Genomic DNA, 288358 nt, shown 5'->3' with positions numbered 1-288358 from the left:
GGGGGTGATTGGGGGCCCCCATTTTGCTTGGGGCCCCCAAATTCCTTCAAACGGGCCTGGTTTGGTGTCACATCTAAAGCTGGAAAATCCTGCACATGCATTAAGGCCACATGGATATTCTGTGATGATTTTATGATTAATGCTATTAAATTTGTGTGTTTTTAACCATGTTTATATTTTAATAAAATCTGAATATTTGATCATACATTATTTTTGGAGTTCATTTTGGCACCTATAAAGTCCCCTTCATCTTGCTTTTTTTATTTAAATGTTTGTGAACACAGTTTGCAGGGCCATCCATAAATGCAAGGTAAAGCTCTATCATGCAAAGAAGAAGCCATATCTGAATATTATCCAGAAACACTGCCATCCTCTCTGGGCCAAAGCTTATTTAAAATGGTCTGTTGCAAAGTGGAAACTGTTCTCTGGTCAGACAAATCAAAATTTCACATCCTTTTTGGCAACCATGGGCATCACGACTAAAGAGGAGAGGTATCTTACTGCTGGTTATCAGCATTCAGTTCAAAAGCCTGCACCTCCAAAAGTACAGGGGTGCATTAGTGCGTATGGAATGGGCAGATTGCACATCTGGAAAAGCACCATCAATGCTGAAAGAAATATCCAAGTTTTAGAGCAGCACATGTTCCCATCCAGACGACATCATTTTCAGGGAAGGCCTTGAAAATTTCAGCAGGACAATGATAAATCGCATACTGTATCTATGACAACAGTATGGCTTTGTAGTAGAAGAGTACAGGTGCATAACTGGCCTGCCTGCAGTCCAGACCTTTCACCAGTATAAAATATTTGGCACATCCTAAAACAAAAAATACAACAGAGACCCAGAACTGTTGAGCAGTTCGAATCCTATATCAGGCAAGAATAGGACACAATTCCTCTTCCAAAACTCTAGCAACTGGTCTCCCCAGTTCCCAGACATTTACAGAGTGTTGTTAAAAAGAAGAGGATGCTACACCGTGGTAAACATGACCCTGTCACAACTTTTTTGAGATGTGTTGCTGCCATCAATTTCAAATGGTAAATTTTCTCAGTTTAAACATGTGACATGTTTTCAATTGTGAACAAAATGTGGGTTTATGAGATCTGCAAATCATTACTTTCTGTCTTTATGAAGATTTTACACAGTGTCCCAACTTTTTTGGAATTGGGGTTGTAAGGCTATGGGGGTTATTTTCAGTTCAAAAGGGTTGGAAGGTAATGATTTCCTGTGCCACATATTTTTATGATCATACAAGGGCTCTTCAAAAAGTCTCTGCACTTTTTTAACTATATTAAATATAAAAAAAGTGCAGAAACTTTTTAAAGATCCCTGGTATTTCCTTAAAGTGGTCCTGACATGATATATATTTTTTTATAAAAAAATGGATATAGCAAAGTCTGCTTATAAGGTCCCAGGCTCCTCCCCCTGTAAAAATCGCCTGCTGATAGTATGTTTAAAAGGTACCTATAAAAATGTTTTACTTACCTTACCCCTGTCTTCTACGTCATCAGAAATTATGTTATTATGGTACTAGTAGTCCTGGAGAATGATGAGTAACCCAAATTTTGAGAGAAAAGACTCCAGTCTATTGCAAGTGTGTCCTCTTGCAAGAACAGCTCCCCTGACAGCTTATCCTCCTCACCAATCAGCCTTGGAATATAGGCAGACCCTCAACCTCCTCATGTATGACTAAGCACTAGTTTCAGTGCGAAACGCGTCAGCAGTCAGGTTTTATTTTATTTTGCTGTGACTTGTAGTGCTGTCCTTCTTTTAATAAAAGGCTACAATTTGTTCAGAGTGCGGCTGTCCAGAGACAATCTTTGTTCCTGCTTTGCTAAGTGCATTGCCTGCACCTGAGTTGTCTGCAAAGAAGGGTATTCATCTGGGTTCCCACCTGGAGCGGCTATTCCCTTTCCCCTCCTCATGTATAGAGCAGGACCCCAGTTCCTGCATTGCACATGATGGTGTTGGCTGCCTTGTGGTGAGTAATGCCGCGTACACACGATCGGTTTTCCCATTTGAAAAAGTCAGATTTGTGAGCTTTTGGACAGGAATTCCGACCGTGTGTGTGCTCCATCTGACTTTTTCTGTCGGATTTTTCGGCAGCAAAATTTTGAGAGCAGGTTCTCTATTTTCCTGACGGAAAAAATTCCTAGCGGAAAAAACATTCATCTGTATGAAATTCAGACGCGCAAAAAAAAACATGCATGCTCAGGATCAAGCAGAAGAGCCGAACTGCCTATTGAACTTCATTGATCTCGGCTCGTCGTAGTGTTGTACCTCACCGCGTTCTTGACGGACGGAATTTGGTGTGACCGTGTGTATGCAAGACAAGCTTGAGCGTAATTCCGTCGGAAAAAAACATCCAAGGTTTTTCCGACGGGAAAACCAATCGTGTGTACTCGGCCTAAGAGTGGTTTTGGAGGACTGGTCATCCGTCCTGCAATTGGCAGGAAAGAATTCTGCAGAAGCAAGAAATAAGGTTCCATGCCCAGTGTGCATGAGGTCTCCTTCTGCTAAACCCACTGTACTAAACAAGCATTTTTTGGGGGCACCATATTTTTTTTAAAGACTGACAAGAGTCAGCTTTCAAACAAAGGTTTACTTGAAACCTGACTTTTCAGACCATTAGATCAGTGGTTCTCAACCTCAGTCCTCAAGTACCCCCAACAGGGCATGTTTTGGGAATTTCTCTTCGATGAAAATAGCTGTCCAAAATACCAAGCCATTGACTCTGATTTAAAGCACCTGTGCAAGATAAAGAAAAACCTGTAAACATGGCCTGTTGGGGGTATTTGAGGACTGAGGTTGAGAACCACTGCTCTATTATAAGCACCACCAAATACCAAGCCAGTGCCCATTGAGAGTGACTAGTAAGGACAATCCTACTGGACCAGGGAATGGCACCAGAAACTATGGGCCAGATTCACAAAAGAGATACGACGGCGTATCTCCTGATACGCCGTCGTATCTCTGTGATCCGCCCGTCCTAACTATGCGGCTAATTCATAGAATCAGTTCCGCATAGATAGCCCTAAGATCAAACAGGTGTAATTGAATTACACCGTCGGATCTTAGGATGCAATTCTAGGCCGGCCGCTAGGTGGCGAGGCCATTGCGGTCGGCGTAGGATATGCAAATAACTAGTTACGGCGATTCACGAACGTCCGCGTTACCCGTCGCTCTAACTTTACGTTGTTTCCGTCGAGATACGCGTCGTAAAATTAGGGCTGAGCCCTAGGTGTTCTAAGCAATGTTAAGTATGGCCGTCGTTCCCGCGTCGAAATTTAAAAAATCACGTCGTTTGCGTAAGTCGTCCGTGAATGGCGCTGGACGCCATTTACGTTAACGTCTAAACAAATGACGTCCATGCGACGTCATTTAGCGCAATGCAAGTCGGGTAATTTTCCCGACGGAGCATGCGCAGTACGTTCGGCACGGGAACGCGCCTAATTTAAATGGCGCCCGCCCCATTTGAATTAGGCGGGCTTGCGCCGAGTGGATTTACGTTACACCGCCGCAAGTTTACAGGTAAGAGCTTTGTGAATCAGGCACTTACGCTGTAAACCTGCGGCGGTGTAACGTAAATGGGATACGTTACGCTGCCGTGGAGCAACGTAAATGTATCTGAATCTGGCTCTATATATTGAAAGGTCCTGACAGAATGAATATAAATTTAAAGGATTGTTTAGGCAACCCCTCACACTACATAGATGTCGGTAAAAACAAGAAAGATATGCATGCATAGATTCGGACCTCCAGTCAGGTCTTATTTTTTTTAAGTGAAACTAGTTTCATGAAAGTACACGGGGCAGGGTTTTATGGCAACCATGGTTATAATAGGCATCCTATGGTGTTTGTTGTTAGGCAGGAATTTTAAGCTTCTAAGTCTGACAGCTTTGGTTTTAAATATAATAATGATTTTATGAGACAAAAAAAAGTTATACCAGTGGAGTCCTATGCCGTAGCTTTGCGAACCGCACAGCTGTGAAGTCAGGACACACAATCCAAGCCGACAGCAGCAGATCTGTTCCCTGCGCCACACCTGCTGCCCCTTGACCCTTCACAACATCCCCTTTATGCATTTCCTATTCATTCCCACTTTTCCAGCCCCACCAGACAGCTGTATGATCCTCGACAACTGGCCACAAGTACAGATTGTAACACCACATGCTCAGCTATTCAGTGAACACAACTTGCTATGTGCTGCAAGACTGGGTACGGCTGTCTGAATATCTGCAGGAAAAATGACTTCAACAGGAAAGTGTAACTGATGGCAAAATCAGAAATGACCTACACAATGCAATCTGTCATTGGCAATTAATTGGTTAATGATAGTTTTTGGCCAAAGTCCCAGCCTACACACTATAAAGGCTTCTCTTCCAGCAGCCCTATGTCAGTGCGTTGGCGTTTAGAGAGAATGAGGGACAGCTGACGGTTTTAGTGGGTGACAGTTTGACAGTGTAGTGTGCTACTACAGATCTATAGTGTTGCTATATACATTACAGTGTTGAATTCTGTTTTAGCACTGATAAGCTGCAGTGAAATGTGGGGCTAGGGAGAGTAGAGTGTAAGCCCACCTGCATACATGGCGATTTGTTGAGACCCAACAGTCCTTTTAACAATTTTTTGTGCATGTCAGCTGCTGATTTTTATTTATTTTTGTAGTGCAGCAGGGTTATTTACGAAAAGGCAAATCCACTTTGCACTACAAGTGCACTTAAAATTCCACTGAAAGTGCAGTCTCTGTAAATCTGAGGGGGAGATCTGAAATGAGGGGAAGCTCTGCTGATTTTACCATCCAATCATGTGCAAGATAAAATGCAGTTTTTTTTTTCTTGCATGTCCTCCTCGGATCTACAACGACTGCATTCCAAGTGCACTTGTAGTGCAAAGTGGATTTGCCTATCGTAAATAACCTCCACTGTGCTTGTCCACTGGCTCATGTATAGCAACTTATCCAACCAGGCTTAAAATGCAAGACTGTTAAAAATGATCAGCTTCACGCTTTTATGCGTCGCTATACACTGGTTAATAGCTTACCACTGGAAGTCACCAACGATTCCCTTAGCCCCACTCAAACCGAGAATCAATAACATAGGTTTAATGTAAAAAATCTTTCATACCCTACAAAATACAAATCATATATATAACAACAAATGGACTCCTTGGTTCGAGCACTCCTCCCTGTTCTGTAACCCTACCTAATTTCCCCTTGCTGGATATATGCTAAGGCAGGGGTGCCCAGCCTTTTGAAGAGCGAGGGCCACTGAAGCGACTTGGTAACGAGTCGCGGGCCAAAATGAGTGGAATGGGTGAACGACAGGTCTGTGTCCATTCTGCATATGCAGAACGGACACAGACACAGCCCACACTACTCTATGGGCCCTCCAATTCAATCCGCCCAGACGGAAGGGGACAGATCCCCTTGTTTTTTTTGCGGATTGGATTGGAGGTAAGTGTGGGTAAATGGACATAGAGGTGAATGTGAATGAAGGGTCTGATTGGGTTCTAAGGCTGCTTTCACACTGATGCACCTGTGGCTTTCCTGCAGGTTAGCTGCACTTTGCCATAGACTTCTATAATGTCCTGCAGGTGTGGTGCAATTTCTGAAAGTGCACCAAATCCATGGGTAATAATAGAAGTCTATGGTGAACTCACTGCACTGATTACAGTAATAAAAGCACATTTTAATAACAATCTTCCATTCAGCTTTTCCCAGCTGTTGCTGTCCCAGGCAGAGTGCATTTAGTATTGATTGTGACAGAAGCTGGTGCTATACAGGAAACATCAGCTTATGTGGCTCTGCAGTTGCTTGCTTTCTCTACCGCTGGCTTCATTCACAACACTGATGCTCTGGGACCTGCAATCTGGGCTTGCCAAACCACCATCCCAGTGCAGGAGGTCGCGGGCCACATCAGAGGGCTCCTCGCGCCACATCTGGCCCCCGGGCCACTGGTTGGGCACCCCTGTGCTAAGGAAACTTGTTTGATTTTGGCATAAGACATTATTACTCCCGTCTTCAGTTTACCTGCTAATCAGAATACATGATTGTTACCTTTAAGTGCTGTATTATTATATGTACACAAACTGACTTATCATATGTTTTATCCTTTTATATGTATGTGCATTAATTATATGGATTTGTACCACCATTTATTTTCATTAATAAAAATTTGTAAACAAAAAAAAAAAGAAAAACAAAAAGGCAAATTTCTTATTTCCAGCTGCAATGTACTTGCTCTTGACCTCAAAAATAGCGGCTCGCTTGAAAAGGATTAAGGCCCCATGCACACGAGACGCTGCTAAACTCGAGTTCAGAGGCATTTGATTCAACTGCCCCTGAACACATTTAATGTTATCCTATGTGTCCATGCACACAATCATTTTAACTGAAATTTAACTGAAAAAAAAAATGTAAATAGTATATAATAACTTTTACACATTGCTCCCCACCAAATCCTTTTCTGGGAAGACCCAAGGATTCCCCCAAACTGGTTATACTCAGATTTCCTTATCTGTACCTGCGGCCCTTTGTCTCCCATTACTACTTGCCTGGAGTTAGCATGTTCTCCCTGTGCCCGCATGGGTTTCCTCCCACACTACCAAGACAAGCTGGTAGGTTAATTGGATCCTGTTTAAACTGGCCCTAGTGCATACATGTGAGTTAGGGACCTTACATTGTAAGCTCCTTGAGGAGAGGGACTGATGTGAATATGAATATACAATATTTATGTAAAGGGCTGTATAAGTACCCATAATAAAAATCATAAGTGCAATGCACAAAAACTAACCACAGCTATTCAACAATTTTACCTCAAACCTACTCCCCCTTTTGGGACGCTGGCTGTAATACCTAAAACTCAATGGGTTTATCAATTTGCTCTCAAAACAGTTTTCACTACATAAAGTTGACTTTGTTCAAAGCCTTGGGATGTAGCTTCTTGGAGGATGAAGAAGGAAAAACATCCATTCTAACACAAGACCAGTGTAGCGTCCGTAGCCTAGGAAGCGTTATAGAATCCTAACATGCTGGTAGCAATGCCCTCTTACAATACATAGGATCTTCCCCTCCACTTTGAAGGCCTGCTGGAGATATGGGAGAGAGACAGAGAGATGCACCATTCTGCAGCTGTTGTGGATATGCCCTTCAATATATGACTTTTGGTCTCATGTTGTTCATGCATATGGCACTGTCATGGGCACACAAATGCTGTCATGGGCACACAATCAACACGATTTCTATATTGCCTGACCCCAACTCTGAAGCTAAAGACCCACTTTGCTTCTTGTTCTCCCTCCTGGCTACCAGGAACATAATTTTAACACAAATTTAACCTCCATGCCAATGAGAAAAAAAGAGAGAAGCTGAACCGCCTCCCCAACCCAAATATTCAACACCCTTGCTCGGCCATTGTCACATACCCATTCTTTTCCACTTCTTGACTTTTTGCTCCCTAATATTCCTCTATCCTTCCTTCCCCATAACTACACACTGGTAACAGCAGATCTTAAAAAAAAAAAAAAAAAAAGTAAATCAAAACATGTGACCTATTAAATGAACCCATTGACAATATTCCCAGAAATACGCAAACATTAATTTATTATATGATCCTGGTGGCTTAAGGCATGGAAGAGTTCAGTGATAAATGTATCTTTATGAAACATAAGCTGATAAAAAAAACCTCCTGCCTTAGAATCACTTTATCTTAATGCATCAAGATTAAAAAAAACCTTCATTGTGCAGCAGCCCCCCTAATATTTACCTGAGCCCCATCGATATGCACGAGTGCCTTGGCCATCTGGGACTCTCCCTCCCCATTGGCCGAGGCACAGCAGCGGCACCTGTGGCTCCCACTGCTGACAAAGCCATTAAGCAAATGAGGAGAGAGGGGGTGGGTCCGAACCGCAGCTCTGGGTCAGAATGGACACACAGAGCTGCGGCTCGGCTCAGTTGCCCCCATAGTAAGCTGCTTGCTGGGGGGGGCACTCAACTGGGAGGGGCCAGGAGCACAGAAGAGGGACCCGAGAAGAGGAGGATCTGGGCTGCTCTGTGAAAAACCACTGCACAGAGCAGGTAAGTAGAACTTTGTTTTTCTTCAAAAATAACAAACAAGACAAGACCTTAGTATCACTTTAATGAAAAAATGGTTACTGTACTAAAGGATACAAAGTCTGAGAGGGTGTGGAATCCTTGGATACTTTACAAACCATCTTCTCCCTGAAAACAGAACGTGAGGCGGCAGTAGAGACGGACATCCCGGGCAGGTAATCTCCTTCTCTTTACCCCCCCCCCCCCCTTTCTTCGACTGTTACTCAGGGAAACCCTCTTTATTGCACCCAATTACTATAGTTGTCAGAGGACATATATGCAATTTGTCGTGAAAAGGCTTGATCTTTTTCTCTTTGCTTAATATCATGGTATTCAACCATACTTCTTTAATGTCACCTACTGCATAGAACTTAATATAATTTTTGCATAGTTCTCCCTTGGATACAGTATTATGTACATTGGATTGTATACTGCTAGAGAGAACAATTATTGGAAAATGTTCTTTTGTTCATTATATGCCTTTGGGTACTTTTTACACCTACTCGAAGGCTTCACACTAGTGCAAATTTGATGCAGGTTTCTCAATGGAGCTGGTCCATACATCTCTGTGGCAGCCATGGAGTGGATTGTACAGGGGTCCTGAGCATTTTTGGCTCTATTTTAGGTACAAATTCAAGTCAAGCCCGATTCCTCCTTGAAATGGATAACAGGGATGCACCAGACCCCTGCACTGTGCCACATCCGCCTGAACCCAGTCTTAGGGCCCTTTCAGAAATGCGGACCGTATGTCCGCATTTTCATCCATCCGTTGCGGATGAAAACGGGACATACATTGGTCCCTATGTGATTGCGGGTGTCAGCGGATGACCATCCGCTGACACCCGTAATCGTCCGCCTCCGCAAAGATCCAATTTTTCGGACGGAAGAAAATCCGATTTTTCTTCCGTCTGCGGATCGGATGAACACGGACATATGGTCCGTGTTTATCCGATCCCCCATAGGGGAGAGCGGAGGAAAGACAGGGCGGTCCCTGCACAATGTGCGGGGACCGCCCTGTCAGCTCAGCGGGGATTTTACGGAGGATCCCCGCTGAGCTTTTGCGGACACACGGAGCGGATCATTACTGATCCGCCCGTGTGAAAGGGCCCTTAATGTTTTGCAACGTTTGTTTTTATGGAAAACTCAATAAATATTATTGAAAAAGGGGGGGCACTTAAAAAGAGCAGGAATGACATACATGACAGCGAACACTACTTGTTAATAGTTTGTAAAAGCATAACGTTCATAGTCTAGGCCAGACTTTCAACCAGGGTGCCCTCAGGTTTCTTCAAGGGGGGGGGGGGGGTCTCTGGCAAATGCCTAAAACTTGCCCAAAGTTTATAATCAAGCCTGCCTTTGCATTACACAAAGCCACAGGCTTTCAGTGTGCACCATTATAACCATCCAGGCATTGACTTTCTAACAACCAATGACATCATCGGTTGATAGGGGGAATGTTGAGTGCCTGCATAGTATCCTTGATGTTTGCACCTCTCCATCGGCACTAGGGGTCACATTAGCTGAGTGGGGAACAAGACAAACATTGGAATACTAGTCAGTACCAGTGTGCAAAGGTGCATTTGCATTGGAAGAATAAATCATCTTCATCACTTGTTGTCCTACAGTTGTGGCTGTTGCAGCGTTATGTAAAAACATTTATTTTTTTTACATTTTATAACGAGGTGCTTTGAGATTGCGCACAATTTTAAAGGGTGCCTTCGCTGAAGAAAAAAAAAAAGTTGCGAAAAACGAGTCTAGGCTCAATTTAAAGGATACCTTTAGCATTAGAAATAGCATCCACATGAGGCCCTCCATTAGTTTGCGGGGGGGGGGGGGTGTTAAAGCCAACTGCCCATCATTGGATAGTTGTTCCCGTTTCTAGTCACAATTACATTGCTATCCTTTCTATTGCATTATTACCATTCAGCTACACAAAAGGATGGTAAAGCTGCATTAGCCCAGTACTTGGCTCTAATCTTCATGCTACCAAGAGCTTATAGTGCAGATGGCCAATAGGTGTGTGGTAAGGAGAAAAAGAAAACAAGCTTGTTTTCTTTAACTTTCACTCCCCGTAAGAGGATAAACAAACACATACAGAGGTGGGGGCACCGATGACAACGGCACAGGCGCACTGGGTCTTGAATGGAAATATGCAGGAAAGTTCCGGGAACGCGTGCATGCATGGCAATAGTTTCGGGCAGGAGTGACGCCATCGCCGGTACCCAGAAGTAACCTCCGGGAGAGATGGCTGTGGCTGGAGGGGAAGACAAGGACAGCTTTGATCCAAGGTAAGTAATACATAATGAGCTAGTATGCTAGTCATACTAGCTCAGTATGCCTTTGTCCTGCAGGTTTTTATTTAATTTTTTTACATTTTGGGTTTACAACCACTTTAAAAATAGGTGTTGATAAAAGTAAAACAAATGAAAAGGTCACAAATTTTGTATGTAACAAATAAACCAGAAAATAGTTATAAATAAAATTCAGTCTAAATTTGCAAATTTATATTCCAAGACACATCACATACACTCTAGAGTATTCATAAGGCAAAGACTGAAAACTCCAAGCATGCAAACCTTAGGCCCCTGCTCACACTAGTGCAATTTGTGTGCATCTGCCATGCTCAACAATGAAAATCACATTATTTTCTATAGTGCCAATACAGATCAATGGTACAGTACAATTTTTAAGAAGGTGCATTTGCTGCTCTTAGGGCTCTGTCACATGGGCAGACCGTATGTCCACTATTTCGTCCATCTTTGTACGGATGAAAAGGGAACATACATTGGTCCCTGTGAGGTTGCAGGTGTCAGCGGATGAACATCCGATCTCACCCGGCTCCGCAATCCTCCGATTCTGCGGACAGAGGAAAACCCAATTTTTTCCCCATCCATCTGCGGATCGGGTGAACACGGACAGACAGTCCGTGTTCATCCATAAGGGAGAGCGGAAAAGACAAGGGCAGTCTCTGCACAGTGTGCGGGAACCGCCCTGTCATCTGACGGCTCAGCAGAGCGATCCCCGCTTAGCAAGCAGAGGTTCACAGGGCAGACCATCCCGTGTGAAAGCGCCCTTACCAATTACCTGGTGCAATATTTTGCCTCACAGATGTCAATAGTAGTGGGTGAAAAAGCATACACATGTGTTTTCAGTACAGTTTTGTGATAAATCTCTTTCTCTTAGAAATTATCAGATAGCAGATGCAAGATTTGGGGGAAGCACTTGTGTGAATTTATGTTTAGGAACATTATGTAAAAACAACCACTTAAAATTCTAAAATGTTTTTAGTTCAGTCCTGAAGAAATAAAGAAAAAAACCCACATCACTTTCTGTATTCACTACAGAATTCTCACATTCAGGACACACTTTTCAAACTAACCAATTAGTATGTCCAACTGATAACCATTCAAACATGTATAAATTAATTTGAAAAATAACTTTTAAGGACGACCCTGCTATAAAAATAGTTTCCAATTTTCTCAAATATACAGCATCTCTCATCTCATTCCAAGAATTTGCCGGCTTTTTAGCTGATAGTTCTTCTCCAGCTCACACAGGGCCTGGGCACGCACATTGGCAGCTTGCAGCCGCTGCTTTAACTCTGTACACTTGGCCTGTGTGTTGGGAGGTTTGCCTCCACTGCGGTTCTCTTTACTTTCAGTGCCAAAGTGGGCATTTTTCTTACTTCTTATGGAAGATACAAGATCTGGAAAAGGAAGGCAGAAGTAATGATGCAGTTTAATTATATAGTTTTAGCTAAAATACAGGTCAATAAAACAAATGTAAACATCAGATAACCTCATACAGTTCTGATTTTTCATCTATGAATACTTTAACATTTATGTACAGCCAAATGTTTTGCTTGAGTTGCGGAAAGGTTAGAACCACTGGCAACATTTGCCATTTGTGTCTCCACCCCCCTCTAAGTTGTCCTGTGACTACTGGCAACAGATACTGATGGAAAATTTAAACAGTTGCCAACAGAAGGTTGAGGTTTGAAAAAGGGTGATACCCTTCACTTTGTGGCGATTTCCTTTTAGTTTCTATAACATCACTAGGACAGGGCATGAAAGGAAACCTTCCCAAGATCATACAAAGTTTAACCAGTCTTCCATTCCATCCAAAATATATACACACTTTATTAATTGAATGAGAAAAGGGGGTCACATTATGGGACCACTGCCTTGAGATTGCAGCCTCCTGCCGTTTCACTTTAGGCACAGGTGTGCTTAATGGTATGGTGCTAGTTAGATTAAAGTGGGATGGCATGTCCCTTTAAGGGTGGGGCAGTGGGGGGTAGTTTTAGCCAATCCAGGCTTGAGATAGAATCCAGGAAGTGTTGGGGGGGAGGCTATATAAGGGCCAGCAGGACAGGTGTGCTTCCTCTTTTCCAGCGTCAGCAGAGGAAGTTCAAGCTCCCTCCCGCCCGCGTCGTGTCACCTTTATGTGCTGAGTCACCTTGGAGCTCGGGGGGGGACGGACTGTATTTATGTTTAAATTTGAGCTACTGCTCGAGTTCTGACAACTGAGCAGGTAGGATATGTTGTTTGGAATGTTTATCAAATTATTGGTCAATAATAAAGTTCATGATATGTTAATGATTTGTGAAAAAAACAATAAATGTGTCACGGCCAATTTTTTGCCAAATTAAAGTGGTCTGGTGTTGTTTTTAAGTTAATAGTACCAAGGAAGGTTACTGGGGGGATGGGTGAGGCCTGCAAATCTCATTAGTGCTCTGCATCTTTTGGTCCTTTTCAGGTCCCAAAAAAAAAAATGCACCGGTGAGCCACGCCGTACAGCAGTATGAAGCCATGCTCAATTTTTAGAAGAAAAAAAAAAAAAAAAAAAAAAAAGTAATTTTAACCTGTTCTAAATACTTCATGAAGAGAGTTTTCTTCCTTTTTTTTTTTTTATTATAGCTCCTGTAGACCCCCCCCCCCCCCCAATTTGTGGCCACCCTTAAGTCTCGTACACACAATCCAACTTTATGGCCATAATTGTATGACAGACGTGTTGTGTAGCATAATCTGACTGTGTGTATGCTCCATCAGACAATTGTTGGCTGAATTGAACGATAACAAATGTTGGCTGTTCATGCTCACCAACTGTCTGCCCATGAATCTGTTACATCGGTTTATCTGACCGTGTGTGTACACAAGTCTGTCCAACAAAAATCCAAAAGTACAAACACGCATGCTCAGAACCAATGCTAAAACATCAGACAATAGCAGAAGTTGCGAAAAGGGTGGCAGTAAAGAGCTGAAAAACCACATGGTTTGGTGAATGTTGGGACATGTGTATGCAGAACAAGTTCACAGCCAACACCCTTCGGACCAAAATCCACAGAAATGTCTGATGGAAGCCCAATTGTGTGTACGAGAAATTAGTCTGTAAAAAAGACCCAAGTGGTAGTTAGCAACCCATTCAAACTAGAAGCCTGACACCTTTTGCTTTTTCACTCAGGGTCAAAGCTCTAGCCTCCATATCTTGCAATCCTTGGTCAGTTTCTAGTGGCTTAGTGCAGGACTGCAATAGCAGCCAAGACACCCAACTGAAGTGCCAAAGAAAGGCAAGTGACACATTGTCTTTGAAAGGACACACAGTGGCATCTATTATCCTAACCCCTTAAAATGTCAGCCAATAAGCTAGATAGGTAGTAGAATTGTAAACATTTGAAATTCTCCCAAACATCATATTTGCATATGGACACACAAGCCTGGAACACTTAAGGCTCTTTCACACTGAGCGCCCGTACAGGTCCGTCTGTCAGTTGTTTTTTTTGGGGACCTGTACGGGCGCTCCGTGCACCTCTATGGAGCCGCGGATGTCAACGGTGACATGCCCGCTGACATAGACCAAAGTGAGACGGAGGAAAAACCTACTTTTCCTTCCGTCTGGTGAACATGGACATACGGTCCGTGTTCATCCGATCCCCCATAGTGGGGAGCGGAGAAAAGCCAGGGCGGTCCCTGCACAGTGTGCGGGGATCGCCCTGTCATCCGCCGGCTCAGCGGGGATCAACGGAGCGATCACCACTGAGCAAGCGGAGGTGCACGGGGCGGATCATTACTGAACAGTCCAGTATGAAAGAGCCCTTAGAATTTTTAAATTGTTTCAACTGAAGCCCAGGTGTAAAAAGGTCTTCAAAAGCAATTAAAAATATATATAAAACATGTTTTTAATGCTGTGGTGGTGTGCAGAAGGTTAAGAACATTTGTTTTTTGTGTGCAATCAGTAACCTAATGTCAGGATAACACCAAGCCAAAAAACCCACACACACACCCATTTAAGTATGAGCCAAGTGCATCCTGAATTTTGGTTTTAGTCCAAAATTTTCCCATTTTTGGGTACCACTACAAAAAGCCATGGTTTAATGCAAGACAGAACAGCTATACCTTTGTCAATTACTTAAGCCCAGCTCAGTCGTCATAAAAACCCAAATAAGTCATTTATTCATATACACAATCTGAACCATTAAATAAAATAAATAAAAAGTACATGATATACTGTTCTAAAACATTGTTACTACAACTAGCAGTTCTGCCAATCTAATAAAGCTTCCAGAGGCTTCCTGTTGGCTCTCGTACCTATCCCATTTTCGATAGCTGCTCCGTAGATACGCTGCTCTTTCAGCATGTTAAAGTTCTTCATCAAGTTTTCAGCCCTGTAGAGATGGAAAGCATAGCGTCAGAATTTGTTACACTCCTGTCACGGCTAGCAAATTTATTGGATCCCCCCCCCCCCCCCCCCCTCAAATCTATCATTGCTAAAAAAAAATATATATATATATAAAAAAAAAATATATATTATATATATATATATATATATATATATATATATATATATATATATATAAAATATGTTTTAAAACCCCCAGACACCATACTCTAATCTAGGATATAAGAAGTCATACAGCACCTTACTGGTTCCATTTCAAGCCACCCTATTAAAATTGTACACAGTTTATGTTTTACAAATATTAGTACATAAACCTACCTTGAAAGTTTATCTTCTGATAGCCTCTCCCGTACACACAACTCTCTTTCACGTTCTGAAAGAAATGACGATTATGAGAGAGCCGTTTTGATTAAATAGCACAGAAAGCGTATGCAAACTATATGCTTACACATTTTTAAGTGGGGGGGGGGGGGATGGCAGGGGAGATTAAAACACCACCTGTAAAGAAAGTACCCTGGACACCATGTGCCTCTCCTATACAGAGACTTGAAAAAGTATTCATACCCCTCGAAATCTTCCACATTTTGTCATGTTACAATCAAAAACGTAAATATATTTTCATGGTATTTTTTGTGACAGACCAACACAAAGTGGCACATAATTGGGAAGTGGAAGGAAAAGGATTTTCAACATTTTTTACAAATGTGAAAAAAGTGTGGCGTGCATTTGTATTCAGCCTCCTTTACGCCGATACCCCCAACTAAAATCTAATGGAACCAATTGCCTTCAGAAGTCACCCATTCGGTAAATAGAGTCCACCTGTGTGTAATTTAATCACAGTATAAACACAACTGTTCCATGAAGCCTTCAAGCAAGTGTACAGTTTTTTTTTTTTTTATAAAACAAACCATGTTCTTTCTACATGCCTCCTCTATGCAGTTGGTTTTGCACAGAGCAGCTCGGGTTCCCTCCCATCAAGTACCCCCCAGTCAGTAGATTCCTATGGGGGGGCACCTGAGCCAAGTCTTGACCTGACCCCACCCCCGATTGGCTGACTGAGCTTGATTGACCGCCACAGGAGCCAATGGCACCACTGCTTTGTCTCAGCCAATCAAGAGGAGTGTACCTGACAGCTTAGACATTGCTGGAGAGAGATTGGGTTTAGGCAAGCAATTAGGGGGGTGCTTAGGAGGCAGCTACACAAAAAATGCATTACGATAAGAAACCCTTTCAGAGGTTCCAAGCATTGAACATTTTAGGGAGCACTGTTCAATCCATCATCCGAATATGGAAAGAGTATGGCACAGCTGCAATCCTACCAAGAAAAGGCTGTCCACCTAAACTGACAGGCCAGACAAGGAGAGCATTAATCAGAGAAGCAGCCAGGAGGTCCATGGTAACTCTGAAAGAGCTGCAGAGATCCACAGCTCAGATGGGAGAATCTGTCCACAGGACAACTATTAGTCGTGATCTCCACAAATATGACCTTTATGGTAGAGTGGCAAGAAGAAAGACATTGTTAACAGAAAGCCATAAGAAGTCCAATTTTCAAGAAGCCATGTGGGTGACACAACATGTGGAAGAAGGTGCTCTGGTCAGATGAGACCAAAAATGAACTTTTTTGGCATAAAAGCAAAATGCTATGTGTTTTGGAAAACAATCACTGCACATCACCCTGAACACACCATCCCCACTGTGAAACATGGTGGTGGCAGCATCATGTTATAGGGATGCTTTTCTTCAGCAGGGACAGGGAAGCTGGTCAGAGTTGATGGGAAGATGGATGCCAAATACAGGGCAATCTTAGAAGAAAAACTGTTAGAGTCTGCAATGGAATGGTTTAGCGCAAAGCATATTTAAGTGTTAGAATGGCCCAGTCAAAGTTCAGACCTAAATCCAACTGAGAATCTGTGGCAAGACTTGAACTGCTGTTCAGACACCCACCATCCAATCTGACAGAGCTTGAGCTAATTGAGCAAATGTGCAAAAAATGTCTCTAGATGTGCAAAGCTGGTAGAGACATGCCCAAAAAGACTTGAAGCTGTAATTGCAGTGAAAAGGCGGCTCTACAAAGTATTGACTGAATACAAATGCACACTACACTTTTCAGATATTTGTTGTTAAAAATAAAAATTTCCTTCCACTTCACAATTATGTGCCACTTTGTGTTGGTCCATCACATAAAATCCTAATAAGATACATTTAAGTTTTGGTTGCAACATGACAAAATGTGGAACAATTCAAGGGGGATATGAATACTTTTTCAAGGCACTGTATGCAAGGCCCACGCTCACACAAAACCAATACATTTTATTTTTCAGGGACCATGAACTTACGCTCAAGCCGATCCTCTCTCTCCTTCAAAGCCTTTTCTCGTGCCAGCAATTGCTGTTCCTTTAGTCGGAGCTCAGACAACGTGGGGTCTGGATGGTGCGCCTGCTCCTGTTCTGCAGATTTCTTGATTCTTCTTTCCGATATTCTGTTTTGTTCTTCTGCCACAATAGGCGATACCAGAGGTGTCTGCAGAACCTCTTCAATGGAAGGTCTTAAGTAGTCCTGACAAACCAAATTACCATGTGAAAGGTCTAAAAGCTGTCTAAGAGCATATGACATTTTAAGAACTAAAAGCAAGCAGCAACAAATAAGATGCTACAAATGAAATATTCTACAATTCTTTAAAATAAGCATGCGATTGCCAGGCTAGTCAGTTCAGATTATAATGCTACAGTAAAATACAAATATAGGCAACAATTTTCAGATATAGCACAGGGCTGGAAGCTCTACTATACAGCTTTCTGATGTAAAAAAGGTAAATCGGCACAAGACCTGCGTAATTTTATCTACTCTCTATGGAGGAATTGCAGTACAGACTATTTATCCATGTATATCATGGGGCTCCTTTCTAGCAATATTAAAAATGAGTAAACTGCTACTTGTGTACCAGTGTTCATTTTGGCAGCAAATTTTGATTTTGTTTTAGTCATCGGGCTAAAATGGCCTTTAGTCCCATTTTATAATCTTCTGCAATTGTTTTAGTTGACTAAATTAAACACTTGTGTACTTCTGACAGGTTACAGCTTTGTCATTCCCTCACCCAACTATACGACTGATGGATCAATACACCAAACAAGAGGCTCTAGAAGATAAAAGGTACATGCAGGAACCTACTAGTGCACGCAAGCTGCAGTTGCAATATAACATACAAATACCGTTTTTTAAACCAAAACTGGTAGCCTACATCAGTGGTTCTCAAATCCGTCCCTCAAGTACCCCCAACAGGCCATGTTTTGGGAATTTTAGATAAAATAGCTGTCCAAAATACCAAACCATTGACTCCGATTTAAAGCACATGTGCAAGATATAGGAAAACCTGCAAACATTGCCTGTTGGGGGGTACTTGAGGACAGGGTTGAGAACCACTGGCCTACATGACAAACCTAAGGCAATATAACAAAAGCCAAAATCTTTTTAAACCACTTGCCTACTTTTACCCCCCACCTGCCCAGGTCAATTTTCAATGCTGTCACTTTGAACAGCAATTGCGCGGTCATGCAACACTATACCCAAATGAAATACACACACACACACACACACACACACACACACACACAGCCTTCTTTGGTGGTATTTATTCACCACTGGTAGAGCTGCACGATTCTGGGAAAACATTTTTAATCATGATTTTTTTTTGCTTAGAATAAAGATCATGATTCTTGGTTTAACATTATACAAAAATAGGCCAACTTTACTTTATAGATAGATAGATAGATATATATCTATCTATAAAGTGTGTGTTTGGGGGCCTAAAATCTGTATTGTCTGCCAGAAAAAGGTTTGGGCCCAGATGCTTAGAGGAGATACGACGGCGTATCTCCAGATACGCCGTCGTATCTCTGCGTCCGGACGGTCGTATCTATTCGCCTGATTCTTAGAATCAGTTACGTATAGATATCTGTTAGATCCGACAGGCGCAAGTCTCTTACGCTGTCGGATCGTAACTGCATTTTTAAACAGACCGCTAGGGGCGTGTATGCTGATTTACGCGTCAAAATATGTAAAACAGCAAGATACGCGAATTCTCGAACGTACGCCCGGCCGACGCAGTAAATTTACGCCGTTTACGTTAGGCTTTTCCCGGCGTATAGTTGCCCCTGCTATATGGTGGCATAAGTGCGGCGTAACAATGTCAAGTATGGCCGTCGTTCCTGCGTCAAAATTTGAAAAAGTTACGTCATTTGCGCAAGTTGTCCGTGAATGGGGCTGGACGTCATTTACGTTCACGTCGAAACCAATGACGTCCTTGCGGCGTACTTTGGAGCAATGCACACTGGGAAATTCCACAGATTGCGCATGCGCCGTTCGGAAAAAACGTCAATCACAGTACATTATCAGTGTCCTAATTATCAGTGCAGCCTCCTTGGCACACATCAGTGAAGACAAAACAATTACCTGTTTGCAAAAATGTATAACAAACTACTGAAAATGTAGGGGGGTGTGGGTTTTTTTTCTTTCTTCTCCTAAAATGTTTGGTCTCTTTGTTTTTATCAAAAAGTAAACCCAGTGGTCAGAGCTGCACGATTAATCGTAAAAAAAAATAAAAAAAACACACACACGATCTCGAAACACCCCCGACCAAGCCCCCCCCCCCCCCCAAGATCTTTTTTAATTTTTTGTCTTCAAGCGATGTGTGCTGAGGAGGCTGCACTGATATTAGGACACCGATAATCGGTGCCTTGATCATCAGTGTAGATGTCACTTTAACACAAGCCGGTTATTGGCTCTTTTCTTCATACTGTCAGCGTGAGGAAAGAAAAGTGGATGACCGGCTTGTTTTTACATTCATGATCAGCCATTATTGGACACAGCTGATCACATGGTAAAGGGCCAGTTTAGTTTAAAGTGAATTTAGAATAAAAAATGCTAACAGTTGGGAGTACAGGGAAATTCTAAAGTTGTGATCACAAATCCAAATGACATATTGGATACTGGTTTCATTCTGCTTTAAAGTACAGGTTGTACTGAACTTCTGACATATTACTAATCTTGCAGTTTGTCAAAAAAAAGGGGGGGGGGCACCTTACTATTGAGCTGAAGGCCCCATTGCACTACCAATCCCATGGTGTTACTATATTTGTTTTCAGCCTGTGGTTTCCAGCAAAACTTCACAGAACTCACCTTCAGGTTTAACATCTGTGTAATAATTTGGTTCAATTCTTCTGAATAGCGGTAAGGAATTCTTCGAAACTTCCCTATTTTGATCTTTTCTGCCAACTCTTTCTGATTATAAGCTGTAAACGGTGGCCTAAGAAGGGGGGGAAGCAAAAAAAAAGGCAGGTTACATTAAGATAAACCTGTCTGCCATTTGAAACTTTCAACACAAAAACTTTGTTCTGCCAGAAAAGCGCCATCTATCCAGTCCATAGTAACCGATACCTAATGTCCACTCCTTGGCAGGACACAAGAATTGTCAGGTTATCGAAGTAAAGAGGTGATCATTGTGTATTCAGTGCCAATACTAATCAAGGAAGCATTGTACAATTGTACATACTTAAATCCAAGCTTCTCCCAAGTATTACTTACGAAAGAGCACACAGTTCATAGAGAAGACAGCCCAATGACCATATATCAGACTTCTCATTGTAAGACATTCTATTCATCTGCTCCTAGAAAATAAAAGAAAGGATACACTTCAATAAATTAAAAATTTCACACAGCATGGAGGTAAAGCTTAAAGCAGAACTTCACCCAAAAATGGGAAAGTTCTGCTTTCCCAACTCCTCCCCCACTTCTGGACACTTTTTGGGAAGTGTCCATCTAGTTTAGATGGGTACCGTATCTGATCACCTAGACAATCTGAGCAGATGTTTGCCCCTCCACCCTTTTGCCTGCAGTCCACTGGGACACATTACAGGTCATTGGAGACTGTGGGACCATTCATGAAGCACAGTAGGAAGCCAGCTGTAAAGCCACAAGGTGTAAACAAGCCAGTGCCACAAAGACTGGCCTGTTTGAAGACCGCACTGAATCCCTGGACAGGCAAGTGTCCCTTTATTAAGGAGTCTGCAGCTACAGTAAATATATGCTTTAATAAAGATTTTGAAAACCTTAAGTGGTATGATACAGGCAAAATGAGAACACACACACACAGATTCTGCAGAAATCTCCCTCCACCAAGTCTGGCTGCAGCCATATAAACTGGGCAGCTGAAGCTGCTGCCTGTTCACTTCCTGGATTTACACAGACACACCTCCAGCTCACCCCTCTGGAGGAGGAACTATCCAAAGTCAAAACAAGGGCATAAAAAATAAAATAAAAACAAAGGTCTGCTTAAATTGTTCTAAAGAACACATGAATCTGAAGAGACTTGCATGTAGTTACATTGTATCAGTGCCTAAAAGTTCAATGTAAATTACTGCAGTTCTGTGACTGTCCTCACCTTTCCTGGTAATGCCAGTGCTCGGCAAACAAAGAACCAATCTGATTGCAGATCAATACCACCCATGAAGTTAACATACCAGGACAAACTTGGGGGGGAGGGGGGGGTGCATCACATGACAAGTCCCACCTTATTTTTGGCTATGGAGCCATTCATATCGGTGCAACTTAAACTTGCACCGATTTTGAGAAGGTTCCCGAACTATTTTTTTGGCACTTTCATGTGCGACTTGCTTGACATCTGCGAATTAAGTCGCACAAATGTCAGCAAGCCAGTAGCAAGAATTCAAAGCTGCATTTGGTGCGAATCAGGACTCACAATCAAAGCTTAATTGAACAAGCTGCAGACGTATGTATTTGTAGCAAACTATAAACTCCTAGGGAGCAGCAAGTGTTGTCTGTTAAGAATGCGCGCGTTTCTGCTTGAGCACAGAGTTTACCGACTAAAGTGTCAGCCGTGTGGCCGTGAGATCTGCAAACTCAAGGATGGAGGGAATAGACATTGTTGATGCATCACATAATCAATAGACCAGGAAGTCTGGGCTGCCTCATCACTTTAGAAATTTATGCTGGTGAGACACTGATCAATTTCCTGATGACCCAACAAAATTCCACCTTGTGGGTGGCTCCTCCAGCACCCTCCTACCCGACATCCCTTGATTTAGAAAACAAAAACCGGTTGGAAAACTGTGGCCGAACAGTGGAATGTCCATTTGCATTTCTAAAAAAAAAAAAATAGAATGTTATTCCATTGTGTCCAATTGCCTGAAGGATTCAGGAAGGATCCCCCCCACCAACCACCTTTGCCAGAGCAAATTAGACCTAGCTTTAGAATGTTTTTTTTTGCATTTCTCTTGGTGCAACTGTAGATTTAGATTTCTGAAGCGGCATAGTTCTATTTTTGTTGTTGCTTGAATGTGGACATGTCTACATAACACATGGAATTTTTGGTTTCCAGCACAAGATTAGTTAGGACTGGTGCTTTGTAGGTCATAAGAATACAAGGCAAGAAATACTCACAGGCGACATGTAATAAGGAGTGCCAACAAATGTTTTAGCAAAACTGGTATCATGGTGCAATATTCGAGCTAACCCAAAGTCTCCAAGTTTGACATTCCTCTTGGCATCTAGAAATATGTTGGCTGGTTTCAGGTCTCTATGGAGAACAGTGTGACCCCCATCACCCCTTTTGTGACAGTCTTTTAGGGCCAAGGCAAGCTGAACAAAAACAGATAATATAAAGTCTTCTTCCAAGTACTGCCTGGAAGATAAAGAAAGCATAAAATGGGAGCAGTTAAGACAAAAGTGTGAAGTCATAGAATAGTATTTGCATACATACATACATACTCACTCCTCTCCAGTAAACCGCCCCCCCCCCCCCAAAACAAACACTGAATTAAAAAGGGATTGTAAAAACATTTCCTAAATAGCTTCCTTTACCCTAGTGCAGTCCTTCACTTACCTCATCCTTCCATTTTGCTTTTAAATGTCCTTATTTCTTCTGAGAAATCCTCACTTCCTGTTCTTCTGTCTAACTCCACACAGTAAAGTGAGGCTTTCTTCCTGGTGTGGAGTGTCGTGCTCGCCCCCTCCCTTGGAGGACAGGAGAGTCAGGACGCTCTCTACGTTGCAGATAAAGAAAGGAGCTGTGTGTTAGTGGGCATCCTGACTCTCCGGTTGTCCAAGGGAGGGGGGCGAGCACGACACTTCACATCAGGGAGAAAGCATTGCATTCCTTATTTTGTAAATGCTATAAATTTTGTGCAAACCAATCGTTAAACGCTTATTGCGATTTTTGCCAAAAATAGGTAGAAGAATACGTATCGGCCTAAACTGAGAAAAAAATATATATATTTTTTTATATCTTTTTTGGGGGTATTTATTATAGCAAAACAAAAAGGTTTGTTTTTTTTCCAAAATTGTCGCTCCATTTGTTTAGAGCGCAAAAAAATAAACGCAGAGGTGATCAAATACCACCAAAAGAAAGCTCTATTTGTGGGGAAAAAAAAAAAACACTAATTTTGTTTGGGAGCCACATCGCACAATTGTCAGTTAAAGCGACGCAGTGCCGAATCGCAAAAACTGTCCGGGTCCTTTACCAGCATAAAGGTCCGGGTCTTAAGTGGTTAAGCTCTGTACTCATCATACAGTCAAAATCATAGATGAAGTTGTTGAACATACCTCTCCTTTGTGCATTTGGCAATAAGGCTGGCTAGGTCCCCTCCTTCACAATACTCCATCACAATGTAAAGAGTTGTATTAGTCCGATCAATTATACGGTCATAGTAACGAACAATATTTGGATGTTTTAATTCTCGTAACAAGTTGACTTCTGAGACCAGCATCTGCTTCTCAGTCTCGCTCATGGTGCCATAGTCAAGCTCCTTCCATACCAATACCTGCAGAGGAGGAATAAAATAATAAATAAGGAAGAATACAAAGGAAGAAAATAAAGCAGTGTTTACTTGTTTGGCTTCTGTTGAACAGCCAGCAGTAGACACGGACCAAAATGTGTCCAGTTCCTGCTGAACCAGCCAAATCTCGGTACAAGTGTTCCAGACCAAGGCTTCATGTACACGAGACGTTTTTACGAATTTTCCTGAACGATTTAACTTGACAGATAGTAACACGTTAAACGTAAATTTTTCAACATTTAGAAGAGTTTCTAAAAAATAAAGAACTTAAATCCATCAACTTTCATCCTAAAGTAGAAGTCACGTTGCCCTCCCTTTTACAACTGGGCTTTTGCCAGTAAGCTGCGTATGGAGGCAAGGGGCGCCTATAGATAAACTGTACAGCTCTGAAGTTCTGTACAGCTCTGAAGTTCAGGAGACAAGCAACTGGCCTACAAATAGAGATTTATTTTGGTGGTATTTGATCACCTCTGCGGTTTTTATTTTTTCTATAAACAAATAAAAACATTTTTTTTACTATACTAAATTTCCCCATTCTCACCCCCCCCCCCCCGCCCCCAGTAATGACGGTGATCAGCAATTTTTAGCTGGACGGTGACATTGGGGTGGACAGAGCGGACACTTTTTTGGGACCATTCACAATTGTACAGCGATTGGTGCACCAGTTACTGTATGTCACTGGCAGAGAAGGGGCCAACATTAGGGGGCGAACAAGGGGTTACATGTGTTCCCTGGGAGGCGTTTTTCCAACTGTGACTGACTGGAGAGAGATCGCTGTTCCTGATCACTAGGAACAGCAGATCTCTCTCCCCCCTCTCAATGACAGATCCTCATTCTGGCTCTCTGTAGAGCGACTGCAAGCATGGGCTCCGGCAGCGCACGCCTCCCACAGCTCTTAAGGTGGGCAATGTACACCAACGACAATTTGCGCTGCCACATAACGACGGCGGATGGTCAGCAACAAGTTAGTTTTTAAAGTGCACTTTTAACGCAAAAGCAAAGTACGGTAGGTCTTCACGCTGATCCGTTGCAGTGTAATGCACTTCACAATTGAAAGCACAGCAAAAAAACTCACCTGTGTTGCCTCTCTTCTCCCATGACTTATGAAAATTGCAGCAAAACCGCATGAGTTTTTTTTTTGGTAGCCATTATCTGCACCTATTTTTGCTATTGGCAGAATGCTGATAACCTCATTTTTGGCTGATTTTCGGCAGCCATTCAATGCATCCCTACCAACTAGCCTTAAAAGGAGAAATCCTAACACTAAAAATTGCTAAGTCTACCGTTTCTATGGGCACCAACTGTTGTCAAAACATTTTTTTGCAGAAGGTTTGGCTTTAATGGAGAGGAGAATGTAACCGTCTGAAAGGCAATTGAAAATACAACAGGTCCATGAAAGAATGCATAATGGGTAACCCAATATGAGCTGCCTCATCAACCGACATTTCCAGAGGGTATAATTAGTTTTATGCAGTGGCGGCCATAGAACAAGCTTCCCAAACAACCAATCGGGGCTCATCGCCTTTTCAGCATTTTATATGAAATACCAGTCACATGAATATACAATGTACACAGAAGCCTTCTTAAAACAGAAGGTATGCACACCGTTCCCACTTTCAGCAACACAAGAGGGAAGATCCTTATTCTAGGGCAGTGGGTAGAGTCCGCTAATTGTTTTATGCCTCTTGACAAACAGTACAGCCAGAATCATCCGTGTAATTAGGAAGAAGATCTAAAAAGTTGGATGGCATTTTGCGTGTTAAAGTGGATGTAAACCCTCTCCTATACCCAGTGAAGGGAATGTCCTCAGATAATACACAGGGATGAAACAAATCTCTCTACACAAGTTTTATTTGTATATCTTCTGTCTTCAGCTTCATATACCGTTTAGAAAGTGAGCATAGTGGTTGATTTATTAAAGGAAAACAGACGGTACACTTTGTAAAGTGCAGTTGCTCCAGAGCTTGGTAAATGAGCAGAAACTCTGCTGACTTCCATCATCCAATCAAGTGCAAGCAGAAATTAAGTTTTAAAAATGTTCCTTGCATGTGATTGGGCATTCTTTGCAAAGCAAAGCTTTACCTAATTTACTAAGCTCTGGAACAACTACGCTTGGAAAAGTGAAAACAACCCATTTGTCTTTAGTAAATCAACCCGTGTGATTAGCTTTCTGTTAATTTATAGCAACCTCCCCGACACAAAGTTCCAGCCGCTTTCATCTCCCATCTCGGAGAACTTGTCATAGGTTATCAGGCTGCCAACAGAAAAATGGAGCAGCAGAAAGACACAAGATTTAGGTCATCATCCTGATCTCTTCCAGCCACTTTCAGGCAAGTCCCATCTACATGCACATCAATGCTCTGGACTGGACTGGCTTCCCGATGGTCGACAAAGGAGGACCAGTGTTAATTTTGATGTCAAATTTTGACAATTTTTAGCTTTCAGCGCAGTCGCACTTTGAATGACAATTGTGCAGTCATGCAACACTGTACCCAAATTAAATTTTTATAATTTTCTTCCCACAAACTAAAAAAAAAAAAAAAAAAAAAAAAAAAAGAGAAATTTTGGAAAAATATAAAGATTTTTTTTTCTTCGTTTTGAGAATAAAATGTAGTTTTCTCCTTCACTGACTGGCACAGATGAGGCGGTGCTGATATGCAGCACTGATTAGGTTTTTGACAGGTATTCCTGTAGGACACGGATTGGCAATGTGATGGAACTGCGGTGGGCACTAATTGACACTTTTAGACAATCCTGAGGGGGCACTGTCTGGGTACTTTTCTGGCACATCTGATGGGGGCTGTTCTGATAATCAATGTGCCGATCATCAGCACAATCCCCCGAACCTTGCCCCCCCCCCCCCCCCCCCCCCCCCCCCAACAGGGAGAGCTGCCGGTCGGCTCTCCCCATCAGCGCAAACCGAGGAATGCCGCTTACCGACACTTCCTGGTTCACATGGTGATCAGCTGTGATTGGCCACAGCTGATCACGTGGTAAGAAGCCTTTGCCAGAGGCTTCTTATCACAATCGGAGATGCGGTCTGTCAGATTGACACACCGCAAAGGTTATCCTGCTGGACAACATATGACGCCCAATCAGGATAACAGAACCACTTCCCGGACGTCAATATGCTACTTGATGATCAGTGCTCTGATTATCAGTTTGAATGTCCCCTGTATGGATTGGCACTTATCAGCTCTCCTAGTGTGCTGTCAGTGTGAGAAGAGGAATGCCGATAACTGGCAAATCCTGTTTACACCATGATTGCACACAGCCGATCACGTGGTAAAGAGCCACTGTGATTGGCTCTTAACCCTGTTCAGCTGTGTCCGGAAGATCACTGCCGATGCATGCCACAGGGCATCATGTCATACGACGCCCTCCTGGCAATGTGTGACCACGCTGTAGCTGTCAATCATGGGCTATAGTGCGGTCATGGAGGTTAAGAAAGCTCTGGTTTGGTGGTTGGCTTTTTTTTTTTTATATACACAATTGACCCCCCCTCCCCTCCCAACCCAAACACATAATATCTGTGGTAATACTTTTGGTACGGCTCAAAACTTGCTGCTGTGTTCCTCAAATCATTCTTACAGTAGAGTTGCACCCAAAAATGAAATTTCCGCTTTTCAGATCCCCCCCCCCCGGTGTCACATTTGACACCTTTCAGTGGGGAGCAGATATCTAACACAGGTATTTTGCTCCCACTTCCAGGCATAGATACCCGAGCCACCCGCGGGTATCAACACCACTTCCGGTGATCTGCCGATATGGTTCCGGCTATCGTGAAAGTTCCTGCGCAGGCGCAATCTGATCTGCCAAGATGGTTCCGGCTAACGGGAAAGTTCCTTCAAGGACTGTGCAGGCTCAAACTTGCCGACGGAAATCTCCGAACCTCGGCCGGCATCCAGGGCGACATGGATTTCGAGGAAAGTGGCCAGTTGGCCTCACTTCGTTTGGACGGCGCGCTCCGCTTGCTCGGCCTCCTGGCTCTTTTTAACATCCTCCAATCCACGGGGATGTTAAAGAATGAGCCTGGATGCCTGCGCAGTCCTTGAAGGAACTTTCCCCTTAGGGGAACCTTAAGGACAAGTCACCGGCACCTTTTCTGTCCCCCCCCCCCGCTGGTTTCTGGATGACACAAGGGTCCCAGAAGACAGAAGGGACCAGTGGGGTCACGCATGCGCAGATGGGAACCAGGAAGTGAAGCCACAAGGCTTACCGAAGATGGTGGCAGCAGCACCCGATAGCCAGATCGACTGTCCTTATTTTAAAAGTTAGCAGCTACAGTATTTGTAGCTGCTGACAATTCATGAGACCAGGCCACCTCCTTCCATTGCTCTGTGGTCCAGTTCTGAGGCTCACGTGCCCACTGTAGGCGTTTTTAGCTGTGGACGCGGGTCAGGATGGGCACCCTGACAAGTCTGCGGCCCCACCGCTCCATACACAACAAACTGCGATCCTCTGTGTGTTCCGACACCTTTCTATCAGAACCAACCTAGTCAGCAAGTTGAGCTCCAGTAGCTCTTCTATTGGATGGAAATACACAGTCCAGCCTCCCCCATCACTGAGCCTTGCCCACCCATTACCTAGTCACTGCTTTTCCTTCCTTGGACCACTTTTGGTCACTCCTGACTAAAGATGAGCTCCGGCGTGTTCGCACGTGCCGAGCCCGCCAGGAAGTCGGCACCCGCGCTGCGCTAATCACTGCCAGGCAGACATTGTCCGATGCTCGGCTGCAGAGATCGGGAAATGTCTGCCTGGCTGTGATTAGCGCAGCGCGGGTGCCGACTTCCTGGCGGGCTCGGCACGTGTTCTATGCGAACACGCCGGAGCTCATCCTTACTCCTGACCACGAACATCCCACAAGAGATGATGTTTTGGAGTTGCTCTGACCCAGTCATTACAATCTGGTCCTTATCAAAGTCACTCATAGCCTTACACTTGCCTATTTTGTCTGCTTTTAACACATCAACTTCAGGAACAACATGTTCGGCCTTATCTATCCCACCTACTTTTAGATGGCATTGTAATGAGATAATCAATGTTACCTTCACCTGTCGGTGGTCATAATATTATGGCTGGTAGGTGAACAGCCAGCCTCACCCAATCCATAACATTGTGTGCCCCTGATAGACAGTCACAGCGCCCTCTAGTGTCCACAGGGGTAACAGCAGCTCCGCACCAACGCACTTATTGGGAACCCAAACGGACACTCCGGTCTATTTCCACACAGACAGCCCTCCCCGCTCCCCCCTACGTGCCCTCACCTTTCCGTCCGCTTTCCTGCGGATTTTCTGGCACTTTCCATACGACCCGGAGCCTATGGTGTACAGCATGTCATAGTCCTCCACCCGAGACGGCATCTTTCCAGCCGCCGCGTTACTTTTCACACAGCCGGCCTCTGCTTCCCCCCGGTTCTATACAGCCCCGTCGGTAATCCTTCCACCACCGCGGAACCTCTCTCACCACAACACACCGTTTAAACGGCGTGCTCTCTGCGTCCTGACCGCTGATTGGTTACAGGCCTCACGCTACTCGTCACCTGATTGGTTAAGGTTCTCATTCCTGACGCTCGCTGATTGGCCGCTGGGAAGAAGGCACAACGCAGCGACGCAGCACTTGTTGTCAACGTGAACTGGTGGAAGAAGGCGTGGCTGAGCACTGGTATCCTGGGTAACCGATGCGGCGGGAAGGGGGAGCGCGAGCCTTCAAACGGGTTCTTCGCGACAGTGGGTCACATGACGCAGCCTGCTTGTCGCTTGGAAACAGGGGGCGGGTTCCGGAAGTGATATTCTATTTACGGGTCGCGTGAGGGAGGAGTCTCCTCAGTGTGGTTGTCATGGGGGCGGAGAATGATATGTAAACCCGTGTGAGAGTCTGAGAGACAAATGCTGGCATTAAACGCAGGGGTAGGCAAACCTGGGGCCCTCCAGCTGTTACAGAACTACAAGTCCCATCATGCCTCTGGGAGTTAATTGTAACTGCCAGCCTTGCAATGCCTCATGGGAAATGTAGTTCCACAACAGCCAGAGGGTCCCGGGTTTCCTGGAGTAGAGTCTCATTCTCCTGCCTTAGTTCCAGTCTAAAATATAGAATATTATAAAAGTGTGGGCAGTGAAGAGTGGAATCACTTGCAGCCCAGACCATCCTTTTTCTGACATTTGTTTACAAGTAAAAATCTATATATTTTTATTTTTTACTAGAAAATTACTTAAAAAACCCAAATACTTTTTTTATATATATATACACACACACATTAGCAGAGATCCTAACCACGTCAATACCTGGCTTCCCTCCTTCCTGCCCAGGACAATCTTCAGCTTTCAGTGTCGTGTCACACTTTGACAATTGCGCGGTCGTGCGATGTTGTACTCAAACTACATTTTTAGCATATTCTTCCCACAAATAGAACTTTCTTTTGGTGGTATTTGATCACCTCTGCAGTCTTTGGGCCAGATTCTCAAACGAGATACGACGGCGTATCTCCAGCTACACTGTCGTATCTCTAAGTTGCGCGGTCGTATCTATGCGCCTGATTCTTAGAATCAGTTACGCATAGATTTCCTGTAGATCCGACTGGCATAACTGTGTTACACCGTCGTATCGTAACTGCATATTTACGCTGGCCGCTAGGTGGCGCTTCCGTCGAATTCCGCGTTGAGTATGCAAATTAGCTAGATACGCAAATTCCCGAACGTACGCCCGGCCGACGCAGTACAGTTTACGTTAGGCTTTTCCCGGCGTATAGTTACCCCTGCTATATGGTGGTGTAAGTGCAGCGTACCAATGTTAAGTATGGCCGTCGTTCCCGCGTCGAAATTTGAAAAAGTTACGTCGTTTGCGTAAGTCGTCCGTGAATGGGGCTGGACGTCATTTACGTTCACGTCGAAACCAATGACGTCCTTGCGGCGTACTTTGGAGCAATGCACACTGGGAAATTCCACGGACGGCGCATGCGCCGTTCGGGAAAAACGTCAATCACGTCGGGTCACAGAAGATTTACATAAAACACGCCCCCCTGATCCAAATTTGAATTAGGCGGACTTGCGCCGGCCGATTTACGATACGCCGCCGCAACTCTTCTTTTAAGAATATGGCACTTGCCCGTCTAAGTTGCGGTGGCGTAACGTAAATCAGATACGTTACGCCCGCATAAAGTTACGCGATCGTATGAGAATCTGGCCCATAATTTTTTGCTGAAACAAAAAAAAAAAACAGACATGTTTAAAAAAATAAAAAATGTTCTCATGCTGGCCATACACGGGTCAAAATATCGAAAGAACGTTCTTTTCGAAAATCTTATCTAAGAATTTTCGTTCGTATTTCACACCGTTACTGAGCTGCAGCAACAGCCGATTTTCGCGTGGCCATCAAATTTTAATAATCCAACATGTTGGATATTTTTTGAAAAAACAAACGATTTTCTAATCAATGATGGGAGAATCCTGCGAGAAATGTAATCGAAAAAGAAATGCGGATGTGCAAGAAAAGAAGGCTCCCGGAAAGAAAAGAAGATTCCCAGGCACGAAAATTCTTTTCTGTAGGAACATGAGGTGAAATTGAAGGTTTGGTCGGTCGAATTTCGAAATCAATGGTGGCGTGGCATCGGATTACAAAACGCACAAAATTCGCCCCGTGTATGGCCAACATCAGTTTGTTAAAAAAAATCTTTGTTTTCTCCTTTGCTGATGGGCACTGATAGATGGCACTGGATAGGCAGCACTGATGAGGAGTTACTGAAGGGCAATGACAGGCATTACTGATGGGGCACCGATTGGCACTTTTATGCGCACAGACTGGCAGCTGATGGGGGGGGCAGCTCTCATGGGGGCTGCGCTGATAATCAATGTGCTGATTATCAGCGCAGACCCCCTCCCCTGACAGGGAGAGCCGCCGTTCGTCTCTCCCTGTCAGCGCGAACCAAGCAAAGACGTTTTCCAGCACTTCCTGGTTCACAAGAGCCTACGTCAGGGCCGGCCCTACCATGGGACCCGATGGTACAATTGTACCAGGCAGCACTTTCAGGGGGGCAGCAAATTTCCTGCCCGCACGCCATCCCATTCCACCAGCTCCACTCTCCACTCCACTGTGGGGCTAATTGCTGCCCGACCGCTCTCTGCTCCACTGTGGGGTTAATTGCATGAATAGAGCCATAACGGGTCCTTTTCATACTCCTATATACATGTATAGAGCCATGATAGGTCCACTTTAGTTATCATGATATAATATAATGGATGTGGGGGCATTTTGGTGGGCGTAATTTTTTTTGGGGGGGGGCAGCATTTCATTCTTGGTACCAGGCAGCACAATGTCTTGGGCCGGCACTGGCCTACGTCATAGGGTCTTTACCACGATTGGAGATGCAGTGTATCAGAGTGACACACAGCACCAACGATCACCGCGCTGTGGGAGGGCCTGCATGTTATCCTACTGGATGTCATCTGACGTTCAGTCAGGATAACAGAAACACCACCCAGCCGCATTCTGCTAAAGGCCAGACGGGAAGTGGCTAGAGAATAAAATAGCGGGCATTGCAATATTTATGTCACACTGTATTTGCGCAGGCACAAAAAAAAAAAAAAGGATCCCACTGCTACGATGTCAGACATTGCACGTGTCTGTGCGATACAAATTCAGCCATACAGATTGTATGGCTGAATTCACATCGCATTTGGACCAAACTCATGCAGGACCCTTTTTTTTTGGTCCACACCAGAATCAGATTGCATAGGTGTTCACACCCATGCGATCCGATTTCTGTCCGAATTGACAGTTCACACTGCGATATGCAAACTGATCTGGGGGTGTCATTAACTTTGTATTGACACACCCAGCCGTTCACATAAGTCAGTGGGAATTGCCTACGAGTCAGGTGCGATATGGGAAACCGCAGTGGATTCACATGGTTCCCGCATCGCAGCAATGTGAACCGAGCCTTACAGGTCATACATTAAGGCCAGGTTCACACCTATGCGAATTGAGTTCGGCTTAAACCGCATCCAATTCGCAGAACATTTCAAAATACATTGTTTTCAATGAGGCTGGTTCACATATGTGCGATACATTCGCACTGCGCATTGCCGCCAAACCGTGTGCGTTTTTTAGGTCTTGCGGTGCGGCTCAGGTGCGAATTCAGTCCCATTATCTTCTATGGGTACGCAGCTGAATTCGCAGATGTGTTCATTTCTCTTCAGTATTTGTCTCATTCAGCTCAATACACTTCCCCCCTCCCCCTCCCCTCTCCCAGGTCTCCAAATTCACAGCTAATCTGCAGCTAAAACGCAATGGATCTGCTGAACACTTCTCTTATCTCTCTGCAGAGATAAGAGAGCTGAAATTCGCAACGCACTAGTGTGAGCCCAGTTTTACAGTTAACTGCAGCCCTAGATTGCAGACTGCAGTTAATCCATGGACCTAGAATTATTGTTCTCACTCCAACATTCTCAACGTATGGCACAGTGAAAGCAGAACTATGCCCAGCTTGGATGTTGATGTCCTGGCGCTCCCTGACAGCATCTTCGAGCATCCACTTTCAGGTGTTGGACAGCGAAGGCATGGGAATACCATCCGCCTCGGCATTGCCAAATTTCAGCAGTGGGTTGTGCATGCGGCTACCCCTTGATGAAGTCAGAACAGACGAAACATGTTAGGGGTGAGTCTGACACTGGGAGTGACTAGGCGGCATAAAAACACACAGTCCCACTGCCATGAAAGATCTTGTATTGAGATATTGCAAAGATGGATCACAATACTCCAACAGCGTGTAGAGAGCAGGATTCAGCCAAACTGACAGTGCCTGTTAAGGAGGGGAAGTAAATATTGATGGTTGGTCAAGAACATTAGGAATGCCCGATCCACTGTTGGTGCCTGGATGCTTGTCTATCATTGGGGCTTACAACACCAGACAACTGAACTGGATATTCAGTATGTTAACAACTGATACAATTTGCATGAGAAGGAATTCATTAGCATAAAAAAAGATCATTGTCTGCTAATGTAATTCTCCCAACAGGATGAAAGTTGCAAGTTGTTTACAATAGTGACAGAGCTTTGTGTATAAGTGTGGGGGAGGGGGAGCAGCTAGCTCTCTGATCATATTGGTAGGGAGATATCTGCCCATCCTTTAGTTGTTGGAGCATCAGGACCCTTTGAGTAGGGATGAGCCGAACACCCCCCTGTTCGGTTCGCACCAGAACCTGCAAACACACCAAAAGTTTGTGTGAACTTTAGAACCCCGTTAAAGTCTATGGGACTCGAACGTTTGAAATCTAAAGTGCTAATTTTAAAGGCTAATATGCAAGTTATTGTCCTAAAAAGTGTTTGGGGACCTGGGTCCTGCCCCAGGGGACATGTATTCAATGCAAAAAAAAGTTTTAAAAACTGATGTTTTTTCGGGAGCAGTGAATTTAATAATGCTTAAAGTGAAACAATAAAAGTGAAATATTCCTTTAAATTTCATACCTGGGGGGTGTAAAGTATGCCCGTGAAATAGCGCATGTTTCCCGTGCTTAGAACTGTCTCTGCACAAAGTGTCATTTCTAAAGGAAAAAAGGCAATTTAAAAAATCACTCGCGGCTATAATGAATTGTCAGCTCCCAGCAATTCAGAGAGAATTCATTCATTAAAAAAAAAGAAAAAAAAAGCGTGGGGGTCCCCCCAAAACCAATTAGGTCTGGCATGGATATTAAGGGGAACCCCGCTATCAATTTAAGGGGGAAAAAAATTACGTGGGGGTTCTCCCCCAAATATCCATTCCAGACCCTTCAGGTCTGGTGTGAATTTTAAGGGGAACCCCACCCCAAATAAAAAAAATGGCGTGGAGTTCCCCCAAAAATCCACACCAGACCCCCTTATCCGAGCACGCAACCTGGCAGGCTGCAGGAAAAGAGGGGGGACAGAGAGCGCCCCCCCCCGAACCGTACAAGGCCCCATGCCCTCAACATGGGGAGGATGTCCCCATGTTCATGGGGACAAGGGCCTCATCCCCACAACCCTTGCCCGGTGGTTGTGGAGGTCTGCGGGCGGGGGGGGCTTATCGGAATCTGGAAGACCCCTTTAACAAAGGGCACCCCCAGATCCTGCCCCCCCATGTGAATTGGTAATGGGGTACATTGTACCCCTACCATTTCACAAAGGAAGTGTAAATAATAGTAAACACACACACACACACACTTCCTTTCCTTTCATTGTGTTGCTGCCTGCCTGTTACAAGGTACAAGCAGACAGTTACACTGACAGTCTGCAGTAGCCCCAGATGGCATCTGCTGATCGCATGTGCGATGCTTCACAGGCTCCTAAAAAAAAAAAAGAATAAAAAAAAAATGCAAATTTTTTTTTATTTTTTTTAGAAAGGTAAACTTATCGTTTAAAATGAAAATAGAGGGCAAAATAAATTATATTTAAATACTGTCTAGAACTAGCAGCTTACAGTGGTCACAGATTTGCAAGGTTTAAACCTTTTTCCCCCAAAAAAATAAATAGAAGAAGAAATGTTGCTGTAACTGCTTTTAAAGTGTTAGCTGGAGTTGTTCTTTAATTTGTTTTGTTTCTTATGTAAAGTTTAAAACTACATGGCCAACTAAGAATAGCCTGTCCACTGGGTAACAATTTTCACTGCAAAACACTCAGCAATATAACCTGGTTAATGGAAGTGAGAAAATAATGTATCTACTGGCAGGATCAACAGGTAATAATAACATATGAATGCCTGTCACTGTATTATAGTTTTATTTTTAAATTAGAATAACATCCAACGCTTTCTATTTCAGGCTGACATCAATAAATCAATTAATCTATGGCGTTTTCACCCTTTCCTACAAACTATGGCACTTTCTGTCATAGCCAGTACAGTTATATTGTGAAAAAGAAAAAAACAGTGCAGCGCTAGTGAGTGATATTGTGCTCATATAAATTAATAATAAACAAAAAAAGTCATTCTGGAATAAACTGAAAATATAGCCAGAATAGGAAAAAACATAAAAATGCAGATGGATATATGAAGAAAAAGTCTTAAAAAGCCACGAAACAAAGTTCATATGACTCTATCCAGTAATTTTCCTTGTGAAAGAGAAGTGGATTGTGCAGACAATGTGAAAGACTCTTGATTGATGTGAGGTAAGCTGTCACCAATACACCCGTGAGGAAGGATAAGATTGCCTGCTTACCAGATGAAAAGACTGTTTTGCATCAGTCTAATAGGGCCTGTGGGAAGTCTGGTCTCCCAATACCTTAGCCGTCAAGATAACCACGGTATAGCTCAGCATACAATCCAAAGAGTCATAAACCAAAAAAAAGAGAAGAAGGACCTCTCATAGCGTATAACGTTTAAAAATAAAAGAGGGTTTAATAAAAATTGCACTTACAATTAGGCAATATAAATACAGCATGGATAGCAAAACGTCTCCGATCTCTTGTTCCGATGCTTCTCGCTACTCGGTCAGGAAAACACAGCCGGCGTTCAGGACGGAACGCGATGACGTCACGGCACCCTACGATCGTTTCGTCGCTAATGGACTTCAACGGGGGAGTAAGCCGGATGTTGACGTCAGCGCGCTAGGTGTTTAAATACCCACGGGTTCCATACTGGAAAACTCGGGGAGAGTCCTCATAGTGACTGAGGGCAAAATAATTGAGTAGCGAGAAATGGAAAAGTGTTCTAATCATGTTGTACATAACGTATCAGATTAAATAACGATATATATTAGTACAGAACGCGGGGGTGTTTAATAACTGGTAGCGGAGCATCGAATAATGAAAATAAGATCGGAGGTTAACAATATATGCAAAAAGATTGTATCATAAATTTGCATAATCATAAAAATCAATCTATATTTAATTAGAAAAGATCTATATCATAAAAATCATCTATATTTAATTAGAGAAGATCTATAAATTAATTTAAATTTTGATAATGATTATGATAATTAAAATTGGAATAAAAAATTAATAAAAAAAAAAAAAAAAAAAAAAAAAATTATTAATTTTTTATTCCAATTTTAATTATCATAATCATTATCAAAATTTAAATTAATTTATAGATCTTCTCTAATTAAATATAGATGATTTTTATGATATAGATCTTTTCTAATTAAATATAGATTGATTTTTATGATTATGCAAATTTATGATACAATCTTTTTGCATATATTGTTAACCTCCGATCTTATTTTCATTATTCGATGCTCCGCTACCAGTTATTAAACACCCCCGCGTTCTGTACTAATATATATCGTTATTTAATCTGATACGTTATGTACAACATGATTAGAACACTTTTCCATTTCTCGCTACTCAATTATTTTGCCCTCAGTCACTATGAGGACTCTCCCCGAGTTTTCCAGTATGGAACCCGTGGGTATTTAAACACCTAGCGCGCTGACGTCAACATCCGGCTTACTCCCCCGTTGAAGTCCATTAGCGACGAAACGATCGTAGGGTGCCGTGACGTCATCGCGTTCCGTCCTGAACGCCGGCTGTGTTTTCCTGACCGAGTAGCGAGAAGCATCGGAACAAGAGATCGGAGACGTTTTGCTATCCATGCTGTATTTATATTGCCTAATTGTAAGTGCAATTTTTATTAAACCCTCTTTTATTTTTAAACGTTATACGCTATGAGAGGTCCTTCTTCTCTTTTTTTTGGTTTATGACTCTTTGGATTGTATGCTGAGCTATACCGTGGTTATCTTGACGGCTAAGGTATTGGGAGACCAGACTTCCCACAGGCCCTATTAGACTGATGCAAAACAGTCTTTTCATCTGGTAAGCAGGCAATCTTATCCTTCCTCACGGGTGTATTGGTGACAGCTTACCTCACATCAATCAAGAGTCTTTCACATTGTCTGCACAATCCACTTCTCTTTCACAAGGAAAATTACTGGATAGAGTCATATGAACTTTGTTTCGTGGCTTTTTAAGACTTTTTCTTCATATATCCATCTGCATTTTTATGTTTTTTCCTATTCTGGCTATATTTTCAGTTTATTCCAGAATGACTTTTTTTGTTTATTATTAATTTATATGAGCACAATATCACTCACTAGCGCTGCACTGTTTTTTTCTTTTTTATGTTACCAAGTTGTTGTACACAATTTAGTGCTAGCAGCTATTTACATTTATAATTCAATATTTAATTTAGCGCAGCGTCAACCTTTTGGTTTTTGTTTATTAGTTATATTGTGAGGTTACATTGCTGTTGCTGGAATGAGGAGTGCAAGTAGAGCAATATAAAAAAAGGAAAAAAAAAATTTGCAGCACTCTTGTACCTACAACGCTCTACAAAACAAAGAGCCAGATCCAGAGAGAATTGGATACGCTACGCCGCCGTACCTTACCTGGCGGAATTTCGAATCCTCAACGATTTCGCGCCGTAAGTTACGGCGGTGTAGTGTATTTCTGGCGGCGGAATTCAAATTGGCGATCAGGGGGCGGGTTTCATTTAAATGAAGCGCGTCCCCGCGCCGAATGAACTGCGCATGCGTCGTCCAGAAATTTCCCGCCGTGCTTTGCGCGAAATGACGTCATTTTTTGAACTTAGACGCAAGTTACGTCCATCCCTATTCACGGACGACTTACGCAAAAAAAAAAAAAAAATTAAAATTTCAACGCGGGAATCGACGGCCATACTTAACATGGCAAGTCTATCTATACGCCGCAAAATACCAGCTTTAACTATACGCCGGAAAAAGCCGACTACAGACGACCTTAGAAAATGCGACGGCCGCGCGTACGTTCGTGGATCGTCGTAAATCGCTAATTTGCATACCCGACGCAAACTCCACCCAGCGGGCGCCGAAGTATTGCATCTAAGATCCGAAGGCGTACGAAGCCGTACGCCTGTCGGATCTTACCCAAATGCCGTCGTATCTTGGTTTGAGGATTCAAACTAAAGATACGACGCGGGAAATTTGAAAGTACGCCGGCGTATCAGTAGATACGCCGGCGTACTTGCTCTGTGAATCTGGCCCAAAGTATTTTTTGGTGAGGGTTTAAAGGAGTTGTAAAGAATTTTATTTTTTCACCTTAATGCAATCTATGCATTAAGGTGAAAAAACATCGAATGCTGCCACCCCCCCCTGAGCCCCTGTTATACTTACCTGACCCCTCGAAAGTCCCCTGCGGTCCCGATATCCTCTTTGCCGCTCAGCCTGGCCGCTAATTGGCTAGTGCGGATGGATTAAGAGCAGCGCAGCCATTGGCTGGCGCTGCTGTCAATCACATCCAGTGATGTGGCACGCCGAGGGGTGGGGTCGAGTGATACAGCGAGCGGCTATGGCCGCTCGCTGTATCACATGAGCGCGCCCTCAATTACTGCTCTACCATGCAGCCGCCGAGGGACCCCAGAAGACGTGGATCGGGGCCACTCTGTGCAAAACGAACTGCACAGTGGAGGTAAGTATGACATGTTTGTTATTTCAAATGAATTTTTTTTTTCCTTTAATAACCCTTTAAAGGGGTTGTAAAGGTAAAACATGTTTTTCTTAAATAGCTTCCTTTACCTTAGTGCAGTCCTCCTTCACTTACCTCATCCTTCCATTTTGCTTTTAAATGTCCTTATTTCTTCTGAGAAATCCTCACTTCCTGTCCTTCTGTCTGTAACTAGACACAGTAATGCAAGGCTTTCTCCCTGGTGTGGAGTATCGTGCCCGCCCCCTCCCTTGGACTACAGGAGAGTCAGGACTCCAACCAACACAAAGCTCCTTTCTCTATCTGCATCGTAGAGAGAGTCCTGACTCTCCTGTAGTCCAAGGGAGGGGGCGAGCACGACACTCCACACCAGGGAGAAAGCCTTGCATTACTGTGTGGAGTTACAGACAGAAGAACAGGAAGTGAGGATTTCTCAGAAGAAATAAGGACATTTAAAAGCAAAATGGAAGGATGAGGTAAGTGAAGGAGGACTGCACTAAGGTAAAGGAAGCTATTTAGGAAAAAAAATGTTTACCTTTACAACCCCTTTAATTCTTTTAATACACAGTTCTGAAAAGCAAGGACCACGGCTGCTGTAGTTCACAGTTCTTAAAATGTCCTGTAGATGGCAGCATTGACCACTATTGTTCATTTTGTGAAACTCATGTATGATCATTTGAGCTGATGAGCTTTGACAATTTCTGACAGTGATAATGTCATGTGTGTGTTTATTTTTTTTCAAACAATTTTTTTTAATGTAAAAAATTTAAAACATTTTGTCCTTCTGGAATGACTAGCTTTACAGGTCTAGACAGATCCAGGACACCAGGTATCCAGAGTGCTTAGTGAAAATTACAGATGGTGCCTAAGGCCCCATTCACACTGGCAATTAGGGCTACAGTATAAATTCCGTCCACAATAATCAGAGAATTCCTGGTGCAGCCACAGCTGTCCATGACTGTTCATCCACTGATTCCCTTTGGTTAGGGATAGATGGTCATGTGTCGACACACACAGACAGACTTGTATCCATGAATGAACATTTGTCCCTAACCACAGCTAATCGCTGGATGTGCCAACAGCCACAGACAGCTACGTCTGCCTGTCATTGCTTTGTACAGGCCGAGCGGCTGTTGGCAAACACCTGGCATTCTGGTCACAGGATGCCTGTGATTCTTGCAGCCAGGATTCACACTATAGTCCTAATCACAAGTGCGAATGGAGCCTAAAGTGGTGTACACACGATAAAGAAATTGGGCAAACGTTCGTCCAATTTATCTCGATGTCTCGGAACCAATGAAAGAAAATTTGTACGGAAAAGCTTACAAATATTTTCGCACAACAACGTTTTTTTTTTGTTGTTTATCGTTTCTGATCATGCGCAGTCTTTTCAGATTTTTCTTGTACGAAAATCGGACGAGAACGGTACACATGAAAACGAAAATCATTCGTTCTGTTCCCATAGGAGAAAAATTTAGAAAATTTGTCCCTTCGGGAATTTTCTCGCGAAAATTCAGAATCGACTGTCGAAAGTTGTGTACAGACTATACGAAAATAATAAGAAAAATCTTTGAACGAAAAACCCTTATGCCGACCGTTTTTAATGTCATGGAAAAAAATAAAGTTTTTTCTCTATGTGATTCTTGTGAAGCCTGCCTTGCCTACACACGATCATGAAAAAAAAATGCTTGAGCAAAGCGCGGTGACGTACAACACATACGACGGCACTATAAAGGGGAAGTTCCATTCGAATGGCGCCACCCTTTGGGCCGATTATGAAAATTTCCCTGCACATAACTTGCGCATTTTTTCCCTGTCGTTAAAGCCTACACACGACCATTTTTCACGACGAGAAATACTTAGACGTGAAAAACGTAGAAAAAAAATAGAGCAGGTTCTAAATTTTTAATGGCCATTTTTCTCGTTGAGAAAAATGCTCTGGAGCCTACACACGATCGTTTTTAATGACCAATTTAAAAAATGAAATTTTTCTCGTCATGAAAAACGGTCGTGTGTACGTGGCATTAAAGTGGTTGTAAACCCTTACAGACCACTTTTACCTACAGGTAAGCCTAGATTAAGGCTTACCTGTAGGTGCAATAAATATCTCCTAAACCCACACAGTTTAGGAGATATTTTCAAAAAAGACCGGCACCGATCCGTAGACAAAGGTGCAGGCACACTGAGCGTGCTATTTCTAACGGCGATCTGGCGGCTCCCGCACGCATGCGTAGGAGTGACGTCATCGCTGCTCCGGCCAGTCACAGCGCTGGAGCCGCGATACCCGGAAGTGACTCCGGGAGAGATGGTGGCTAAGGAGGAGGGGAACAAGGACTGCTGCAGGGGCTTCGATCTCAAGTAAGTAATTCATAATGAGCTAGTATGCTATGCATACTAGTTCATTATGCCTTTGTCTTGCAGGGTGTATTTTTTTTTTCCCCAGAGGGTTTACTTCCTCTTTAAGGCCCCATACACACTATTAGATTTTCTGCAGATTTTTGTCTTCAGATTTACCAAAAGCATGTAGTGCAAGGGCCTGCCTGATTGCATACAAATTGAAAGGTTTGACCTCATATTACATGGTTTTGGTAAATCTGAAGACAAAAATCAGAAAATCTAATCTTGTGTATGGGGTCTAATGCTGTTCAACAAGAAGTTTTTGAAAGTATGTTATCTAGCTCTAGCACATTCAACAGACATTCTGTAAACTGATTACCTGTTTGAACGCGCATTCGCCTTAAAGTCAATCTTTCTTGTATCAAAGTTCATGAGATTGGAACGCAAGTGGAGTGCAAACCGGCATTATTAGATACCATTCTACACTTAATTATACTTTGAACAATATAAAAGTGTAATTTGAATTGCTTTTTAATAAAAAATAAATAAAAATTACTAAAACTCAAGAGTGCAAAATTTGGTGCAGCCGAGCATGGTATCCAATCAGCTTGCGGCTTCAGCTTGTTCAATTGATCGCTTGCCTACCAGCTCGGCAAGGTGGCTTGGCTGCGCGAATCACCTTAAATGTACGGCAGTTCGTGCACTAACTTCTGTGGGCACACGCGTGCCGATAGGCTCCCCCACTGGCCAATCAGCGGGTCTGACAGACTTGATGTCTGCCGGCCAGCCGCGATCGTTCCAGAAAGAATGGTGATCTCTGTTCTGACAGGGGATTACACTGAGATCCTGTCTTTCTACTATGCAGGAAGATGGATCTCTGTGTTATCCCAGGCAGCCCATCCCCCATACAGTTAGTAAACACACCCAGGGAACACAATTAACCCCTTGATCGCCCCTGATGTTAACTCCTTCGTTGCCAATGTCATTAGTACAATGTCAGTGCATATTTTTAGCATTGATCACTGTAATAATGTCACTGGTTTCCAAAAAAAAGTGTCAAAAACGTCAGTTAGGTGTCCGATTGGTCTGCCGCAGTCCCGCTAAAAATCAAGAATCGCCGCCATAACTAGTAAATAAAAATGTCATAAATCTATCCCCTATTTTGTAGACGCTGTAACTTTTGCGGAAACCAAGCAATATACGTTTTTTTTTTTTTTACCAAAAACATATAGCAGAATACATATTGGCCTAAATTGATGAAGAAATTCGATTTTTCAAAAAAATTTATTGGGTATGTTTTATAGCAGAAAATAAAAAATATTGTTTTTGTTCAAAATAATTTTTTTGTTTATAGAGCAAAAACTAAAAACCGCAGGGGTGATCAAATACCACTAAAAGAAAGCTCTATTTGTGGGAAAAAAGGATGACAATTTTATTAGGGTACAGCGTCGCAAGACTGCGCAATTGTCGGCTAAAGTAATGCAGTGCCGTAGCGCAAAAAAAAGGCCTGGTCATTAAGAGGTCAAAACCTTCTGGGGCTGAAGTGGTTAAGCTTTGACAAAAAACACGGAAGCTGATTGATTTCTATGCAGAGCTGCACCTGCATTTTGCAGTTTGAGGCTGGGTTCACACTGGTCCGACAAACGCTCCGACATTGGGAGCTCATGTCGCATGACGTGTGAAAATCAATGTTTCCCTAAGAGAGCTGTCTTAACTGGTCCGACACAAGTCGGTCCGACTTTGAAAATTCTCCCTGTACTACTTTTGGTCCGACTTTGATGCTACTTCAGCCCATTGAATATCATTGAAGTCGGACCAAAGTAGGAGCCTTCGCCTAACCATCCGACTTTTGACATCCGACATGTGATTACAGCAGCAGTAAAAGGAATTTATCTCACACTGGGATTGTTTTGATTGGTCAAACAAATCAGACTATCACAAAGTCGGATCAAAGTAGTATCCTGTTCATGAAAGTCGGATGGATGTAGGACCAATGTAAGACCGATGTCGCAGAGAAAAGTAGGATGAAAGTCGTACTACTGGAGTAAATAAACCTCAGAGATTCCTTCACATCTTCCCCTTGTGAACTTGAGTTATATACAGGATGTCTTTAAAGGAACACTAAAAGGTACAATTTTTTTTTTTTTAAATAACATACATGTTCTACTTACCTCCACTGTGCAGATCGTTTTGCACAGAGTGACCCGGATCCGTGTCTTCTGGGGTCCCTCGGCGGCTGTCTCGGCTCCTCCTCGCAAAAGCTTTCCACGTTCATGCGAGCTCCCTCGCATGGTGGAAAGCTTTTGCGAGCGCGCTCCCGTGATACAGCAGCGGCCATAGCCGCCGACTGTATAACTCGGCCCCGCCCCCCGGCGCGCCGCGTCATCCGCTGTGATTGACAGCAGCGCCAGCCAATGGCTGCGCTGCTATCAATCCGCCCAGCCTAGCCAATCAACGGCCAGGCTGGGAACCGAGCAGGATGACAAGCACGCGCCCGGGACTTTCGAACGGTGAGGTAAGTAAAACGGGGGCTCGGGGGGGGCGGTGCTGTCAGATGTTTTTTTACCTTAATGCATAGGATGCATTAAGGTAAAAAAACTTTTACCTTTACAACTCCTTTAAGGCACAGGAGCACTTTACAGATGACGATATTCAGCTGTCCAAATGCTTAGGATATCAGTGACAGATAAAGTACATGGGGGGGTCCCCAACCTCTGTGTCGAAGCCTGCTTGCAGCCGGGCCGCAAAGGCTGCACTGTCAAAGGTGCGGCGGCAGGCGAGCAGAGAGATGACCTCATCTCTCACAGCCGGCCCCGTATCACCTCATCACCACTGTTCTGCCCTCATTCTCTAGGATAAGACAGAACCCACCACTGCACCAAGGCCTGCCTCTGTGCTCAATGGACCAATGCGCACGTCTGTGCTGCCACCAGTGTAGTGGCAATCCACGTCTGGTGGCAGGCGACGGTGGCAAGTGGCAATCCACGTCTGGTGGCAAGTGACAATCCAAGTCTGGTGGCAGGCGACGGTGGCAAGCTGCATCTGGTGGCTGGCAATGTGGCATGTGACAATCCAAATCTGATGGCAGGAGATGTGACAAGTGACAATCCGCATCTGATGGCAAGTGACACACTCAGGGCTCCCAGATTCTGCATTATAGTGAGTTGAACTATTTCATTTTATATTATTTACAATGTAATAATAGAAATAATGCTCGTCAATCATTCTGAGACCATATCAACCATGGTGCTGTGATGATTAACCGCTTGCCGGCCAGCGCACGACGATATACGTTGACACAATGGCACAGTCGGGCAAATGTGCGTACCTGTATGTCCCTTTAAATTTGGCGCCCTCCGCATGCCTTGTGAGCGTGCCCGCGGGTCCTGGAAACTCGATGTTCCTGGGTGGCCCGCGATTGCGGTCGGCAAAGGCAGAACAGGGAGATGCCTTTGTAAACAAGGCATTCCCCTGTTCTGCCAAGTGACACGTCAGTGATCGACTGTTCCCTGTAATCGGGAACAGTGATTAGTGACCGGTCACTGGTAGCTCCTCCCCCTAACAGTTAGAATCACTCCCTAGGACACATTAAACCCCTTCAGCGCCACCTAGATGTTAACCCCTTCACTTCCATTTTCACAGTAATCGAATAAAAATGTGTCAAAAGTGTCTGATGTGTCTGCCATAAGGTCGCAGTCATGATAAAAATCTCAGATCGCCGCCATTACTAGTGAAAAAAAAAAATCAATAATAAAAATGCAATAAAACTATCCCCTATCTTGTAGACGCTATAACTTTTATGCAAACCAATCAATATACGCTTTTTGAAGATACACTTACCATAAGCGTTTTTTGACCTTCTTTGAGAAAAGAGATCATATATTTCTGGTGAGTGTGGAGTGTTTCTATCTGGGAGAAGAGGAAGAGCACTGTTTATTTGGGTGTCCTTTCGAATACTTAATCACTTTTTGGGCTTTTGATTTACAGCAGCAAGCGCTTTACTGGGATTTTTCTTGAACTTTGATACACATATAAATTTGTGATTTATTTGATTTGCAGATTGGAACTTTCATGGACTTTAAATGCACTTGTTAATTTGTGATTTATAGTATTTTTTATGAGAGCGGCTCGTCTTATATACAGTGCCTTGAAAAAGTTTTCATGCCACTGAAATTTTCCACATTTTGTCATGTTACAACCAAAAATTTATTTTATTGGGATTTTATGTGATAGACCAACACAAAGTGGCACATAATTGAAGTGGAAGGAAAATGATAAATGGTTTTCCAAATAAATATCTGAAATGTGTGGTGTGCCCCCTTTACTCTGATACACCTAACTAAAATCTAGTGGAACCAATTGCCTTTAGAAGTTATCTGTGTGCAATTTAATCTCAGTATAAATACAGCTGTTCTGTGAAGCTCTCTGAGGTTTGTTAGAGAACCTTAGTGAACAACCAACATCACAAAGGCCAAGGAAGACATCAGACAGGTCAGGGATAAAGTTTAAAGCAGGGTTAGATTATAGAAAAATATCCCAAGCTTTGAGCATCTCACAGAGCACTGTTCAATCCATCATCGGAAAATGGAAAGAGTATGACACAACTGCAAACCTACCAAGACATGATCGTCCACCTAAACGGACAGGTTGGGCAAGGAGAGCATTAATCAGAGAAGCAGCCAAGAGGTCCATGGTAACTCTGCAGAGATCCACAGCTCAGGTGGGAGAATCTATTAGTGCTCTCCACAAATCTGGCCTTTATGGAAGAGGGGCAAGAAGAAAGACATTGTTGAAATAAAGCCATAAGTAATTCCGTTTGCAAGAAGCCATGTGGGGGACACAGCAAACATGTGGAAGAAGGTGCTCTGGTCAGATGAGACCAAAATTTTACTTTTTGTCTTAAAAGCAAAACGCTATGTGTGGTAGAAAACCAACACTGCACATCATCCTGAACACACCATCCCCACCGTGAAACATGGTGGTGGCAGCATCATGTTGTAGGGATGCTTTTCTTCAGCAGGGACAGGGAAGCTGGTCAGAGTTGATGGGAAAATGAATGGAGCCAAATACAGGGCAATCTTAGAAGAAAACCTGTTAAAGTCTGCAAAAGATTTGAGACTGGGGCAGAGGGTCACCTTCCAGCAGGACAACGACCCTAATCATACAGCCAGAGCTACAATGGAATGGTTTAGATCAAAGCATATTCATGTGTTAGAATGGCCCAGTCAAAGTCCAGACCTAAATTCAATTGAGAATCTGTGGCAAGACTTGAAAATTGCTTTTCACAGACACTCTCCATCCAATCTGACAGAGCTTGAGCTATTTTGCAAAGAAGAATGGGCAAAAATGTCACTCTCTAGATGTACAAAGCTGGTAGAGACATCCCCAAAAAAGACTTGCAGCTGTAATTGCAGTGAAAGGTGATTCTACAAAGTATTGACTCAGGGGGGCTGAATACAAATGCACACCACACTTTTCACATATGTATTTGTAAAAATATAAATGTAAAATTGAAAACCATTTATCATTTTCCTTCCACTTCACAATTATGTGCCCCTGTGTTGATCCATCACATAAGACCTCAATAGAAATTTAAGTTTTTACACAATGTTACAGTTAGAAGCAGAGAGCACAGGAAGCTTTCAGCTCATTGGATTTGTTGCAGAATAAGCAGGTATTTTTGCACTTATCAAATCAGATAAAACAAAATGTTTTCAATATTTAGCAAATAAAAAAAGAGAGAAAACATCTATTGATTAGGAACTATAACGTGCATATAAAAGCCACAGAAGGTTGTAGTAAATTCTCATCATCCTAACAGACCTCATCAGGAACAGAGTGACGTGTCCTAATCTGAGCCATTAAGTTGGCCCATGTCCAAGGTTACAGATAAGGAAGTCACATGCACACTATAAAATGGGTCTGTCCATATGGGCTTTGTCATCTGAAAGTTAATATTTACAATACAGACGGAAGCTCCTCGCACTTTGCCTAGTAACGTGGAAAGATTTTTGTCATTCTCTGAAATGATAGTGGGGCAACTCTAATTGTTAGCTGGAAGTGTGGTGAAAATGTATTTGTAATATTCCACTTGTTTACTGTATGAAGAAGAGCTGAACAGTAAAAATATTGATTGTATAAGATCCTAACACCTAATGCCCTGTACACACGATCGGTTCGTCTGATGAAAACGGTCCGATGGACCGTTTTTATCGGGCGAACCGATCGTGTGTGGGCCCCATAGTTTTTTTTCTCATCGGTGAAAAAACGTAGAACCTGTTTTAAAATTATCTGATGGTTAAAAAACCGATAGAAAAAAACGATCGTCTGTGGGGAAATTCATCGGTCAAAAATCCACGCATGCTCACAATCAAGTCGACGCATGCTCGGAGATTGAACTTCATTTTCCTCTGCACGTCGTCGTGTTTTACGTCACCGCGTTGGACACGATCTGATTTTTAACTGATGGTGTGTAGGCAAGACTGATGAAAGTCAGCTTAATCGGATATCTGATGAAAAAATCCATCTGTTCGTTTTCATCGGATGAACCGATCGTGTGTACGTGGCATAACAGTTTTCATTGCCGTATCCCCACAGGGGAAATTCGCCCTTCCCATTGGTCCTGCTGACCATTATTGTCAGTCCAAAGTGAGGACAAATGCAACATTTTTGAGTTGTCACAGAAAAAGTAATAGAGAGGACATCTTTCAAAAGGAGAAAACAACTTTCCAAAAGGAAATATCTCAATTTGGAGAGAATCGGAAGAGAGGTCACTCCAAGGGTAGGGGCCAACGGGGATTGAGTGGCGGAATAATGGGGATTTCTTCAGATATTGCGACTCGTCAAACGGAATTGACGTTCCGTCGCCACAATCTTGCTATACCCCGTACTCCTCCACTCCAACGATACAAAGAGAAGGGGGCAAGCAGACATCTTGTTACACCCACCGGAGTTGTGCATTTTACTGTTATTTTGAACAGTAAATAGAGTTTATAATTATATTTAGAAATCCGACGGACTGTTTAGATGTTGAATTTTAAAAGCAGCTGCAAACATGCTGATCTCACAGGTTTGCTAATGTGACAGAACACTGCTGCTTTTATAATTCAACAGTCAGAGGGATTTCTAAGTACACCTTATATGCTCCATTTCCTGTTTAAAAATAACAAGATGTCCACCTGCCCCCTTCTCGGTGTATCGTTACTGTGTGGGGTGTAGCAAGATGGCGGCGACAAAATGTCACTTCTGTTACCAATTCTGACGGGTCGCCTAACCTGACAGAACACAGGCAGTGCCTTTGGGGGCGGTGTCTGAGCATATCATATGATGTCATGGTGCAAGGGAGCCGAGTGAATCAGCCAGTGCCTCATGTGGGATGGAAGAAAGACAACACGGGAACGGGGCTGTCGTACTGTTTGGATTGGAGTGAACTGAAGGGACCAGCTGACATAGGGAGAGACTGTCACCGTGACTCAGGAGGGGACGTCATGTCGGTGATCTGTGCTACTGCACACTGCTGTCAGTGTCACTCAGAGTCAATATCATGTCTGTGTGCCGCCCATTCTAATTTCTTGCCCTCATGAGTCCTGTCCCTGAGCTACTTACTTACTATATTGAACATAGCTCAAAAATATGTTTTTTGCCTTAATAGCTTACCTTAGATAACATTGCCAATTGCATATTGTACTTGTTTGTAGCCTAAATACTGAAATTTGCACTTAAACCTGTAACAATCGGAAACACAGTAAAAACTTGACTGCGCCAGTCAATTTTGGGTGTTGTGTCAGTAAATTTCAATCTGGTAGGTTTGCAACACTGAGTATATATCTTCCCAATGTGGATTTCTTCCAGGGGCCTCCATTATAAGCAGCTTTACACAGAATATAAGTAGGGCTGTGTAAATTAAAGATTAATTCCTCGATTAATCGTTCATTTTTTTGATCGATCAAAATTCTTTTGATCGGTACTAGTGATGCAACGGATCGTAAATGATCCGAACGGGTCACCATATGCGGATCGGCACACCACGTGATCCGCGGAGCTCCAATGCTGCCTTGGCCATAGGAAAGGCCGCGGCTTCGGCCTAGCTCCCGGAGCGGCGGCCATCTTGGTCCACCTGGCGGCGGCCTAGGTGAGCCTAGAGCGGCGCGCTGACGTCATCACCCGGCCTCAACTGCTCGTGTTCGGTCGGCTTCTCTGGTAAGACTAAGCAAGCACTAATCTTCCTATAAAATGGGGGAGATGTGGACCATGTTACAGTGGGGAGATGTTTGTGGATATTACAGTGGGGGAGATGTCTGTGGATATTACAGTGGGGGCAATTGTGGATATTACAGTGGGGAGATGTCTGTGGGTATTACAGTGGGGGAGATGTCTGTGGATATTACAGTGGGGACTATATATGGTGGTGATCCAAAAAATCTATGTGCACTATAATTAATCGAAATTAGTCGATTAAAAAAAAAATCGATTAATCGAAAACGAAAATTGTAATCAGTAACAGCCCTAAATATAAGGCAAGTCCTAATCAAGTGCCAACATCCCAGTATATACTATATAGAGTACAAATGGGAAAATTAAACTTTAAGGGCACCAATACAATATTACACCAATGTATAAAAGCTTAATTGACTTTTATTTATACAAGAAATGCGGCTGACTTTATGTAACTCTTCTTCAGGAACAGAGATGGAACATCTCAATAAATGAAATATTATTGATCAAATGGAAGATCAATATATTGATAAACAAGATGATTGTAAAAGCCCTGCACATAGTTAAAGGGTAACTCCACTCTTGTTGGAAAGCAAATAAAAAAATATATATAGCGTATACAATTGCAACTCATAATATATTGTAATTAAATGTTATTAAAAAATACCTTTCCTTTTCAATCTGCAGTGCTGTCATTTTCTGTAAAATGTAATGCAATATGGCTACATTGAGGCATTCTGTACACAGAACTCCCCCCAAAAAATGTAATTTCCTGCTTGTGTGATTGGCTTACTGATTTTCCCAGAAGTCTACACTAAGATGCAGAGGATGCTCAAAATGTCATTTTTGGTGAAATACTCCTAAAGAGGAATCACGTCTAAAGGGATGAGATCCTGCCCCTTTGCTCATTAGAGCCCTGCAAGAGCAGCAGCTGATTGATAATTATAAAAACACTCCTATACAAATTCACTACACAGACAAACCGCCATTTCTTCAGAATAACAAAGGGTAGGAATCTGCAACAAAGTTTGTTAAAATTCCTGCAATGTACATGGACCACCCAGAGGGAGAGTTACTCTTTAAGTGTAATCATCTAAAGCAGCGGTCATCAACCCTGTCCTCAGGGCCCACTAACAGGCCAGGTTTTATGTATTACCTTGGGGAGATGCAGACTAGAATACTGCAATCACTGAGCAGCAAATGATATCACCTGTGATGTATTTCAGTTATCTTGCAAACCTGGCCTGTTAGTGGGCCCTGAGGACAGGGTTGATGACCACTGATCTAAAGCATTGGCTATCAACCCGGTCCTCAGTGCCCACTAACAGGTCAGGTTTGCAAGGTAACTGAAATACATCACAGGTGATATCATTTGCTGCCCAGGTAATACATAAAATCTGGCCTGTTAGTGGGCCCTGAGGACAGGGTTGATGACCACTGATCTAAAGGGCCCAGTGCCCTGGTGGACAAGTTACTGTCAGGGAAATGGCCTTGTTGTGGGCAATTCCGCCAGTAACCATCATGGTAGTGCCAGACGCATTTCCGTGTGCATGCGCGCACGCAGATGTGCAACACGTCGATCCAGGCACAAGGGCGCGCCGATGCACGCGCACGCCGTGACAATTGTAGGCGCCAACCCCCCCCCCAGCTTATTTAAACCTGCCACTGACACTTCAAGCTTGCTGGATTATTGTCCGCTTCCTGTGTTCCTGTGCCTGTTTAACTTGAAACCCCTGGCTTGACCTCTGCTTCTGGCTTGACCTGTGTTCCTGATTATCTCCTCGCTCTGACCATTCTTCAATCCACTGCCCACTGTTTATGACCCGGCTTGCTCCTGTTTGTTCTTGGACTGTCTCCCGGAATATGACCTCTGGCCTGGCTGTGAACCCTGCTCCTGGTTTATCCTGCAACCGCCTACTCAGGACTTCTTCTTGCACGGCTACTGACATCGCTACCCAGCGCACCCCAGCCACGTCCTGCTTACCAGCCTGTTTTCAGCATTATTGGCAACCCGTGCACCTTTGGGCACCGTATCCCCTGTATTACTCCCAGGGGAGCGCTGCACTCACCTGCAAGGGGCGCCCTCTATGCCACCCAGCCTCACATCAGAGATTTGACAGTTACCAATAGGACTCGATGCCGGGACTTGCCCCTGGCTCTCTGCTGGTTACCATGGAGAGCAAACAGTCACTCCAAGATGGCCACTATGTGCTGATGTCATATGGAGCAGGATAACATCACTGTCATCTTCCCAAAAAGGATCTGTGATTTAGAACTACAGTGGAATCGATTCATTCAAGTCCAAGGGGGAAATCTTGAAAAGCAAGTACATATATTTTGTAATTTTGCATTAGATTTGCTTCTATGTCATTCTATGTATGAATAAAAAAATAGTGCTGCGCTGTAGGGATAAGTAATTGTATAACTCTCATAAATTCAGTGCTAGATCAAAACAAGTGCATCTAAACAATATAACAGTACACAAACTTCAGTGATGCATAATAACAAATCCAAGGTGAAAGCAATATGTGCTAAGTGAATAAGACAGCTGACACTGCTAGAGCCGCAGGGCTGCAAAACTACACACATAAGTGATAGCAAAAAACATTTAAAGTGAAAACAACGTAGGTGTTCATGCAGAGGCAGCAAGCTGGACGCTACTGGAACGCATGTAATAAAGTGCTGGTGCCAAAATGTTCAAACATATAGTGCTTGAATGAATGAATGAATGAAAAACTTATATAGCGCGGCACATGCGAACTGAATCGCCTCTGGGCGCTTGCTGGGGAAAGGTTCCAATTTCCTTAAAAGTAGTGCAGATGTCCCCTTACCTTACTGCTGTAAGGGAACAGCATAAAACAACTCTGTATGGATGAGTACATCAACGAATATTCAGGCCATTGGAAGTGGCAATGATCCTCACACAGGGAGATACAGGAGAACACCAATAGTGTAATAACGTAGGAGCAATTTAATAGTATAAAAACAGCTTATACACTAGGTACTCACAAAAGTAGTTTAAAAATAGGCATATAAAAAAACGAGTGGCGGACTCGCTGGCATCACATCCGGTACCTCTTTAACTGGACTCTTGTACGCATTCGTCACTCACAAGTGACTTCTTCAGGAGTCCCTACAGCGCAGCACTATTTTTTTATTCATTTATTTTTGAGTTTTGATACACTTGCAGTGCCGCAGCAGTATTTCCCCTTCCCATTTCTTTTCCCTTGTTTGTTCACGTTCCTTCCCCACTCTCCCACCCCCCTTTTTCCCTTTAGCTTCCCCTTTACAAGTCCTTTGGTAGTGCGGTAATTCCCCTCCTTTCATTCTATGTATATTTTAATTTTCCTGTATAATAGCCAAAGTCAGAGTAGAATTTCACCACGTATTGCAAGTGTTCAAGGACATTTACGATATTTACAAATGTTAAACCCATCTAAATCCCACAAAAAGTTTTATACATTGCAACTTACCTGTGCTTAGATGTGGTGGCTGAATTTGTATTCTTCCTGCGAGTAACACCCTTCCTGTCCTAGGGAGACAAGTAACTCGCTGTACTGCATCTGTTCATGAGTTATGGTTTAGTTTCATTAATTATCTAATTCATGAAGGATGTCCAAAATGAAATGGTATAGAACCCCTTGATGGTTCAGTGAAAACATTTCTGTTACAATGTAACAACATTTCTTCAAAAGGGCAGACTTCTAGAGACAGAATGAACAACTTCTTTGGTCGACCTTGGCGAGGCCTGTTCTGATTGGAACCTGTCCTGTTAAACCGCTGTATGGTCTTGGCCACCATGCTGCAGCTCAGTTTCAGGGTCTTGGCAATCTTCTTATAGCCTAGGCCATCTTTATGTAGAGCAGCAATTCTTTTTTTCAGATCCTCAGAGCGTTCTTTGCCATGAGGTGTCATGTTGAACTTACAGTGACCAGTATGAGAGAGTGAGAGCGATAACACCAAATTTAACACACCTGCTCCCCATTCACAACTGAGACACGTTGTAACACTAATAAGTCATATAGGACATCAGGGAGGGAAATAGCTAATTGGGCTCAATTTGGACATTTTGACTAAGTGGTGGCTGTGCATTGAGTTATTTTGAGGGGAAAGCACATTTACACTATTATACAAGCTGTACACTCACTACTTTACATTGTGCATAAAATTTGAGTATAGCCTCAGATTGAATTAAAAGTAAAATGTACCATCATCCGAAATTAGTTAGGAAAAAGAGGGGGACTGGGAATAGAGGGGTAGTGGCTGTTAGTACCGCAACCTCACACAGACCATTACCCAGACAAAAATGTATCAATGGACTTTCTGGGTACTGATAACATGAATCAATGTAGTAAAAAATTCATTTATTATACATAAAAACATACAGTTTTTCTATATATAAAACAGGGCTAGGACCAAAAACCTCACTTAAGATACAGAATTGTTATTACAAACGGAAACCGTGGGGTATCTGGGGTTGTGAGGAGGAGTCATAGGAGAACCTCTACCGGTTTCGCGGATAACCGCTCCTCTGTGACTCCCCTCTGGCTGGGTTTCTGGGATGCTGCATGGCAGTGCGGTAGTTTACTTGCTGGCTCCCTTAAACTTCCACTGTTCTTCAGTGTTTGGGGGTCTCTGTCTTGGCTTCCAGCTGATTACCTCCAGCTGTCTTGCCACTTCAAAACCAATTACCTCCTTTGATGCCTGCTCCCCAGCCGCCCTAAACCTAATGCTTTTACCAGCATAGAGTTTTACCTACTTTGCTTCCCCCCTGTTCGCCACGGGGGACCTTGGTCAGTGAAGTTGCACTACGGTCCTCGACTCCTGACTACCTCCTGAAGAAGCGGTTATCCACAAAACCGGTAGAGGTTCTCCTATGATGACTCCTCATAACCCCAGATACCCCACGGTTTCCGTTTGTAATGACAATTCTGTATCTTAAGTGAGGTTGTTGGTCCTAGCGCTGTTTTATATATATAGAAAAACTGTATGTTTTTATGTATAATAAATACATTTTTTACTACATTGATTCATGTTATCAGTACCGAGAAAGTTATTTGATACATTTTTGTCTGGGTAAAAGTCTGTATGTACTTTACATTGTATCAAAGTGTCTTTTCCTCAGTGTTGACACATATAATAAAATATTTACAAAAATGTGGGGGTGTACTCACTTTTGTGAGATACTGTATAATGTACATTCACATCAGTCCCTGCCCTCAAGGAGCTTACAATCTAAAGTCCCTAACTCACATTCATACACATACTAGGGCAAAAGTAGACAGGAGGCAATTTACTTACCAGCATGTCTTTGGCATGTTGGAGGAAAGCGGAATACTCGGAGGAAACCCACGCAGGCACAGGGAGAACAAACAAAATTACCTAGGACTGGACAGCCTGGCAATCCCAAACTTTAAGTACCCGATACATTTATCAGATGCCAGTCAGCCAATTCTGTACAATCTCTCAGGGGTAAGAGATGGATAATATATAGTTGGGTCAGTTGTTGCAGGGGAGACCAACAAGCGAGAAAATAAAATGTCTCACCAACCCCAGCCAGATAATGAAGATAATAAACCCCTCCATTTGTCTTCTACATTGAATGATATTCAGCTAAGAATAGGAAAGTATATACAATGAAAATCATACTAGATTGGATGAAGCCAATTTTAAAACCAGAATTCAGTAATAAATGGTTCCATAAAGATTTTAGCCTGGAGCAGGAAATGAAGCCCATCTCAAATGATGTCCTACCTCTAAGTTCTGCACAACATTATAGCCATTAGTCACAATGCACCTTGATTCATAATTCAATCCACCCCATTTCACTTGGTTTGTTAGCTCACAACAGAAATATATTGATAATTCTTTCTTCCTGCTACACAGGCAAATGTAACTTTTTCTTAAAGTATAACTCCGGGCACAATATGGAGGGGTAGCGGTACCAGATATGCAGAAATACTATCAGGCGGCTCATATGGCACAACTAGTAGACTGGTGTAGGCATGCAAATATTCTAAAATATGGCCAAAGATTGAGCAAGCACAGCGTGAGGTCCCATTGCGTCGTGCGGTTTGGTGCTTTGGAGACCTGAGTTCAGCTCTCAAAAAAGCACCCAACCTTGGGCCCTACAATGCGTAATTGCTCGCGAATATGCTTTACCACTTTATTGTCATCTGTCAACTCCCCCCTGTACTCTATTGTAGGGAATCCTCGTTTCCCTTTGGCACTACAGGAGGGACCTTTCAGGAAACTCTCACACTCAGTGTTTTCAGGCTTCGCATTTTATACAAACAGCGACCGGGACATGGCCCTCATTACCTGAACTAACCTCATCCAATGACCTTTTCGGTCTTGATTTTTGGAGTGGAGCTCAGTTGCGATATTTCCTTAACACTCTCCCACCTCTGGACAGATTTCAACGAACATTGACACCCTTAGAACAACTATGTGAGGGGACGGGGCCTTTTTCTCACTTTATCTCGCAAATTTATGCACTACTGGTTGCCCCCCAGGAGGATTATGTCCCTCCATATATAAGGAAGAGGGAAATGACATTCACCCAGGCATAACATAGGCAGATAGTAAATCTTGCGTTGAAATCTTCAATATCCACAAGAATCCAAGAAACGAATTTTAAAATAATGACAAGATTACCCACATTACTCAAATTCTCCCCGGAGATCCCGGACAAATGTTGGAGGTGTCAGGACTCTCAGGGACTCTACTCCACGTTCTTTGGTCCTGCCCAAAACTGGAGTACTTCTGGAGGGAGATACGGCAGATAGCACAGAAATTTACTGAGTATAACCTCCCAGAAGATCCAGCCTTATTTTTGTTACATGTCTCGAACATACCGGGAGAAAACATATAGTAAAAACATTTTGAGGCATCTTTTTCAATGCTGCTAGATCATGTATCGTACGGCAGTGGAGAGATACAAGCCCCCACAATTGTCACATGGGTCACACAAATTGAAGAGGTAAATAGGATGGAGGATTTGTTATTATCGGCTCAAAATCAAAAGGAGACATATTTCGAAACTTGGGGCCAATGAAATACATTTAAATTCTCGGAGGAAGGGAGTTCCCTCTTTGCTCCTGAGAGTACTTGAAAAAGAAAGGCGTGGGGGGCCTTAGGGGTGCCCTCACTCCCCTGGGTGATGGTATATTAAACTCACCTTTAGGGGCCTTTCACACGGACGGATAGAATGGTGCTTTTAGCTGCAGATTTTCTAGTTTTCTACCGCAGCTAAAAGTACACAATGCTTTCCTATGGACCTATTCACACACAACGTTTAGCTGCGATTTTGTTGCATACGGTTTGGTGCGAATAGAAAAAATAGAATTGAATGCGTCCAGGTGCAGGTAATCGCAGACTTGTGTCAACTGCGGATAGCAGCGTGAGAAAAAAAACAAAAAAACGAACAACAGGAAGCACATCATAAAAAAAAAAAAAAAGGGTTGCTATGGAAATGACTACCGCAGCTAAACGCGGACGCATGCAACCGCACGTAATCGTAATGTACAAATGGAATTTGTAGGAATTCTTTCCCTTATGGGGCTTTTTACTTTCTCTTCAGATATGTCGAGGTTTTTCTTCTTAGTAAAGTATGTTGTCAGGGCATACAAGAGAAGCAGCTCTAACGGAAGACAGAATGGGCACTATCCCAAATAACTAGTTATTGTTTTTTCTGTCAATGTATTTAATATAGGAGTACTGCGGTTAATTGGATTTTGAATAGATTTGATGGAGCCCATATGATTGATGGATTAATGAAATTGTTTGATTCTCTGTATGTATGACAATTAAAATAAAGAAATAAAAAAAAATAATAACTCAGGGCACAAAAAATGTATTCCTTAGCTAAAAACACTATAAATCCACCAAATGACTTTGCACACTCAGTTAGTACTTGGTAAACAGTAATTACATCATCACTTTGCTGCCTGTGCAAAAAGCAGAGCTGTGGGAGGGACCCAGCGGGCTCCACCCACTACAGGCTGTCTGCAGAAAACTACAGGAGGGGGCGGAGACCAGACCCGTCACCCTACACAAGGAGAGAAAGCAGCAGTGAGCAGTCTTTATTACAGGAAGCTTCTCCACAGAGGGAAAATGTCACACTGGATTGGTGCACAGATCCAAAAGGAATACACATGCCTCTTGTATTTAGACCAGTTTTAGACCCCTTTCACACTGATGCATTTTTACAGCGTTTTAGCGTTAAAAATAGCGCTATTAAAACGCTCTCCATGCATCTCAATGGACCCTTTCACACCGAGTCCTGCAAGCAGCATCTTTGGAGCAGCTTTTGGGCGCTGAAAACAACGCTCCAAAAATGCCCCTCTCCATTGAAATGAATTTATGTGAACTCATATACTCATATACTAATGTTGTGTAAATAGCTCTCCTTTGCCTTGTAAATGTAGTTGTAACTTTTTTTTCCCCCAATACCTTTATTTCACTATTTTTGAAGCCTTCATCAGTAGGGCGACCACCAACTCTAAAATCTGCAGGATGGTGGTCACCCTGTCCTTTCACCCAATCCACTGCGGATGAGATCATAGTAACACTTTCCCCTCTTGTAAGCATGGTTTTAATATAAAGCTTCGTACACACGGTCGGATTTTCTGACGGGAATTGTGCGATGACAGCCTGTTGGCCGAAAATCCGACCGTTTGTATGACACCTGTCAGATTTTCCACAAACGTTAGATGGCAGGCTTATAAATTTTCCCCATAAACCCACATTTTGTTCACAATAGAATATTTATCAAATTTTTAACCACTTCAGCCCTGGAAGGTTTTGCCCCCTTGACCAGAGCATTTTTTGCGATACAGCACTGCGTCGCTTTAACGAACAATTGAGCCCTCATGGGACGCTGTACCCAAACAAAATTTACGTTCTTTTTTTACCTACAAATAGAACGCCACGCTACTAAATACCTTTAGGATGAATTAGAACCCTGATTTTTAGCCAGATCTTCTCATCCAACATCAGTATAGGAGAAATCTTCCAATGGGAACACTAGTTACATAGTTACATAGTTAGTCAGGTTGAAAAAAGACACAAGTCCATCCAGTTCAACCACAAAAAAAATAAACAAACAAAATAAAAAACACAATACAATCCCATACACCCAACTCCATACCCACAGTTGATCCAGAGGAAGGCAAAAAACCCCAGCAGAGCATGATCCAATTTGCTACAGCAGGGGAAAAAATTCCTTCCTGATCCCCCGAGAGGCAATCGGATTTACCCTGGATCAACTTTACCTACAAATCTTAGTACTCAGTTATTTTATGTACATTTAGGAAAGAATCCAGGCCTTTCTTAAAGCAATCTACTGAGCTGGCCAGAACCACCTCTGGAGGGAGTCTGTTCCACATTTTCACAGCTCTTACTGTGAAAAAACCTTTCCGTATTTGGAGGTGAAATCTCTTTTCCTCTAGACATAAAGAGTGCCCCCTTGTCCTCAGTGTTGACCGTAAAGTGAATAACTCAACACCAAGTACACTGTATGGACCTCTTATATATTTGTACATGTTGATCATATCCCCCCTAATTCTCCTCTTCTCAAGAGTGAATAGATTTAGTTCTTCTAATCTTTCCTCATAGCTGAGCTCCTCCATGCCTCTTATCAGTTTGGTTGCTCTTCTCTGCACTTTCTCCTGTTCTCCGATATCCTTTTTGAGAACTGGGACCCAAAACTGAACTGCATATTCCAGATGAGGTCTTACTAATGATTTGTACAGGGGCAAAATTATATCTCTGTCTCTGGAGTCCATACCTCTCTTAATACAAGAAAGGACTTTGCTCGCTTTGGAAACCGCAGCTTGGCATTGCATGCCATTATTGAGCTTATGATCAACTAAAACCCCCAGATCCTTCTCCACTACAGATCCCCCCAGTTGTACTCCCCCTAGTATGTATGATGCATGCATATTCTTAGCCCCCAAGTGCATAACTTTACATTTATCAACATTAAACCTCATCTGCCACTCAGTCGCCCAATTAGACAGAGCATTGAGGTCGGCTTGTAAATTGGCGACATCCTGCAAGGACATTATTCCACTGCATAGCTTGGTGTCATCTGCAAAGACAGAAATGTTACTTTTGATCCCAGACCCAATATCATTTATAAATATATTGAAAAGTAAGGGTCCCAGCACTGAACCTTGGGGTACACCACTGATAACCTTGGACCATTCAGAGTAAGAATCATTAACCACGACTCTCTGAATTCTGTCTTTCAGCCAATTTTCTATCCATTTACAAACTGATATATCCAATCCTGTAGACCTTACCTTACACATGAGCCGTGTGTGCGGAACTGTATCGAACGCTTTTGCAAAATCCAAATATATCATGTCCACAGCCACTCCTCTGTCCAGGGTTTTACTTACCTCTTCATAAAAGGAAATCAGGTTTGTCTGACAACTTCTGTCTTTCATGAATCCATGTTGTCTGCTGCTTAAATAGTTTTTTTCCTGCAAGAACTCATCCATATGGTCTTTTATTAAACGTTCCAGTATCTTCCCAACTATAGAAGTTAGACTAACAGGTCTATAGTTACTTGGTAAAGACTTTGTTCCCTTTTTAAATATAGGCACCACATTGGCTCTACGCCAATCCAGTGGTACTATTCCTGTCATTAATGAGTCCCTAAATATTAGATACAGTGGCTTTGAAATGACAGAGCTCAACTCACCTAGGATCCGTGGGTGGATGCCATCAGGTCCAGGTGCTTTATCCACCTTTATTCTGTCTAAATATTTCTGGACCATATCACTTTTGAGCCATTGTGGATTTGGGGCTGTGTCACTCCCACCCCCATTATGGACATGAGCTCCCCCATGCTCCATTGTATACACAGAGCTGAAGAAAGCATTTAATACATTTGTTCTGGTGACCTGGGGGGTCCCCAAGAAATTCCCTTATATTGCAGCGATTTTCTCTCACTTCCCGTTTGGCTATGGGACAGGAAGCAAAGAACAATCTCCACAATGGGACAGCTGGCGGAAAAAAATAAAAATATGACAGGGGTTATATAACCCTCCCTTGTTCTATCCAAAATGAAAGAGAAAAAAAAAGAAAAAAGATATGCCTCTAGTTCTACTTTAACCACTTAAGCCTCAGACCATTTCGTTGGCCAAAGACCGGGCCACTTTTTGCGATTCGGCACTGCGTCGCTTTAACTGACAATTGCGCGGTCGTGCGACGTGACCAAACAAAATTGACGTCCTTTTTTTCCCCACAAATAGAGCTTTCTTTTGCTGGTATTTGATCACCTCTGCGGTTTTTATGTTTTGCGCTATAAACAAAAATAGAGCGACAATTTTGAAAAAAAAATCAATATATTTTTTACTTTTTGCTATAATAAATATCCCCCAAAAATATAAAAATAAAAAATGTTTCCCTCCGTATAGGCCGATACGTATTCTTCTACATATTTTTGAAATAAAAAAAATCGCAATAAGTGTTTATTGATTTATCTTATTCTATGTCATTGCTACTTTATTTAGTCCATGGCTTTGAGGATTAAATCATGGAACGTACGAGGGCTAGGGGACCCCACTAAGAAAGCACTGGTGCTGGCTTCAATGGAGGGAAGGGGGCCAGGGATACTCTGCTTACAGGAAACACACCTGACCAAGGACACGATGACCCAGCTGGGTCTACGAAAATTCCCGTTCCGCTACCACTCTGTACACTCCTCATATTCGAGAGGAGTGAGCATAATGGTGGGGAAAGGTGTGCCATTTACATGTGAGAGAAGTTTGATAGATGAGCAGGGGCGGTACGTGTTCCTGGCCTGCTCTATTGAAAATAAGCAGTTTATTCTTGCTAATATCTATATCCCCCCCCCATTTAAGTTTGATGTCTTACAGAAATTAGTGGAATTTATGTTGGACAAAACTGACATTCCCTTAATAGCAGTGGGTGACTATAATGAAGTGCTAGATAGAGCCTATGACAGATTTCCCTCGACATACGATCCAAATATTGAACAAGGGAGCCGACTGGCCCTTTTTCTGGAGGAGATGGGATTAAAGGATATTTGGCGTACTCGACATCCTTGTATCCGACAGTATTCTTGTCTATCTAGCTCCCATGCTACTTTGTCCAGAATCGACATGGCCTTGGGTAACGAGTTGGCTCTGGGCATGGTTGAGAAGATAGAATATGGGCCAAGGGGAATCTCAGACCACTCACCATTGGACTTAGTGATTAGGAGGAGTAAGAGCACCTCTCTAAGAGAGTGGAAAATTAGTCCATACTGGCTTGAGCTATTGGGAGACTCACAGGAGCTGTTGAATATGTCGAAATAAACACAGGCTCAGCAAAGCCTGGAGTGGTCTGGGATTCGCTGAAGGCTTACTTGAGGGGTTTGCTGATCCAGAGAGTGGCAATAGTACAGAGAGAGTCTAGGACATGGGAGGAGGATCTTAGAAGTGAAGTGATGGTAGCTGGACAAAGATATATTGAGACCCCGTCCCCAAGCAGGCAAAGAGAGTGGCTCGACAAACAGAAGGTCTATAAAATGGCTACCATGAGAAAGGCAGAGAACCATCGAATATTTCAAAGGCAAATTCAATTTGGGGAGGGGGAGAAAGTGGGACGAGTATTGTCCTTGCTGACTCGGGCCAACTCCCCCTCTTCAAGTATTTTGGCAATTAGGTCTTTAACAGGTGATATTTCTACGGACGGTAGCGAGATAAGACAAATATTCCACGGCTTTTATAAATCTCTCTATAAATCCAGGGGAGGAAACGAAGGAATGGAAACCTTCTTCCAGGCAATTCCAGCTCCAACACTGTCAGATAAAGATAGGGAAAAGTTGGATTCTCCAGTTACATTGGAAGAACTACAGTTGGCAGTAGCGGGGATGTCCAGCCACAAATCACCTGGCCCGGACGGGCTCCCAATAGAGATCTACAGGCGCTTTAGTGAAGCTTTGCTACCAGAATTGCTTCAGACATTGAAAAGTTCTTTTTTGGAAGGGCAGCTTCCCTCCTCCATGATGGAGGCAACGATTGTTGTTATCCATAAAGAGGGAAAGGATAAACTAGACCCGACCTCCTACCGCCCAATATCATTGCTCTGTACAGATGCAAAAATTCTCGCCAAAGTACTGGCAGATCGCTTAAAAGGGTGCATTGAGAGCCTTATCCACTCTGATCAATCGAGATTCATCCCAAACAGGCCAACTAGCAAAAACATCAGAAGAGCCTTCTTAAATATACAGATTCCCATTGACAATGAGGGCCCTAGAGCTCTGCTGGCTTTAGACGCCGCTAAAGCTTTTGATAGCATCGAGTGGCCATACCTGTGGAAGGTACTAGAAAGCTTTGGATTTGGTCCAACATTTATTAAGTGGGTCAAACTCCTATACAGCGAACCACGAGCAAAAATTAAAATTAAACGGTGAAGTCTCAGAGATATTTGAGCTTGAGAGAGGGACGAGACAGGGTTGTCCCCTCTCACCGCTTCTGTTCGCACTTGCTATGGAACCTCTTGCTATCAAGACCAGATTAAATAAAGACATACAGGGGTTTAGAAGGGGTATAGAGGAGGACAAGATATCGCTTTTTGCGGACGATGTCCTGTTTTTTATAGGTAATGTGGATAGCTCGTTGACTACAGTGGTCCAAATGGTTAAGGAGTTTGGAAGATTCTCAGGACTAAGTGTTAACTGGGATAAGTCGGCCCTACTCCCAATAGATCCGTTGGGGGAACAAACAATTGCCGAAATGCCCCAGCTGAAAATATCAACAAAATTGAAATATTTGGGGGTTTGGATCACTAGTGAAGTTAACGAGTATACCAGCAATAATATAGCTCCACTATTGTTGAGACTCAGGCCTCGTACACACGACAGAGATTCTCGGCAGAATTCGCCGAGAAACTCGGTCAAAACCCGGATTCTGCCGAGAATCTCTGTCGTCTGTACAGTTTTGGCTCGATGGAGCCGCCGAGGAGCTCGACGAGAAAATAGAGAACATGTTCTCTATTTTCTCGTTGGCCGTGTTGTTCTATAGGAGAAGGCGGCCCGCCGAGCTCCTCGGCGGCTTCATCCCAAAACGAGACGAGGAACTCGACGTGCCAAGCACGTCGAGTTCCTCTGTCGTGTGTACGGGGCCTGAGATTAAAGAGGGATGTTTGGGGCCGCTTCCCCCTCTCTGTAGCTGGGAGATGCAACCTGATAAAAATGATCTGGCTTCCCCAGATATTATATGTTCTCCACAACTCTCCAATTTGGGTGAACCAAATATGGTTCAAACGAATGGAAACATTATTCAGGGAGTTAATGTGGAAGGGAGGCCAGGCCAGAATTAGACTGCAGACTATGCAGCTCCCGGTGAAGGAGGGGGGGATGGCGGTCCCACACCCTAGAACATATTTTCTGGCATCACAGTTGCAACACATGGTGGGTTGTGGTATTCAAAATCCGGGTAACAACGACTTTAGATTAATCCTATTAAGGTCCCCACATAAAATCCTAATAGAAGCCCTGGAGGCAAACTCATTTCGCCATCAATGCCCAACTGTAAAGCTAATCAACAAAGTGTGGCAAACTACTAAAGCTTTGCTGGGATATACTGGTGTAACTGAGTATGCCCCCCTTGGACACAATGAAAACTTGACAGAACTTAAAGATATTGAAATCCCTAAGATCTGGGAGAATCAGGGGATAACACGGGTATTACACATGTATGAGGGAAACTTAATTAAAACGTTTTCGAAATTGAGGGGTGAATTCAACATACCGAATAAAACATTCTTTAATTATCTACAAGTCAGGCACGCCCTCCAAACCCAGTTTAAGAGTCATCTGATGGTTAGGACCCATACCCCTGCGCTCCTTAAAATGATTCAGACTAATATTACAAAAGGTCAAATCTCTGTACTGTATGGGAAATTGGGGGCTAAAGCCATAAGTCAAACCGGGGTCTCTAAAAGCCGAGAAAGGTGGGAAAGAGACATTGGATTGTTAACCTCTGAGCAGTGGAACCAAATCTTACAGAGAGGAACATTGGTGTCAATTGCCCCTGCACAGAGATTGTCCCATCTATTCCTACTACACAGGGTCTATTACACCCCTAAAAAAATGTTCGTACTAGGCTGGAATGTAAGTGATGAATGCCCCAGGTGCAAAGCAACAGGGGATTTCATCCACATGTTCTGGAGATGCCCCAAGCTTTTTAGATATTGGATAGAAGTGATAAATAGGATTAATAAAATCTATAAGACCTATTTAGAGCCGGAGGCCAGAACTTGCCTCCTAGGAGACATGGAAGACCATAGAATCTCTGCAGGAGCTTTGGAAGGCGTGCTTAGATGCCTTTTCCAAGCTCGGAAGCTAATAGCACAGAGATGGCAAGCGCATGCCCCTCCAACAGTCGAGAACTGGGTTGAAACCATCAATGCTCTGATTTGGTGCGAGAGGGTGGCCTTTATTAAGCAAGGAAACTATAACAGGTTTAGAAGAGTGTGGGAGCCTTGGCTGACAGAAATGGGAATATCCGTGGAGAGATAGTCTCTATAGGGAGACCACAAACTCCCTCTTATCCCAGTAGTTGGTAAAGCCGAATGACAAGGAGAACTCAATCTAATATCGCTCTCTCCAGTCCTGGACATACTGGATTCCCTTTCCAGGTTTTTGAGATTGGACACTTTCTCCCCTTTTGTTTTCTTTCTCTCTCTTTTTGTTTTCTTTTTCATTCTACTCTCTTCTCTTTTACCCCTTTATTCTAGTCCTTGTCAACCAATCAAAAGACAATGTAGACCAAGATATCTGCCTCTACTTTTTTATAACATGTTTATATTATTAATAGGGAGGGGGGAGAAGAGAGGGAGGGGATGGGGTAAATTAAGGAATATAAATAATATATGCTTTGTTATATGTTGAAATAGAATGTAATTGTACCAGATAATGTAAACTATTGATATGTAAACATATAAATATGTAGATATGTCTATTCTTTGGAAAACAATAAAGAAAAATTAAGAGAAAAAAATAAAATAAAAAGTGTTTATTGATTGGTTTGTGCAAAAGTTATAGCATCTACAAAATAGGGGATAGTTTTATGGCATTTTTATTAATATTTTTTTTTACTAGTAATGGCGGCGATCAGTGATTTTTATCGTGACTGCGACATTATGGTGGACACTTTTGACACCATTTTGGGACCATTGTAATTTTTACAGCGATCAGTGCTGTAAAATGCACCGATTACTGTAAAAATGACACTGCCAGTGAAGGGGTTAACCTGTAGGGGCACTGAAGGGGTTACGTGTGACCTAGGGAGTGCTTCTAACTGTTAGGGGGCGTGGTTTGCCGTGACACATCACTAATCGCTGTTCCCAATGTCACTAGGCAGAACAGGGAGGTGTTGTGTTTACACTAACATCTACCTGTTTTTCAGCTCTGTGACCCGATCGTGGCGCATGTACATATACGTCGGCAAAATGGCACGGACAGGCAGCTGCCTAGATGTGGGTCCGATTAGGACCCCCCCCCCGGGCCCCGGTACATGCGGCGGTCGGAAATTGTCGGGGAGCGATCCGGGATGAGGGCCCCCTCGTGATCGCTCCCCGGAGCTGAAGAACGGGGAGAGCCGCTTGTAAACACAGCTTCCCCGTGCTTCACTGTGGCGGCTGCATTGATCGTGTCATCCCTTTTATAGGGAGACACAATTGATGACGTCAGACCTACAGCCACACCCCCCTACAGTTGTAAACACACACTAGGTGAAACATAACTCCTTCAGAGCCCCCTGTGGTTAACTAATTAGTAGTAAAAATTTATTAAATAATTAATTAAAATTAATTAAAAAATTAATAAAAAAATTATTAATAAAAATGCAATAAAACTATCCCCTATTTTGTAAACGCTATAAATTTTGCGCAAACCAACAGATAAACGCTTATTGCGATTTTTTTTACCAAAAATATGTAGAAGAATACGTATCGGCCTAAACTGAGGAAATTTTTATATATTTTTGGGGGATATTTATTATAGAAAAAATATTGCATTTTTTTCAAAATTGTTGCTCTATTTTTGTTTATAGCACAAAAAAAAAAAAAACGCAGAGGTGATCAAATACCACCAAAAGAAAGCTCTATTTGTGGGAAGAAAATGACGCAAATTTCGTTTCGGTACAACATTGCATGACCGCGCAATTACCAGTTAAAGCAGTGCAGTGCCAAATTGTAAAAACGCCTCTGGGCATTTAGCTGCATATTGGTCCGGGGCTTAAGTGGTTAAGAGACCCTCAAAAATATTGTAAAAAGCCTTCCCAGAAAAGCAAGGAGTTATACGTGACCCCAACTCCATATTAACCCCTTGCTGCTGGAAGAAAGGGGTTTTGAACTGCAAGAGCCAAGTTCCTGGTCATGTGACACTGATCGGCTGTCACAGCGGTAAAATGATTAGTGACAGCTTGGTCAGTGTGCTGGGAGCACGCTCTCGGCACAGAACAGGGAAGCCCCAGGCGCAGATGTGGGGCATGCAAGGGGCTAAGTGGTCAGCAAGAGCATCTCAGGTGTCCACAAACATTTGGTCATATGGTGTACTCAAGGACAAAGCTGCACATCATGGGCATCACCAGCTTAGTCAGTATGCCTGACCAGACATTTTTTTTTTCACACTACAGAAAGAACACACAAAAAAGATAATTATGAGTCCTGAGAGGTAAGAATTTATTGAATTCTATCAGATCAGAATGAAGATATGGTCATACTTGCTCACACAAGAGACATTTCCCAAAGCCAGAAAGGTCAACTATTAAACTATATTTTTTAAAAAAAAAGCGTTTTTTTATACCAGGGAGGTGAAAAAAATAAATAAGTACAGTATAAGTGTTTTCAAGCGGGGATTAAACAATGGCTTATTTTATACAGGTCTTTACAGGGCTGGTCAAAACTGGAACACTTTACTAAAACAGGGTGAAACCGAAAACAAGTTCATGATGTAAAAAAAAGAAAAAGGATATTCCTTTATGATTCACAGCAGACTATTGATTAGTTTGTGCTTTGGGCCAGTGTTCTCACTGATGACTTGTGATTAGATAGACTGGTTTTTATTTAAATACTGATACAGATTTAAATAATTGACAGACTTGCGGAGGAAAAGGAAGCTCAGGAAGTATGGAGGATACCAACACTCATAAGCGTGCGCAAGGGGTGTGCCAGGGCACGACCTAATCCTGGGGTTAGCAACCTGTCAATGGTGGGCAGATGACAAGTAAACCACAATCCTTCCTTGCCGACACTCAGAACCTGGACAAGAAAGGTGGCTGGGGGGGATGACATTTAGTGGAACCGATCTGTATTTTCCTCCTGCAGCAGCTGGAAGTCGGCTTCTCCTCCTCTCCCTTTTGTTAACATTCAGCTGCCACAGGAGGAAAATATAGGAGATCGGTACTAATACATGCCACCCCTCCTTTCCCTGTTTCTGGTGCCCGGGTCCCCCATGTGCTCCCTCGCTCCCCCTTCCTCACACTGTTTCAGGATGGAGAGCAGGGAAGAGGCCGGTAAATATGTCAAATGCATATGTGTTGGAGCTTTGGGGTGCACACCCTAATGCAATAGGCTGCGCACACCTATGCCAACACTGATTTTTTGCTAAAAAAAAAAAAAAAAAATACTAGTTTCCTGACTGTCATGTATACTCAGGGTTTCCATACTTAAAGGGGTTTTAAAGGTTCATTTTTTAAATGGGTTCCTTTAAGCTAGTGCATTGTTGGTTCACTTACCTTTTCCTTAACGTTTTTTTTTTTTTTTTTTTGAAAAATATTTTTATTGGAGATTTCTATACACATTAAACATCACATTTTAGACAAGACTAGACACAGACAGCTCAACATCGTACGACTCTCAAGGAGAGGCAGTTGGTACAACAGAGGGATAACATCATCTACCGTGCAAACATGTTAATAGGCTGGTACCTGCAGTGACCAGCATATACATATAGGGGGGGAGGATGGGAAAAGGGAGGTGTCATAACTCAGACCCTCAACCCGCAGTCTCGGATTCTTCCACCCAGACCCGCCATATCTTATCAAATTTCTGCGGGCAGCCGCGATTGGCATACGTATCTTTGTACAAAGGAAGGCTGGCGTTCACCAGGCGCCGCCACTGCGCTAAGGATGGGGGCGAGGGTTTCTTCCAATGCATAGCTATGTTCTTGCGGGCGTAAAAAAGCAACAGGCTTACTAGGGTACGTCTAGCCGAGGTTCGGACAACATTCTCTATTATGCCCAGGAGGCATACCTCCATAGTGAAAGGTAGCGATGTGCCAGCAATCTTGTTGGTCAGTTCCAACACAGCCTCCCAATAGTGCATCACCTCTGGGCATCGCCAGAAAATATGGGGGAAGTCACCCGGGGAGGCGCCGCAGCGCCAGCACTTCTGTGAGTGTGAGGGGTTCATCTTGTGTAACCTGTAGGGGGTGTAGTATGCCCTATGTACTATTTTGTATTGGACCAGTCTATCGCGAACAGACACCAGCGTAGTGAAGGGAAGGTCCCATATGTCATCCCAGTCGTCTATCTAGCGTGGGGGATGTCAATTTGCCACCTGGCTCGCAGCCCATCAAGGGGAGGGAGGGACACAAAGAGTAGGTAGGAGTATAGGTGTGATGTGGGCTTCACGGAACAATCGAATCTAAGTGTCCTCTCCAGCTCCGACTGGGCCACGATACAGGAGGACAAAGGGAACTGCGCCGAAAAAGCGTGTGATAGTTGGAGGTACCTGAAATAATAGTGAGTGGGCAGGTTGAACTCAGATGAGAGCTCGGCGAAGGACTTCAACGCGTTCCGCGACACAATATGGGAGACCAGTTTTACGCCGTACTTTGACCACGCGAGGGGATCTAACAACCTGTAGAGATGGTTCAAGGTAGGGTTTTTCCAGATCGGGGCGTTAGGTGAAATTTCAGTGGGCTTGCATTTTTCTATGGCTAGGCCAGTCCGCCACGCCCTCAGGGTGGTAAGCATGGAAGGAGTGAGAGAGTATGGCGCACGGGGGCCCCGAAACAGCAAGAGCTGGAGGGCCTCCAGCGAGCCAACCACCGACGCCTCGAGAGCAGTGGAAGTGTTGGCACCATCCGGCCGCAACCACCAGGCCGCCGTTACCAGCTGGGCGGCGAGGTAGTACTTATAGCAATCAGGAAATGCCATCCCACCCTGCGTTCTCGGCCTCATTAAGGTAGATAGTTTGTACCTCGGCGGAGAGGACCCCCAGATAAAGGAAGAAAAGAGTTGATTCAGTTTAGTAAAGAAGGACCTAGGCACCCACTGCGGCGAATGACGGAAAAGATACAGAAGTTTGGGAACTATTTTCATTTTAAGCAGGTTCACCCTCCCCCAGACCGATAGAGGGAGGTTACCCCAGGCTTTGAACTTGGATTGGGCGTCCACCAGAACCGGAGAGAGATTAAGGGGGACAAAGTCAGAAGCCGAGGTAGAGATATATACTCCCAAGTATTTAAACGTGTCCACCCAGCAAAGGGGGTTATCAGGGGGGGATGTGGATCTGGCCGCCTGGTCTATCGGGAACAGGAGAGACTTGGACCAGTTCACTTTGAGTCCGGTGACCGGGGCAAAGGTGTCCAGAACAGACAAAGCGCCCTGCAGAGAGGGGCCTGCATCATTTAGGAAAAGCAACATATCATCGGCGTATAAGGCCACCCTCTCCTCTAGCATACCCACCCTGAGCCCCTTAATGTGGAGGGATGTACGAAGAGCCTCTGCCACAGGTTCGATGGCAAGTGCAAATAGAGCCGGGGAAAGGGGGCAGCCTTGCCTAGTGCCACGCGAAAGCTGAAAGGGAACAGAAACTCCACCACCCAAACGCACCGACGAAGTGGGGGCCTTGTAGATTACCTGTAGCCACGTTATGAAAAGCAAGGGGAATCCCATCCGACGCAGGGTCTCCCATAGGAAAGGCCACTCGACCGTGTCGAAGGCCTTTTCCACGTCCAATGAGGCCACAGTCCTCGTTCCGGTGTTAAGGTGTTGGGTGTGAAGGTTTGTAAAAAGCCTCCTAAGATTAACGTCCGTAGACCTCTTGGGCATGAACCCCGTCTGGTCAGAGTCTATCACCGTGGGCAGCATGGGGTATAGTCTAAGGGCTAGTAACTTAGTGAGCACTTTAAAGTCGGTGTTCAGTAGGGCAATGGGGCGGTAAGATGCACAGGAAGTAGGGTCTTTTGGAGGTTTGTAGATCAGTGTCAAGTGGGCATGGTACATAGAAGCGGGGAGGCTGCCCTCAGCTAGGCATGTAGTGTAGAGCTGTGCCAATAACGGGGCCAGGAGGCCCGCATGAGCTTTATAAAAGTCCAAAGGGAGACCATCCGGTCCGGGCGCTTTGCCCGGTGGGAAGGACTGGATGGCATTCTGAACCTCAAGAGCTGTGAATGGTTGCACTAGGGCTTCCCTCTCCTGGTCGGAGAGCCAGCCCAACGCCAGGGGATCAAGTAGGTCACCTAGTGTCTCAGGCCGGAAGCCCGCGGGCAACCCAGAAGAGTAGAGGGTCCTGTAGAAGTCATTGAAAGTCTGCAGTATGTCTCGAGGGGAGGACACAGTTCCCCCTCCCGGAGTCTGAAGGATAGATATGGTCGTGAGAGGCTGGTCGTGTTGGGCCATCATGGCCAGAAACCGGCCATTCCGGTCCCCCTGTTCAAAGGCCCTCTGTCTGCCCTTATGTAGTTCCAGACGCGTCGCCTCAGCTGTGTGCAGGTGTAAGTCACGTTGGGCCGCCATCATCAAATCAAAATGATCCGAAGAGGGGTCAGAGTTATAGGTGGCAGTTCGGTCTGTAACCAGTTTCTCTAAGTCACCCAGCTGCGCCGACTGTTGCTTTTTGACACTAGCTATAGAGGAGATGTATTGCCCCCTTGTATATGCCTTAAAGGTGTCCCACACTACGTCCGGGGTGGCCGTACCAGCATTTTTCTCCCAAAATTCTGTCAGTAGGGGGGGTACAATAGTAGTCACGTCAGGGTGAGTGATCCACTGCGCGCCCAGCCTCCAAAGTGCGGCACATCTCGAGGCCGGAGAGCGGAGCACCACCAACAGCGGGCTATGGTCCGACAGACCGCTGGGAAGATAGTCCGTCTCCAACACATCCGCTAACAATGCAGGGTTGGAGAAGGCCAGATCTATCCTGGATGCGGTCTTGTAGGATGCTGAGTAGCAGGAATATGCGCGCACATCTGGGTGCTTCCACCTCCAGACCTCCTCCAGGCCCACCGCCTGAGCCCAGGCCAGTAAATCTGAACATCGTGACTTCGGTGGGGTAGGTCTGTCTAACTCTTGGGACAGGATGGCGTTGAAATCCCCCATCACCATAACCCTCCTAGGGCAGAAGGGCGTAATTTTGTCTAGGACCTCATATAGTAGGGCTGAGGAGAAGGGAGGGGGGATATACACATTAACAACAATGTACCTCTGCGACCACAGCGTGAAAACAAGTATCACATATTTACCCAGGGGATCCGTACGGACTTCTTCAATGACACAGGGAAAATTCTTATGAACAAGAATTGTCACCCCCCTGGCATACGTAGAATACGTAGCATGTATCGCCCGCTGAACCCAGGGCTTTTTCAAGGTCAGGATCTTGCTGCCCATGAGGTGAGTTTCCTGGAGTAGGATGAGCTGAACAGGGCGTGATTTCAAATATTGGAAGAGGGTGGCACGCTTAAATTTGGAATTAAGTCCCCTGACATTCCAGGAGAGGATAGAGAATGAGTCAGTCGGGCGATCAGCCATTAGACATAAAGGGTGAAGGGAAGACAGGATACCCATATGAGAACAGCTCGGGACACCTCAGGAACAGCAAGACACCGAGTACACTGCTTGACACATAGGCCAATCTTGCACATTCCATCATCCTTATAGAGTAAAAGACATTGAGCATAACACATACAGTAAACATATACAGTAAACACATAAAATAACAAATTTCCCAGGCACTGGGTGCCTATCCGACTATGTCCCATACCTCTAGCAACTGCCCGAGGGATGGGAATAGTTTTTCCCCAAAAAACAGTCAACCGTTAAGGGTGTAAATGGGCCCCTAAACTGGGGACCCTACACAATATCCGCAGGGCTATCCTCTAACAGCGAGGGTCTGCGGTCAATGTTCATGCCCAGGGAGCCCAAATGGGACAGGGCGCAATAGTAGATCCAAAAAACAAGAAGCAAAAATAAAAATAAAGAAGGGACAAAACAAGCACTGGGGGGGGGGGGGGGTAGTGGCGCCTGCTCGTCACAGTTCCGTGGAGTCTAGGTGATGCGCCGCCGTGTCCACTCGCTGGGTAACCAGCTCTAAAACAACGGAATGTGCAGATTCCAGGCCTGAGCAGGGCACAGGGGGCCGAGGTGCGGGGGGTAGAGACCTCCGTTTCGGAAGGTAACAGAAGGAGGACAGTCCAGCAAAACGGGGGGGGAGAAAGTAAATAAATGAAATAATAGAGGGATGAGACGATGGGGGGGAATCGTATCTCAGTTCACAATGTAGAGAGAATGCCTCTGGAGGGACAGATGCATATTCGCCCCCCTGTAGCAGCAGGATTTGGGATCAGGGACTGCATCAGCCATCTTGCAACGGATGGCAATGGTATAGTAAAATAAAATGAAAAGCAAATGTAAAATCAGTCAGCACTGACAAAAAAGGGGGGGGAAAGAAACAAGGGGGGGGAGAGCTGATCTCCATCTGAAACCCCGAAGCTGTAGCCCACCACCAAGGATACCATCAAGGCGGGAAGAGGAGAAAGGGGTAACCCAGGGACAATCAAAAAACTGGTCTCGATACTTGCCACGAGGTATGCTTCATCAGCGGGTCTCCAGCCAGGACATAGCCGCCTCCGGATCCGTAAAGAAGCGCGTGCGGTCCCCGTCTATCACCCGTAACTTACTGGGGTACAGCAGGCTGAACTTGAGGCCTTGGTCACGCAGGTTCCTTCTCACCTCAGTAAAAGAGCGGCGTTGGCGTTGCACCTCAGGAGAGTAGTCCGGGAACAGCATGATCCTGGCTCCCTCAAACATCAAATCCCTCTTCTCCCTGGCAGCCGCCAGGATTCGATCTCTGTCACGGTAATTGAGTAGGCGAAGGAGGAAAGGCCGCGGAGGGGCCCCGGAGGCTTGGGAGGAACTCTGTGTGCCCGTTCTACCACAAACGTAGGTGGCATAGCTGGTAGGCCCAAGAGGGAGATGAGAAAGGCTTCAGTGAACTCCGCAGGCTTGGGGCCTTCCGCCCGCTCCGGGAGGCCCAGGATCCTGATATTGTTTCTCCGGAGCCTATTCTCGGTGTCAATGGACTTCTCCTGAAGGGCTCTTACTTGTAGCTGCAGGGCATGAAGGTCTCTTGAGTCTACCCTGGTAGAATCCTCAAGCTGCGAAATGCGGCCCTCCGCCTCGGCGAACCGGGCCCTAAATTTGTCCATGTCATGCCTAATGAGGCTCACATCCGCCACCAGGTGATCGATTTTCACCATCACAGAATCCCGGCCCTCCTTGATGGCTGCCAGGAGTTCAGCATGAGAGGCGGCTTGCGATGCCGACGGATTAGGCAAGGCTGGGAAGTCAACAGACATCTCTATAGCTGGAAGCCTCGTGGGTAAGATGGCCGCTGCCGCCCGTGCTCGAGGCGTTGAGGACGAACGGAGCTTACCCGGCGACAGCGGAGGGGCTCTCGGGGTAGCTGGTGCCTTCTTCCGCCCCAGGGTGCCTGTCAAGCGGGTAGTGGAAGCAGGAATCTGCGCTGGAAGTCAGTCAGGATGAGGGTAAGAGCGGAGCCCAGCTAACGCACGTCTGCTCCCGTTCACATCGCGGCCACGCCCCCCTCCTTAACGTTTTTTTTACTTTGTCTGAATTTCTCACTTCCTGTTCCTCCTCAGTAAGCTGTTCTGGCTGACTAAACACCGCTCGGATGATGGGGGTAAGTTTACTGAGGAGGAACAGGAAGTGAGAAATTCAGACAAAAAAAAAAAAAACATTTAGAAGGGAAATGGAAGGAAAAGGTAAGTGAACCAACAATGTACTAGCACCTTTACAACCGCTTTAAGTTACTAACCTGGAACAAAGTATGCAGATTAGAACGTAGCCTCCATGGCTTTCTTAGATGGTACTGAAGCACCAGAAAGCCAGGGAACTGGCATTTTTGTTGGGCTCATCTGCTAAGGGGACTTCTGTCAGAACCTCCCAAGATTCTCCAATACTAACAGCCTCTTTGGCACTCTCAAATGGCTGGTGACTATTTGCCGATATATGGGAAAGTATTAAATGTATTTCCAGAAAAATTTAACAAGAGGGCAATTTATGTGTTTAACTAAAAGGCCACTTTCAATTATTATTTTTTACAGTTTTACAAATCTTAAAATTCTGGCGAACTGAGAAATGATGCCTCAGTAAAAGGTGAAATTCTGCAGAATATAATATTTCGCAAGATATAAAGCTGAACTCGAGGCAGATATAAAGGACACACATTAATAGAGCTCTAAAAATTATTAATGCAGCCCTTTAATTATTAATGCGCCATTACATTTTTTATTGGAAGCAGCGCAACTCCCTAAATTTGACCTGGTATCAGGTAGAGCTGCACGATTCTGGCCAAAATGAGAATCACATTTTTTTTGCTTATGTCGCGTACACACGACTGTTTTTCATGATGAGAAAAAAACGACAGCGTGACAAACGATGAGAAAAATTAGAGCATGCTCTAAATTTTTAATGCCCATTTTTCTTGTCGCAAAAAAGTGTACGCGGCGTAAGAATAAAGATCACGATTCTTACGGCGTAAAATCTTTCACATTATACAAAAAATTCGGCCTAACTTTACTGTTTTTTTAAAAAAAAAATTGCATTTGAAAGACCGATGCACGAATACAGCGCGATATAAAATATTGCAACAACCAACATTTTGTTCTCTACTATATATATATATATATATATATATATATATATATATATATATATATATATATATATATATAGGGGCCCAGATTCAAAAAGCACTTGCGCCTGCGCAACCATAGGTTGCGCGGCGCAAGGGCTTACTTGCTCCGGTGTAACGAGTGCTCCTGATTCAGGAACCTCGTTACACCGACTGCAGCCTAGGATGTGACAGACATAAGCCTCCTTATGCCTTCACATCCCAGGCTGCATTCTTGCGTTGGCCGCTAGGGGGCGCGGCCATTGTGATCGGCGTATAGTATGCAAATTGCATACTACCACCGATTCACAAAAGTTGCGCGGGCCCTGCGCACGCAAGGTACGGAGTTTCCGTACGGCGACTTTAGCATAAGGCTGCTCCTGCTAATAGCAGGCGCAACCAATGCTAAAGTATAGCTGTGCTTCCCGCTCGCGACGTTCAAATTTTACGTCGTTTACGTAAGTGAACCGTGAATGGCCCTGGACGCCATTCACGTTCACTTAGAAGCAAATGACGTCCTTGCGACGTCATTTGCCGCAATGCACGTCGGGAAAGTTTCCCGACGGAGCATGCGCTGTTCGCTCGGCGCGGGAGCGCGCCTAATTTAAATGATTCCCGCCCCCGGCGGGATCATTTACATTAGGCAGCCTTACGCCCGGCTGTTTAGCATATCGCCCGCGCAATTTACGGCGCAATTGCTCCGTGAAACGCGGGCAAAGCGCAATATTTGCGTGGGCGCAGAGAAAAATTTTTGCTCTTTGCCCACGCAAATATTGCGCGAATCTACCTGAATCTGGGCCAATATGTTTGGGGATTCCAAATAATTTTCTAGCAAAAAAAACAATGGATTTTAAACTTGAAACCAACAAATGTCAGAAAAGTGGTTAAACGTTCCTAATTTACATACAGAAGTCCATTCCTTTGATGTAAAAGACAAATTGTTACAATATTTAGACTTAAAGTTCCAGTGGTAAAGAATTTTCTGAAATTTGGCAGACTGCCCGGATTTTACAGCTGTGGCTTCAGCAGAGCAGAGAGAAGTCTCTGCATAGAAAGATCGGGAAATACTTTGTCAAGATCTCAACGGGGAAAACCGATTCTTGACGATTAATCGTGCAGCTCTAGTATCAGCCTATTACAGTCCCTGAACGGTAGAGCTGGAGTATGAGAAGGGGACGCAGCACAAGCAGCCAATCAGATCACGTGCCAAGAGGTGAAAGCAGAGTGACAGAGAGATTAGTTCATAACGGTGGTGCTTCTCCTTTCACTGTTCAGTCACAGGCTTGGGGTGGGCAGACTGGGCTAGGAGTAAGTGGGTTGAATGATAGCGGACGAGAAGTACCAAGGGGGTCAGCTCTGAAACGAAGGCAGATTATTGCAACAAAGCTACATTTTTACTTTTTCTATCATATGTTTAGCTAGAGTTCTGCTTTATAACTGCCGTCTGATGCAGCCATAAAGTGAGTTGTGTTACTGTGCTAGAGCCTTAACCAATAATCTCTTGTGTAGAACACATTTATACCTATAGATATGCAGGAGAATCCAGCTGACCAGTACCTAAAGCTAAAACTGGGCTTTCATATCCTCCCCTCTTTATTTAGTACAAAAAGTAGCTTAACAGTTTTTAGAACACTCCACATTTTGGTACATAAAGACCAACTCCAACCAAAACTATTATTTTTTTTTTTAAATCAAAACAGGGAAATCCCAAATCTATATTTCTCTGTAGAGTAAAGTAAATGCATCTTATGCCGCGTACACACGATCATTTTTCGGCATGAAAAAAAAAAACGTTTTTCGGCATGCAGAAAAAAAAACGAAGTTTTTCCAACTTCATCATTAAAACGACGTTGCCTACACACCATCAAAATGCTCTAGCAAAGCGCGGTGACGTACAACACGTACATGGGCACTATAATGGGGAAGCTCCATGCGGATGACGCCACCCTTGGGGCTGCTTTAAGCGATTCTGTGTTAGTATAAGATGATTCGCGCTTTTCTGTCTGTTACAGCGTAATGAATGTGCTTACTCCATTATGAACGGTAGTTTTACCAGAACGAGCGCTCCCGTCTCATAACTTGCTTCTGAGCATGCGCGGGTTTTTAACGTCGTTTTAGCCCACACACACGATAATTTTTTACAGTCCGAAAAACGACATCGTTTAAAACATCGTTAAAAAATGCAGCATGTTCGAAAACATTTTTTGTTGTTTTTCAGAACCCGAAAAATGATGTGAAACCCACACACCATCATTTTAAATGACATTTTTTTAAAAACAATGTTTTCTTCATGCCGAAAAATGATCGTGTGTACGCGGCATTAGGGTTTCACTCCTTGGTACGAACATCTTGCTTTGTCACATTTTAAAACAATCACCTATACTTCCTAATCCGCAGGACTTTAATGATACTATTTACATGTACAGGTCTCACAAAGCCAACGTGAAATTAAACAAAATAAAAACTTTATTCTCTTTAAAAACAGCACAATTACAGTTTACAACAGAGATCATATAGCGTTTTTTTTAATACATCAATAGGTTATGGTGTACTGTTGTACACTGCAATTCTGCAGCTTTTAAAATTGTATCTTTTTTTGTAACCTTTGTAATACATGCAGATGGTACCATTAAGGCATAACTAAAACGTTTTGTATGTAAAGTGGAGCTCTGCTGAAAAAAAATAATATTTAACCCCTTCAATACAGGGCTTTTATACCCACCTCCATACCGGGCCTATTCTGGTACATGTACAAATCATCATTACTTTGCTAGAAAATAACATGTCGCACTTTAAAATTGTGCACGCTCATGAAATAGCGCCAAAACTTTGTTACTTAAAAATCTCCATAGGCGACGATTTGAATTTTTTTTACAGGTTACCAGTTTAGAGTTACAGAGGAGGTCTAGTGCTAGAATTGTTGCACACGCTCTAACGCACGCGGCGATACCTCACATGTGTGGTTTGAACGAGGTTTACATACGTGGGTGGGACTTACATGTGCGTTCGCTTCTGAGCGCGAGCCACCGGGGACAAGGGCATTTTAAAAATTGTAACTTTTAGTTCAATTTATTTTTTACATTTTTTTTTTTATCACTTTTATTCCTATTACACAGAATGTAAACATCCCTTGTAATAGGAAAAGTGTGTGACAGGTCCTCTTTAAGGAGAGATGCAGGGTCAATAAGACCCCACATCTCTCCTTCAGGCTGGAAAGAATGAGATCGTGAAAAAATATTCACCGATCTCATGCTTACTAGCCGCAATTGCGGCTTTGTTTACTTCTTGGTACCCGGGTCTCCGATGGTCATAGAGATGACTGGTGACCATCTGGTCACCAGTCATCTCTATGCTTCCTATGCGGCGCTGGGCGATTCTTTCTCCGGGCCCCCGATAGCACGGGAGAGCCCGAAGAAGCACCAGATGGCAGCGAAAGGGGGGGGGAGAGTAGGCGCCGGACATGGCATCTTGTGCCATTTCCAGAAGGTCATCCAGCTCTTATGCAGGAAAACTGTAGGACCTAAGATTCTCTGATCTCTTGGCTTCAGCTATGCAAGCTTCACAGTCAAGGCATCATATGCTTTCCATACCTGCCTCTTGGTGCGTCATTATTCTATATTCGCAACTCCGTTCACACAAAAACAAACCGAACAGCACATGCCAATGCATATGCACTGATACGTGCTCTGGGGTGTGAACCTACCCTAAGGGTGTTTGCATTAACAAAAAAAGAAAGGTACTTTAGCTTTGTATTCAACTCGCAGGTAATAGGAAGTAAAGGTGAGTGCATCAAAAAGTGAAAAAAGGAAATATCAAAAAAAATAAAAAAAATGTTTTTGGTCATTTCACTGTATATTAGGAAAGATATTTTCTATATATTACAATCTGTACAAACTATTGGTCATTTTATTTTTAATCCGTTAACGGTCATATGCATGTAAACATTTACCACTTCTGATTAGCGGATGGAGCTGCATGCAAGTCACTTCCTCGTATTTATTGTGCTCAAAAGGAGTCCGAGGAGGGCCAGCCACCTCTTCGTAAAAGAAACACCTTAACTAGTCTATTAAAGCAGAAATAAACCCTCCCATCATTTAACCCATCTTAGCCTTTATTTAGGTTAAGTGACCATCTATGATACCAGACCATCTTTGAGGCCTTAAAAGTTGATTGATTGGTTGAGAGCTCACATAAGCACACTGGTGACCGACACATCTCCAGAGGCTTGCCTTAAATGTACATTTTTGGGGAAAAAATAGCATGAAGGTGCCTATGGGTTTTCATCAGAAAGCCCAGCATGCTCATTAAAGGGGTGGTTCACCCTAAAAACTACTTTTTTTTATTACACTGGCCCCCTACATTACAATCCGATTAAGGCTATTTTTTTTTTTTTTGATGCTGTACATACCTTTGTACAGCATATTCACCCGTGGCTTCCGGATTGCGAGTCCCGCGGGAGTGGGCGTTCCTAACATGTCTGTGATTGACCAAAAACAAGCTCCCCCGTCGCGTAAGCCGCGTCACGATTGGCGAAAGGAGCCGAACGGCGATGCGCATGCGCAGTATAGCGCCGACTCGCCTCCTTTCGCCAACCGTGACGCGGCTTACGCGACGGGGGGGAGCTCGTTTTTGGTCAAAACGTCAAACACAGACATGTTAGGAACGCCCACTCCCGCAGGACTCGCAACCCGGAAGCCACAGGTGAATATGCTGTACAAAGGTATGTACAGCATCAAAAAAAACCTAATAGCCTTAATCGTATTGTAATGTGGGGGGCCAGTGTAATAAAAAAAAAAGTAGTTTTTAGGGTGAACCACCCCTTTTTAAAGAGCATGTCAAGGATGCATTATGTGTACTTTAACATTAAAAAATGTTATACAAAGTACAAAATTATATAATACCCATGTTTATAAACTTTAAAAAAAAGTGACCAAAATCGATCATAGTTACTATTTAAAAACATTCAACTCTGAAGGAGGAACATAAATGGCTCTTGTAAGGAATTTTTAGTGTTGAAATAGTTCAGTTATGATCCCCTGAAATGCCCATGTACCGGGCCTCCAACATGCCGATAGTGGGTAAACGATGAAGACATTTTAACTTCGCCCCTCTTTGCTGGCAGATGTGGCCTAGAAATCCTGTTAACCCCCCATAATTGAACTTAAACTGTAAAGTGCACTCAGTACATTAAAGTGATGATCCCCAACCACTTAGGGTGGGTCAAATACCTGCTACCCCAGTTGCATGCCGTAGGAAAGCTGAATTGTTGATTTCCTGCAGTGGCCAAGAAGCAGCAGCATCTCAACACAAAGACCGGTGGGAAAAGCAAGTTTAGGTATCTTTATTTCCATGTCCTCTTTTAGTCTTGACCCTATAGTGACAGGGTCACTTTAACCCCGTCCGGATGCCAGCTCCGGCGCTTTAAGAGCTTATAGATGCCTGGAGGTGGGCATTCAGGGCACGTGACCGATGTGATTGGCTGTCACATGATCGGCAAGTATACATCAGGAGCTTTCCGATCCCTGCCAGCAAGTGTGCTTGGTGTCTGCGCTTTCAGCATAGAAAGGTTTACATTTAGGCCACTTGTATGCGGCCTCTCGGCGTTAAAGCCCATCTGCGTACAGTTGTTGGAAAGAGGTCAAGACCTCATGCATATGGTCGGTTTGGCTGCCAGCGTCAAATCCTGGCATATTCCCATTTTCGGGGACCTGGCAGACAGGTGCACGGTCCAGCCCTGCTACCAGCAACCAGTCGAAATCTGTTTGCACACAGATATCAGGTCCAACCTGGTTGAGCACAGCGAGTTCTTTCTATGTGAACAGTTAAAATCTATGACAGACTGAAAAACGCAGCAGCTGGACACTGTACTCACATTTAGGGACATATGCCCCAGACACAGGAATTCTGCAGTGGATATATTATGATGCGCATTCAATTTAATGTAAGGTTATTGCTAATATAATTATATGCACAGTGTGCGTATATAAATTCTCATATGTATAAATGGACCCTTCATACGCAATAAAAAGAAATGATAATCACCAATACTCGTGTTCATCATTTTAGTTTTATATAAAACAGCTAATTTTTTCAGTCTCAAAAAGAAAAAAAAGGCAAAACATTAAATTAATCCAATTGTGACCAGCCCTTTACAAAATGAATACAGTCACTAACAGTTTACATTCAGTCATTCATCACACATGACATGCAAGAACAGAAACAAAATCAACCATTTTGATCATTAAAAAAAGTGGCAGTGACATCACATCGATGTACAAAACAAACAATTGAAAATTGTAAAATTATTTTTTAAACACACTCTGTATCATAGCTGCTCTATTTAGAATTTGTCAATGAAATCAGAAAACCAAAAAAAACGGAGAGCGTAAGAGATTGCACGCCCCAGTAGGAAAATGTGTGTGAGCGCCACAGTAATGTCACATAATGAGCATTGTACTATAAACTCTAAATAAACAACACCATTGATACTTTGTTTATAGGCTTTTAATATATATGTTAGAAATGAGGGTGAAAGATTTTTTTGTGGCTTCATTCAAACAGTGTTTTCATTTGGCAGATTGCAACGTAAAAGTGTACCCGGTTACGGTAAGTACAGTTCCGGTAGCCATGTTTATGGGTCCATTTACATCTATACGAACAGTTTCAATGGCCTAATATGCATTGCATTTGTTATCAATGCTGCCAATGTTGTTGCACCTTAACAGATGTGTATTTTTTTAACATAGTGACCCAAAAACACACAGTATGTGCATTGTGGTGTACTGCCGAGCATTGGCCTCTACTGTACGGTGCACCGGGGTGCCATTTGCAATGAATAGCACCGCACTGCAGTAGGATAGGTATGCCGGCACAAATTACGCGAATGTATTGTTTAATGTTTTGCTGGCTAAGCTAATTTTCCAATTCACAGTTACTTAGGGGATAGTGGGGATATGGGTCTCAGGTTTTTATTGTTTTCCCCATTAACTTCTGTCCACGTGATCGGTATCACACAGAATAGGAAGCAAGGATAAAACTTCAAAAAGAAGGTACAGACAGCAATTAATACCTCATTGGATTTCTAACCTTTGCCCACTCTGCTCATGCCCTTCCTTCCATATAATAAGAGCTTAAATCAGTTTTTTAGGCGGGCCTAATTGGAACTTTAATTCACCCTAAGGCCCCGTACACACGAGAGGATCCATCCGCTGGAATTGATCCGCGGACCGGCTCCAGCGGATAGATCCCCTGGTGTGTAAAATCCAGCGGATCTGTTTCCGCGGATTTTTATCCCCTGGGATGGATTTCAAGCGGATACAAATTTGAAGACATGCTTTAAAATCTATCCGCTTGAATCCATCCCAACGGATTGATCCGCTGGTCTGTACAGACTCACCGGATCAATCCGTCCGAATGGATCCCCCGCATGCGTCGTAATGATTCGACGCATGCGTGGAATTCCTTATATGACAGCGTCGCGCACGTCGCCGCGTCATCATCGCGGCGACGGCGCGACACGTCATCGCGATGGGATTTCGATCCTATGGTGAGTACACTCCATCGGATCCAAATCCGCTGAAATCCTCGAGAGGATTTGTCCGCGGAAACGGTCCGGTGGACCGTATCCGCGGATAAATCCTCTCGTGTGTACTAGGCCCTATGGACAGATATAAACAGACTTATGTTTGTTTACAAACACCTACCTCCAAAACGATCGTAAAAAAAACCCAAAAAAACAGAAGGTTGATCCATTCCAAGGGATCTAACAGACCCGACCGCCCATAGAGCAGAGCAAGCTTGGTCTGTGTCCACTCTGCATAAACTGAGCAGGCACAGACCTATTATCCACCCGCACTGCTCTGATCAGATCGCCTGGTGTTTCAAATGGAGCCCATCCCATGGCCTTATACTCACATGTTAACAATCCACACCCATGGGAAGCCACAACAGCAAATGCTCAGACCTCACCACCGCTTCTCCCACACGCTTGTGGAAAATTCCTATGAAGAGGCCAATTTATCATTGGGACACATAACGGGCTGCCTCTTCATAGTGGATTGAATAGGATTTGCTGCTCATACATAAATGCAGCAAGGGATTGGCCAGAGTTTTCAAAAGCAGTTATAGGCTTCCCATGGACCACACAATGTGAATCCCAAAGGATTATTGATCAGCAAATATAAAATCTTTTTGAAAGGTGCAAAACAATAACTATAGAAAATAACAGGATAACCATACAAAATGTTATTCCATGTAAACCTGTGCCTTGTCCAAAAGTAGTTACTACCCTCCCCAGCAGAACATACTCATCTTTCCTTTACTCAAAATAACAAGGTGCTTAGCAGCCAGAAGCAAATACCTGTTCTTTCGAGGTATGGAGGAGCCTGTCACTCCATTCTCTACCTCTCATGTGACCGTGCTAATGCCCGGTGATTGGTCTGTGCTCACACTCTGGGGAGGTCCTTAGTCCCGTGGAAGCTCTGACTACAGGGACACTGGAGCACAGTGGGGTAGATTCATGTACGGGCGCCTAAAATTAGGACGGCCTACCCTACTTTTTTTAGGCTACACCGCCTTAAATTATTTAGGTTAAAAGTGATTCTCAAACCACTTACCTTCAAATTTTAGGCGGCGTAGCCTAAAACGAGTGGGCGTAAGCGCGCCTAATTCAAATGACTGGGAGGGGGGTGTGTATTATTGAAATGAGGCTTGACCACACGTTTGAAGTTTTTTACACTGCGCATGCGCCGGGCGACTACATTTCCCAGTGCGCATTGCGGCCAAGTAGGCCGTACGGGCCTATTGATTTTGACGCGTACGTAAATGACGTAAATCCCGATACGCGGACGACTTGCGCAAACGACGTAAAAAATTCGAACCTCGCGGCGGGAATGGCGGCCATACTTAACATTGTTATTCCACCTCATAGGTGGACTAACTTTAGGCGGCCTATCGCGTACGGAAACGACGTAACTCGGTGTAGGCCCGGCGTACGCTCGTAAATCGCCGGGAATCGGCGTAGTCCCTCATTTACATAATCTAGGCCGGCCGCAATGGCAGCGCCATCTAGGGGGCAAAAGAAACATTGCAGCCTAAGATAGAATGGCGCAAGCCAGCCTATTTTAGGTATGTTTAAGTGTATCTCTGTTAGAGAATACACTTAAACATAGGCCGGGTTAGATTCAGAGTTAGGTCGGCTTATCTGTAGATAAGCCGACCTAACTCTTTGTGAATCTACCTAAGTGATCCCTTTCTTAAATACCAGTGCTTGAAGGACATAGCAGAGGAGCAAAGGAAAGTTAAGTGCTGCTGAAAGACTAGGGCGGCCAGGGATAGGCAACCTCGGCTCTCCAGCTGTTTTGAAACTACAAGTCCCATGAGACATTGCAAGACCCCGACAATCACAGGCATGACTCCTCGAGGTAGAGGCATGATGGGATTTGTAGTTTCACCACAGCTGGAGGGCCGAGGTTGCCTACCCCTAGTGAATCTGTTTTAGGTGACCCATTTGTTTTAACCAGGTTGAATTGTGAAATAGTAAACTGTGATCTGGAGAGGAAAAAAAATGACAAACAATTTTGAATCTCTTTTTAAATAGGCCTCTTAAATGCAGTATGGGGAAATAAAAACAGACGATTTATGGACATGGACCACAGGATGGCTGCCAACACTGTAGCTCGTTATAAGGTACACTATAGTATGACACTAGATGGCGGTTTAATCTGGCACATTACACATCTCTTGCTGTGGACAGTTCTATATTTTTTAATTTAGACGTAGATTGATGCAGCTTTGGTCCCAAGTGTTTTCGATGCTGTACACCAATGCTTTATTAAGAAGCAAAATTTCAAAATAAATATTTAAAAAAATAGCAATAAATAGTTCACTTTTGAAATCTGGAAGAAATTAGATATCCTATATTATTCCTAATCAGTGCAAACAACATGGCTAAAAAACAAAAAAAACATTTTTTTTGTGCAACACTTATACTAAACATAAGAAGAAAAAAAAAAGAAATTAAATTTCATTATGACCAGGGAAACGTACACTCTCCTAGTGCACAAATCCAAAGAACACTGTACAGTATATAATTCATGTTTCAGATACAGGTAACTTATTTTTTTGTTGGGGGAATAGTCTTTGTAATTTTAATTCATTTACTGAAATGTAAGTGTGGAAACGGAAATGTAAACCCCTAACCTAACCTTTATACCGAATAGTGGCATTGCTTTCAGAGCTACCCGTTATACCAGATGGCTTGACTCTATGGAAAGTCTGGCCTACAGTGTGCACTATGATCCATATCGGCCTTTCTTGCAGACTTTTAGGTTACCAAAACCTCCTCCTTCACTCTCTCATCTAATATCACTGAGATTACCAGGACTGGAGAGCCCATATTTATATAGTGACCCCCTAATCACGCAGCATTTTTTATATCAATGTTGCCATGAAAAAAAAAAAAAAAAGTTGTCATACATTGCAGCTATTTAGAATTTTTAGCTATAAACTTTTGTTTTTTTACTTGTAACATCTCTATTTTTATTTTCTTCAATTTTATTGAATGGTGTCTTCTCCCCATTTGATGTAATGAACCCCCAAAGACACTTCGCTTTTAAAGTCCCAATCCCATCTGGCTCCTGACATTTTCATTCATAGCCACTCCTAATGTGTAGCTCGGAAACGGGAACAGTGAATCAGACAACACAACGTTTGCTGCCGCAGACAATAAAATTGGACGTTTCCGCAACTTTAATTGAAGACGACTGATGTAGAATGAGGAGGAATGTACCAAAAATAAACTTTAAATGGGTCCATTTATAAATGGTTTTATTATTACACAAGATTGACTTTCAGACAGGATTTGCATATTTTGAATCCAATTAGAATATGTCAATCTTGGAAGAAAGTTGTATTAATCTTGTGTGACAACATTTAAATATAGACCTCTTAGCCAAGGGTCAGGGTAATGTATTCTATTGAAAAAAAAGAGATGGCTCTAAAAATAACTTCTTTGGCAAATTAAAGAATATTTAAAAATAACTTGGAATGAGAAATAAGATTTCAAAATTCATAACATCAAAGAGTCTAAAAGACTGTAATTATTAAAATCAGCAATTAGATATACTTAAATATAACTATGTGAAATCACTATAAGGGCTTCTGTAAATGGGCAAATATGCAGCAGGATTTTAGATGCATTCAGGTTGTTTTTTTACACAAGTTTGAAGGCCCATTTACATTATTGGGGTTCCTTAAGATTAACTTTAAATATACCAATTTATTATTCATATATAATAATGATTGTGGTTAATTACTATTCACATGCCCTGTGTTAAAATAGAACTATAGGCATTTTTTTTTTCATATTGGATAGAGCAAGTGAGGGTTATAAACCCTGTCAGATTTTTTCCCCCCAATCTTGTGTGTCCCATTGTGGAGATATCCCTTCACTTCCTGTCCCATAGCCAAACCGGAAGTGATGGCAAATCATTTCAAATTAAGGTAATCTCTTGAGGACCCCAGGCCACTAGAACTCATGTCCCCATTTGAAGATTTCCCACTTTTCTGGGGACAACCCAAAATTTGGGGTTTTCTTTTACTTTCAATGATAATGGTAAACAGGACAAATAGTGGGGGAATCTCTTTAACGGGGGCACAGACAGCAGTAAAAACTGACAGGCGTTCTAATCCCTTCCCACTCTGTCCAAAATAAAAAAGTTTTGCCTTTAGTTACACTTTAAAACAGACCATTCCTTAGTAAGGTATGCCTAACAAACCAAAAATGTGCATGTAGCATTTCTGACAGCACAATGCACCACATATTACTCCATTACAAGTCCACTGGCATAGTGCACTAGAATGCCATTCAGAATGATTGGCACAGCATCAACGCAGGTAGCGTGTGTTGAATTAACATACGTTACTGCGTGAATGTGCCCTTGGACTCTTCTTAGATCATTTAAATACTACCCCAAAGATTCTGACCTCCTTTGGATCTGCAATTGACCACCTTCTAAGCTGCAATTAGCTGACTTGCATTCCCACTGGCTTGAATAGATATTTGTTCAGATTCAAAATCCCGATGCATATATGCTCTAACACAGATGTAAGTAGTTATTGTAAAGTAAACCAGTCACTAGTTTAAAGCTGAATAAAGTTCAGGTACCTCTCATTAGAAGTTACACTACAGAACACCCTGGGATCCCAATAATTCAGAGTTCTCAATTATGAAAAGACCAACTTCACTCAGGCCAACCTTTATACTCCGTAATTACGACAGGTGGCCCCCTAAGCCAAAAGTCACTCAAAAGGGTAAAAACAAGCTCTAAAATTACGAAAAAAATAAAAAATCCCCAGATTTCCTGAACTAGTTATAGTTGAAACCAACTCTCAGTACAGTAAGTCCTCTACATACGAACTTGCAAACTTTCAAAGATGGGAACACGTTTACAGTTTTTTTGTTCATTCAACCCAGCAGGCTGACAAAAACAAAAAAAAAAAAAACTGACAGATCGCCGTACCAACACACGCAATGTGTGGTTGTGTAGAAATGATGCCAAGTTTAATAAATAAATTACACTTACAGAAAATCAGATGGATAAAAGCAAGGAATATTGTAAAGCCGGCCATCAATTGTATGACGAAACGTACGTGAGGAAGGTGACATGCTGATGTATGACGTGACGATCTGAGCGGAACAGGCGTTCGAGTAAGCCGGCCGGCTTTACAATATTCCTTGCTTTTATACATCTGATTTTCTGTAAGTGCAATTTATTTATTAAACTTGGCAACATTTCTACATACTTCACTATGTGGGCCTATCATTCCTTTTTGGTATACTATCGATGACAGGATATCTGGAGGATCCATAGGGCATCCAAGTCAGCTGCTGGTTCATGCAAAGGCCCTGGCTAGGGTTTATAGCCATATGCTGTTTACACTTGCCTTCTGGTAAGCCTCCATCTTATTAGGTGTTCTGGTGGTGGTGGTTATCTATTCAAATCACGATTGTATTAATTGCACTCGTTGTTTGTTGTACTTCACTATGAGTCTTTTATTTTTGGTTATACCCAACTGTTGATGACCCATCTGGAGGATCTTCAGTCCATTTGCATCTGTTGCGGTTTCACTTAAAGGCCCTGGCTGGGTTTTACAGCCGCAAGCTGGTTATGCTTGCCTTCTGGTAATGCCGGGTACAGACGAGAGGATTGATCCGCGGATACGGTCCGACGGACCGTATCCGCGGATAAATCCTCTCGAGGATTTCCCCGGATTTGGATCCAAAGGAGTGTACTCACCATCGGATCGAAATCCGCGCCGAAATCCCTTCGCGATGACGTGTCGCGCCGTCTCCGCGATGATGACGCGGCGACGTGCGCGACGCTGTCATATAAGGATACCCACGCATGCGTCGAATCATTACGACGCATGCGAGTGAGGGAATCTGACGGATCGATCCGGTGAGTCTGTACAGACCACCGGATCGATCCGCTGAAGCCGATTCCAGCGGATAGATTTCTTAGCATGCTAAGAAATTTTTATCTGCTGGAAATCGGTCGGGCCGAAAAAAATCCACGGAAAAAGATCCGCTGGGATGTACACACCAGCGGATCTATCCGCTGGAACTGATCCGCAGATCAATTCCAGCGGATAGATCCTCTCGTGTGTATGGGGCCTAAGCCTCCATTTATAAAGGTCTTTCTATTGGTGGTGGTAATTGAATTTGCACTGTCCTGCTGAACATTTCATCATCAGGAATTGTTCCCAACGTCCAGGACGCACGATTTGTTTTTACACAAATACAATTTTTCAATTTTCTGGAATCATTCCAGTAATTTGAACTTTGCTTCACAATTGGACTATTTTTATATATGCAAGGACTCACTATTTTCACATATGGTTTTCCATTATTTATTATTTTAGGTTTTTTATTTTTTTATGATTTTATTATTTTTCACACAGCGCACCTTTAACCTCTTTCCTTTGCATTTCTGGTGTGTATAACACTTTTTTTGTTGCAGCTTATGTTATTTTAGTTGTATTTTATTCCTAGCGTGGTAATTTTTCCTTTCAAGCACATATAGATGTTTGGGTCAGGTGGGCATAAATTCTTGTCAATATTGTATGTGAATGGCCCCGGATCGAAACCTTTAAAAAAATGCTAGGAAAGAGGTCTGGCTGCAGCCCCATCCCTTCTCAACAAACCACTCGCAGCCTCACCCACATACAGCAAAAGTCAAGAATACAATTGCACTACTCAGAACAAATCGACGCTGCGTTCCCACACAGAAGAACTATGAATCTGGCTGCATTAGATTATACCGAACTCAGATTAAAGGCTCAGATTAAAGGCTCATTTTACTCATCTGGGGATGCTCTTTTTTCATTCAGTCAACCAAAGCCATTATAAAAGGGCCACAGTTATAAGAGATCACCTGCAGATACAATGTGGAGATGTCCCCTATGCATACGTGTACATGATAGCTCAGATGCATTAGGTCTGCTGCCCTGAGATACAGCGCTACCTGACCTCTTCATAGTAATCCACTGCATTGGAGAGCAGCTTTGTGCCAACAAAAGGAACCAGTGTAACAATATATGGCCAACGAACAAATTCTTTTATGAAATACATTATAAACATTGTGTTTACAGTATTAAAAAGGAAGCCCACTAAAATGATCCACAATGAATTCATAAAGGGCCCAGCCATCATTTAAGAGTTGTACTGCTCCTCTAAAGGGAAAAAAAATAAAATTGTGTGTGGGTTTCCATGCATGACACGAATTAGCCCAAATATTTCAGCTAGTCAGCATATTTCATTGTAGAGTTGCTTGCTATTAGCATTCCTAAAGACAGTCTCAGTTCTTCTTCACTGGAAATTGATATGCCCATAATATAACTTTTATAGCTACATGAAACAGTGAGCCTCTAATGTGTACATTATCTGCTCTCTCACTGGTAGTTAGCAAGACAAACTAGTAAGATTAGTAGTCTATAGCCTTATGCCTCGTACACACAATGAGTTTAATCGGATGAATGGCCATCCGTTTTTTTTTTTGCAAGCTAGTCTCCATATCGAAAATTAAAAGGTTACTAGAGTTACGAAAATTCTCAGATGAAGATTGTACTGATTAAACGAAAATCGTACGAGAATTATTTTTGCGCTTGTCACTTCAAAAATTATCAGATAAACTATCATGTTCGGCTCTCAAAAGCAGTGTACCAACCATCAGATTATCATACGATCATTTGGAAAGCAGTACTTTTTGTCCGATTTTCTGATCGGGTGCACGAGTTGAGTCTTTACTTTCTATTGATAAGTTTTCTCAGTTCCGGAATTATTTAATTAGTAATTTTTTAGCTGAATGGTACTTCAGAAATTCTCATTCTAAAGCCTCGTACACATGATCGCATTTTCATTGGACAAAGCGTAGGACTTTTGCCCGGAACTTGTATTGCATACAAATGGCACACAATTGTCAGCTAACAAGCAGGAAACTATGTGGTTTTTCAGCTTAACGCCACCCTTTGGGCAACTTCTGCTAATGTTGTGTTATGGTGAGCACTGCTGAGCATGCGTGTTTGTACTTTGGATTTTTGTCTGAAGGACTTGTGTACACAGGATCGGATAATCCGACAACACACATTTGCCCTTGGAAAATTTTAAAGCATGCTATCCAACATTTGCTGGCGGAAAATCTGACAACAATTGTCAAATGGAGCATACATACGGTTGGATTCTCCAACAGTCTGCCATCACACAATTCCCGTCGGAAAATCCGATCGTGTCTACGGGCCTCAACAGTACCAAAAATACTTCAGCAGTCAAGCAGACTTGAAGCAGGTAGAATTAAGTTCACTATATCAAATTTTGCTTAGGATGTTTGACTACTATCCTGTATTCTGCAGTCAAAACAAATCAATGTTCTTATCTGTTGGTTAAATGACACCCACTACTCTGCAGTAGACTCAGCAGTGTATGCAGTATTGATAGAGCAATGCTTAGAGATTTGTCATGCTGAAGGGCAAAGGCTACAGTATAAAGGGCCCCCTATGCAGAAAGCTAAAAGAACCATCATGCAATGACCAGATATCTATGCTACCCCATAAACAAACCTTTTTGCCATGAAGCCGGCATTGATCAGCTTTCATATATGGAAATGTAAACATTCTCAGACCAAATCCAGCTCCTAATAGTCTGTTTATAGGCAGTCATTAAGCATCTGTTCTGAAAGAGCAGATTTTATAATAACATTTGTAGAAAACACGTTAAACCTAGTGGTGAATTAAAGCCCAATGAAAACCTCCCATTTAAATTAAATGCGCTCTAGCTCTATCAAAACCCCCCAAAAATTCCAATGTCACAGGCTGGGTTTACACTTAGATTGGATGTGGTTCACAGCAAGGGTCCGCTGCGTCCCTATTCTCAGTTTCAGGGACTTATCAGGCCCAAAAATTGTTGTCTGAATTTGGACCTGAAAAAGGAGCCAAAGATGCACAGGACCGCTGTGCAATCCGCTTTGTGCCCATCACAGAGATTTGTGACCCGGATTCATGGAGAGACGGGCATGCTCTCCTGTCATGTGAATTGGAATGCGGGGAAACTCACATCCAATTTCTGGAAGTGTGAACCCAGCCTTACATTTTTTTTTCTTAAAGCAGCCATAGCTGAAGTAAAAAACCCTGTCCCCTGCCAGCAGCTACAGAGAAGGACCCTTGCTCTGTGTGTAGAAGCAGTGATCTTATTGCAGAGGTCCGACAGAGCCTGAGCACTTCAATCAGGGGGAGCATAAAAGTTATGCTGTCTGCGGAGCTATAGGTCTGACTTAACCTTAGAGATGGGCTCAGTCGTGTTCAGGATCCCAATCCCGCCAGGAAGCAGACACATTGCTAATTAGGCAGTGAGACATTTCCCAGTCGGCAGCTGCACAGATCAGGAAATGTCTCACTGCCCGTGATTAGCGGCGTGCAGTGCCCGCTTCCTGCGTGGGATCGGGCAGGTGGGTTGGGACTGGGATCCCGAACAGGCCTGAGCACATCTCTACTCAGGAGGAATGCTTGTCGTATCCCTGCAATGAGACCACTGCTTTTCCACAGAGGCCAAGGGTCCTTCTCTGCACTTTATTGCAAAAACGTGGTTGTTTTATATCTGCTCTGTTACTGCATTATGGCAAATTAAAAAGGGTGCTTCTGGTGCCGCGTATGGAAAATTCATCACTTTTGCTTAAACGAGTAATAATACACTGGATTCACCAAACATTTGAGCTCTTCTATAAAAGATGCAACAAACTGAGTTGAAGTTCTGTACAATATACAGAAATGCCCCTGGCCCCGTCCCATGGAGCATTTAATAGGCCACAACACTACTTCCAGGGAATCTTACATTGTTGGGCAAGGTGCTAAAAGCACCCGTGGGACAATACACCCAGAGTATATTTGTTTTTTTTTTATATTTGCTACCGTTGATTTTTTTTTCACATGGACTCTGACATCTCTATAAAAAGGAATGCCATCAAAACCGAAAGATACCAAAACAAAAATGTCACCACAAAAGGAGAACAGAAACCAAGGCAGTAATAGAATATTCCCTTCAGTCATTAATGTGTCTGTCAGCACACAACATGAATAATCACTTCCCATTCGTCTCCACTGCACAAGAATACATATATGTTCTTCGCACAACAGTAACAAAATCGGAATAGCTTGTGTATTTGGTCTGTCCATGAAGCTTTTCAGACTCCATTTGCTATTTTTTCCCCCGCCAGTGTAAGATTTTCCCTATTTTTTTTTAATCCAAGTTGTCCCTTGAAAAGAAAGCCAATTCCTCCTTCACAACCTTTTCCATGGGGCATTGGGCAAAATGTCTCTTGATGCTCTGAAACTCTCCACTTAGAAAATAAAAGGAAAAAACAACAAAAGATAAAAAAGGGCAGGAGTCCTCAGAATATCACCATAGAAACTTGTCAAGATACACCGTTTTTTTGAGACAAATTGTTGCACTAATGTTTTTACCTGGGTGAATAAAACCTTGAAGGGATATATGTTCACCATTATATCCTCCTGACCTGCTGTTCTCTTAATTATGGTCTTTAAATGTAGTATAAATGACCAAATTATTTATATTATGTACAGTATACACTCGAATGGGATCGGATATAGTGTACTGTTGCGCTATATAAATACTGTATTATAATAATTATCCAGAGTACTTTAGATGGTGGAGTTATTATTATCCAGAGTACATTAGATGGTGGAGTTATCATCCAGATTACTTTAGATGGTGGAGTTATTATCTTCCAGAGTACTTTAGATGGTGGAGTTATTATTATCCAGAGTACTTTAGATGGTGGAGCTATTATTATCCAGAGTACTTTAGATGGTGGAGTTATTATTATCCAGAGTACTTTAGATGGTGGAGTTATTATTATCCAGAGTACTTTAGATGGTGGAGTTATTATTATCCAGAGTACTTTAGATGGTGGAGTTATTATTATCCAGAGTACTTTAGATGGTGGAGTTATTATCCAGAGTACTTTAGATGGTGGAGTTATTATTATCCAGAGTACTTTAGATGGTAAAGTTATTATTATCCAGAGTACTTTAGATGGTGGAGTTTTTATTATCCAGAGTACTTTAGATGGTAAAGTTATTATTATCCAGAGTACTTTAGATGGTGGAGTTATTATTATCCAGAGTACTTTAGATGGTGGAGTTATTATTATCCAGAGTACTTTAGATGGTGGAGTTATTTTCCAGAGTACTTTAGATGGTGGAGTTCCAGGCAAACAAATACACTTAAAATACATGTATGTGAATGGTTTTACCTGCTATACAATCTGATATTTTGTTCAGCCTCTTTTGAAATGGATAACCTCCTGGGACACTACGTAGCCAGAACAGAGACATCAATAGTTATAGCCGAATATAACTTTGCTCTTCATTGAACATGATCACATTGATAAGATCTCCCCTACGAGTCTCTTCTGACCTAAACACATCCCCCTATAGCACATAAAATGTGCAGGCCATGCAATGGAACCCGATTGGTTCAGTATTGAACCACCCACTTACAGTTTGATTTCTCTAGTTCCGGAAGTTAGGAATTTATAATATAAAAAGACAGATTTCAGACAGGTATGCTATCAATACTTAAAAAAATATTTTTATTGATTTTTTTTTTTAGTTGTTAGATAACGGGACTGAATTTCTTTGCCACTTTAAAAAAAAAAAAAAAAAAAAAAATGCCCACTTTTTTTTGTTCTTTCATATCATAACATCCTAATATTTGAACTTTATTATCTCTGCCGGTAATGTGGAATAGATCAGGATGGTGTAACTAGCGATGACCCAAGGTTGCAGATAACACATGAGGGTCAAATTAAAGTGGTTGTAAACCTCAGACATGAAATATCAGCAAATAATATACCTCTACAGGGTGTACATATTTTCATCCAGAGCAACAAGTGTAATTTCTGTCTGCTCCCTAGTTCCCCTGCTATAAGCATGAGTCACTTTTGTCAAGTTTTCCTGACACCAAGAGAAAAAAAGTTGACTGGGGAGGGAAGCTCCAGCTGATTGACAGCCTCAGCTCTGTTCCTGTGTGCTGCCTGAAGGGGCAGATGTCCCTTTCCTCCAATCAGCTCTCAGTGCTCTCCTCACTGAGCTCTGCAGAATGTAATTTCAGCTCTCCGATCCTTTTTTTCTGACAGCTCAGACATTCTGGACTTTGAACGGCTGTAGAGGAGAGAGGGCTACAGATAAACAGGTACAGCGTATGTAGGAGGATTTGTTTACTTTGTGTATCAACTGGGGCCAGTCGCTTCAATCGGTATATATAAGGTTTTACAACCACTTTAATATATTACCTTATTTGAACTTGGCCAAAATATATTACAATCTGGTAGCTCTGGCATTTTGTATCGACTTAAAAACATGGAATAAAACTCTGTTTTATTGGTCTGGCAGTGCTACTCACAATTACCATATGAGAAACGCTATTTTTTTAATTCCAGTCAACAGTCTTTAACAGAGTGAAAGAGTTGAAACTTCTGTCAAACTTTTATTGCCATCTGTTTGCCTATTGAGGAGTTTCACTTATGCCACTAAAGGTGTTTTTATTGCTCTCTGTGTGTCCTCACTGGACAGATTCCATTCACTTCCTGCCTTTGAAACTAAAAAGACAGCTATAAAGACCTGGCAGAGGTTCTAACCCTTCCCAAGTACATACAAAAACCGTAAATTAACATTTTATGTATTGGTTTTACACAAGTAACTGGACACTACAACCCTCTCTGGAGGAGCACTGCATCTCAATGACTAGCATACTCAAAATCCATTATATGGCCAAATGTATGTAAACACCACTGTAAATTATTGCGTTCAAGTGCTTCCAGTAGAAGGCACTGTCAAAACTACATCATTCCATGGAATTTTAGACAACTGTAGGCTTTGTGGAATCAGTTTAGGGAAGTCCCTTTTCTCTTTCAGCATGACTGCACCCTAGAGCAAAAATCAAGATCCATAAGGACATGGTTTGAGAAGTTTGGTGTGGAGGAACAGAAGTGGCTCGAACAGAGTCCAAACCTCTACCCTAATTAACATCTTTGGGATGAAATGGAATGCTAACGGCAGGTTCTTATCCAACATGATAGGCCGGATCCTGACCTTCCACGTGATCTTTTGGCTGAATGGGCACACATTTTTAAAGACACTCAAAAAACTTGTGGAAAGCCCTCTTAGAAAGGTAGAGGATGTTCTAGCTGCAGAGAGATGCCCATAGTTGCGAAATGGGATGTCCAAACGCATATAGGCATGACAATCAGGTATCCACAGACATTTGGCCATATAATGTATTTTACCAAATGAAAAACGTGCAGACACTGTATCAACAAAATTATATTTTTTCAGGTCAGAAAAATGTTACAGTGGTGAACCAATCTTAACAAAAACATGTTAACAGAATACAGGATTTCCCTTCATTACTGCCCAAGTAGGAGCCTACTTACAGCCTCCGAGGCCAGTAGGTGAGTAATTAAATTTGGCAGCCATTTTGTATGTCCGAATGGAAAAGGAATTGGACTTTTTAGGCACAGGTACACAAGTTTTCATAAAAATCTATTACAAAAATTTAAAAAAACACTGACAAGAATTATTACATAAAGCACATATGGTTTTAAGAGGAGTTGAGTCATACCCAAAACCACCATAACCCTGTACTGGTAGTAGACATGCATCTATTGAAAGATAATAACTCATGTCCATATAGGTTCAATGGAAGTGGATATGGTGTAAAGTTTTGCTACATGTTGCGCGCTTCAGTGCTTCTTCAGGAGCTTTAGGCAAGTGTTAAACATAATGCATACAGAATTCATCTTAAAAGTATCTGTGGAAACAGTTGATCACGGGGGAACAAGGGGCAACCAGCAGAAGGTAGAAAGGACAGGTGGTATAGCAAGGAATAGTCCACTCATAAGGTTATTTAAAAGGTGTAACCAAACACCAGAAATTGCTTTATATGCACTGAAATCATTAAAAGCCTTATTAGTACCACTTGCTTAATATAAAATTAAGTGCCCCCGTTTTGTCCTGCTGTAAATAGCAATGGCAGCTAGTGCTCCCATTGCTGTTTACAGCAGGAGTCACAGTGGAGTTTCCTGGTGAAGCCTTCCATTGGGTACTGCTACAGCAGGACAAGCAGGGTCACTTTTATATTTAGCAAGTGGTACTAATAAAGCATGGATTCCTGAGGAAGCACGTAACACCATATCCACTTCCACCGAGCCTATACGGACACAAGTTACCGTCTTTCAATAGACAGATGTCTACTACCAATACTAGGTTATGGTGGTCTTAGTGGTTTTGGCTAGGATTTAACTCTTCTTAGGCATAATGTGCTTTATGTACATAGAGGCGATTTAGTTCGCGTTTGTAGGGCTATACAAGTTAATCATTCATTCATGTAATAATTTTTGTCAATGTTTTAAAAAATTTGTTTTTATGAAAATGTGTGTACATGTGCCTAAAAAGTCCAATTCCTTTTCCATTCCAATATATCTCTCAGCTAGGACGTGGCACCTTGCACTATGGATGTATCCCACAGTTCCAACCTGTTGTGATACGATTTTGTTAATTTAGCACATTTTGTATGTCCACCACTGGAGATTTTGATAATGTGAAATACATAATCAGAGCAACTTTTAGTGGTATTCCTTCAGCTGTTCTTCTGAAGACAAAAGAACATCAAGCGATTTGTGCTAAGAATTTGGACTTTTCAATGCCCTAAATGAGAAGCGCTCAACAGAGCTAAAAATCAAGCTGACACACAGGCCAAGGGCCTGCAACCGATTTGAAAAGATCGAGAGAAACAATAAAGGACGCATATGGTGCGAGTCAAGCCCTGATTTAGGAAAACAATGACTTCCCCAACATCGTCCACTGCTCGTCACATGTACGCAGCCAAACAGAATGACACTAACGCAATGAGACAGGGCAGTTGAGGGACATCATCAGATGTGGGTTCTAGCAGTATTAGCACTTAACAGTCCACAGAAATTTTACTACATTGGAAAAAAGTGCAATTAAAAATGAAAAAAACAAAAACAAAAAAATACTATTATTGATATAAAATTCACATATGAAATGGTGCATTTTAACACAGAAAAAAATGAAATCTAACAGGTAGATAGACACTCCTCCTCAACAGGGATAAGACAAGTAAACCAGGTGCATTGTGGTAAACATAAAACGACCGTTTTAATCTTCGCCAAGTTGGGCACAATTCTGTGATGCCAAGATGGACAGAGAGAGAACAGGACAGGAGCACGGACACCTATTCTACGTAATCTCACCAGATCTTTTTTTTTTAATCCCAACGCCTACCTTAGGCGTTTTAGCCGATGCGCAATGCATTTCATAGTCTTGTATTGTTGGGCGGTGCCTTGGGTCTGCACCCAAATTGCTTAGGGATCGGCAACTTGACGCTCGTTGCTACGACTTAAGGAAGCCAACCCGCTGAACTTTCTTCTTTCTGTAGGTTTTCACTGCCCTTGTTAAATGAGTCAACAGTTTCAGGCCTCACCTTCATTAGTTAAACAGATTCAGAAAGACTTCTGCCCACTTGCTGAAGACATGTTAGCAGGTCATCCACATTGAGCCGTACTATCACGCCAGTTTAAAACTGCCCCAGTCCGGGCTTAAAATGCAAAAAAAAAAAAAGTAATATAAAAAAAAAAAATATATATAAGTCAGCGATTTTGTTGACTGTGGTGTTTTCACATTCACACAGATAACATGGTGCTCTTTTGTTAGAGCTTGCAATTTCCTACGTCTGAGTCCTCAGGTCCCACTGAGCTTTTTTAAAATAGGCAATGATAAAAATAGCGAAGAATGCAGTACCACATGTACCCTGACAAAAAGGCGAACGACTGTACAAGGAAGAGCCAGACATTGCTTAGGGTCATTTCCCTTGACACGGCTTTCTTCTGTCCCTGCAGGGGAGGAAAAGCACCTGGAAGAAAGGAGAAACAAAACTGAAGGACAAATGTAGCTAGAATCTGGTAAACCACCTTTAGCCTAAAATGTCTGACAAACAGGAAATCACATCATATCAATGAGCACAACGTTTTTTTAGAGTCATTACTGAAAGGGGTTGTAAAGGTACGTGTTTTTTTTACCTTCATGCATCCTATGAATTAAGGTGAAAAAACACCTGGCAATTATGCCCCCCCCCCCCGTTTTACGCGCCTGAGCCCGTTTACCTGCTCGGCTCATCCCCGACGTCCTCTTTTCCACAGAGTCTCGGCGTTGATTGGATAGATTGATAGCAGCGCAGCCATTAGCTTCCGCTGCTGTCAATCAAATCCAATGAAGCAGCTGCCAGGGGCGGGACCGAGCCATACACTTGGCATCTATGGACGCCGAGTGTTTGACACGCGAGCGCACCCGAAAGGTAACCCCCTCGGGAGAGAGCTTCCCAGAAGGGGTTAGCTATTGAGGGGAGGAGCCGAGAGAGCTGCCGTGGGACCCCAGAAGAGGAGGATCGGGGCCACTCTGTGCAAAACGAACTGCACAGTGGAGGTAATATGACGTGTTTGTTATTTATAAAAAAATAAATAAAAAATGAACCTTTAGTATCATGCAAAGCTTTTGAATTGAAATACAGTGGGGGAAATTATTTGATCCTCTGCAGATTTTGAAAATTTGCCCACTTACAAAGAAAGAGTCTATAATTGTTATAATATGTGAATTTTAAATGATAGAGACAGAATATCCACCAAAAATCCAGAAAAAAACTCACATACAAATGTTATAAATTGAGTTGCAGTTCAGTGAGTAAAATAAGTGTTTGATCCCCCAGCAACCAACAAGAATTCTGAGGCTCCATTCACACCTAGGCGTTTTTACGCCCGACGCCCTTGCAGCCTGCAATACGCTGGAGGGGCGATTTGACATTGTCGGCTATGGAGATGGTTCACATCTCCACGCCGAACGCCAAAACGCCGTATGCCTGAAGCTCAAAACAAGTCCCGGACTCTTTTTTTCAGGCGGCTTTCGGCGTTCGGCATAGCCGACAATGTTTCAATCACCCCTCCGGCGTATTGTAGGCTAAAAACGATGCGTTTTGTCGCGGCAAATCGTGGGACAATACGCCGCGTTCAGGTGTGAATGCAGCCTTACTCCCACAGACTGGCAACAGTATGTGCTTATGTGGTACACAGATTAGTCCTGTCAATTTAAGAAGGTGCTCTGTACGACCACCAGGTTCTCCAAAAGACACCAGTCTACAGAATTTTTCTTCCATTCAAACATTACCATCATGGACAAGACCAAAGAGCCGTCAAAGGATGTCCGGGACAAGATTGTAGACATACACAAGGCTGGAAAGGGATGGAAAGACCATCAGCAAGAAGCTTGGTGAGAAGGAGACAATTGTTGGAGCGATTATTCGCAAATGGAAGAAATGCAAAATAACCAATTGCCCTCAGTCTGGAGCTTCATGCAAGATTGACTCATGGGGTGAGGACGATCATGAGAAAAGTGAGGGATCAGCCCAGAACTACATGGGAGGAGCTTGTGAATGATCTCAAGGCAAGCAACACAATACACCGCCATGGAATGAAAATCCTGCAGCGCCCACAGGGTCCCCCTCCTCAATAAGACATATGTACAGACTCGTCTGAAGTTTTCCAAAGAACATCTAAATGATTCAGAGAAGGATTGGGAGAAAGTGCCGAGACCAAAATTTAGCTTTCTGGCATAAACTCGACTCGCTGTGTTTGGAGGAAAAAAAAGTGCCGACTATGACCCTAAGAACACCATCCCTACAGTTAAGCACGGAGTTGGAAGCATTGGCCCGGATTCTTAAAGCACTTACGCCTACCGATACGCCGCGTAAGTGCACGGATGCATCGTCGTATCTATGCGCCTGATTCTGCAAGATACGCCTGAATTTTGGCTTCACACGACCGACGTATGGTTCCTACGCCGTCGGAGCCTGGGCGCATATTTACGCTGGCCGCAAGGGGCGCTTCCATTGATTTACGCGTCAAATATGCAAATGACTGAGATACGCCGATTCATGAACGTACTTGCGCCTGGCGCATTCATATACGCGGTTTACGTAAGTCGTACGTCCGGCGTAAAGTTAATCCTCATAAAGCAGGGGTAAGTCATGTTAAAGGTATGGACCAGGGAACAGCCATCGTATTTTACGTAGTAGTACGTGAATAGGGCTGGGCGTAGGTTACGTCACGTCGTAGGCAGTGATTCGACGTACAGTACAGACCAAAAGTTTGGACACACCTTCTCATTCAAAGAGTTTTCTTTATTTTCATGACTATGAAAATTGTAGATTCACACTGAAGGCATCAAAACTATGAATTAACACATGTGGAATTATACATAACAAAAAGGTGTGAAACAACTGAAAATATATTTCATATTCTAGGTTCTTCAAAGTAGCCACCTTTTGCAGCAGACACATCTCTAGAACTGGTAAGAGGAGACTGTGTGAATCAGGCCTTCATGGTAGAATATCTGCTAGGAAACCACTGCTAAAGAAAGGCAACAAGCAGAAGAGACTTGTTTGGGCTAAAGAACACAAGGAATGGACATTAGACCAGTGGAAATCTGTGCTTTGGTCTGATGAGTCCAAACTTGAGATCTTTGGTTCCAAGCCCCGTGTCTTTGTGCGACGCAGAAAAGGTGAACGGATGGACTCTACATGCCTGGTTCCCACCGTGAAGCATGGTGGAGGAGGTGTGATGGTGTGGGGGTGCTTTGCTGGTGACACTGTTGGGGATTTATTCAAAATTGAAGGCATACTGAACCAGCATGGCTACCACAGCATCTTGCAGCGGCATGCTATTCCATCCGGTTTGCGTTTAGTTGGACCATCCTTTATTTTTCAAACAGGACAATGACCCCAAACACATCTCCAGGCTGTGTAAGGGCTATTTGACCAAGAAGGAGAGTGATGGGGTGCTGCGCCAGGTGACTACCTCTTGAAGCTCATCAAGAGAATGCCAAGAGTGTGCCAAGCAGTAATCAAAGCAAAAGGTGGCTACTTTGAAGAACCTAGAATATGAAATATATTTTCAGTTGTTTCACACTTTTTTGTTCTGTATAATTCCACATGTGTTAATTCATAGTTTTGATGCCTTCAGTGTGAATCTACAATTTTCATAGTCATGCAAATAAAGAAAACTCTTTGAATGAGAAGGTGTATCCAAACTTTTGGTCTGTACTGTATCTTATGGAGTATTTTCAACGTGATTGTGAGCATGCGCACTGGGATGTGTCCACGGGACGGCGCATGCGCCGTTCGTTCGGCTCATCATTTGCATGGGGTCAAGCTTCATTTAAATGAATCACGCCCACTTCCTTCCTACTTTGAATTAGGCGGGCTTACGCCGGACAATTTACGCTACGCCGGCGCAACGTTGGGAGCGAGTGCTTTGTGAATACTGTTCTTGCCTCTCAATGTTATGTCGGCGTAGCACATATGAGATGCGCTACGCCCGCACAAATATACGCCGCTCTACGTGAATCCGGGCCATTATGTTTTGGGGCTGTTTCTCTGCCAAAAGGTACAGACTGACTTTGCCGCACTGAGGGGCCAATGGCTGGGGCCATGTATTGTAAAATCTTGGATGAGAACCGTCTTCCCTCAGCCAGAACAATGAAGATGGGTCTTCCAGCATAACAATGACCCAAACATACCGCCAAGGTAACAAAAAAGCGACTCAAGGTGCACATTAGGGTCATGGAGTGTCCTAGCCAGTCTCCAGACCTTAATCCTGTATACAATTTATGGAGGGTACTGAAACCTAAAGTTGCCAAGCGACAGTCAAGACACATTAAGGATTTAGAGAAGATCTGTAAAGAAAAGTGGACCAAAATCTCTCCTGAGATGGTAACCAACTACAAGAAACGTCTAACCTCTGTGCTTGCCAACAAGGGTTTCTCCACCAAGTCATGTTTTGCTGGGGGATCAAATACTTATTTTAATTTATTGAACTGCAAATCAATTTATAACACTTGTATCATGTGTTTTTTTCTGGATTTTTGGTTGATATTGTCTCTCTATCAATTAAAATACACCTATGATAAAAATTATAGAGCCTTCATTTCTTTGTAAGTGGGAAAACGTACAAAATCTGCAGGGAATCAAATAATTATTTTCCCTACTGTACATGTATTTTGGATCCCTCCCACCCAAGGGTTTGCATCTCTGTCCAGCCAGTCCTGCCAAAAATAATAGCCAGCTTAGCGACCCATCATTTCTATACTGCAGTTAAAGAGGTTGTAACCTAAAAAAAAAAAAAAGATCCTGTTTCTTTAAAGCAGGTTAAACAGCACAGTTCTTGTGTTGTCTAATCTGTCCCTTTCTATGCTGTAAAAACCTGGTTGATCCTGCCTGTTCCTGTATCCCCCTATGTGAACTGACCATCATGATCATGGCTGTTGATCCAGGAGACTGTGGTCAGTTTATATGCCACCGTCATCCCGCTGTGTTCGAGTCTGTCTATCCCCTCCCTCCCTGTCTGGCAGCTCCTAGTTTGTGAGCGATTTCCTCCCCGCCCCTCCCCTTCTGCCACTATTAGTAGCTGGCAGTAAAGTCAGAGTGTAGGATTACTGTCAGCCCCTCTGTTCTAATAAGGTATACTACACAGTGTAAATGTTTTTCTAAAATGATGCCACTAAATACTTAAGTTCAGATAGCCTCTGTGCAGTCATGTGACCTCCTGCCGCTTTCCTCCCCGGTAAAAGGACTACAGCAGGAAGGGCTGAGCGGACAGCACAGCAGTCACATGCCCGGGTGACAAATGAGAATTTTAACCCCCCCCCCCCCCACTGTGGTCATAAGATCAGGGGAGGAGAGACGTAGGAGGTCACGTGACTGCACATAAGAGATCTGAAATAAGGTATTTAGCAGGATCATTTAAAAAAAAAAAAAAAAAAAAAAAACTTTACACTGTGTATTCCTTTTTAGAATCGGAGGGTCTGACAGTAATCATACTCTCTGACTTTACAAAACTTTAAGCAACACAACTAGCTCATCTCTCTGCTCTCTCTCCTCCTGTCAGAATGTTCCCCCCTCTGTTTTCACCTGGTGTACCTGTATTATAGACACCACTGGATAAATGAGCAGATTTTGACAGCAACACTGTCAGTCTGGGGGAAGGGGAGTGTTAGATGTACCAGCAGATATAAATACAGTATAGTAACAAATTGAAGCTGAACTTAAACTAAAACTTTTTAATCAGTTACAGCTCATTTTTTTTTCCCTTTTGGGATAAAGGTTTTCATATAAAAAAAAAAAGCTGATAATTTTCTGCGTCCCTGCCAGTGTTAAATGGTTTATCTCAACACTACAACTGCAAGAGAGGTTTCCTGTTAAAAAACAACAGACTTACTGTTTGAAAATAGAATGAAAAAAGCCTAAAAAAAAAGAAAAACGAATGCAGCCATCACATGTAAGAATTGGTAAGCTGCACTTTGCGTTTAACCACTTAAGAGCCGGACCAAAATGCAGGTAAAAGACCAGGCCCCTTTTTGCGATTCGGCACTGCGTCACTTTAACTGACAATTGCGCGGTCGTGCGACGTGGCTCCCAAACAAAATTGGCGTCCTTTTTTTCCCACAAATGGAGCTTTCTTTTGGTGGTATTTGATCACCTCTGCGGTTTTTATTTTTTGCGCAATAAACAAAAATAGAGCGACAATTTTGAAAAAAATGCAATATTTTTTACTTTTTGCTATACTAAATATCCCCCAAAAACATATATAAAAAATGTTTTTCCTTAGTTTAGGCCGATACGTATTCTTCTACCTATTTTTGGTAAAAAAAAAAATCGCAATAAGCGTATATCGATTGGTTTGCACAAAATTTATAGCGTTTACAAAATAGGGGATAGTTTTATTGCATTTTTATTATTTTTTTTTTTTACTACTAATGGCGGCGATCAGCGATTTTTTTCGTGACTGCGACATTATGGCGGACACTTCGGACAATTTTGACACATTTTTGGGACCATTGTCATTTTCACAGCAAAAAATGCATTTAAAATGCATTGTGTATTGTGAAAATTACAGTTGCAGTTTGGGAGTTAACCACAAGGGGGCACTGAAGGGGTTATGTGTTCCCTGAAGTGTGTTTACAACTGTAGGGGGGTGTGGCTGTAGGTCTGACGTCATTGATTTGTGTGTTCCCTAATATAGGGACGCACAATCGATGACAGCGCCACAGGGAAGAACGGGGAAGCCGTGTTTACACACGGCTCTCCCCGTTCTTCAGCTCCGGGACCGATTGCGGGACTGTAGCGGCGATAGGGTCCGTGAGTCCCGCAGCCTAGGTCACGGAGCTTCGGACCGGGTCGCGGGAGCGCACACTGCTGGGCTTTACACAATCACGTACAGGTACATGATTGTGCCCAGCGGTGCCATTCTGCCGACGTATATCGTGGTTAGGCGGTCCTTAAGTGGTTAAAGGGGTTGTAAAGTTTCATGTTTTTTCGCCCCCCGACCTACTTACCTGAGCTCTCGAAAGTCCCGCGCCGAGAACGCGCTTGATCTCGGCCCAGTCTTCTCAGCTTCTTCATTGGAAAGATTGATGGCAGCGCTGCCATTGGCTCGCACTGCTGTCAATCAACTTCAATGATGCGAGGGCCGAGGCCTGTAGTTGGCAGCTATGGACGCCAAATACAGGACTCGGGAGCGCGCCCGCAAGGAAAGCCCCTTGAGAGAGTGCTTCCCAGAGGGGGTTACCAGAAGCGTGGAGGAGCCGAGACAGCCGCAGAGGAACCCCAGAAGACTTGGATTGGGGCCACTCTGTGCAAAACGAGCTGCACAGTGGAGGCAAGTATGACCTGTTTGTTATTTTAAAGCTTTACAACCACTTTAATACCTCTTTAAAGTCGTAAAGTCACAAGGTTTTTCACCCTAATCCTTTGCAATAATGTGAAAAACCTTCTGCGCGGCAACTGTCCTCCAGAACCCCCCCTTTTTCTTACCTAAGCCTGATCCAATCCAGCGATGAGCATGAGCCCAGCCGCTCTCTCCACTCACTGGACAGATTTAAAGCAGCAGGAGCCATTGGCTTTTGCTGCCGTCAATCAAATTCAGTGACACGGGAGAGGGGGGGCAGGGGCGAGTCCCACCATCTGTGTCATTGGATGCAGTAGCAGGCCTCTGGAGCGCACCTGATGAAGGGGAGGAGCCAGGGGTGCCGGTGGGGCACTCTGGAAGAAAAGGAACGGGGCTGCTCTGTGCAAAACCCTTGCGCAAAGCAGGAAAGTAAAGGCACGTTTGTTATTTTTATTAGAAAAAAAAAACCTATACAACCCACATTTGCATATGACATAACAGACCTAATTTCTGGTTGATCAATCCTTTAATTAAAAATAAATAACCCAAACATCTCTATACCTGTTTCATAAAAGTGTGACAATAGATCTTCTTTTTCAACAAAACGCTGATATAACCAATCTGTTAATGCTTCTGTTTCCATGGGAACCTCTTTGATGGGATAAATTCTGTTTGACGGTAAAATGACAGATCAGGGAAAATGAGCTGTGTACTTACTTTTTCAAATCAACATTTTAGTAAAAAGTCAAACACAAGACTACTTCGTCTCTCCAGGAGTCTTCTAATCATCATCACAGTTCTAGAAAAGGAGAATACTGGACAAGGTGGAAAGGCGAGCAGAGATGTGGGGGTCTTATACGCCCCTGATCCCTCTGTAAAGAGGACCTGTCAAGCCCTATTCCAAGGGATGTTTACACTCGCACACAGAAGCAAATGCATATGTATGCCGCTCCCACCTATGTAAACGGCCTTCAAATCACATGTGAGGTATCACTGTGAACATTAATGCAAGAGCAATAATTATAGCCCAGGACCTCCTCTGTAACTCTAAACATGTAACCTTAAAAAAAAAAGCGTTGTCTATGGAGATTTTGAAGTACTGCGGTTTGGGGCCATTCCACAAGCGTGACATGTTGGGAATCTATTTACTCGGCGTAACATCTTTCACGTTACACAAAAAAATTGTGCCATTGTTAGTATATTTTTATTCATGACACACCCCCCCCCCCCAAAATAAAATGCATTTGAAAAATTGCTACACAAAAAACGTGAGATATAAAAAGTTGCAACAACCGCCATTTTTTTTCTTTAGGGTCTTTGCTAAAAAAAAAAAAAAAAAACATTTAATGTTTGGGGGTTCTGAATACATTTCTAGCAAAAATGTTTTATGATTTTTACATGTGGGAGAGGCGTGGCAAAATAGGGCAGGTATGGAAGTGGTTAAATCTTTAAACCAACGGGCAGCAAATAAGGAGTAAGAGGACCGCATGTGGCCCAAAATACACCTATTTGACTTGCTTGATCTAAATAACCCAACTTATTCGCCCAACAATATTAAAATACTAATACCTGTAGTACACATGAGTGACAGTAGGGGGCCGGTAACCCAGAATCCAAGTCTGAATGTCCATTGGATGTGCATTAGGGTATGCAATTGTCACGTCGATCACCCACTGCAAACCTTTTGGCTTTAGATCTATAAATTAAAAAGATAAATAAAAAAAAAGGAAGGAAAATTTTAACTGATAGAAATATTATTGTGTATAGTATACATATGTTCTTACCTGTCCTAGCAATTCTTAAAAAGCCATTACAAATGCTTGCCGATATGGAGTCCACCCATTATCAGCCTTAAATTTACTAAAACATGACCACACGCCTTCAACATTTTTTCATGCCTGTGCAGCTCTGGCTTGAGCTATGACTAAGCATCTATCCATGATGTGAAACATGTTAGCTTTTTTGTCCCCTATGTCCACTTTCTACCATTGATTGCAGTGTTGCATGAACTTTTGGATGTTATACAGCTTTGGATTTTAGCCTTTGTTCATTTTGTTTCAAACAAATCGCCTATCAGAGTGCGGCAGTCCAGGAGCATTTCTTCTTTTTTCCACGGATCAGAGTCTGCACCTGTCAGTACTACAGGGCGGGAGCACAGCATAGGTCGCAGGGCTTGGAGCGGTACTCTTTTCCACAGCTCTGGCTTGAGGGTCGGTTATTTTGGACATGAAAGGTCAGTAGGTTGAAATAAGCCATGTAATTCTTGATACCAGTCATGTGAGATGAGGTTAGTCCCTTGCTTTGGTCTTTCAAAGAAATTAAACATACTGAACTACAAGTACTACTAATAGGAAAAAGACTAAACATTCAAACCAAGCAGAAAGGTCCCGCCACGGCCAGCTGCAGGTTTTCTGCTTTGAATGACAAAATTAAAACCAATGAAATCCCTGATGTGGAAATCATCTGAGAGACCAGCACCTCTAAAGAGATCCTATGGAGAACAGCTAGGTAAGGCAGCCAACAAAAGGCCTCTGGGAAAGCTTTAGTAGACTGGGAGAACTAAAAGGTTGTAGTAACTGAGGGGTTATTTACTAAAACTGGAGTACCAAATCTGGTGCAACTCTGCATAGAAACCAATCATCTTCCAGGTTTTAGCCCAGGTTCACACTGGGCTGCAGGAGTAAAGCCATGCGAGTTCAGCTGAAATCGCATGATTTCACTCCCGCTGGCAGTCTCGATTTCGGCCGCGATTTCAGAGACATCTGTGCAGGTTTCTGCACAGATGGCAATGTAAATCGTAGCCCGAAATCGCAAAAAGTAGCACAGGAACTACTTTTTGAAATCGTTGCAGCGCCACAGATGCGGCGTGGCACCGATTAGGATGGTGCCATTGCCGACATCTCAAATCGCATCAGTGTGAACCGACTCGGAGTGTGAAAGCTTAATTGATCAAGCTGAAGATACCATGCACAGCTGTACCAGATTTTGAGTGCATCCATTTTAGTAACCCCCCCCCCCCTATATAACCTGCTACTTATTCAGGCTGTCTATATATCGAACAAATTACTTTTTTACTCATCGTTTATCATGTTGGAATTTATGGTTCCCATACACTAGACCGGGGGTCTCCAAACCTTTTAGCCCGAGGGCCACATTGTAGATTTTACAAACAATCGCAGGCCAAAAAAATATGTGTTAGTTATAAACAAATGAATAAAATGTAAATAATCTCATCATAGCCTTTCCGCATGTCTGTGTCCCCATTAGAGCCTTCCCGCACCTCCGTGTCCCCCATCATCTCCGTGTCCCCCATCAGTCTCCCCATCATCTCAGGGCCCATCAGTGTCCCCCGCCATCTCAGTGTCCCGTACATATATCCTTAGTACATTTGCCTCTTGCTTTGAGCAGGCTTCAGCCCTCCTGAATCCCGCCAGCTGCTACACAGGCGGAAGGATCTCTAATACAAACAGTGAGTGGGATGCCGGGAGGTGACGTGCCGTTGACCTCACTGGTTGCTAGGACATCAGCGCTCCAAGCAGCCAATCCTCAGCACAGCGTGGCAGCATGGGAGGGTGTGGGGGGAGCAGCTTTGTTGGCGGGACCTGACAGTCATACTGCCGATCTGCTGCTTTTAAAAGGCTTCAGCTGAACTCGCACAATTTAACTCCCGCTTGTCAGTCCTGATTTCGGCCGCGATTACAGAGACATCTATGCAAAAATTTGCAAAAAGTAGTACAGAAACGACCTTTTGAAATCGGTGCAGCGTCGCAGATGCGGCGTTGCACCGATTAGGACGTGTCATTGCCGGCAAATGCAGCAGATTTGACATGTGCATTCTACATTTTCAGTTTTGGCACCAAAATTTTCCATTCGGTGCACCGCTAGTATTTAGCGGTTTATATTTACTAAAATAATTGCATTTCCATGCTCTGTGTACTGTGGGAGACCCGATATATTGAATGCAGGGTCCTGGGTTTAGTAACACTAAGGCTCCATTCACATCTAGGCAGACAAATTTGCGGCGTTTTGTCCCGCGAATTGCGGCGGCAAATAGCAGTGTTTTGTACCGCGAATTTGCGGCGACAAAACGCTGCGATTGTCCGCCTAGATGTGCCCCTCTATGGAGATGGTTCCCGAATGCCGAAAGCCGCCTGAAAAAAAGGTCCGGGACCTTTTTTCAGGCAGCAGACGACAGGCGTGGAGATGTGAACCATCTCCATAGAGGGCAATGTCTTTTCATCCCTCTGGCGGCAGCGGCGTCGCACTACAGGCGACAAAACGCCTAGATGTGAATGGGGACTAAGTGAAGACCATACTAAACTGTACAAGCATTTGTGAATGTTTGGGATCTCCTCCTTAAAATTGAAAAGCAGAGATCTATACCATCCAATTTGTGGCTGCAATGAAAAATGCTCATGCGTGATTGGCTCCCCGTCAATCTTCCCTATATGAGCGCTGGGTATTCTCCCAGCTGGGACATCGTGCGAGCACGGGAGGGGGTGCCGTTTTCTCGAAACTCCTTGCGGCTCTTATTCAGCTATTTAACTATCGAATACGTAACCTAAATCTAAAACATTTCTCCCAGATCATTAATATTTAATAGACAGGGACAGCTGGATGCACTTTTCGCTCTTGCTCTGCATTCCTCAGTGAATGAGCAAACAGAAACCCAAACATTTATATTGAAGCCGCATCTAATCCTTTGCAGAGCAGGCCAGCATTGGCACATCTGATCTCCGGCACTATTCCTGCTCACTGGGCGTACGCCGCCTAAATGCTTCCTTTTGGTACATTCAACAAAAATACTGCCAGCTGCAGCCAAGTGGTGCTTTTCTGCTCAATGCCAGTTTGGCCCGGATAAAGACAGATTGAGATGGAATTAATCTATATAGGATTATTAGATGTAATGATCAATTTTACTTAATCAGATTATATTGTGTGCTTTGTGTAATGTGGGGACAGATTTTTCCATACAATGTTATAACAGATGACAACCCTGGGGTTAAAAAATTGTTTTTTTTTTTTTAATAAATGGCACAGATCAAATACCAATTTAGTCACATGGATTACAGTGTTACTAAAGCCTCTTTTTTTATTTTTTTAAATAAAAATGACAAACCTGCCTATACTGTACTTGCCTGCGCTTTGTAATGGTTTTGCACAGAGCAGCTCCGATCCTGGGGGTGGGGGGATTGGCGCTGTCTTTGGGAAGCTGCAGCACAGAAGATTTTTCACCTTAAAAGCGGAGTTCCACCCAAAAGTGGAAGTTCCGCTTAATCCACTCCTCACATGCCACATTTGTCATGTTTTTTTGGGGGGGGGGGGCTTCAGGAGGAGTGGGACTTCCTGTCCCACTTTCTCCTTCCGCCCAAGGAACGCTAAGGCGATACGTCATATCGCCTTTTGGCGCCTCCTCCCTGTAGGCGATCGCCTGGGACACGTGAAAGGTCCCAGGCGATCGCCTGTCGAATCAGGTAGCGCAGCGCCGGCCCGCTTGCGCATTGCGCAGTGAGCGCCTGGCCGTGAAGCCGAAAGCTGTCACGGCCGGGTGCCCACAGTTAGGATGGAGAGGGGGGGAGAGGAGCGGAGCTGCGGGCAGCGCATCGCTGGACAGTGGAGCAGGTAAGTGTGTTTATTAAAAGCCAGCAGCTATACTTTTTGTAGCTGCTGACTTAATAAACATAAAAAAAGGCATGGAACTCCCCTTTAATGCATAGAATGCATTAAGGTAAAATACATATACATATATATAATTTTTTTTTTTTTTAGAAGCAATACAAAGAGCAGGATACTTTGCACATGGTACAGCAGGCACCTATCAGGAATATGAAATATTTGGGTAACAAATCCTTAAAAACCACTTTAACCACATCTCACTCAGCCTATAGCTAAATGATAGCTGGGCGGTGGTTTCGTTATCCTAACATATGACGTCTAGCAGGATAAGACGCTCGGACGTGTGCCACAGACGCTCAGAGCAACACACCACATCTCTGATCTCGGTAAAGAGCCTATGACTTAAGATCTTTACCACGTGATCAGCTGTGTCCAATAACAGCTGATCACATCGTAAACAGGAAGTGCCGGTTATCAGCTTTTCCTTTATTCGTGCTGACAAGGTGCAAGTAGAGGAGAGACGATAAATGGATCTGATGGGGGGGGGGGGGGGGGGTTTGTGCTGATAATCAGCACATTGAGACCAGGTTCACACTGGGGCGACTCGTCAGGCAACGCAGCCGCCTGACAAGTCGCTTCACATTCTAGTGAATAGAACCGTTCTAATAGGAGCGACGCAAGTCGCTCCGACTTACAAAAAGGTTCTTGTACTACTTCGGGGGCGACCTGCATTGACTTCTATACAGAAGTCATTTTACAAGTCGCCTTAGATGTCGTCTTCATGTCGCCTGGCTGAGTCGCCCCCGAAGTCGTGCCGCCCCTGTGTGAACCGGCTCTAATTATCAGTGCAGACCCATCGAAGATTCCCACCAGTAACACCAACCCTTGCCCACCAGGGATGTCAATAAGTGCCCCTCAGTGCTCCATATTAGTGTCTCATGAGTGCCCGTCAGTTAAGGAGAAAACCTACTTAACTTTACTTAAATTTTTTAACAGAAACAAAGAAAAACTTTATTTTTACCCGCCAACATTCCCGGTCTTTTTTTTCCCGCTAAACAAATAACAGTGGTGATTAAATACCACCAAAAGAAAGCTCCATTTGTGGGGAAAAATAAACGTTTAATTTGGGTACAGAGTTGCATGACCGCGCAATTGTCATTCAAAGTGTGACAGTGCTGAAAGCTGAAAAATGGCTTGGGCAGGAAGGAGGTGAAAGTGCCCGATATTGAAGTGGTTAAAATAGGTGTTTTAAGCAGACTTTAATAATAAATAAATAAATAAAAGTTTGTGCCCCCATCTTCATTATTCCATTTAGTTTGTGACATGGTTCTTTATAATGAATAGAACTGTATTTGTAACACTTACTAAGCAAAATCTAGTTATTGTTTTCTGGTATAAGTAACTTCAACAAGTGTGCCCGTGCTGGATCAGTTAATCTACCACAAATGTGCACATTAGTGCATAAACAGTAATTACCTACAATAAATATGCGCAAACATCCAAAGTGCCAATAAATTAATACATTTAAAATTATGTGAAATCACTGTGTATAATTATCTCCTAAAATTGATTATACCATAAATATGTAATAAATTACTAATGGATTACATGTGCCACCTAAATTGATCAGAAGAAAGCTAATTTGTATAGTGAAGTGAAGCACAAATGAACCGTATAAAATCATGTGATCAGAAATCTCAATGCAAATGTTTTCCTATACTTTTAGGTTGGGTTCCCACTACGTGCGGCCGCGGGACACACACAGCAGGGGGTCCAGTGTGTCTCTCCGTTCACAGTTTCATGTCCGAATTTTTCCCTTCATTTGGACCCGAAACTGAGCCAAAGACGCAAAGGACCCTTCTGCAGTGCGCTCCATGGACACCACAGACATGTGAGCCGACTCCATTAAGAGACGGTCACAATCTCCTGTCATGTGAATTAGATGCGGGGAAACCCTCATCCAATTTGCAATAGTGTGAACTGGAGCTGCACGATTAATCACGAAGAATCGAAATTGTGATCTTTTTCCCTTCCCGATCTTCAAAACAGCATGTCACAATCTTTCTAACAAGTGCAGAGAGTTCTCACAGCTGGAAAAAGAAAATCCAGGCAGCCTGCCAAGTTTTAATACAAAAATAAGTGTAAACAAAGTATCTTTTCGTTCTTTTATCAATTAAAGAACTCTGGAGTGTAGATAAAGAAAGTTTATCATTTAACCCCTTCCATACAGGGCATTTTCACCCCCTTCCTGCCCAGACCAATTTTTAGTTTTCAGCGCTGTTGCACTTTGAATGACAATTGCGCGGTCATGCAACACTGTACCCAAATGAAATCGTAATGTTTTCCCCCCCACAAATAGAGATTTCGGTGGTATTTGATCATCGCTGCGGTTTTTATTTTTTGCGCTATAAAACAAAAAAGAGCAACAATTTTGAAAAAAACACCATATTTTTTACTTTTTGATTTAATATCAACATTTAAAAAAAATTATGACCGTGACATTGCGGCGGACATATCGGACACTTTTGACATGTTTTTGGGACCATTCAAATTTATACAGTGATTAGTGCTATAAAACTGCTCTGATTACTGTGTAAATGTGACTGGCAGGGAAGGGGTTAACACTAGGGGGCGCTGAAGTTCCCTGGGAGTGATTTCTAACTGTAGGGGGGAGGAGACAGATCTGTGTTCCTCTGTTCTGGGAACACACATCGGTCTCCTCACCTCTGACAGGGGGTGGATCTGTGTGTTTACACACACAGATCCACACTCCTGCCGTGTTTGCCGGCAATCGCGGGTGCCCGGCATACATCGCGACCGCTGGGCACGCGCACCGGGTCGCAAGCTTTGCCGCGGGTGCGCCCCCTAGCAGCCGCGATGCACAGGACGTCATATGACGTCCACTCTAAAAGACACACAGTTCCTGCCGACATCATATTATTATGGCTCAGTAGGGAACAGGTTAAAGACCAAAACTCTTCTGACATTTGTTGCTTACAAGTAAAAATCATTATTTTCTGCTAGAAAATTACTTGGAACACCCAAACATGATAGATAGATAGATAGATAGATAGATATAGAGAGAGAAATATCTACCGTATTTGCCGGTGTATAAGGCGACTGGGCGTATAAGACGACCCCCTATATTTACAGTTTAAGATTTTTTGCCTGTACTCACCATATAAGACGACCCCCCTTCCGACGCTTCATATTTTTCTTCATTCTTGCTGGAACAGGAGCCATATTCTTCTTCCTGCTTGCTGGAGCAGAGCCAATCACGACGAGCGATGTATTCTATTAATAAATAAATAGCCTGCTTGGATTGGCAGAGGCTGTATCATCAGCCCACGCCTCTGACTCTCAAAGCCAATCCGAGCAGGCTACTGTATGTAGCCTGCTCAGATTGGCAGAGGTTGTTACTCCAGGCTCTGTATTAATTTGAATACATCCCTCACCGGGATTGGCTAAGCGGTAAATACAGTATGTAGCCGAAGCTACATACAGTATTACGGCACATCCAGCAGACATCCGAGCAGCTGACCCGGCGTATAGGACGACCTCTGCTTTTTGGCCAGTTTTTTTTGCCAGCAAATACAGTGTGTATATATATATATATATATATATATATATATATATATATATTTTTATAGTAGAGACCCTAGAGAATAAAATGATGGTTGTTGCAATATTTTACGTTGCACCATATTTGCGCAGTGGTTTTTCAAACGCATTTTTTGGGAAAAAAACCGGAGTTAGGCTTACCGGTAACTCTGTTTTCAGGAGTCTTCCAGGACAGCCCTGTAGATGTAGCTCCTCCCTCCGGGACAGGAAACACAATCACCCCCAATTACAAAAGGCGGTCCTCCAGGCCTTCTCCTCAGTTCATCCAAGAATTCCTGAAGGGCTCTGAAAAACATAATCTACCAACACATCGTTAGTACAAACTTCCATTTCCAGTTTAGAAATATAAACACCGGGTGGGAAGCCAGGCTGTCCTGGAAGACTGCTGAAAACAGAGTTACCGGTAAGTCTAACTCCGGTTTTACCCTTTCGTCTTCCAGGACAGCCCTGTAGATGATTGACAAGAAACTTACTTATCAGGGTGGGGTTACTGCTTGGAGGACCCTCCTACCAAATGCCTGATCCTTCTCAGACATCAAGTCCAGGCGATAGTGCTTGGCGAAAGTAGTATAACTTGACCACGTTGCCGCCTTGCAAATCTCTTCTGGTGAGGCTCCGGCCCTTTCAGCCTATGAACTCGAAACTGCTCTGGTCGAGTGTGCTTTAACAAATGGGGCTTGTAGGCCCTCTAACTCATAAGCCTTACCTATTGCTATCCTGATCCATCTAGCAATGGAGGATTTAGATGCTTTATGTCCCTTTTTACTTCCTGAAAAATTAACAAAAAGGGAATCGCTCTTCCTAAACTCTTTGGAAGCTTCTAAGTAAACTAAAAGGCACCTCCTAACATCTAATAAGTTTTGGGGTGCTCCCTCTGAGTCTGAGGTGGAACAAAAAGAAGGAAGGACAATGTCCTGTGTCCTATGGAACTTGGACACAACCTTAGGAAGAAAACTGGGGTCTGTTTTCAAAATAATCCTATCATCAAAAATTAACAAAAAAGGCTCCAAAATTGAAAGAGCCTGTAGCTCACTCACCCGTCTGGCTGAGGTCACTGCCACCAAGAGGACTGTTTTAAGTGTGACCCATTTCAGGATGGATTCCTCCAGAGGTTCAAAAGGTTTGCCTGAAAGTGCTCTGAGTACCAACGAAAGATCCCAAGAAGGACAGGTCGAAACACTTACTGGCCTTGATCTTGATAAGGCCTTGAAAAAACTCTTAACGAATTAATTCTGCTGAAGGGAACACTGCAAGAAGACACTCAGGGCTGCTACCTGTACTTTTAGGGTGCTAGGGGAGAGACCCAGATCTACCCCGGCCTGTAAAAAATCCAGAATAGCTGGAATCCCTGGATGATCTAACTTCTGTTCTTTCATCCAAGAACAAAATCTCTTCCAGAATTTGGCATAGATTGCTCTCGTAACTGGCTTTCTGCACTGTAATAGGGTGTTTATTACCCTCTCTGAAAAACCCTCTGCTCTCAATAACTGTTCCTCAGATACCACGCAGTTAGACTCAGTCTGTCTATCTGCGGGTGTAGGATTGGACCCTGCGAGATCAGATCCTTCCGGATTGGAAGGGGAAAAGGAGGAAGAATGCATAGTTCCTTCAGGATTGCGAACCAGGGCCTCTTTGGCCAGCAGGGCGCGATCAAAATCAAGTCCGTCTCCTCCAACCGAAACTTCTGGAGTACTGCTGCTATCATCCTTACTGGGGGGAAGGCGTAGCAGATGTTGAACCTCCAAGGACTGGTAAATGCGTCTATCCTTAAGGCCTGGTCTCTGGGATGTATTGAGAAGAACTGGGTTACTTTCCTGTTCTTTTCTGAGGCAAAAAGATCTACTTCCGGAAGACCCCACCTCTGTGTTATCTGAGTAAATACCTCTTCGTTTAGGGACCATTCGTCCTGTTTCACTGGCTGGCGACTTAAGTAATCTGCCAGAGAATTTTGAGTACCCTTTAGGTGGACTGCTGTCAGTGAGAACAAGTTGGTCTCCGCCCAGGAGAGGATTTTGTTGGATATTTCTTGCAGAGCCGGACTTCTTGTCCCTCCCTGCTTGTTCAAGTACGCGACAGCCGCCGCGTTGTCCGAGCGAACTTGCAGGTGACGTCCTACCAACCTTTCCTGGAATGACTCTATTGTCCTTAGGATTGCCAACAGCTCTCTTTGGTTGGAAGAACGACTTGCCTCCGCTGGAGACCATGCTCCCAGGGCTACTGCTTCCTCTAGGTGGGCTCCCCAGCCCCAGGCACTTGCGTCCGTTGTCACTATTACTTCTACCGGGAAGGACCAGTCTAGACCCCTGCTCAGGTTGTGATGTCCTCGCCACCACCACAATTTCCTCTTTACTTTGGCTGAGATTGGAATCAGTGACTCTAAATCCTGACTTTGGCCACTCCAGAGACGTAGCAGAAGTTCCTGTAATGGGCGTTGATGATGTCTTGCCCAAGGAACTGCAGGGAAACAGGATGTCATGAATCCCAGGACTCTCATTACCTCTCTGATTGAAATCCACTGATTGGACTGTAGCTGGGCTACCACCTGACTTACTTTGGTAACCTTTTCCTCGGGGAGATAAATTTTTCTCTTTACCGAGGATATCTTGTACCCTAGGTATACCACCTCCTGGGATGGCACCAACTGGGATTTGTCCCGGTTGATTATCCACCCGAGTGAGGAGAGTTACTCCTGCGCAACCAGTAAATCCCTTTCTAACTGTTGAGCCGATCTTGCCACAAACAGTAGATCGTCCAGATATGGGATTACTGTGATCGCTTGGTCCCTGAGAGGGGCAAGAGCTTCTGCCAGAACCTTGGTAAAAATTCTCGGTGACGAGGATAGACCAAAGGGCAGGGCTTGGAACTGGAAGTGTTGAATCCCTAGAGTTACCCTTACTGCTACCCTGAGAAATGTTTGGTAATCTGGATGTATAGGGATGTGCAGGTAAGCATCCCTGAGATCCAGGGTCGCCATGTAACACCCCGGGAACAGACATCTTGATACTGTAAAGATCGACTCCATTCTGAACCTTTTGTATTTTACAAATCTGTTCAGGGGCCGAAGGTTCAGAATCATCCTGAACTTCCCTGATGGTTTCTTTACTATGAAAACATGGGAATATACTCCCTGTCCCTGCTCCTCCAGGGGCACCGGAATTAGGACTCTCTGATCCACTAATTCTCCTAGAGACAGCATGAGAGCTTCTGCCTTTGCCTTTTCCCTGGGTGGATGAGTCACCCTGAAGTTCCAGTGAGGCAGTGACGCAAACTCCAGCTTGTATCCGTTCTCTATTAGATTTAGAATGAACGGGCTTGAAGTTGCTTGGTCCATTGTGGGAGGAACTGCCCCAACCTTCCTCCCACGGGGAGTCATTACGGTTTTGGGGCGGGTTGAGGAGGATTAAACAGGATTCCTCCTCTACCACGCCCCTTGTGACCTGCCCAGTGCTTCTTGGGTTGGCCTTCTTTCTTCTGGTTTTGCCAAAAGTTTGATCCCTTGAAGCCACGAAAAAAACTCTTTCCCTCAGTCTTTTTCTTTTTCTCAGGAAAGGCTTTCTTCCTGTCCCGAGTACGTTCCAAAGCCTCTTGGAGGCCGGATCCAAACAGGTGGTCTCCTGAAAACGGAAGACCACACCATTTTAATTTAGAGGCTGCATCGCCCGTCCAGGTTTTCAGCCATACTGATCTTCTGGCTGCATTGACAAGGGCTGCTGACCTGGCAGCCAACTTTACTGACTCCTCTGAGGCGTCGGCAAGAAATCCCACTGCCTTGAACAAGAGTGGAAAAGATTTTAAAATCTCCTGTCTAGAGGTACCGGCCAAGATGTGTGCCTGTAACTGGGTGAGCCAACACTCCAAGTTCCTTGCTACACAAGTAGCTGCTAGAGCTGGTTTTAAACTGATCGCAGAGGCGTCCCAAGCTCTTTTCAATAGTAGGTCCCCCCTTTTGTCCATTGGATCCCTAAGGGAACCTAGGTCATCAAATGCCAAATCTGTCCTCCTGGAGACTTTGGCTAAAGGGGCATCCAGTCTAGGAACTTTGTTCCAAGGATGAGACACGTCTGATTCAAATGGAAACCTACGTTTGAGGCTGCCTGAAAAAAAGGGTCTTCTTTCAGGTTGTTCCCACTCTCGCAGAATCATATCGATCAAAGACTTATGAACCGGAAAAACCTTGGTTCTAGTCGCATTCCCTTGATACATAAGGTCATGCTTTGAGAGCTGAACCTGTTCCTCTTGGATATCTAAAGTATTATAGATAGCATTTAGAAGATCCCCCACATCATCTAATGATAATTTGTATCTGGCCGCCCTGGAGGAATCCTCCTCTCCCTCTGATTCAGATGCTGAACCTGCCTGAGAGGAAACAACTGATCTGGGAGTTCTGTCTCTAACCTCCTCCTCTTCCTCTTGAACTGGCAAGGAAGGAGCACTAGAGGCCCTAGTTAGGGACGGGGCTGGACCCTGCATCCTGTCTATCAGTCCCTTAAACGACTAAAATGTGGATGTCATTTCATCTTTAAAAGATGATAACATTTGGTTATAAGTGGTTAATGAACTTTCCTTAACCAAACTATTAACACAGTCAGGACATAAAGGCTTATCCCAGTTAGAACTTAGCTTTGTCCCACACACTGCACATTTCTTCCTAGGAGGCTGGTTCTTATCATGGGCCTTGACCTGTTAAAATAAACAACACAGTTGACCACATTACAACCAGCTAGACCTGCATTCACCCCTGTGAAAAGGTTCCTAGAAGGTGCAAAAACCCTCCACCAAACAGGCTCACCACCTAGGGGGGGTATCTGGGGTAACAATCCCCTACCTAACAGAGTAAGCCATGTGCCATCACCAGGCCTTACCTGAGAGGTACCGGTGCCTGTTGGACCAGGATCGGAAATAGCCGCTGCTGCATCCATGGTCCTGTGTTATTCGTTTCAGTCTGACTGAACAAACACTAGCGCCGGGATCCTTCGAGTCTCCTCCGCGCCCTTTTTTGAAGTAGGAACGATACTTCCGGGCGCCCCCTGATGACGCGCTTCCGCCGAGAATACACCTTCCTCTCTTTGGAACGCACGGAACCCGCCCCCTATCGAATACCGGAAGTGGCGAGCCGATTCGATGGCGTCTCTCACCCTCGCAGCCATACCATCCGGATGCTTCAGGGGACGGATCCCGCCGTCAACGGGGTCCGACTCTCGCCGAGCTCACGGCGGGGGAGACTCCAGCCACGCTCTCTACCCCTAGGGCCAGAGGAGTGCCGAAGGTCTGAGGTAGGTTCTCTCACACAAAAAAATACGTTCCCTGATCGTATCTCCTCCCGTCCGGCAGGAAACACAAAAAAACTGAGGAGAAGGCCTGGAGGACCGCCTTTTGTAATTGGGGGTGATTGTGTTTCCTGTCCCGGAGGGAGGAGCTACATCTACAGGGCTGTCCTGGAAGACGAAAGGGTAAATACACTTTAATGAATAAAAAAAAAAAAAACAGCAAAGTTAGCCCAATTTTTTTTGTATAATGTGACAGAAGATGTTACACCGCAAGAATCGTGATCTTTCTTCTAAGCAAAAATTTTGATACAAAAGAATCGCGATTCTCATTTTAGCCAGAATCGTGCAGCTCTAGTGTGAACCCAGCCTTATTGTAAGTATCCCCCCCCCCTTTACTACTGGGACATGGAAGGTTTTGGAAGAATAAACCTGGTCCTGGTCTCACCAAGGTTGGGAAACGCTGTTAAAAGTACAAGCTATACAACATGCATAACAGAGCAAAAAAAAAAAAAAAAAAAAACTTTTTTGCCATTATCTTCAACATGCAACAAAATCTTAGGAGGGTGTGTGAAGTTATTATAGAGTGGCAAGTGGTAAATTCACTCAATCTCAACACTTAAAGCCATATACCATATTTATCGGCGTATACCGCGCACTTTTTTGCCCTGAAAATTAGGGAAAAATCGTGGGTGCGCGATATGCCGATACCCACTTTCCCGCGCCGAGTTTGAATACTGCGCCGGAATATACCAAGCGCAGTACACTCGTGTATCGTCGGGCAGCCTCGGCTCCTTTCGCGCTGACGTCCTGGATGTACAGGACGTCAGCGCGAGAGTAGCCAAGCCTGCCCGACGATACACGAGTGTACTGCGATCGGTATATGTCGGCGCAGTATTCAAACTCGGCGCGGGAAATGAGCGGGGAGGACGCGAGGACGCAGCAGAAGGATGCCGGACCCAATGAAGAGGACACCCGAAGCCGCAGCAGACGCTGGACCCGACGAGGCCGCCGATGGACGCCGCGCAAGACACCAAAACTAAGTCCAAAAAATCTTTTTTCCACAGGAATTTCGCCGCAACTTTAGGGGTGCGCACTATACCCCAATAAATACGGTAAGTGTCCGAAATGAACAATTCTGAGTCCCTTCTCACAGCGGCTTTCTGCTACAGGTGATCCAAAAAAGTATCATCATTCCAATGCTGCAGGAAAAATGGAACATCTCGAATCAAAAAAGGGAATTCTAGGGAGTGACAGATCCAACACGGCTTGCATACAAGCACAAAACACACACATGAAAGTACAATTACCATCTAATTTGGGAATTTACAACCACAAACTCTTTCTTAATTGCTAGTCTGTTTAACGTTATTGAATATGTCAGACTGAAAACCCCCCAGAGGCAGGCAATCCCTTGTTCATAAATAATTCACACTGGTGCCTAATTTCGTCTTGTTCCCAAACAGATGTGCTGATCTCTGTGCAGACAATCGGCGTTCCTCATTGGTCTGTTGGCCCCCCGTGCCACACAACATACCACAAGGAAAATATTAATTGCGATAGATATGCAATCCCCCATCTGGGTCTACAGTTATGCCCTGTACACACAATCTGTTCGTCCGATGAAAACGGTCTGATGGATTTTTTCATCAGATATCCGAAGAAGCTGACTTTCATCAGTCGTGCCTACACACCATCAGTTAAAAAAACGATCGTGTCAGAACGCGGTGACGTAAAACACAACGACGTACTGAGAAAAATGAAGTTCAATGCTTCCGAGCATGCGTCGACTTGATTTTGAGCATGCGTTGATTTTTAACCGATGGATTTCCCCACAGACGATCCGTTTTTTTCTATCGGTTTTTTAACCATCAGATAATTTTAAAACCGGTTCTACGTTTTTTTCACTGATGGGAAAAAAAACAATGGGGCCCGCACATGATCGGTTCGTCTGATGAACGGATTGTGTGTACGCGGCATTAGAGTCGTTTCGCTGCAGCAGGAATATGTAGAGTACAATGGAAGTGTCAAGCTGCATCCACACTTGTCTGTTTTAACCACTTCCGGACCGCCGCATGTACATTTACGTCGGCAGAATGGCACGGACAGGCACATCAACGTACCTGTACGTGCCTGCCTGCCCCATACATGCGGCGGTTCCCGTGGCTTCAGGGGTGACCCGGGACGACGGCGCGGCTATTCGTTTATAGCCGCCCCGTCGCGATCGCTCCCCGGAGCTGAAGAACGGGGAGAGCCGTATGTAAACACGGCTTCCCCGTGCTTCACTGTGGCGGCGTATCGATCGAGTGATCCCTTTTATAGGGAGACTCGATCGATGACGTCAGTCCTACAGCCACACCCCCCTACAGTTGTAAACGCACACTAGGTGAACCCTAACTCCTACAGCGCCCCCTGTGGTTAACTCCCAAATTGCAATTGTCATTTTCACAATAAACAATGCAATTTAAATGCATTTTTTGCTGTGAAAATGACAATGGTCCCAAAAATGTGTCAAAATTGTCCGAAGTGTCCGCCATAATGTCTCAGTCACGAAAAAAATCGCTGATCGCCGCCATTACTAGTAAAAAATAAATAAATAATAAAAATGCAATAAAACTATCCCCTATTTTGTAAACGCTATACATTTTGCGCAAACCAAATCGATAAACACTTATTGCGATTTTTTTTACCAAAAATATGTAGAATAATACGTATCGGCCTAAACTGAGGAAAAATTTTTTTTTTATATATGTTTTTGGGGGATATTTATTATAGCAAAAAGTAAAAAATATTGCATTTTTTTCAAAATTGTCGCTCTATTTTTGTTTATAGCGCAAAAAATAAATACCACAGAGGTGATCAAATACCACCAAAAGAAAGCTCTATTTGTGGGGAAGAAAGGACGCCAATTTTGTTTGGGAGCTACGTCGCACAACCGCACAATTGTCTGTTAAAGCGTCGCAGTGCCGAATTGTAAAAACCCCTTGGGTCATTAAGCAGCATATTGGTCCGGTCATTAAGTGGTTAACGCACATGAAATAAAGTGTGGAAATGCACATTGTAGTTGGTTGTGTTTCAAATGGTAGACATACTTCGATTTTTTATTATGCAGGATTTATATTAGCACCAAACGTTTCCTTATCGCTTTAGAACATGAGGGTAGGCAGTACAGTTAGGCCAACCATACAGGGTTTGAATGCCGATCCGGCTGAGAAATGCGAATCATTAATGGGCAGGCTGAATGGACCAAGATGATCGATCAACTCGGGTGCAACCAGCCTGCTGGATTCGCTTGCGATTATGGCTAGTGGCTGCCATCGCCGCTAGCGATAATCGATGTCTTCTCCCGGCAGGGGCGCGACTTCCCCCACCCGCCTGGAGCAGACAGTTGCTCGTCAGAAGGATTTCCCTTGTCAGAATGGTCTGTGCTGATGGGGGAACCGTGTGAATTTCTTTCCTGCAACCCGTGGTTGCAGGAAATACATTTGCACTGTGTATTGTCTGCCTTACAATACAATTTAATACAGGAGGAATCAGAGGGTCCTTCTCATTAGTTCTTACAATCTAGAAGGGGGGGGGGTCAAGTGATACAAAAGGTAATAACTGTGGGGGATGAGATGATGGAGAAAATAAAAGCAGTTAGGTTGAAGAGATTTCTTTTCTCTTCCGGAATAAATAATTGATATATAGTGGACAGCCCATTTGATTGACATGTCACACAGAGAAGAGTGGATTTTGATTGATAGTCAAGACAAGATCATCACTTACAATCGTTAATTATTGATTACATCTGTTTCTGCAATGTAATCTCATAATCTGAAGAAATTTGATTGAAAATCTAGGAAAATACAATCGTATTTAAGAACAAAGCATCACAGCGCTGCTGATCGTGGGTGCAATGCTCTGCAGACTCCTTAGAAGAAAAATAAATGCATTTTTTTTTACCTGCAAAAAAAAAAAAAAGTGAATCTATATATTTTTTAAAAAGGTTACCGTATATAATCGAGTACAAGCCAAGTTTTTCAGCACATTTTTTTGTGCTAAAAATGCCCCCCCCCCCCCCCCCCGGCTTATACTCGAGTCATCTTTTTGTGCATGATCTCCCGGGACTTCGGGGACCCGGTACCGGCCGGCCATAGATCTCCTGGACCCCAAACACATGTAGACCCCACTCTTCCTCTATAAATGTGCAAAGTTTGTTGTCCGGGAGACCTACGGCCGGGGAGCACCAATTTTTCAAAGCCGGGCACCCCTTCCATAGACTCCCATGTTAAACAGTAATTTCTCCAGTGACTTTGGGGACCCGGTATCGGCCGGCCGTAGGCCCCCTGGACCCGGAACTTGGCATACATGTAGCACTATTTCTCCTCTACAAGTGTGCAAAGTTTGTTGTCTGGGGGACCTACGGCTGGGGAGCACCGATTTTTCAAAGCCGGGCACCCCTTCCATAGACTCCCATGTTAAACGTCAGTCTAGTCATGGGCACAGCGAGGCATGGGCATGGACACAGTGAGGCATGTAGATTGACACGCAAGACTCGTGTCAATAAGGTTTCCCATTTTTTTTTGTGGTAAAATTGGGTGCCTCGGCTTATACTCGAGTATATACGGTAACTTATCGTTTAACCACTCGCCGACCGCCGCACGAACATTTACGTCGGCAGAATGGCACGGACAGGCAAATATATATATATATAGCGCACGCCCCTGCTGCAAGCTCCGTGACCCATTGGACCCGCAGATTCGATGTCCACCGGTGTCCCACAATCGTGTCATGGAGCTGAAGAACAGGGGGATGCCTGTGTAAACAATATACTGTGGCAGGACGGCTTCTCTGTGCCAGATCATGTGCCTAGTACACTTCTGGGTCTGGGGCCGATAATTTGGCGCACACACACACGCACACACACACGCACACGCACACACAATGTACACAGGGCAGATTGCCGATCTGTGAGGACAGAAGACATTACATCCTGTGTTCCTGCAGATCTTTGCCTTTCCTTAGTAAAAACGCCTCCCCACAGTACACATTAAACCCTTTGATTGCCCCCTTGCCTGCCAGTGTCATTAGTACAGTGAAAGTGCACATTCTGATCAACTGTATTGGTGACACAGGTCCCCAAAAAGTGTCCGATTTACCCACCACAATATCTTAGTCCCGCTATAAGTCGCTGATTGATGCCATCACTAGTAAAATAAATTAAAATATCCAGTTTGTGGATGCTATAAACTTGTGCGCAAACCAATATACGCTTATTGGGATTTTGTTTCTACCAAAAATATGTAGCAGAATACATATTGGCCTAAATTGATGAAGACATTTGATTTTTTTAATTGGATGCGTTTTATAGCAGAAAGAAAAACACTCTTTTTTTTTATATAGCGGGGGGGGGGAATGCAGGTGATCAAATACCACCAAAAGAAAGCTCTGCTTGTGGGGGAAAGAAGGACATACATTTTATTCGGGTACAGCGTTGAAAAAACGTGCAATTTTAAGTTAAAATGATGCAGTGCCGCATCACAAAAAATGGCCTGGTCATGAAGGGGGGGGTAAATCTTATGGAGGGCAAGTGGTTAAAGGTAACAACCAAAAAAAAAAAAAATGGTGATCAGCTCTCCCCTAGCAAATCATAGCACAGAGAAGGTAGGTATAGCATGTTATTTTAACATGTAAAAATAAAAATAACTAAACCTTTACAATCACTTAAAGGAGTTGTAAAGGAAAAACATTTTTTGCCTAAAATTAATTTCTGTAAGGTAGACAGAATAGTGTAATGATTCTGTTAAAAAACAAGTAAATATCTATTAAATTCCTTCATCTATGTCACCTCCGGCATTCTAGTTTGTTCTCTCATTCACTTCCTGGTTTGCGGCGCTCATTCATGTAAGAACTACATTTCCCAGTATGCATTGCGGCACGCCCAGTAATTCACACCTCCTTGAAGTCTCTAACACGTAGAGAGCGTCCTGCCGCACAGATGTAGTTCCCAGAAGGGGGTGAGCACGTTACTGACCATCGCAGTAAAGCCTCCCGTCACCGTGGTCAGTAAAATCAGACAAGCAGGAAGTGAACAGAACAGAGAAGAAATAGAGCAACTTCTGAGTAAAAACTAACACTGAGGAAGTGAAAAGAGGAATGTCTGCAGGTAAAGGATGCTTATTATGAAAAAAACATTTTTCCTTTACAACCCCTTTAAATCATACTATCATCATGCTTGGCCTGTCTGGAGGAGCCTACTTGCAGTACTAACCTGTTTATCAATGTAAATCTATATCACTAAATTTGCTTCATTAGAGTCTACTGTGACATAAGCGACGCTCATTTATTTATAACACAGCAAAACAGAGTGACCGAGGAGCACAAATCTATACAATACACTGTCTGGATACAGCTGAGAAAATCTCAGCACTCTTTAATGTAATGTATTGATTTCCTCTCAGCTGGACACAAACCTGCTCTTGTTTATGATCAGGAAGGCCTCTAGTCCTGACATCATAATGCTGCCACAGCGCTGTCTGCGTTCTCTGTAGGATCTGAATAATAGTCACGTTATAGGCCCCTTTCACACGGGCGTCTCCGTTCTGCGGGATCCGCTTGCTCAGCAGGCAGATGACAGGTCAGTGTTCGCTCGTTGTGTAGAGAGGAGTCTGACATAGTCCCACGCTCCTCTATGGGGAGATCGGATGAAAATGGACCGCCTGTCCATTTTTAGCCGATCCGATCCACCAGACAAGATGAAAAATAGGACCCCCAACGGTCTGGTTTTGGTGGAGAGGATCGGATAGCAGCAGGTGCCATCGGACATGTCACCGCCAACATCCACCGCTCCATAGAGGTGAATGGAGTGTCCGATCAGGTCTGACTGAAAACTGACAGGTGGACATGATCGGACAGCCTGTGTAAAAGGAGCCTTAAAGTGGTTGTAAACCCCCTCCTTTCAAATTGCACCTACAGGTAAGCCTAGATTAAGGCTTACTTATAGGTGCAAGAAATATCTCCTTAAAGCGGAGTTCCAACCACAATTAGCATGTTTTAAATGTATGTCCTTTCATTCTGCGTTTTTATAATATAAATCTGGTCACTTACTATTTTACAATCCGCCGCCGATCCGAATAGATATTCAAAAAAGATAGTTTATAAAACTATGTCCACACCGTTGTCATTTTGCTTGTGAAGCCTACAGGCACCTACTTCCTGGAAGTCTTGGATGGGGAGTGATAATTGGACAGCGCACTGCATCCTGGGAAATGATGACACACATTTCCCAGGAGCATTAGAGGGAGATGATGTCAGAATCCTAGGTGGTTTCAAAGGCAGATTTCGTGGGACCGCATAGCAACAGGCATTTCCAAATGAGTAAAAACTTTTTTTTTCTTTCCTTTTTTAGTCGTAAGCTAGAGTTTAAAGCAAAATAGTTTTTTTGATGGAACCTCCACTTTAACCAACACGGTTAAAGCGGAGGTTCCATTACAAAAAAAATAAAAAAAATTAAAGTCAGCAGCTACTAACACTGGAGCTGCTGACTTTTAATAAGGACACTCACCTGTCCTAGCCACCAGCGATGTCAGCCCCCACCGAGGCCGATCCTCGATCCTGGCAGCTCCTTACGGCTTCACTGCCCGTTTCCTACTGCGCATGCGCGAGCAGCGCGGCGCTTTGTGAATGGGCCGGCTGCTTTCTGGGACACACACAGTTCCCAGAATGCAGCGCGCCCCATTCACAAGAAGACCCCGAGTGTAGGAGGAGGAAGAGAATCCACCACGGAGGATGAAGAGGCAGATTCGGCACTTCCGCATAGCAACAGCTATTTAGGGTAAGTAAAAGATTATTTTTTTTTTCCATTTTTTTTATTTATTTATTTTTTTGGTGGATTTATTTTTTTAGGTGGAACCTCCACTTTAAGGAGATATTTGCAGTAAGGACTGCACCGATGTCCACGGCGGTGGGGGCCGTATGCAGCGGCGCAAGCGCACTGAGCTTCCTTTTCTTTATGCAATTGGGTTGCGTTACAAGGAAGAAGATTGCAGGAGACATGACGGAGGAGAACTTCAGGGGCTTCGATCTCAGGTAAGGCAATAATGAGCTAGTATGCTATGCATACTAGCTCATTATGACTTTCTCTTGCAGGGTTTTAGAAAAAAAAAAACTGAACGAGGGATTACTTCCTCTTTAATAAGATACAATTTCCGCCTTCCCATCGATCATCTTGCATATCAGTGTTACTGATCACTTTCAGGCAATTGCCATCTACATGCACATCACTGCTCTGGACTGACTTCCTAATGGCTGACTACGGCGGACCAGCGTTAATTTTGACGACAAATTTCGATTCAGTTTTAGCCATAGTATTGACGAAAACCCCATTTTCATTTTAGTTGTATTTCAGTCATCTGAATAAAGGTTGCCCAAGCGGGAGAAGTCTCAGAATTCAGGTAGAAGGCCACAAAAATATAAATAAAAATTAAGTCAAAGTACCGGTTCAAAGCCCAATCAATGCAAAAAATGAAATTCAAACTGTAGACAGACAACTAAGCTTAGTGCAATTTATAAACATTTCATGGTTCTGGCGTAAAAAGCTTACTTTAGCTCACTACTGTAAATGCTAAACTGATAAAACGGCTAACGCTTCCTATGAAGAAAATGCAGAAATCGACTTCCTCTCCAGCCCAGGGCACCATACAAGCGTGTGCATGCAAATCAGGACTTTGGAGACATGAAGAGATTAGCAGAGCAACTGGCACGTTACTTTACACTGAACTGGGATATTGTTAAGGTAAAGTATGGGTGGTTGTTTACAAGGCCTTTAGAAAATATCAAAATTATGTACAAAACATATTGGCCTAAATCAGGGTTCGACAAAATCCGGGCGCCCGGTCGCAATTACGGCTAGAATTAGCAACCTGGCGCTCGGGGAAGCTTAGGTCTGCAGAAGGCCGCAAAGCCGCAGGCCTCAATTACCGGCCGACGTGATCGCTCGGCGGGGGCGCACGGAGATACAGGATACCCCATCTGTGCCCCCACCTCCCTCGCTGCGCGATCGCGGTGGGCCGCGCCAGCCGGTAATTGAGGCCACGACTTTGCGGCCTTCTACATGCCTAAGCTTCCATCTGTGATCTGGCGCCATCTTGTGGTGGCCGTTGGCATGACTAACCAGCAATTCAGTGTTTTCACTGCCATCTCCTTCCCTCTAATTAGAGCGCCCAAACATTATGTATATTTTTTATTCTAACACCCTAGAGAATAAAATGGCAATCGTTGCAATACTTTGTCACACCGTATTTGCGCAGCGGTATTACAAGCGCACTTTTTTGGGGAAAAACACACTTTTTTTTTTAATAAAAAAATTTAACAGTAAAGTTAGCCCAATTTTATTTTAGATTGTGAAAGATAATGTTACGCCGAGTAAATTGATACCCAACATGTCACGCTTCAAAATTGTGTCCGCTCGTCGAACGGCAAAAAAACTTTTACCCTTTAAAATCTTCATAGGCGACATTTAAAAAATTCTACAGGTTGCATGTTTTGAGTTACAGAGGCGGTCTAGGGCTAGAATTATTGCTCTCGATCTACCAATCGCGGTGATATCTCACATGTGTGGTTTGAATACCGTTCACATAGCGGGCGCTACTCACGCATGCGTTCGCTTCTGTACGCGAGCTCGGCAGGACAGGGCGCGTTTTCTGGCTCCTAACGTTTTTAGCTGGCTCCTAGATTCCAAGCAAATTTGTCAAACCCTGGTCTAAATTGATAAAGAAATTAGATTTTTTAATTAAGTAAAAAAAAAAAATATACCGTATATATTCAAAATTTACGGTCTTTTTTTTGTTTATAGCGCAAAAAATAAAAAAAACGGCAGAGGTGATCAAATACCATATAAAATAGCTCCATTTGTGCAAAAAAAAAGAAAGAAATGTTATTTGGGCACATCATTGCATGACTGTGCAATTGTCAGTTAAAGTAACAGTGCCAATTCGCAAAAAAAATGGCCTGGTCATGAAGGGGGTAAAATATTCCGGGGCCGAAGTGGTTAAAGATAGCGTCCATCGTCCTATTACAGAGGACATTTTTAGGAATCTCAGTCCACATACTGTACCGTAGCATCATTTGCAGTGAATACAAAGAAGGTCAGTACCCAGAATTGAAGCCAGTACAAGGTCTCCGGAGACCAGACAATATCCACTACACTTCGGATAACAGAGGTATTGGTCACTAGGACTGCTGGCTTCAAGACAAGATAGGCTGGCTGGGGTTTTTCAGCATGCAAAGCAATGAAAAATACTTAAATATATCCAGAGAGAATAACTGCACAATAGAAATGTGATCAGAGGAACGTGCTTATAATTAGGTGGAGGTGTCAGTTCTACTGCGATTTCTCCTAGGATGGTAATAAAGTAGGGCTGTTACTGATCAAAATTTTTCTGTTCGATTAATCTTTTTTTTTTTTTAATCGATTAATCGACCAATTTCGATTAATTATAAACGCACATTCAGATCCAACTACTTTTAGCTGATCTCCTTGCAGGCTGATTCCCAGTGCAGCTACCAACCACTGGAAACATGGATAGCAGGATACAAAAAACACACAAAGGCAGCGCTCGATGGGAATAGCATTAAAACTTTTATAGTCTTCAAGTAGGTAACAAAATAAATATTGCACTGGAGATAAAATCGATGTAGCTACATAAACTGTAAAATTGGTGCGAGTAATACCAAATGGTACCAAAAGCAGTCATAAAAACATGTAGCTAAGTATGATACTGGTATAAAAATGTGTACAACGATACCACTGCTGAATCCAGATGAGGAGGGGTTAACATCAGTCCGTCGGCATGTAGATGTCCCGTGAAGGGAACTATCACAACTCCCAGTGGATGGCTGTAAAATCCCAGGGTGATAGAGGGAAGTGATAGAGGGAAGTGTAACAGCCCTTGCGTGTGGCAGATAGCAAGGTCCCACCGGCATACAGATATGAAGGCACAGCAAAGGAGCCCTTCAGATGGACACGGCAAGCCCCGCCGGTGTCCGTGACTTCACCGGATCTCCGTTGGAACTCCCTGAAGGCCCGGAAGCCGGCGGAGAAGTGAGTACCAAATAAAAGAATTTTGATCGTTCAAAAAAATTAACGATTAATCGAGGAATAGTTACCGTATTTATCGGCGTATAACACGCACAGGCGTATAACACGCACCCTAACTTTAAGAGGGAAGTATCAGGGAAAAAAAAACTTTCCACAGCCCCCTGCGTATAACACGCAGGCACAGTTTACCTTTTATTTTTAGGGTAAAAAAGTGAGTGTTATACGCCAATAAATACAGTAATTTCCACAGCCCTAGAATTTAAGTGACTTTCAACGTGGCATGGTTGTTTGTGCCAGATGGGCTGTTCTGAGCATTTTAAAAACTGCTCATCTACTGGGATTTTCGCACACCATCTTCTCTTGGGATTACAGAGACTGGTCTGAAAAAGAAAAACATCCCCCCCCCCCCCCATCTCCCTCTCTCAAAAGAGAGCGCAAGCGACATTGTAAGGCCCTGCCATTGTGTAAATGTAGGAGAAAATTAAACAGGCTTAATGCGAGGTTCCAGACTATCGCTTCTCACATCTGAGCTGTGTTTTTGGCTCTCTCTGGATTCTGTAATCCTGGACTATGGCCTGGAGACGAAGGTTCTAAAGTGTCTTGGGTGGGACAGAACCTTTAAAGGGGTTGTAAAGGATTTTTTTTTTTTTCATAATAAGCATCCTTTACCTGCAGACATTCCTCTTTTCACTTCCTCATTGTTCGTTTTTGCTCAGAAGTTGCTCTATTTCTTCTCTGCTCTGTTCACTTCCTGCTTGTCTGATTTTACTGACCACCGTGATGGGAGGCTTTACTGCGGTGGTCAGTAACGTGCTCACCCCCTCCTGGGAACTACATCTGTGCGGCAGGACGCTCTCTACGTGTTAGAGACTTCAAGGAGGTGTGAATTACTGGGCGTGCCGCAATGCATACTGGGAAATGTTTTTTAACAGAATCATTACACTATTCTGTCTGTCTACCTTGCAGAAATTAATTTTAGGCAAAAACATTTTTTTTCCTTTTACAACTCCTTTAACCTCTTTCCCACCGGGCTTGTTTTTCAGATTCAGTGTTTACGAGACTAAAACTGTTTTTTTTGCTAGAAAATTACTTAAAACCCCCAAACATTATATATTTTTTCTAACACCCTAGAGAATAAAATGGCAGTCATTGCAATACTTTTTGTCACACCATATTTGCGCAGCGGTCTTACAAGCGCACTTTTTTTTGAAAAAAAATCACTTTTTTTAATTAAAAAATAAGACAATACATTTTGCCCAATTTTTTTTATATATTGTGAAAGATAATGTTACGCCGAGTAAAATGATACCCAACATGTCACGCTTAAAAATTGCGCCCGCTTGTGGCATGACGTCAAACTTTTACCCTTAAAAATCTCGATAGGCGACGTTTAAAAAATTCTACAGGTTGCATTTTTTGAGGTACAGAGGAGGTCTAGGGCTAGAATTATTGCTCTCGCTCTAAGGATCTCGGTGATACCTCACTTGTGTGGTTTGAACACAGTTTTCATATGCGGGCGCTACTCGCGTATGCGTTCGCTTCTGTGCGCGAGCTCGTCGGGACGGGGAGCTTTAAAAAAAAAATTTTTTCTTATTTATTTTTATTTAGTTAATTTTTTACACTGAAAAAAAAAAAATTGATCACTTTTATTCCTATTACAAGGAATGTAAACATCCCTTGTAATAGAAAAAAGCATGACGGGTCCTCTTAAATCTGAGATCTGGGGTCAAAAAGACCTCAGATCTTATATTTAGACTTAAATGCAAAGAGCTTGCAAGAATAAAGCAAGCTCTGCTTATCAGCATCCTGGCAATGATGGTCAATGGCTGGTAGCAGAGAACATATGGGAGACGTCAGCAGTCCAGTCCTAGGTGCTCTGCAGTCAGTACGGCCCCAGAACAGATCAATAAAAGATCCAATTCCAATAAAGAGTACGTTCTACACTATATTAGTTTGGGATGTGGACAGACACTTTTTACGCAAAGAGATTACGGAAAAATTGTGTTAACCCAACAGGCTATTACTGGCGGGAAATAGCATTAGGATATAAATTCCTGGCCAAGCTGGAGCAGCTGTGTGTGATCATGAGGTAATCTTATAAAGGCTTTGCTGTGTGTTCTTAGCTCAGGTATTTCAGACAGAACACTGCAAGTGACCTCTGCGTCCTTCAGTTGGCGGTGAAGAAAGACTCAGACACAGAACCATGTTGGCACTCTAGGGTGACAAATGCCAGGGAGGGCATAAAGGAAAAAAGTATGTGATAAAATAAAATGGAAAACCGAATGTGCTGCCTAAGGACAATTACCTCAAAGTGATTAGAAACCTTCTCCTTGGTATCTAGGGAGTCCTTAGATGCACCCTGACCCTAGGGGCTTACCTTCTCTGACTGAAAGGATAAAGCCCACCCATTATATCCGTATCCTCAGTGGTCAATAATGGTGGTCTCACTAGAAAGTGTAAGGACAGGCGCATAGGATCCAAGCCAGCAAGTAGAAGTTATGATATGGCGAGTCCATAAGGTTTTAGTTACAGACCTTTAAGATCCCTTTCACACTGCGAGGTCTGGCCGTTAGCGCTAAAGTGGTTTTAATGTTTTTTTGTTTTTTTTAAACATGTCATACTTGCCTCAACTGTGCAGTTCATTTTGCACAGAGTGGCCCCGATCCTCTGGTTCTGGGTTTCCACAGCTGCTCTCGTGGCTCCTCCCCGCAATAGATGACCCCCTCTGGGAAGCTCTCTCCCGAGGGGGTTACCTTACGGCCATGCTCCAGTGTCATACACTCTGCGGCCATAGCCGGCCCCACCCCCGGCGGATGTGTCATTGGATTTGATCGACAGCAGCGGGAGCCAATGACTGCGCTGCTATGAATCTATCCAATGAAGAGCAGAGAAGAGTCACGCAGGATTGCGCCCATGGAAATTCGGGGCTCAGGTAAAACAGGGGGGGGGGGGATGGGCTGGGAGGCCGGACACTGCAAGGTGTTTTTTCACCTTCATGCATAATGGTGAAAAAACACAAAAGGTTTACAACCCCTTTAAGCGCCGCTTTTCGGACTCTAGCAAGGTGCTTTTAACCCCAAAGAAGGGGATAAACGTTGTGTTTTGTGGCGTCTTCCGAAACGCTGCCCATGGGCAAAAATGCAACTTGCAGGACTTTTTCTAACGTCTCCCAAGTGCACCGCCCCAGTGTGAACAGTCACACTGAAATTAATGGGAGGCGGTTTTGCAGGCGCTTTACAGTCGCTATTTCTAGTGCTAAAACGCCTGAAAACTGCCTCAGTGTGAAAAGTTAAAAGGTTTACATGAAGCGTTATATAGTTGAAGCGTTATATAGGTACAATAAAATTGCAAAGAAACTGCAGGGGAAAAGAAAGTATCCCTGAAACCTATCCCTGATGTAAAAAGCAATCGGATGGCCCATGTTTGATTTGCACTTCAAGCACAGGAAAACAACTTTGGGTACACAATTGATTGTAAAGGCTTGTGAATTTAACTTTTTTTTTTTTTTAATAACAAACATGTTATACTGAGCTCCTCTGTGCAGTTGGTTTTGCACAGAGCAGCCCAGACCTTCTCGGGTCCCTTGCCGGTGCTTCTAGCCACTCCCTCTGAGTGCCCCTCAGCCAGCAGCTTGCTACAGGGGGCACCCAAGCAGAGTCAGAGCTCCGTGTATCCATTCAGACACAGAGCCCTGACCTGGCCCCACCCCCTGATTGTCTGACTGGCAGCCTCAGGAGCCATTGGCACTGCTGCTCTGTCTCAGCCAATCAGGAGGAGTGTCCTGGATGGCTACGGCGATAGTGGACATCGCTGGAGAGAGAAGGAGCCAAGGTAAGTAATTAGGGGGGCCGCAGGAGGCTGCTACACACAAAAGATTTTTTATCTTAATGCATAGAATGCATTAAGATACAAAACCTTACGCCTTTACACCTCCTTTAAATGGTTCCCGACCGGCTTGCGTACATATACGGGGGCACAATGGCGCCGCTGCGCGAAACCCGGTACGGGGTTCCTTTAGGAGCCACCAGAGGGCGCGTGCACAGGGATTTGTGTGTAAAACACACAAATCCCTGTGCTGTCAGAGGAGAGAAGACATGTCGTTTGTTCTCATTAATTAGGAACAGCGAAATGTCTCCTCTTCTAATCAGTCCTATCCCCATACAGTTGGAACACACAATTAACCCCCCCCCCCCCCTAGTGTTAACCCCTTCCCTACCAGTGTAATTTACACAGCAATCACTGCATTTTTATAGCACTGATGGTTGTATAAATGTCACTTGTCCCAAAAACGTGTCAAAAGTGTCCAATCTGTCTGTCTCAACACCGCTAAAAATCAAAGATCACCGGCATTACTAGTAAAGAAATAATAAAAATGCCATAGTTTGTAGACACTATAACCTTTGCGCAAACCAATCAATATACACTTATTGCGATTTTTTTTTACCACAAATATGTAGAATATATATATATATATTGGCCTAAACTGATGAAGAATTTTTCATTTATTTTTAACTTGGGGATTTTTATTATAGCAAAAAAAAAAATGTAATATTTTTTTTTATATATATATTACTGTATTTATTGGCGTATAACACTCACTTTTTTACCCTAAAAATAGAGGGCAAACTGTGCCTGCGTGTTATACGCAGTGGGCTATGGAAAGTTTTTTTGCCAAAATTTTCCTCTTAAAGTTAGGGTGCGTGTTAAACACCTGTGCGTGTTATACGCCGATAAATACGGTACTTTAAACGCTTCAAAAAAAGCTTGCTGAAAGCTCTAAAATGGTTTGTAAAAGTTTACTGTTCACACTGCTTTTTTTTAAGACAATGTCCGTGTGAAAAAGATTTTAGGGGTTCCTTAAAGCGGGGGTTCACCCTAAAAACGATTTTCTAACATTACATCAAGCTCACCCTCTACATTGACAGTATGCCGTTAGTTTTTTAGTTTTTTTTTTGCTGTACATACCTCGTACAGCTATTTTCTTCCCCGTCTTCCGGGTAGGGTCTCCCGTGGGAGTGGGCGTTCCTATCCAGCAGGTGATTGACGTGATGACAAAAACGACCTCCACCCGTCGCATAAGGAGCGTCACGGGTTGCCGAAAGAAGCCGAACGTCGGTATGCAGGCGCCGTATAGCGCCGACTCGCCTTTCGGCTTCATTCGGCAACTCGTGACGCTCTTTATGCGACGGGTGGAGGTCGTTTTGTCATCACGTCAATCACCTGCTGGATAGAAATGCCCACTCCCAGAGTGAGCTGGATGTAATGTTAGAAAAAACGTTTTTAGGGTGAACCCCCGCTCTAACTTGCTAGAAACCAGAAATGTTGAAAAAATTGCTTGATGGGGTTGACCAAATTTTTCCAGGAGAATAATGAATACATAGTGTATAGACTAGCCATTGCTGACATAGATATAGATATATATATATATATATATATATATATATATATCAGGGATATGCAATTAGCGGACCTCCAGCTGTTGCAGAGCTACAAGTCCATACACACACACACAGTAACTACAATCACATTCAACAAACTTTCCATTGCACATGTTTTAAGATACCACTGACAGCTTATTTTTTGTAAACCAGGAATGGCAGTAGGAGGTCTTGAGTCAGTCAATATTTTTTGCGATAAAAGGTGGCTAAATGCTACTGGGATTACTAACATACCATGTGTATATATGATCAGAATTACAGCTGGAAATTAGAAAACTGTTAAAGTGGTTGTAAACATGAAATATGAACAAAGCATATCCTTCTATAGCGTGTACTTGTCTCAATTAAAACCACTATGTGCCATTTCTATCTGCTGCTTTGTTCCTCTATTGGCAATCACTTCCGACAAGTTTTCCTGACACAAAAAGAAGAATGGTGAAAGGGGAGGGACCTCCAACTGATTGACAGCCTCAGCTCTGTTCCTGTGTGCTGTGTGCAGGGAGGGGGTGTCCCTTCCCTCCAATCGGGTCTCAGAGCTCTCCTCCCTGAACGCTGCAGTGTGTAACTTCAGCTTCTCCACCCCCTTTTTTTCTGACAACGCTTAATGATTCAGCACTTTGAACAGATGTAGAGAAGAGAAGACCTTTAAAACAGGGACAACTTATGTAGGAGGATTTGTTTCATCTCTGTATCACCTGAGGCCAGTCACTTCACTGGGTATAGGGAAGGGATTACAACCACTTTATGTTGGCTTTAAGCCTTACCAACTACATGAGAATGCCCTCCCTTCAGCGTCCCGTTCTCTTGCTGCGCAAGCAACGTCTTCAGAATAACATGCGTAGCTCCCAATCTTGGCAGGGTGACATGCGTAAGAAATGGCAGGTTGTTCTTCTTGGCGTACAGCTGGCTTGTTTCCCTTCTTTTCCTGAGAAATCCTCCTTCTGGGAATAAAATTATCCACTTTCTATCTCGACTCCTGTAGTACTTCTCAAGGTGGTCCTTGAGGAAGATCAGCTGCTGGTCCCGGTAAGCTTTACCCTAGAAGGACGACACAGATGGGACAGATTAGAGGGATGAACTCCATAGTGTGTACATGTCTCTACTGATAGATGCCAGTACAATGTAAACAAACTATTTAGATTTCCATTATGTCATTCAGATTCTGCTGCTCCACTCCTCTAGAGAGCAGATAAAGCACTTGTATGTCCTCTACCCTCCAATAAATTAAATAGTCAGACATATGTCAACCTCAAAGTCAGGTGTTTTCAGTGAAGTATATAAAAAGAAACAAGAGTGAGCTTTCAACCTTGTTTGGGAGAAGGTGCTTTTCTGTTCCAGCATGACCGTGCTCCTTTGCTCAATAAAGACCTGGTTTGAGGCGTTTGGTATGGAGGAACTCTAGTGTACTGCCAGAATCTAACCCACCTGAACATCTTTGGAATGCAAGCCAGGTCCGATTGCCCAAAATGAATACATACTGTAACAGGATGACCCGTGACCCCCAGAGACTGTGAGGATGGGGGATACTCCTGTGCCAGTGGCCCTAAGAACTCTTGGGTCTAAGTTCACCCTGTGCCCCTTTTGGGCATAGGGTGGCTAATCATAATTCATGTATTACATGAGATGGGACATTAATAATAAATCATGTTTGCAGGATGTCTTGAGATATCACAAGTTGTTGGCTATTCAATGTGGTGACTCATTCTATGATTAGCCCTGACTAGTGACATGCTAATTGAGTCAGGGCCTGGAAGACATTTCATTGTCCTTGTGAAAGGTGTTAATTGCATAGACTCCTAAGATATTCCATTAACCATTGTGTAAGGCTGTAGAGGTGTTAATCCAGGTCTGCTCCCAGAACTCTAATTATGCATGCTAAATACTGTTTATGTGTGATAACACTGTCTAAAGCCTAGTAATGCTCAGAGGTGTGAATAGGTGTCAAGCTGTATGCGGAGACGGAACGTCTGCCTAGGGAACTCAGTGTGTGATGGGGTTTTGTTTGTTATGCTGTTAATGAAGGAATGTGCAGTGATTAGACATGATAATTATAGGCCGGCGCCGACCTGTCTAGAATGGTTAGTAATTAGCCTTAGTGTGTGGGTGGGGAGTTGATTGTTCCTTTAATGCCTTGTACTGTATATAAGACTGAAAGAAACCATTAAAGTTGATCATTACATTTGGAACAAGCACAGAGCTGTGTCTCGTCTTGATTCTGGGAAAATGGGATGCCTGCTGAATTGTCTGTGTGTCAGATGAGCTGTCGTGGATGGGATGGAAGGTCATAAAACGGTGGTGACCGTTACACATACCCTATGCTAACTTGGTTGAATAGGCATAGGATCCTACAGACACACTCAAAAATCTTATGGAAAGCCATAGGCGTGGGAAGTAGTGGAGGTTGTTCTATCCCCAAAGTCGAGGGAGGGAGCTTAAAATGGCAATATAAAGTACTATTTTCAGGTATTTACTGCCCTCAAGCTACTTGCAAAGCAAGATCCTTATCTCACATGCATGCATGCACATTCTAGGGCCAATTAAGATAAGAGCCAGTTGACCTACCAGCATGTCTTTGGAGTGTGATGAGAAACCAGAATACCTGGGAGGAAAGTACGAGTTATCGCAATTTGGCGGCAAAAGTGGAAATACCCCAACATTTACCAAAACCGTAAAAATACTTTGGAGGACTGGTCTTTTAAAGTGGTTGTAAACCCTTTTCGCTACAGGTAAGTTAAAGCGGGGGTTCACCCTGAAAAAAAAAAATTTTTCCCTAGCATGCCATCAAGCATACTAGCGTGGTCTACAGTACGCCTTTTCTTTATTTTTTGGCGCCGTACTTACAGTTTACTGCCGTAGTGAAGTTTCAGACTCCCCGCGGGGAATGGGCGTTCCTATGCACAGGGAAGATGATTGACGGCCGGCTATGGCGCGTCACGCTGCCTGAAGATAGCCGAAATAGGACTTGCCTCTTCACGGCGCCTGCGCAGTCAGCTCCGATGTCTGTGCGCAGGCGCCGTATAGCGCCGTGAAGAGGCAAGTCCTATTTCGGCTATCTTCGGGCAGCGTGACGCGCCATAGCCGGCCGTCAATCATCTTCCCTGTGCATAGAAACGCCCATTCCCCGCAGGGAGTCTGAAACTTCACTACGGCAGTAAACCGTAAGTACGGCTCCAAAAAATAAAAGAAAGGCATACTGTAGCTTGCGCTAGTATTCTTGATGGCATGCTAGAAATTTGTTTTTAGGGTGAAACACCGCTTTAATAATAAGGCTTAACTGTAGCTACCCTGGATATCTCCTAAACAGTTTAGGAGATATGTCCTGTATTTGCATGTGCCGACGTTGCTTCAGTGAGTGTGCCGTTACCGACTGCTCCCGTACCAATACTGTAGCTGCTGACTTTTAAAACATTTTTTACCCAGGCGCAACTCTTCTTTAAATACCTTTGTGGAAGTTGACCGAATATTAAATTGGATCAGACGAAAAAATTGCTTCATCTATAACCAAACTCAGAGCCTAGATCTCAACCGTATTCCTTTCTTTCCCTTTTGAAGAGAACAACTCCCTCCTCCAAAAATGCCGCTGTGCAGAGATTATATATATATATTATTATCATTATATACACACAAACTACTCCCGCATCCCAGCATGAGGCTTGTGGGATTTTTGCATAATTAATACATTTACTTCTTCAAGCATAAAATGCATAGGGAATATTAGCAACGCTACACTAATTACTGACCTTAAAGCTTGCAGCAACCTTGAAAATAGCCATGTTTGCAAACCACTTCTGGGTGGACTTGGAGATGAACAATAATTTTGTTATTTTTAAAGGATAGGCTGACTTTTTTTTTTACTAAATGGGTCATTTTAAAAAGGGTTTTCTGCTTTGAAGTTATTTTCCTTCTTTGTCAGACACTTTCCAGATCTCCGTTCTTGGCGGAGGATGTAAGACGAGAAAGTGTCCCGTTCAATGGATTGCAAGAGACAACTTTATGTGAGAAGTTTAGATAAAGCAAAAACATTTCCAAGAGAGGACTGTGGTTTTATACAGCAGCTCCAACCACAAAAAAGTAAAATTCCCTAAAAGAAGAAAAAACGGATGCTGAATACCTGCAAAATCTCTTCTACTTCCCCATGATGATGATGATGATCGGTTCGATCAGTGTCCGCCATCTTTTTAAAAGGTGAACCCCAGACAAATCACTGAACAATAGTTCTGCCACCGCTTATATGGCAGGGCAGAAACCCAGATTATTCTCTGCTGCAATGCTGTAACATTTACATGTTTCCCCGTGATTCGCTGAGAGGCCGAACCAGCTGCCAATCCAGGCATCTGGGTGGATCTCGACTGTAAATTTGGGATCTATCCAGAGCATGGACTGGCTGAAAATGGATCACAGGAGTACAGAACAATTTGCACTCTTGTGATCCCCAGGAGAGGAACAGCCAAAATAGTTTGGGCTAGACTCCTTTAGTCGCTAAATAATGAAAGTTCATTAAAGTCCTGAAAGTCTCCAACATTCCCTATAAAAGAAAAAAAAAAGAAAAAAACACACACCAATCTTTGGCTTCCGAGCATACAGAAAGAAAGTTGAGGGGTATCCTTGCTATGCTTTAGTCTTTGATAATTGGTCACTTTAGGAAGACTTTAGGAAGACTTGGGCTGGGAACATCTAACCATTTTTTAGTAGTTAAAAATAGCTTATACATGGATCAAAAAATGTGTCTGGTTCAGCAGGAACCAGCTGAATTTTGATCCATGTATGGGTAGGCTGGATGTTAAAGAGTCAATCTACAAATCGACCTATGTACAACCAGCCTGCTGGAAAGTTTCCCCACAATCAGCGTTACGACCTATACCAGGCAGCACTAAGAAGTGTATTCCGACAGTGGGGGAATTTTTTTATTTATTTTTTGTTTCCCCAACCTCATGGTTGAGCAAAAAGACCAATATATGGGCTGCTTAAGAAATACCTCAGGGGACATCATTATCAATACCAAAAAGGTTAAAAAGATGAAAAAATTACATTTGCAAACTTGCTTGATTTTCATAGCTATATAAAAAAAAAAGCCCAACTCCAGCCAAAACATGTTTAGAGTAAAAAGCTATTGGACCACAAAAAAAAAATGAAAAAAAAAAATCAGAGAGGTGCTGTATTCCCACTAGGTAAATCCTTGGTTTAGTAACACTTTAACAGTTCCAGTTCTATTTTAATTTTTAACACAACTTCATGTCATATGAATATGAGCTTACCATCCTATGTTTTTCGCATGGAATGGGTAGAGACCTCCCTGCATAAGGAATTAAGGGTTCAAAATGTCTTCAACTTTTGGGAATCTTTCATTCAAACCTTGCCTGAAGAAACGCAACAATCTATAATGCAATCCCCCCCCCCCCCCCAACATATGCAATGGTATCTTCTAAGACGCCTAGCCAATGATGCTTCGATTGACATTCCACACCTCTCAAATGGAACTACCCTATATACTCGAGTATAAGCCGACCTGAATATAAGCCGCAGCACCTAATTTTACCACACAAAAAAAGGAAAACGTATTGACTCGAGTATAAGCCTAGGGTGTCTATGTGCATGCCTCACTGTGCCCATGCCTCCCTCGACTGACGTTTAACATGGAAGTCTATGGAAGGGGTGCCAGGCTTTGAAAAAAAAAAAAAAAAAAAAAAATCGGTGCTCCCCAGCCGTAGGTCCCCCAGACAACAAACTTTGCACACTTGTAGAGGAAAAATGGGGCTACATGTGTGCCAAGGTCCGGGTCCAGGGGACCTACAACTGTCCGGTACCGGGTCCCCAAAATCACCAGAAAAATTACCGTTTAACATGGGAGTCTATGGAAGGGGTGCTCGGGTTTGAAAAATCGGTGCTCCCTGGCCAAATAACTTTGCACACTTGTAGAGGAAGAGGGGCTACATGTGTGCCAAGTTTGGGGTCCAGGGGACCTACAGCCGGCCGGTACCGGGTCCCCAAAGTCTGGGAGATCAGGCGCAAAAAAGGTGACTCAAATATAAGCTGAGGGGGGCATTTTCAGCACAAAAAAATGGACTGAAAAACTTGGCTTATATTTGAGTATATACGGTATATGTTAACCCAAAAATGGAGGCCTTCCCCTCTTTTCTTTGCTTGCTACTTTCTAGTCCTACCACCAGCCTTCAAATATTGCTTTAAGAACACCACTAGACCCAGCACTGCTAGGTCTGGCTCAACTTATAGTAACATACTGTATATTGTCTTTCTCGATTTCACTTGTTGGCCAAATGCTGCGGCGATTATTCTTGGTAATAGCATTCTCACAATAAAATAGAATTAAAAAACATGAGCTTACCTGTCGGATAAAAAAGTCTCCATGTACAAGGGACACAATACCAAAATTGGTATATTTAAATATATGGTCCATAAGCCACATCATCTGCCGAACCACCTGCAATGGTAAAATAATGTACATTATACCAAAGTTCTACTCCTGGAAACAACCATATATGGATGTTCTGTAAACAGGCAATCAGAACACACAAAACAACATTCCTTCCAGCCTTCAATATTCTGTCTGGAGGGGGAATAATGACAATTTCTAGCACCGACACTTGGATACATAAGGCCCACTACCATCCTTCAATAAATCCTAAAGCCAGATCTCCCCAATGTCAAAATTGCATTGTGTCAGGTTTGTTTTCATTTCGTCTTGTTACATCCTTTGCTGCAGGACAATGAGCACCAACCATGGATCTAATGGAAGGGCGTCCATATACAAGTGGTGCTTGCTTTCCTACCGTGTGTGTAAGGTAAATACATAATTTGGATTGAAATCCCATCTATCTTGCCACCAGCTAAGACTGCATCCCCTGCAACAAAAATAACATTTTTGATATGATACTCCCAATAGGAAATCACATCTAAAAGGGATGCAGACCCTGCAATTTTCCTCAAAAGCTTTGCAGGTGCAGCAGCTGGTTGATCATTATGAAACCACTCCCATAAAACTCACTTCATACAGGGGCACAGAAAAATAAACAGTGATTTTTTTCAGAACAAAAAAGGTAGGAATCTGCAACAAGGTTTGTTACAATCATTGCAATGTACATAGATTACCCAGAGGGGAATGTTATTTTTCTCAGCAAAAGTAGAGTTACTCTTTAAAGCCTAGGATTACACAGGCTGGTCAAAATATTCAGGTGCTTCCATCCTGTTTTGTCTTCATCCCCTACATCAACAAGAACCTGTGGTAACAGAGATGCATGGGCTGCCATTGCCGAGTTTCTCGCTGCTTTGGTATCATGCTGATCCCTTTGCTCTCAGTCACTTACCACAGGGTTTGACAAATTTGCTTGGAATCTAGGAGCCAGCAAAAAAAGTTAGGAGCCAGAAAACGCACCCCGTCCCGCAAAGCTTGCATGCAGAAGCGAACACATACGTTAGTAGCGCCCGCATATGTAAACGGTATTCAAATCGCACGTTGGGTATCTACGCGATCGGTAGAGCGAGAGCAATAATTCTAGTCCTAGACCTCCTCTAACTCTAAGCATGCAACCTGTAGAATTTTTTAAACGTCACCTATGGAGATTTTAAAGGGTAAACGTTTGTTGCCATTCCACGAGCGGACGCAATTTTGAAGCGTGACATGTTGGGTATCAATTTACTCAGCGTAACATTATCTTTCAAGATATAAAAAAAAAATTGGGCTAGCTTTACTGTGGTCTTATTTTTTAATTAAAAAAAAGTGTATTTTTTCCCCAAAAAAGTGAGCTTGCAAGACCGCTGCGCAAATACGGTGTGACAGAAAGTATTGCAATGACCGCCATTTTATTCTCTATATAGATAGAAGGGGGGGAGGTTTTGGCATTTAAATGAGATGCGTTTGTAATTTTTTGACTAGCTGACCCAGGTTGATGTGGTCCACCTTTAGTTTGGTGGTGTTTTGGTAAGCATGTTTGGTTCCACTCTTGCATTTCTTTTGTTTTTCCAGTGCACTTTTTTGCTAGACCAACTATAGGTAGGGGGCATGGTCAGGTGAGCACCTGCCCCCTATCTATTGATTAGCACTTCTGTGCTCCTATTGAGGAGACTTTAAAATTCATAGTTAGGACTGCAGTACACGGAGTGCCTTGACGGGGCCTGCAGCTTACACAGGTATTTGCAAATACATGCAACTAAACCTCTGTTTTTAATGCATACAGCTAGACAGGATAATTTGTTTTTATTTGCTTTTTTGGTTGGTAACTTTGAGCCTGGCTATTATGGAAACATTTTTTATATTCCATATATATATTCAATCGCATACTGCTAAAAACGCATCTCATTTAAAGTCCCAAAACCTCCCCCCCTTTTATCCATTTACGGGGGATGGAGGCCTGTGGTAGTTCTATCACATGCCTCATGTAAAGTCCCAACCTTATCCCCCCTTTTGTCATTTTATTCTCTAGGGTGTTCGAATAAAAAAATATATATAATGTTTGGGGGTTCTAATTAGAGGGAAGGAGATGGCAGTGAAAACAGTGAAAATGTACACAATAAAACTGCTGTTTTACTTGTAATGCCAACGGCCACCACAAGATGGCACCAGATCACAGAAGGAAGCTTAGACCTGCAGAAGGCTGCAAAGCCGTGACCTCAATTACAGGCGGGGGTGCACGGAGACACAGGATCCTCTGTCTCTGTGCGCCCCCACCTCCCCCGCCGCGCGATCGCAATTTCTTGTTGCAATTGCGACCGAGCGCCCAGATTTTGTCGAGCCCTGACTTACCAAAACAAGTAAGCTGCAATTCAAGAACTCCAGATATGCCCATTTGTTCCTGATCAGTGACTTGGACCCCTTATACACTGAAGCAGCTTTCAGGCATTTTAGCGGTGGAAATAGTGCCTGAAAACTGCCTCCCATGCCACCTGAAAGTGAAAGCCTGAGTGCTTTCACACTTAGAAAAAGTCCTGCAAGCAGCATCTTTGGGGCAGTTTGGGAGTGCTATATTCAGTGCTCCCAAAACGCCCCTGCCCATTGCAATGAATGGGCAGCTCTTCCAAAGTGCCTGAAAAGTCAACTAGCGGGGGTTAAAAGCGCCACCGCTAGTGGCCGAAAAGCGCACCTGTCGCTTTACCACTAATGCACGTGCAGCCCCAGTGTGAAAGGGGTCTTAAAGAGAAGCCAATCAAAATGACAACCAGGATCTTCAAGGAAAAAACCATAATAGCATTCAGGATTTCCCAGAACAGGTTTCCTTTAGGGCCCACTCTATGTGTTCTAGTAATGCAGAATGAGAGTAGAACATGGAAATTCAATTTTTGTTTAACTGGTTGCCGACCAGCCGCCGCAGTTCTACGGCGGCAGGTCGGCTCTCCTGCGCGAGAGCCTGTAGCTCTACGTCGGCAGGCAAAGCGGGCATTAGGGGTGCGCTCGCTCCCGCACGCGTGCCAGCAGTCGCGATCACTCGTTACAACAGCTGTAAACACACAGCTCCCGGTCCTGGTCCTGTCAGGGGAGAAATGCCTGACTGTCTGTTCATACAATGTATGAACAGCGATCAGTCATTTCACCTAGTGCGTCCACCCCCCCTACAGTTAGAACACACCCAGGGAACATACTTAACCCCTTCCCCGCCCCCTAGTGTTAACCCCTTCCCTGCCAGTGGCATTTTTATAGTAATCAATGCATTTTTATAGCACTGATCGCTATAAAAATGCCAATGGTCCCAAAAATTTGTCAAAAGTGTCCGCCATTATGTCGCAGTACCGGAAAAAAAAATAATAAAAAAAAAAAAAAAAAGCTGATCGCCGCCATTACTAGTAAAAAAAAAAAAATATATATATTAATAAAAATGCCATAAAACTACCCCCTATTTTGTAAACGCTATAACTTTTGCGCAAACTAATCAATAAGCGCTTTTTGCGATTATATATGTAGAAGAATACGTATCGGACTAAACTGAGGAAAACATTTTTTTTTATATATATATTTTTGGGGGATATTTATTATAGCAAAAAGTAAAAAATATTTTTTTTTCAAAATTGTCGCTCTATTTTTGTTTATAGCGCAAAAACTGAAAACCGCAGAGGTGATCAAATACCACCAAAAGAAAGCTCTATTTGTGGAAAAAAAAAGTACGCCAATTTTGTTTGGGAGCCACGTCGCACGACCGCGCAATTGTCAGTTAAAGCGACGCAGTGCCGAATCGCAAAAAGTGCTCTGGTCTTTGACCAGCAATATGGTCCGGGGGTTAAGTGGTTAATGGCACTTCACTTGCATTGCAGCGTTCCATAACCCACTACTGTGCATTGCGGTGCACGGAGTTACCAATAATGGGGCCAGTCTACTTTTTGGTCCATTGTGGTGCAAAGGCAGCTCTTTCAAAGGAGCCTTAACACAACATGCATTATCACTCACATAATACATACATAATACACTCCAAAGGACCAGTTTGGCAAGAATGGGTCCTAAAAGGTGAACTGGTCTCGTCTCCGCCCCCTCCTGTAGTTTTCTGCAGGCAGCCTATAGTGGGTGGGGCCTGCTGGGTCCCTCCTACAGCTCTACTTTGTGCACAGGCAGCACAGTGATGATCCAAGGACACTTCTACAAGGTAGAATTCAATGGCCAAAGAGTATAAATCATGGAACCCCAAGGACAAAATAATTTAAGACGTTGGAGTGAACGAGCTTAGGTACCTCTAATGAATAGTATACAATATCTGGAGATGCTAAAATTCTCAGTTGTAATCCTTTCCGGATACAGAGTGTTGATCTTCTGGACACCTCTCCTGCGGCTTTCCATCTCGTACAGCGATGACAGGAGGATGGATCACTCAGAGAACGCCTTGTATTCTTTGAAAAGAATACAAGACATTTTTTAAATGGACGAGGTGCAGAGCGAGCAATGCTAACATCAAGACAAGACAGGAAATCACAACAGTGGTGTCTAGATTTAGATCAAAATTCACACTGTATGTAGCAAATACTGGGAATTTTACCATCCCCAGCACCCCTCCAGACATTAGATACCAATCATTGGGAGTAGGGTTGTCCTGATACCACTTTTTTAGGACCGAGTACAAGTACCGATACTTTTTTTTATGTACTCGCCGATACCGATACTTTTTTTTAAATGTGTCCCCAAATGCAGCCATGTCCCCCCCCCCCCCCCACATATGCAGCCATGTCCCCCACACATATGCAGCCATGTCCCCCCACATATATCCAGCCATGTCCCCCCACGCATATGCAGCCATGTCCCCCCACGCATATGCAGCCATGTCCCCCCACATATATGCAGCCATGTCCCCCCACATATATGCAGCCATGTCCCCCCACATATATGCAGCCATGTCCCCCCAAATATTGCAGCCATGTCCCCCACATATTGCAGCCATGTCCCCCACATATTGCAGCCATGTCCCCCACATATTGCAGCCATGTCCCCCACATATCCAGCCATGTCCCCCCACATAAATGCAGCCATGTCCCCCCACATAAATGCAGCCATGTCCCCCCACATAAATGCAGCCATGTCCCCCCACATAAATGCAGCCATGTCCCCCCACATAAATGCAGCCATGTCCCCCCACATAAATGCAGCCATGTCCCCCCACATAAATGCAGCCATGTCCCCCCACATATATGCAGCCATGTCCCCCCACATATATGCAGCCATGTCCCCAAACATATGCAGCCATGTCCCCAAACATATGCAGCCATGTCCCCCATACCTAATGATGATGCCACCGTCGCGTTAATCACCGTGCGGCGAACATTACAGGCAGCTTTCGTTTGGATAGCTGTTTTCCCTGCCACGCCGTGTAAAGGACATTCCCCCTTGCTCGGGATTGGACAGATCCGTCCAAGGGGGAGTGTCTATATACGGTGCGGCGGGCAAAACAGCTATTCAAACTAAAGGTGCCTGTAATGTTCGCCGCACGGTGATTAACGCGGCAGCGGCGGATTTGCGATATACGGCGGCGGCGGGGGGGCAAGTATTCTATTTAGGCATTGGGGGTATTTGCGGGAGTACAAGTACTCCCGCAAATACTCGGTATCGGTCCCGATACCTATATACTGGCATCGGTATCGGGACAACCCTAATTGGGAGGCAACTAAGCTGGCCAAATCTAGCATTCACAGATCATCATGGCTTTTCCTCTAGCTACCTGATCTCAGCGCCACCTAAAATTAGAAAATGTAAAGCTTTGTCCTTTATGTATGAAGTGCATTTCCAACCAACCAGCTGCTTCTTCTGTTGCTGTACTAGTGTAAATGGTGTAAAGAAGGCACTGCTAGGACATGAAAAAATAAATAAATAGGTGCACCCCAAATAAAAATTATGGTGCCGAAACCGTAAATTCAGAATGCACCTGGCCAAAATGGGCAGTTTTGAAAAATAAATACAATTATTATATATTATTATTATTTTTTTTTAAACTGGCTAGATAGATAGATAGAGAGAGAGAGAGAGAGAGAGAGAGAGAGAGAGAGAGAGAGAGAGAGAGAGAGAGAGAGAGAGAGAGAGAGAGAGAGAGAGAGAGAGAGAGAGAGAGAGAGAGAGAGAGAGAGAGAAAGAGAAAGAGAGAGAACGAAAGAGAGAGCGAAAAAAAAAAAAAAAAAAATTAGATAGAGATATATATATATATATCTATCTCTCACAGAACCATTATATTATTTATTGTTGACCATTATCAACACCCTTTTAAGCGGTATTAAAAAAACATGCTTGTATTATTTGGTGCATGTTTTGTCAGATAAAAAAAAAAAAAAACGCACCAAAAATGCACCTCCTCATTGAAATGCATTGAAAACATGGCAAGAGCGCATCAAAAAAGTACCAGTATTGCATTTTTGATGAATTTTTTGAGCCACAGGACCTATGAAAACACACTATAAGCACAACACAAAATTGCAGTTAAATCATGGCAACATTGTGAGCGTTTTCGGAAGCCATTAGCACTTTTTTTTCCTTTAAGCACAACACTGAAAAAAACATTTTCGGCTGATAATGTTCTGTGGCCAAAATCCTGGTGCATCACTACAAAAAAAAACTACTGTATTTATTGGTGTATAACACTCACTTTTTTACACTGAAAATAGAGGGTAAACTGTGCCTGCGTGTTATACGCAGGGGGGGGGGGAATTTTTTTTCCCCGAAACTTCCCTGTGCGTGTTATACGCCAATAAATACGGTACTTTAAATATCTCCATATTCCTTTATATAATTTGTTTTAATAAATTTGGTCCTTCATTTACAGTTTCATATTTAGAGAAAGTAATAGTGACTGAACAGGCGGGACTCCTGTGTACATGACTCAGCCTTGCTGGTTGGAGGTCGCCAGTTCTGGAGCCATGAAGCATCGCTCAGTACTTTCTAGTAGAGCCGCTGAGTGACAGAGGGACGTAGGGTCACACTCTAATGCAATTATGTACGTTAAAGGGAGAGCTAAAAATAGATGCAAGGACAAATTTCTTACAAGGACGAGGGTCCTGCTGATTCTTTAAGAATGACGTGCAGAAATAGGAAAATCCCTTTACGGATCATTCATATTTTAGGAGAAACAGCACTCATTGCTTTATTATATTCATCAAGTTAACAAGTTAGGAGTTCTACATCTTGGTTCACAGGGGCTCCTCATTTAAAAAAATAAAATAAAAAAATAATTGAATTAAAAGAATTTGGTTGGGGCTTTACCATACCCACTTGACCTCCAGAAAGTTGACCCCCCCTTATCAAATGCTTTTTCAAGCAATTGTCTATCCATGTATGGCCAGATTAAGGGATGTGCTGGATTTTATTTCCCGCTTTGTAAGGAAAAAATATCCATCACATCCCCACTGACAGGACAGAGCTCTGCCTTGTTTACATAGACAGAGTTCTGTTCTGTCGTTCTCCTCGTTGATCTGATCAGCTTGTGTTGCATCCAAATCACAGCACAAGCTGTGCGTGCGCGCCCCCTACCCAGAAGTGCCGGTGACTTGTCCTTAAGGTTCCCCTAACGGGAATGTTCCTTCAAGGACTGCGCAGGCGCAAACTTGCCGAGGGAAATCTCCGAACCTCGCCCGGCATCCAGGCTCATTCTTTAACATCCCCGTGGATTGGAGGATGTTAAAAAAAAGAGCCAGGAGGCCGAGCGAGCGAAGGCCGACTGGCCACTTTCCTCGAAATCCACGTCGCCCTGGATGCCGGCCGAGTTTCGGAGATTTCCATCGGCAAGTTTGCGCGGAACCATATCGGCAGATCAGATCAGATTGCGCCTGCGCAGGAACTTTCACGATAGCCGGAACCATACCGGCAGATCACCGGATCACTTACTAGGTACATGATCTGGCACAGGAGAGCCACTTTGCTGCCGTATAATGGCGTTCTGCAGTCGGCAAGTGGATTAAATATGCACCAAATGACCAATCTTTTTTTCTCATTTATATAGCAAAAAAAAAAAAAATCATTAAATAAACCCAGTGGTGATCAAATACCTCCAAAAGAAAGCTCTATTTGTGTGAAAAACCTTCTGGAGCGGAGGTGGTTAAAGATTAATTCTGGGGAAAACAAATATTGTCCAAATAAAAGTCATGTGTATTTTTACTTAAAGCGGGGGTTCACCCTATATAAAAAAAAAAAAAAATTTTTTCCCTCTAGCATTAAATCCGGCATAGTAGCGCGAGCTACACTATGCCGGTCTTAATTTTTTTTCCCCCGTACTCACTGTTATAGCGTACATAGAAGATTCCGGGGAATGGGCGTTCCTATGGACAGGGAAGGTGATTGACGGCCGGCCGTGGCACGTCACGCTTCTCCGGAAATAGCCGAAATAGGCTTAGCTCTTCACGGCGCCTGCGCATAGCCTGTGCGCAGGCGCCGTGAAGAGCCGAGACCTACTCCGGCTGTCTTCGGGGAGCGTGACGTGCCAGAGCCGGCCGTCAATCACCCTCCCTCTTGCTAGGAACGCCCATTCCCCGCGGCAGACGGAATCGTCTATGTACGATATAACCGTGAGTACGGGGATAAAAAAATTAAGACCGGCATAGTGTAGCTCGCGCTACTATGCCGGATTTTATGCTGCATTGTTGTTAAGGAGGGTGAACCACCGCTTTAAATCTTGGTGTGCTTTGTGTATTTATTGCAGATCTGTGCAGCAATTGCCTCTGTGAAGAAGCTTCCCATAATAAAGACTAGCGCTCTCTTGCCTTGTGCAGAGTTCCTCCCAAAGCTCTGCTCTCCAACAGACTATTGTGCAGCCCAGTGATGTCGTCATTACTACTTTTACAAAGTAATAGAAACGGTGACTTACCTGTAAACAACCAACCTTGAAGTTCAGTACAGGGTTGGTATTCATAGACCATAGGCTGCTACCTTCAGGTGGTTGCACAGTGGCAAAAACTTTTGCTAGGGCCAACCCTAGAGACTTGCCGAAGGACATTCTCAGGAGCACCAACACAAAATAATAGGGCTGAAGGCTTCGGATGGAATTGTCCTGAGAAAGCATGGTCTTCTAAGACAGGTTTCTGGTCCCTGTCCAGGTGTGTGAACCAGTTAGCATTAGCCTGGCAAATACACATGCAATTGCCAGCTGCAAGGCTGGACCTGCAAGAGCTAAGAGGAACACCCTCAATAGGAACTGTAAGGTATTTATTCGAGAACTGAAATGGAAGGGTCTAATACAGGATTGTTTTAAATCCTGCTTAGGAGAAATATCAGCAAAAAGCCAAGAATAAGTATAAACTAATGCAAAATTAAGGAAGGATTTCTGGACAGGATACATGCCACAGCAAACGGGGTACAAGCGGACGCGTTTCACACTAAACTTTAGTGCTTATGCATTGCCAGCACCCGTGGCTTCGGATTTGGTGAGGGGCGGAGAGAGCGGAGCAGAGCAGTCCTCAAAGAGAAAGCCAAGCCCTCCCCCCGCTCCTAGTTGATCAGAACATTACACAGCTTTCATTTGAATAGCTGTGTGTTCCCCCACGTGCCTCGTCAGGTATAGACACTTCCCCTTGTCAAGGGAAAATTGATGGACAGATCACCTGTCCCAGGATTGGATGGGTGATCTGTCTATCAAAGTGCCCGGACAAGGGGGAGGGGCTATATATGACGAGGCACGGCGGGGGAACACACAGCTATTCAAATGAAAGCTGTGTAATGTTCTCCGCACTGATCAACTAGACAATGGCGGGGGGGGGGGGGCGGCTTGGCTTTCTCGTGGGGACATTGGCGGCATATTTGTGGGGACATTGGCGGCATATTTGTGGGGACACGGCGGCATATTTGTGGGGACACGGCGGCATATTTGTGGGGACACGGCGGCATATTTGTGGGGACACGGCGGCATATTTGTGGGGACACGGCGGCATATTTGTGGGGACACGGCGGCATATTTGTGGGGACACGGCGGCATATTTGTGGGGACACATTTAAAAAAAGTATCGGTAATCGGTATCGGCGAGTACATGAAAAAATGTATCGGTACTCGTACTCGGTCCTAAAAAAGTGGTATTGGACAACCCTAGTTTTTAATTAGTATCCTTGAGCAGTGACTTTTTCTCTAAGAAGTATAAACTGTTTCAGGTCAGAAGCAGGCCTTAAAGCACATAATCAATCTGCCTTTTTAGACTAATGCCGCGGACACATGATCGGAAATTCCGTCAAGAAAACCGTGGATTTTTTTCCGACTGAATTCTGGCTCAAACTTGTGTTGCATACACACAGTCGCACACAATTCCGACCATCAAAAACGCGGCGACATACAACACAACGAGCCCGAGAAAAATGAAGTTCAATGATTCCGAGCATGCATGTTTTTTTGCACGTCGGAATTGCATACAGACGATCGGAATTCCTGACGAGAACTTTTCCCGTCGAAAAATTTGAGAACCCCAGTTCTGAAATTTTTGCCGTCGGAAATTCCAACAGAAAAAGTCCGATGGAGCCTACAGAATTTTTGACCAAAAGCTCACATCAAACTTTTCTTGTCGGAAATTCCGACCGCGTGTACGCAGCATTAGCCAGTCTGAGTAACCAAAGAGGTCCGTTTTTGCTGCGGAGAATTAGGTGCCATTTGGCAAAAACTAGTGTGCATTGCATCAATTAGTGTATCAGGTGTGAAGCCATAGCTTACACCTCAATTTTAGGAGAGGGAAAATCCTCTGCTGCCTCTGATACAAAAGCAATGTCCTCAATACTTAACTCCAGAACATCTTTAGGAAAAGGAGCTTTCTCTTGATTATAGAACAGGGTCAGGGGGAAAAGAAACGTTAAGGGCTGGCAAGTGTGAGAAGAAATCATTTGTTTCCAATATGCATTGCCCTTCCATGTGCACCTTGCTGCAAAGGCTTGTTATAGATTGGGGTGGTTGCCACTATTTTGTACAGTTGGATGAATTGGGTGCAGGGATGCGCTGAATGCCTTTATGCTACTGCTGGGCATCATCTGCGCCCCTGTGCCTTTATGGGATGGTGGGCTCACTGCAGGCATACCAGCCCTTAATCCATCCATTCTTTTATGTGCTCCTACTATGGAGGCTCTGGATATTTAGCGTTATGACCGCAGTATATACAGAGGTCCTTTGGTGTGGGCACTGCGGCTTACACATATATTTGAAAATATGTGCAAACAACAAAACCATCTGATTTAAATGTAAACTGTTAGGGCCAATTTGGTTGTTTGCTAACTGGCTGGTAAGTGTGCTGGGAAATTCTTTGTTTGCGAAGGAAAAGGATATGCAGCATTTCTGGCCCGAAGGTTCTAGAAGTGCCAGAAAATTTTCTGAAGCATTCATGCATAGTGAGAGATATCTGCTTTTGTCATGAATGGGAGAGAGTCAGATGAGAGAAAGGGTGTCAATACAGGACATTGCTCCTGGATAAGGAAACAACCCTGAGCCGTGTTCTGCATTTCCTGTATGCCGTCTGCAGTACGCATCCTATTCAAATTTCTTGTCCAAGCAACCTTGTGCCTGTGATCCACCATTACTAGTGAGGGAATCTCCAGTGGGGTATTCATGGTTCAGGAGGGCAGAATACATTTGCACCTCCAGGAGGAGCTGCTATAACCCAGACGCCAAGCTTCTGTGGCTGCGAGAATGCAACAACGTAACGGGTGAGTTCTTAAAGAGCGATCAATACCGTATATCATTCAGGAGGCATGACACTGCTGCCTCATCCTTCTGAAACAAAGTCCAGATAGGAAAGAAAAACACCAATTTTAAAAAAGAACTTCCTGAGAAATGTTAGACACAAAATGGCAGGGGGCGCCTCAAACAAAGTGAACATCCAAATCTTCTGCCCATTAAAATGTCATGCGCCTAGCAGATAGTGTTTAAAGCAAGAACCCAATTCCATATGAAAGGAAACCTTGTATTATCTGATCTACGAAACCGGGCCTATAAAAGGTCCATCATGGTGGGCATACCCCATAAGGGGTCTTCAGGGTCTGGGAACCATAGAAATGGACCACATTCCTGGAACCTGTATAGTACCCTTCAGCTAACTTCACACACTGAGCTTTGATGCAAGTGATGAGATGGATGTTGCTCAAAGATTAAGATGAAAAAATAAAATAAAAAAAATCTACACTATATTACCAAAAGTATTGGGACACCTGCCTTTACAGACACATGAACTTTAATGGCATCCCAGTCCTCATCCGTAGGGTTCAACATTTAGCTGGGCCCACCCTCTGCAGCTTTAACAGCTTCAAAGATGTCCACAAGGTTTAGGCGTGTGTCTATGGGAATGTTTGACCATTCTTCCATAAGCGCATTTGTGAGATCAGCCACTGATGTTGGCAGAGAAGGCCTGGCTCACTGTCTCCACTCCAATTCATCCCAAAGGTGTTCCATCGGGTTGAGGTCAGGATAGTCAAGTTCCTCCACCCCAAACTCACTCATCTATGTCTTTAGGGACCTGTCTTTGTGCACTGGTCCAAACCATTTGGTGGAGGGGGGACTATGATGTGGGGTTGCTTTTCAGGGGTTGGGCTTGGCCCCCTTCCAGGGAAGGGAAGTCTTAAGACGTCAGCATAACAAGACATTTTGGACCCTGTCCTGTTCCAACATGGCTGCACACCAGTGCACAAAGCAAGGTCCATAAAGACATAAATGAGCGAGTCTGCGGTGGGGGAACGTGACTGGCCTGCACAGAATTCTGACCTCAACCCGATGGAACACCTTTGGGATGGATTAGAGCGGAGACTGCTTGCCAGGCTCTCTATTTCAACATCAGTGCCTGACCTCACAAATGCGCTCCTGGAAGAATGGTCAAACATTCCCAGAGACACACTCCTAAATAGGGGTGCAACGGATCACAGTTGATCCGTGATCCGAACGGGTCACCCCCTTCGGATCGGAACACACTGTGATCCGCGGATTGCTGCGGCTCCGTAGCTAGGCCGAAGCCGCGGCCTTTCCTAATGTTATGGCCGCGGCTCCGGAGCTAGGCTGAAGCCGCGGCCTTGCCTAACGTTATGGCCGCGGCTTCGGCCTACCTCCGGAGCTGCGGCCATAACGCTAGGAAAGGCCGAGGCTTCGGCCTAGCTTCGGAGCCGCAGGAACAACATTAGGAGCGGCTTCGGCCTAGCTCCGGAGCCGCGGCCATCTTGGTACACCGGGCGGCGGCCCTCCTCTGTTTACACCCACAGAGGAGCCCGTACTCGTGGGACACACGCTGGGAGTGTCTGTACTGCCCGAGGGGGGTCTCTTGCCCTGAGAGGAGGGAGGTCTTTTGCCCTGAGAGGAGGGGGGGGGGTCGTCTCTTGCCCTGAGAGGAGGGGGGGTGTTTGCACCGAGGGGGTACTATAGTTGGTGGGGGTGAACAGTGGGGGGGGGGGAGATGTGTATATTACAATGGGGGGGGGGGGAGATGTGTATATTACAGTGGGGGAGAATTTTTTTTTTTTTGCCGATCCGAAAAATGATCCGATCCGTGACTCCTGATCCGAGGAACGATCCGAACCGTGAGTTTTTTGATCCATTGCACCCCTACTCCTAAACTTTGTGGACCTTCCCAGAAGAGTTGAAGCTGTTATAGCTGCAAAGGGTGGGCCAACTCACTGTTCAACCCTACGGACTAAGAAGCCATTACAGTTCATGTGCGTGTAAAGGCATGAGTCCCGATACTTTTGGTAATATAAGGCAGGGCTAGACAAATCCCAGTCGCCAGGGTGACTAGCAATAGTGTCCTGGCGACTTGGCTTGGAAGGTGAGCTGGTGCCATCTGGTGGTGACCGGTTGGTATTACAAGTTATTACCACCAGATTTGAGCTGGCGCCATCTGGTGGTGGCCGTTGGCATTACAAGTTAAGCATTACAAGTTAAACAGCAATTCTAATGTAATTTTTCACTATTTTCACTGCCATCTTCTTCCCTCTAATTAGAACCCCCAAACATTATATATATTTTTTATCCTAACACCCTAGAGAATAAAATGGCGATCGTTGCAATACTTTCTGTCACGCCGTATTTGCGCAGCGGTCTTACAAGCGCACTTTTTTGGGAAAAAATTACACTTTTTTTAATTAAAAAATAAGACAACAGTAAAGTTATCCCCATTTTTTTTTAATATTATGAAAGATAATGTTACGCCGAGTAAATTCATACCCAACATGTCACGCTTCAAAATTGCGTCCGCTCGTGGAATGCCGACAAACTTTTACCCTTTAAAATCTTCATAGGCGACATTTAAAAAAATCTACAGGTTGCATGTTTTGAGGTACAGAGGAGGTCTAGGGCTAGAATTATTGCTCTCGCTCTACCAATCACATGTGTGGTTTGAACACAGTTTACATATGCGGGCGCTGCTCACGTATGTATTCGCTTCTGCGCGCAAGCTCGTTGGGACGGGGCTCGTTTTCTGGCTCCTAACTTTTTTAGCTGGCTCCTAGATTCCAAGCAAAAGGGTACATAAAATAATTGCACAGATCCAATGCAGTTCATTGCTCAGACAGGTCTATAAAGAAAGTTGGATCTTCGTTAATCTTTATGTAAACACAAATTACTTCACACTAATCATCACTGATTAGAAATGAACTTCTCCCCACCACAAAATCACTTTCCATAAAGAGACATCATACCAGGCTTTTGTCCTGTAAGCACATCATTAACGTGCAGACGTCTCCTGTCGCTTGATGGTTCACCAGCATGACGGCTTCGTCTTCTGTGATCGTGTGGACATCGTCGCCCCATTCAGCAACTGCAATCACAAGAAAATCCCGCCATTAGCTCGGTACTGCTAAGAGAAATGCTTGAAATAAAGACTTTGAAAAGGACGTCTGATATAAGTGACAATTAGGTTTGAAAGACTAGAACAGGTGAGCGCACTTTCTTCCCCGTTCAACACTTAGCAGCCTTTATTCTGAATTACCACACCGCATTAGCCAAGCAGGGAACCAACGTTCGGAGAATGATCGTAGAAAGGTAATAAAATGTCAGAATACTTATCAAATAATCCACTCTCCACTAATTCACAGTTCAAAGTACTAGGACAAAAATTAAAGGAAATACAAAGTCATTTATTTTCTACACACACAAATCGATCTTTATATTAGACATACCAATCAATTACTTTTAGGGTCATGTCACTCCATCAGCCAAGTAGCAGAGATTTATAGCAACAATAATATTTCGACTACTTAAGCTGCCAATTTTGTGGCTCACCCAACAACGAAGCTACAACTTGCTTGGAGTTTGAGTTACACACCAAAGGGCTCTCACTGCAATTCATTATTTACCTACCAACAAAAATAAAGCCTCATACACACGATCGGACTTCCATCGATCAAATCCGTGTAGTTTTGTCCGAAGGGCGTTGGCCGTGAACTTGTTCTGCATACAGACAGCAGAACTTTTTCAGCCAACATACACAAAACTATGCAGTTTTTCAGCTCTTTAGTGCCACCCTTTGGGCAACTTCTGCTAATGTTATCTGATGGTTAGCATTGGTTCGGAGCATGCGTGTTTGTACTTTGGATTTAAGTCCGACGGACTGCTGTACACGATCGGATAAACTGACAGCACACATTTGTTGTTGGACAATTTGGGAGCATGCACAGCCAACATTTGGTGTCGGAAATTCCAACAATTGTCCAATGGAGCATAGACAGTCAGATTATCCAACAAAACCCTTCCATCACACAATTGTCGGAATATCGGATCGTGTGTATGGGCCTTTTGGCTAATGACACCCGGGCCGGCCACTAACCATCCTGCTGCTGACAATTTGTCAAAATCAACAATGGCAGGATCGCTAAAAGGCTACCAGTTTGTCCCTATGGAATTGTTCCTTCTGTAGCCAAGGCAGCGATGTGTTACTCCCATCTCTAAAGATCAGCAGCATTCAGACCAGTGGCAGAGCAACATCTTGCTGAACCTGGCTACAGAGGGAGCAAATGTTTTTTTCTGCCACTTTTTGTTTACAAGTTCAAATCAGTATTTTTTGCTAGAAAAATTACTTATAACAGTGTTTTTCAACGTTTTTTTCAACCAAGGCACCCTTTAAAATCTGTCAGAATCTCGAGGCACACCAAACCAAAAATTTGGGAGAAAAAAATTATGCCACTTGCTATTTGCACAGTGGTTCAATTAATTAAAACAAAACACAATATAATACCCCAATTTGCGGGTATAGTGTGAAAGATGATGTTATGGCGGGTAAATAGATACCTAGCATGTCATTCTTTAAAATTGCGCACACTCGTGGAATGATGACAAACTTTGATACTTCAAAATCTCCATAAGCAACACCTTAAAACACCTTGTCTTATTTATTAAACTTTTTTTTTTCACTGTCCCTTTTGGATTGTTTCTCAGGCAAAACGGTGGAAGAGGGGGGACATCCCCTCCCGCCGCTTCTGAAAGCGTTCCAGTGGCTCAAAAACCACTCGGAACGCTTTCATGAGAAAGCCAGCCACTGGTTGTAAAAAAAACAATATCAAGGTTATGGCTGATATTTTCATTTTAGGGCACTTTCACATTGACTAATTCCATTGCAAGCATGGTGATTTTATTTATTTTTTATATAATATACATGGGCTATGTGGGTTATTATTGATAATGATAACTGTAAACTTCAATACTGCAGTTTGGCCGCAGCGCAGGATATCTGCGGTTTTCATGTGGTTTCTCATAAACTTCTATTATGTAGTACATTTTTGGTACATTTTCTGAAAGCACACCAAAAATAAGGGACATAATAGAAGTCAATAAAAAAACACATGAAAACCGCAGGTACCCTTCGCTACATCTGAGCTGCGGCCAAACTGCAGGATTGAAGTATACAGTTATCATCATCAAAAATAACCCATATAGCCCATGTATATTATATTGCATTTAAAAAATTTACCATGCTTGCAATGAAAAGTGAGGCAATGAAAGTGCCAACAAGTGTTATATAGTTTATTTTTTATTTTTAGAAACACCATGCCTGCAATAAAAACTAATCATACATTGAAAATGACAGGTGTAGGGAACGCCAAGGTGGCAGACACACTCCAGGTGGACATAACCTGCTATTTTGAGTTTACAGATGATTCTTTGTCTTGGCTGGCTCTATCAGATAAAACGTGTACTGGATCTCTCTCCATCAGAGGAGTCTGACTGACAGGGTGACACGAGGAGAGCGGAGTGGGCAATGGAGGTGTCAGGAGGGAGACATGATATTAAAGGATCCCTCTCTTCCTCCATGCAATGACCTTCATGGCTCATCTACTACAAGTACTGTACCTGTGTCTCCTCGCTGTTTTGTTTCCTACTCGTGGTGTTCTTCTTCTCCTCCCCTTAGGGAAACGCGCGCCAGCCAGCATCTATTCCCGAGGCTCAAGGCCCCGTACACGCGACCGGTTTTCTCGGCAGAATTCAGCAAGTAACTCGATGGGAGACGTATTCTGCCGAGAAAACCGGTGGTGTGTACACTTTTCGCCAAGAAACCAGTCGGGAAACTCGTCGATCCAAAAAGAGAGCATGTTCTCTATCTCCTCGTTGGGCAATGGGAACATTTGGCTCGACGAGTTTTCTGACAGCCGAACAAGGAACTCGACGAGCAAAACGATGTGTTTTGCCCGTTGAGTTTCTCGGTCGTGTGTACGGGGCCTCACACGTCACAGATATCAGTGCGTGCGGCCGACCCTCCCATAGCAACCGATGACGTAATCGGTTGGCAAGACGCGGTCGGAAAGGTCCGCACAGCTTCCCGAGTGCCTGTGGCAGCGGGAAGTGAGCTTTACACAGTGGACCGGCACCACTGTAATAATAAATATTAACCAAGTGGCCATCAGATAGCTGCCTATATTGGGGGTCATTTTGCCGCGGCACACCTGGGGTCTCCTCACGCAACTGGTTGAAAAACACTGACTTATAACACCCAAACATACAAGCAGAAACCCTAGGCCTAGGGAATAAAATGGCGATCATTGCAATTTTTTATGTCACACCATTTTGTCAAAAGAAAATTGGGGAAAAAATACACTTTAATGAAATAAAAAAAAAAAAACACTGTTTAAAGCTTGTAAATTTTATTTTTAAAAAAAACACAACTTACCCCAATTTTTTTGTAGACTGTGAAAGATGTTACGCAGAGTAAATAGATACCAAACATGTCACGATTTAAACTTGCACATGCTCGTGGAATGGCAACAAACTTTGGTACTTAAAAATCGTTATAAGCAATGTTTTAAAAGCCTTTACAGGTTACCCATTTAGAGTTACAGAGCAGATTTAGCACTGGAATTATTGCTCGCGCTCGAACACTTGCAGCGATACCTCGTGTGGTGTGAATACTGTTTACCTATGCATACACAACTTGCGCTTCATGTACACAGGACATTTTTACAACCTCTCTTGAAAGATTTAACTTGACAGGTAGTAACCTAGGTTTAAAACGTCCATTTTGCCGCATTTACAAATGTGGCGTTTAGGTTTAGAAGTGTTTGTGAAAAAAAAAAAAAAAAAGTCTATAAAACAAAACGCGGCTAAACGCCTGCGTTTAGCATTTGAAACGTCAAACTTCGGCGTCTGAACTATTTTTTTTGCCTTCAAAAAATGCCTATAAAAGAAACTGCCTAAAAAAACAGTATACACATAAGATAACATTGAATGAGTTAAGGGGCAGTTGAAGTGTCCAAACTGCCTCTGAACTCGCTTCTATGTGCGAGCACAGAGGGGGAAAAAAATTTTTTTTTGCTTTTTATTTTTGCATTGATCCTTTTTTCTTAGCACTTTTATTTTCATTACAAGGAATGTAAACATCCCTTGTAATAGAAAAAAGGAAGACAGGTCCTCCTATATGGAGATACCCCAGACCTCTTTAAGATCAAAACAACTTATTTTTTAAAGGTATTTACTTCAAAACGTCCGGTCCTCCAAGGCCATAGAGGCGAGCAAAGAGTATCTACTTTTTGATCGCCTATGGGAGCAGCAGACCACAACGTCGTCTCGTCTCGCGGGTGAACAGGGTAAGCCCAAGAAACACTGGCAAGTGAAGGGGGGGGGGGGGGGTTGGTTCGGACGTCCCCTCTTGGGGGGGGGGGGGGAAGAGAGAGAGAGAGAGAGAGAGAGAGAGAGAGAGAGAGAGAGAGAGAGAGAGAGAGAGAGAGAGAGAGAGAGAGAGAGAGAGAGAGACACACACAGACTTTTTGGAGATCCTGCTGCTGGCGATTTGGCGCTAGCAGCGGAATGGCCCCTGCTGACCAGTCTACTGGTACCCATACACTAGATGAAAAATCGTTCGAAAATCTGCAATTTAGACAGTTAATTCATTTTTCACCCAGTTAATGGGCAAGAAACGATAAAATCATTTTTAATTTTTTTTTTTTCCTAGGGCTGCCTGACGGCTGAAGATAAGAAGCAGGAAGTGGCAAAGGAAGTCCCCCAAAAAAAGGGTACACACTCCCCCCCCCCCCCCCCCCAAAAAAAACACGACATGTCAGGGGGCCAGGGGAGCTTAAAGCGGAAGTTCCACTTTAAAAAGATGTACTGTAAACGTAAATTTGGGGATTACACAGATTGCTAAACTGTTGCACAGTGATTGCATGTCCTCGGTTGCGCTTTCAGTCCACTGGTCTACTCAGGTTGAAGACAACACTTCTACCTTGTAGCTCCAGCAGGTGTTCTGCAGGGTTATATAAACTCACTGGCCACTTTATCAGGTTCAATCGCTTGGTAACGCAAATTGCTAATCGGCCAAAACACGTCTCTAAAATGTATAGAGAATGGTCCAAAAAAGGGAAAATACCCAGTGAGGCAGTTGTGTGGACAAAATGCCTTGTTGATGTCAGAGGAGAATAGGCAGACTGGTTTGAGTTGATAGAAAGGCAACAGCAATGTGCACAACACATAACTTTGAAGCTGATGGGCTACAGCAGCAGAAGACCACGCTGGGTGCCATTCCTGTCAGCTAAGAACAGGAAACTGAGGCTACAATTCACACAGGATCACCAAAATTGGACAATAGAAGATTGGGAAAATGTTGCCTGGTCTGAGGAGTCTCAAATTTTTCAGCTGTGAGATTCAGATGGTCGGGTCAGAATTTGGCATAACCAACATGAAATCATGGATCCATCCTGCCTTGTATCAACGGTTTAGGCTGGTGGTGGATGTGTAGGATATTTTCTTGGCACACTTTGGGCCCCTTAGTACCAATTGAGCATACAGTGTACCCATCTTCTTATGGCTCCTTCCAGCAGGATAATGCCCCATGTCACAAAGCTCCAATCATCTCACCACTGGACAATGAGGTCACTAGACTCCAATGGCCTCCACACTCACCAGATCTCATCCAATAGAGCACCTTTGGCATGTGGTGGAATGGGAGATTCGCATCATGGATGTGCAACCTACATATCTGCAGCAACTGCGTGATGTTATGTCAATATGGAACAAAATCTGAGGAATTTTTCCAACACATTGTTGAATATATGGAATGAAGAATTAAAGCAGTTCTGAGGGCAAAAGGGGGTCCAACCCGGTACTAGAGCTGCACAATTAATCATTAAAAAAAAATTGTGATCTCGATTCAACCCCCCCTGACATCTCCAATGCAGAGTTTGCCCATGTTTTCATAAAACAACTGGAGAGACTCATCAGCTGTGAAAAGAAAATATCAAGTTCTTAACAGGAAACATTGTAACTAACTTCCTTCTTAGATCAAAGGGATACATTTCTGTGTAAAGAAAAAATCCCCAGTCTGCCAAGTTTGTAACAACATGAAACAATGTAACCAACTTCCTTCTTAGAGCAAAGTGTGTGTAAATGCAGGAAGTTTAACCACTTAAACAAGTGTCAGAAGGAGATTTGGACTTTAAGTTAAAATCAATATTTTTTGCTCGAAAATTAAATGGAACCCCCAAACATTATACAGTAAAACCTTGGTTTGAGAGCGTTTTGCAAGACAATCAAAAGGTTTTAATTAGGGGTGCAACGGATCAAAAAACTCACGGATCGGATCGATCCTCGGATCAGGAGTCACGGATCGGATCATTTTCGGATCAGCAAAAAAAAAAAAAAAAAAAAACACAAATCTTGTTACACCCACCAGAGTTTTAGATTTCACAGTTATTCTCAACACAAAACGGAGCTTATATGCTTAAATACAGTGTTTGGAAATCCGACGGACTGTTTATTGCTAATGTGACAGAACACCTCTGATTTTCACATTAAATTTAACATTTAAACAGTCCGTCGGATTTACAAATAGTGTATTTAAGCGTATAAGCTCCGTTTTGTGATGAAAATAACTAAATCTAAAACTCTGTTGGGTGTAATAAAAGATGTCCACTTGCCCCCTAATCACTATCATTACTGTGATTAGTACAGTGCACACAGGAAAAAAAGCAGGGGGCATATCCATCCTCAATTGCACAGGGAGAGGGGGTTTCTTGTATAGAAAGGGGGGGGGGGGGGTATATGCTCGTACAGATGACACATTGATCTCCTCTGCAGGGATGCTCCCAGATGTCAGGGTTGATGGACACACAGTTCCAGGTGATCTGCCTCCCCCCCCCCCCCGTCACTCTGAGCTCCTTGGTTGGCGGGTGATCGCAGTGTCCCCTCTCTCAGGCTTATTCTCAGTAGAGAGACACTCGCAGCACACTGGGGAAGGTCACCATTGCCCATAGCAGATTGCTCACATCTCTGTAACTATATACACCGCCCGCCTCAATGATCCTCTCAGCCCCACCTTTCATGTAGCTGCCGGTGGATGATCCTGCGCTGTAGTCCGCACTGAGGAGGCGTGTCGCGCTGGGAGGCGTGTCACGCTGTGCTCTGGGCTCTGACAAGCACACGGGGGTGGAGCAAGATGGCCGTCGCTCCGGAGCTAGGCCGAAGCCGGGGACTTTCCTACGGCCGAGGCTCCGGAGCGCTCCGCGGATCGCGGAGTGTGCCGATCCGAACGGGGTGACCCGTTCGGATCACGGATCGGTGACGATCCGTTGCACCCCTAGTTTTAATACATTTTGCCTTGATATAAAAGCGATGTATTGATATAAGAGTAGCGTCATGTCACAAAAATAAACAAATAAATGAAGGTACAACATTTAGCAACTTATTGCTGCACTTAGGAGGTGCCTCTCTCCTCTTTTATACCCTGTAAAAAAATGAACAAGATATACAAGTGCTTTGGATTACAAGCATGTTTCTGGAACGAATTACACTTGTATATTTTTTAGCAGAGACCCTCGGGAATAAAATGGCAATTGCTGCAATATTTTATGTCACACTGTATTTGCCCTGTGGTCTTTCAAATGCAATTTTTTGGGGAAAAAATACACTTCAATGAATAAAGATTAAAAAAACAAAACAAAAAAAAAACCCGTAAAGTTAGCGAGAATCGTAAGAGAATTGTGATCTATCTTCTAAGCAAAAAAATCGTGATTCTCATTTTAGCCAGAATCGTGCAGCTCTACTAGCAAGGTGTACCCAAGAAAGTGCCCAGTGTGTACTTGGGCCTGAGCCTTGGCATCCCTTACTCTACAACCTCCAGGTCTGAACCATGGTATGTGCCAAGGAGAAAGCTTCTGGCTAGCATAGAAATATGAACTCCTGTTTATTGGCATTTGGAGGATCCATTTGTGGCAAATAATGCACCTGGCAGCACTGACAAAATGACAGAACATAAAATCATACAAACTGCATAGAGACAGGGCCCCTAGTACTGTAAAGCAAGCTTGCTTGGCAACCAGCCACAATGCCCACATTCCTAACCCTACTGCAAGCATTCCATAAGCTCTCCATGTCAAGTATGTGGCCACTATACGGGTGGATACACACTTTTTTTTTTTTATGTGTTTTCATCATGTGTCCATCACTATGGAGTTTCCAGCAAACAACCTACTCTGGTGTTGCATTAGGAGTAAGGAAAGTCTCCAGAGTATTACTGAAATGTGGGGAATCAAACTGATGCACGATGTCAAATACAGCTTTACACACGTGATCAGACAGAACAATGTACAGAGAGGCACTTAGTGTTTTGACCAGGAAATGGTCCGTCATTAGCAGAAATTTGACGAATGTACTTCAACAGTAATCTCATCTGCATCACTTTACACAGATTTCACATTTATTAATGGATGCAAGGCCTTGGCTGAAGGACTTTCTCTGCCAGGGAGACGAGACTAAAGGTGTGGGGGCCACAGACCCCAGTGGGGAAGTCGTTTTGCTGAAGGTCAGCATGTAGACAACAGATCGTAAACGCATGGAAGGACTCCACTCGAATCTGCTCAGCTGGACGAGGGCCCAATGGTAGACTCCACACAGGATATCCAGATAAATGGCTGTAGTCCTGGACTGGAAGCTCACCGTGGGTGAATTCGCTCAGATTCAGATTCACAGGCAGAGACAGAAGGTCAGCTTATTCCAAAGCGACAATCGGTGGTGTAAAAAGTGGTATCCACTCAAAGGAGGGTAGGCACAATCGTAGAGTATAAAAAACTTTGTATCCAAACAGGTCATGCAGGAGAAAAAAAAAAAACAATGCTCCGGATGGTGCAGGTAAAAGAGGATAAGGTTTTATTGTAGTAAAACCAAATGACATAAAACTGGACTTCAACTGGGGCATCTGATGCCCCAGTTGAACGAAACGCGTCGGGCTTGCTATACCTGCTCCCCATATTGCTTTTACTTTTTTATGCTACAGTGATCAATTTAATGTCATTTGGTTTTACTACAATAAAACCTTATCCTCTTTTACCTGCACCATCCGGAGCATTGTTTTTTTTCTTTCTCCTGCATGACCTTTTTGGATACAAAGTTTTTTATACTCTACGATTGTGCCTACCCTCCTTTGAGTGGATACCACTTTTTACACCACCGATTGTCGCTTTGGAATAAGCTGACCTTCTGTCTCTGCCTGTGAATCTGAGTCTGAGCGAATTCACCCACGGTGAGGTTCCAGTCCAGGACTACAGCCATTCATATGGATATCCTGTGTGGAGTCTACCATTGGGCCCTCGTCCAGCTAAGCAGATTCGAGTGGAGTCCTTCCATGCGTTTACGATCTGTTGTCGCTGACAAGCAGATCCACGCTATCCGGTAAGAGTATTCCATCTACTCCTGTTTTATCGTGCAGAATGTCCCCTCCATGACGATGATGTGGTCATATGCTTTCTACTGATGGACTTTTGTTTTTCTGTGCTTCCATTATTTTTTTAATGGACACTTATTTACAGGTTACTGTGGTTTAATTGCATTTATCCATGGTTTTTCATTTATGCATCTTCCATAAGTGTTTTTCACTAGCGCTACATATTTCTTCACTATTTCTATTCGATTTTTGTCACATTGCTTATGTAGCTGCTCACTTTATATTTCTAGATTAGCGCAGTTTTTTCCTTTTTTGCACAGCATGTAGACAGCTTATACATAAGGGCCTATGGAAAAAGATGCATTTACAGAGTATCGAGCAGCCTGCTGCTTCATCAGAGGCCGAAAACATTGTCCAGACTGGCATAGACCTCAGTTATTGGTCCAGATCATCTGCCCTTCTGCGACCTGCATTGAAGTACACATTGCACTAGAAGGGTGAAAAGATGCCAAAATTAAAGCCCTGTTCCCACCTGAGCATTTTTAAGCTTGTAAAACGCTAAGCTCTGAAGCTTCAAAAACGCCCAACAAGCAAAATCCCTTTCATTTCAATGGCCATATGAGCGTTTTGTCACCTGAAGCTCAAAAAAGTAAATTAGCATCTTTTTGGCAGATTGCAAGAGTTTTTGGCTCATCGACTTCAATAGAAACGCCCGACATAAAGCGGAGTTCCGGTGTAAAACAATATATTAAAAGCCAGCAGCTACAAATACTGCAGCTGCTGACTTTTAATATATGGACACTTACCTGTCCTGGAGTCCAGCGACGTCTGCAGCAGAAGACGAGCGATCGCTCGTCACTCTGCTGCCCCCCTCGCCATTCTCGGTGAGGGAATCAGCGCTCCGGCTTCATTGCTCGATTCCCTACGGCGCATGCAAAAGTCGCGCAGCACCGTCCTCACTGGTTCCCGCTGTGTTCTGGGAGCCGAGTGTCTCCCAGAACACAATGGGCGGGGGCGAGAAGTGACGCACTACCCGCAGAATCCCTGCAGAGAGGAATTAGACAGGTATGTGCACCCCCCTCCCCGCTCAAAGGTGTCAAATGTGACACCGGAGGGGGGGGGGGGAGGGTTCCGATGAAAATAACACCTTCACTGCCAGTGGCATTTTTATAGTAATCCAATGCATTTTTATAGCACTGATTGCTATAAAAATGGCAATGGTCCCAAAAATGTGTCAAAAGTGTCCGCCATAATGTCGCAGTACCGGGAAAAAAAAATAAAATAAAAAAAATTAAAAAAAATAAAAAAAATCGCTGATCGCCGCCATTACTAGTAAAAAAAACTATTAATAAAAATTCCATACAAATACCCCCTATTTTGTAAACGCTATAACTTTTGCGCAAACCAATCAATAAACGCTTATTGCGATTTTTTTTTTACGAAACATATGTAGAAGAATACGTATCGGCCTAAACTGAGGAAAAAAATAGTTTTTTAAAATATTTTTGGGGGATATTTATTACAGCAAAAAGTAAAAAATATTCATTTTTTTCAAAATTGTCGCTCTATTTTTGTTTATAGCGCAAAAACCGCAGAGGTGATCAAATACCACTAAAAGAAAGCTCTATTTGTGGGGAAAAAAGGATGCCAATTTTGTTTGGGAGCCATGTCGCACGACCGCGCAATTGTCAGTTAAAGCGACGTAGTGCCGAATCGCAAAAAGTACTCTGGTCTTTGACCAGCAATATGGTCTGGGGGTTAAGTGGTTAAAAACAACACAGAAAAGCGCCAGTAAATCTATATGCTTAGGTGTGAATGGAGCATACATATTAGTATTAATGTTTTTAAGCACTTGCCTACTGGGAACTTTCATCCCCTTCCTGCCCAGGACAATTTTCAGCTATCAGCGCTGTCACACTTTTATATGACAATTGCGCGATCATGCAACTCTGTACCCAAATAGAAAAAAAATTAAAAAAATTCCCAGAGAGCTTTCTCTTGGTGGTATTTAAAAGGAGTATGGTATTTTTATTTTTCCTAATCATACCTTCCTCGGTGGATGCAGCATCAGACCGATGCTGTATCTGTCCCCCAGCGTCTCTGCCTTGAGAACCGAGCCAACGAACACCGCCGATGGCTCCGTTCTCACTCCTCCCCAAGCAGATTGATGCCGACAGCTCTCCACCCCCTTTTTTCTGAACTCAGACAAGGTTTAAAATTCAGAACTTTGAACAGATAAAGAGAAGAAAAGGCTGCGGATAAATAGACGGGTACAACTTCTGTATGACCTGAAGCCAGTCACTTCACTGGGTATATGTAAAGGTTTACAACCACTTTTACTGATGACAAAGAACTCCCCAAGCACTATGGGTTTTCTAAAGACAGCTGTTGCCGTTTTCCTCAAAACTTGTCCTGTTACTAAAACCTAGAAGAAAGCTATTCACTAGAAGTCTAGTGAGAGGGAGGAGACAACGCTTTGACTCATTCACTACTACAGTGTATAAATTTAAGGTTGAACTATTGAGCTCTGCATACAATTTTTCTTTAACAAAACAAGACAAATCAAGAAAAAACATAAAATTGGTTTCAGAAGATCCACCTAATGGCTGTATATGGAAACACAAGGGCCCAGATTCAAGAAGCAATTGCGCCTGTGTAACCATAGGTTATACAGCGCAATTGCTTACTTGCCCCGGCGTTACGAATGCTCCTGATTCAGGAACATCGTGACGCCAACTACAGCCTAAAATCTGCGTGGCATAAGGCTCTTATGCCACGCATATCTTAGGCTGCATTCTAGCGATGACCGCTAGGGGGCGCTCCCATTGTGCTCAGTGTATAGTATGCAAATTGCATACTAACACCGATTCACAACGTTGCGCGAGCCCTGCGTACGCAATTTACGTAGTTTGCGTACGTCGGGTTTCGCGTAAGGTTTCACATCCCAATAGCACGCGCAGCCAATGCTAAAGGATACCCGTCGTTCCCGCGTCGCGATATTTGAAATCTACGTCGTTTGCGTAAGTGATTCGTGAATGGCGCTGGATGCCATTCACGTTCACTTTGAAGCAAATGACGTCCTTGCGACGTCATTTGCCGCAATGCACGTCGGGAAAGTTTCCCGACGGAGCATGCGCTCTACGCTCGGCGCGGGAGCGCGCCTAATTTAAATGATTCCCGCCCCCCTACGGGATCATTTACATTAGGCGCCCTTACGCAGGGCAAGTTTACACAGCGCACACGCAATTTACGGAGCTACTGCGGGGGCGCAGGGCAAAAACGCTGCCCTGCGCCTCCGCAAATAAGGGGCAAATCTACCTGAATCCGGGCCAAGAGTGATAAGCAGCATTTCTAATTTACCTGCACAAAAAAACAAAACAAAAAAAAGAAATGTTTTAGTCGTGACCATAATAAAAAAAAAATTATATACTGTACATTCTCTTGAAATGCTTTTTCTTTTTTTAATCCAGATGGAAGCCAAGCACTTCTGTATTCTACTATTTCATACTTCCTCTTAATCCCTTTAGCTTGTATGTCCTCCCTGCACTGAGCTCAGCAGAAATCTCATCCATTTCTGAGCTTTCATTTATAACAAATGCTCCCATTATAAAAGACAGAATTGGGTTGTCTCAGGTCAGGATGAGAACACTTCCACCGGTCTCTCAGTAGTAGGGGGGGGGGGGGGGGAGAGGAGATTCTAATATTCGTCATGTTTGAACAGAACACACAGACAAATATTGTCAAAAGTATTGGGACACCTGCCTTTACACGCACATGAACTTTAATGGCATCCCAGTCTTAGTCTGTAGGGTTCAATATTGAGTTGGCCCACCCTTCACAGCCATAACAGCTTCAACTCTTCTGGGAAGGCTGTCCACAAGGTTTAGGAGCGTGTCTATGGGAATGTTTGACCATTCTTCCAGAAGCGCATTTGTGAGGTCAGGCACTGAGGTTGGATGAGAAGGCCTGGCTCACAGTGTCCACTCCAATTCATTTTGTTTGCAAATATTAAAGATACCAACTACCAGCAAGAATAGGTCCTTGCATTTAAAGGGCACCCGTCATTTCATATCCATCATGGTAGTGCCTGTTAGCACAGGGCTCGACAAATCCCAGTCGCCATGGCGACTAGAAATCGGGTCCTGGCGACTTGGCTTGTGAACTGGCGCCATCTGGTGGTGAGCCGTTGGTATTTCACGTTATTACCACCAGATGTGTAAGCTGGCGCCATCTGGTGGTGGCCGTTGGTATTACAAGTTAAGCATTACAAGTTAAACAGCAATTCAAATGTAATTTTTCACTATTTTCACTGCCATCTTCTTCCCTCTAATTAGAACCCCCAAAACATTATATATATATTTTTTATCCTAACACCCTAGAGAATAAAATGGCGATTGTTGCAATACTTTCTGTCATGCCGTATTTGCGCAGCAGTCTTACAAGCGCACTTTTTTGGGAAAAAATTACACTTTTTTTAATTAAAAAATATAGACAACAGTAAAGTTATCCCCATTTTTTTTTTAATATTATGAAAGATAATGTTACGCCGAGTAAATTCATACCCAACATGTCACGCTTCAAAATTGCGTCCGCTCGTGGAATGCCGACAAACTTTTACCCTTTAAAATCTTCATAGGCAACGTTTAAAAAAATCTACAGGTTGCATGTTTTGAGTTACAGAGGAGGTCTAGGGCTAGAATTATTGCTCTCGCTCTACCAATCGCGGCGATACCTTACATGTGTGGTTTGAACACCGTTTACATATGCGGGCGCGTTTTCTGGCTCCTAACTTTTTTAGCTGGCTCCTAGATTCCAAGCAAATTTGTCAAACCCTGTGTTAGCGGGCATCCACTCATCTGCTGCCACTACATCCCTCACCTTGTTGTGTCACTGCCACATCACCAGCCGTCAAATTAAAGTGAATGGGACTGTCGGTAGGTCACCAGCGGATCAGAGGAGGAGCTGCTGCGGGAGAGAGATGACAGTTGCTCTTTAAAAATTAGCGATTTAAATCCAATCCACCCTGTTTCCAGAGGATAGGAGAAGCTCTAGAGCGGGGATATGCAATTAGCGGACCTCCAGATGATGCAGAACTACAAATCCCATGAGGCATAGCAAGACTCTGACAGCCACAAGCATAACACCTAGAGGCAAAAGCATGATGGGACTTGTAGTTTTGCAACAGCTGGAAGTCCGCTAATTGCATATCCCTGCTCTAGAGGAGTCCTGGAGATGAGCATGAGAAGAGGCGAGGAGGGCGTTATGGAGGTCTTGGGAGGAGCAGAGATGAGTGTGATATACAGAGACAAACATGGTGGTGTAGCCGGGGCAGGGATGTAAATGGCTTTGCAAGTGGTTAGGATTTAGAATTTAAAATGTTATTGTAGCAAGATGGTTACTCAAAGAGTTCAAGGGAGGATAACAAATGATTCTTTCAGCCTGGCAGGCCCAGCCACTTTCTACACCGAGGACGACACACAAGCCAAAAACAGACCAGCTACATGCTTGTGAGATTTCTGCTCTACACCAAGAACCACACGGATGTTCCTTTAATATTTTAGCGGACGATGGAATCCTAAGAAATTATAGAGTCCCTGTACTTTTATAGCCTGGGAGCTTCAATCCCTGCAATTATTCACGTCACCATCTTAGCGCCATAGTATCAGATTCTACAAACATGACGGAACATTGGTTTATCCCATGATAGCTGCCTGCACTGCGTATAGTGTGAAAGGCACTTTAAATCCTCGGTAAATGTAATCTATGTACTCATGGTGGCTTCCAGAGATCCTGAAGAGTCCAGCTCTTAGTATATGAAGGATGTGGCTTGCATGGACAGAAAAATAGGACCATCAACTGTGTTTTATGAAGAAAGGCTGGGCAGCTCCAGGCAGGGCCACATTATACCACATGAGCCATGCCAAAGAGGGAGGAGTCATGCCTTAGAGCAGGGATCTTCAAACTACGGCCCTCCAGCTGTTGCGGAACTACAAGTCCCATGAGGCATTGTAAAACTCTGACATTCACAGACATGACTAGGCATGATGGGAACTGTAGTTCCTGAACAACTGGAGGGCCATAGTTTGAGGACCCCTGCCTTAGAGCATTTGTCTCCAAACTAGGGTTGCCAACTCATCCCTTTAAAACAGAACACATATTAATTACACAGGTTCTGTGGCTGATTAAGGAGGTAATTAAACTCACTTGGTGCCTTATTTGCATTAAATTAGCCTCAGAACCTGTGTAATTAATATGTGTTCTGTTTTAAAGGGATGAGTTGGCAACCCTACTCCAAACTGAGGTCCTTTACTGGCTCTTGGGGTACCATTTCTCCCACTGATACAAGGAAATACGCCTTCTAATGGCACAAATGGAGCACCGCTCCTGCCACTGGCATCAGCAACAGGCCACTATTCCTGCCACTGGCATCAGCAACAGGCCACTATTCCTGCCACTGGCATCAGCAACAGGCCACTATTCCTGCCACTGGCATCAGCAACAGGCCACTATTCCTGCCACTGGCATCAGCAACAGGCCACTATTCCTGCCACTGGCATCAGCAACAGGACACTATTCCTGCCACTGGCATCAGCAACAGGACACTATTCCTGCCACTGGCATCAGCAACAGGACACTATTCCTGCCACTGGCATCAGCAACAGGACACTATTCCTGCCACTGGCATCAGCAACAGCAACAGGACACTATTCCTGCCACTGGCATCAGCAATAGGACACTATTCCTGCCACTGGCATCAGCAATAGGACACTATTCCTGCCACTGGCATCAGCAACAGGACACTATTCCTGCCACTGGCATCAGCAATAGGACACTATTCCTGCCACTGGCATCAGCAATAGGACACTATTCCTGCCACTGGCTTTAGCAATAGGACACTATTCCTGCCACTGGCATCAGCAATAGGACACTATTCCTGCCACTGGCATCAGCAATAGGACACTATTCCTGCCACTGGCATCAGCAACAGCAACAGGACACTATTCCTGCCACTGGCATCAGCAATAGGACACTATTCCTGCCACTGGCATCAGCAATAGGACACTATTCCTGCCACTGGCAACAGCAACAGGACACTATTCCTGCCACTGGCATCAGCAATAGGACACTATTCCTGCCACTGGCATCAGCAATAGGACACTATTCCTGCCACTGGCATCAGCAATAGGACACTATTCCTGCCACTGGCATCAGCAATAGGACACTATTCCTGCCACTGGCAACAGCAACAGGACACTATTCCTGCCACTGGCATCAGCAACAGGACACTATTCCTGCCACTGGCATCAGCAACAGGACACTATTCCTGCCACTGGCATCAGCAACAGGACACTATTCCTGCCACTGGCATCAGCAACAGGACACTATTCCTGCCACTGGCATCAGCAACAGGACACTATTCCTGCCACTGGCATCAGCAACAGGACACTATTCCTGCCACTGGCATCAGCAATAGGACACTATTCCTGCCACTGGCATCCGCAACAGGACACTATTCCTGCCACTGGCATCAGCAATAGGACACTATTCCTGCCACTGGCAACAGCAATAGGACACTATTCCTGCCACTGGCAACAGCAATAGGACACTATTCCTGCCACTGGCAACAGCAATAGGACACTATTCCTGCCACTGGCAACAGCAATAGGACACTATTCCTGCCACTGGCATCAGCAATAGGACACTATTTCTGCCACTGGCATCAGCAATAGGACACTATTCCTGCCACTGGCATCAGCAATAGAACACTATTCCTGCCACTGGCATCAGCAATAGAACACTATTCCTGCCACTGGCATCAGCAATAGAACACTATTCCTGCCACTGGCATCAGCAATAGGACACTATTCCTGCCCTATTTTTGTTTATAGCGCAAAAAATAAAAACCGCACAGGTGATCAAATACCAACCAAAAGAAAGCTCTATTTGTGGGGGAAAAAAGGACGTAAATTTTGTTTGGAAGCACGTCGCACGACTGCGCAATTGTCATTCAAAGCGCGACAGTGCCGAAAGCTGAAATTTCGCCTGGGCAGGAAGGGGGTATATGTGTCCAGTAAGCAAGTGGTTAAGGGGGGTAAATCCTTTCCGGGGCTGAAGTTGTTAAATGTCACATGATTGATTGGCGTAACACAGGGTTTGACAAATTTACTTGGAATCTAGGAGCCAGCTAAAAAAGTTAGGAGCCAGAAAACGCACCCCGTCCCGACGAGCTTGCGCGCAGAAGCGAACACATACGCGAGCAGCGCCCGCATATGTAAACGATGTTCAAACCACACATGTGAGGTATCGCCGCGATTGGTAGAGCGAGAGCAATAATTCTAGCCCTAGACCTCCTCTAACTCAAAACATGCAACCTGTAGATTTTTTTTAAACGTCGCCTATGAAGATTTTAAAGGGTAAAAGTTTGTCGGCATTCCACGAGCGGACGCAATTTTGAAGCGTGACATGTTGGGTATCAATTTACTCGGTGTAACATTATCTTTCATAATATAAAAAAAAAAATGGGGATAACTTTACTGTTGTCTTATTTTTTATTTAAAAAAAAAGTGTCATTTTTTCCCAAAAAAGTGTGCTTGAAAGACCGCTGCGCAAATATGGCGTGACAGAAAGTATTGCAACGATCGCCATTTTATTCTATAGGGTGTTAGGATGAATTAAATATATAATGTTTGAGGGTTCTAATTAGAGGGAAGAAGATGGCAGTGAAAATAGTGAAAAATGACATTAGAATTGCTGTTTAACTTGTAATGCTTAACTTGTAATACCAACGGCCACCACCAGATGGCGCCAGCCCACACAAGGAAAGAGCTGGGGACTTCACAAAAGTCGCCTTCCAAGCCAAGTCGCCAGAAGGCTATTTCTAGTCGCCATGGCGACCGGGATTTGTCGAGCCCTGGCGTAACATCATCTTTTATATTTCACCAAAAAATGTGGTTACATATTTTTTTGCGTTAAAATTCAAAAAAGTGTTCTTCTCCCCTAAATTTTTTTTTGAAAACTGCACAAATACCATGCGACATTAAAAATAGCAACACCCACGAACTTTTTCTCTAGGGCCTGTCACCAACACAACACATTCTAATTGCAGTTACTTCCAATTCAAGGGCTCATTACCAAGGCAGGTAATGTACAAATCTCTATTGGGTCGCTTCTTTTCACTAGCTGGGGTAGGGATGAAAGACGCCTATGGTAATGAATGTGTAATATAAGCAGGAACTTTGTGCAATGATATTATATGAATGGTTGGGCTGATTAAACATTGCATGAATGGTTCAGAGGTGGAAATCAAACACAGCACAACTTTTTAGCACTTCAAAGTCACAGCAAAATTAAAGCACGGACCAAATTATATTCTGATCATCGAAAAGTATAGCGGAGAACCATTGCAACATCAGACTTTACCACCAAGTGGCACTGCAAGGCAATCTTAAATTGGAACATAGGCCCCTTTCAAACTTGGAAGACCTAAAAGTAGCACTGACGTGACCTGAAGTCGTATCAAAGTCGGACCAAAGTAGTACAGTAGTCACAAAGATATGAACAGTACTCATTGGAAGTCATAAAAATACGACTTGTCATGTGACTTTGCAGTCCCAAGACAAGTCACACAAGTGTGAAAGGGGCCTTAAAGTTGATGTAAACCCTCACATATACCCAGATACAGGGATGAAACAAATCTCCCTACATAAAGTTTTACATGTATATCCGCTGTCTTCAGCTTGCTATATTCTTTAGAAAGTACACATTGTGTTAGTAATTTTCTTCCTGTTTCAGCAGGGGGAGGGGAGAGAGAGGAGAGAGAGAGCGCGCGAGCGAGAGAGAGAGCGCGCGAGCGAGAGAGAGAGCGCGAGAGAGCGCGCGAGCGAGCGAGCGCGAGAGAGCGCGCGAGCGAGAGAGAGAGCGCGCGAGAGAGAGAGAGAGAGAGAGAGAGAGAGAGAGCGAGAGAGAGAGAGAGAGAGAGAGAGAGAGAGAGAGAGAGAGAGAGAGAGAGAGAGAGAGAGAGAGAGAGAGAGAGAGAGAGAGAGAGAGAGAGAGAGCGCGAGAGAGATATAGATAGATAGAGAGAGAGAGAGCGCGAGAGAGATATAGATAGATAGAGAGAGAGAGAGCGCGAGAGAGAGAGAGAGAGAGAGAGAGAGAGAGAGAGAGAGAGAGAGAGAGAGAGCGCGAGAGAGAGAGCGCGAGAGAGAGAGCGCGAGAGAGAGATATAGATAGATAGAGAGAGAGCGCGAGAGAGAGAGAGAGAGCGCGAGAGAGAGCGAGAGAGAGAGCGCGAGAGAGAGAGAGAGAGAGCGCGAGAGAGAGAGAGCGCGAGAGAGAGAGAGAGAGAGCGCGAGAGCGCAAGAGAGAGAGAGAGAGTGTGAGAGAGAGAGAGAGCGAGAGCGAGAGCGAGAGAGAGAGCGCGCGAGAGAGAGAGAGAGCGCGAGAGAGAGAGAGCGCGAGAGCGCGAGAGAGAGAGAGAGCGAGAGCGCGAGAGCGCAAGAGAGAGAGAGAGAGAGTGTGAGAGAGAGAGAGAGCGAGAGCGAGAGCGCGCGAGAGAGAGAGCGCGAGAGAGAGAGCGCGAGAGAGAGAGCGCGAGAGAGAGAGCGCGAGAGAGAGAGCGCGAGAGAGAGAGCGCGAGAGAGAGAGCGCGAGAGAGAGAGAGAGAGATATATAGATAGATAGATAGATAGAGAGAGCGCGCGCGAGAGATAGATAGAGAGAGCGCGAGAGAGAGAGATAGAGAGAGAGCGCGAGAGAGAGATAGATAGATAGATAGATAAAGAGAGAGCGCGCGCGAGAGAGAGAGAGCGAGAGAGAGAGCGAGAGAGAGAGAGAGCGAGAGAGAGCGCGAGAGAGAGAGCGCGAGAGCGAGCGCGAGAGAGAGAGCGAGAGAGAGAGAGCGAGAGAGAGAGCGCGAGAGAGAGCGCGAGAGAGCGCGCAAGAGAGCGCGCAAGAGAGCGCGCAAGAGAGAGAGCAAGCGTGAGAGAGAGCGCGAGAGAGAGCGAGAGAGCACGAGAGAGAGCGAGAAATTTCAAATCTTTAGACCACTGCCCTGGCACTGCCAGCTCGTCGCCCATAGAGGTGAAGTACAGCGAGGACAGGTAGGGTGGGGGGGGGGGGGGGGAGTATAAATGTTTGTTTACTTTTTCTAAAAATGTGAACTTGCACTTAAGACAAAAAATAAAGCTTTCTGACACACCAGACTTTGCAGAATGGGTTTTATTCATGGAGGGTACAATGACGGTTGTACGAATTGGAGAATCAATGTAAAAAAGATGGGGAATAATTACCCTACAGGAGACATATTTTCTTCTTACTGAATTCTGTTCCCACATAGAAAGAAGTCTTCTATAGAACACAAAGCTCCATACACAGCTTGCTGCCCTACATTGTCAATGAGCAACGTTCTATTTGTTGCTGTGTATGTGATACCGCCGAGAGGAACAACCACCGGAGAGACATTTAAAGCAGACCTATTCACACTGATCAATAGAGCAAAGCACTTTTCAAAAATCACTTTATCCCAGGGGAAAAATAAAACATAAATAAACCCCAACACCCTAATGTGACCCAACACCCTAATGTGACCCAACACCCCAATGTGACCCAACACCCCAATGTGACCCAACACCCCAATGTGACCCAACACCCCAATGTGACCCAACACCCCAATGTGACCCAACACCCCAATGTGACCCAACACCCCAATGTGACCCAACACCCTAATGTGACCCAACACCCTAATGTGACCCAACACCCTAAAGTGACCCAACACCCTAATGTGACCCAACACCCTAATGTGACCCAACACCCTAATGTGACCCAACACCCTAATGTGACCCAACACCTAGGCAAATATCACATGTTCTTTGGCACCCCAGAGCTCCACATCAGAGATTGCAAACTATCATTACAAATCAGGAAGACCCTGAGTGGTAGACTTGTAGTAAGATAAGACAAGGCTTGATAAACCAGCTTGAAATCTAGGAGCCAGCTAAAAATGTTAGGAGACGCACTTTTTTTTAACTAACAAGTCTTACCGGTCCTTCCAATTCATCTCCATCCAAACTTTTTTATTTTTATTTTTTTTATTCTCCTCCAATGAGCTGTGTGGGCCAGGTTCATTGCAGCGCTGCAGCTCGCGTAGCAAAGAGGCGAGCTGCGGAGCAGGAATGACCCGGTGATCTGCCGATATGGTTCCCCCCCTGACTGCGCAGGCGCAATCCGAGCCGACGAAAAACACAGAACCTGATCAGCTGTAGCAACAGGTCCAGGGCGACGTGGAATTTGCAGTAAGTAGCCAGTCGGCCTCGCTCCACTCGCTCGGCCTCCTGGCTCTTTTTTTTTTAACATCCTCACATCCACGGGGATGGTAAGGAATGAGCCTAGATTCCGCCCCGAGCCGCGCATGCGCCGTGTACAGCTGATCAGGTTTGGAGATTTCCGTGGGCTTCGTCTGCGCCGTCAAGCAGGGAAGCATATCGATAAGGGAACCAGCTAGACAAGACACCGGCATTCGTCTAACTGGAGAATTAAAAGAGCGTGAGTTTGGAGTTTGAAAAGAGAAATTCGAAGAATGCCGAATCTGCCAGGCATCAGATGAATGAAGGGAACTCAAGTCATTCATGCAGGACAAGAAAAGCAAACACCAAATATCTCAGTACTGTACATACATCAGACAGGACACTTTTATCAGACTTGATATTCAACCAGGGCTTGACAAATTTGCTTGGAATCTAGGAGCCAACTAAAAAAGTTAGGAGCCTGGAACGCACCCGACCCACAGAAGCGAACACATACATGAGCAGCGCCCGTATATGAAAGCGGCGTTCAAACCACACATGTGAGGTATCACCGCGATTGGTAGAGCGAGAGCAATAATTCTAGCCCTAGACCTCCTCTGTAACTCAAAACATGCAACCTATAGAATTTTTTAAACGTCGCCTATGGAGATTTTAAAGGGTAAACGTTTGTTGCCATTCCACGAGTGGACGCAATTTTGAAGCGTGACATGTTGGGTATCAATTATCTTTCACAATATAAAATACATTGGGCTAACTTTACTGAGGTCTTATTTTTTATTAAATAAAGTGTATTTTTTCCCAAAAAAGTGCGTTTGTAAGACCGCTGCGCAAATACGGTGCGACAGAAAGTTTTGAAATGACCGCCATTTTATTCTCTAGGGCAGGGATATGCAATTAGCGGACCTCCAGCTGTTGCCAAACTACAAGTCCCATGAGGCATAGCGAGACTCTGACAGCATCAAGCATGACACCCAGAGGCATGATGGAACTTGTAGTTTGGCAACAGCTGGAGGTCCGCTAATTGCATATCCCTGCTCTAGGGTGTTATATACATTTTTTTTCATATATATATATATATATATATATATATATATATATATATATATATATATATATATATATATATATATATATATATATATATATATATATAAATATAAATATAATCAGGGCTCGACAAATCCCGGGCGCCAGGTCGCCATGGCGACTAGAAATAGGGTCCTGGCGACTTGGCTTGGAAGAGGGGCAAAAAAGCTGGTGCCATCTGGTGGTGAGCCGTTGGTATTACAAGTTATTACCACCAGATGTGAGCTGGCGCCATCTGGTGGTGGCTGTTGGTATTACAAGTTAAGCATTACAAGTTAAACAGCAATTCTAATCTAATTTTTCACTATTTTCACTGCCATCTTCTTCCCTCTAATTAGAACCCCCAAACAATATATATATTTTTTATCCTAACACCCTAGAGAATAAAATGGCGATCGTTGCAATAACTTTCTGTCACGCCGTATTTGCGCAGCGGTTTTACAAGCGCACTTTTTTGGGAAAAAATTACACTTTTTTTAATTAAAAAATAAGACAACAGTAAAGTTATCCCCATTTTTTTTTAATACTATAAAAGATAATGTTACGCCGAGTAAATTGATACCCAACATGTCACGCTTCAAAATTGTGTCCGCTCGTGGAATGCCGACAAACTTTTACCCTTTAAAATCTTCATAGGCGACGTTTAAAACAATCTACAGGTTGCATGTTTTGAGTTACAGAGGAGGTCTAGGGCTATAATTAATACTCTCGCTCTACCAATCGCAGTGATACCTCACATGTGTGGTTTGAACACCGTTTACATATGTGTTCGCTTCTGCGCGCAAGCTCGTCGAGACGGGGCGCTTTTTCTGGCTCCTAGATTCCAAGCAAATTTGTCAACCCCTGAATATATATATATATATATATATATATATATATATATATATATATATATATATATATATATATATATATATATATATATATATATATATATATATATATATATATAAATATAAATATAAATATAAATATAAATATAAATATAAATATATATATAAATATAAATAAATATATAAATATATATAAATATATATATATAAATATAAACATATATATATATATATATATATATATATATATATATATATATATATAAATATAAACACATATATATATATATATATATATATATATACATATATATATATATATATATATATATATATATATATATATAAATATAAACATATATATATATATATATATATACACATATATATATATATATATATATATATATATAAACATATATATATATATATATATATATATAAACATATATATATATATATATATATATATATATATAAACATATATATATATATATATATATATATATATATATATATATATATATATATATATATATATATATATATATATAAACATATATAAATATAAACATATATACATATACATATATATATATATATATATATATATATACATATATATATATATATATATATATATATATATATATATATATATATATATATATAATGTTTGGGGGTTCTAATTTCTAAGTAAAGGGAAGGGGATGGAAACAGGCAGGGAAACTCCCATTAGCAATGCTGGTTGTCTTGTCATACCAACGGCCACCACAAGAGGGCGCCAGATTCCAAAAGGAACCATAGGACTGCAGAAGGCGGCAAAGCCGTGGCCTCAATTACCGGCCGGCGCGGCCCGACGCGATCGCGAGGGGTGGTGCCCACGGAGACCGGGTACCCCCAGCTGTGCCACCCCGGGTCGCTAATTCTAGTCGCAATTGCGATCTGGCGCCCAGGGTTTGTCGAGCCCTCTATTCAACACATGCGCAGAGACCAGTATTCACTTTAATAAAGGAGGAGAGCAGGAATAACAACCAATCCGAAATCCTTTTAGGCAGCCGACATGTAAGCGCAAGTCTGATTGGCTGCAATGGATGCTCATTGAATCAGCCTGTATATTACAACAAAGCCTTCCCAGCACTCATTGTGACTTACACAGAGGACAGCTAATGTTTAGTGACAATCAGCCCTACAGTATGTTTGTTTTATTCACAGAGGCTGGAAAAACGACACACCCATCCACAACGGTTAAGTGAAATTTTACAGTTCATTAGATTGTGTAATGATGTTTGTACAAGGCCTTTGTTATTGTCGGCGATGCGTCTGGCTGGCTCAATGCGAAACATATTTCAAACTCAGAAGGCAGCACGTTGAATGCGCAGGTGGTGCCCTTTAATGCAGTTCCCGCACTTTAAATAAACTTTAATAAAAGAGAATCATGAAAGGAATAAATATGCTCTCCACGGTTCAAACCAAGCATACCAACATTAACCTCTTCAGCTCCAGAAGGTTTACCCCCATTCATGACCAGGCAATGTTTTTGCGATACGGCACTGCAGTACTTTTGTGCGACGCTGTACCCAAATACAATTGATGACCTCGTTTTTCCCCCACAACAGAGCTTTCTTTTGGTGGCATTCAATAATCTGAACGGTTTTTAATTTTTGCGCTATGAACAAGACATGACAATTTAGGAAAAAAAAAAAAAAAAAAAAGAGGAACCACCAGAGTGACCAGTCCATGAAAGATCAGAGATAAAGTAGAGGTATTAGTTTACATTAACCTTTACACAGCGTAGGCAAGGTCCATGAAACAGAGGGACTTGCAGCGATTTGTTTTAACAGTACACTGGTAGGGCTGTCCCAGGATACTAGGGGTCTTCTGGGAGTGCAGAGGGGCTGTGCAAAGCAAAAGGGGGAGGGCTGCGCAAAGCAAAAGGGGGAGGGCTGCGCAAAGCAAAAGGGGGAGGGCTGCGCAAAGCAAAAGGGGGAGGGCTGCGCAAAGCAAAATGGGGAGGGCTGCGCAAAGCAAAAAGGGGAGGGCTGCGCAAAGTTAAAAGGGGAGGGCTGCGCAAAGTAAAAGGGGAGGGCTGCGCAAAGTAAAAGGGGGGGCTGTGCAAAGTAAAAGGGGGGGGGGCTGTGCAAAGTAAAAGGGGGGGGCTGTGCAAAGTAGTATTTACTGTTCTAGATAAACACTGTTGTCTGTTGTGTTCAGACTTTGCTAAACACAGGGAGTGTCTTTTTTAGAGCAAATCAAATAATAATAAAAAATAAAACAAAAAATAAATAAAAGTTCTGACTGCTTGAATTTTTTGATGAAAACCATGGGTAGTAATACGATGCATCACGGAATCGAATTGTCGACAGGATAATCGTAATCGAAACGCGAGACCAGTGAAGATGTGCCCCTCGATGGAACACTGTTATCATTACCATCTCCACTCCAGGTTTGACATGAATATGCATACAACTGGAAAATCCTTCTGTAGTGACGACCCGACACAAACATACGATCTTTATGTAGTCATCGAATTTTCTGGAGATCGGCTTCCAGTACTTTTGGGAGGTGCGCTCATAATGGGCTGAAATGCATTCTCGGGGTATTTCAAGCGCTCAGCTTGGCATCGCCCCGCACCTTCAGGAAGCCAGACGGAGTAATTTTTATTTTCGGTATAAACTTCATTTTTCAATTGCTTTAGGAAATCTGTACTGAAAGGTCAGCTTTAAACACATTACAAATTATATGGGATTTTAGTGACTGGGTTTCCATAAACTTCATATGTTAAACTACGCACAGACCTAAAAACTACAAACGTTCTGGTTTGCTTCTGAAAACGCCAAGACTGGGTGGGCTGCAGTACTCTGGTATGTGACCATTAGTCACAGCACTGAGAGTTACTTGTAGGATCAGCTGCAGTTTCCAAACTCCCACACAACAGGGAAGATACGTCAAAACTCCAAGAACAAAGTACAAAAGAAAGATATAAGTAAATGACTGAGCTGGAAGAACGGCCAGCCGACCTTTTGTATAGTCATCCCTAAAGCTGAAGCTGTATGAGGAGCAGATCACCCCGGCTGGCCATTACCTACAATAAATTGCAAACATTTCCCAGTTCACGTGCATTAACCACTTAAGCCCCGGACCAATATGCTGCCTAAAGACCCAAGGGGTTTTTACAGTTCGGGACTACGTCGCTTTAACAGACAATTGCGCGGTCGTGCGACGTTGCTCCCAAACAAAATTGGCGTCCTTTTTTCCCCACAAATAGAGCTTTTTTTTGGTGGTATTTGATCACCTCTGCGGGTTTTATTTTTTGCGCTATAAACAAAAATAGAGCGACAATTTTGAAAAAAATGCAATATTTTTTACTTTTTGCTATAATAAATATCCCCCAAAAAACATATATAAAAAAAACATTTTTCCTCAGTTTAGGCCGATACGTATTCTTCTACCTATTTTTGGTAAAAAAAAAAAAAATCGCAAATATCGTTTATCGGTTGGTTTGCGCAAAATTTATAGCGTTTACAAAATAGGGGATAGTTTTATTGCATTTTTATTTTTTTTACTACTAATGGCGGCGATCAGCGATTTTTTTCGTGACTGCGACATTATGGCGGACACTTCGGACAATTTTGACACATTTTTGGGACAATTGTCATTTTCACAGCAAAAAATGCATTTAAATTGCATTCTTTATTGTGAAAATGACAGTTGCAGTTTGGGAGTTAAACACAGGGGGCGCTGTAACATTTAGGGTTCAGTGTGTGTGTGTTTACAACAGTAGGGGGGTGTGGCTGTAGGATTGACATCATCGATCGAGTCTCCCCTATAAAAGGGATCACTCGATCGATGCGCCGCCATAGTGAAGCACGGGGAAGCCGTGTTTACACACGGCTCTCCCCGTTCTTCAGCTCCGGGGAGCGATCGCGACGGAGCGGCTATAAACAAATAGCCGCGCCGTCGTCCCGGATCGCTCCCCGAGGCTTGCCGACCGCCGCATGTACCAGGGGGGGGCGCTGCTGTCAATCACATCCAATGACGCGGCGCGCCGAGGGGCGGAGCCGAGTGATACAGAGCGCGGCTATGGCCGCTCGCTGTATCACGGGAGCACGCCCGCAAGCACTCCACACAATGCGAGGGAGCCCACATGACTGAGGGGAGTTCTTGCGTGGAGAACCAGAGACAGCCGCCGAGGGACCCCAGAAGATGAGGATCGGGGCCACTCTGTGCCAAACGAGCTGCACAGTGGAGGTAAGTATAACAGGTTTGTTATTTAAAAAAAATAAAAAGAATTCTTTACAAACCCTTTAAGACCCCTTTCACACGGAGGCGGTTTTCAGGCGTTTTAGCGCTAAAAATAGCCTCTAAAAAGTGCCTCCTATTCATTGCAATGAGTGCCTTCACACCCGGGCAGTGCGCTTACCGGACGTTAGAAAAAGTTCTGCAAGCAGCATCTTTGGGGTGGTTTGGGAGGGCCATCAATAGTGCTCCTGAGTGGGTCACAGAGCTGAAGAACGGGGAGAGGCAAGTAAACCTTTCCCCGTTCTTCCTAGTGAGAGTGTCACTGATCGTCTGTTCACTGATCGTCGTTCCCTATGACAGGGACGTCACACGCCAAGCCACGCCCGTTAACAGTTAGAATCACTCACTAGGAAACACTTAACACCTTCAGCGCCCCCTACAGGTTAACCCCTTCACTGCCAGTGTAATTTTCACAGTAATCAATGCATTTTTATAGCATTTAAAAAAAAAAAAAACTGTTGGATAAAGTGTATTGGGGGATAGGAAAAATAAGGTAATGAATAGAAATTGCAAATTGAATTTCATAAAAAATGTCGCAGTCACGATAAAAATCGCTGATCGCTGCCATTACTAGTAAAAAAATAAAAATATTAATAAAAATGCCATAAACTATGCACTATTTTGTAGACGATTTAACTTTTGCGCAAACCAAACGCTTATTGCGATTTTTTTTAACCAAAAATACGTAGAAGAATACTTATCGGCCTAAACTGAGGGGAAAAAAAGTTTTTATATATTTTTTGAGGATAATTATAGCAAAACATTTTAAATTAATTTTTTTAAATTGTCACTATTTTTGATTATAGCGCAAAAAATAAAAACCGGAGGTAATCAAATACCACCAAAAGAAAGCTCGATTTGTAAAAAAAAAAAAAAAAGATGCCAATTTTGTTTGGGAGCCACATCGCACGACATGCGCAATTGTCAGTTAAAGCGACGCAGTGCCGAATCGCAAAAAGTGGCTTGGTCCTTTAGCTACAAAATGGTCCGGGGCTTAAGTGGTTAATCCAATAGAACATCTGTAGAAAGCACTAAAGATCAAAGAAGAGGTCCATGGAACCTTCCAGATCTGTGTGGAAGAATGTGCCAACATCACACCTGAGCAACGCATGTGACAAGTTCCTCCATACAGGAGGCGTCTTGAAGCCGTCATTACCAAAGGATTTTGTACCAAGTATTAAATAAATTTCAGTCAGCGTGTTCAATACTTTTCCCTGTGCCATTCCATTTATTACACAGAACTTCATTTCTGAACCAATGTGTTTTGGTGTCCTTGTATGTATGGCTTGCAACCGATGTGGTGAAAATTTCAGTAGCACCTTCAAAAATATATTTACCTAGAAAAATGGTGTTCAATACTTTTACACGCTGTGTATACATACATAAAAACACACATACAAAAAATAACCACAAAACTTTTTTCTACTAGGTCTGTCACCACTGAGGCTCCCCACCCCCTACATAAAACAAGTACGCCATATTCTCACAGCGGCTTGCTGTCTCATAGCCCTCAATTGGAAGCGCCGCAATGACTCCTTCCACCCCCCCTCTTTTTTCCTTCCCCATCCTTCCCTTCCTACATTCTTGCGACTCATTTAACAACATACAAACTGCTATTTTTAGCGGCGCTATACCATCAGAATGGCCGTGGAATTGCGGCGGTATTCGGCCGCTAGCGGTGCAGTTTTAACCCCCGCTAGCGACCGAAAAAGGGTTAATACCGCCCACAATACGCCTCTGCAGAGGTGCATTGCCGGCGGTATTACCGCGGTGTCCCATTGTTTTCAATGGGAAAAAGCGGTAAACACACCGCTACTCTCACTGCTCCAAAGATGCTGCTGGCAGGACTTTTGGAGCGTTGCCACCAGGGCATCGCCTTAGTGTGAAAGCACTCAGGCTTTCACATTGAGACTGCAGGGCAGGAGTTTTTCAGGCGGTATTTAGGCGCTATTTTTAGCGTGAAAGACTCCTCAGTGTGAAAGGGGTCTTAGAGATACATATCTGTCTAAATTACGCTTGATAAAGAATAACTACCGTATTTTCCGGCGTATAAGACGACTTTCTGGATGCAAAAACATGCATCGAAAGTCGGGGGTCGTCTTATACGCCGGGTACGGTCTCAATACTCACTTTTTTTTCCCAGCGGTGACAGTCCCCCATGCTGCGAGCGCGAGCGTGAATGATTTCAAAGCTGCGCCTTCTCTTCAGAGTGTCCTGTGATAGGCGGAACACAAATCTTCCCAGCAGCGCCTCTGTTCTGTGTTCCTCCTATCACAGATGCCTTCTCATCCTCGGACGAGATGAGAAGACGTCCGCGATAGGCGGAGAACAGAGGCGCTGCTGGGAAGATTTGTGCGCCGCCTATCACAGAACACTCTGAAGTGAAGGCGCGGCTTTGAAATCATTCACGCTCGCAGCATGGGGGACTGTCACCGCTGGGAAAAAAAAAGTGAGTGTTATTGCACTGGGGGGGCAACAAGTTCAGGCACAGTGGGGGCAAGTGATGACACAGTGGGGGCAAGTGATGACACAGTGAGAGGCAAGTGATGGCAATGTGGGGGCATGTAATGGCACAGTGGCAATGTGGGGGCATGTAATGGCACAGTGGCAATGTGGGGGCATGTAATGGCACAGTGGCAATGTGGGGGCATGTAATGGCACAGTGGCAATGTGGGGGCATGTAATGGCACAGTGGCAATGTGGGGGCATGTAATGTAATGGCAATGTGGGGGCATGTAATGTAATGGCAATGTGGGGGCATGTAATGTAATGGCACTGTGGGGGCATGTAATGTAATGGCACAGTCTGGGCATGTAATGTAATGGCACAGTCTGGGCATGTAATGTAATGGCACAGTCTGGGCATGTAATGTAATGGCACAGTCTGGGCAAAAGTCTGTGACCTGACATTTCTGTATGGCCACAACAACAAGATCATTTGTTCAATAGATTGGATCCATCTTGGCCTTCAATCAGCTTACATATCACATCCCCATTAGCCGATTCACCATTTCTCCGTTCTGACAAATGTCCACCATAAACATTTTGTCATTTTCTATTGCAGCAATCTAAAATGTCAGCTGTGAGAGAGAAGCATTTCTTGAGGCTCTTTAATGATGAATAGGCTCCAATAATAAAAATCCAAACTGATGGCTCCCCTCAGCCTAATGACGCTATGTAACATATGGTCATGTGGCCAATGCTGAACGCCAGGCTACCCAAAAATAGCATCTGACCCGGTAAAAGAAAATCTTCATTTAAAAAGGAAACTGTTCAAATTAAGTCAATGCCGAAAGTAAAGACAGAACTCCCGGTTTCCATTCTTGTTACTGACTCAAGGGACTGAAGCCAGAAGAACAGCACTGCAGCCAGGTAAACAGACATTTTGGAATTTCTCGCAGCACAGCCTTCTTGTACAGGGCAAGTGAATGTATAAAGGGGGTTCTATCAGATTACTGCTACCTATCAGATTGCGCAACGGAAGTGATGCTCCGTAAAAAAAAAAAAAAAAAAAAACCTTAGGCCTCGTACACACGACCGAGGAACTCGACGGGCGAAACGCATCGTTTTGCTCGTCTAGTTCCTTGTGAAGGGAAAGGGCCCCATCGTTGGGGGGGGGGGGGGGGGGGAAAGGGCCCCATCGTTGGGGGGGTCAGCGGGCGAGGGCGAGGGGAAAGGGCCCCATCGTTGGGGGGTCAGCGGGCGAGGGGAAAGGGCCCCATCGTTGGGGGGGTCAGCGGGCGAGGGGGAGGGGAAAGGGCCCCATCGTTGGGGGGTCAGCGGGCGAGGGGGAGGGGAAAGGGCCCCATCGTTGGGGGGGTCAGCGGGCGGGTGGAGGGGCCCCATCGTTGGGGGGTCAGCGGGCAGGGGGAGGGGAAAGGGCCCCATCGTTGGGGGGGTCAGCGGGCGAGGGCGAGGGGAAAGGGCCCCATCGTTGGGGGGTCAGCGGGCGAGGGGAAAGGGCCCCATCGTTGGGGGGGTCAGCGGGCGAGGGGGAGGGGAAAGGGCCCCATCGTTGGGGGGGTCAGCGGGCGAGGGGAGGGGAAAGGGCCCCATCGTTGGGGGGGTCAGCGGGCGAGGGGGAGGGGAAAGGGCCCCATCGTTGGGGGGGTCAGCGGGCGGGTGGAGGGGCCCCATCGTTGGGGGGTCAGCGGGCGGGGGGAAAGGGCCCCATCGTTGGGGGGTCAGTGGGAAGAAAAGTGCCTTTTATCAGTGAGGAAAAGTTCCCCAAGGGCTGGGGGTAAAGGCATGCAACCTGGCCAGCGAGCTGTAGTTTGGAGACCACATTTCTAGGAGGCATCCCACAAGTATAGAATTTACAGTTACATTCGTCTTAAATTATTTAAAATACGGCATACCCAAAATTCTTATTTAATATATCCGGATCCTTAATATATTAAGACACAAAGAAAACTCACCCAAGCTCTGCCGCAGTATTAGAAGACGTAGGAGCGGAGTGCCGTTGCGCAGCCTGAAACGTTCAACGCAAATCCATAAGATCAAAAAGCCGGCAACACGAAAGCTTCTTAGTTACGGAACTTGCGAGTAAGGCTTCGGCCGAAACGCATTAGCATTTTATGATGTTACAATTGCTGTAAGTGCTCAAATAAAGTTCCATAACGAAGAAGCTTTCAGGTTGCCGGATTTTTGATCTTATAGATTAATATGTGTTAAGCCTTCCGACAGGATCCCAGACAACGCAGGGAATTCCGAATCTCAAGAGAAGCAGCTCAGGAAATCCACAGCGAGACCCGCGGGTTCCATAAGAGGATATATGGAGAGCAACTGGACTGTCCTCATACAGTATACAATGGACAGATGTAATATATTCATTTATAAAGACACTGAAAAAAAAAAAGCAGAAAGGTTAAAAAAAAAAAAAAACACCTTTTATAAAGATTGATCTGGAAGAAAACGCAGAGCCATGCCGGTTGGTTCTTTTCTAATTCATAAGAGCGAGTGTCTGGTAGTCTCATGGTAATAGAATGTGATCACTTCTGTATTTTAAGAAATGACATTAAAGAACAGCTGCCGCTGAGCGACTTCACTGAGGTCCAAAGTACTGCCTAATATATTGAAGAGTTCCATCTCTGCCTCTCTATGAGGACAGGCAATCTAGGCAATCAGCTGTCTGACGACAGAGAAGACCACATAGAAAAGGAAATGGATCATCTTTTTAAAGAACTATTCCAATAAAAGTCACTCCATTCCAGCAAACCCAAACAAACACATTCCCTGCTGAATTTCTCCAAGCCGAAGCGTTTCAGGCCCCCGGCATTGTATATTTAGGGTTTATCTGCAACTCTCATCTCCCTTTGCAGACAATTTACATTTTCCTTGCGTGTGCGGCTTCTATTCCCGCGACACACATCACTGCTGGTAAAAGGGATTGCATTCAACAGGTCATAGAACCCTTGCTGCTGATCCAACCGAGCCAAGTCATGGCAAAGTGTACCCCAGCAAGCCAAGAAAAGCTTCAATGGTTCTCTTTTCAACCTGTTGATGCCAGTGTAATCCATATAGGTGGCATCTCAGAGTGCGGCTCTTCACACTGGCATGCCACATATGCATCTATGGGGCTCATCTGTTCTGCGCTAAAAGTGCTCACTGCCTGCTCCCAGCACATGGTCCCAGCCAGTGGCGGCTGATGCTCAAAATTTTTGGGGGGGGGCGCAAACAAACCAAAAAATTCTGGGAAAAAAAAATCAACAATTGCAGCCACTGTACTAAACACAGCCACTGTGCCCACCAAATGCAGCCACTGTGCCCAAACGCAGCCACTGTGCCCACCAAATGCAGCCACTGTGCCCAAACGCAGCCACTGTGCCCACCAAATGCAGCCACTGTGCCCAAAACGCAGCCACTGTGCCCAAACGCAGAAAAGATTGGACAGCCGCACTTCCACGAAATTCTTAAAAAGTTTCTTTTAAATGTAAAAAATGAAAACAGCACTACAAGTCACAGCAGACAGTGGGGTGGATAGCTGACGCGTTTCGCACTGGGTATCAGCGCTTAGTCATAGCTAAAATAAAAATGGTACACAACTCAAATATATACACACCTAAACCAGTCATGTGATCCGCCTTCACCTGTGGCCAACCTTCGCTAATGAGAATGGATGGTGAAAATCAATGGTAATCACCTGGAAAACTGGATCACATCAGTGGTGAAATACAACACACATATATGTAAAAAGAACCCAAAGCTACAGTAAGCAATAAGGTGAAAGAAGTAAAAAAAACAGCGAACGAGCCAAATACAAGATGTATATGGAACAGACACAAACCTTCAATTTAAGCAAAAAACGCAGCCACTGTGGACGCAGCCACTGTGCCCCCATCATCTGCCCGGCACTTACCTTATCTCAGGTGGGCAGCAGGTGACGGCGGCAGGCGGTGGCCGGTGTCCTCCACAGTGCCTGTCGCTTCAGCCAATCAGGTGACGCATAACACAGACCCGGTGCACCCGATTGGATGAGAGGCGGTTCAATTCCTTCACTTTCCTGACATACAGCTGAGTGAGAAGCGAACGCATAGCGTTGCACCGGCTTCTCACATTTTTAGGCGCCTATTTGGCACATGGCTCTAATCAGGTGCATCCAAAAAAAAAAAACATTGCTGTAATTCAGGTGCCCGATGCCCTGTCTATGGTAATTAAAGAGTGACAGGAGAGAGTGGGGGGGGGGGGGGGGGGGGGGCGGCGCTCCTGTGCCCTTTATGGACGCACCGCCGCTGGTCAGAGCGGTTAACAACTCCCAATCACCATCAGGAGCCACAGAACGGGCTTCCGATCACGTAACTGCTGTGACATCCAATTAGTGATCACATGATCATAATCTCTACTTTTAAAGTGATTGTAAGCCTTAGTTTTTTTTATTCTTATTTCAAAAATGTCATACTTGCCTCCACTGTGCGTCTCATTTTGCACAGAGTGGCCCCGATTGTCCTCTTCTGGGGTCCCACGGCGGCTCCTCACATCAGATAACCCCCTAGGAGACGCTCTCTCCTGGGGGGGTTAGCTTGCGGGCGCGCTCCCGAGTCCAGTATTCGGCACCCATAGACACGAATGCCGGACTTGGCTCCAAATTTCTATTCTAAATAGGAAACCTTTTTGTTGCAAATATTAAAGATTCTAAATACCGGCAAGAATAAGTCTTTACATTTGCTGTGCGTCAATTGCAGCAGAATCGCACTTGGTGCATTTGTTGTGCCACTGAGAAATAATGTCATCGCAAACGCGTGGAAGTTCGGCCACGATTCATAACGCCCAGGTGTGAATAGAGCCTAAGGGGGTAATTCTTCCCACTGACCATCACACTATCAGGAGTTGTAGATATAGTAATTCTTAGCAGGGGTTCTCTGAGACTTGAAAGGGTTCCTTTGTGTTGAAAAGGTTGAGAAAGGCTGAGCTAGAATATATGGCACAGTAGAAGAAATACGAGGTCAAGGGGTTTCCGGTACAAAACCATTATAAACATCCTTTGCGGTTTGCCAAGAAGCAACATTTGAATATTTTGGCAGTTTTGCATTATGTGCCCATATTCACACCCCAGCGATTTGCCACGTGTTCCAAAACACAACAAACTCAACATGAACATTTCCATTCAAACCTTAAAGTAGCTTTAAGGGCAAAGTTATTTTTGTATCTTAAATGCAGGCATAGGCTTAAGGCATACAAAAAAAAAAGTGGCAGCTACAAAAAAAAAAAAAAAAAAAATGCCAACTTCACACATTCAGCCTAGGTTCACACTGCTGCGAATTCAAAATCGCGGTAAAATGCGCGATTTTACCGCGATTTCGCCGTGATTTCAGCCGCAATTTAATGTAAATCGCGGACCGAAATCGCAAAAAGTAGTACAGGAACTACTTTTTGAAATCGCAGATGCAGCGTCGCACTGATTAGGACAGTGCCATTGCCGACGATTTGAGATGCGATTTGACATGTCAAATCGCATCTCAAATCGTTCCAAATCGTACCCAGTGTGAACCAGGGCTCAGTCACAAAAAGGAAATTTTTATAAAAAAAAATGTAAACGACCAATTCCTGCACATTCACCCCTCAGATGCCTCCAATTCCTGCACATTCACCCCTCAGATTCAAATTTCCCCCGATTCCTGCACCTTTTCCGTTCTGATTCCCCCCCCCCCCCCCCCACACCAGTTTGTAGGGCATTGTACAGAGGCCAGCAGAGACTTGGTGTCCAGCATGGGAGTGTAGGGGTGTCAACAAAAGCAGAGGAAGGGGGGGCCCCAGCATGATGGGCATTGATAACTGTGAAATTGCTTGTGGATGAGACCCATTAGGACCACATATGTCTGAACTGCGAGATTGGGAATGACTACCTGCTACATGTTTATGATCCCCTGTCATAAGGGATCGTGGAAATCTGGTAAGAAGCCAATTCATAGTCTGGTGGAGGATTCATCACGTTTCTTTGGACACGTTTCTTCAACCGATTTGAATGTGGCACAAATACACGGGTGTCTGACATCTCATCTGCTATACACTTATGGACTTTTATTGTCACTATTTCTAACTTTATTTTATGTACATCCATTTAAAACCAAGAAGTTCATTTTTCATGTTTCTTGACCGAAATGTAATTTGTTTTTTTTTTTCCTTTTTGTATTTATCACTATTTATCACTATTATATAATTTTTTCATTAATGAGGGGTGTTGAGATGGCTGCATAGTGAACCCTAGTGGCTATCATACTCCAATGTTCTGATAGAGCAGTGGGCTTTATATATATCACCATATATCACTCACTTGTCAATAGTTTAATTTTGTGTTGGTCAAGTATGATGTTTAGAGGTAGCGCGATTTATATTTTTCTCACATTTATGTTGCCAGTCGCAGCCCCTGCGCGGGTGGACAATGCGTGTTTGTATTGTTATACATTTTTGTTATACCTACAATAAAAATTACTGAAGAAAAAGTAAGGTATTTTTTAATAGCATTCAAATACAATAGGACTTGTGTCGCAATTGTACATGCATTTGTTTTCCCCCTCACGAAAGTGGAGTTAACCTTTCAAAATGTGAATGGGGCAAAAATGATAAGATCTCTTAAAATCATGAAATTAGAAAATGTTTGATGGATTTTTCAGAAAAGTGAGGTTCCCCTTTAAGTATAAAAATCACGATCTAAAGACAATGGGGGATATTGTGGAAACTGTGGCCTAGCCGATTTCTCGCTCTCTGCTTGGTGTGTGGAATTACACTGGAGGAAAACTGCCATCTGACTGCAACACAACACTGATTAATTTGGCCTCGAAGGAAGCTTCTTATCTTGGGAATCAATGCACATATGTTTATGCCCCCGAGGCTTTATTACAAAAAAAAAAAACTATTTAGGATTGAGTTACAGATAATATAGCACAGGAAGAACACAGGTCATGGATAATCTGCAAATTTGAGGGAAAATTAGGATGGATACATCGACCACATCTGACAGACGCAGACTCGGGGCAAGACAAGATCTGGACAAACATATAAAGCGAACCCACCATATTAGTTTTAATTACATGCATGCCAAGTAATGTACAGTACCTTGAAAAATAATTCATACCCCTTAAAATATCACATTTTGTCATGTTGCAACCAAAATCTTAAATGTATTTTATTGGGATTTAATGCGATAAACCAACACAAAGTGGCACATAATTGTGAAGTGGAAGGAAAATTATAAATAGTTTTTTTCAAATAAAATTTTAGAAAAAAAAAAAGTGAAAAAAGTGGTGTGCATTTGTATTCAGCCCCCTTTAGGGTCCTTTCACATGTGCGGACCGTTTTTAGATCAGTTTTTTATCATCCGTTGATCCGTTTTTTTCATCCGTTTTTTTTTTTTGTTAGAACTTTATTTTTATCACATATTTTGATGAAAAACGGATGTTAGTGGATCGGATGTTAAACGGATCGTCCGCTAACATCCGTTTTTCATCCGTTCCATTTTTTTGACGGAAGAAAAATAGGGTTTTCTTCTGTTCAAAAAAACGGAGCTTAACGGAGACGGATGTTAACTGACGTTAGCGGATGCTCATCCGCTAACGTACGCTATCCCATTGCATTGCAGTCCGTAAACGGACGTATGAAAAAACGGACGAACTGTCCGCACGTTTGAAAGGACCCTTACGCTCATACCCAACTAAAATTTAGTGGAACCAACTGTCTTCAGAAGTCACCCAATTACTTAAAGCGGGGGTTCACCCTTAGAGGGCACTTTTTCCCCTTAGATTCCTGCTCGTTTTCTCTAGGGGAATCGGCTATTTGTTTTAAAATATGTGCAGTACTTACCCGTTTACGAGATGCATCCTCTCCGTCGCTTCCGGGTATGGGCTGCGGGAATGGGCGTTCCTTCTTGATTGACAGTCTTCCGAGAGGCTTCCGACGGTCGCATCCATCGCGTCACGATTTTCCGAAAGAAGCCGAACGTCGGTGCGCAGGCGCAGTATACAGCCGCACCGACGTTCGGCTTCTTTCGGCTACGAGTGACGCGATGGATGCGACCGTCGGAAGCCTGTCAATCAAGAAGGAACGCCCGCTCCCGAAGACCCATACCCGGAAGCGACGGAAGAAGATGCAGCTCGAAAACGGGTAAGTACTGCTCATATTTTAATACAAATAGCCGATTCCCCTAGACCGAACGAGCAGGAATCTAAGGGGAGAAAAAAAATTTTTTTAGAAATGGGTGAACTCCCGCTTTAACCACAGGCGACGTTTAAAAAATTCTACAGGTTGCATGCTTTGAGTTACAGAGGAGGTCTATTGCTAGAATTATTGCTCTCACTCTACCGATCGCGGCGATACCTCACATTTGTGGTTTGAATACCGTTTTCATATGCGCGCGCTACTCACGTATGTGTTCGCTTCTGCATGCGAGCTCGTCGGGACGGGGCGCGTTTAAAAAAAATCTCATTTATTTTACCTTTTTTTATTTTTTACACTGTTCTTCAAACATATGTGGTCCGACATAAAACAATTTTTTTTCCACGGTTCTAAAAACGCATCCATAGAAGGCGGCACCCTGCAAGAAAAAGTGCTGAAGCTCTGAAAATGATGAGGAATTGTTCCAATATTGAAAACTCCAATGGACTCCCTGCTATGAATAAACACTGGATCAAATGACAAGCCTAATGTATGGAACTCCGACCCCCTGAAGGTGACAGAGGGAGCGATAGTGTGAGCAGACAGTACATACACCATGTGCAGAACATGGACGGTCCATAGGCAGGCAGTCTATTACTGCTCTGTGTGACCCAGATCTGCAGATCCCCCCTTACTTCTTGTAGCAGAGACACAACACCAGGACAGAAGTGAGGGGAACTCTGGATTAACCACTTGACCTTCATGACCAGGCAAGTTTATGCTATTCAGCAATGCACTACTTTGACTGGCAATTGCTTGGTCATGCAACACTTGAACCAAATTAAATATTTTCTTTCACAACAATAAAGCTTTCTTTTGGTGGTATTTAACCACTTGCCTACAGGGCACTTTCACCCCCTTCCTGCCCAGGCCAGTTTTCAGCTTTCAGTGCGGTCACACATTGAATGACAATTGCGCGGTCATGCTTTACTGTAACCATGTGAAATTTCTATACATTTTCTTCACACAAATAGAGCTTTCTTTTGGTGGTATTTAGTCACTGCTGTTTTTTTTTTTTTTTACATAAAAAAATTAAAAACACAAAATAAGTTTCTTAGTTTCTGCCAGTAGATTTTGCAAATACAGAGGAACCTCGAATTACGAGCCCTAATCCGTTCCAGGAGAATGCTCGTAATCCATTGCATATCAAAGCAAGTTTCCCCATTGAAGTCAATGGAAAGTAAAATAATTAGTTCCGCATTGACTTCAATGGCATGTAATACCGCATGCGGCCAGAGGCGGGGGGCGCCGGAGAGCCTCGGACGACCAGAGGACAATTCGGCTGACCTTGGCAAACCTCGCGAACATAGTATTTCCAAGTCTTTCCGAACGGCTCCGGCGCCCCTCCACATTTGTTGCTTACAGGGTAAAATCTGTATTTTGTGCTAGAAAATGATCTCAAACATTTTTAAGCAGTTTCTGAATACTGTAATTTTTTTTAAATCAGTGACATTGGCAGCCGAGTAAACTGGAAGTGATTTTTTCCACCAACCAGAGGTCCTTAAAAGAGTAATCATCCCCAATGAAATTTTCCACATTTTGTCATGTTACAACCAAAAACGTTAATGTATTTTTGTGGATTTTATGTGATAAACCAACACAAGGTGTTAGTTGTGTCATACTCTTTATATTTTTGAATGATGGATTAACCTAACCCGCTTTAAAGCTTTATCCCTGACCTGTCTGGTGTGTTCCTTGGCCTTTATGATGCTGTTTGTTCATTAAGGTTCTCCAACAAGTCTCTCTGTGGGCTTCACAGAACAGCTGTATTTATATATTGAGATTCAATAACACACAGGTGAACTCTTAACTAGTTTGGTTTCTTCTGTAGACAATTGGTTCCGCTAGATTTTAATTAGTGGTACAAATGCATGCCGCACTTTTCAGATATTTGTTAAAAAAAAAAGAAAAAATTAAAACCATTTATTATTTCTTTTCCACTTCACAATTATGTGCCACTTTATGTTGATCCATCACATAAAATCCCAATAAAATACATTTACATTTTTGGTTGTAACATGACAAATTATGGGACATTTCAAGGGGTATGAATACTTTTTCAAGGCACTGTATATGGTCTGCTGTTGACTTTCAGAGCAGACACGTCCAACATGCTAATGGAAGAAACCAGCGCTCCTCCAAGTTCTCTCCTCAATACTGGGGGTCCGGCATCAGATGGAGCTCATGCATGAATCCCCAAACATCATCCACAGCAAACAATTATTGTTACAGAGAACATAAGCATAGAAACCCCACCTGGGACCTCTCCACTCTAATGTGGGGCTTCTATGTGCATGTTCTCTGAAACAATAAAGTTTAAATTAACAGTGAGATTACTAGTAAAAATTATAATAATTGCGCTGATTACTAACTTAAATAATGCCAACCGTGCTTATAAGTGATTAAAGATCTGAGTATAGGTAACAGAAAAAAACAATAAATGAACAAATCCACAATAAGTGTCCAAATGTGCTTGAAATGTGCTTTACTAGATTTTTTTTTTTTTTGCTGCAGGTAATATCCATAGTCCTGTTAAGCCTTTTAACCCTCAATGGATTTCTCTTGCCGAAATCAGGCTGCCAAGCAACAACCTCCAAACTGCCAACATGCAGATGGACAAGAACTTCCCACCAAACACCCTTGAACAAGCCCAGAGTGAGCAAGGCCATGGGCACTCCCAGACCTACTGCAGGCCAATGAAGGACACACGTCTATCTATAGCTTTCACTCACCAGTACAGCAAACAAACGGACACGGCTATGTCAACATATAGGAATGTTCATCCAGATTAGTGTTAGAAATGTGTATTTATTTTGCAAATCAGGAGAGGACAAATCCATTCTGAACTCAAAAGTTACTGACCACATGAAGTGCAGACCAGCCTAGTATAAAAAATAAATAAAAAAAAGGAAATTTCCCCAATGGGAAAAAGAGGGCAAATAAACATTACACAGGTTATAACCCATCCTACTTTATCCACAAAAAAAAAAAAAAAAAAAAACATGGCCTATAGTTCTACAGGGCTAAACTAAGGGATGGTTCACACCAGGAATCGCACAGGAATGTGCTATCATTCCTGTACAATGCGTTTTCAGCCCAATCTTTTGATGATGGCACTTTTTTACCATCCAGTGCAGGCAAATGCACTGTTTGGTAGGGGTGCAATGGATCTAAAAACTCACGGTTCGGATCGGATCATTTTTCGGATCAGCAAAAAAAAAAAAAACACACCACACATCTCCCCCACTGTTATATCCACATCACCCCCCCCCCCGCCCCCACTGTAATATATCCACATCTCCTCCCCACTGCAATATATCCACATCTCCCCTACTGTAATATGATATTACAGTGGGGGAGATGTGGGTATTACCAATGTCCCCATCTCCCCCACTGCAATGTCCCCATCTCCCCCACTGCAATGTCCCCATCTCCCCCACTGCAATGTCCCCATCTCCCCCACTGCAATGTCCCCATCTCCCCCACTGCAATGTCCCCATCTCCCCCACTGCAATGTCCCCATCTCCCCCACTGCAATGTCCCCATCTCCCCCACTGCAATGTCCCCATCTCCCCCACTGCAATGTCCCCATCTCCCCCACTGCAATGTCCCCATCTCCCCCACTGTATACCTAGGCCGCCGCTGGGTGTACCAAGATGGCCGCCGGAGCTAGGCTGAAGCCGCGGCCTTTCCTATGGCCGAGGCCGCGGATCGCGTGGTGTGCCGAACCGAACACGTTGACTAGTTCGGATCACGGATCAATGACGATCCGTTGCACCACTAGTGTTTGTTGTGTCATTAACTTTACACGAAGACCTGTTTTGAACAGAGTGTGGGAAATGGGTCTCCCACCCCGTGTTCCAGCATTACAAGAAATGTACACAATACTTGTAAATAGGAAGAAAGGTATAACAGGTCCCGCTTTATAGAGACAACCTGTGCCAATAAGACCCCAGATCTCTCTGCTATCCTGGAAAGCATAAGATAAAAAAAAATAAGAAGAGAAAAAGAAAAACGCTCACACATCGACCTCCGTTTTCTACACCTGCCAAAAGCTGGAAGTGACACCATAAAGTCACTTCAGGCCTCCCAGGATCATAGAGATGGACAGGGACCATCCAGTCCATGGCCAGCTCTATGGTAGCCTGGTGCCGCCACTGGATCAGATCTCCTGCTCCCCGATCTCATGGGAGAGCCCTGAGAGGTGCCATTGGCCTGTAAAGGCCATCCAGTGGCCAATAAGCCACTAAGATGGTTTTTACACTAGAGGGTAGTGTCCGAAAGATATCTAGATGATGCCTGTAGCTGCTCCTCTCTCGAATGCATGAGTTGTTATTTATTTTGCCTCTAAACTCCGGTAAATGCGTATGTGTGCATGGACACATGGGCCAACATGTAGGGGCATTATAGGAAAAAAAAAAAAAAAAAAACTCAGTAAATGTAAAAAAAAAAAAGGTGTTTTTGAGTTCAAGTGTGAGTGTGCATAAAGCCCTATAGGCGCAGTTCTCATATCAGATTTTTATTTACGTCAATTGGGGTTTCGAGTTTCTTTTCATTCACATTTACTTTTAGGTTTTATTTTAATAATACAACTTTCACATGAATTAGCTGCAGTGTTATTCACAATTTAATGGACACGTTCTTTTTTTTACGTTACCTGCATGAATGCTTTTGGCACCATTGAAAGTAGAGGTGAAAGTATATGCCTGTACCCCGGAAAATGGGGTGCAGGCTTATCCTAATACAAATTCAGGGGGTTAGTAAATGGGAAAGGATCGCTGCTACTCCCGACCAGTGCAGGTGAATAAACCATAAAGAGCGGCCTCGGCCTACATGCCGCCACCAAACCACACCCCTGATATGATTTAGCCCTAGTGGGCGGGCCAAAATGTAAGGTCATATTTAGGGTGTAACATAGAACACAATACATGGGAGCAGTTCTATGCGCCCCAGAATTTGGTGAATAGATGAACTACAAGTCGTGTCTGCCACCACAGGCAGGACGTGTTTTCTGTGTGTCCTTGTGGTGAACATGCATTATAATGCCATACACCGCATTGTGTGTCAAGACAGCCATTCTGTCTGTACGGTGATACGAGCAGGCAACTGTACCAAGTATCTGCAGGAGCTTGGCATTGCACCCTGATTGCAGGTTGCAGTATAAAAAAAAAAAAATGCTCATTTGTTAGCCTGCATAATCATGTGGTTTTTAGTTTAAATTTTTTTTTATTTTTTTTTTTTTTTTACACAAAAATAAATAAACTTAGCCTTTAATTACATTTTCATGAGGACAGTTTGCCATGGTGTGAACAGAGCCTTTCTGCATATCAGATGGAATTGTCGTAATTCTGTCCGCGAAGCTGAATCGCTGCGAAAAGCAGAACACGCCTGCGATCCCAGTTATTTTCAACGGCGCTTTTGCCGCATTCGCCGGACAAAATTTGTGTGTTGCTACTGGTCCCGCAACAATCGTGGCAAAAATCACACTGCGATTTGAGTGCCATTGAAAATAACGGAATCGCACGCGCAATCCGCATTTTTGTGGCGATTCAGAATCACAGCAAAGCCGCCTGCGATCCAGAACGCCGTGGTGTGAATGGAGCCCAATAGCAGGCCACATATTTCTCTACAAGTAAGCAAGCCTGTTTAGTCAATGGCTATAAAATGTACCCTCTGGTCCGTTGTCACAGCCCTGGTGGTAGTCCTTTAATAAACATGTTGGAAGGAGGTTAGTGTGCAGCTAATTTTTCGGCAGTTTTGACGGTAGGTCTGTACACACGGCCATAAAAGGAACTTATGTCTGTTCGAGTGCAAGACCCGTTCATCTTTTGGGATGGCAGGCAGAATCGCGGTGTTCTGCCCACAATTTCAAATCATACTGCGATGCCAGCATAATGCAGCATGTTTGTTTGGATGCCATTCATTTTTAATGCGGTGAAGTTTTGGTGTTATAAATCAAGCTGCCAAACACTTCGCGCAAAGGTTGTCGCCCAATAAGGGGACAAGCACTGCCCGCCATAACAGCACCACGTTTAGGTGCCATCGAAAATGCCAGCATTGCCGTACGGTTTGGATTCGTGGCGATTCCACCTGCAAACCTAAATCACTAGATGTGAATGGGGCCTAACTCGCCTGGGAGTTACAGGCCTACTGCCAGCAGCCTATCAAAATCAAACGAGAGGCTGTAAAACGCAAGTGCTGTACGCACACATCTGAGCAGTACCCATGTACAGGGATGTATGTGATGCCCCCAGTGCGAAGTCTGGGTAGTGCATACGTCCCTGTAAGTACCCTTCGGGGTGCATTTCTGCATTCAGTCACTACGTATTTTCCTCTGTCATTGATTTAACAGGACGCCTGTTGTACGCATCACCTGTGACAAACAATTACGCTGTACGGCCATACACAAAGCCTCATTCACATCATTATAAATCAACAAAGCACTGCTGGTTTGTTATTCTTCTATATAGAAAAATAAGAACAGGAAACTCGGGACTGATATTGGGCAGAATCGGCAGAGCTGCGGTTAATAAATAACTGGTTTTGCAGGCATTCATTTCAGGTTGCTCTTTTCCCTGGTATATCGCTCCTAAGCCCTGGGTGTTAATTCACACCGCCTCTGGGGAAAGGCACGCTATTCACTGGCTTACTATAATCTCCAATTACTACTTCTTTTCTATGAAGAACTGGGGGCTTATTAACCACTTAAGGACTGGGCCTATTTCTTTTTTTTTTACACTTGGTGTTTACAAGGTAAAAATCTTTTTTTTTTTTGCTAGAAAATTACTTCTAACCCCAAAACAACTTATAGATATTCTCTCTCGGTCTTCCAAAGCGCAATTTTTTGGGAAAAAAAAAAAAAAACTTTAACCACTTAAGGACCACCTCCTGTAAATATACGTCAGCAGAATGGCACGGCTGGGCAGATGTACGTACCGGTACGTCCTGTACATCTACCCAGCTGTGGGGCGCGCGCCTGCGGCCCGGTCCAAAGCTTCGGGACCCGATCGCCGCTGGGGTCCTGCGATGGGTCCCCGGAACTGAAGAACGGGGAGAGCCGCTTGTAAACACGGCTTCCCCGTGCTTCACTGTGGCGGCTGCATCGATCGTGTCATCCCCTTTATAGGGAGACACAATTGATGACGTCACTCCTACAGCCACACCCCCCTACAGCTGTAAACACACTAGGTGAAACATAACTCCTTCAGCGCCCCCTGTGGTTAACTCCCAAACTGCAACGGTCATTTCCACAATAAACAATGCATTTTAAATGCATTTTTTGCTGTGAAAATGACAATGGTCCCAAAAATGTGTCAAAATTGTCCGAAGTGTCCGCCATAATGCCGCAGTCAGGAAAAAAAAATAAAAAAAAAAAAAAAAAAAAAAATCGCTGATCCCCGCCATTAGTAGTAAAAAAAATAAAAAAATACAAAAAAAAAAATGCAATAAAACTATCCCCTATTTTGTAAACGCTATAAATTTTGCGCAAACCAACCGATAAACGCTTATTGCGATTTTTTTTACCAAAAATATGTAGAAGAAAACGTATCGGCCTAAACTGAGGAAAAAAACTATTTTTTTATATATTTTTGGGGGATACTTATAGCAAAAAGTAAAAAATATAGAATTTTTTTCAAAATTGTCGCTCTATTTTTGTTTATAGCGCAAAAAATAAAAAACCGCAGAGGTGATCAAATACCACCAAAAGAAAGCTCTATTTGTGGGAAAAAAAGGACGCCAATTTTGTTTGGGAGCCACGTCGCACGACCGCGCAATTGTCAGTTAAATCGACGCAGTGCCGAATCGCAAAAGGGGGCCTGGTCCTTTACCTGCATTTTGGTCCGGGGCTTAAGTGGTTAAGAAAAAAATAAGAAAAAACAGTAGTTCGCACATTTTCTTTTTATATTGTGAAAGATAACGTTGCGCCAAGTAAATTGATACCAAACGTGTCATGCTTCAAAATTGCACCCGCTCGTGGAATGGCGACAAACGGACACTTAAAAATCTCCATAGGCAAAGTTGAAAAATGTCTACAGGATACATGTATTGCGTTACAGAGGATGTCCCTTGCTAGAATATTGCTTTTGTTCCAACGATCGTGGCGATAACGCACATGTGTGGTTTTAATACCGGGTGCGACTTACGTATGTGTTGGCTTCTGCGCACAAGCACAGCGCGCTTTACATTTTTGTCCCTTCCCACCAAGCGTTCGCATATATGCAGCCTCAGCTTTCAGGGGGTTATACCGGCATCATCCCGGTACCATTTTTTAGAGCGGGCGGTCGGCTCTTTAGGCATAACAACCAATGCTGCTAAAAGCCGATTGGCTGTTATACCGGAGGAGCGGGAGGGGACGTCACCCCCTCCTGCCGCTCTTCCACCAGGAGGCCCGATCCGCTATCCGGCATTTCCGCCAGCTAGATAGGGAGACTGAATCAAAGCCGGAAACTGCTTTGTTCGTCTTCTCTCTGTAAACACCGAAGCAACGTCACTTCCGGTTTACTCAGCTGCTAATGGCGCCGCTTAGAAAAAAAATAAGTATTCATAATCACCTTTTTTGGCGATCTGAATACTTTGAAGTGTAAAAGGAGGGATTTGGGGTCTTTTAGACCCCAAATCCCTCCATAAAGAGTACCTGTCACCACTTATTACTGCCACAAGGGATGTTTACATTCCTAGTGACAGCAATAAAAGTAATCCGTTTAAAAAAAGAAATATAACTTAGAAAAAAGAAAAGAACATTTTTAAACCGCCCCCAGTCCCTGCGAGCTTGCGCAGCAAAGAAAACGCACACACAAGTCGCGCCCGCATATGTAAACGGTGTTCAAACCACACATGTGAGGCATCGCCGCAATCGGCAGAGGAAGAGCAATAGCACTAGACCTTCTCTGTAACTCTAACCTGGTAACAGTCTATTTTTAAAAGCGCTGCCTATGGAGATTTTTAGGTACCGTAGTATGCCGCCATGCCACAAGTGTGCCCAATTTCAAAGCACTACATGTTGGGCTAAACTTACTGTTTAAATTTAGTTTTGTTTTTAAATTAAAAAAAGTGTATTTTTTTCCTTAAAAAAAAAAATTGCATTTGAAAGACCGCTGCGCAAATACAGTGTGACATAAAATATGGCAACGATCACCATTTTATTCTCTAGATTTTCTGCCAAAATGCAAATATATATATATATATATATATATATATATATATATATATATATATATATATACACACACACACACACACACACACACACACACACACACACACACACAATGTTTGGGGGTTCCAAGTCATTTTCTAGCAAAAAAAAAATGATTTCAACTTGCAAGCAACAAATATCAGAAATAGGCATAGTCATGAACGGGTTAAAAAAAATTTGGATCACTTTTATTCTTATTACAAGAAATGTAAACATCCCTTGTAATAGAAAGAAAAGCATCCAATGGTATGGAGTCAAGTGGGGGCCATCATTCCCTCACTCGACTTCATGCCTCTGAGTGGAAAGGACCGGATCGTCTCCGCCGCTACCGATGGCTCCAGGAAGCGGCGGAGATAAGGAAATGATTCCGGACGGTTTCACTTCTAAAAATCCTTTTATTGAAGCTTCAGATGACAAGTGGTTGACATATGGAGCAGGGGACAGAGAGGTAAATGCGTCCCGTAAAGCTCGCGTGCAGAAGCGAACGCATACATGAGTAGCGCACACATATGAAAGCGGTGCTAAAACTACACAAGTGAGGTATCGCCGCGATTGGTAGAATTTTTTAAACGTCACCTGTGAAGATTTTAAAGGGTTAAAGATTGTTGCCATTCCACGAGCGGACTCAATTTTGAAGCATGACATGTTGGGTATCAATTTACTCGGCGTAACATCTTTCACAATATAAAATAAATTGGGCTAACTTTACTGTTGTCTTTTTTAATTTAAAAAAGTGCGCTTGTAAGATCTGTACGCAAATACGGTGCGACAGAAAGTATTGCAACGACCACCATTTTATTCTCTAAGCTAGGGTGTTAGAATAAAAATATATATAATGTTTGGGGATTCTAACTTCCAAGTAAAGGGAAGGAGATGGAAACTGGCAGGGAAGCTCCATTAGCATTGCTGGTTGTCGTGTCATACCAACGGCCACCACAAGAGGGCGCCAGATTCCAGAGGGAACCATAGGACTGCAGAAGGCCGCAAAGCCGCGGCCTCAATTACTGGCCGACGTGGCCCGTGCAAATCGCGAGGGAGGTGCGCACGGAGACAGGGTACTCCAGCTGTGTCGCCCCAGGCGCCAGGTCGCTAATTCTATTTGCAATTGCGATCTGGAGCCCGGGGTTTGCCGAGCCCCATCATAGAATATGTTTAGTATCATTTTAAAGCAGTGTTCCAGCCGTAAAAAAAAAAAAAAAAAAAATGTATTAAAAGTCAGCAGCTACATTGTAGGACACTTTCCTGTCCAGGGCGCCCGCAATGTTGCTGCCATCCTCACTAAGGGAAACAGGCAGTGGAGCCTTGCGGCCACCCCCAGATCACCCACCTACAAGTATATATGGTGGCTACTTGGGGTGGTATACATGGCTGCAGCAGCAAATTGTGTAACATTAGGTCATGTTTGGCAGGTGTTCCCGTGCCGCAACCATGTGCTACTGCCAAGTAGAATTTCAACGTAAAATCCCCCTTCAAATAATGAAAAAAATAACAAAAAAAAATCCAGAGTTGGCAACATCGCCCCCCTGAACTCCTATGAACCAGCTCCAAAACGCTTCTGAAAAGTGATCTGTGGTGGATTGCATTTCAGAGGTGTGTAATCCTGCCATCTGTGTGAAAGAATCCTTACAGGGATTACTTGCAGATCTTCTCCCCAACCCCACCCAGTGACTGGACAAGAACAGAGGAAGCAGCAGACGAATGAGCTCATCTGTCACACTGCCCTCTCCTCATATCAGCATGCCCTTTACACTGCTGCCTACCTGACTGGCTCTTTGAGCCCCCCCCCCCCCCCCCCCCAGCTCCCTCTCTAATGTACAGACAAATGCAAAAGTGATATCAAGTTGGAGGTACAATGTTCAGAAGAGCAATGTTCATCAAAACGTGTATTGTGATATCATCATTATGTCCATACACACTTTGGCTTACAGTTCACAGACATATGATCTTACAGTCAGGAACCCCCCCCCCCCCCCCGACAAAATTCACGACTTTAGGCCTCTTGCACATGATACTCCTGTCTGAGGATCTCCTTTTTCAGATTTTCTCTTTAGGTATTTGCACGTATTTGTGCGCATTTTCACCTATATGCATTCGTGCATTTTCGCGCAAAAATGCACGATTGTATAAATGCGAAAATGCGGGCAAATACCTAAAAAAAAAAAAAGTCTGAAAAACATTGACACATACACACACAGGCCTAGATTCACGAACGGCTGCTCTACGTTGCGCGGGCATAGCGTACCGTATTTACGCTACGCCGCCGCCACTTAGAGAGGCAAGTGCTGTATTCATAAAGCACTTGCGTCCTAAGTTACGGCGGCGTAGCGTAAATGGGCCGGCGTAAGCGCGCGTAATTCAAAGTAGGCTGGTAGGGGGCGTGTTGTATTTAAATGAGGCTTGACCCCATGTAGATGCATGGCCGAACGAACGGCGCATGCTCAGTATCACGTCGTATTTACACCCAAAGATACGCCGGCTCAATGCCTGTGACGTGAACGTAACTTACGCACAGCCCTATTCGTGTACGACTTACGCAAACGACGTAAAAAGATACGCTTGGTCTGACGTCCATACTTTGCATGGGCTGTGCCACCTAGAGACATGCTTTATCTTTACGACGGCGTATGTCTTACGTAAACGGCGTAACTAATTGCGACCGGCGTACGTTCGTGAATCGCGCATCTTGCTCATTTACATATTCAACGCGGAAATCAAGGAAGCGCCACCTAGCGGCCAGCGTAATTATTGCAACCCAAGATACGACGGCGTAGGAGACTTGCGCCGCTCGTATCTTGGCCAAATTTATGCGGAACTGATTCCATGAATCAGGCGCATAGATACGACGGCGGCCATTCGGACTTACGACGGCTTATCTGGAGATACGCCGTCGTAAGTCTTTGTGAATCTGGGCCACAGTATAGACACACACACACACACACACACACACACACACACACACACTAGAGTATAGACACACACACACACACACACAGTATAGAGACACACACACAGTATAGACAGACACACACACACAGTATAGACAGACACACACACACAGTATAGACAGACACACACACAGTATAGACACACACACACACACACACACAGTATAGACAGACACACACAGTATAGACAGACACACACAGTATAGACACACACACACACACACAGTATAGACACACACACACACACACAGTATAGACACACACACACACACAGTATAGACACACACACACACACAGTATAGACACACACAGTATAGACACATACACACACACACACACACACAGTATAGACACAGTATAGACACACACAGTATAGACACACACACACACAGTATAGACACACACACACAGTATAGACACACACACACAGTATAGACACACACACACAGTATAGACACACACACACAGTATAGACACACACAGTATAGACAGACACACACACAGTATAGACACACACACACACAGTATAGACACACACACACACAGTATAGACACACACACACACACAGTATAGACACACACACAGTATAGACAGACACACACAGTGTAGACACACACACACACAGTATAGACAGACACACACAGTGTAGACAGACACACACAGTGTAGACACACACAGTGTAGACACACAGTATAGACACACACAGTATAGACACACACAGTATAGACACACACAGTATAGACACACACAGTATAGACACACACAGTATAGACACATACACACACACACACACACACACACAGTATAGACACACACAGTATAGACACATACACACAGTATAGACACACACAGTATGTGTGTGTCTATACTGTGTGTGTCTATACTGTGTGTGTGTGTCTACACACACACACACAGTATAGAGACAAACACAGTATACAAATAAACATACTGAAAAAGGTGCTGGAGAGTCGGGGCAGCTATAATCTTGGGATTTTTAAAAAAAACTCTGATTTTTACATACTGTCCCTGGTTTTACTGAGGGTGGCAACCCTGATGGGGCCCCCTAGTGGCATGGGGCCCGAGTGGTCAGTCCGCCCCTGCATATGAACAGCCTTCAAATAAATGATCTGTTCTGATGGCTGACAAAGCCGTGGATGGCTGGAAACAATCTGAACCTGAGGACTGGAAAAACATCACCCCGTCTCATTTCATTCTGAACAAACAGAAAACGCACAGGAGAGGCGGGAGCAGCGGAAGAGCCTTTCCTATGTAGCAATGGAAAGTCTGAAAGCCGGACACTTTTCAACAAACAAGCTCAACAAGATCTTCCAACAATGCCGGTGCAGAAATGCGATCCTTTCCTCCAGAGAGGAGTCCAGAACTTACAGTATAAGAGATCGCCATAATAAATGTGCTGGGAAGGAGAAGAGAGCCTCATATACATCACTCCCACCCAACTGATCTCTTCATTAAACATCGCCACTTTACACTAACCGCGTCCTTACAGCCGAGTCTCCACTCTGGCCTCGGGGCTGCGCGGCTACACCAGATTTCAGGAATAATCGATGGACTAGAAAACATGCAGTTTGCATGGAAGACAAATATAGATCGGATATCTACAAAGCCCAGCAGATCGGGAGCCGTCATTTCACTAAATCGCACAAGGAGAGGGAAAATGCAAATATTTAAAAAAGAAAAACTCTCCGCTAGTGTAATACAAATTTATTTTTTAAGGGATATTAAATCAAAAATTTTCAGCTTATCAATTTTTAGGCTCCTTGCCTGCTGGACGCTAAAAAGAAAAATGGTTATAAAAACGGCAGTAGCTTTGCAGAGAGTCTTTAAACGTTTTTGCAATAGCGTTGATTAGCGGTTTATTTTTTTTTATTATTTTTTTTTTTCAATGGATCAAAAACGTTAAACACTGGCGAGCCACGTTTATGAGCGTTCTGCGTTTTTTGTCAGAAAAACTACTCCTAAACGCAATTTTAGGCCGTTCAGAAAACAACCCATAAACTCCACCGCTGATAAACGTTCATGTGTACATGGACACATAGGATAACAGGGTGGACTTTATGGACTTTATAAAAAAAAAAAAAAGCCCAAACTCCAAAAAAGGGCAGTTTATGAGCTCCAGGGTGCATGAAGCCTTAGATGTGGTGGCTGCATTTGTTTTTGTTTTTTTTAAAGCAATTGTAAAGTCTATTTTTTTTCTATAAAAATAACAAAAAACACGTTCTACTTCTCAGGTCCCTCCCTCCTGCCGAGTGCCCCCATTGCAAGCAGCTTGCTATAGGAGCACCCGAGCCGAGTCACAGCTCCGTGTGCCCATTCAGACATGGAGCCATGGCACGGCCACACCCCGTCTCCCCCGATTGGCCAACTGACTTTGACAGCATCGGGAGCCAATGGCGACGCACTGCTGTCTCAGCCAATCAGGAGGGAGAGTCTCCAACGGCAGAGTCACCCGTGGACATTGCTGGACAGAGATGGGGCTCAGACAAGCAATAGGGGGGGCTGCTACGCACAGAAGGCTATTTATCTTAATGCATTGAGATAAAAAAAAAAAAAACTGACTTTACAACCACTTTAAAGCGGAGTGCCGCCCTAAAAAAAAAAAAAAAAAAAAATTATATATACACTGCATAAATAAATGGACACTTACCTGTCCAGCGTGCCCGCAATGTCGGCAGCTGAAGCCGATCAATCTCTCGGCTGCCCCCATCCTCAGTGAGGGAATCAGTAAGTGAAGTCTTGCAGCTCCACTTCCTGGTTCCCTACTGCGCATGCGCGAGTCGTGCTGCGCGTCCTCACTGACCTTGCCATGTTCTGGGACCAGTTTGTTTCCCAGAAGACAGTGGGGGAGGACAGTGTAAGCGCTGGACATGGCGTAGGTCACCGCGGTGATCTATGCCAGGAAGTGGGAGCAAATGCCTGTATTACACAGGTATCTGCTCCCCCCTCACCCTGAAAAGGTGCCAAATGTGAAACCAGAGGGGGGGGGGGGTTCCAAAAAGTGAAAGTTCCATTTTTGGGTGGAACTCCACTTTAGTCTTTCTGTCCTTTTTTCACCAGGTGATCCAGCCAGTAAGTCTATTTTTCAACAAAACAAGCTTTCTTGCACATGTTCAATTACAGGTTTAAGGCAAACCCTTTACCACTGACAGGGGTGCTTACAATGATCAGCTTTTATTTATCAACGTAAAACATTTAACCCAAAAATAAAAAAATTAAATTAAAAATATTGCTTTAACTTGTAAAATAGGGCTCAGCAAAGCGCAGGTTCACTACGGCAACTAGAAACTGCATCCTAGCGCCTGGACTGTTGCAGGGATGCACAATTTGTATCGCCCAATGCCAGGGACATGCACATCAGGGCAGAGGTCAAGCAGCAGGACCCAATTCAGGTAGCTCCACTGCACCCCGATTGCTCACACACACACGTAAAGTCCCCCCCCCCCCACTTATGTATCCAGGGATCCGCTTGCCCATCTGCGGGCCTGGTACCGGCAAAGTGGGGGCCACAGGGTAGAGAGGAGGGAGGAGAGTGGACATAGGTCCCACCAAGGGCGGGGAAAAAAAACATGGACATGTTTATCATATGTTATGTTTATCATAATATGAGGTGATCCACAGGTCATTGTATATTACCAGAATGTGTTATGTGGGGGAGGGGTGGATTTCTCACTTTTTATACTGTGGATCACCTCATATTATGATAAACATAACATATGATAAACATGTCCAAGCTAGATATGTAAATAACCTGTCACTCAAAGCAAGGAGAGAGGAAAGGACTTTTTATTTAGACAGGTTTTTATCTGGAAGTCTTAATTTTCACTGAACAATAAAAGAGGATTGCTCAGAGCTGGATTAACTCTGTGTGGCAAGACTGGGCACAGATGATAGGAAATCTTATACTCTACATTGCGACATAAAAAAAAAATGTTGGGTTTACATCCACTTTAAAGAAAACCTGTCACCAATCACAAAAAAATTAAATAAATAAAAAAATTAAATAGTAAAAAGTTAAAAGTGACAGCCAAGCACAAAGATTTTTTAGGACCCCCCACATACAAACGTAAAGGCGCACGTTTGGTCGCATACACATAAAAAAGTTATATATTGCCGCGCACAAACTGGCTCCTAACTTTTGTAGCTGGCTCTTGGATTCAAAGCAAACTTGTCAAGCCCTGTTTTAAAGCTGGAGTCTGGCTTCAATTTGTTAGCGTATCTAAATCTGCTAGTACATCTCCACTCCCCCCACACTGACAATGCACCTGTGCTCCTCCATCCGAAGTCTAGGCACTAGAACACAGGAGGTGTGTTTCTTGCTCGGTTTTCACCTGGTGATCTGGCAAGTAAGACTAAAAATACTATTGCGCTAAAAATTTTCACCAAATCTCCACCTTTTGAGTTTAGGTAGACCCAAGTCCAAAGCAATAACAAAAATGTAAAAATGTTGAGGGGAGGGGCTTAGTAGATAATGCATTGTAAATAGCGGGTATTACTGCGCTGTCCCAAAATAAATAAATACAGTGACTCTTCAGCAGCAACTTTCCAATGAGACACACACAGCACAAATCAAATAGTTAAAAATAAATTTGCGCTGTATAAATGCTTCATGACTATGCCATCTTGTGACAAAACACATAGGGAGAAGCGACGTGCTGACGTCACCGCGTTTGCGCAGGTCCTGGAAGGGTGGGCTGTTGCATCGAGCCGGCAGCCTTATCAATGCAAAAAAAATTACTTTGAACCCCCAAACATTATATACATATTTTTCCTTACATCTTAGAGAATAAAATGGTGGTTGTTGCAATACTTTGTCACACCGTATTTACGCAGTGGTCTTACAAGCGCACTAAATTTAGTCCAAACGAAAAGTAAGCCCAATTTTTTTTTTTTAATTGTGAAAGATAATGTTACGCCGAGTAAATTGATACCAAACATGTCACGCTTCAAAATTGTGCCCGTTTGTGGAATGGCGACAAACTTTTACTTAAATCTCCATAGGCGACTTTAAAAAAAAATTCTACAGGCTGCATGTTTCGCGTTACAGAGGAGGTCTAGGGCTAGAAATATTGCCGAGCTTGCATGCAGAAGTGAACGCGTACATGAGTAGCGACCGCATATGAAAATGGTGTTCAAACCACACATGTGAGGTATTACTGCGATTGGAAGAGCGAGAGCAATAATTCTAGCCCTAGACCTCTTCTGTAACTCAAAGCATGCAACCTGTAGAATTTTTTAAACGTCGCCTATGGAGATTTAAGGATAAGTTTGTCGCCATTCCACGAGCGGGCGCAATTTTAAAGCGTGACATGTTGGGCATCAATTTACTCGGCGTAACAATATCTTTCACAAAATATAAAAAAAATTGGGCTAACTTTACTGTTGTCTTATTCTTTTTTTTTTTTTTTTTTATAAAATAAGTGCATCTTTTCCCAAAAAAGTGCGCAAATACGGTGTAACGAAGTATTGCAATGACTGCCATTTTATTCTCTAGGGTGTTAGAAAAACATTTAAAATGTTTTGGGGTTCTAAGTAATTTTCTAGCAAAAAAAAAAGTTTTTTAACTTGTAAACATATCTGAAAAAGAGGCTCGGCCCTTAAGTGGTTAAGAGCTATGGGCAGAAGTGACGTTTTGATGTCGCTTCCGCCCTACAATGGTATGGAGCCGGGTGGGGGCCATCTTCCCCTCACTCGGTAGCCAGTCAAGCAGTGGACAGGATCTGATCGCCTCCACCAAGCCGCGGAGGGCACCGGAGCGCAGCAGGAGAGGCCCCTCTCCCGCCACCAATAAAAGTGATCTTGCGGCAAATCCGCCGCCAACCCCACTTTTATCTGAAAGCGGACCCCGCTGAAGAAGATACCGGGGTTATGGCAGCTAGTTGCTGTCATAACAACGATATTCCACTTCAAAGAGCCAGCGTATAATGACGGTGGGCGGTCCGTAAGTGGTTAATACATCTTTTTTTGAGTGCAACCTTTTTTACACTACTAAAAACGTCAAGGATTTTACACTTTGGGAGCCATATTTCTTTAGGAGTCCTTATGTGATCGGGTTTTTCGTTGAGTGGCGGGTGCTCTTTAAATGGCTCCCCCTGGGTGAACAAAGGCCTTGGTTGGGTTTAATAGCCGCAAGCGGGAAAGACCTTCCGTAATAGGGGGTCATAAGGAGCTGGTAAGCAGCCATTCTATGAGGTAGATACCCTGTTTCCCCGAAAATAAAACCTACCCCTAAAATAAGACCTAGTGTAATTTTCCAGGAGGACTGCAATATAAGCCCTACCCCGAAAATAAGCCCTAGTTTAAAATCCTACAACCCACTCTATTACAGTAGTACACAATGTACAATGTGTGTGTTTCTGTAACATAAATGCAGGGAAGAGAGCTCCGGCAGGTCACAAAAGCGCAGAGCGGTGCTATAATGAAGGTATTTGGCACAATTATATTACAGAAATACACACATTGTACATTATATACTACAGTAATAGAGTGGATTACAAGATTTTACAAGCATTTTAACTAAGTTCAAACTGGGGATTCCTAACAGGTTGAGAGAGGGGAAGAGAAGACAGCACATTACATGGTAAGACCTACCCCAAAAATAAGCCCTACTGTGTCTTTTGTTGCCAAAATTCATATAAGACCCGGGCTTATATTCGGGGAAACACGGGTAGATAACGCACTGCAGCTGATCAAACAGATGAGCACACGGCCCCTATTAAAAAGGGATCCATCAGTTTTTCAGAAAAAACAATTCTTTGATGATTCCGGCACACATTTTACTTTCCTTTAAAAACTTGCAACCCAAGTGTTGGCCAGATCCACTGCATAGTGTGGAGAAAACAAAACCATAAGTCTTACAAAACAGATATAAAAAAGCATACACAAAGGATCTTACATTTTAACTTTATGTTCCATTAGGTTACTGCACACAAATGCCCAGGCGCATAACTCACGGCCCAACTGGGGGAATAAAGGGGTCTGCTTGGGGAACGCTCCTTTTCAAAGAACTCATAGACCAATGGGAGGAAAAACACAATAGAAGGAAAGCGCTAAACCCTGGCATAGTCACAACACTGATCTCCAGATGAATAAAGCATGTCTGTTTATGGTTAAACAATCCAAGGGATACCGTCAACTAAGAACAGCCAATAAAAGTACCGACAAAAGTAGATTACCTGGAGGAGACGACCATGTGAAAGGCAGGATGACTCCAGGAAAACCACATAAGGACTGGCTGAGCTGGTAGGGTGAGGCGCTTTGCGGGACTCCAATAGGGTCGTAACGCAGCTGGATGATTCCTAAGGCCTAGGATAGAGGTCCTGCACACCAGGACGGGTGGACGTGGCCAGGGCGCCCGAGAGTGACGGCCATCTCAAAGGGGAAGCTGAACCCGTCACCCGGAAATGATGTCACAAGTTGGCCGAAGTGAAGGATGGAATGCCGCGAGCTGTGGGCAGAACTGTGATGGATGATTGGTTCAGGGTGCACTGTAGCCAAGGGGGCATGAAACACAAAAGACAACATGTTTCGGGGCATGGCCCCTTCTTCAGGTCGAAAGTGCTGAAATCATCCAGCTGGATTATTGGAGTACAGCAGTGTGCTTCACCCTACCAGCCAGTCCCTCTGTGGATTTCCTGGAGTCATCTGGTCACTCATACGGTCTCCTCCTCCTTGTAATCTATGAAAAAAAAAAAAAAAAAAAAAGAACAAAACCTGGACCGCCGCACTCCCATTGAATGGCGTCTTTATTGTGTAATATCAATGAAATCCAATACAATGCAGTCAAATGAAAAGTGTTTAAAACAGGAATACAGTGGCTAACGTGTTTCACATTGTGAGATGCTTACTCATGAGCTATGAGTAAGCATCTTGATGTGAAACACGTTAGCCACTGTATTCCTGTTTTGACCACTTTTTCATTTGACTGCATTGTATTGGATTTCATTGATTTTACACAATAAAGACGCCATTCAACCAACTGCAGCAGTCCAGGTTTTGTTCTTTTTTCATGGACTTGTGCAGAGCCAGCACCTGTCGGTTTGAGTAGAGCGGGCGCAACATGAGGGATCAGAAGCTTGGAGAGCGGTAATCTTTCTTCCTCCAGGTAATCTACTTGGGTCAGCACCATGGGATGTTCCTGAATAACCGTGTTCTTCCAGTATGTTACCATCCAAATACGGCTGCCAAAATTCCAAATCCAGAGTACATCAGCTTCATACAGAAAGAGCTATTGTCAAAGCGCAGACTTACCTGTGTACCCAGCAGTCCATCCCCATGATGCCACCATAGCCAGGAGCCATTTAAACATGACTCCTTCAATATGCCAGAACAGTTTACTGTCTATCAGTCTGACAGGCTGCAGAGCTATTAAATAGAGTACATAGGAGGGAATAGCAAACATATTGTTGACGACCATGAAGGTAAATCGGATGATCATTCTCAAAATAAGAATTCCCATTTTCCGAACGCTATCCAGGGTGACCGCCATCTTGCCCTCGCAGTCCTGGCGCCGTGCCTGGAACCAATAAGAAAAAGGACAAAAATTAATGACCGTCCATGAAAACATAAAAAGGGACAAAAACAAATGCTTCACTCGTGATCAAACAATGTAGGTCATATTCTGAAAAGAGGAGCTACAGCCAAAATCATCGTAAAAAAAATTCTCGAACATAAGTGAATGTGCTAATGTTCTAGAAGACTTATTTAAAAAGTTTAGGCTAAAGTAAGGCAAGGTTAAAAAAAAAAAAAAAAAAAGAAGTGTCTTTCTGCAGTCTGTGTCCCAATAGGTTGATTTCCCTTCACTTCCTGTCCCATAGACAAAACAGGAAGGGAGAGAAAATCTGTTCAAAGTCAGCTCTAGCTGCCACTAGAACTAGAGTACCAGTGGAAGATTTCTCCTCTTCTGTTTGGTCGACAACCCAATATTTCTGATTTTCCTTAAATTTTCGCTGAGAACGATAAAACATGACAAATAGAGAGAGTAAATCTCCCTAATAGGAGCACAAACGGCAATAAAAACTTCACAACTGGACTCTAGACAAAATGTAAAAAAAAAATAATAAAGTGTTGCCTTTAGTTGTATTTTAAGAAAAAAAAAAATTTAAATTAAAAGGCTAAAGGATCAATTGAAAGACATGAGTGTTACAGTCTATGCAAGGCCGAAACTTTGATTCATTATGTAAATCCTAAAAATATAGTTCATTCATTTCTTTGCTCCCTTTTGATCTGCCAAGTACGGTATACCATTAGATGTTTTATCTGTGTTATGAAGTGCAAAAAAGCTGATTTTAGTGTTAATAGACCCAGCATTCACTATATCTGGTCATACACAGAACATGGAAATGCTGGCCGAGCATTGGTTAAAGCTTGTAGGAGGGGTTTACCTTCTCCTCCGACTGTCCTATGAGGTTGCAGGACCACTGACCCTCTATCTGGACAGTGCTAATTGGCCCTGTGTTGAACACATGCACCCTTCCAAAAAAAAAAAGATATATATATATATATTAGTGCTGTCAGTTAAACGCGTTATTAACGGTGTTAACACAAACCCATGTTAACGCCGTCAATTTTTTTTATCGTGCGATTAACGAGGCGGCGTTCGGGGGTTATACCGGGATGATGCCTGCAGCCGCAGGCATCATCCCGGTACCGTTGTTTAGAGCGGGCGATCGGCTATCCAAACATAACAACTGATGCGGCTAAAAGCCGCTCGGTTGTTATGCCGGAGGATGGAGACCCGATCCTCCATCCGCCGCGTTCTGTGTCCAGGCGGAGACTGACACTAAGCCGTAAACGGCTTTGATTCAGTCTCCGCATTGAAACCACGGAAGTGGCGTCATGACGTCACTTCCGGGTTTCTCGGCTGCCAATGGCGCCGGATTTAAAAAAGTACACAGTATTCAGAATCGCCGTTTTCAGCGATCTGAATACTTTGAAGTGCAAAGGAGGGCTCGGAGGTCTTTTAGACCCCGATCCCTCCATAAAGAGTACCTGTCACCACCTATTACTGTCACAAGGGATGTTTACATTCCTTGTGACAGCAATAAAAGTGATCAAAATGTATAAAAAAAAAAAAAAAACAACAATTAAAATTAAAAAAAAAAAAAAAAAAAAAAAAGAAAACAAAAAAAAAAATGTTTTAAAGGGTGAACCTCCTTAATCGCGCGATTAATCGTGAGTTAACTATGACATTAATGTGATTAATCGCGATTAGAAATTTTAATCGCTTGACAGCACTAATTATATATTACACACACACACACACACACACACACACATATACACACACATAAAAAAAACTCTCTAGCAATACACACCAAACTGAGCATGTGCAGAGTGCCCCCAAGGCTCTGTCTTATTAGTAGATGGATTAATGACTGAAAGAAGGGAAGGATTAGAGCAGACCAAATCAAACAACCTTTTCACACAATGCCGAGGATTAACCACTTAGGTTGCACAGCAAGTACAACAAGCATGCTTTACTGCATATCCAGACTTTACACCCATCCGATCCGATTCTGGTGCAGACCAAAAAAAGGGTCCGGTGCAAGTCTGGTTCAAATATGATGCGATATCAGCCATACTATCTGTATAGTTGAAATTGCAACGCGTGGACATCGCATGTGATTTACTGTGCAAATCACATCACAAAGTGCACAAGTGTGAACCGACACCGTCAGGAGAAGGGTACAAAAAAAAATTCCAAGGCATTAGATATACCATGGAACGCAGTGAAGACAGTCATCAAGTGGAGAAAAAAATGGCACAACAGTGACATTACCAAGACCTGGACGTCCCGCCAAAATTTATGAAAATAGGCAAAGAAAACTGGTCAGAGAGGCTGCCAGGAGGCCTACAGCAACATTAACCACTTAACCCCCGGACCATATTGATGCTCAAAGACCAGAGCACTTTTTGCAATTCGGCACTGCGTCGCTTTAACTGACAATTGCGCGGTCATGCGACGTGGCTCCCAAACAAAATTGGCGTCCTTTTTTCCCCACAAATAGAGCTTTCTTTTGGTGGTATTTGATCACCTCTGCGGTTTTTCGTTTCTGCGCTATAAACAAAAATTGAGCGACAATTTTGAAAAAAAAATGAATATTTTTTGATTTTTGCTATAATAAATATCCCCCAAAAATATATATTAAAAAAAAAAAAATGTTCCTCAGTTTAGGCCGATACGTATTCTTCTACATATTTTTCGTAAAAAAAAAAACCCAAAAAAAAAAAATCGCAATAAGCGTTTATTGATTGGTTTGCGCAAAAGTTATAGCATTTACAAAATAGGGGGTATTTTTAGGGCATTTTCATATGTTTTTTTTTTTTTTACTAATAATGGCGGCGATCAGCGATTGGCCTTCACTAGGGGAAATGACTGATCGCTGTTCATACAATGTATGAACAGAAGATCAGCATTTCTCTCCCCGCTCTCTAACGGGCGATCGCGTGTGCCTGGCAGCGATCGTGCCCACCGGGCACGGGAGTCAGGGGCGAGTGGGGCTAGTGGCCTGCGCGAGAGCAGACGTATAGCTACGGGCTCTCGCGCAGGGGAGCTGACCTGCCGCCGTAAAATGACGGCGGCTGGTCGGCAAGTAGTTAAAAAGGAGCTGCAGAAATATCTGGCAAGTACTGGTTGTGTGGTACATGTGGGACAACAATCTCCTGTATTCTTCATATTTTTGCTTTATGGGGTAGAATGGCAAGACGGAAGCCTTTTCTTACGAAGAAAAACATCCAAGCTCAGCTACATTTTGCAAAAACACATCTGAAGTCTCTCAAAAGCATGTGGGAAAATGTGTTCTGGGCTGATGAAACCAAGGTTGAACTTTTTGCCCATAATTCCAAAAGATAGGTTTGGCGCAAAAACATCACTGCTCATTACCAAAAGACCACCACACCCACCGTGAAGCATGGTGGTGGCAGCATCATGCTTTGGGGCTGTTTTTCTTCAGCTGGAACAGGGGCCTTAGTCATGGTAGAGGGAATTATGAACAGTTCCAAATACCAGTCAATATTGGCACAAAACCTTCAGACTTCTGCTAGAAAGCATTAGAACGACAAAGCATACATCCAAATCAACAAAGGAATGGCTTCACCAGAAGAAGATTCAAGTTTTGGAATGGCCAAGCCAGAGCCCAGACCTGAATCCCATTGAAAATCTGTGGGGTGATCTGAAGAGGGCTGTGCACAGGAGATGCCCTCGCAATGTCACAAATTTGGAGTATTAGTTTAGGGATGTGCACACTTATGCCACCATATTACCGTATTTATCGGCGTATACCGCATACTTTTTTGCCCTGAAAATCAGGACAAAATCGTGGGTGCGCGGTATACGCCGATACCCACGCCGAGTTTGAATACTGCGCCGACATATACCGAGCGCAGTACACTCGGGTATAGTCGGGCAGTCTCGGCTCCTTCCGCGCTCACGTCCTAGACGTACAGGACATCAGCGCGAGAGTTTCCGAGCCTGCCCGACAATACACGAGTGTACTGCGCTCTGTATATGTCGGCGCAGTATTCAAACTCGGCGCGGGGAGGACGCCGCACCCGACGAAGATGACACCCGAAGCCACAGACGGACGCCGGACCCGACGAAGAGGACACCCGAAGCCGCAGAAGGACACCGACCCGACGAAGAGGACACCCGAAGCCACAGACGGACGCCAGACCCGACGAGGCCGCCGATGGACGCCGCGCAAGACACCACAACCAAGTACAAAAAAAAAATTTCCACAAGATTCGGGGCAACTTTAGGGGTGCGCGGTATACGCGGGAGCGCGTTATACCGCGATAAATACGGTATTTTATTTTTACTTCCCTCCACCTAAAAGATTTCAGTTTGTTGTTCAACTGAGTTGTATAGTTTATAGGTCACATTAAAAAAGGTGGAAAACATTCTGAATTCTTTTATCTTTGTCTCATTTTTTTTCATCACAGAAACCTGACATTTTAACTTTATCTACTGTATTTGTTTTATCAGGCTGGATTTGTAATCCTGTCCCAATAGTGTAGTAATTCACACACACACAGGAGCCAGCCAGGTCAATCCATTACCTGGGCGTACTTTACACTCTGTGTCACCGCTTCACCTTTCCCCTACTTATGGAACACTCACATGATCACACTGTAAATGAGAAGACCTAGGAACCGGAAAAGCTAGATTGGCAATTACAAGACTTGCCGAACAGAATTACACAAACCTAACAGGGAAATCTGTCCACTTTGACAATGTAAAGCATAATAATGTTGTTTAAAGTACAACATGCAACAACTAATTAGTTTTCATGCTAATGAAGTCACCTCAATTATAAAAAGGATTATTCTGAAAGATGAATTCCTATTGGCTAGTATACAAAAAATTTAAAGGGTTACTAAAATCGACAGTAAAATCAGTGGGGTAGATTCAGAAAGCAATTGCGTCTGCGTAACCATAGTTAAGCAGCGCAATTGCTTAGTTGCGCCGGCGTATCGAGTGCTCCTGATTCAGAGGGCTCGATACGCCGACTGCAGCCTAAGATATGACTGGCATAAGGCTCTTATGCCATCGTATCGTAGGCTGCATTCTTACGCTGGCCGCTAGGTGGCGTTCCCGTAGTGGTCAGCGTATAGTATGCAAATTGCATACTAACGCCGATTCACAACCCTACGCGAGCCCTGCGTATGCAGTTTACATCGTTTCCGTTCGTCGGGTTCCGCGTAAGGCAGCTCCTGCTATTAGCAGGGGCAGCCAATGCTACGTTTACCCGTCGTTCCCGCGTCGCAAATTAAAAATTTAACGTCGTTTGCGTAAGTGAATCGTGAATGGCGCTGGACGCCATTTACGTTCACTTTGAAGCAAATGACGTCCTTGCAACATCATTTGCCGCAATGCACGTCGGGAAAGTTTCCCGACGGAGCATGCGCACTACGTTCGGCGCGGGAACGCGCCTAATTTAAATGATCCACGCCCCCTACGGGATCATTTAAATTACGCGCCCTTACGCCGGGCAGTTTTAAGGAGCGCCCGCGCAAATTACGTAGCTACTGCTTCATGAATGAAGCGTAGCGCAGATAATTTGCGTAGGCGCAGGGTAAAAACGGTACGCTGCGCCTCCGTAAGAAGTGCGCAGCGGTACCTGAATCTACCCCAGTCTGTATATGCAGTAAGGCTGCTTTCACATTGCAGCGTGGAGCCGCGGTGACGGTATAGCCGCGCTATTTGTAGCGCGGCTATACCGTCATATTTACCGCGATATTCGGGTGCTAGCGGTGAGGTTTTAACCCCCGCTAGCGTTGCGGGCGGTATTACCGCGCTTTCCTATTGATTTCAATGGGAAGGCGCGGTATAGGAGCGGTGAACACACCGCTCCTATTCCGCGGTAAAGATGCGGCTGGCAGGACTTTTGGTGCGTTCCTGCTAGCGCACCGCTTCAATGTGAAAGCCTTCGGGCTTTCACATTGAACACTGCAGGGCATGATTTTTCATGCGGTATAGCAGCGCTATTTTTAGCGCTGTACCGCATGAAAAACGCCCCAGTGTGCAAGGGGCCTTAAGCATGCTTGTTCTACTCACTGTTGTACCCAAGGGGTTAATCCTCTGCATTATGTAAAAAAGCTGTTTGAAACCATATCTTCTCTGATCCTCCCCTTCTTCCACTGTCCCCAATCCAGCTCCTGATAAGACAGAGCCTTTGGCGTCACTCTGCGAGTGCGCCGTTTGGTGTGTATTGCTAGAGAGTTCTATTTATTCTGGGGGTGCATATTTACTTAGCCCTCGGTCACACCGGAGCAACCCTGTCATGTGATTGATAGTTTCAAACCACACGACAAGTCACGCCCCTATTGTCCGCAATAGAAGCGGTCACTGATCTAGAAAGTAGTTCTTGCACTACTTTTTCTAAGTTCAGGTGCGACTTGCATAGACATCTGTACATGAAGTCACAAAGATGTCCAAGTCACACCTACAGTCGCACCGACATACGGCTTGGAAAGTGTGCGTCTTAAAGTGAAGTCGCACAATTTCAAAGACCCGTTCAGCGTGACCGAAGGCCAAAGCTGGAGCGTGCAATTTCTGGTGCGGCTGTGCATGGTAGCCAATCAGCTTCCAACTTCAACTTGTTAAATTAAACTTTGGCAACAAAACCTGAAGCCGATTGGTTTCTATGCACATCCACAATAGATTTTGCACTCTCCAGCTATAGTAAATTAACCCCTTGGAGTCTTTTGTTTTCGGTTGTAACTACAGTTGTGCTCATAAGTTTACATACCCTGACAGAACTTATGATTTCATTTTTTAGAAAATATGAATAACACAAACACTTCTTTCACTCATGGTTAGTGTTCGGCTGAAGAAGCCATTTATTATCAATCAACTGTGTTTACTCTTTTTAAATTATAATGGCAACAGAAACGACCCTGATCAAAAGTTTACATACCCCAGTTCCTAATACCATGTATTGCCCCTTTAACATCAATGTCAGCTTGAAGTCTTTTGTGGCATTTGTGGATGACGCTCTTTATCTTCTCAGATGGTAAAGTTGCCCATTCCTATTGGCAAAGCCTCCAGTTCCTGGAAATTCTTGGGCTGTCTTGCATGAATGGCACGTTTGAGATCTCCCCAATGTGGCTCAATGATAATGAGGTCCGGAGACTGAGATGGCCACTCCAGAACCTTCACTTTATTCTGCTGTAGCCAATGACAGGTCTACATAGCCTTGTGTATTGGATCATTGTCATGTTGGAATGTCCAAGTACCTCCCATGCTCAAATTCCTGGAGGATGAATGCAAATGTTCCTCCAATATTTTTTGACAACATACTGCATTCATCTTGCCATAGATTTTGACCAAATTTCCTGTGCCTTTGTAGCTCACACATGCCCAAAACATCAGCGATCCACCACCATGTTTCACAGTAGGAATGATGTACATTTCATCATAGGCCTTGACTCCTCTCCAAATGTAGTGTTTATGGTTGTGGCTGCAAAGCTCAATTTTGGTCTCATCTCTCCAAATGACTTTGTGCCAGAAAATTTGAGGCTCGTCTCTGTGCTGTTTGGTGTATTGTAAGCGGGATACTTTGTGGCATTTGTGTAGTAATGACTTTCTTCCGATGACTCGACCATGCAGCCCATGTTTCTTCAAGTGCCTCCTTATTGTGCATCTTGAAACATGTTTTCAGAGTCTCCTGTATTTCACCTGAAGTTATTTGTGTGTTTCTTTGCATCCCGAACAACTTTCCTGGCAGTTGTGGCTGAAATTTTAGTTGGTCTACCTGACCGTGGTTTGGTTTCAACAGAACCCCTCATTTTCCACTTCTTGATTAGAGTTTGAACACTGCTGATTGGCATTCTCAATTCCTTGGATATCTTTTTATATGCCTTTCCTGATTTATACAGTTCAACTACCTTTCCCGCAGATCCTTTGACAATTCTTTTGCTTTCCCCATGACTCAGAATCCAGGAAACATCAGTGCAGCACTGGATGGAAGATGCAAGGGTCTGTCAGAAGTCCAGAAACTCATTGACCTTTTATACACACACACACCAAGTACAAGCAAACCGATCACAGGTGAGGATGGTTACCTTTAATAGCCATTCAAACCCCTTTGTGTAAACTTGTGTGCATGTTATCAGGCCAAAATCACCAGGGGGTGTAAACTTTTGATAAGGGTCATTTGGCTAGCTTCTGTTACCATTATGATTTAAAATGAGTAAAAACAGTTTATTGATAATTGGCTTCAGCCAAACACTAACTATGAGTAAAAGAAATGTTTTTGTGCAAGACCCCTTTCACACTGAGGAGTTTTTCAGGCGATACAGCGCTAAAAGTACCGCCTGCTATACCGCCTGAAAAACTCCTGCACTGCATACTCAATGTGAAAGCCTAAGGGCTTTCACACTGAGGCGATGCGCTGGCGGGAGACAAAAAAATCTCCTGTCAGCATCTTTGGAGCGTTGAGAGGAGCGGCGTATATACCGCTCCTTCCCATTTAAAACAATGGGAACCGCGGCAATACCGCCCGCAATGCGCCTCTGCAGAGGCGCATTGTGGGCGGTATTAACCCTTTATGGCCCGCTAGCGGGGGTTAATACTGCACCGCTAGCGGCCGAATCCCGCGGCAAATCAAACGGTATAGCACCACTATTTTAAGCAGCGCTACACCGACACCGCGGCTCCCGCCCCAGTGTGAAAGGGGCCTTATTCATATTCTCTGAAAAATGGCCAAGAAATCATAAATTCTGCCAGGGTATGTAAACTTATTAACACAACTGTAGGAAGATGGAGTTTCACACCGCAAGCAGTCCAGTGCATTTTTAGTATTTTTTTTTGCATCAAAAGCCCGTGGAAAGTAGGGTGTAGGGTTTCCAATGGCACAGTTCACACAGTGTGGTCAGTTCTAGGGTGTTCCAAAAAAAAAAACACAAGTAGAACATGCTGCATTTTACTTGGAACGCATCAAAAACACACCAGACCCCAGTACAGTGGAAAGAAAAGCATCTGGACATCTTTCAGAAATGCGCATGCAGAAACGCATCCGAAGCAGATCTGAGTGCGTTTTTGTGGCAAGAACCAGCCCTTAGGGAAGGTTTTCATAATGTCCATAATCTGATAACGTCCCAAAGTTATCCCGGTGATGGGATTTCCGACTGACAATTCACCAATGAGCTGTAATCTCTGCAATCTTAGAGCCAGCACACAAATAGCAACAATCGCAGGTTTAATGGGCGACTGATGCCCTTTAAACGACAGCAGAGCGTTAGGGGAAGCTCAGTCACAGAATTCAGTGTTGACAAGTCAACCTTGACCAGAACAAATGACAGCCAAACATAGCGGGAACTGCCAGAACACCCTCTCCATGCATAGCACCCATTATCAGGAGCCAAGACATCCATCCCTTAACACTCACCCACTCACCAAAGACAAAGCACAAAGCACACTGACCTGGCTTCTCCCTCTGCAAGACAAAGGACCAAAGAACAAAAATAAAATATGCTTATATTATATATTCAAAGATTTGCACTGGTGGCCAGCTTCGGCTGCTGTGAGCTGCACTGTGCATGATCTGCAGTGACAGGAAGGTACAACTGCTCTCCTGTAGCAATTACTGTAAACAGTGTGTCCCTACACATAGATTACTCATGTCAGCCTATACTATTTGCATAGAGGGGGGGGGGGGGGGGGGGGGTGAGGAAACAGGAAAAACAATTACAAAAGATAAAAAGTCCTTCCCCTTTCACTACCAACAGACAGTCCTAGTGATCAACTGCAGATCTCTTCTTTCTGTCCCAATGGGGTTTCTTTAACCACTAGCTGCCCAGGCCAATTCTGACATCTCTCTCATACATGTAAATATCAATGTTTTGTTTTGTTTTTTGCTAGAAAATTACTTAGAAAACCCAAACAAAATATTTAAGAGGCCCTGGAGAATAAAACAGCACTTTTTGCAATTTTTTATGTCGCACGATATTTGCACAGGAGGTTTACCAAATCTTTTTATTTTTAGGAACAAACGCTTCAACCACTTGCTTACTAAGCATTTAAACCCTACTCCTGCCCAGACCAATTTTCAGCTTTCAGTGCTTTCGCACGTTGAATGACAATTGCGTGATCATGCAACACTGTTTGCAAACGGGTAGTTTTTCTCCTTCATTGATGTACACCGATGAGGCGGCAGTGATGAGGCAGCACTAATAGGTGGCAGTGATGGGCACGGAGTGGCAGTGATGGGCACTGATTGGCATCACAGGTGGGCACCGATAGGTGGCACTGGCAGGTGGTATTTTTGGGCAGAGGCGGCAGATGTGCCTCCTTCCTCTTCAGGACCGATGTCCCTTGTAAACAACCCGGTGTTCGGCTTTTTTTTTTTCCCCCTCACGCTGTCAGCGTGAGGAGAGAAAAAAAAAAAAAAAACGATTACCGATCCTTTGTTTATATCATGTGATCAGCTGTCATTGGCTGACAGCAGATCACATGGTAAGGGGCCAGGACCGGCCCCTTACCCAGATCTATGATCCACCGAGTCTCAGTGATCACAGTCCGCGCTGCTCGCGCCCTGCAGAGGGCACGCGTTGCGCGTGCAAAGGGGAGGACGTCAATCAGGCCCGTGCTGTAGCCGTCATTTGACTATAGCGCGGGCCTCTAGTGGTTAAATTAATCAATGCACAAAAACAATAACCAATTTTTTGGTAAAATATAAAAAAAAAAAAAAGGAGGATGTTGCGGAGTATATAAATACTGAACATGTCACGTGTTAAAAATGGGCATGAATGAACAAAAAAAAAAAAAAAAGGTACACAGGTGGTATGGAGCTGGAACTTTTTTTTTATCATTATTAAAAACTTTAATAACTTTATTGTGCTCCTTATGAAGAGATCTGGGGTCTTTACTATGCCTTCTCAAGCAAACAGTAAAACCAAGATCAGTTTGATAGGCTGCTTTAATAAACAAACAATAGACCGAAACTGGAAGGGACAACATCCTCATTGTGTCAGGATTCATACATGAGACACAATTGTGGAACAGAAGTTTCTCATTGGTGTCTATGGTCAGCCGGCACAACCGCTAGCAGCGGCACTAGGATTCCTGGTCACACAGGAGGGTTCAGAAATGGTGGCGGGCCCTTCCACCGCTTGTAAAAGTGATTGAGAGGCTGTTTAGCTGCTCCGATCGCTTTAACTTAAAAAGTCAATTGCTGTAACTGAAGAATGATATTTGGATGATGACTGTAGTTGCAGCCATCATCCAGAGATCAACACCACTTCCCAAGGACGTACATTTGCGTATGTTGGTTAGAAAATGGCTGGTGAGAAGTTTCATCCAGGTGTCCTGCCGAATAATGCCCCCTGCCTAATAATGCCCACCCGGTACTGCGCAATACGGAGCTGCCGAAAATCGGAATTTACCAACAGCAGTACACGTCGCATGTGCACAATAGCCGGAACTGTGCCACACGCTTCCGATGCTTGTGCAAGTTTGCAAGGGGCAGATTTCTTCATGATGGGCACGTGCGAGGGGCGGATGCTTACAGAAGGGGGGAGTATTTTGACCTTCAGTTGGCCAAACACGCCCCGCAAACACGTGTAGGAAGATTACACAGATATATTTGTTTAGGAGATGCGTTTGAGTTTTGTCAAAAATTTCGCTCATCTTAACAGCACTGCCCATCATTACAAAATACGCCCCCTTCTATATGGGTGCGTGTGAGGGGCATCTGCCCCTCACACGCACCCATCGTTAAGAAATCCGCCCCTTGCAGACTTGCACGAGCATCGGGAGCGTGTGGCACAATGTTGGCTATTGTGCGCAGGCGCCATCTACAGCCGATCATAAATTCCGATGTTCGGAGGCTTTAGGCAGCTCCGTACTGCACAAGCGCTGCGCATGTGCAGTACCGGGCATTATTCGACAGGGGGCATTTCTTGTCAGAACACCGGCACATAAAAATATTCCCCCGTTACCACTTTCTTCTGAAGCTCGTTTATCAAGGAAAAACAATCAAAAGCCCAGCAAATTTTGCATTGCCCTTTACGCCAATGCCACTTTCCTGCTGAACATTAGGGATGAACTGATATGTCCGCTGAAAATTATCAGCCAAAAATACGGTTATCAGCGTTCTGCCAATATATATTATATAAAAAATAAAAACAAAAACGTGCCGATACTGACCATCGAAAAACGTGTATGATTTTTACACAATTTTCATAGTCATACTCAAAAAGCGCATCAAAACCACAACACTGGTGCGGATTTGATGCGTTTTGCTGCATTTTCAAGGCATTTCATTCGGGAGCTGCTTTACACCACAATGGAAGCGCAACGGACCAGTGTGAAGACATACTATAGAATTTAAAGGGATGTTTTTTTCTTACGCTTTTTTTTTTAAATGCAAAAGGTGCTTCAAAAACTATTTAAAAAGGCAAATATAATACAATTATATATAATAAAAAAAATGTTTTTTTAAAAAACTGTCCATTTTGGTTTCGGTTATGTGACTCCTAAATTTTCAGCTTCGGTTCACCACTACTGAACATACACCATTCCATCATCTTCCTTTCTTCATCCAGCAGCCGGCCCTCTGATGACAAGTGGCTAGATCAAGGGGTCTCAAACTGGCGGCCCTCCAGCTGTTGCCAAACTACAAGTCCCATGAGGCATTGCAATGCTGAAAGTTACATGCATGACTCCCACAAAGGCATGATGGGATCTCACATAAGCAGCAGATTTTTACACATTATTAGCAGAGTTTCCATATAAACTTAGTTTCAGTTCTTTGATCAATCATGGAGAACATCTTTGAGAACCCTTGACTAATGCTAATGAAGGCAAAGGTCTACTTGGTTGCTATGGGTTACCATACAGCTGCATTTCTTCACAACTTATTAATAGAGAAAGGAATTAATAGTTTAGCTGAAATAGCAAAAAACAAGCCGATTCTAAAACATCCAAACCTTTGGAACATCTTCAAGAAACATGCAGAGTAGGGTCTCAAAAGAACTATATTATCCAGCTTTAAAAAAATAAAATAAAAAATAAAAAAATCTAGCAAGTCACCAACCACCGCAAATAAGGCTGCAGTTGGGTACTATAAGGACCAGGCCACATGAGTGATCCTGATGGTGATGACAATTTGCAATCTGCAGGATCACTTACTTTCTCCCATTGTGGCACTTCTTAGCAGGACCAGCCCTGCAAGATGCCCCTCAGGATCAAAGATGAGTGATCTGCTGCCAGTTGCCCCAAAGAGTATCATGAAGAAAGCCCTATAGCAACCATTCTCAATGAAGGTTTCTCCATGGAATGTTGGGTGTACTGTGCTGTGGCTGATTGACTCATCTGTTGGCGACTACATATTTCTGGGGCAACTGGTTTTGCAAAGAGCAGCCCCGATCCTCCTCTTCTTGGGTCCCCCACCAGCTCTCCTGCCCCCCCCCCCTTGACCAGTGCCCCCAATAGAAAGCCACTTGCTATGGGAGCACTGGTGCATGCTCGCTCCCAAGCCCTGCCCTATGCGCCCCCATAAGCCTCAGAGCTGTGGCTTGGCCACGCATCCTGGTCTCTAGTCATTGGATCACTGACAGTGAATGGAAGAGAGTATGCACCAGTGCCCCCATAGCAAGCAGCTTGCAATGGGGTGCACTGGTCAAGTGGGAGAATCTAGGAGCACTGGAAGATAGGGAGGATCGGGGCTCCCACTGCTGTCTCAGCAAATAAGCAGAGGGTAACCCCTGGACAGCCAAGGCTCTCATGCACATCGCTGAATCGAGAGGGAGCTCAAGTATTGGGGGGGGCTGTCGGGAGGGAACAGCACACAGGTTTTTTTTTTACCTTCATGCATAGAATAAAGCTTCAGCATTTACAACCACTTGAAGCTTAGGATTGGACCCCTGAGATCTAAAAATAATTTCAGGGGTTGCTCTGGGGTAAAAAAAAAAAAAAAAGCAGAGAAAGGCCAACCTAGAAGATGGAGGGGCAGGCAAGTGACGTGTAAAAGCACTACACCATACAGGCACACTGAGCGTGCCGGGAGATCACCCAGGACCGCTGCGAGGGCTTAGATCTCAGGTAAGTACTATTTATTGAGCTAGTATGCTATGCATACTAGCTCATTATGCCTTTGCCCTGCAGGGTGGTTTTTTTTTTTTTAGAGAGGGTTTATTTCCTCTTTAAACTCTGCTAAAAACCTATATGTTCATGGACAGATCAGCTTTTTTTTGGAGTCGCATTTAGAAGCTTTGGCCAAAAGCTCCTAAACTCAAGTGTAGAAGCTGCCAATGTAAGCTAGCCTACATGAAACCCAAAGCACCCTGAATCATAACCAATTCACTTTTTCTTAACAAAACACTGTTTTCACCTTTCGTTGCGTCTCAGTTTTGCTCATCGTCGGCGAACTCCCAGCAGCCACCATCCTGTCTACATTCTCTCCAGCAACACACGCATGGCATTTCTCATGGTGGGTTTATGTGTAATGTCATGTAAAGGGCTACTTGTGTTCTTTGTCAGAAGCCCGTTTGACAGGATGACAACACAGGAGCATGACTGAAATATAGAGATAGACCCCTTTCAATCGATAACAGGAAGTGCCTGATGAAGCCCCATTATGACATGATCCCCAGTTATCTGGTCACTGCTGCCTGATGAAGCCCTTAATGGCTTCCAAATGTCACCGCTTTCTGATGGTGGCATTAAAGTGTCCTATCAGTTTCGGCGATATCTTAGACTGGACTTCTATTGGTGCAGATAAAAAAAAAATATTTTTTTACAATATAAGAACTTGATACTTTAAAAGTGCCTTTTCAATATGCCCAGCAGTATACTGTTGGCTACAATCACACACAGGGCACAGAGGGTGGCTTCAACTATGCAGGGCTCTTGTTCCTCTTTGAAAATAAAATTAAACTTCAATTAAAAAGCATGTTTTAATCATTTACGCAAAGACGATATGCTTTTTGCAAATCATGCTCAATTAAACGAGAATAAAGCTTTCTTTAACAATCAGCCAACCAGACAGGCTGGCGATACAAGAAGCTCAATGCATCTCAAATTTCTTAAACACATCAGATACTTCAATATATTAGATGACCAGAATCCTGACGAGAGAAGGAAAAATAAAAGCAAAGGGGTAGCCGTTGTCTTTTTACAGCTTCTGTGACCGATAATGTGAATGCGATAACCTGTTCCCAGACTATGGTCATTTAAGTGGTTGTACACCCTGGACAACAACTTTTCCCTATAGGTAAGCCTATAATAAGGCTTACCTGTATGTACTAGAAATATCTCCTAAACCTCTACGGTTTAGGACAGGCATGTCCAAAAGTCCGGCCCGCAGGCCAATCGCAACATGCGTTCCGGTTTTGAAGGGACCGCCTGGTTGTTTGGACATATATATCTTTAGTGCCCACCCCCCCCCCCCCCCCCCAACTCCCAGTGACGTGGGCCACAAAGATGTATATGCCTTGGAGGACAGGGAGGATGCAGGACGAGCGCCGTACATACACAGGAGAATTTCCTGTTTGCGGGGGCAGCCTCTTTAAAAGGAAGTCCCGTCTCCAGCGCTGCAATTGGACGACTGTTCTGTCTAAGGAGGCGGGACTTTCTATTAAAGAGGCCGCCGCGTAAACAGAAGATTCTCCTGTAGTTAAAATCTGGCGCATGTGGGTGCATTCATGGCAACGGTGGGTGCCGCATTCATGGCAACGGTGGGTGCCGCATTCATGGCAACGGTGGGTGCCGCATTCATGGCAACGGTGGGTGCCGCAGATGGGCACTGACCCTTATTTTGCTTCACAGTTCTTTATTTAAAATTAAAAAAATTCCTGAAACTTCGCTCTTAAAGTGAAGGTGCATGTTATACGCCAATAAATGCAGTATATCCAAATAATACGCCCAAGCTCATCTTTTTACTCACACATTGCCACAAAGGCAAGAGAATTGTTGTTGGGCAGTGAATTAGTGCTCGAACTAACACAGAGCAAATTTTTATGGTTCAAAGAACGTCAGGCAAAATGCTCGGCCCTCACGCACGTTTACTTCATCAAATTTGGCCCTCTGAAAAAAGTTTGGATACCCCTGGTTTAGTAGATATTCTCCACTGAAGCCGGCGCCAACATAAATCGGCGCATGCGCACTAAAGAAAGGGTACAATCCGTGCCGTTTCTATAGTGACTGTCGGCTCCATCGCGCATCTGCGGGAGTGACATCACGCGACTCCGGCCAATAGCAGAGCCGGAGTCCATGGCCCCCCGAAGGAAGAGGGGTTGAACATGGACGCGATGAGAGAGAGGGGACATCGAAGGCTTCTTCTGCAGGTAAGTGGTACATAATGGGCTAGTAGGATATACCTACTAGCCCATTATGCTATTACTTTGCAGGGAACAAAGAGGAAGTAAAATCCACCAGGGTTTACTTCCTCTTTAAAGAGTATGTAAATCCAATATTTCATATTCCTGATATGTGCCTGCTGTACCATGTACTTGTATGAAAAAGTATCCTGTTCTCTTTGTACTGCTTCCTTTGTGTGAAACCACCAGTGACCCCACCAGTCCCTGTGCTTTTTTTTTATTAAAAAACGGACCACACCAAACAGAATAGTACAGCGTGGTCAGTTCTCTAGCTATGGTGGGAACTTAGCCTGCTATCCTCCAATGATTACAAAATGACGGTGCAGGAGGGGATGGGACACACCCTTTCCGCCGGTGTTTTTTCGGGTTTACCGTTAAGGTCAGTTCGCCAGAGAAACGATCTGACAGTGCGGCCGGCTAGTCCCAGAGGTGATCGAAGAGTAGATCCTCAACATCTCTATGGCCCTGGAGCAACGTCATAGGCCATAGCGACGGTCCAGACTGGAAGTCTTTTTTTTCATTTCTTATGCCGCGTACACACAGTCGGAATTTTCAACAACAAAGATTCAATGTGAGCTTGTTGTGGGGAAAATCAGATCGTGTGTATGCTCCATCGGACATTTGCCGTCAGATTTTCCGACAACAAAAATTTGAGCGGGTTCTCAAATTTTCTGGCATTCAAACACAGCGCGGGAAGCAGGGATTCGACTCAGACAGCGCGGGAGGACACCACCAAGGCCACAGACGGACGCCGGACCGAACAAGGCCGCCGATGGCAAGACACAGACGAGGGGCATTTAAACTGCAAGTATTTTTTTTTTTCTGAAAATTCCCTTCCAGGTTGTAGTGCAGGGGTGTCAAACTCAATTTCATCGAGGGCCGCATCAGCATTATGATTGCCCTCAAAAGGGACGGTTGTATCTGTAAGATTAGATGTCCAGTCCATCCCCTCCCCTTACATTAGATGTCAAGAGCCACCCCACCATCAGAAGTTGAGTCCCCCACTCTCCCTTACATCACAGTGCAACCCCCTTTTCTTTATGCTGTTGCTGGGAAGAAGCTTGATGCATTGCTTGAAAGCAGAAATTAAGGGTCTGGAGGAGGACCAGAGGAGGGCTGGTGGTGCAAGGGCCACATAAAAGGCCTGGAGGGCCGGATTCGGCCCGCGGGCCTTGTGTTTGACACCTATGATGTAGTGTAAGGGCCTGCCTAAATGCATACAAATTTAAAGCGTTTAGGTTTGACCTCATATTAGCTGGTTTCGGTAAATCTAAAGGAATATTGAAGAAAATTGTATAGTGTATGGCCAGCTTTAGTCACAGATTGAAGCCGAACTCCAGCTCACACTGCAGTTACAGCAGCTGTTTTTTATTTTTTCCCAAAAAGGGTCTTATATGAATAAATAAAAGCCGAGCATTGCAAGAACCCCTGTCCGTTGTAAATGGTTCGTGTTGACCCTCTAACTGCAACATCCAAAGGACAGCTTATTCTATTGAAATACCAACAGACTTACTGGCTGGATCAACAGATGAAATTAAAAAGGGGGGGGAAGCCCCAAAAAACAAAAACAAATACAAGTCACCAGATCTTGGAATTGGTAAGCTGCAAAATAATAAAATGTTAGATTTTGGGTTTAGTACCACTTAAACTGATATTATACACAAAAAAAAAGGATTTTTAGGACGCATTAAGAGCGACATGCTTTCTGAATACATAATGAATTGTTCCAAACAAGGCCAGAGACATAAGTGTTCATGTCAGTGTTGTCACAATAAACTTTGCAGAGACTTGTAAAGTATTAAAGATTAATGAGTCTTATTGATTCCAGTTTCTCATCCATCGGAATACACCTAGCCAGAGTGTCTGATCAACATTTCTGGAAAACGGCATGCAGCACAACTCCTAGTGTCTGCCAGCTAATGAACTACAAGTTCCAGCATACACAGTAGATGCAGTTCCCTAAAAAGAAAGCTGGACTATACCTCATCTACACAAATCTGATCTTTTTCCATTTATAAGGTTGCTTAGAGATGCATGAGTGTGGTCGGGGACATCCAGACACAAATCGCACTGCCCAGGATGTCATTTAGCCCCTTTCACACTTGAACGACTTGTCCCATGATTTGGGACTGCAAAGTAGCATGACAAGTCAATCCCCATGATTTACAATGACGACCATTCATATCAGTAAATCTTCAAGTTGTTCCGACTTCAAAGTAGTCCCTGCACTACTTTGGTCAGACATCGATGCGAGTTCAGAGTCATAGACCTCAAGTCTCCCTTAACCACTTCCCGCCCGGTCAATAGTAAATTGACGTCCGGTAAGTGGTTTCGTTATCCCGACTCAAAATTTTCAGTCTTTTTTTATTTGTATAGCAAAAATTAAAAATCGCAGAGGCGATCAAATACCACCAAAAGAAAGCTCTATTTGTGGGAACAAAATGATAATATTTATGTTTGGGTACAGTGTAGCATGACTGCGCAATTGTCATTTAAACAGCGACAGCGCAGAAAGTTGAAAATTGGCTTGGGCAGGAAGGGGCGTAAGTGCCTGGTATTGAAGTGGTTAAAACGCTGCAAAAATCGCGAAAGGGGCCTAAAGCGGAGTTCCGAGCCAGAAATAGAACTTCTGCTGATCCAGTTCCACCCCCCCCCCCCCCTCCAGTGTCACATTTGGCACCTTTTGGGGGGGGGGGCATATACCCGTCGAATAGGAGGCATTTGCTCCCACTTCCAGCGAAAGAGCGCGGCAGAATCTGGGGAAATCTACGCCATTGTCTGACCCGTCCATCACCCCCTGCCTTCTGGGAGAGACACAGGTCCCAGAAGACAGTAAAGACCATTCAGAAAAAACAGCGTGACTCACGCATGCACAGTAGGAAACAGGCTGTGAAGTCGAAAGGCTTCACTTCCAGATTCCCTTATTGAAGATGCCGATGCCTGCACCCGGAGCCGAGGGACGGGTCGGCTTCAGGTGAGGGCATGGCGGGAGCCCTGGACAGGTACATGTCCTTATTTTAAAATTCACACACACTTCACACACACTTGCGCATGTGCGGGATAAAAACATCTTGGCCTGGCCAATCAAACATCGTGAGTCCAAACCCAGATAAAAGGTCAGGAAAAGATAGAAGCATCCATGTCAACCGAGAGCACTGACCCTGCTGAACCGGAGGAAATCGCTTGGCAGGTAAGTCTGCTATAATGTGCCAATATGCTGTGCATACTGGTATATCACATGGCAGACCCCTCCAAACACACACGCACGCACGCACGCCCAGACCCAGTGACTCCATTTTTACTGCTGGCTGAACACTCTGATCTCCACAGACGATCCCTGTGAGTGGCGATTTTCACAGCATGGCTGTATTTGCTTTCCCCACCCCCGGCCAATGTATGGGGGGCGTTTGACAATTCTTGATGGAATTTGCCAAATGTACATTTTCCTGTTATGACAACATATTTTTGCACCCTTTTCTTCCCCTGAAGAAAATAAAAAACACAGTTCCGAAACGCATTGGGATATCCTGTGAACAAGCACAAAGATCTGGCCATATACCTCATTTAGGCCGGTCCGGAGCGCCAGCATTTAAAGGGCGTCAGACACAAGATATTGGATGTTATTATGGTGATCGTTTGTTTAACTGATTGGATTACCAATATGACCATTCAATAATTTTTTTACTGCTGTATAAAATAACATATTTGTACTTGTATACTACTTCTCATTCTGCCTAAAAAGTCCCAATTGGGGTGTTCTCGTTGTGCATTTATACTGGTATATCATGGCATAAAGCTCCCGGAGACCCCCCCCCCCCCCCCCCATGTTTAATTCCACTTTAAGCACTTCTCTTAAGTGAACGTCATGACGTCCTGGAATTTACGGGCTTGATTGCATTTACGGACGTCCCCCCCTTCCCCTCTCCGGTGCTTCCACAGGTTCGCCTGTGTGATTGGCGAGCCGGAGAACTAATCGTCCGTCAGCGGCCGGTTACCATAGAGAATACCGGGGACCAGATGGTCCCCGGCAGTCTCTATGACCTTCGGAGGACGGGCGCACCTCGGCAGATGTTAACACTGCTATTTCCTCGGCTGGGAAGCAGAGATAAAAAAAAAAATTAAAACTATTTCAGGTTTTCCAGCCTAGAGGCGAGATGTGGGGACTTATAGACCCCAGAACTCGCTGTAGAGCGTTGCTGTCATACACTATATTACAGGATGTTTACATTCCTTGTACTGTAATCCCGCGTATACACGCTCAAAATTTCCGACGACAAATGTTCGATGGAAGCTTTTGGTCGGACCGTGTGTAGGCTCCATCGGACATTTATTGTCGGAATTTCCGACAACAAAAATTTCAGAGCTGGTTCTCAAATTTTTGCGACAACAAAATCCGTTCTCGCAAATTCCGATCGTGTGGACAATTCCGACGCACACATTTCCACGCATGCTTTGAATGAAGCACGAGACGGAAGCGCTCGGTCTGGGAAAACTAGCGCTCGTAATGGAGATAGCACATTCGTCACGCTGTAACGGACTGAAAAGCATGAGGCTGAAAAGCGCAAATCGTCTCTCACCAAACTTCTACTAACGCGACTGGTAATGCACTTCCCTTTTCTAGTGCCGCCGTACGCCGGCATTATAGGAATAAAAGTGATCAAAAATGTATTTATTTTTTTCAAAAAGGGAGTGTCAAAATAAAAAAAATTTGCACCTGGCCTTCAGAACCCTCACTTCAAGCGCCTGGTAGCAGGGCATCGGCTCCATAATATTGTGTGACTTTCTAGGTCCCAACGGTCAACTCTCCCCTGAAGTTGGGGTGTCTGCTACAGACCCCCCACTGGACGTCTGGAGCGGTCTACAGCTGCACAACTTTCTGCACAGATGCCTGCGGAATCCGGGTATATTCCGTCAACTTACTGAACTAGAACACATCTGTCACCGCGGGGAGCCAGTGCGGCACTGTCTTTCGCTTATCGACTCCTCTTTGACTTGACCAGCGGAAGAGTTCATTCCCCTGTGCCTCTCCAAATGGAAGAGGAACTCGGCACCCGATTCACTGAGGGAGAAGATTCTCCACTTTGCTCAGAAATCTTCTATAGCTACCAGAGTCCGGGAGACCTGCTACAAAATTATGACCCGGTGGTGCCCACCACTCTGCACCGTTTCTTCAATGCAGGTCTCTAGCCTGTGTTGGCGGTGCGGCACTGCAGAAGGCACCATGTTGCATGTCTTTTGGGCCTGTCCCAAGCTCTCCCCTTTCTGGCTCGAGGTGGCCCGCACAATCAAGAATCTGACTGATGTCTCCCTGGAGGGGAACCTGGCAGCCTGCTTGCTTCACCTCTTGGAGCAACCCATTAAGAAATACAAGGCCTCTCTCGCCATCCAGCTACTAAACATGCCAAGGCATGCATCCCCCTCTGTTGGAGATCGGAGAACCCCCCGGTGAAGTCCCTATGGTTTTCTGAAGTAAATGAACTCAGACATGGAGGATCTCACCGCCACCTTGCACAACAGGGAGGAGAATTTTCGGGAGACCTTGGCAGCACTTTACGTATACGGATGCTTGGCTCCAAGAGGTTGCACAGTCCAAATGATCCAGTGGGTGTGTTCCGCTCCCTAGTCACGCATTTTCTAAGCTCTGCTATCGCTTTCCACCATGCTCCACCCCTCTTCCCTCCCCTCCTGATCCTCTAGTCCTCCCTTTCCCCCTATTGACCTTAGCCCCTCCCTACAATTTTTAACCAATCATGGGCTGTTTGGTCAGATACTGTGACTATTCTGATGTGCATTACTCCTTCATGTGTCCCATGTTTGGGCCCACCTGGCCAATGGGTTGCTTTGCCTCCCAAACATCTATTATACAGACAAATTGTTATTGTTTGCATAGCATTGCATGCGTTGAAGTGAAGTTCTAGGTCGTACAAGTAAATGTCAGGATGCCTCCATGGCTGCCCACACTGATACTACCTCTGTATTGTGTTATCCACGTGCCTTCTTACTGTGCAATGCCAGAGTATCTGATGTACCTCTCTTACTTTTTGACCATGTTTGACCCTACTGTCGGATTTTTGACATGTATCTCTGCTATCTGTGATGATTGTTAACTGCACTTTTTACGAAAATAAAGGACTGAATTAAAAAAATAAAACAAGAAAAAAAGTAGAAGCAATCGCAAACGTAGGTCGCACCAGTATATGTAAACTACGTTCAAACCACACATGTGAAGTATCTCCACGAACGTTCGAGCGAGAGCAATAATTCTAGCCCCTCTAACTCTATACAGGTAACCTGTTAAAAAAAAAAATGTAAAGCGTTGCCTATGGAGATTTTTAAGTACCTAAGTTTGGCGCCATTCCACGAGTGTGTGCAATTTTAAAACATGACGTATCCGTTTACTGGATTTCACATTTTAACAAAAAAAAAAAAAAAAATACCCATGCGACCAGATTCCAGTGCGGACAAAAACAAAAAGGTCCTGCACCATTTGGTGTGAGTGCAATTCCAGCTGTATGGCTTAAATTGCATCGCACAGACATTGCATGTGATGTGCACAGCAATGCTGTGCGAAACACATGCTATGTCTGGCATTGCAAATGTGTGAACCCAGCCTAAAGGGATAGTTCACCTTCACCAGAAAGCTGCAGACAAGTGTTTGTAGATAAAAATAAATCTGCAGCTCTGACTCAAATTGAATAAAGTCCTTGCTATAGGTGTAGGCCAGGGGTGCCCAACCTTTTGAAGAGCAAGGGCCACTTAAGCAACTTGGTGACCTGTCGCAGGTCACAATGAGTGGAGTGGGTGGATGGCAGCCCACCCTTCTCTATAGAGCCCACTCAACTCTCAGCACGCCAAACGCGCAGTTAATAGAAGTCTATGGCTCAATGCAGGTAACCCACAGGTGCACTTCTCTGTACCTGTGGATCAGTTTGAAAGCAGCCCAGTAACCACGGCAGAACATGTATATATACCATATATACACACACTGTGATTTTAGTAATACAAACTTACCTTTAATGACAGTACTCTATTTTATTCCATCCCAGAGCAGAAGGTCGCGGGCCACATCAGAGGGCTCCACGCGCCACTGGTTGGGCACGCCTGGTGTAGGCCATTTACATAACTTCTAAAGCCTGACTGGAATACTCCCAGGACATTGCCAAGTGAGGCCTAGTCACTACTGATCACCTCCACCATCACAGGAGTGAGATTTTTCTCTGACTCAAACCTCCTCACATCAACATTCTCACTCCACCAGGAAGCACCAACTCTGAGCTCAGTCATGTGATGGTGGAGGTGATCAGTAACAACTACACCTCACTTCGCAACCTCCTAGAAATGTTCCAGTCAGACTTCAAAAGGTAAGGCCTACACCTATTTTAATGGCATTCACAACTTTACTCAAAGCTGCATATTTTATTTTTTATTATTTTATTTTTTTATCTACAGACCCCCCCTTATCTGCATAGACAGTTTTTTGGCAAGGCCCCTTTCACACTTGTGCAACTTGTCCTGCAACTTGAGACTGCAAAGTCGCATGACAAGTCATACCCCACAATTTTCAAAGTAATCCCTTTGCTACTTTGGTCTGACTTTGAGGTGAGTTGAGGTCCATAGACCTCAAGTTTACACAGGCATTGCCTGAAATCGCAGCCGCAAAAATCGCGGTAGTGTAAAAGGGGCCTAAAGGTGAACTATCCCTTGAACACCACAAGTGGTTCTGATGGCCAGTCTGAATGTGCCTGCATACAGAATAAATTCAAGTTTCAGTGCCGAAACTGAAAATTTAGGATGCACGTGGCCGAAATTAAAAACTTGACAGTTTTGTTAAATGTAAAAAATAAAAAAAAATGTGGCTGGGATTTTTGCATTGCAGTCAATGGGATGCGAATTTGCATTGCAGTCAATGGGACTCAGCATGCCATTACTGGCACTTAATTTTTTTTTTATCAGTGCATCCCTATATTTTACATGAGACTGCTAGAAATCATTGCTATAACAAGGCAATAGGCAAACACTGATTAGTATCTGCAGCAGTGGCGGTTGGTGCACCATTTTTTTTGGGGGGGGGGGGGGGGTTGGCGATCTGGTCACCTGATCTAGTTTTTTTTAATTTATTTATTTCGCTATGGTATCCTGATCGGAAATTGTCCAGCCCACATTAATATATATCATATAATTTTATTTTTCAAATACTATCGGTGTACGTACTTGAATTTTACTTGCTATAAGACTCGTACAGTCCTTGTACATCAGGGCTGGTATACGAGCGGAAGAAGCAATATGTTCATGTGCTGACAAATAGTATGCTGAGAGGAGGAGAAAGCAGAGCGATAAGCTCCTAACTGGGCTGCTTCTTTCATTACCCAGTCACAGGCTGAATTGGGTCTATGATGACCTGGCCATCAGACCGGAAAACCAGTAAAAACTCTGTATCGAATGTGAATATTGCAGCAAAAGCTAGTTTTTGTCATTTTATCCCCTACTATGCAATCCATTTATTCATTTTTGGCTGGAGTTCTGTTTTGGTGCCTGGTCAGATTTATACCTAGATTCAAAGACGCCGCCGCAACTTTAAGGCGGCGTATCGTATTTACGCTACACCGCCTTAAGTCAGAGAGGCAAGTACTGTATTCACAAAGTACTTGCCTCCTAACTTACGACGGCGTAGCGTAAATGCGGCCGGCGTAAGCGCGCCTAATTCAAATGAGGATGGGGGCGTGTTATGTTAATTACTCGTGACCCAACGTGATTGACGTTTTTTCCCGAACGGCGCATGCGTCGTCCGTGTACATATCCCAGTGTGTATTGCTCCAAAGTACGCCGCAAGGACGTATTGGTTTCAACGTGAACGTAAATTACGTCCAGCCCCATTCACGGACGACTTACGTAAAATTTTCAAATTTCGACGTGGGAACGACGGCCATACTTAACATAGACTACGCCTCCTAGGGGCAGCTTTATCTTTACGCGGCGTATCTCTTACGGAAACGGCGTATCTTTACTGCGACGGGCGCACGTACGTTCGTGAATCGGCGTATCTAGTCATTTACATATTCTATGCCGAACTCAACGGAAGCGCCACCTAACGGCCAGCCTAAAAATTACAAGATACGACGGCGTGGGAGACTTACGCCGCTCGTATCTTAGCCTAATTTAAGCGTATCTGGTTTTCAGAATACGCTTAAATTAACGCCGGCGTAGATTCAGAGTTACGACGGCGTATCTACTGATACGCCGGCGTAACTCTCTATGAATCCACCTATTAGTGTTTTTTGTATAGCTAAATAAAAAATATATAGATTTCGGTGCACCACTTGTAAAATTTCTTCAGTCCGTCTCCCGACGGCTCCTATAGAATAAAAGGGCGGGCTTTAAGACAAGTCATTTCCGGTCAGCTGGAACCCAGGTGAAGCGCAAACCGGTGATTCCTATACAATATATGCTGATCCTTGTCTTCTTTGATGCAAGTCAATATGACCTTTTTAAATAAATGATTTTAATTACTGCACCATGAGAGTTTTCTCCCTCTCTATATGGCAAAACTGGAGCTTTGAATACACCATCTACATATATATTGAATGGATGACATCAGCAGTTTGGATTCATTTCTGTGACCTCATGTATGACATCTTGTATATTCCCATTTGTGTAGTTTGACTTCCTGTAATAGGGGTCAGTTAGGTTGGTGAGTGCATTGTGTGCGCATGCGGGTCGAGAGAAACCTTTTCCTATACTCCGAGGACGTTATTCATGTGTGGGATCTATATATGGACTTAACAATTTTTATGGATTTTTTATAATTTAAATGAAGATGTATTTTATGTATTTGGTTATTCACTATGGTGATATGCAATTTATTATATGAGAGTGGTTCCTTTGTTTCTTTTCACATTTTGCGCTTTACAACCCGCAGCTTTTTATTGTAGTTTGTTCTTTGGTCATTTACTCGGGTTTGGAACCTATCAGTTCCAGTATTCTTTTTTTATAGATCCCATAGCATGTCCGCAGTCTCTGACAATCTCTTGTATGGTGCCCACACTCTGCACATATGCACTTGTGTGTCTACTCTGCCTCTGACACAGATTATTCATGCAATTTAACCACTTCCCGCCCGCAGTACGTCATATGACGTCCTTGACTTTTAGCCCCCATTCACACCTAGGCGTTTTGTCGCCTGTAGTGTGACGCCGCAGCAGCCCCGAGACGCTTGAGGGATGAAAACACATTGCCCTATATGGAGATAGTCCCGGACCTTTTTTTCAGGCGGCTTTCGGCATAGGAGATGTGAACCATCTCCATAGAGGGGGTGAGGCTGCATTCACAATCGCGGCGTTTTGTCGCCGCAAATCGCAGTACAAAACGCCGCGATTTTGTACGCCTAGGTGTGAATGCAGTGTCAGGGGGATCTCTGAATGATGCCTGAAGCTTCAGATATCATCATTTTCTGCTGGCGATTCTGTGCACGAGAAGAACAATCATAGCGGCAGTTCCACCGATTGATCGTTTTTACAGGCAACAGGGTACGCTGCCATCTGATGCTTCTCCAGGCTCTGCCATGCCATCGGGGACCCAAAGAAAATTGGCAGCCGCCGGATGACGACCATAGAGATTTCCGGTCACCAGTCATCTCCATGACCATCGGAGGCCCGGGCACGACGTCACGTCTGGGCCACGGATGTAAACAAAGCCGCGATAACAGCTTTCTTTCTCATGCTTTCCAGCCTGGAGGAGAGATGTGAGATCCTATTGACCCTGCATCTCTACATAAAGAAGACCTGTCACAAACCATTCCTATTACAAGGGATGTTTACATTCCTTGTAATAGGAATAAAAGTGATCATAAAAAAAAATCAAAAAAAAAAAAATGTAAAAACGTCCCTGTCCCGGTAGCTCGCTCTCAGAAGCTAACACACACGCAAGTCCCGCCCACATATGTAAACGCCTTTTAAACCACACGTGAGGTATCGCCGCGTGCGTTAGAGCGCGAGCAACAATTCTAGCACTAGACCTTCTCTGTCACTCTAAACTGGTAACCTGTAAAAAAATAAATAATAATTAAGCGTTGCCTATGGAGATTTTTAAGTACCAAAGTTAGGCGTCATTCCATGAGTGTGCACTATTTTAAAGCGTTTGGTATCTATTTACTCAGCGTAACATCATCTTTCACATTATACAAAAAAAATTGGGCTAACTTTACCGTTTTTTTTTTTTTTTTAATTCATGTTTATTTTCCCCAAAAAAAAAAAAAGGCGTTTGAAAAATTAATGCTCAAATACCATGCGAGAGAAAAAGTTGCAATGACCTCCATTTTATTCCCCAGGGTGTCTGCTAAAATAAATAAAATTATATATATATATATATATATATATATATATATATATATATATATATATATATATATATATATATATATATATATATATTACACACACACATATACACACAATAAATATATATATATTATATATATATATATATTTTTATTTATTTATTTATTGTGTGTATATGTGTGTATATATATATATATATATATATATATATATATATATATATATATACACACACACACACACACACACACACACACACACACACACACACACACACACACACACACACACACGTGTTTGGGGGTTCCGAATAATTTTCTAGCAAAAAAAAATATGATTTGTTTTACATGTAACAGAGGAGTGGCAGAATTGGCTCGGTATGGAAGTGGTTAATGTGTGGCCCTTAGGTGATGTTGAGGGCCGCATTTGAGGCTCCCCTTATCAAGAAAGTTGACCAATATAGGTCTAAAGCAGGGGTGCTCAACCAGTGGCCTGCGACCTCCTGCTCTCGGATGGCTGATCGGCAGGTCCAGAACACGGGTTCCCGACCCGCCATCCCAGAGTATCAGTGTTGTGAATGAAGCCAGGGGTAGAGGACACAAGCAGCTTCTTCCCGTATAGCACCGGCTCAGTCACAGGCGATACCTGAATGGAAGACTGTTATTAAAGGTACGTTTATTACTAAAATCACAGTGTATATATGGGCATATCTGTTCTGCACTGGCTACTGGGCTTTTCTTAAACTGATCCGCAGGTGCCACACAGAACACCTGCAGGTTAGGCTGGGTTCACACTACGGTTTTCCCGTCCGTCAGCCGCATACGATTTCAGTATTGAAAACGTACGGGCCCGGACGGGAAAACGTATAGATAGAGAATGCATTGCAAATCGTATGCACTCAGATGCATCCGGGTGCGTACGATTTGCTGGCAAAACGTTTTTTAAACGTCCGCAAAACCGTGTTCAACCACGGTTTTGCGGTCGTTTTTAAAACAGTATGGCAAACGCATACGTTTTCCTTTAACATTAATGTTAATGGAAAACGCACATATGTGCGGTGCCATACGTTCCCGTCCGTTTCAGCCGCATACGTTTTTTCATATAAATCGTATGCGGCTGACGGACGGGAAAACCGTAGTGTGAACCCAGCCTTACCTGCACTGAGACATAAACTTGTCATTACCTACGGGTTTGGTGCCCTTTCTGAAAGCGTACCACATCTGCAGGATATAAAAGAAGTCTTTGGCAAAGTGCAGCTAACCCGCAGGAAAGCCAAAAGGTTCACTGCACTGCACCCAAGGTGTGGGTAAATCGCAGTGCATCCGTGTGAAAAAAGCCTTGGGCCCCTTTCACACGATCAGTCCAACCCAATTGGACCCTCCATTCACCTCCATGAAGCGGCAGATGTAAACGAACTTGTGTCCATTTACACCCACCTATCTCCGAACCAATCTGCCTAATAAAACAGAAGCGGATCCGTGCCCTTCCACCTGGGCAGATGGGATCAAAGGGAGAGTAGAGTGGCCCGTGCATGCGTCTGCTCTGCATATGCGGCATGGACACAGACCTGCCATCAGCCCGCTCCGCTAATTGTGGAAAATTACTGGTTACCAAGTCACTTAAGTGGACTTCGCTCTTCAAAAGGTTGGGCACCCCTGGTCTAAAGGCTCATCAGCTGCCAATAGTAACTTTGTCAACAATTGCCCTGGCATTTAAGTGCCCGCCCTACCTCTGGCAATAGCAAGATTAGTATGTTGGGTAAACCTCATGTCCAATTACTCCCTTACTACCAGTCTGTCTGCATTGTGACAGACGGGCACAGATTCCATAAAGCGGGCTAACCACAGGAATATTTGGCATATTTATGGTTTATAGTTGCTCTACTGGTAAAGCGAGGGTTTTATATTTTTGTTAAAGTGATTCTTAAGGCAGAAGGTTTTTTTACCTTAAAAAGAAACTGCAAGAGAAGTCTGCTCACATAATTTGTAATAAAACATCTTTGCCATTCTGAAGCTTCCCTCCAAACACTTTGCATACATATTGATATATACTGTACTTGCCAAATATGCTGCAAAAATCTCCCTCCGTTGAGTTTGGCTGCAACCATTTTAACTGTGGGCAGCTGAGGCTGCTGCTAGGGCTGCACGATTCTGGTCAAAATGAGAATCACGATTCTTTTGCTTAGACCAGGGGTCTCCAAACATTCTAAACAAAGGGCCGGTTTATTGTCCTTCAGACTCTTGGAGGGCCGGACTTTGGCCAGCGGGAGTGGAAATTTTCCTGGCATCATTGTTAGTAAACATCTGGTATTAGGGGGAGGAATAGTCCCGCATTGCTGGTATCATAGGGAGGAATAGTGCTCTATTAGTTGTGTCAGTGGGAGAAATGGTGCTCCATTGTCGGTGTCAGATGGCAGAAAAGTGTCTCGTATCAGTAGGAGGGATAGTGCCCCAAGGGCCGGATAAGGGCAAGCAAAGGGCCACATCCGGCCCTCGGGCCGCAGTTTGGAGACCACTGGCTTAGACTAAAGATCACGATTCTCAAAAACTGAATGCCAGAACACCCCCGCCCCCCCCATAAAAATCTGTCGGCGTCATTTGCGTTCCACGCTGGTTACGTGGAACCAGTGCCGGTCCCCCCTTACACCAGGGGGTCCCCCCTTACACCAGGTGTTTCCCAGCGGGGTCCCCCCATACACCAGGCGTTTCCCAGTGGGGTCCCCCCTTACACCAGGCGTTTCCCAGCGGGGTCCCCCCTTACACCAGGCGTTTCCCAGCGGGGTCCCCCCTTACACCAGGCGTTTCCCAGCGGGGTCCTCCCTTACACCAGGCGCTCCCAGCGGGGTCCCCCCTTACACCAGGCGCTCCCAGCGGGGTCCCCCCTTACACCAGGCGCTCCCAGCGGGGCCCCCTTAAATCATCAGGTATGATGCCCCAGCAGCATAGACTCAGTACAGAGTGGACAGGACAAAGGAGCCAGCCGGGTGGCTTCAAATAGGAATTGAGCTGCAGCTCTGCCCGGCCCCGCCCCTTCCCACGTCATTACACTCACAGGACAGACATCAGTGGGGCGGGAGGTGAGCGGTGCTGCAGCTCAATTCCTATTAGCAGCCATCTGGCCGGCTCCTCCCGTCCTGTCCACTCTGCACTGAGCAATTCCTATTGCTTGGTCTACAATAAAATGGCGGCCGTCGCAGACATTGTCTCCGCCCGGCCGCAGACCTCTACCGGCGGCGGCTTCAGCGGCGAATAATCGGGGGCCCTGAATAATGACTCTGCGTGGAACCAGCTGTGAAAAAGCAGAATCGCGGGTCATCCCGCGGGGAGATCGTGGGAGGGGAGAATCGAAATCGCAATTCTCTCCGCGATTAATCGTGCAGCTCTAGCTGCTGCCTGTTCATTTCCTGTATTTGCACAAAGGCACACCAACTCTGCAGCTCTAATTTACCCTCTTATGTCTCATCACATTAAAACAAGAAGATTTAATAGATGGAAAGTTAAAAAAAAATTAACTGAAGTTCCACTTTAATGCATGGTCTGCATTAAAGTATAACTAAAGGCAAAACTTTTTCTTTCGTCCATGGACACACAGAGCGGGGCTAAGGAGCGAGCAGGTATGAGTGCTCAGTGAGAGCAGAGTCCAGTGGAGGACCCAAGAAGAGGAGGACTGGGGCTGCTCCATGAAAAACTATTGTAGAGTGCAGGCAAGTATGGATATTTGCAAGGTTTAATTAAAAAAAAAAAAAAAAAAAAAAGAAGAAAACAGTAATCACTTTAACTACTTAAGGACCGCCCAACGCCGATATACGTCAGCAGAATGGCACGGCTGGGCATAGGCACGTACGTCGTCTTTAAGAGCCCAGCCGTGGGTCGTGCACACACGACTCGGTCCGAAGCTCCGTGGCCGTGGGACCCGGGACATCGGTCACAGGAGCTGAAGAACGGGGAGAGGTGTGTGTAAACACACCTTCCCCTTTCTTCACAGTGGCAGTGTCATTGATAGTCTGTTCGCTGATATAGGGAAAGACGATCAATGATGTCAAATGTCCAGCCCCGCCCCCCTATAGTTAGAAACACATATGAGGTCACACTTAACCCCTACAGCGCCCCCTAGTAGTTAACTCTTAAACTGCAATTGTAATTTTCACAATAAACCATGCATTTTTATAGCACTTTTTGCTGTGAAAATGACAATGGTCCCAAAAATGTATCAAAATTGTCCGATGTGTCCGCCATGTCGCAGACACGAGAAAAAAAAAAAAAACGCTGATCGCCACTATTAGTAGTACAAAAATTATTATTAATAAAAATTCCATAAAACTACCCCCTATTTTGTAAACGCTATAAATTTTGCGCAATCCAATTGTTAAACGCTTATTGCAATCTTTTTCACCAAAAATATGTAGAAGAATACGTATTGGCCTAAACTGAGGAAAAAAAATATTTTTTATATCTTTTTTGGGGATTTTCATTATAGCAAAAAGTTAAAAATATTGAATTTTTTTCAAAATTGCCGCTCTATTTTTGTTTATAGCGCAAAAAACAAAAGCCGCAGAGGTGATCAAATACCACCAAAATAAAGCTATTTGTGGGGAAAAAAGACGCCAATTTTGTTTGGGAGCAGGACCGCGCAATTGTCAGTTAAAGCGACGCAGTGCGGAATCGCAAAAAGGGGCAAGGTCCTTGACCTGCATATTGGTCCGGGTCTTAAGTGGTTAAGGTAACTAATTCAAAATTAACAGAACAATGCGTTTTCCTTTTAAGGCCCCTTTCATAGGGTGGGTCTGATTCGGTCTGCCTGTCAGTTTTTCAGATGGATCCGATTGGATGGTCCATTTACTCCTATGGACAGGTGGGTGTAAACATACCCGTGTCCATTTACACCCACCTAGTTCTGGCTCTGATCTGGTCAGCTTAAAAAAAAAAACGCATCTGTCCTGTTCCGTTTAGGCCTCATTCACACGAGGCGGACTCAGTTGCTACAGTCCGCAGATCTCCTCTGAGCCAACGGATGACAAGCTCCTCTCTGCTCACTGAGTGGGGAGGGGCTTGTCGGGCACCGCTGTCTCCTATGAAGCGATTTGATGAAAACGGACAGCATGTCCGTTTTCATCAGATCTTACCCGATCCTATATGGACGGATGGGGACGTGCCCTCCATACGTCTGTTTTTAGCGGATCGGATAGGGTCGGATGTCAGCGGACATGTCTCCGCTGACATCCGACGCTCCATAGGGATGCATGGAGCGGCCGTTCAGGTCCGCCGTCAAAACTGACAGGCGGACCCCGAACGTTCCGTCCGCCGTCAAAACTGACAGGCGGACCCCGAATGTTCCGTCCGCCGTCAAAACTGACAGGCGGACCCCGAATGTTCCGTCCATGTGAATAAGGCCGAAGGTGGAGCAGATTGGAGGATAATCAAGTATAAAAACGGACATCAGAGTAATTTTAATCTGTTAGTCAAGTCCACCTAAATCTGCTAGTACATCTTAATCCACGTACACAAAAAAACTGACAGCTCAGGAGGAGCTGCTGTACCAACAATCTGATATTGGTACAGCCATTGTGTTCCGACAGGGGGACAGCCATTGGCTGAGAGCGCTGATCTGGAGCCGATCAGCAGACAGTTTTGTGGTCATGAGCCTTTAATGCTGCCAGACCGTCTGCCATACATACGGGTCGAATGTCAGCCGGTTTCTACCGAGTTTTGCATTTCTCAGTTATTTTTAACAGGAAAAAGCAGCTTATATGGTGAAAATTATTATTTATAAATCCCTCGGATGTTGAATTATAAAAGCAGCAGTGTTCTGTCACATTAGCAAACCTGTGAGATCGGCAGGTTTGCCGCTGCCTTTAAAAACTGAACATCTAAAAAGTCACTCAGATTTCTAAAGACTCCATTTCACCTTATAGGCTCGGTTTACTGTTAAAAATTACAGTGAAATGCAAAACTACGGTGGGTGTGACAAGATGTCCGCTTGCCCCCTTCACGGTGTATCGTTACTGTGGAGGGCGTAGCAAGATGGCGGTGACGAAACGTCACTTGCGTTACCAATTCTGACGGGTCGCCATATCTGACGGAACACATGACTAAATACTTAATGAAAGTTTTACGTAGGCCCACACATGACATAGTTGTTGGCAAATCCAAAAGGATACAGATTGTAGAGAGGGGTTGGTTGGCTCCTAACCTGTCTGTTCCAGGTTTCTTGGAGGATGTCAGCTAAATTATTTTTATTATATTATTATACAGGATTTATATAGCGCCAACAGCTTGCGCAGCGCTTTACATCAGAATGTCATACAGTCTGTGGTTACAACCTAGTCAGGTTGAGAAGAAAAAAAAAACACAAACAAAAAAAAAAACCACACACAAGCACACACACACACGTCCAACTAGTTCAGCCAGTAGTAGAAAAGGAAAATAAATAAATAGGAAAAAAACTCCATACACAGAACCCTATACCCAGAGACAATCCAGAGGAAGGCAAAAAAAAACACCCCAGAGCATGATCCAATTTGCTCCAATAGGGAAAGAAAGTAGTTACAGTTATCAAAATGAATAACTACAGTTAACAAATACAATATAACCACTTCAGCCCCGGGAGAATTTACCCCCTTAATGACCAGAGCACTTTTTGCGATTCGGCACTGCGTCGCTTTAACTGGCAATTGCGTGGTCATGCTATGTGGTACCCAAACAAAATGTACATCCTTTCTTCCCCCCACAAATTTCTTTTGGTGGTATTTGATCACCTCTGCGTTTTTTATTTTTTGCACCGTAAACAAAAAAAAAAAAAAAAAGCGCAACAATTTTGAAAAAAAAGCAATATTTTTTACTTTTTATCTATAATAAATATCCCGCAGAAATATCTAAAGCTATATGCTGCCATAACCCTGCCATTCAACGTCAAAAGTACCTATGAATAATGACGGCGGGTGGTCCAGAATCGGATAAACTTTCTAAAGCTGGCCAAACATTACACTATTTTTTTTTGTCCAATTTCCTTTAAAATTTACCTTCAACTATGTAGCGCAAGGGCCTGCCGGATTGCATACAAAGCATTCAGGCGTGACCTTATATTACAGACAGTCCCTGAGTTACAAACATTCTAGTTATGAACGACTCGCACTTACGAACAGAAGGAGACAACAGGAAGTAAGAGGAAATCTACCTCTAGAAAGGGATTTCACTCCTCTTATGCCGCATACACACGGTCGGAATTTCCGACAAGAAAAGTTTGATGTGAGCTTTTGGTCGGAAATCCCGACCGTGTGTAGGCCCTATCGGACTTTTTCTGTCAGAATTTCCAACATCGAAAATTTGAGAGCTGGTTCTCAAATTTTCCGTCTGGAAAAGTTCTTGCCGGAAATTCCGATCGTCTGTATGCAATTCCGACTTGCAAAAAAAACACGCATGCTCGGAATTATTTCAATGCATGCTCGGAATCATTGAACTTCATTTTTCTCGGCTCATTGTAGTGTTGTACTGCGTTCTTGATGGTCGGAATTTTGTGTGACCGTGCGTATGCAACACAAGCTTGAGCCAAAATTCCGTCGTAAAAAAAATCCATGGTTTTCTTGTCGGAATTTCCGATTGTGTGTACACGGCATAAGAGTTGCCATGGGAAAAACGTGTCTCCACTGAAGCTTTATCACCAATCCTTGTTTCCATGACAGCCCAAAATTTTTCAAAATCCAGTTGTCAGACAGAAAGTGAGGTGAAATATTTTGAACAGGGGCACAGACACCAAAACAAACATTACAGGGGTGTTGACCCTTCACTACGCTATACAAAAAAATGAATATATACATTAATAAAATGTAACTTTTCCAACTTGCATACAAATTCAAGAACACACCTGCAGAACCTATTCTTTTCGTAACCCGGAACTGTCTGCAATATGGTTTTGGTAAATCTAATGGAAAATTGTACAAGAGAATTGTATAATGTATGGCAGGCCTAAGAAGGGGAATTCTATCTACTTTGGAGAGATTTTCTCCAATTTCCTGTTTCACCTCCAGGACAGGAAGTGAAGGGAAACCTCCCAAGCCAGAGACAAGCAATACAAAATAATCTGAGGTATGAGAAGGAAAGAGAGAAAGAACCCCTAAAACAAAAAAATATGTTTTGGAGTTACCCACACTTGTGTTTAAAGGAGTTGTTAAAGAAAACATTTTTTTGGCTAAAATTAATGTCTGCAAGGTAGACAGACAGAATAGTGTAATGATTCTGTTAAAAAAACGAGTAAATACCTATTAGGAATTTAACCACTTACCCCCCGGACCATATTGCTGCCCAAAGACCAGAGTACTTTTTGCGATTTGGGACTCTGTCGCTTTAACAGACAATTGCGCGGTCGTGCGACGTGGCTCCCAAACAAAATTGGCGTCCTTTTTTTCCCACAAATAGAGCTTTCTTTTGGTGGTATTTGATCACCTCTGCGGTTTTTAGTTTTTGCGCTATAAACAAAAATAGAGCGACAATTTTGAAAAAAATGAATATTTTTTACATTTTGCTATAATAAATATCCCCCAAAAATATATAAAAAATACTTTTTTTTTCCTCAGTTTAGGCCGATACGTTTTCTTCTACATATTTTTCGTAAAAAAAAATGGCAATAAGCGTTTATTGATTGGTTTGCGCAAAAGTTATAGCGTTTACAAAATAGGGGGTATTTTTATGTAATTTTTATTATATTTTTTTTACTAGTAATGGCGGCGATCAGCGATTTTTTTTTTTCGGTACTGCGACATTATGGCGGACACTTCGGACACTTTTGACACATTTTTGGGACCATTGGCATTTTTATAGCGATCAGTGCTATAAAAATGCATTGGATTACTATAAAAATGCCACTGGCAGTGAAGGGGTTAACACTAGGGGGCGGGGAAGGGGTTAAGTATGCTCCCGGTCCCCGCTCTGTACCGAGCGATCGCGTGTGCCCGGCGGCGATCGCGCCCGCCAGGCACACGCACGGGAGTCGGGGGCGAGCGGGGGGCGCGCGTGCGCCCCTAGTGGCGGCTGGGAGAGAGGACGTCATATTACGTGCTCTCGCCCAGCAGAGCCACCTTGTGGACGTATTTCGACGGTGCGCCGTCGGCAAGTGGTTAATAGATATTTACTTGTTTTTTTAACAGAATCATCTAGATCACCTCCGGCGTTCTAGTATCTGTTCTCTCATTCACTTCCTGGTTTGCGGCGCTCGTTCATGCAAGAACTACATTTCCCAGTATGCATTGCGGCACGCCCAGTAATTCACACCTCCTTGAAGTCTCTAACATGTAGAGAGCGTCCTGCCGCACAGATGTAGTTCCCAGAAGAGGGTGAGCACGTTACTGACCACCGCAGTAAAGCCTCCCTTCACGGTGGTGAGTAACAATCAGACAAGCAGGAAGTGAACAGAACAGAGAAGAAATAGAGCAACTTCTGAGCAAAAACGAACAATGAGGAAGTGAAAAGAGGAATGTCTGCAGGTAAAGGATGCTTATTATAAAAAAATAAAAAATGTTTTCCTTTACAACCCCTTTAACGATAATCCTGCCACTTTATAAAACTCTGGTTCAGTTGGACCTGGAGTATTCCGTCCAGTTCTGGTCACCAGTCCTCCACCAAATTTTGCTGGAGAGAGTCCAGAGAAGAGAAACAAAATTAATATGGGGACTGGAGGACCTCAATTATGAGGAACGACTACAAGCACTAAATGTATTCTCTCTGGAGAAGAGACGCTTGAGGAGGAGATAGGATAGCGATATACAAATATCTCAATGGTGATCCCAGTAAGTATGGAAGTTTTCAGTCTCAGGGAGTGTAAGGAGACACATGGCCACGCGAAAAGACTGGAGAAATGGTCAACAACCTTAAAGTGGAGGTTCACCCTTTAAAAAAAATTCTGACATCACACGGAGTCACGCCATCCTACCGACAGAATGCCGGCGTTTTTTTTTTTTTTCTCAGCACATACCTCTTAATCCCGATTTTCACCTCACGGCAATCCCGCGAGAGTGGGCGTTCCCAAGCACTGCCTGTGATTGACAGGCTTTCGAACGGCGCATACTGCGCGTCCCAGTTTGCCGACAGAACCCGAACGTCAGTGCGCAGGCGCCGTATAGAGCCGCACCGACATTCGGGTTTTTTCGGCAACCTGTGACACGCAGATCTGCGATTTTTATCATGACTGCGACTTTATGGCGGACACATTGGACACTTTTGACAAATTTTTGGGACCAAAAATTATGCACCGATTACTGTAAAAATGACACTGGCAGTGAAGGGGTTAAGTGTGTCCTAGGGAGTGATTCTAAGTGATTCTAAGCTACCAGTGACACGTCACTGATCACTGTTCCCGATCACGGGGAACAGACGATCAGTGATTTGTCAGTAGGCATCCCCCAGTTCTGCCTTTGCCGACCGTAATCGCGGGCCGCCCGGGACCCACGAACACACTCACGAGGCACGCTGGGCGGCAAATTAAAAGGAACGTACAGGTACGCCCATTTCCCTGCCTGTGCCATTGTGTCGACATATACGTGTGTGCGGCGGTTGGTAAGTAGTTAAAGGGATACACTTTTCTTGCGCTAAAGGTGCCAATAATGGCCAACAATAAATTATATTAATAATATTCATTTAAATTCACGATATTAAAATTTAAACTTCAAATATAAATTATAGATAATATATATTATATTATTTTTTAAAACTGTAATTATCGGTCTCGGTCAAGTGTGTCCAGAATTTTTCATTCGATGCACCTAGTTCTTATGGGGGGGTAAGTGCTTGATGGCAGTAGTTTTACTGTGTATGGAATTGTGGGGGGGGATTTTATGAAGACCTCATTCACACAGACGCTTAGCAACTCCTTTATACCAAGGCGTAGAATCCTGGCACTTCCTGGTGCTACATACCATGTACAGCCACCAAACAAGTAAACATCGGCCTTCCTCAGGTAAACACCCTTGTAGAAGTACGGTATATAGCGCTTCTCCCACGAACGTGGCGCATATTACACCTCAACACACAGGAGCGGCTAAGTCTCCATGTCCATGAGGCCTAATAGGTTTAGCACATCTTACCCTCAGATACTTGTAAATGTAGAATTGTCCTTCCATGAAATTGGGGCTGTGGTGTAAGAACTGTCTGGACCTCATAGAACCGAGCAGGGAAAAGGGTTAAGAACCATCAATGTAGAATAAAGGACGAATGATTTATGACTAAAATAAATAAGGAGAATAAAATGCTCAACAATTGCTCATTTATGAAACTATTTTAATTATGTCCCTTGATATTTCCCTCATGAGACTGATCTCTAAAAAGAAAACTTGTCATCTGGGAAAAACAAAGCGTACCTTTGCCAACCTTGTCTGCATCAAAATACTAGCTGGCTGATTGTCATGTTGACCTTTTGTCTCAAATATTTGGAAGACACGCTGTCACCTTATCCATGAAGGACAAAGTGACAGTGTCCCTGCAAAGGGCATTCCCCAACCCACATATACTTTACCTGTGCTCCTTCGCAGCTCCTCACTCTTCCACAGCTGGTATAAATACCTGGCACTTCTGGGTATGGGGGTGCACGTCATGGTGCCCAGCACTGACCACCAATCTCTAGGCACCTCCATGGTCATGGGATTGTACCAGGGATCGATGTCACTGCTTCCCTGAGCCCCCAAACAACAAGGAGCACAGGAAAAAGGGTGTATGAGGGAGGGATGGCCTTTGCAGGCACACTGGCACTTTTCCCTGCATGGTGCCTCTAACTCACTGATCCACAGGTAAGGTCTTCAACTTGGTATTGCAATACTTTCAGTTCATATGCAAAAGAAAAAAAAAATATTTGAAAAGGGAGGTTGGTAATGGACAACAAATACTGCAGCTGGCGATTTTTTATAAAATCGGACACTTACCTGTCCCAGGGTCCAGCGATGAGGGGGAACGAAGCCCCGCTCGTCTCCACCTCCTCTGCGGCACCGGCATTTTCACTGTGGGTGCCCGGCTGTGGCTTCACAGTCGGGCACGCACTGCGCATGAGCGAGCCGCGCTGCGCACCGTGACTGGCCGAGCAATCATCTGGGACCTGTGACTTGTCCCAGATGATTGCCGAGAAGGAGGGGGAAGAGGAACTTCCTTCCTGCGCCGTTTTGCCCCGGGAGGAAGTGGGAGCTAGAACCCTCTAAAAAGGAGGGATCCTGCACCCCCCACAAAAAAATGACATGCCAAATGTGGCATGTCAGGGAGTCACCTTCCCTTAAAGTGGTTGTAAACCACTCATCTTACACCTACAGGTAAGCCTAGATCAGAGTTTGACAAATTTGCTTGGAATCTAGGAGCCAGCTAAAAAAGTTAGGAGCCAGAAAACGCACCCGTCCCGACGAGCTTGTGCGCGGAAGCGAACACATACGTGAGCAGCGACCGCATATGTAAACGGTGTTCAAACCACACATGTGAGGTATCGCCGCGATTGGTAGAGCGAGAGCAATAATTCTAGCCCTAGACCTCCTCTGTAACTCAAAACATGCAACCTGTAGATTTTTTTAAACGTCGCCTATGAAGATTTTAAAAGGGTAAAAGTTTGTTGGCATTCCACGAGCGGACGCAATTTTGAAGCGTGACATGTTGGGTATGAATTTACTAGGCGTAACATTATCTTTCATAATATTAAAAAAAAATGGGGATAACTTTTTGTCTTATTTTTTTATTAAAAAAAAAAAAAAAGTGTAATTTTTTCCCAAAAAAGTGCGCTTGTAAGACCACTGCGCAAATTCGGCGAGACAGAAAGTATTGCAACAATCGCCATTTTATGCTCTAGGGTGTTAGGATAAAAAATATATATAATGTTTGGGGGTTCTAATTAGAGGGAAGAAGATGGCAGTGTAAATAGTGAAAAATGACATTAGAATTGCTGTTTAACTTGTAATGCTTAACTTGTAATACCAACAGCCACCACCAGATGGCGCCAGCTCACACAAGGAAGAGCTGGGGACTTCACAAGGCCGCGGCCTCAATCACCGGACATCACGGGCCCCCCGCGATCGAGCGGCGGAAATGGCGCTCAGCGGACTAGGCCGAAGCCGCGGCCTCACCTAAAACATCCTGCCTGCAGCGATCCTGGCAAAAGGCCTTTTCCCAGGATCGCGGCGAGCTGCGGGCAGGATGTTTTAGGTGAGGCTTCGGCCTAGTCCGCAGAGCGCCGGTCCTATGGAACAAATTTATTTTTTGGCCCACCTTCCAAGCCAAGTCGCCAGGACGCTATTTCTAGTCGCCATGGCGACCGGGATTTGTCGAGCCCTGGCCTAGATTAATGCCACGTACACACAAACCGAAAATCGGACGACAGATCGTCCGACTTTTTTCGTTTACTAGTCGCAAGGAGAAATTGAATAGGTTACTAAAGCCACGTACGACAGAAAAAAATAAAAAAATCGGAAGGGATGTCATGTGCTGTAATGCATTTGTGTTGTATTTGCGAACGACAACTGTACTGACCAAACGAAAATCGTACGATCTGGTATCGTACGAGGAAAGTTTTTGTGCATGTCCGATAAAATAATATCGGATGAACTGTCATGATCGGCTCACGGAAGCCCTGTACCAACGATCCGATTATCGGAAGATTCTTCCTGGGACGACATTTTTCGTACAATATTCGGATCGTGTGTACGTGGCATAAGGCTTACCTAAAGGTGCAAGAAGTATCTCCTAAACCTGCACAGTTTAGGAGATATTTACACGAATTACAAGTGCCATTTTTCTTAATGGCATAACCAGGGTTAATGCCGTATTTCCGTGCATTCGCGGGGACCTGCCTGTCCGGCGCGCATGCTTGGGAGAGACGCCATCGCCACTCCGGGCAATCACAGCGCCGGAGCGGCGAAAACAGGAAGTATTTACGAGTGCCACATAATGAGCTAGTATGCTATGCTTTTTTTTTTGGGGGTGGAACTTCACTTTAACTCAACAAGCCGATTGGCTACCAGGCGCAGCTGCACCAGATTTTGCACTCTCCAGTTTTAGTAAATCATCCCCTTTGGACAGATAGATGTAATCTGGAAAGAGAGAGAACATACTCTGGATAGTCACTCATTATAGATAAGGGGGCTGAATGGACTTGAGGAACAAAAATAAAATGAGAACCACCACCATAAAAACGGAGTATTACTAACAATTCTAATGTACAAAGATCATTCAGTCCAATATTGATTATTAAAGACGACAGAGTCCTTTAATCAGAAGATTGACATTTGCTGTATAAGTTAAAAGAGTGTCCCTTATCAGTCTACATGGATTAGTACTATGTCTCCTGAGATCAGAGGACAGCGATGTACACACAGTATTGTATAGATAGAGGCCGGCATGTACTGCTAGGACAGAGGGACATGTATAGGAGGAGGGACGGATTACAGGTGACACCTTCCTGGTACAGGCAGATTAATACAATGGAGGAAAACCTGGGTCTGGTCAGGTCACATGGAAAGGGGATAAGATGAGAGACTGAGGACATATATACAGTATATACACACACAATATATACACAGGGATAGAAGTGGATGTAAAGAAGTCACAGGCCTGAACAGATAATTATAGACAGATCTAAGGAGGAGACATGGACACAGAGATGGATTAGAGATGACACGCTGGGCTCTACAGACTCGGCTGGATTAGGCACCCTGACGACCTAGACAGGAATATATTATGTATATGAGGACAGATAGGAGGACATGGTACCCTATAGATGTATGCAGGGAGCGCACCGTGCTGGGGGGGGGTGATCAGACACAGTACTGTATACACATAGGAAGAATGGGGGGGGTGATCAGACACAGTGCTGTATACACACACAAATCAGAATTATTGTGGGGGTGGGTGGGCACGGTGCTCTATAGACATGTAATATTATGTATACAAATGAGATTTATTTTGCGGGGGGATTGCAATGCTGTATAGACCTGGTAATATCCATATATTTCATTGGGGGGGACAAAATGCTGTATAGACATGCAACACACATACACACACACTATAATATAACACATATACACGAACACACATATTATATATGCACATACACACGGAGCCTATTTGTGGGGGGGGGGGGGCTCACATTATATAGATATTGGATATTTTCTGAGTACAGGTGAGGATTATTGGTAAGGACACAGTTCTGTATAGACATGGGTATAATATATATATACAGAGGAAGATGATTGATGATTTTTTTTGGGGGGGGGGGGGGGGGCGGTACTGTGTATAGGTGTATATTGGGGGGGGCACAGTGTTGTATATAGATGTGTGTGCGTGTATTATATATATATATATATATATACACATACACACACACACACACACACACATATATACACACACACATACACACACACATATACACACACACACACACAGATGGATGGTCGGTCAGTGACCTGATGACACACACATACATGAGGATTATCGGGGGCAGTGCGGTGTATAGATTATATATATGGGGGCACAATGTGGTATTGATATACACACACACACGACTATTGTGGGGGGGTACAGTGTATAAATGGCTATATTATATACACAGATGATGATTATTAGGGGGTACAGTGTATCGATGGTATATATCGGGAGGCTACAGTACAGTGTATAGATGATATATATTGGGGGGGCACAGTAAAGTATATGAATGGATATATATTGGGGGCACACAGTACAGTGTATAGATGGATATATATATATTGGGGGGCACAGTACAGTGTATAGATGGATATATATATTGGGGGCACAGTACAGTGTATAGATATATATTGGGGGCACAGTGTATAGATGATATATATTGGGGGGCACAGTGTATAGATGATATATATTGGGGGGCACAGTGTAGATATATATTGGGGGGTACAGTACAGTGTAGAGATTATATATATTGGGGGGGCACCGTACAGTGTAGAAATGATATATATTGGGGGGCACCGTATAGTGTATAGATTATACATATTGGGGGCACAGTGTATAGATTATATATATATTGGGGGGGGCACAATGTATAGATATATATTGGGGGGCACAGTGTATAGATGATATATATTTGGGGGGGCACAGTGTATAGATGATATATTGGGGAGTACAGTGTATAGATTATACAAATTGGGGGGCACAGTAAAGTGTATAGATGATATATTTTGGGGGGTACAGTACAGTGTAGATATATATTGGGGGTACATTACAGTGTATAGATATATATTGGGGGTACATTACAATGTATAGATATATATTGGGGGTCACAGAACAGTGTATGATATATATTGGGGGCACAGTGTATAGATAAATATTGGGGGAAACAGTGTATGTAATGTTTAGATATATATTGGGGGGCACTATATATATATATCACAGTTAGGGTGTAGATGATACATATTGGGGGGGGGCCACAGTACAGTGTATAGATTATACATATTGGGGGGTACAGTGTATAGATGATATATATTGGGTGGGCACAGTACAGTGTATAGATGATATGTACATATATGGGGGGCACAGTGTATAGATGATACATATTGGGGGCGGGGGGGGTACAGTGTATAGATGATACATATTGGGGGGTACAGTGTATAGATGATATATATGGGGGTGGCATAGTACAGTGTATAGATGATATATATGGGGGGGCAGTGTATAGATGATATATATGGGGGGGCAGTGTATAGATGATACATATTGGGGGCGGGGGGTACAGTGTATAGATGATACATATTGGGGGGTACAGTGTATAGATGATATATATGGGGGTGGCATAGTACAGTGTATAGATGATATATATGGGGGGCAGTGTATAGATGATACAAATTGGGGGGGGCACAATACAGTGTATAGATGATATGTACGGGGGGCACAGTGTATAGATGATACATATTGGGGGTTGGGGCACAGTGTATAGATGATACATATTGGGGGGGGGGGGGCACAGTGTATAGATGATACATATTGGGGGTTGGGCACAGTGTATAGATGATACATATTGGGGGGGGGGGCACAGTGTATAGATGATATATATTGGGGGGCACAGTACAGTGTATAGATGATATATATTGGGGGGCACAGTACAGTGTATAGATATATATTGGGGGGGCACAGTACAGTGTATAGATGATATATATTGGGGGGGGGCACAGTACAGTGTATAGATGATATATATTGGGGGGGGCACAGTACAGTGTATAGATGATATATATTGGGGGAGTACAGTGTATAGATGATATATATTGGGGGGGGGCACAGTACAGTGTATAGATATATATTGGGGGGGGGGCACAGTGTATAGATGATATATATTGGGGGGGCACAGTACAGTGTATAGAATAGATGATATATATTGGGGGGCACAGTACATTGTATAGATGATATATATTGGGGGGGGCACAGTACAGTGTATAGATGATATATATTGGGGGGGCACAGTGTATAGATGATATATATTGGGGGGGTACAGTGTATAGATGATATATATTGGGGGGGGCACAGTACAGTGTATAGAATAGATGATATATATTGGGGGGCACAGTACATTGTATAGATGATATATATTGGGGGGGCACAGTACAGTGTATAGATGATATATATTGGGGGGGCACAGTACAGTGTATAGATGATACATATTGGGGGTTGGGCACAGTGTATAGATGATATATATTGGGGGGGCACAGTGTATAGATGATATATATTGGGGGGGTACAGTGTATAGATTATATACATTGGGGGGGCACAGTACAGTGTATAGAATAGATGATATATATTGGGGGGCACAGTACAGTGCATAGATGATATATATGGGGGGGGGGCACAGTACAGTGTATAGATGATATATATTGGGGGGCACAGTGTATAGATGATATATATATATATATTGGGGGGGGGGGCACAGTACAGTGTATGAAGGTATATATACAGATGATGGGGGGAGGACACAGTAGAGTGAATGAATGAATACATTATATATGGGGGAGGGGAGGGGGGGGGGGGACATTGCTGTGTACAGTCGGGTGATCCGGGTGACACACAGACACGTGAAGATCTCAGCACTGAGGACAGACAGACAGACGGGCTGATGGATGGATGGACAGGACCGCGCCTGCGCACATCCAGCGGCGTGTAACGGCTATGATCACCCACATCCCGGTTCACCTTCTCCCCTCCCCCCTATGCCCATCCCCGGGCACCCCCTCCCCCGTGGCCGGCTCACCTGCGGGGCCCCCGGATCCCGGTGTGTGAGCGATGGAGGAGCTGGCGGTGGGAGAGCCTTCCTCCTCCTCCCCCTCTCCCTCCTCCGCCTCCCAGCAGCGCTGACTGCGATCCCCCTCCAGCCCTGTTCGCACTATCACAGACCCGCACACCGATTGGGGGAGAGCGGCCGGGGGATCGGCCAATAGCCGGCACAGCGCTGACCCCGCCTCCGACGTCACGGAGGGGAAAGGGCGGGGCAATGGCGGCTAACGGTGACTGATGGGCGTAGTGGCGCTCGGCGTCCGCGGGAGATCCGGTGGAGGAGACCGGAGAGAGGAGCGCTGTGAGCGGAGGATGGGGAGATGATCGTGCCGGTTCCGGGCTGGACTGTCCGTGTTCAGCCAGAGGCGGGCACAGGCTCTACACCAACAAGTGTCAGCCTTCTACTATTAGCAGGTTCTAGATCTCCCCCCACACTGATCTACAACTAATCCGAGGACATTGCCGGGTATCACTTGTCAGGTTATAAACATTCTGCACTAAAGGGGCATTTTCTGAGTTCTAGAGCCTCATATATCAGCGTTCCACTATTGACCAGATACATAGATCATCGTGGTGTCATATTTCCACAAGTGGCAGGGTTCTAGAGCCGCAGATGTCACTTTCACCATTGGCAGGGTTCTAGAGCCGCAGATGTCACTTTCACCATTGGCAGGGTGCTAGAGCCGCAGATGTCACTTTCACCATTGGCAGGGTTCTAGAGCCGCAGATGTCACTTCCACCATTGGCAGGGTTCTAGAGCCGCAGATGTCACTTCCACCATTGGCAGGGTTCTAGAGCCGCAGATGTCACTTTCACCATTGGCAGGGTGCTAGAGCCGCAGATGTCACTTTCACCATTGGCAGGGTGCTAGAGCCGCAGATGTCACTTTCACCATTGGCAGGGTGCTAGAGCCGCATATGTCACTTTCACCATTGGCAGGGTTCTAGAGCCGCAGGTGTCACTTTCACCATTGGCAGGGTGCTAGAGCCGCAGATGTCACTTTCACCATTGGCAGGGTGCTAGAGCCGCAGATGTCACTTTCACCATTGGCAGGGTTCTAGAGCCGCAGATGTCACTTTCACCATTGGCAGGGTTCTAGAGCCGCATATGTCACTTTCACCATTGGCAGGGTTCTAGAGCCGCAGATGTCACTTTCACCAGTGGCAGGGTGCTAGAGCCGCAGATGTCACTTTCACCAGTGGCAGGGTGCTAGAGCCGCAGATGTCACTTTCACCAGTGGCAGGGTGCTAGAGCCGCAGATGTCACTTTCACCAGTGGCAGGGTGCTAGAGCCGCAGATGTCACTTTCACCATTGGCACGGTTCTAGAGCCGCAGATGTCACTTTCACCATTGGCAGGGTTCTAGAGCCGCAGATGTCACTTTCACCATTGGCAGGGTGCTAGAGGCTGATTTATCTGTAATCCTCTGCTGACAAACTTCTAGACCCCCCCCCCCCACGTGTCTGTATTGCACCATTGGCAGGGTTCTAGACAGTGGCGGCTGGTGCTCAAAATTTCTGGGGGTAGCAAACAAAAAAACATCAATTGCAGCCTCACTGTGCCCATCAAACGCAGCCACTGTGCCATCAATTGTCGCCACTGTGCCCATCAATTGTTGCCACTATCCCATGCTATCAATTGTCGCCACTGTGCCCATCAATTGTCGCCAATGTGCCATCAAATTTCACCACTGTGCCCATCAATTTCGCCACTGTGCCATGCCATTAAATGCAGCCACTGTGCCCATCAATTGTCGCCAATGTGCCATGCCATCAAACGCAGCCACTGTGCCATCAATTGTCCCCACTGTGCCATCAAATTTCACCACTGTGCCCATCAATTTCGCCACTGTGCCATGCCATTAAATGCAGCCACTGTGCCCATCAATTGTCGCCAATGTGCCATGCCATCAAACGCAGCCACTGTGCCATCAATTGTCCCCACTGTGCCATCAAATTTCACCACTGTGCCCATCAATTTCGCCACTGTGCCATGCCATTAAATGCAGCCACTGTGCCCATCAATTGTCGCCACTATCCCATGCCATCAATTGTCGCCACTGTGCCATGCCATCAAACGCAGCCACTATCCCATGCCATCAATTGTCGCCACTGTGCCATGCCATCAAACGCAGCCACTATCCCATGCCATCAATTGTCGCCACTGTGCCATCAATTGTTGCCACTGTGCCCATCAATTGATGCCACTGTGCCATGCCATCAATTGCTGCCAGTTTGCCCCCTCAAAAACTGCCAGTTTGTCCCGTAAAATGCTGCCAGATTGCCCCCTCAAATACCACCAGATTGCCCCAGCCTGGCACTTCCCTTTCTCGGGTCAGCCAACCTCTTTCCACGATCCCTCGATGTCTTCTCCCGCCATCGATGTCGCTTCAGCCAATCAGGTTACTGGTAACCAGACCCGGTGAACCTGATTGGCTGAGACATGTGTCAGTGATAACCAGGGAATGCACACCCTGTGCACCCTCTGGTTAACTATTTGGAAGCCGATTAGAGCCAACAGGTTGTAATCCTGACGCCTCTGATAGACACTTCCAAAGCCAACCAACTGCTGGTATTCAGATGGGCGGCGCTCACCAGGGGGCGGGCCATCTGAATGCATGAATCTATGTATTGTAGACTTCAGTGGCGGTGCAGAAGAGAGAGGGGGCGGCGCTCCTGCGCCCACTATGGATGCGCCGCCACTGGTTCTAGATCCTAAAATGTAGATGTTTCAATAATGGCAGGGATCTACAGTGAGGGGAAAAAGTATTTGATCCCCTGCTGATTTTGTGCGTTTGCCCACTGACAATAAAATGATCGGTCTATTAATTTCAGGGTAGGTTTATTTTAACAGCAAGAGACAGAATAACAAAAACATCCTGAAAAACGCATTTCAAAAAAGTTATAAATAGATTTGCGTTTTAATAAGTATTTGATCCCCTATCAATCGGCAAGATTTCTGGCTCCCAGGTGACTTCTATACAGGAAACAAGCTGAGATTAGGAGCACTTTCACACTGAGCAGCACCAGGCGTCGGAGGTAAAGCGCCATGATTTTTAGCAGAGCTTTTCGGCCGCTAGCGGGGGGGCTTTTAATCTCCGCTATCATCCGAAAGAGGTTAAAAGTGGCGTTTCCCATTGATTTCAATGGGCGGGGGGCTTTAGGAGCGGTGTATACACCACGCCTACAGCGCCTCAAAGATGCACCTTGCAGGACTTGAGTGTCCTGCCAGCGTACCGCTCCAGTGTGAAGGCCCTTTGGCTTTCACGCTGGAATGAGAGGAGTGGCGCTTTGCGGGCTCTATTTTTAGCGATATGGCGCCTGTAAAGCGTCTCAGTGTGAAAGGGGCCCTAAAGGGAGTGCTCATACTCTTAGCTTGTTACCTGTATAAAATACACCTGTCCACAGAAGCAATCAATCGGTTCAAATTTGTTGCAGTGATGAATTGTAAAGCCTCGTACACACGATCGGATTTCCATCGGACAAAGCCGTTGAATTTTGTCTGAAGGGCGCTGGCCGTGAACTTGTTCTGCATACAGACGGCAAAACGTTGTCAGCCAGCAAATACGAAACTACGCGTTTTTTCAGCTCTTTAGCGTCACCCTTCTAATGTTGTGCTATGTTTAGCATTGCTTCCGAACATGCGTGTTAAGTATTTTGGATTTTTTTCCGATGGACTTGTTGTTTACGCGATCGGATAATCCGACAACGCACATTTGTTGTCGGAAAATTTGAAAGCTTGCTATCCAACATTTGTTGTCGGAAAATCTGACAACAATTGTCCGATGGAGCGTACAAACGGTCGGATTTTCCGACAAAAGCCTGTCGTTACACATTTGTTGTCGGAAAATCCGATCGTGTGTACGAGGCTTAAGTCTTGTTAACTTGCTGCACGTTTTCACTGGCAAGTTGTACACTTGCAGAGCACTTAAAGCACGGGTTCTAGCAGAGCTGCACAATTAATCGTCAAAAAATCGTGATCTCGATTCAACCGCCCTGACGATCTCCAATGCAGAGTTTGCCGATTCTTTCATATAACAAGTGGAGAGACTTTATCTGCTCACTCGGCTGTCAAAATATCCGGCAAGTCTGCCAAGTTTATAACGGGAAACATTGTAACTAACGCTTCCTTCTTAGATCAAAGGGATAAACTTCTGTAAGTGTAAAGAAAAAATCGGGGCAGTCTGCCAAGTTTGTAACAACATGAAACATTGTAACAAACTTCCTCCTTAGAGCAAACTTCTGTGTGTAAATGCAGGAAGCAGTAGTGTATTTAGGTTTTGTGCTGCCCTAGGCCTGACTAAACTCGTGCACCCCCTAATTTAAATATGACCCACCCCTTCCTGTCAAGGCCACACCCCTTTCTGTTTAAGACCCACCTTGAAATTGTCGAGTGGGACACTAGTTCTTAGGACCTGGGGGGGGAGGGGTGGATTCCCTTAATTTCCATAGATTTCCTCTCACTTCCTGTTTGGCTATGGGGCAGGAAGTGAAGGGAAATCTCAGCAATGGGACAGGGATGGTAAAAAATAAACTGACAGGGGCTCTAACCCTCCCTTACTATATCCAAAATGGAAAAAAAAAGTGTTGCCTATAGTTCAACTATAGGCACAAATTTCTGATAATTTTATGGAGAGGACTAAGAAGATATAACCATGCCAATGGTGCAGCAGAAAACATATATCAGTGAGGAAGCTTTGTGGTCCAGGATGATAGGGCAGTCAAAATTAGCTTGCGTTACACTAACAGTGTAGCACAAGCCGGCGGGCACTCTTTCTGTGCTGCCCTAGGCCTGGCCCTTGTTGGCCTAGGCCAGGATACAGTGTTGACAGGAAGTTTAACCACTTAAAGCGGGGGTTCACCCAAAAAAAAAAAATTTAACATTACATTCAGCCGAGTCGTCAGAATGACAATCGGCTGTTTTTTTTTTATTCTATCCCCGTACATACCGTATTTTCACCGCCGCTTCCGGGTATGTCTTCTGCGGGATTGGGCGTTCCTAATTGATTGACAGGCTTCCGACTGGCGCATACAGCGCGTCACGAGTTGCCGAAAGAAGCCAGAGTGCGAGTCGGCTCTATACGACGCCTGCGCACCGACGTTCGGCTTCTTTCGGCAACTCGTGACGTGCAGTATGCGAAGGTCGGAAGCCTGTCAATCAATTAGGAACGCCCAGTCCCGCAGAAGACGAACCCGGAAGCGGCGGTGAAAATACGGTATGTACGGGGATAAAATAAAAAAAAAAAACAGCCGATTGTCATTCTGACGACTCGGCTGAATGTAATGTTAAATTTTTTTTTTTTAATGTAATGTTAAAAAAAATTTTTGGGGTAAACCCCCGCTTTAAAGTCAAAATCTTTTTCTGACACTTGTTTCTTTAAGGGGTTGTAAAGGTAAAAAAATGTTTTTCCTAAATAGCTTGCAGTCCTCCTTCACTTACCTCATCCTTCGATTTTGCTTTTAAATGTCCTTATTTCTTCTGAGAAATCCTCACTTCCTGTTCTTCTGTCTGTAACTCCACACAGTAATGTGAGGCTTTCTCCTGACCCTCCTGCTCGCCCCCTCCTCCCTCAAGAGGCTTTCTCCACACCAGGGAGAAATCCTTGCATTACTGTGTGGAGTTACAGACAGAAGAACAGGAAGTGAGGATTTCTCAGAAGAAATAAGGACATTTAAAAGCAAAATTGAAGGATGAGGTAAGTGAAGGAGGACTGCACTAAGGTAAAGGAAGCTATTGAGGGAAAACATTATTTACCTTTACAACCCTTTTAAGTTAAATTACTTGGAATCCCCAAACATTGTATATATTTTAGCAGAGACCCTAGGGAATAAAATGGCAATTGCTGCAATATTTTGTGTCACACTGCATTTGCCCAGCAAATGCAATTTTTTGGGGGAAAATCACCCAGCAGAAGCTCCATTTCTGTAAATGGAGTTGGGGATTTGCTCAGGATCAATGGTGTCCTCAATACTGAGAAATACAGGCAGATACTTTTCCATCATGCCATACCATTAGGGAGGAATATGATTGACCCAAAATGTATTCTGCAGCAGGACAATAACCCCAAAAATACAGCCAATGTCATTAGGAACCATCTTCAGCATAAAGAAAAACAAGGAGTCCTGAGCCATGATTAAGCACTAGCTCAGTGCGAAACGCGTCGGCTATCTACCTGTTCCTTTGTTGCACCTTGTGAAGTGATGTACTTGCTGTGTTTTTTTGAATAAAAGACAACCGTTTGGTCATTGGAGTGCGGCTATCCATCCTCTTTCTTCGTATCTTATGCAGAGTCCTGGAAGAGGTTTGGCCTCCACAGAGCACTGATGTCCACATCATCGAGTCTGTCTAGGATTACATGAACAATGTTTGGAACAACCTACCTGCCGAGTTCCTTCAAAAACTGTGTGCAAGTGTACCTAGAAGCATTGAAGAATTGATGCTGGTTGGAAGGCAAAGGGTGATGACACCAAATATTGATTTTATTTGGATTTCTCTTCTGGTCATTTACTCTTCGTTTTGATAATTGATAAAAAAACAAAACCTATTAAACACTTTTCATGGGTCACCCTACCCTAGGCTTTTTATTTTTTATACATAACCACCTAAATATATAAATGGCATATAATATATACTAAGCCAGGGTTTGACAAATTTGCTTGGAATCTAGGAGCCAGCTAAAAAAGTTAGGAGCCAGAAAACGCGCCCCGTCCCAACGAGCTCGCGCGCACAGAAGCGAAGACATACGTGAGTAGCGCCCGCATATGTAAACGGTATTCAGACCACACCTGTGAGGTATCGCCGCGATCGTTAGAGCGAGAGCAATAATTCTAGCTCTAGACCTTCTCGGTAACTCAAAACATGCAACCTGTAGATTTTTTTAAAAGTCACCTGTAACGGATTGACCCGTGACACCCAGAGACTTTTGAAGCATGGGGGGTACTCCTGTGCCAATGTCACTAATGACTCTTGGGTCAAGGGTCACCATGTGCCCCTTTTGGGCATAGGGTGGCTGATAACTGATAATTCATATTGCAGGATATCTTGAGATATTACAAGTGGTTATTCTGACCCCACCAGGTCAGTGGAGTGTTATCATTCAATGTGAGGACACATGCTTTTGAGATGTTAATTGGGGCTGCTCCTAGACATTCCATTGTGAGATGCTAACTAAGTCGGAAAGGTCAGATGTCTCCTTTTAGGGGTAGGGAATTAGCATGTTAATTATATTTAGTAAAGGAATGTGTTTTGTGTAACAGGTGAGGGGAACTTGTCAAGCTGTATTAATTAACCCCTCTAATGCGGAGACGGGACGTCTGGGGGATGATTAGTAATTAGCCCATCTGAATGTGAACTTAAGCCCCATTGTATGATATTGGGGGTGGAGAGTTTCTTTGTCCCTGTGATTAACTTTAACATGCTTGTACTGTATATATAAAAGCTAAGATACCATTAAAAGCGTTCATACATTTTGAAACCAGAGCTAAAGCTTGTGTCTCGGTTATTCTGGGAAATGGGATGGATCGTGTCTGCTGGATTGTCGGATAAGCTGACGTGGGCGATGGAATATCGTAAACGGTGGTGACCGTTACGTCGCCTATGGAGATTTTAAAGGGTAAAAGTTTGTTGGCATTCCACGAGCGGACGCAATTTTGAAGCGTGACATGTTGGGTATCAATTTACTCGGCGTAACATTATCTTCCACAATATAAAAAAAAATGGGATAACTTTACTGTTGTCTTCTTTTTTTTTATAAAAAAAAAGTGTAATTCTTTTCCCCAAAAAGTGCGCTTGTAAGACCGCTGCGCAAATACAGCGTGACAGAAAGTATTGCAACGTTTGCCATTTTATTCTCTAGGGTGTTAGAATAAAAAAAATATATAATGTTTGGGGGTTCTAATTAGAGGGAAGGAGAAGGCAGTGAAAAATTACATATTAGAATTGCTGTTTAACTTGTAATGCCAACGGCCACCACCAGATGGCGCCAGCTGACAGAAGGAAGAGCTTGGGACTTCACAAGGCCTCCGTGCGCCCCCCACCGCGGGCCCGCGGCGGCCGGTAATTGAGGCCGCGGCCTCAATTACCGGCGGGCGCCAGGTCGCAATTGCGACCTGGCGCCCGGATATTGTCGACCCCTGTACTAAGCATATTATTAAAAAATATTCTAGTATATTTTATGCCGTGTGCTATACTGTATATAGGTGTGTAAAGATAGAGATTTGTATATGAATTGGTAGGGCGGACAAAAAAACAAAGGCGCACCAGCCTAGTGTATTACCGTTAAAAGATTTTAATGAAATAAAATATATACAAGACCTACTCACAATGGTAGTAGAAAGATTCGCAGTGAGGTTTCTACTACCATTGTGAGTAGGTCTTGTTTTTATTTTATATTATTAAAATCTTTTAACGGTAATACACTAAGCTGGTGCACCTTTGTTTTTTCTTTTCTTGTTTGCCACTAGGATATCCCCATCCACGAATGGGCAGCAAGGCCGGGGGCACCATTGTTGGGTACTAATTCTATGGACAATTGTTCCTTGGACTACCCTCTTGTGCGCAGGAGAGTTTGTTTTCTGTGATCATTGGTAGGGCAGAACTGGGAGTTTTCAACTCAATGTAATTTTTCATTCTTTTCTTTAGTGGCTGGCAGTCATCCACCTTTACAAATCACTGATTGTGTATCGGTAGATTAGCATAAATACTCCAACAAATGTCCTCGGGGTGTGCTGTAAAAGTAGTATAGGTGGAGTAGTAGCCTCAAGAAAAGGCTCATTGCTCTTATCTCACAGGAAAATATCAAGGAAATTCTTTTTGTGCCTAGAGGCATGCAAATCTCTTATCACTGTGTTAGGGGATGAAAGGAGACCTCTCTGCCCTCCCTGCAGGTAGTTTAGTGACTTTATATTTCCTGAAGAAATTATATGTCTTTGGGAAAGTTAAATTTAAGTGGTTCTAAAGACTCAAGGTTTTTTACCTTCATGCATTCTATGCATGGAGGTAAAAAACCTTCTGTGTGCAGCAGCCCCCCCCCCCCCCCCAATACTTACCTGAGCCCCCTCTCGATCCAGCCAAGTGCACGAGAACCTCAACTCTTAGGAATATCACTCCCAATTGGCTGGGGCAGCAGTGGAAGCCATTGGACACGCAGCACCTTGGCTTGGGAGCGAGCCTGCCTGAGTGCTGCCCCCAGAGCAAGCTGGAGGGAGGGGCTGAAAGCGCTGGTGTGGGACCTAAGAAGAGGAGGATCGGGTATTTTTTTTTAAATGAGACTTTAATATCACTTTAAGAAGGATGTGGTATTTTAATTGGATGTAAACCCTATTCATGAAATTTGAGCTGTAGTGTTTTTTTATCTCTCTTCAAAGCCCCCGTGGCTTTCTCCTGCTCCGTATCTCTGTTATCCGCCTGATAACTTCTGACAAGTTCTCTGACACAGGAGAGAAAAGCAGACTGAATTTTGTGTCGTGAGAGGTTGCTATAAATAGATCTGCCGGATTCACAGAACAGCTCTGAGAGTCTCTGCCAATGAGGAGAGAGGGTGTGTGCCTTTCCTCCAATCAGCTGTGTGCAAAGATTCCACTCCAAGTATATTCTAAAGAATATAGAAAGGGAAAGACAGCAGCTATACATGTAAAACTTATGTAGGGAGATTTGTTTTATCTCTGTGTATCATCTGAGGCTGTTCACTTCACTGGGTATACAGTGAGGAAAATAAGTATTTGAACACCCTGCTATTTTGCAAGTTCTCCCACTTGGAAATCATGGAGGGGTCTGAAATTGTCATCGTAGGTGCATGTCCACTGTGAAAGACATAATCAAAAAAAAAAAATTCCAGAAATCACAATTTATGATTTTTTAACTATTTATTTGTATGATACAGCTGCAAATAAGTATTTGAACACCTGTCTATCAGCTAGAATTCTGACCCTCAAAGACCTGTTAGTCTGCCTTTAAAATGTCCACCTCCACTCCATTTATTATCCTAAATTAGATGCACCTGTTTGAGGTCATTAGCTGCATAAAGACACCTGTCCACCCCATACAATCAGTAAGAATCCAACTACTAACACGGCCAAGACCAAAGAGCTGTCCAAAGACACTAGAGACAAAATTGTACACCTCCACAAGGCTGGAAAGGGCTACGGGGAAATTGCCAAGCAGCTTGGTGAAAAAAGGTCCACTGTTGGAGCAATCATTAGAAAATGGAAGAAGCTAAACATGACTGTCAATCTCCCTCGGACTGGGGCTCCATGCAAAATCTCACCTCGTGGGGTCTCAATGATCCTAAGAAAGGTGAGAAATCAGCCCAGGACTACACGGGAGGAGCTGGTCAATGACCTGAAAAGAGCTGGGACCACCATTTCCAAGGTTACTGTTGGTAATACACTAAGACGTCATGGTTTGAAATCATGCATGGCACGGAAGGTTCCCCTGCTTAAACCAGCACATGTCAAGGCCCGTCTTAAGTTTGCCAATGACCATTTGGATGATCCAGAGGAGTCATGGGAGAAAGTCATGTGGTCAGATGAGACCAAAATATAACTTTTTGGTCATAATTCCACTAACCGTGTTTGGAGGAAGAAGAATGATGAGTACCATCCCAAGAACACCATCCCTACTGTGAAGCATGGGGGTGGTAGCATCATGCTTTGGGGGTGTTTTTCTGCACATGGGACAGGGCGACTGCAATGTATTAAGGAGAGGATGACCGGGACCATGTATTGCGAGATTTTGGGCAACAACCTCCTTCCCTCAGTTAGAGCTTTGAAGATGGGTCGAGGCTGGGTCTTCCAACATGACAATGACCCGAAGCACACAGCCAGGATAACCAAGGAGTGGCTCTGTAAGAAGCATATCAAGGTTCTGGCGTGGCCTAGCCAGTCTCCAGACCTAAACCCAATAGAGAATCTTTGGAGGGAGCTCAAACTCCGTGTTTCTCAGCGACAGCCCAGAAACCTGACTGATCTAGAGAAGATCTGTGTGGAGGAGTGGGCCAAAATCCCTCCTCCAGTGTGTGCAAAGCTGGTGAAAAACTACAAGAAACGTTTGACCTCTGTAATTGCAAACAAAGGCTACTGTACCAAATATTAACATTGATTTTCTCAGGTGTTCAAATACTTATTTGCAGCTGTATCATACAAATAAATAGTTTAAAAATCATAAATTGTGATTTCTGGATTTTTTTTTTTGATTATGTCTCTCACAGTGGACATGCACCTACGATGACAATTTCAGACCCCTCCATGATTTCCAAGTGGGAGAACTTGCAAAATAGCAGGGTGTTCAAATACTTATTTTCCTCACTGTATGTGAGGGTTTACATCCACTTTAACTAACTTCTGGCGATTTCTTCTTCAATTAATTTGAATTAATTATACAAAGAAAAATGTTTGGGCATTTTTAACCACTTAAGCCCCGGACCAAAATGCAGGTAAAGGGCCAGGCCCCTTTTTGCGATTCGGCACTGCGTCGCTTTAACTGACAATTGCGCGGTCGTGCGACGTGGCTCCCAAACAAAATTGGCGTCCTTTTTTCCCACAAATAGAGCTTTCTTTTGGTGGTATTTGATGACCTCTGTGGTTTTTATTTTTTGCGCTATAAACAAAAATAGAGCGACAATTTTTTTTTTTAATACTAATGGCGGCGATCATCGATTTTTTTCGTGACTGCGACATTAGGACGGACACATCGGACAATTTTGACACATTTTTGGGACCATTGTCATTTTCACAGCAAAAAATGCATTTAAAATGCCTTGTTTATTGTGCAAATGACAGTTGCAGTTTGGGAGTTAACCACAGGGGGTGCTAAAGGAGTTATGTTTCACCTAGTGTGTGTTTACAACTGTAGGGGGGTGTGGCTGTAGGAGTGATGTCATTGATTGTGTCTCCCTATAAAGGGGATGACACGATCGATGCACCCGCCACAGTGAACCCCGTTCTTCAGCTCCGGGGACTGATCGCGGGACCCCAGCGGCGATCGGGTCCCGGAGTCCCGCGGTACGTACATCTGCCCAGCCGTGCCATTCTGCTGACGTATATATGCAGGAGGCGGTCGTTAAGTGGTTAAACATATGATCAATAGTATCAAGATAAGGGGAGTGCAATATAACTATCTGTAGTGTTGGGCGAACGGTTCGCGCCAAGCAAAAGTTTGGCCCAAACATCGCCCGTTCAGGGAACATCTGAATTTGCAGGGGCACTCAGCGGGATGTATGCTGCATAGTGCATTCTAAGCCCTGATTGGGCAAAGCTTAGTGAATAGCTAGTTGTTAAGGAGCTGGCCGGGAAGCCGGCTGCCGCGTCCTTAAAGTGATACTAAAGTCTTGTTTTTTCTTTGGTAAAAATAAACATGTTATACTTATCTGCCCTCTGCAGTTGGTTTTGCACAGAGCAGGAAAAAAGAAAATGAGCTAAGAAGTTTAGTAAACTTATGAGGCCATAAGAAATATTCTATAGACATAAACTGGAAGCAGCAATCCTGAAAAAAACAATACATTGAACGAATATGAAAAAGAAAAAACAGCTTTACTTCCTCCTACGCGTTTCGTAATAGAGTTACATCGTCCAGGGGCACTGGACGACGTAACTATTACGAAACGCGTAGGACGGAGCGGCAAGCTGACGTCACCACCTGTCACTGCTCGTACATCCAGACGGATGGGTTTGCCTGTTTGTGTCCGGCCGGCACAACAGGATTAAGGCCTTCTTGTCGATGGAAGTTTGTAAGTGTGATACTGTGTTTTTTTAAATAAATCATAAGGTTTTACACTATCGGAGCATTATGTCTTTTACATGCTATACCATTTCCACACGGGTCTGATCATCCATGGAGCGTGTTGATTAGTGGTGCAGCAAGTCTCGTGTGTCTCTGGAAACAAGCTGTGATAGAAAATAAGCTTCTCCGGATCCTCTGTCACGGGGGATCACGGAGCTCTGGTGAGCAGGAATTCTTTACATAATGGTGGTGGATTTCACATTGGCTTTTTTCTAACATCTGAAGAGTCCCTAATTATGGATGGGCTTATTAATTTTTGCACGGGTAGACAGATATTATCCATTTAATATTTATGAACCTTCAATTTTTATTTTTTCACCGTATGAACATTTTTTCTTTAACCACTTAACGCCCGCCGCACGCCTATATACGTCCGCACAATGGCACGGACAGGCATAAGGGCGTATATATACGCCCTTGCCTTCTAGCGGGTGGGGGGTCCGATCGGGACCCCCTCCGCTGCGGGCGGGATCCCTCGGGGAGCGATCCGGGACGACGGCGCGGCTATTCATTTATAGCCGCTCTGTCGCGATCGCTCCCCGGAGCTGAAGAACGGGGAGAGCCGTATGTAAACACGGCTTCCCCGTGCTTCACTGTGGCGGCTGCATCGATCAAGTGATCCCTTATATAGGGAGACTCGATCGATGACGTCCATCCTACAGCCACACCCCCCTACAGTTGTAAACACACACACAGTGATCCTTAAAGCGGGAGTTCACCCATTTAAAAAAAAAAAAAAAATCTCCCCTTAGCTTCCTGCTCGTTCGGTCTAGGGCAGTGATGGCAAACCTTGGCACCCCAGATGTTTTGGAACTACATTTCCCATGATGCTCAGCTACATTGAAGAGTTCATGAGCATCATGGGAAATGTAGTTTCAAAACATCTGGGGTGCCAAGCTTCGCCATCACTGGTCTAGGGGAATCGGCTATTTATATTAAAATATGTGCAGTACTTACCCGTTTTCGAGCTGCATCTTCTTCCGTCGCTTCCAGGTATGGGTCTTCGGGAGCGGGCGTTCCTTCTTGATTGACATTCTTCCGAGAGGCTTCCGACGGTCGCATCCATCGCGTCACTCGTAGCCGAAAGAAGCCGAACGTCGGTGCGGCTCTATACTGCGCCTGCGCACCGACGTTCGGCTTCTTTCGGAAAATCGTGACGCGATGGATGCGACCGTCGGAAGCCTCTCGGAAACCTGTCAATCAAGAAGGAACGCCCATTCCCGAAGCCCATACCCGGAAGCGACGGAGAGGATGCGTCTCGTAAACGGGTAAGTACTGCACATATTTTAAAATAAATAGCCGATTCCCCTAGTAATAACGAGCATGAAGCTAAGGGGGAAAAGTGCCCTCTAAGGGTGAACCCCCGCTTTAACTCCTACAGCGCCCCCTGTGGTTAACTCCCAAACTGCAACTGTCATTTTCACAACAAACAATGCAATTTAAATGCATTTTTTGCTGTGAAAATGACAATGGTCCCAAAAATGTGTCAAAATTGTCCGAAGTGTCCGCCATAATGTCGCAGTCATGAAAAAAATCACTGATCGCCGCCAATAGTAGTAAAAAAAAAAAAATTAATAAAAATGCAATAAAACTATCCCCTATTTTGTAAACACTATAAATCTTGCGCAAACCAATCGATAAACGCTTATTGCGATTTTTTTTACCAAAAATAGGTAGAAGAATACGTATCGGCCTAAACTGAGGAAAAAAAAAATTTTTAGATATGTTTTTGGGGGATTTTTATTATAGCAAAAAGTAAAAAATATTGAATTTTTTTCAAAATTGTCGCTCTATTTTTGTTTATAGTGCAAAAAATAAAAACCGCAGAGGTGATCAAATACCACCAAAAGAAAGCTCTATTTGTGGGGAAAAAAGGACGCCAATTTTGTTTGGGAGCCACGTCGCACGACCGCGCAATTGTCTGTTAAAGCGACGCAGTCCCGAATCGCAAAACCTGGCCTGGGCATTTAGCTGCAAAATGGTCCGGGGCTTAAGCGGTTAAAATTCTTTACAGCTGGTACACAAGTTCTGAATCACTTGTTTGTTGTACACTTTTCAGTGTTCTGGTATTTAAGTGTGTACGCTCATATTTGTAACATTTTAGGTTTAGCGCGATCCTATTTTCTTTTTCATATTTGCACGGGGGAGCCAAGATCCTCTTCTTGGGTCCCTCTTCGGTGCTCCTGACTCCTCCCTTCTGTTGAGTGCCCCCACACTGATGACATTGAGAAGTCTTCCAGGTTCAGCGGGTGGGCCTCTCCATGGGACGCCGATTGGCCCGTACCCTCCTTTCCTTGAATAAAAGGCTTTTGCACAGTGGGCAGTGTGCAAATTACATGCATGGGGAGGCGCGGCCAGACATGTTTTAAAAAAATAAATAAACAGCACAATACTTTCGTAGGAAGGTCTGCTTTAGTAACTCAAGCTTAAAACTAAACATTTGACTCTTCCCTCTGCTTCATACCTACTCTCTTCAGATGAGGCTGTACAAAATTTTTATCACAGATAGTCTGAAGGCAAATAGTCTCTGCTGTGCTTTGTTTTTAGGCATAATGCTACGTGACCTTAGTGTCATGGACATGAAGATTTTACATTGTGTGTGTATGTGTATATTATATATATATATATATATATATATATAAAACTTTCTATGTGCAATATGTAAAATCTTCGTGTCCATGACACTTAGGCCCAGATTCTCGTACATGGGCGTAAAACTGTGCGGGCGTAACGTATCTGGTTTACGTTACGCCGCCGCAAGTTTTACAGGCAAGTGCTTTATTCACAAATAACTTGCCTGTAAAGTTGCGGTGTAGCGTAAATCCCCCGGCGCAATTCAAATGAGCCGGGTAGGGGGCGTGGAGCATTTCAATTAGGCGCGTTATTTTCCGAACGTACTGCGCATGCGCCATCCGGAAAATATCCCAGGGTGCATTGCTCCAAATGACGTCGCAAGGACGTCATTGGTTTAGACGTGAACGTAAATGGCGCCCAGCCCCATTCACGGACGACTTACACAAACAACGTAAATGTAAAAATTTCGACGCGGGAACGACGGCCATAGTTAACATTGGTTGCCCCTCATATAGCAGGGGCAACTTTACGCGTCGCAAATCTAACGTAAGCGTCGTAACTTCACTGCGTCGACCGTGCGTACGTTCGGGAATTTGCGTATTTTGCTAATTTGCATACTCGACGGGGAAAACGACGGAGGCGACACCTAGCTGCAAAAAAAAAAATTGCATTTAAGATCCGACAGCGTAAGAGCCTTACGCCTGTCGGATCTAATGGATATCTATGCGTAACTGATTCTAAGAATCAGTCGCATAGATATGACGGCCCAGATTAGGACTTACGACGGCGTACATTGCGTTGCGCCATCGTAAGCCCTTTGAGAATCTGGGCCTAAGGGTATTAGGCCACCCTGCTCTGGGATTGGCACAAAAATTCATGGACGGTTGGAAACTTTAGCAAATTTAGCCGTGCAATCTGTGTCCATAAAAGGCAAACAAAGGACACAGCACTCGTCTCGTTTCTTCCTTCATTATTGACTTACCATGTCCTATTGAGGCTCTGAGTTAAAGAAAAAGTATAGCCAAAGCGACCCTTTTTTCAGCCAACAGCAGGCTAAAGCTTGGGAAAGATCTCTGTCTGGACTGGTAGCTGGCTCTGCCTCTCAGCATGCTGCTAAGAGCCTGAGCCAGCCCCTACCACCCCCAGCACTACAGTAGGCGTTGGAGGGGCAGAGCAGAGAGCTGTGACCGACAGTCACTGCTCTCTGCTCAGAGTAGAGCTGTGAACTGAGCTATCGGCAGTGTTTGATCGCTCAGTTCTGAGAGTAGAGCTGACAGGCCACAGCTGGGATCAGTGCTGCAGTCATCTAGGTGAGTATGACTTTTTATTTTTCTGCACTACCAAACTTCTATTTTTACATTTCAAGATTTTTAATGTTTAATAAAAAAAAAAAACAGCATGGAGTGGTAATGCAATGAGGGGTCACAGCCCCGAGTTGCCAGAAAAGATGCAGTCACATAGCAAAATGCAGTAGAAAAACCTGGCTACGGGAGTGTGTAGAGCAACATTGTACAGCCACATTCTCCATAATGAAATAAACAGAGTCGTCGATGAAGTGGTGTCAGCTTAAAATCAGCCAACGATCATTATGGCCCCTTTCACATTGAGGAGTTTTTCAGGCGGTACAGCGCTAAAAATAGCGCTGCTATCCCGCCTGAAAAACTCCTGCCCAGCTACCTCAATGTGAAAGCCGAAGGGCTTTCACACTGAGGCGATGCGCTGGCGGGAGACAAAAAAATCTCCTGTCAGCAGCATCTTTGGAGCGGTGAGAGGAGCGGCGTGTATACCGCTCCTTCCCATTGAAAACAATGGGAACCGCGGCAATACCGCCCGCAATGCGCCTCTATATAGGCGCATTGCGGGCGGTATTAACCCTTTATCGGCCGCTAGCGGGGGTTAATACCGCACCGCTAGCGGCTGATTTCCACGGCAATCCCAGCGGTATAGCGCCGCTACTTTTAGCGGCGTTATACCGCCACCGCAGCTCCCGCCCCAGTCTGAAAGGGGCCTATCAGAGAAAAGGAGTGAGAAAGAAGATGTTGGAAGGGGACGGAGTAAAGATTGCTGGGCATAATGGACCCCCGGCCACCTCTCAGGCTCCTCACAGGTAAGTGAGTATTAATAATAATAATACTGTATTATGCCATGAGATTAGGGTGACAGTACGTGTTTCATGGATCCCAGATCTTGAGAAATGTGGTATTAGTAAACTCAGAGAAACAAATAAATTGCTTCTTCCATGCTCTGTGAATTGTCAATTTGGACTCTGGCAGGATGTAATGTGCTAACTTAAATTGTTGATTATGTAAGATCCAGCAGTTTAAAATGTTATAAATCAAACCAAGGATCTCTAGGGAGGTGGGTCCAAACTTCTCTTTTAAAAAAGCCTTTTTTATTTTTTTTATTTAATTGTTTGTCATAAAAAATTTTCATAAAAACTAACACATAGGGCGCCAAGTTTAGAAGTGTTGTACAGTGATAAGGGTATACAAAGTAAACAGTGTGAGTGATATATAACATTGTGTAATAAACTTCTGTACAAAGAAGTTTCTTGTAATAATTTTCCAGTATTACATACACCTTGCACAACGTCCGAGATTGTAAGCAAATAAAGACCTAGGTATACCTCTAGACTTATATTAACTAGTTTGGCTGTGTTTCCACTTCTTTTATGTCCCTATCCTTGGTCCCGGGGGCAAAAAATGAAACGGAAAAAGAAACCCCAGCGAGCAAGAAAGGAGTAGCTTAAAGGGGTTGTAAAGCTACAATTTTGTTTTTCCTAAATAGCTTCCTTTACCTTAGTGTAGTCCTCCACTTACCTCATCCTTCCATTTTGCTTTTAAATGTCCTTATTTCCTCACTTCCTGTTCTTCTGTCTGCAACTCCACACAGTATTGCAAGGCTTTCTACCTGGTGTGGAGTGTTGTGCTCGCCCCCTCCCTTGGACTACAGGAGAGTCAGGATGCCCACTAACACACAGCTCCTTTCTCTATCTGCAACGTAGAGAGCATCCTGACTCTCCTGTAGTCCAAGGAAGGGGGCGAGCACGACACTCCACACCAGTTAGAAAGTCTTGCATTACTGTGTGGAGGGCATTTAAAAGCAAAATGGAAGGATGAGGTAAGTGAAGGAGGACTGCACTAAGGTAAAGGAAGCTATTTAGGGGGGGGGGGGATTGTACATTTACAACCCCTTTAAACCCTTCAAACTGGGTTGCGTATTAGCACCACAAAAAAATAAAAAAACTCAGAAAAAACAAAAATCATATATCTAAAGTAACCACTGCATGTCACTTTTATCTGAGTATATATTTAAAATCCTATAGGACCATGGGTCCATCCTTAATAAGCTGGTAGTCAGTGCAAACCTTATTTGGTATTTTAGACTACGGTAAGGTAGAACTGCTTCCTCCAAAAATTCTATTTTGGACCAGTTGTAATGGGGCCAATCCAGGAGAATCCAACCAGGCATCCCAGATACATTCAAATTTAAATGGGCTTCCCCTATGTGCATAAGTTAGTTTCTCTCGTATGAGGACTGCATTAACGGCCGCAACCCATTCCTTGTGCTGTGCTGTGGAGGTATAGTGTAGTGTAGAGCCATTTTTGTGCTATACATTTTCATGAAAAGTAATAGCGGCATATGTATGTGGAGTATAAAACCGGTTTCCCTGAAAATAAACCCTACCCCAAAAATAAGACCTAGCATAAAGTTCTGGGATGGCTGCAATATAAGCCCTACCCCGAAAATAAGCCCTAGTTAAAGTATTTGTAAAATCATCGAATCTGTTCTGTAAAAAGATTATATAATGTATATTGTGTCTATTTGTGTAACTTTATTGTGTAAAATAACTTATTTACAGCGCCACTGGGCGCTCAAGTGACCAGCCGGAGATCTTTTCTTCTCCTCTCGGCTGACGTCAGCAGTGCCTCCGGCAGGTCACGTGAGCGCCCAGCGGCGCTGGTAATAAGGTATTTTCAACAATACATTTACACAAGGAGATACACTGCACATTATATAATCTTTTTACAGAACAGATTACATGATTTTATAAGACCTTTAAGGTTTATTTTTGGGATTACAGAATTTCACAATGCTGACTCCTGAGCTGACAGAGGGGGAAAACTGTTTTGTACATACCGTAAATAAATAAGACATCCCCTGAAAATAAGCCCTAGTGTGTTTTCTGTGGCTAATAGTAATATAAGACCCGGTCTTATTTTCGGGGAAACACGGTAACTCTTCATCCAGCCATCCCAGTAGACAAAGTTTGGGTTCTGTCTTAAAGGAAGACAGCCATTTTAGTAGAGGAGATTTAGTTTTTTCATGTCATAGTTTTCCCCTTAAAGCGGATGTGCCATGGGGAAAAAATATTAAAAGCCAGCAGCTACAAATACTGCAGCTGCTGACTTTTAATATTAGGACACTTACCTGTCCTGGAGTCCAGCGCTGATCGCAGCAGAGCACGAGCGATCGCTCGTCTCTCTGCTGCTCCCCCCGCCATCCACGCTGAGGGAACCAGGAAGTGAAGCGCTGCGGCTTCACTGCCCGGTTCCCTACGGCGCATGCGCGAGTCGCGCTGCGCCAGCCGATTGGCTCACACGCTGTGTGCTGGGAGCCGAGTGTTCCCAGCACACAACGGGCGACAGACGGGAAGTCAGAAAAACCCGTCTTTCGCCCGTAGCGTGAGGCCGGAAGTGGGTGCAAATACCTGTTTTTAGACAGGTATCTGCACCCCCCTCCCCCTGAAAGGTGTCAAATGTGACACCGGAGGGGGGGCGGGTTCCGATCAGCGGGACTCCCCTTTAGGGTGGAGAACCGCTTTAATGACTGTTATTCTGATGATGTTGGGTTATCAAGAAGCAGCAAGAGCGGTGGAGAAAACACAGATCCACAGAATGAAAGAAGCAGGGAGATCCTTGCACTGCTGGTCCTCAGATACAGCTTCCTCTCCAGCAAGGAAAACAGTGAGCAGAACAGTAGTGACATCACCAAATCTCCTGAGAATAGGCAGCAGAACATCAGATGATCTCACATTGCAGATATACAGCTATGAGGCTATAGAACAGGAGCGGCTACAGAACAGGAGTGGCTACAGAAGAGGAGTGGCTACAGAAGAGGAGTGGCTACAGAACAGGAGTGGCTACAGAACAGGAAGTGCACTGCTAGTTTTCAGGAAAAAAATTCAAGATAAAAGGCACATTTTCAGAGTACTGCTTGTGCTCAATTTACATTTCTTGAAATTCCCTAAATGATAGCAAATCGTTAGTTTACAGAGTTCAGTTCCACATTAACTGTGATAATGTGAGAATTCTCATTTAAACTTGACAAGCTTCACAGTCCAGCAGTCAATCAACAAACAAATAATGTTAAGCTCAGATTCCAGTATAGAGTGCTGTGTTAATGATATGAGGTAAGTTTATCACTTTGTCCTACTGATAAAAGAAACTGAATTCCCAGATCTGTCAGACACATGTAAGAGCATTAAACTTGCAGGTGGTGAAACAGATAGGTACATAGCCAGGAGGGATATTCACAGGCTTTCCATGACGGGATTTAAATCACTTATCTAGAGTTACTTACAGTAGGTACAATGATCCTTTGACTATTGTGTTACTGAGTTTTTTTTGTTTTGTTTTTCAAGAATAAGATGGTGTTTGGCTTTATAATCTCAGTTTCGAAGCGAACCTGTCATGATGTTAGGCATTTGAAGTCAGAATTAGCAGGGCAATTAGCTTAAAAACACCTAAGAGCCAGGGCCCTTGAATATCAGTCCCCTCTAGATTTAGAGCTAGTTCTCACCATTCCATCCAGGTAATGAGTGGTTAAACATGTGCATCACTGCAGTGCTTGGCAGCCATGCAGGGTGTAATGCACTGCATTGCCATTCATTTTGCATGTGCTTAACCACTTAACCCCCGGACCAATATGCTGCTAAATGCCCAAAGGCGTTTTTACAATTCGGCACTGCGTCGCTTTAACAGACAATTGCGCGGTCGTGCGAGATGGCTCCCAAACAAAATTGGCGTCCTTTTCCCCCCACAAATAGAGCTTTTTTTGGTGGTATTTGATCACCTCTGCGGTTTTTATTTTTTGCGCTATAAACAAAAATAGAGCGACAATTTTGAAAAAAATGCAATATTTTTTACTTTTTGCTATAATAAATATCCCCCAAAAACATATATAAAAAAAATTTTTTTCCTCAGTTTAGGCCGATACGTATTCTTCTACCTATTTTTGGTAAAAAAAAAAATTGCAATAAGTGTTTATCGATTGGTTTGCGCAACATTTATAGCGTTTACAAAATAGGGGATAGTTTTTTTGCATTTTTATAAAAAATTTTTTTTTTTACTACTATTGGTGGCGATCAGCGATTTTTTTCGTGACTGCGACATTATGGCGGACACTTCGAACAATTTTGACACATTTTTGGGACCATTGTCATTTTCACAGCAAAAAATGCATTTAAATTGCATTGTTTATTGTGAAAATGACAGTTGCAGTTTGGGAGTTAACCACAGGGGGCGCTGTAGGAGTTAGGGTTCACCTAGTGTGTGTTTACAACTGTAGGGGGGTGTGGCTGTAGGACTGACGTCATCGATCGAGTCTCCCTATAAAAGGGATCACTCGATCGATACGCCGCCACCGGGAAGCCGTGTTTACACACGGCTCTCCCCGTTCTTCAGCTCCGGGGAGCGATCGCGACAGAGCGGCTATAAACGAATAGCCGCGCCGTCGTCCCGGATCGCTCCCCGAGGGAATCCACACGCAGCGGGGGGGGTCTCGATCGGACCCCCCACCCGCTAGAAGGCAAGGACGTATATATACGCCCCTCTGCCTGTCCGTGCCATTTTGCGGACGTAAATAGTCGTGCGGCGGACGTTAAGGGGTTAAATACATTTTCAAAACACAGTTGTGTTATAGCACACCATCATTCAAGTTCCAACTACTGGATATGGAGCAATTGTTTTTTTTCCTTTGTTGAGACCAGTGTTAATTTTGTAGATTAAAACATTTTAGGTACCGTATATACTCGAGTATAAGCCGACCCGACTATAAGAGGAGGCACCTAATTTTACCACAAAAAAATGGGAAAACTTATTGACTTGAGTATAAGCCAAGGGTGTCCATCTGCATGCCTCACTGTGCCCATGCCTCACTGTGTCCATGACTAGACTTACGTTTAACATGGGAGTATATAGAAGGGGAGCCCGGCTTTGAAAAACCGATGCTCTCTGGCGGTAGGTCCCCCAGACAGAAAACTTTGCAGACTTGTAGAGAAAAACTGGGGTTACATGTGTGCCAAGTTTTGGGTCCAGGAGACCTACGGCCGGCCAGTACCAGGTCCCCAAAGTTACCAGAGAAATAACCGTTTAACATGGGAGTCTATGGAAGGGGTGCCCGAATTTGAAAAATCGGTGCTCCCTGGCTGTAGGTTCTCTGGACAACAAACTTTGCACACTTATAGAGAAAGAGTGGGGCTATATGTGTGCCAAAGTCCGGAAGATTAGGCACAAAAAGGTGACTCGAGTATAAGCCAAGGGGGGCATTTTCAGCACAAAAAAATGTGCTGAAAAACTTGGCTTATACTCGAGTATATACGGTACTTCACCACTTAAGGACCTTGACTGTTTTTCAGATTTGGCGTTTACAAGACTAAAACATTTTGTTTTGCTAGAAAATTACTTAAAACCCCCAAACATTATATATATTTTTTTCTAACACCCTAGAGAATAAAATGGCGGTCATTGCAATACTTTTTGTCACACCGTATTTGCGCAGCAGTCTTACAAGCGCACTTTTTTTGGAAAAAATTAACTTTTTTGAATTCAAAAATAAGACAACAGTAAAGTTAGCCCAATTTTTTTTATAAATTGTGAAAGATAATGTTATGCCGAGTAAAATGATACCCAACATGTCACGCTTCAAAATTGCGCCTGCTTGTGGAATGGCGTCAAACTTTTATACTTAAAAATCTCCATAGGCGGCGTTTAAAAAATTATATAGGTTGCATCTTTTGAGCTACAGAGGAGGGCTAGAATTATTGCTCTCACTCCAACGATCGCGGTGATACCTCACTTGTGTGGTTTGAACACCGTTTTCATATGCGGGCGCTACTCACGTATGCGTTCGCTTCTGCGCACAAGCTCGTCGGGATGGGGCGCTTTAAAAAAAAATGTTTTGTTTTCTTATTTATTTTTATTTATTTTACACCCCGTTCCAAATTATTATGCAAATTCTATTTCAGTGTCACAAAGATTAAATATTTAGTTTTTCAGTGTAATTCATGGATGGCATTGTGTCTCAGGGCTCTTTTGATCACTGAAAACAATCTCGGACACCTGTGATAATTAGATTTCCAGGTGAGCCCAATTAAAGGAAAAACTACTAAAGGAGGGAGTTCCACATTATTATGCAGAGCACCATTTTCAAGCAATATGGGGAAGAAAAAGGATCTCTCTGCTGCCGAAAAGAGTGAAATAGTTCAATGCCTTGGAGTAGGTATGAAAACATTAGATAATTCTCGAAAACGTAAGCGTGATCATCGCACTAAAGAGATTTGTGGCTGATTCAGAGCACAGACAGGTTTCGTGCAGATAAAGGCACATTGAGGAAGATTTCTGCCAGATCCATCCATCGGATCAAGAGAGCAGCTGCTAAAACACCATTACATAGCAGCAAACAGATATTTGAAGCTGCTGGTGCTAGGGTGACCACATGTCCCGCGTTGCCCGGCACAGTCCCGCATTCTGCTGGTCTGTCCCAGGCATCTTCACTCTGGGACAATACAGTGTCATAGTTAGTTAGTCAGGTTGAAAAAAGACACAAGTCCATCCAGTTCAACCACAAAAAATAAAAAAACAAAATAAAAAACACAGTAAAATCCTATACACCCAACTCCATACCCACAGTTGATCCAGAGGAAGGCAAAAAACCCCAGCAGAGCATGATCCAATTTGCTACAGCAGGGGAAAAAATTCCTTCCTGATCCCCCGAGAGGCAATCGGATTTACCCTGGATCAACTTTACCTACAAATCTTAGTACTCAGTTATATTCTGTACATTTAGGAAAGAATCCAGGCCTTTCTTAAAGCAATCTTAAAGTGTCCCGGAATGAAACTGACACAGGTCCCAGCATGATCCTCTCAGAGCTTAACACCCCCCCCGAACCCCAACTAGTGAAGAACTACAGGTTCCAGCATGAACCTGTGAAATTTATGGGGTCACACCCTTAGATCTCACGGGTTCATGCTGTGAGTTTCAAATTTGGGGGGGGGGGGGTCATATCTTTAGATATTAGGGGTTCATCCAGGGACTGGACTAGTCCAGTAGGTAGTCCTTTACTTTGGGGGGGGGGTGTGATCCAGCATGACCTCCCCCCCAGAGCTGAAGATGTGACACACCCCCGCCCCCCAAATAGTGAAGATCTACAGGTCCCAGCATAAACCTGTGAAATCTATGGGATCACACCCTTAGATCTCAGGGGTTCATGCTGGGTGTTGTAGTCCTTCACATTTGGGGGGGGTCACAGCTTTAGATATTAGGAGTTCATGCTGGCACTTGTAGTCCTTGACTTTTGGGGGGATGTGACCCCAAAAAGTGAAGGACTACAGGTCCCATCATGAACCCCTCAGAGCTGAAGATGTGACCCCCCCCCCAATCAGTGAAGAACTACAGGTCCCAGGATGAACCAGTGAAATCTATGGGGGTCACAAAGCAAGGTATAAAAAAAAAAATTATGATGTCCCTGAATGGCAGTTTGGAAATGTGGTCACCCTAGCTGGTGCCTCTGGAGTCCCACGGACATCAAGGTGTAAAGTCCTCCAGAGTCTTGCAACTGTGCATAAACCTTCCATTCGGCCACCACTAACCAATGCTCATAAGCAGAAACGGCTGCAT

General features: G+C 43.9%; 2 protein-coding genes across 3 annotated transcripts; both read right to left on the bottom strand.

Moving 5' to 3' along the window:
- Window positions 1-11305: 11305 nt before the first annotated feature.
- Window positions 11306-29204, bottom strand: NEK2 (NIMA related kinase 2). The gene is made up of 9 exons (XM_040351484.1): window positions 28888-29204; window positions 23388-23605; window positions 22227-22467; window positions 20352-20434; window positions 19947-20073; window positions 17108-17327; window positions 15090-15144; window positions 14681-14757; window positions 11306-11799 (listed from the first exon to the last, which is right to left on the bottom strand). The coding sequence occupies exons 1-9, from the start codon at window positions 28981-28983 to the stop codon at window positions 11591-11593; spliced, it is 1326 nt and encodes a 441-aa protein (XP_040207418.1). The 5' UTR covers window positions 28984-29204; the 3' UTR covers window positions 11306-11590.
- A 66117-nt stretch (window positions 29205-95321) lies between these two features.
- LPGAT1 (lysophosphatidylglycerol acyltransferase 1) lies at window positions 95322-263249 on the bottom strand. 2 transcript variants are annotated; one of them, XM_040351481.1, is made up of 8 exons: window positions 263086-263244; window positions 216965-217229; window positions 157945-158063; window positions 143245-143340; window positions 137666-137939; window positions 107452-107578; window positions 106444-106550; window positions 95322-99023 (listed from the first exon to the last, which is right to left on the bottom strand). In XM_040351481.1, exons 2-8 carry the CDS (start codon window positions 217200-217202, stop codon window positions 98872-98874), a joined length of 1113 nt encoding a protein of 370 aa, XP_040207415.1. In that variant the 5' UTR covers window positions 217203-217229; window positions 263086-263244; the 3' UTR covers window positions 95322-98871. The 2 variants fall into 2 exon arrangements, with proteins under 2 accessions (XP_040207415.1, XP_040207416.1); XM_040351482.1 differs by lacking the exon at window positions 106444-106550 and having other exon boundaries at window positions 263086-263249.
- Window positions 263250-288358: the final 25109 nt, after the last annotated feature.

Source organism: Rana temporaria, chromosome 4 (assembly GCF_905171775.1).
Source record: "Rana temporaria chromosome 4, aRanTem1.1, whole genome shotgun sequence".
Classification (NCBI taxonomy): Eukaryota; Metazoa; Chordata; class Amphibia; order Anura; family Ranidae; genus Rana; species Rana temporaria.
Note: the sequence above shows the minus strand (reverse complement) of the source record. Positions and strands in the feature narration are given on the sequence as shown.

Coding starts and splice junctions, on each gene's coding strand:
- LPGAT1 (XM_040351481.1), bottom strand. CDS start 217,202: ATGGCGGTCACCCTGGATAGCGTTCGGAAAATGGGAATTCTTATTTTG. Junction 107,579..137,665: donor AGGGCATTCTCATGTAGTTG/GTAAGGCTTAAA, acceptor TTTAATTTATAG/ATCTAAAGCCAAAAGGTTTG. Junction 99,024..106,443: donor GTCACACTTTTATGAAACAG/GTATAGAGATGT, acceptor CCTTTCTTCCAG/GTGCTTTTCCTCCCCTGCAG.
- NEK2 (XM_040351484.1), bottom strand. CDS start 28,983: ATGCCGTCTCGGGTGGAGGACTATGACATGCTGTACACCATAGGCTCC. Junction 15,145..17,107: donor GAGAGAGGATCGGCTTGAGC/GTAAGTTCATGG, acceptor CATTTCTTTCAG/AACGTGAAAGAGAGTTGTGT. Junction 14,758..15,089: donor TCAGAAGATAAACTTTCAAG/GTAGGTTTATGT, acceptor CCATCTCTACAG/GGCTGAAAACTTGATGAAGA.